This window comes from Tinamus guttatus, unplaced genomic scaffold (assembly GCF_059628265.1).
Source record: "Tinamus guttatus ecotype Peru unplaced genomic scaffold, ASM5962826v1 Tinamus_guttatus_pri_ptg000155l, whole genome shotgun sequence".
Classification (NCBI taxonomy): Eukaryota; Metazoa; Chordata; class Aves; order Tinamiformes; family Tinamidae; genus Tinamus; species Tinamus guttatus.
The window spans coordinates 7,807,877-8,052,312 of record NW_028288689.1 but is presented as its reverse complement, the minus strand read 5'-3'; the positions used below and the strand labels follow the sequence as shown (position 1 = coordinate 8,052,312).

Below are 244,436 nucleotides of genomic sequence, written 5' to 3'. Positions count from 1 at the left end.
AAAACAAATTAGACCTTTTATATATGAAACTCCTTCTTTCTGTAAACTGAACAGCATGGTGGTCTCTCTCCCTTTAATTCAGCATGCAGCCTGCTCAGTCTTCTGGGTAAAAAGTGTGCTTTCCTTTTATTAAAAAAATCTACAAACAAGAAAGTTCTGAACATTTTTTTAAGATGCCATAGACAAATCAGAAGATTGGAAAGATCTTCACTTTGATTTATGCAAATTGAAAGAAGGCTCCCCTCCGCCCTTGTCATGTCTAATCCCAGTGGATAAATTAACCTATTAACCTAACAGCAAGAACTAATCTTCCTGTCTAAAGTTTGCTCATGCACCTGTATTTACATTTTTGGAAAAGGGTGTTTTTTTTTTTTTTTCATGCCCATGTAGTGTGCAGATTTTTTTTTTTCTGTTCCACTGCCCTCCTTTACCTGCTCTCCAGGTTTTCCTGTGTGTAAAACAAAGATGTGCTGGTAAAGCAGGTAAGGCAGGTCTACAGAATAGAGCTTAGAAGAAAGGTCAGAGATAACATCCAAGGTATATGTCTTTTGCTAAGCAAGAGACTAAGGGAAGAAATGAGAAGACCAAAGAGCAGTATTTCATAGTTTTTACAGAAACATAAGTGAACAAGGTGCCCAGTGGATAAGTAATCATGAGATATTAAACCTAAAAACTCTCCTGCATTACCGACCTGTTAAAAGCAATCCAAAAAGTTCCGACTTAAAGAGCTGTGTCTGAGCATTTTTTTCTTTTTTTCCTAAGGATTTTGTTTCCTGGCAGCTTCTTTACATCTCAGTACTTTGCTGTGAAAAATCATCCAGAAATTTCCTACATTAGTCTGTCATTATAGTGAGAAACAATGGAGGTGAGAACAAAATATCAGGACAAGTGATAGCGGATGATTACTGGGACTGGAGATTTATTGGTGAGGAAAACTGTCATTCCTCAGAACTGAAAAAAAGAACTAAAAAAGAGCCATTCTGATGGCTCACAGTGAATGTCAGGATTGTTTGTGGCTTTGTAGAGGAAGCCTCCAAGAAACATAGGGGCTGTTTGGAATTGGTAATCAGGTGAGTCAGCAGATGAGCAGCAGAGCAGAAAACATCCCCAGGCAAGTCATCTCTAACATGGCTCTGCTCACCCTTGCTGGAGCACATAGCACACATTGACTGCAAGGAATGCCCTAAAGCTAAGTGGGGAAGGGGCAAGGTTATGTGAGGAGGCTTGGCATTTGAGCACGTCTTCCATCTCTACCTACCAAAAAAAGCATACTGGGTATTGAGTTGGTAAGAGAAGAAGAGGCAGACCCAGGAATCGAACAGGGCCCTATTTCAAACATCTCCTGTCATTACAGGCAGATACTCTTACTGCATGCTCATTTAAGCCAATGCAAATTGCATTTGTATATGTGCTTCTTCAAAATCCGTGGCAAGTTCTTTCCACAGAGGATTTCTCCGTACCGATTCTTAATTTTATCATATCAGGACTGTAGCACTGTTGTAAGAATCCAGTCATTGGTCACCCTCAAACCAAGAAAGCAGATAGGTATCATCAAGAACACAAGCTTTCACTGTTTCAGCTGAAAGGAAATAACTTGGCTAAACTGAATGAATTAATTTATGCTCTATAAAAAAGATACCCAAAGGGCAGTTACAAATATGATGGAACTAAAACCTTTACAGAGACAAATACTAGAGAAGGAACAGCAAAAAATATTGTACCTTGGTAACTAAGGCCAACATTTAGCCATACATGTGTGTTTCAATTCACTACTCTATTGGCATGTCTGAGACAAAAGAGATTGAGCAGGCTGCAGTCTACAGCTTTCAGAGCAGAAAAAAAAAATATCAAAACAAAATATGGCTAGGGGATCAGGAGAATGTTGACTTTTCAGAAAATAATTGGAATTGAAAAGCGATGTTTCCAAAACAGCAAAAGGCAGGAAAAAATCCTACTAATGTTTATGTAAGCAGTCCCTGTGGGACAACACAGAAGCTTTCCCAAAGGTGACACTGTCATTTGAAAGAATTCTGTGGGAGATGGAGTCACAGAAAGCAACATCTGAGGTTCACATATGTCTCACGCAGAAGGAGAGAAAGGTCTAAAGCATGATCCTTGTTTTCTCTTTGTCATTTCGTTTTTTTTTTTTTTTTGCAAAACTTTTTAGCACCATTTAACTCTATTTAATAGTTAAACTCTATTTAACTAATAAATTAATGGTGCAAAGGAGAAGAGAAATATTTCGTTCCATAGTTATGAAGGTAATTTCAGGGGATTTGAATGTTAATTAAAAAAATAAAAAGATAATTTTCAAAGCTAATAGCTACTTGAGATTTGGGAAGCAAATGTGGGGAGGTCAAATACTGAAAACATTATATATATATATGGAAGGAAGTTAGATACAAATGGATAATTCTCACAGGTGCATGAGGAATTTTGTGACCATCTAATCTGCTCAGTGCATGACATACGTCACATTTTTATCCACTGATGGCTGCAGCAAGACCACTTGCACTTATGCTTAAAAAGACCTTCTCTATTGACTTGAAAATATTAAATAAGAGTAAATACAACATGTCTTGTCCATGTCCTCTTGCTACTATAAATAGTGCCATATTTCCTAATTTCCTTAAACTGCCAGATGTTAACAAGAACATGTTGGAAGTGCTTGCTAGGTTAAATAGCCCCTCTGATGGATATCTCTTCATTAGAGTCTGATGAAGTCCTTTCCCTTTGATAAACTGGAGAATGGAGATTTTTCATGCTGTATCCTGTTCTCTACACCAATTCTCATTCTCACTGTTCCTATCTGAACTATTAACATTTCTGAATTGGAGGTAGTGTTTCAATAGCTTATATCTAGGAGAAGTTATATTTCTACTAAATATTCTTCTGTAATAATCCATGCATCAGATTAACCTTCATAGTGATGTTCAAAAAACTGCCTAGAGAGATTTTCTATCTTTTGAGAGCCAATGCTTTATGGAATAGTCTCCTGTTTCTTCATATGATTTTTTGATCCTGCAGGCATGATGTTGTGTTTTATTGTATTAAAAAGTCATTTTTTGGTTTGGTGTCTGTCATGTTGAGAAATCCACAAATCTGTGAATTGATCACTGGATCTCTTTCTTGTTTATCACCATCCTAATATTTATAATATCTAAACAATAAACAAATATATGTTTACACTGTCATTATATCCTTATAACATTAAAAAAAAACTTTGTAGCCCAGTACAGCCTCCTGACGTGCTTTTTTATACCTGTTTCCCTTTACTTGTCACAGTGCAATTATTCAACACAAGATACTAATTGCAGCGAGACTGGCAGACAGATTTAGTTTGATTCCATATATGCCATACTGATTTTCCATGTTGCTGTTTTTTCGTCTTTTTTTTTTTTTTTTCCTGTCTGGATGTTGGCAGCATGAAGTGTTACAAAAGTCTGATTACAAAAGTCTGATTATATTATATCAACAATACAGAGTCTGTTATCATTCCTATTTGTATTCTTGTCAGAGGATAATATCAAATCTCTTTGACATAACCTATTTTCCATCAAGCTGTGCTTTCCTCGTTAGTCATGTGATGAGATTCCAAGTTGTTACCAGCCACACAGTTTCTAAAAGAAAAGAATAAGAAATTACACTGCAAAAGGTTTTTTTTCTTTCTTTCTTTTTTGTTCGTATGTGCCTTCTAGCTCCAGCTGAATGACAACCTTTACTTTTACTTGCTCATGACCTTTGTTTTGCTACATTTTTCCTATGCTGTCCTGGCCCGTTAATCACAGTTTAGACACAACCTGTCAGACTCCATTTCCTGCTAATCTGTAGCCAGTGTTGTATGTAGCAGTAATTGACATATCTACAAATTACTAGAACACGACACCAGACCTGTGCAAGGCCAATGTCCTGAAATAAATGAACAAGGCTAGACGTCTTAATCATATGTACATATATACACTATAAATATATACTATTAAGGCATGTGTCATATGGCGTCTTGTATAGCACTAGGCAACTCTATTTATGTACCTGAATATCGCTCAGGGTGCTCTGTTCTGTAAATGGGGCTTCATTAGTACCTTCAAGATCCAGACCACTGTCTTGGGGTGCCAAAGATGGCGTGTTGGAGGTGCCATTTCAAAGGTGACTGCATCTCACAGATTCCACCAGAATTTCCTCTTCCGCCTTTTCAATGGTCTGTGCCTGGCAGCACCACCTGGAATGACAATTGGAATGGGACCCTCTATCAGGGTGACAAAAGCCAGCCCGACTCAGCCTTCTGACACGTTTTATATACAGAAATCCCTTCTAAAAATCTAAATCTGATGCTGCAATCAGGTGATACTTGCAATGGTGGACCTCCTCGCACTGGGAGATGGCCAGGAGCATAGCAATGGTAAATTTGTCCCAGGATCTCTGAGTTGTGACTATGGGTGATCCATGACAGAATAGCTAGAAAATCTCCAACATACTTACAGGACAACAGGAGTAGAGGCAAGGCTAGGAAGGTCATCAGCACTGATACAACCAGCAAATAAATATTAAAAAAGAAATAGATGTATATATTTCATGTAGCAACAAGTCAAGGAACTACAAGATGGGTTCTTTTGCTGGGGAGCCTATGACTTTTGCTGATATGGCTATATTATCACTTTCATACACAGCTCTCCAAAGAATGATAATCATTTTTAGAGAAACCACTGAAATATCAAAATAAACTGCCATACATTTCTATAACAGTTTTGGAAATGATGGATCAGGCAGCTACATTTATTGAATGTCTGCAAAATTTCCCCAGAATAGTGTCTTCAGTAAGGTTCAGCTAATTGATTAGAAGGTTAGGGGTCAAGCTGTAGTCTATCATGTAATTTAGTTAAATGTTTTGTTCAAAGTTTTTGCTTTCAACAAGTAGTGCAAATATTATGGAGGAGCAGAATCACATTGGAATCATGTATCCTTGTATAGTAATACTTTGAGAGGGTTTGTTCATGACAGCACTCAAAAAAAAAGTGTTTTTTTTTTTTCCCTGGGAAAGGGATAGCTACATAAAAGGCCATGGAAATGCTTGGAAATGCAAAATAGTTTCCCTTAAAGTTTCCCTTAATTTTCTTTCTAAGGTTTCTCTGTCTTCTGTCCTAACTTCTTCTGCATTTATTCAGACAACAAAAGAACTAAGAAACAAAAAGAGACAAAACAAGTCCTAAGAAGCTAAAAAGACAAAGAATTAAGGATATTACTACCTCATAAAAATATCATTTTCAGTTTTCCTGTAAAAGTGCATTTAAAAAGAACTTCTGAATGGGTAAGTTTGCAATGTTTATTGATTCAGAAAGTTTCAAACTTGTCTTTGGCTTTTGTTTTCATGGGCTAGGAAATGAGTATCTGTGGAACTCTGAAATGTCCTCAGAGTCTTGCACTATTTTATTATCTGACAGAAGAACGATTTTCCATGATTTATCTTATTCTTCACTGTGTATAGTCTCACACATTTTTATTGCAAAGACAAGTGCAAATGTCTCTCCAGCAGGAAGGAGTTTCTTATTTTTTGCAATTTGATGTGAAACTACAAAAGATGCATGAAGAGCTTTCATCAGAGCAGTACTTTGGCTTTTTTTTTTTTTTTTTAGGATATTCATTTGACTTTTCATTTTAAGTCATTTTATTCTAAGTATTCTAGTGACTTCATAGTTATACCAGCTTGTTTCATTTTATTTTGTTTTAATGTGATGAAGGTTTTCTGGTTTCACCTTTTACTGTCAGCTCACAGCAGTTGATTCCTAGAAGATGTTTTAGGTTTTTGGTTGATTCATCTAAGATGGCATGGCACTAACAATATCTTTTGTATTTATCATTTATTATTTCTCTTGAAGACACTCTGCTGGCTGTTTGTCTGGCATTTGTAGCTGTATTTTCTTTGCTGGACAACATTCCATTTACTTCTTAATCCACTTCTAAATACAAAGCAAAGTTCTTTTTTAAAAGATTTAGTAAATTCAGAAGTTAGACCAGAAGAAATAAAATACATGGACAGAAGACATATATATATATATATATCTTCTAGGCAATGTCTAGAAAGCATTTTAAAAAGGATACATTACATGATGGATCTTTCATTTAGGGATTCTCCGAAGACCTTACTTATGACTTCTGTGATGGTGGTCATGTATGAACTTCTAGAGGTAAGAAAGAGGGTGGATGAATTAAAACTCTCAGATTCTCAAAGACACACTGTAGGCAAACCTGGATGCTATGTAAATTAAATTGCCATTGCATAGTTGCTTGTTTGTTAGCTTTGTTATTCAACTTTAGGCAATTAGCATTAGTGTGCTAATTAGCATTAGTATGCATTACGCATTTAGCATTAGTAAAAGTAATGCATATTCCATCTACTGAGAATTGGTGCAATAAAGATATATCTGTCCCTGCCATGGTATCTGAAGCTCCAGTTTTACCCTTAGAATGGCAGATGACTGTGAACAGGGCAAAGAGCTGTTTTTGTTTGTTTGTTTGTTTGTTTTTTGTTTTGGTTTTTTGTTAGGTTTAATTTTTTGTGTGTGTGTTTGATTTTTTATATATATATATATTTGAGTATACGGATTTAGACTTGGGTTTGGGACTAAAAATGTTAAGTAATGGGACATATTTCTTATTCATTCAGATGGCCTATATTGATTCTTAAGCCTCTCCCAGTGCCATCCATGGCTGTTGCACTGGTATTTTTAGACAAATTCTTTCCTTGTCTGCCTAGATGAATGCATCAAACAATCAAACAAGACAGATGAAAGTTATCAAATGAGGAAGTAATGATTTATTTGTGACTGCCATGTGCTAAGGAATATAACATCTGCTTTCACAGCAAGGTTAAGAATCCTCCAGCCTCATACTAGAGTTCCTGTGACCTGGCAGACATTCAAGGAATGACTTTGAACACTGTTAGGCATCTTAAAAACAGGAAGGTGTAAGTGAATCATGCAATATTAGCTTATTTGGGGACTTTTAAAATAAATCAGTGCACTTTACACAGTAGCACTGCTTTTTGCACAGATTCTGCATAACATCTGCCCTTTAAATGCTAAGGGATCCAAGCACCTTTGGGAGATAAGCATAGAGCCACACACTTCTGTATCCTTATTGAGCAAATGAAGGAAGAAGCAGGTTGCTTGTTATTTCCAGGACACATTGTGGGGGCAGAATTTTGTGGGATCACAATACTCCAAATTTAAAACACTAGAGTTTTTCATCAGTGTAAGTATCTCTCAGTTCAGCATCAGGAGATGCTGAGAGAGAGAGAGAAGAAAAAAATAAAATAAAGATTGTTTTTTATATGCCTTAGCATATAAATGAGATATATTCAGTGATGCAAGACATGCTTATTTCTTAAAAACAGTGTAGCTCACTGTTCTTTGGCTGAAACCTCTTGCTATGGAATCCCTTCACGTCACTAATCTCATTTTTAAAACTTCTCTTTAGCTTGTTAAATATATTTACTTTACAATGGATAAATCAGCCATTCAATCTGTAAATTTCATTTTAAAATGAAGTGTGTGTTTAGGAAAACATATATATTCTCAGTTGAGAAATATTTCACTTAAACATGTGTCTGTATCCTTTTTCTATGATTTCTGTAAAGACAAGCTACTTTTGACACATTTAAAATGATAGAAATATTCCTGCATCAGGCACCCTGTCTTAATGGGAAGGAAGCAAGAGATTATTCAGCTCTGATCTGTCCTATAGCAAACTCTGATTCCCAGAGTTTAATCTGACTGCTGGGAGGGAGATCGCGTCCCCAGGTGCCCTGCAGATCCGGTCCTGGGGGAGCCAGCACACTGCTCGATATCACATTAGGGTTTTTGATTGTTTGTTTGTTTTTTGTTGCTGTTTTTGTTTTTGTTTTGTTGTATGTCATTTGTCGCCGGGGCTCAAAGCCAGCAGTAGGGCTTCCATGGAATTAAATGAATCCCATGACCCACATCGCTTCCCCAGTGCAGCTCAGCCCAGAGTGCTGGATCCCCCCCTCAAAGTCTCAGTGCATCACTAGTGACCTTTTAATTTCCGATTCTCTCCAGCCTCCTGCTCTGACCCTAAAACTCTCTCGATCTGAGTGCGCTCTCGTTTTTCCCCAGGCACTGCGCTTTTATAATGGGAGCCAGTTCCTGTGGATAAGGATATCACTAGCAAGCCCTGGCTCAGCGGGAGAAGGACGAGCGGTCTCTTACCTGGCAGATGAAAAAAAACAATAAATAAAGGGACCTGCCTCCCCTCGGGATCTCTGCCTTCCTCCCTGGTCGAATCCATGATGCTGGGAGAACCCGGTTGTCTGCAAGCCGTTTTCTGCCTCTCCTTTCCGTGACTTGCAATTTCGCAGCTAGTTTTCTTATTTTCCCGGGTGACGGCCGCCCTCCACTGTCGAGAAGCGACACTTGCAGCGAGAGACACTTGCACCCCTTGCCAACCGAGCCAGGCCAGGGACGGGGCATGCAAATCCACCCCCCCGCCCCTCTACCCCTGGTCCTCTCCTTTCTGGGCTGAGCCGCGCTGCCCTAGCCCATCCAGGGCAGGGTGGGGATCCTGCTTGCTGGTGGACCCTAAAATTCATTTCATTGAGAAGTAGAGTTAGCTGTGCCCAGGTCTCATCACCTTTTTAACTGCTCTTCATCAGATATAATTTTTAAATGAGAGAGTGGTCATGGACTCCTGACTGCTTGCCATTTGTGAATCTTCCGCACCGTTGCTGTGGTCCAGTATTTTTAATCCAAAAAGAGAAAATGATCAGATGGAAGAATCTTAACATAAGAGGAACACTACACTTATCCACATGTCAGAGTTTCATAATGTGATTTAGCTGTGAGGTACTTTTACCAGCACCCGTCAAATAAATTGCTTTCATAGCTCTTTGCTTTATGATTTTTCACTAATAACTGTGTGCATGCATAGATAATTAATTTGATGTTCAGTGTTTTGTTGCAATTGTTTGTCCACTTCATGAGCAGATGTGATATTAGAGTGATTATGTGTTTATTTACTAAAAGTTGAATAAACATTCCTGGATTTCTCCTTATAAGACATAAGTTTCCCCTCCTGGAAGGCTTGTTTCCTGCACTGAATATCCATATGTACTATTGGTCAGCAATGCAGAGCATGTTAAAACATCCATCAAAATAAAAATGGCTTTGCAAAGATACAACAGGTATTAAAGAAGATGGTGAAGATACCAGGATTTCTCAGGATAATCCAAGTGTAAACCTCACTACTTTGAGTCAAATATGTGACTGATCATCCTGCTTTTCTGGACCCTAGTTGTGTCTAAGATACAAGCGCTATCCTGTGATGCAGAAGATCTGCAGTTGCTGCTGAAACTGTAACATGAGTCTTTTCCTTCTGTATTTCAGATGCTGGAAATAGTGGATTTAAAGGCGTCTTGTGTATATAAGAGATTTTTCAAAAAGCGATGCTGGAGGAAACACTAAGGACACTCTGGAAGTGAACATTGATGTTTACTTATGGAAGAACATTTATGTTCTTGCTTTCAAGGTGAGAGAAGAAAACCACACAAATGCATCTTCTAAATGTGTCTGTAAAGTGAAAGTTCCTGTTCAGAAGACATGTACTGCACTTGTCCTTTACAGTCAGATTTGGGAGCAAGAGGTGGGCAGGGGCAAGAATGTTGGAGTGGGGAAATAAATCAGGATTCTTCCTGTGTCTTCTTCTGAGATCAGTTTGGGAAGCTATCAAAAAGATACCACAACCTCCAACAGAGGGAAAAGAAGCAGAAGAAAAGGTAAACAGCAAAATCTTGCCAACATGGGAACTCTCTGCTACTTTAGTAAACCATGGGTCAGATTTCACTTGTTTTGAGGTCAGACTTACCATTTAGTTGCAACAGTGCCACTTGTTTGTGAACTGCTGGCTTAGCCACTGTATCTTCAGAGGAACTAGATAAAGAGAAGTGGGAATAATCTCTTAAAATTGACCCATCTCCATGTTCACATGTGACATAAATAAGTGCGACATCTCCTGGAACCCTTGATCTCTCTCTTGCTAGAGAATCTCAGTTCAGAAACTCTGTTTTCCTCATGAGCAGTGATCAAGGTGTCCTTGAGGTTGTGGTTGAATCACATCTCCATTGAACTCCCATTGAGGTTGCATTGGACCAAGTGTTTCCAACTTATCAGTGTTTTCATGCTTACTGAGAATTAAATCTAAGGATTACATGTTCTGGATAACTTGTAGATGCTTGAAGATAGGCCTAGCCTGGCATCAAGAGACTGAAAAGGTAGAAAGCAACTGTCTGCCTTTTTTCCAGGCACTTCATCTTGTCAGCCTGACAGAGATTCCCTTGATTTGCTGTTACATTTTCTAATTTTCCTGCTCCCCAAAAGGGGAGAGAGATTCTGAGGGAGAAAGATGGAAAAGAAGGAATTCTAGGCCCTAAATTCTAGATCCTGAGAAAGGGGGACACAAAACAGAAGGACATATCTTTCTCTTCCTTCCTTCTCTACCTAGTTGTTTTATTTCTTTCTTCTTTCTATGCACTTTGGCTCCTTTTTGACTTATTCCTATGTTTTCACTTAAAACAGCATTCAAACCTCTTTCAGAAAAGTCTCTTCTGGGGGCTTTTCTCTATAAGTCCCCATATTGCTTTTACTCTAGTTTGTTGGACCTCATTTTTTCTTTAGTGATGTCCATTGTGATTCTTTACTTACAGACTGTATGCTGACAGATTCCTCACAGGTTGCTTTCAAAATGGATCCTAGATGAATTCTTCTGTCTTCATCCTCCTTGATAAGCCCTGCCAAACCAGTAGGACTGTCTTTTCTTGGCCTCTCTTGAATAGGATCTTTGTGTCCTCTAAACACTGCTATTCCTCCTGCTCTCCCCTTTCCTCTTTCATTTGTAAATCTACTTCTCAGTCCATGCCTCATTTCTATCTTCACTCAGAACTTCAAATTTAGCCTTTTGCAAGCCAGCCTCTTCCCAAAATTGGCAAATCCTTGTTTACTTACTTTAGCCATAAAAAGTCTTGTTTCAATGCACAGACCATCTTAAGGTCTGTCTTTCTCTCTTTTCCTTATGATATTACTTGACTGTTTTCCTTTCATGACTCTAACTCTCTTCAGATAGCAAATTGAAGAAATATTTGCCAAAAGCTGGGAATGTCTTGCCCTTGTTCCAGTGATGTCTGTACTCTGTTTTTGTCCCTTAATTCTCTTTTTCAAACCTCTTCTTATTTTCCTATGCTGCTGCTTCATGAAAAGCATGTGGAAAGCCAAGACTGTTGATACTGTGGGCTTGACTATTGTCTGAGAGTGCACAAAAACTTTTGTGCTGCTGTAGGTTCTTCATGTGACTTTGATATGTATTGCCTCTTATTAAGCTGGAACAATCAGTGCAAGAAACTGAAAAGGGAGTTATAAAGCTCAATAGACTACATTTTCCCTACAAAATATGTTGCCAGAGAATAAGAGACTAAAATACTAACTACAGGCCATTTGAAACATCAGGGTATGAGACACTCCTATGAATTTCTGAGGAAAGCTCCCTGTAACATGTCTGAAATGGAAATGAGCTTGCAGATGCTAAAATGGGATCCCACTGAGCACAATGCTTGGTAAGGTAAGAACAGTTACTCAGTTTATAAGTATGAATACCTTTTGGAGTTAAGTGTTGAAGGTGACAAGTATTTTTTTTCCAGAAGGGGAATACTAATATTGTCATTTCTAAAGGGAAGAAAGCTCTTGTTTCTTTCCTCCAAAAGATGTAGGAAGGAAAAGGTCTGTTTAGATGTCTGCCATATGTCTTTTGGCCAGTGTAACTCCAGTGTAACTGGAGATAGCACCTACCAGAATGTCACTGCAAAGGTGTATAACCTTTGATCATGTAAATTATAATTTCGTTTTATTTTCCAAAGCTGTAAGGCATGCAGGGGAGATTTTAGAGCCTGAAACCTGCTATAGGGGTGCTATAGGAATGTGCTAATGTTAATACTTAACTGATTCTTGAACTCAGGTCACTTTAGGAGAGAACATACAAGAGTTAGAGTTCTCATTATTAAAAAAGTAAATCCAAAACTCTGGGCCTGGCAATAAATTTGTGCTTTATAATGTCTAGCATATCTCTCATTTCTGTAAAGTGTTCTGCACAATGTGAATATATTTGCCAAGGTCTTCATTATGCATAATTAACAGATGATTTACGTAGGACGACTTCTTAGCCTGTATTGTTAATGCCAGATCGAATGTCAAGACAATGTGTCGACTTGCTAAATACTTCTGGTGGGAAGGATCTTTCATAATTCTCTCTGGAATTAGCCAAAACTTGGCGGAAGAAATCGACATTGGAAGACCTACGTGTAGACGCGCTTTTGTAATTCCTGTTCTGGACGCTCAGTGCCGCTGTTGACCAATGCTGTGCGTTTAATGCTGCTGCTGGGCAGGGAATCCACAAGCAGGAAGAGACCAGTGAGAACCAGTCAGATGTTTTATTAGCTGAGAGCCCAGCTGAAACAACCGAGTTGGACTGGAATACGCCCTAATTCAAAGCGATATGCTGGGAATAACCTTCTCGAGAACCGCCTGGAAATGCAAGAACAAAATGCACAACTGGTGGGTGGAACAGGGGGCATCTTGTCCAGGCTCTGTCCCCAGCCCGTATATGCGACTGTCTGCTCCTGGGGAATTTGTGAGGATTTCGCCGAAGCTTTGGGTGGCTCGGGCAGAGCCGTTGGTTGGTAAGCACCGAGTTAATACCGCGAGAAACAAATATTTACATTTAACAGAGTGATGTGGATTCGCTGGACCGGATGGGTTGAGTTGGGGGATGGGAGATAGGATGGCTGGAGGATGGGGGAGGGAAACCGGTTTGTGTCTCCAGAACTGGATCACAAATGGGACACGTACCAGCTACATTTGCGGTGGAAATTGAGACCCAGAATATGGAGAAGAATTCTGCCAGCTTTCTTCATGTCTGCATCCAGCTGAGTGCTCAAGGCAACAATTCCAGAATTCAAGCGTTGTAGAGGAGATAGAAGAAATCCGCACTGGGAAGTGACTGAAATCAAGGAGCAGAAATATTGTTCTTCTTTTCTTCTTGGGCGTGGAAATCCACGATGACGTGGGAAAGCATCTGTGCTTTTGCCATGAAGGCAGTTGAACTAAGTCAAGCTGTCTGCAGTGAATGGCCGAAGAGGATGATCAAAAGCGGCGTTTTAAGAACAATTGGGCTGATCGCTCCAGGGATGAGAAGGAGTCTTTATCTTCGGTGGGGGCGGTCTTAGAAAAGAGCAGGGACGGTGCCGGCTGAGATTTCACTCAAAGGATTAGAATTCCCAAGCAGAAGAGCAAGAAGAGGATTTCGGAAACTGGAATTTCTCAGGCTGCAGAGAGGGGAGCAGAAGGTCTTGCACACATGCTGTTTTGTTTTGTTTTTTAAGGCTCTTCGTGTTCAGAAACACGAAGGCATAGCAGAAACTGAGAAGAATACATCAGAATATGTTGCTGGAGTTCTTTTTTATTTTATTTATTTATTTTACAGGATCAACATGTAAGTCTCTGGGTAAGGAGGAGAAGGAGTCTTCAGTCATTAAAGACTTCTTTCTTAGGTTAAATAAGTCATAACTCAATCAAAAAAATCGAGGAAATATGAAATATTTATATGTGTTGAGGAAGGTAAATGATTTTTTTCGGCGACATTAAAACGGATTACCTATCATAGTTAGTCTGTAGTTCTCAGGTTATGTCAAAAAAACAGTGTGCCTTGGCCTGTCATTATAACTACTTCTTGTTTTTGCTCTAGGACATGTCGATTTTATTTTTGCAACCCAGTGAAAAAAAATCAGCATTAGCTATCCAATGATGTGCAGAAAAATGAGAAACAATATGAGCTTCCTTCCAAAAAGCAGCACCTTTTAACGTGCCAAGTTTTTGTTATTGCTAAGAGCGTTGTTGTTAGGGTCCCTCCTACACCCTTCTACACTGAGCCGGCTGAAGGACAACATCCCCCCGTGTTGGCAAGATGAGGGTCCCCAAACTGGTGTCAAGAGACGGAGATACAGTCAAGCAAGGGCACCTTCCTCTCTCTAAGAGGCCAAAAAGAAGAGCAGAAACACTGGTGAGCATGCAAAACGAATGGATTTGGGATGTTAGTCATTTTTTGCAGTACATGGATGAGGAGAGGAGCTGCATTCTCGCACAGCTACTGATGTGCTAGGTTTGGGATCATGTCTGTCATATTGCTGTTGATGATAGAAGCTTGAGAGTCAAACACTTCTCTACTTGGATACCTTTAGACAGAAAGGAGACGGAAGAAAAGAAGAACCGACATGGAGTTTGGTGTAATTTAGTCCTCAGAGTCATCGGAATTAGCCTGGTCCTCGGGACTGGCAATCAAACCCTCGGTTTTCATCCAGGTCCGACCCAGATCTTGGGTCAAGTGTATCAAGACCCTTTTGCCCTCCTCCCGATATTTTCCCGTTTGTTCCTCGCCCACATCTGTTCCCTATTGTAATCCGCGCTCTCATCATCCCATAATTAACTTTGCAAATTAACCCAGTCACTCCTCAAATATCCCATAATCAGTTCATTCTTCCTTATTAGACTCGTCCTGGTAGTCCTCGAAAAAAACTTTTCTTTCCTTCCTTCCTTCCTTCCTTCCTTCCTTCCTTCCTTCCTTCCTTCCTTCCTTCCTTCCTTCCTTCCTTCCTTCCTTCCTTCCTTCCTTCCTTCCTTCCTTCCTTCCTTCCTTCCTTCCTTCCTTCCTTCCTTCCTTCCTTCCTTCCTTCCTTCCTTCCTTCCTTCCTTCCTTCCTTCCTTCCTTCCTTCCTTCCTTCCTTCCTTCCTTCCTTCCTTCCTTCCTTCCTTCCTCTCGCTCTTTCGCTTTCTCTCTCTTTCTTTTACTTTCTCTCTTTCACTCTTTCTCTCTTTCACTCTCCCTTTCTCTCTTTCTTCTCTCTCCTTCCTTCTCTCTCTCCCCCAACCTCCCCCACCCGGCATCATCTACAAGGTTTCCAAATGAATCTCTTTGAGGTGACACCTCAGTGGTTCTTTTAATGGCCCATCGATCAGTATCTTAAGAGCTCTGGTCCTTGCCATTATCTCCGTTAGCGCCTTCTTTTTAGGGTTTGTGTATTTGAGTGTTGTAACTTGCAGCCTCTCTTGTTTACTGCCTTGTTAAAGGTCTGTTGTATCCTTACACAGACTTTAAGTATCCTTACAGAGAAATCTGAGTGCAGGATTACCTCTGACTACATAGTCCTGTAAACTGTTTCTAAGCCCATGTCGTGAATATCAGAGTAGAAAGGACTACGTTTCTCCAAATTATGAAGGTAGGTTGCAATATTTCGATTTTTGACTAGGAGTGGGGACATTTTCCACGAATATAAGAGCGCTGTGTCGTATAATAACTCATCTCAGAATGGGTGGAAAAAACAGACAGATCAGCGTGTAGCAGGAGAGAGGAAGAGAAAGATGTTCTATGTTTTTGTTTGGTTTTTTGTTTGATTGTTTTGTTTTGTCAGCTCACAGAGCTATTTACTCTGGTCTTAATGATTGGGGGACATTGAACAGAAAAGTGTAAGAGTCGAACATGCTTTGAGGGAGGTGTGATATACAAAATGTGGAAGATTGCATAAGAATTATGTGTTTTGGATCAGTATTACGAATGTAGTGTGATGATGAGCTCCTGTCATAAGGTCCTCACTTTCCAGGAATTTTTCCTGTAAATTTCCTGTCACCAGCTCTTCTATTAAAAAACAGAGCTCCTCTGACCTGCCCCACTTGCTAACTGGTCAATGGCAATTCACTAGAGGAGCAGAAAGGTAAAATACAGTAATATGGACTGTGGAAGTGATAGAACTTGCAAATACTACACAACACAAAGGAAAAACAAAAACTATTTATGAAGAGATAGGAAGTGATATCCAGAGCAAATGCAAGGCGTATGCAAGGAGTAATCCTGCCTCCAAACAAATACGAGAAATTACATTGCACTGATTCTATTCGGCACGAAGAGTGCAGATTTAATCAGCAAACTCAAAATACCGGCTTCCCCTCTCCCGAATGCGAAAGAAAGAGGAAATATTCCTCCTTGCAACGCTGGGTGGGGATGTTGGCCACGGACAAGGAGGTTTCTCTGCCCACACACCATTTTTTTTCAGGCAGCTGCAAGCAGACACAGGGAGACAAAAGAAAAAAAAAAAAAAAAACGCCGATTGAGCTGCTGGGAAGGGCTGAGAGGAGCAGAGTGAGGGAAGCTCCGGGGGCTTTTGGAATTCTCGCCCCTGGATTCCCGAAAACGTTCCTCTGCCTTGGACGCTACGTTAAAATGCCGGGAACCAGGGAGGATACACACAAAGGATGTTTTTCCTGGAAACTGATGGCGAGCAGAGGCATGAAAAGGCAAGTGAGTTTGTTTATTCTCTGTGTATGCGTGTGTCAGACCGGCTCTGAAACCCTCCGCTATTCCCTAGCAGAGGAAATGGAGAGGGACTCCTTTGTTGCCAATGTCGCAAAGGACCTGGGGGTTTCTCTTAGCCAGCTCGCTGCTCGCAAGGCCCGCGTGGTGTCCGAGGGGAATGAACAGTATTTCCGTCTGAATCAAAACACGGGAGACCTGACAGTAAAGGAAACGCTAGACAGAGAGAAGATCTGTCCGCAAAGCGATGTATGCACACTCTTCTTTAAGATATTCTTTGAAAATCCATTGCAGCTGATCCGAGGGGAGGTGGAGGTTCTTGATGTGAACGACAACTCCCCCGTATTCGCAGAGAAGGAAATTGTTTTAGAGATTCGGGAAACAGCATCCCCTGGGTCCCGTTTCCCTCTGGAAAGTGCCCGGGACAAGGACGTGGGAAGTAATGGCCTGCAGAATTACAGCCTCGAGACCAATTCGCATTTCTCCCTGGATCTCGGGAATGGGAAGGATGGGGGGAAATACGCAGAGCTCGTACTACAGCAGCAGCTGGACCGCGAAGATCAGCAGGAGGTAAATTTGCTCCTCACCGCCACCGACGGGGGCTCGCCGCCCAGGACAGGCACAGTTCAGGTCCGGATCGCGGTGCTGGATGCCAATGACAACAGCCCCGTCTTCACTCGGGAGGTCTACGAGGTACGCCTGGCCGAGAACAGCCCGCTGGAGCAGCTGGTGGCCAGAGTCGCGGCCGAGGATCCCGATGAAGGGGCATATGGCAAAGTGCGGTATGCTTTCACCCAGACTTCGGAGCGATCCCGTCACCTCTTTCAGATGAACGCTGACACCGGCGAAATATGGATATCAGGCAATCTGGACTTCGAGGAAGCAAAAAGCCACGAGATGCTGGTGAGAGGGACCGACGGCGGAGGACTGTCTGCGCATTGCAAAGTGCACGTGGAGGTCCTGGACGTGAACGACAACGTCCCGGAGATAGCGCTCACCTCCGTCTCCGCATCCATTCCCGAGGATGCCCCGCCCCGGACCGTGGTGGCTCTATTTAGAGTGCGGGACCTAGACTCCGGGGACAACGGGAGGACGGAATGTGCGATCGACGGGGGGCTGCCCTTCAGTCTCACACCCACTTTCGATAATTACTATGAGCTGCGAACAGAAGCGGCGTTGGACAGGGAGAGGACGCCAGAGTACAACATCACCATCACAGCAGTTGACTGGGGCACGCCGCGGCTGAGCTCTCAGGAAAGCATCTCCGTGCAGATATCCGATGTGAACGACAACCCCCCAGAGTTCACGAAGGCCGTTTACACGATGTCAGTGAAGGAGAACAACAGCCACATGCTCCGCATTGGCAGCGTGAACGCGACGGACGCCGACGCGGGGAAAAACGCCCGCGTGACCTACGCGCTGGTGCCGGAGCAGGGGAAGGAGAAGCCCAACGTGTCGGTCAACTCCGAGAACGGCGAAATTTATATCCTCCGCCCCCTGGACTACGAGAATGTGCGCGCCTTCCAAGTGGCCGTGCGCGCCACCGACGGCGGATCCCCGCCGCTCAGCGCCCAGGCCGTGGTGCGCGTGGAGGTGCGCGACGAGAACGACAACGCGCCCGTGGTGCTTCACCCGCTGCCCAACAGCAGCGAGACCGCGGGCGAGCTGGTGCCGCGACGTGCGCCAGCCGGTTACCTGGTGGCCAAGGTGGTGGCGGTGGACGCGGACTCGGGGCAGAACGCGTGGCTGTCCTACGAGCTGGCCAAGGCGACGGAACCGGGGCTGTTCCGCGTGGGGCTGCACAGCGGCGAGGTGCGCACGGCGCGGGCCGTGTCGGAGCGGGATGCGGCGAGGCAGAGACTCGTGGTGCTTGTGCGGGATAGCGGGCAGCCGTCTCGCTCCTCCAGCGTCACTCTCAGCCTCGCTCTGGTGGAAGGCTTTTCCGAAGCCCACCTGCGGGTCAGCGAGGAGGCGCCCGCTGCCGATGTCGAGACGCCGCTGACGCTCTATCTCATCATCTGCTTGTCCTCCGTGTCGGCACTGTTCCTGGTCACCGTGATAGTCATCGTGGTTCTGAAGGTGCGGCGGGCCAGGGGGAGGGAGGCAGAGGCCGGACCGTCTTTCCCGAAGATTGCTGGGGAAAGCATCTCCGGCTCCCTGCCCCGCAGCTATGTGTACGATGTCTGCTTTGCTGCCGGGACTGTCAACAGCGAGTTCCGCTTCCTCAGACCTCTCTTTCCCTGTTTTCCCGCTGGGCTGCCCCCTGGCCCGGGAGACCAGCGGAGCTCGGTGTGTTCGCAAGACGTGGCCAACCCTGGGGAAGAAGGCGACTGGGCAGCACAGGTGAGGGACATGCGCTGGCCGGAGTGGACAGGAAGGAGGGAGGATGGAGCAACGTGAAGGAGGGGTGGGGGAAGAGAGGAGGGAGGGTCACCCTTTGGAGCAGATGAGGGACAGAGGGAACTAGCGATCTGGCGGAGGTGATGCTGCTGCAACCACTGGAGAGGGAGGACCAGCTAGAGATGCTCTCACAGGCACTGATGGGGACTTCCTGTGGGGATCTAGCACTGCCCAGCTGCACTCCAAGGGCTGGCTAACTGCAATTTTCTGCATCCTCTCAATTGGAGTGTAAAGCAGGATGTAAATGGAAAACATCTTCCTCAAGACCTTTGCCCTCAGGACCTGAAGTAGAAACAAGTGACTCGGCTCACGATGCCACTGCAGGTGCCTAGTAGATCCTCTGATTAGGCATAGTCTCAAGTGTCATCCAAAGGGGGACAGGTGAGAAGGTAGAGAAAACAAAAACCCTCAGGATGTCTATGTGAGACACAGGCGGATGAAGCAGGAGATGGAGGGGAGGCGGGGAGGATGTGTCCATGCTCTGTGAAAAGCCCGTAGTGATCGAGGGCAGAAATGACACTACCTCAAAGAGGACGGGGCAGTGTTCAGAGTGAATAAGCAGCACTCCAGGTACTATGATACGATGGGCTGGAGAGATGTTGAGAGAAGTCAAGGAATAACACAGCCTAGGTCAGCCTTCTGTGGCATCTGCTGTGAATATGAGAGCCGAGATGAGTGAGATTCCAGTGTTGTGGAGAGGAGTTTTAAAAGATTAAAAGAAATGGTAATGTCCCTCTGCAGGGACCCCAAACATTTTAAAGTGAAGAACTCGTGTTTTTTATTATTATTTTTTTTAATCACCAAAACATTCTGCAACCTGTGAGGTCAAGAAAGCAGCCTAAAAATATCCAATACCTGAAAGGAAAGGTCAGATCCTACAGCTGATATCAGAGTCTTTAAGAAAAAAAAATCATTTTAATTCTAGCATCTACTTTAAAAAATCTAATTGTGGGATTTCTTGATGGTTCATTGAATTGTAGGTTTGCATTTTGGAAGTACATTTAAACCATTTAAGACAGCATTTTCCTTATGCTGCCATCAAGTGTTTATATGTAGAGTAAGTACTGAATAAAGTAAATAACAGTGGTCATTAAATTCCGTTGTAAAAAAAAAAAGAAAATAGAGAGAGAAAGAAAAGGAAAAGAAAAGGAAAAGACAAAGGAAGTTAAGAAAAAGAAAGGGAAATTGAAAAAGGAAAAAGAAAAGGAAAGGAAAAGGAAAAAAAATGAGTTTTGCTTTGCTCTAGGAAGCAGATTATTAATAGGGAAAATTAATTTCCTTGGGCCAATGTATCTCATTTTGCTTTCCTATCTGTAGGACAGTGTGTCCTTCACAAGAAAGTACCCCACATCCAACTTGATGGATGGCCCTTGCATAGCCAATATTGACCAGCCAACAGTTGCTGTGGGCCTAAGATATAGCTGCTTCAAGGGAACAAAGAGTTTTGGAATGGCACAGAGGAAACTAGCAGATGTCAGATGAGATCTCTCTCTCTTGCAACATTCCTCCTCCCTCTGGGCTCCATAGCTCAGTATTTGTGGCATTTACACAGTTGGCAGTCTTCTCTCATGGTCAGCTCACAGCATATCCTGTTTAATAACCACTGAGGCAGGGAAATCTTCCACATACATCACTGCATATTCTCATAACTGTAGTTACAATGGGCTCAGAGGAAAAGGATGACTCACCCCAACAGGTCAACATTAAAATACATTTTCTTTGTGTATCAAAATGATTTTATTTTCGGATTTTCCCATTATATTGTTTCTCCCCCACTCATTGTTTTACATTGTGCTCTTGGAGTGTCCATAACGGGAAGGATGTACTCAGGCTTTGCTCTGCTAGGATCAAAGAGACTCTGCTGCTCACCTTCCCCTCTGTCTCTGTGTAGGGAAGAGTACCAGGGCTATAAGGTATGTCTGGAAAACAGTGCACTTCTCGCTGACATCTGCTTACTCTCAGCTTTCAAATGACAGCCCTCCATTCTGTTCTTTGCAGGGCAGAGCTTCCCTCTCTGAAGACATGGGTCCCAGGTCTGTGGAAGCGAGTTGTGCTGATAACAAGGTGATAAGGGCGAATGACATTCCAGATCAAAACCCTTGGCTTGTCCACCAGTAGATGAGGACAAGGACAAGCCTGTCTGTCCTCACCTGTTAATGTCCTCACAGAGAAATGAGAATGGAGAGATAAATAAATAAATAAAAAGGCACAGGTATGCTCTGTGAGAGAGCAAGGACACTTTTCTTTTATGTAATGGTTGTTCACGTAAGTGTTTTGCAACCATGATGTGAATGAAAGTGGACTGTGGGATCGTATTGCATGTTGATTACACCGAATCTCGATGCATAATGTTGAGAGTGCTGCTGCTTCTGAATATTAAAGGAAATACGAAGAGCAGAAGCAGATCTTCAAGAGTAATTTTCCCTTCATCCTATTTTATGTGTTTTTATTTCCTTTTGGAGATGGTCTGTAATAATATTTTAACTTTCGACAGTCTGCTCAATGTCGTACCGAATACTTATTAAAAACATGAGGTGGGCAGAGAAGCCATTTAATAACAAAGAGAAGTTGGTTACAATATAGATGGGTGACTGTAACATACTTTGCTTATTAGATCAAAAGTTTACAGATTCTCTGTCCTATTAAAAGTGACTGTTGACGATTTTTTTCCACAATATAAAATTGAGCTCTTACGGGGTAATTCTGGATAGCTGAGTATGAAGTAGTAGCAGAGAAATAAAGTAGTAGTGGTGATTTTGCAGTAAAATAGGTTAAGACTTTTATAATAAAGACAAGGCACTCTGCCATCCAGTGAATCCAAAAACTTTTGTCTTCTTTTGCTTTCATTACTCGACACTGAAATATGAAGTCCTGTGAAATTTCCCGTTGCTCCCACGTTTTTAAGAGTCAAATGACTAACGAAAACAAGCAAACAATAATACCTACTTGCTGGAACTCCCCCGGGCCAGTGTTCTGTTTGAGTCCGTGTTTGCTGCTGGTCGCTGCAGCCAAGTTTCCAGCCCACCAGCGCAATGTCAAAGCAGCGAAGTCTAAGGGCTCGTTCTCAGCCCAGCAGCAGGGCGCTCCGTGGCTATCACATACGGGGACTGTGTTACGAGTCAAGGGGCTCTAACGAGCTCCCTTAGAGTGCCACAAAAGTCACCTGTCATAGCCATTGCCGAGAAAGCAGCCACCCGAAAAGCAGTATTGTATGAATAAATCATAACATTTGGGAGTGGATTTTATCCAGGGGAAATCGGGACACCCTGAAGAAAGTTTTGCTCAAGAGCTACAGCAGGAAACAGGGCAGTTGTTTGAGCCATGAAGGCTCAGAGACCAGGAGGCAAAAGATGCTCCCCTGAATCCCCTTTTCATGAGGGCTGTGGGCTCCAGGGGGTCGTAAATCCGTCCATTTCGAAAATTCTCGCAAGAATTACTACCAGGAACTACACAGGCATTATTGCTATGGTTCATGGACCACCTCGCTTTGGATGATGGGCAGCTATAAGAATGCGGCTTTTTTTTTTTTTTTAAGTAAACAGCAAACAGCCTTCAGGGATGTGCTGTCTAGGTCCAGTACAGTTGCCCATTCCCTCCTTTTCCAAAAAATAAAATAAAATAAAATAAAATAAAATAAAATAAAATAAAATAAAATAAAATAAAGTGCAGGGGGTTCCGGAGATTTTTTTTTTTTTTTTTGGTGGGGAAGAAGTTTGGGCGGGAGTCCATTTCATATCACTGAAATTAATTGAGTAAGGGAGACTCTTGTAGTTATGAAGTTTAATACTCATCAGTTGATGTCCAAACTTTTAATGGGTGTGTAAACAGTTGAATCTATGCTCTCTGAACTTGGAATGGAGGAAGCGGTCTGTTTCTCAGCTTTGCACTCAGAAAATATCCACGTCCTTCGGCACGTCAGCCGCCGGGTGCCGCTGCTGACCGCGGAGGCGTCGCGCAGATCCCGGTCGCCGCCGCCTCCGCGCAGCTCGGCCGGATAAGGCGGTTCGCGGGGTTGCTCCCTCCACGACTGCTCTGCTCGGGGTGGAGGAGTCACGCTGAGCTCTCTGCCTTGCCGGATCGCCGGAGAAGCATCGATAGCTCCTGCCCAGCTCGCAGAGGGAGGAGAGCGCTTTGGAAAGGAAAAAAAAAATGGAGCTGAGAAAGAGCGAGGAACCACTCTCTAGGCAAATGGTGCCTCTGATCCTGCAACTCTGTGTGTCCATCGGGGTGAGCACAGAAACCGTCCGGTACTCTGTGCCTGAAGAGGCGGAGAGAGGCTTCTTTGTGGCGAATATGCTGACGGATTTGGGACTCACGGGTGAGGAATTATCGGCTCGGCAGGCTCGGCTCGTACCTGAAGGAGATGAGCGATATTTACAGCTGAACCAGCACACTGGGGATTTGTTGGTGCAGGAAAAGATCGATCGAGAGACGCTGTGCGGGCAGTGTGAGCCTTGCTTGGTGCGATTCGAGGTGCTGCTAGAGAGCCCACTGCAGTCCTTCCGAGCCGAGGTAAGCGTCACCGATATAAACGATCATGCTCCTGTGTTCTTAAATAAGGAAATGATTTTAAAGATCCCGGAAACTGCGATGCCGGGAGCTCGTTTTTTGCTGGAAAGTGCTCAGGATCTAGATGTGAGCAACAACAGTCTCCAGCATTACAACATCAGCCCGAACGACTATTTCCATATCTCCACACGGAGGCGGAGTGATGGCAGGCGCTATGCCGAGCTGGTACTGGACCAAGCCCTGGACAGGGAGGAGCGGGCAGAAGTAATTTTCAGCATCACGGCTGTGGACGGTGGGTCTCCGCCGCGTTCTGGTACCGCCTTGATTCGCGTGCAAGTTCTGGATGTAAACGACAACATCCCGGTGTTCACCAGGAGTCTGTATAAAGTTCGCATGCCTGAAAATAGCGCTGAGGAGACGTTAGTGATGGCGGTGTCTGCTAGCGATTTAGACACAGGAATGAATGGGGAAATAGAGTATTCCATTGTTCAAAATTCGGAGGAGAATCATCAGACTTTCAAAATAAACCCCAAAACAGGGGAGATTCGACTCAAAAAGACAGTAGATTATGAAGAAACAAAGGCTTATGAGATAGACGTCCAGGCCACGGATGGAGGGGGGCTGTCTGCACACTGCAAGGTTCTGGTGGAGGTCCTCGACGTGAACGACAACGCCCCCGAGGTGGTGCTCACCTCCCTCTCCAGCCCCCTCTCGGAATCAGCGCCACCGCAGACGGTGGTCGCCCTGTTCAGTGTGCGGGACCGGGACTCGGGGGAAAACGGCAGGACGAGCTGCGAGTTGCTGGGCGAACAACCTTTCAGCATCGCGGCGCTTGGAGTAGACTCGTACGCGCTAGTGACGGCAGATGCGCTGGACCGGGAGCGGGAGGCTGAGTACAACGTTACCGTGCGCGCCCGCGACGCTGGGATTCCAGCGCTCTCCGCGGAGCAACCGCTACTTGTGCGTCTCTCGGACGTGAATGACAATGCGCCCGCCTTCACCCAGGCCTCCTACACCCTGGTGCTGCGAGAAAACGAGCCCGCGGGGACCAGCCTAGGCCGAGTGAGCGCCACGGACGCCGACGAAGGGAAAAACGCCCACGTGACCTACGCGCTGGTGCCGCCCGCGCCCGGGGCGCCCTCCTTCGTGTCGGTGGACACGGAGAGCGGGACCATTCGGATGCTGCGCCCACTGGACTACGAGGAGGTGCGCACCTTCCAGGTGGCCGTTCGCGCCACCGATGGCGGGTCCCCACCGCTCAGCGCCCAGGCCGTGGTGCGCGTGGAGGTGCGCGACGAGAACGACAACGCGCCCGTGGTGCTTCACCCGCTGCCCAACAGCAGCGCGACGGTGGGCGAGCTGGTGCTGCGACGTGCGCCAGCCGGCTACCTGGTGGCCAAGGTGGTGGCGGTGGACGCGGACTCGGGGCAGAACGCGTGGCTGTCCTACGAGCTGGCCAAGGCGACAGAGCCGGGGCTGTTCCGCGTGGGGCTGCACAGCGGCGAAGTGCGCACGGTGCGGGCCGTATCGGAGCGGGATGCGGCGAGGCAGAGACTCGTGGTGCTTGTGCGGGACAGTGGGCAGCCGTCGCGCTCCTCCAGCGTCACCCTCAGCCTTGCTCTGGTGGAAGGCTTTTCCGAAGCCCACCTGCAGCTTTCCCACGCTTCTGCGGGCAAACCAGAGGTGGAAGAGGAGGAGAATGTACTAACCACCTACCTCATCGCTTCCTTGTGCTCTGTGTCCTCTCTCTTCCTCTTATCCATCTTCGCCTTTTGGGGTACAAAGCTCTGCAAGGATCGACTATGGGGAGGGAATTCATCTCCCTCTGCCCCTTCTTTCACTGATGGCGATTTCTCCGGTAGTTTTTTGGACGTGGCCGGCATGGGGACTCTGTCGCGGGCTTACCGCTATGAAGTGTGCTTGACCACTGGCTCGGGGAACAGCGCATTCAAGTTCCTGAGACCCGTCCTCCCCAGCCCTCCTCCTCCACAAAGCTGCGCTGAGGCTGAAGCAGGCAAGGACGAGGAATTTTTGCCCCACTCGCAACCGACTTCTGAAAGGGAAGTTAATCAGGTGAGAAGAGCATCTCCGTATGTTTAGTTCCCCTTTCCGGCATTCGTACTGGAAGGCCTTAACGACTGCGTGTAGGGCTTCCTGGAAGGGTCCTGGGTTTCTTATCATCACTGTAAGATTAGCGACTATATTTCTTTCCAATGCTGTATTTTGCCTGCTGGGCATGAACTCTGTGCAGTTTCTTTACCTGCTTCGTATATATGACAAATTCCTGTAACATTGCAGCAGAAGTTTCCAACATTGACCCTCACCCTAAGGCTTTCGGTGATGGAGCTGCAGTATCTATTTCATGGAAACTGTGGTTGGGGAAAGGACTGTAGGCACTACAACTCCGTGAGATCATCGCGAAAGTCTGAGAGCTGTAAACTCCCCCCTTCTTAATGAAGATGAAAAGTCTGATTAGTCCCAGCACAGGAAGGCCCCTTGCTAGGGGTTCGGGTGGAAATGAAAGAGTGGAAACTGACTTTGCCAGTCAGGTTTTCACAGCTTCAGCGATGACTTTCCTTTTTTTTTTTTTTTTCCCCTAAGTCACTGTCTTGGTTACTCAGTGTACAAATGAGTACATTCAGAGTTATCTCTGCAGCCCAGGGCAGTAAAATATGTAGTAGAGATAGCAGAAGCTGTCGAGCTACTTGGTATAAACAGCTAATTTATGAGTGATCTCTGTGCGCTTTGCCTACAGTCCCAGGAAGAGGATTGTAAAACTCCCTGGTGCAATCGTTCTCTCGAACAGACTGAAAGGGCAGCGTAGTTCCCGTGCTCCGCCGCGCTCCAGTGGGAGCAGTTCCCGGCGCGGGCCGCAGGGTGGTGCTGTCGGCCAAGGCGGCGCTCAGCGGCGCTGCGGCTCTCGCGGGGAGGCGGCGGCGATCGGGAAGGCGAGCGGAGCGGCGAGCGCTCGCTCCTCCGCGCCAGCCGCTGCCGGACACCTCGGCCGTCCCTCAGCGCAGCGCCCTGGGCGAGCAGGAGCGCCCGTATGGCGGCCGCCTTCGCGTGCGGCCCCGCAGCTCCCCGCACTCTGCACCGGCGATCGCCAAGACGCAGCGAGCCCGCCGCGCCCGGCATGGCGCCTGCAAGGCAAGTGCTTTGTCTCTGTGTCTTTCTCTCCGTGCCGCTTGCTCGCTCGCAGCCCATCCGCTACTCCGTGGCCGAGGAGAGCGAGAGCGGCTCCCTGGTGGCTCATGTCGCGCAGGACGTGGGGCTGGAGCTGGCGCAGCTCGGGGCTCGCGAGGCCAGGCTGGTGTCGGAGGACGGCCAGCAGCACTTTCACTTAGAGCGCAGCACCGGCCGCCTCGCAGTTAGGGACAGGATCGACCGGGAGGAGCTCTGCGGCCAGGCCCTCACCTGCACGGTCTCCTTTGAGCTACTGCTCGCCAACCCGCTGCAGTTCTTCCGCATCGAAGTGGCCATAGAGGATATCAATGACCACTCGCCAGTTTTCCCAGAGGAACAAGTGACCTTTGGGATTGTGGAAATGAGCGAACCAGGGTCCCGTTTCTCTCTGGAGGGAGCTCGGGATCTGGACGTTGGCAGCAACAGTCTGCAGGCTTACAGCATTGCTCCCGAGAACGAGTATTTCAGCGTCTCTTTCCGGCATCAGAGCAGGGGAGGCCAATCCGTCGAATTGGTGTTGGAAAAGCCGCTAGACAGAGAGGAGCTACCGGAGGTTGGTTTCAGTCTGATTGCGACTGACGGGGGCTCTCCACCCCGCAGCGGGACAACTCAGATCCGCATTGTTGTCCTGGATGTAAATGACAACGCTCCTGTCTTCACGCAGGAGCTATACGAAGGGCAGGTTTTGGAAAACGCCCCGAAGGGCTCGTTGGTTCTCCGCGTGGTCGCAACGGATGCAGATGTGGGAGCTAATAGCGAGATATCCTACTCGTTCAGTCAAGCGGTGGATCAGAGTCACTCGGCGTTCGAGATCGATGCCCGGAGTGGTGAAATTCGTGTCACGCAGCCTCTGGATTTCGAGGCGGCGCAGAAGCACGAGCTCAGCGTGCGCGCCACAGACGGCGGGGGTCTATCGTCCCTCTGCAAGGTGCTGGTGGAGGTGGTGGATGTGAACGACAACGCGCCGGAGCTGGTGGTGAGCTCCTTCGTGAGCCCCGTGGCCGAGAGCGCATTGCCCGGCACGGTGGTCGGCCTGTTTGTGGTGAAGGACCGCGATGCCGGCGCCAACGGGAAGGTGTCTTGTTGGCTCGAGGAGCAGCCCTCTTTCTCCCTGAGGGCTGCGTATAAGAACTACTACGAGCTGGTGACGGCGAGCGCCCTGGACCGCGAGGAGACGGCGCGGTACGTGCTGGCCGTGACGGCGGCCGACGCGGGCTCCCCGCCTCTCAGCACCACGCGCACCTTCACGGTGGACATCTCGGACGTCAACGACAACGCGCCCATCTTCAACCAGACGTCGTACATCATGTACGTGCGTGAGAACAACGAGGCAGCGACTCTTGTGGGCGCCGTCCACGCAGCCGATGTGGACGAGGGTCCCAACTCGAGGGTGACCTATTCCCTGGCGGCGGGCGGTTCCGCGGAGCGCGCCCCGCGCTCCTACGTCTCCGTGAACTCCGAGAACGGGAAGGTGTTTGTGCTGCGGCCCCTGGACTATGAGCAGGTGAGGCAGCTGGAGGTGGTGGTGAGCGCGTCCGACTCGGGCTCGCCGCCACGCAGCGCCAACGTCACGGTCCGCATCGTCGTGCTGGACGAGAACGACAACGCGCCCGTGGTGCTGCACCCCGCGCAGGACAGCTCGCCGCCGTCCAGCGAGCTGGTGCCCACGTGGGCCGAGGCGGGCTACCTCGTCACCAAAGTGGTGGCGGTCGACGCCGACTCGGGTCAGAATTCCTGGCTTTCCTACCAACTGCTCAAGGCAACGGAGCCCGGGCTCTTCGCCCTGGGCAGCCAAAGCGGGGAGGTGCGGCTCAAGAGGCCGCTGAGCGACAGGGACGCCGTGAAGCAGAAGCTGGTGGTCCTGGTGCGCGACAACGGGCGGCCGCCGCTGTCCGCCACGGCGGTGCTGGGCGCGCTGCTGCTCGACGGCTTCTCGGACGCGCACATGCCGCGCAGCGGCCTGGCCGCGGATAATGACGACGGCGGCTCCCTCACGCTTTATCTAATCGTCTCCCTGGCCCTCGTCTCGCTGCTCTTCCTGGTGTCCGCCGCCGCCTTCGTGGCGTGCAAGGTGTGCAAGAGGAAGGCGCTCAAGGAGGGCACCGTGCTCTACGGCCCCGGAGACTTGCAGAGCAGCCTGGCCGACGCGGTCGCCGCGGGGACTCTGCCCCGCGCCTACTGCTACGAGGTGAGCCTCACCACGGGCTCGGGCAGCAGCGAGTTCAAGTTCCTGAAGCCGCTCCTCGCCAGCCTGCCACCGCAGCACTGCGGCACAGGCGGCGGCGTTGCCGGTGACGAGGATTTCCCCGGCGGCCTCACCCCCGCGGAGGAACCGCGACCGCGGAGTCCCGGCACGCTGCCCGCCGCGGCGTTCGGCAGGCTGGCCTTAGACTAGCGCTCCGCGAGCATCAGCCACGGCTCAAGGCTTCCCTCTGAAACCTGCGGGGAAGATCCTCGCTTGGGTGAGCGAGGGCGGGAGGGTGATGGACAGGAAACTTCCCTCCTCTCACAACACGGTGCAACAGCTTGTTGCCTCCCCACCATTTCCCGCGCACCCACCATCCTCGCCCGCCACCACCCGAAGAATAAAGGAAAAAATAATGTATAATCGCCCTCGACTTTATCTATTAGCTGTTAATTCCTTAATGTTCGTCCTTTCCTCAGTAGCCTTTTCTGAAGCGTTTGAGTAGCAGAATTAGAGCCGTAGCGTCCCATTAAACCAATTTCCTTGCTTGTAGTGAAATAAAACGGCGGTTCTCGGCTGATATTCTGTGCTGTTTCACCCTCCTCCCGTCCACGAGAGAGACTGAAACTCTGCGTACTTTGTGGAGTCTTTTGCAAGATCTACTCTCTTCCTTCCCTGAGCCCAGGATCTCCCTTCAAGGGAGTATTACCGTAGTGTGCTTGGTCTTCAAAACATTTTATTTGAAGTTGCATAGCGGTACTTGGATCTGTTTATTTTTCTTTTTTCCTTATGTGTTTATATCCATATCCCTGCCTTTCTCGTCTCTTCTTTCTCCACAGCGTTCATTTTTACATGCGTAGAGTCTCTTAACAATGTTTTCCTCATGCTTTGAGTTGTCACTACCCATTTAGGAAGGCACTGTCTGATCGAAGGCTGTCAACCACTACATATTTCGAAAGCCTTGCATTGTATGGAATTTTAATTATAATGTGGAATATATTAAGTCATCTTTGTTAAAATAAACACAAAAATAATAAGAGTAGGCCAATTAAAAAAATACAATAAAATACGTTGGTCGCGGAGGCAGCTATGGACACGTATTTCTCTCCGCCTACCTAGTGTAAGGGGCTCAAAGACATTCGGAATTGTCAGGGTCTCTTTGGGGACGGTGTAAAATAAGAGTGCTCGGCATTTTTCTTTGCACCTGGGCAATGTGGCTGAGAAACGCTCGAGCACCGACGAAGCACCGTCGTGGACCCATTGCAGAGAGTGGCCTTATGCTTTCGAAAGCCAGTTGCGTCTCGATAAAAAATGTTGGGCATATTGTAAGCCGCCGGTGCGCCTGTGCGGCTGAGAAAGAGCGGAAACGGGAGGGGGGGTAGCGTTGCCGGCGCTGGAGCGCTGCAGTGCTTCTTTGCGGCTGCAAGTGTCGCTGTTGGCTCACGATGGGGCCGATCGTCAGGCAAAGAGCGCGAGACGAGAAGCCAGCCCGAGAGAAAGGAGCCGCCACCGCCGGAGTGACGGTAAGGAGAGCGCAGGAAGGAGCAGGGCGCGGGACGAGCCTGGTTGTGCTGCTGTGAGGGAAAGCGGAGCGAACAGGAGGAGGGCGAAAGCGGTGTCTCGACTGGAAATGTGGTCGCGGGAGAAGCGCGTCACCCGGCGAGATCGGGCGCTGCTGTGGTGCGTCTTGGTGGCGGCGTGGGAGCTGTCGTGGGGGCAGCTGCGCTACTCGGTGCCCGAGGAGATGCAGAAGGGCTCCTTCGTGGGCGACGTGGCCAAGGATCTGGGACTGGAGCTCTCGGCGCTCCAAGACCGCGGCGTCCGCATCACACACAGAGGTAGGAAGCAGTATTTTTCCCTGCATGAGAAGACTGGCCATTTAGTGACCGCGGAACGCATAGACAGGGAACAGCTCTGCGAATTCGCGGATGAGTGTGTGCTGCGCTGTGAGATGATAGTGGAGGGCGAAATGAAGGTTTATGCAATCGAAGTGGAAATCAGAGACATTAACGACAACTCGCCCAGCTTCCAAGGGGAAGAAATGCAAGTGAAAGTGAGCGAGACAACAGTCCCGGGGTGGCGATATCCGCTAGCTCAGGCTCAGGACCCAGATATCGGGGACAATTCCCTGCAGCGCTACGAGCTCATCGCTGACGAACACTTCACTCTGGATGTGCAGACTGGGACGGACGGTGGGAAACGTCCCGAGCTGGTGCTGGAGAAATCACTGGACCGCGAGGAAGACGCGTTTCACGACCTGGTCCTGACAGCCGCGGATGGCGGGGATCCAGCGAGGACGGGCACGGCGCGAATCCACGTGGTCGTGCTGGACGCGAACGACAACGCGCCAGTGTTCAGCCAGGCGGAGTACACGGTGCGCGTGCGGGAGGACGTCTCCGTGGGCTCCACCCTGCTCACTGTAAGTGCCACCGATGCCGACGACGAAATAAACGGAGAGGTGACATTTTTATTTCAAAAGATTTCACTGAAAGCGTCGAGAATATTCCATCTGGACACGGAGACAGGAGTGATCACCCTAGCAAGGAGCCTGGACTTCGAGGAAGGTGATTCGTACGAAATGGAGGTTCAGGCAAAAGACGGCGGGGACCTTTTCGACACGGCGAAAGTCTCGATCGAGGTGATTGATGTGAATGACAACGCGCCCGAATTGACAGTCACATCTTCGCTGAGCGCCGTGCCGGAAGACTCTCCGTCGGGGACGGTGGTGGCTCTGCTCCACGTGCAGGACCGCGACTCGGGGGCGAACGGGGAGGTGAGGTGCTCACTGGACGCGGGGCTGCCGTTCCGCCTGCGCAGCTCGCTGGGCAACTACTACAGCGTGGAGACGTCGAGGGAGCTGGACCGCGAGGCGGTGGCGGAGTACAACGTGACGGTGCGCGCGACGGACGGCGGGTCGCCCGCGCTGTGGAGCAGCGCGGTGCTGCCGCTGCGCGTGCTGGACGTGAACGACAACGCGCCGGTGTTCGCGGAGGCGCGCTACAGCGCGTGGCTGCCCGAGAACAACGCCAAGGGCGCGCTGGTGCTGACGGTGCGCGCGTGGGACGCGGACTGGGGCGAGAACGCGCGCGTGCGGTACCGGCTGTGGGAGGGGCAGGTGCGCGGCGCGCCGCTCTCGTCGTACGTGTCGGTGCACGCGGAGACGGGCGCGCTGTACGCGCTGCGCTCGTTCGACTACGAGGAGGTGCGCGAGGTGGAGCTGTGGGTGCGCGCGGAGGACGGCGGCGCGCCGGCGCTGAGCAGCAACGTGTCGGTGCGGCTCTTGATCGTGGACGAGAACGACAACGCGCCGCAGGTGCTGTACCCGCCGGCGGCGTCGCCGGGCGCGGGCTGGACGGGCGTGGAGCTGGCGCCGCGCTCGGCGGAGCCCGGGGCGCTGGTGGCCAAGGTGGTGGCGGTGGACGCGGACTCGGGGCAGAACGCGTGGCTGTCGTACGAGCTGGCCAAGGCGACGGAGCCGGGGCTGTTCCGCGTGGGGCTGCACAGCGGCGAGGTGCGCACGGCGCGCTTCCCGCTGGCGCGCGACGCGCTGCGCCACAGCCTCGTGGTGCTGGTGAAGGACCACGGGCAGCCGGCGCTGTCGGCCACGGCCACGCTGACGCTGGTGCTGGCCGAGAGCGTGGCCGAGCTGCTGTGGGAGGCGGGCGGCGCGGCGCCGCCGGACGACGACGACGAGGGCGAGGCGGGCGGCAGCGTGACACGCTGGCTCGTGGTGGCCGTGGCGGTCGTGGGCTGCCTCTTGGTGGCCTTCCTGCTGGCGCTGCTGGCGCTGCGCCTACGCCAGTGGCGCCGCTCCCGCCTGCTGGCCGCGGGCAGCGGGGCCTTGCGCGCCGTGCCGGCCTCGCACTTCGTGGGCATCGACGGCGTGCGCGCCTTCCTGCACTCCTACGCGCACGACGTCTCGCTCACCGCCGACTCGCGCAAGAGCCAGCTCGGCTGTCCGGGCGGCAGCTGCTGCAACACCCTCCCGGCCGCGCCGCCGCCCGACAAAGGCGCGCCGCTGCTGCTGCCCGAAGAGCCCTCGAGCGCCCGCGGCGACGGCGACAGCGGAGACGCCCTCCTGGTGAGTCCTGCCGTCTGCTCTCTTATGCTCTCTTCACTCTTCGCTGCCTTGCTGCTCTAGGCTTCCGCAGCACTGGGCTTTCCTATCACCATCTGGGTTTCTTTACAAGTGAAGGTAGAGTCTCTTTTTTTGGCAAAGCATATCCTCTTCGGTTGCTGGTTTGTCTTTTAGTTTCTTTTGGAGTGTTGAATTTGTTGGGGAATGATGGAGATGGGAGTGTGCTGCGTGAATCAGCAATATTTTTGATGGGGGAATTGCTCTCAGCAATTGCTATGTTAGCTGAAGAGTTGCATGTTTTGAAAATAGTATGTGTCCCTCCTATAGGAGATTGTTAAAGAGTGTCTCGAAACAGGCAATCTGGTGATCCTGTCTGTGTTATAAGGCTTCATGTCTGTCATGGCTTCTGCCTGTCATGGCTTATATGTTTTAGAACATGCATGTTTATGTTTGGAATGTATGTCTAGTACATTTGGTACATGCCATTACAGTGTGCTGAACATACAGATGTGTTCTACTTGTGTGTAGGTGTTCATCCTGGTGCATCAGGAAGAGAAATGGTGTGTGCTGAGGGTATTTGATTTCTATAAACTTGATATTTGTGAGGGTCACAGATAACCTTACAAGTTATAAATATTTTGTTGCAGGTGTTGGGGGAGCTCTGTCTCAGGGACTGCTGAAGGGCACATTGTCCCTTCTGTTTTACTTGTTACAACAAGCTAACAGATGTGATAAAATGCATTCTCAACCCCTTCTGCATAATGGGCTTCCATCTATACTGAGAGTTCTGGCCTCCAGTTCGCTTGTTATCAACCAGATACCTTCAATTCTACCTGCTCCGAGTGCTGCCAATCAGTTATTATAATGTGATTCCTCCATTTCTGAATATTTCAAATGCTAGCCGTGTCTCTTATCATGACCTAAAGCCAAGCCTCAGTGTTCCTTAGAATGAGTTAGAAATGCATGACAGGAGGAGAAGCTTTCATCCCTCTGGCTAATGTTCAAAACTGTGAAAGCTTCTTTGCTCAATATGTCTCTGCACTACATACTCTATCTTGTGGCATAGATAGGGACAAAAGTCACAAAGATAGGAGGCAAAGAAAGTGAGTGCAGGCAGTGCAAGGATGCTGAGAGGCTGGGTGAGGAAGAGGAAGGAAAGTGGGGCAGGTAGGATTCATGCCTGGGAATACTTTGATTAAACCTGTTGAACCATGACCTGCACCAGCTGTGCCAAAGCCTCTTGCTATTGTGTCTTCAAACAGTAATTTTGTATCTATACGAGGACAGCTTGCCTAAAATGACTAACAAAACCCATAGTAAGTATGTTTCTTTTGACCTGCATGGCCTGGTAAAGCCGCAATGGAGAGTTTCATCCTTACCAGTTGTATTTAGGTGTATGATGTCTTGAGTTGTCTTCCATCACTCTTTGCTGGAGGTCTTCCCTATGGAGTGGACTTTTGCTTTGCAACCAGAGGAGAGAAGCTAAACCAGAATCTCCCAGTATCTCTCATAACACTTATACTTTCACATGCATAGGAGATGAGCAAGCATCTTAGTACAAGAGCAGTGAGAGTTTCTGAAAGTGGGAACTCATGAAAGTGTCTGAAAATGAGGAAAAGGCCTCTTGCCTTCCATATAGGCCCAAGCAAGGAATTTGGGCTTAGTTTGCAACTGGAGGCCTCACAGACTTCCAGGAAGTCTGGTGGTGGATCTTCAAGGCAGACTTGTGGCAAAACAGCTGTGAATCTCAGTAAGGAAGCACTTCTCTCCCTGTCGTCATACAGAGGCCATGGAGGTGTATATAGATAACCAATAGCGACTGAGAAATCTAAGCTCCTGCTTTGTGAGAAGGAGCTCAGGGAGAACTTCTGCATACACCCTCACCCATGCTTACTCTTAATGGTCAGCAGGAAGTAAGAAAGCGTTATTGCATATCCCCTGGCACCTCTGATACCTGCCTTAGCAGAGAGCCACACACCAGCATGGTGTGGCCTGGAGGAGAATGTTTCTGGCAAAGCAGCACACAGCTTGTGTCTTCATATGCCATGCTATATCACCCAGGGCCAGAGCCAGACCTTCCTAAATGGCATAAGGAAGGCCACAGTTGCAAGCAGGAGTACTTTCACCTCACAGGCAGCGTGTTCAAACTGAACAATGTGAGATTGTTGCTGCCGTGGGCCTCGAGCTACAAAGATTGCAGACGTGCCTACCCCAGTGGCTTTATGGATGGTTGTTTTCAGGTGGAGCTCAGAGCAAAGATCTTACCTTATTCTGTACTTCCCTTTTCTCTGTCAACAAGCTACACATACTAAAAAAAAAAAAAAAAAAAAAGCATGTTTAATAAGAAATTCAGTTCTACTGGTATGTCACCCACAGTTTTCTCAATCAACATTATTTGTAGTTTTAGCTGTAGAAGGGACTCATGAAGGTACACGACACACAAATAAAATGTGTGCACATTCAGTTGTTCCTGCTAGCTAATCCCTGAATTGTTTTAGTAGTGGCATGGAGTGGCTGTCTTTTTTCTATTTTTGCACTAACTTTCACTTGAGCTAGGCCATCAAAGAACGTGGCAGGCTGTAATTTACTTTATTGACTTTTGTTTAGAATTGAACTCTCCCTGTGAATGGAGAAAAGATGTGGAGAAAAGATGTAAACTTCAGTTAGTCTCAGATCATGCACCTTCTTAAGGAGATGTTCTTTAGACAGATGAGATTGTCTTAAAGTAGACCCTTTGACAATCTATTTTTTTTCCCATCAGTGCACATGGTCTACAAACTTTAGACCCTTTACATTTCCTCCTAATAACAAATTGGGCAGATGAATGTCTCCAGAAGTTCAAAGTTGTGGACCTGATGCATGTCATGAAGAAATGGCTAGTCCAGATGGTCATTTCCTGATATACATAATACACAAAATATGAGGATCAAAGACAACCCTGCATGTTGTGGAAGGCTGAAGCTGAGACTGAGGTGGATTGTGTGTATTGGGGAACATATGAGGTGTATTTCCTTGATTCTGAGCATTTTAATGCTTTCTTATTAGAAGTGGAAATGGATGTCTGCCTGTGGGTTTTTTGGTTACTTTAGGTAGGAATTGGGTAGTACATCTCTTAGCTCTTACTCTATAGATCATGCTAAGGATGTAGGGCCTAGTGTGCAACTTGAGGCCTTGCTGACTTCCAGATGCCTGTGGAGTTATATCTTGTGACAGAGTTGCAGCCAAGTAACTGCAGATGATCTCCCTGGGAACACCTGCAATTCCACTGACACCTCTGATCTTGGTTTTCCAGCTGGCAATGTGTGGACATGATCCCATGTGGTGCAGAGTGCTTCTAGCAAATACCAGATTCTTCTGGTCTGTCCTTATTGCTTAGAGGACTTATAGACACACAGCCAGCCTTTCAGTGTTCCGTTCTGCAGTGTGGCTCAGGGTAGGGCTCAGGCCTTCCCACATGTCAGCAGGAAGGCTACAGTTGCAGGCAGGAGTACTTCTAGCTGAACATCCTCTCCAAAAATGGCTTTTTTACTGAGAAGTTTCCAAAGCACACAGGCAGTGTGCTAAAATGAACAAGGTGTGATTGCTTTTATGAGACACCTCAAACAACAGAGATCTCAGCATGAGTACCGCAACAGTTTTATGGACGCAATAGGACTCAGTGTCTGGCTGTGCTCAAGGAAAAGCAACTGCTTTGTTTTCTACTACCTTTGACTGCAATTGATGGGACAATAGGTGAAACAAAAAAGAACTGAAAATACCGGGCAAGGTCCAATATTGCTTTGAAAAGACTTAAGCTATGAAATCATTATATTAACAACTGGACCACTGGTTTGAATATGTTTGAATGACATTGAATTGCAGAGTGTACTGGTCCTAATATGAATGGCCAACTATTTTAAAGAATGCTTCATCATTTTACAGTACGAGTCACCACAATCTGTTCATTTTGTCTCTGCTTTTGGAGTGTGGGGAACAACAGGTAATCATATATCTTATCCTTTGCTTTCCGTAGGTGTCGTAATATTTTTAAACACTCAATATGCCAGTCGGTGCCACTAGAAGATACACCCTCAACACAGGCTGTCCTCAAAAAAAAAAAAAAAAAAAAAACCCACAACCCACAACACCCCACCAAATCTCTTTATATCCCCTCTTCCTGATGTTTTGACACTTTATTGAGGCCAGGGATGGTCTTTTGATCGATACGTATTCTCTGTGCTACTGTATATTCTGGAGCTCAGCTATCAATTGGATTTGTTTATTTTCATGTTCCCTGTGTAAAGGAGCTGTGGCAATATAGCCGTCCCTCAGATCCTTCCTTCTTCAACAGAAAGAGATGTATGCAAGAGTCACTGCCCGCAACGTTTTCCAGGAATGTTTCTTAGAATGTGGTTTGTGCTGCAGTAAGGTCTGACAAAGTCAGGAGATGACAAGTAATTTATCAAAGAGACACAGATCAAAAACAAGTTCCTATGTCATGTTGCATGACACGGATAGAGTGGTGCTGAGTTGTGAGGTGAGAAATGACAGATGAAATGGGATTTGATCTCCTGTGACTTTTGTGCATTTCTCAGGCACTGAGATTTCCAGCCTACTCGAGCAGCAGTGACCACTGAGTTTATTTGCAACTGGTGAAGAAATCTGGTCGCCTGCTAGCTAGAAGTTTCCCCTGCACTGAAACACTAATCACTTCCCATTCCATCTGCTGTCCTAGACCCTAGTACCAGAATTGTCACTTCTAATGGTTTTTGGCAGTTCAGATTGAACTGTTCATTACTTTTTTTTCCTTTTCCCTTAGCAAGTTCTTGTTTTATTAGATCCTCCAGCAAGAGAATTTGTGATGCCCAAGATATGTATTGAGTGGTAATTTATTGAATTGTAGTTTTGATGTCACAAAGCCTTTGTTATGTTGTTCTTCATATTTATTTTTCTTTCTTTCTTTTTTCTTCTTTTGAAGTTAGAGGTATTCTTTCACAGTTAGCATTCACTAACAAACCTTTGAACAAACCTTTGTATTTCCTGGAAATATCTTGAAATGTCCCTTTATGTATTCTATATGGACAGGCAGGAAAACAGATTTAATCGATCACTTTTTTTTTTTTTTTTTTGACGTCCACTTGCTTTATGGAAGTGTTTGTCATATGAAACGAAACTAGTTATCTTTTAGTGGTATACTGAGTGAAATAGGACGCGCCTGTGAAGGAGACATTGTTTGATGGTCACTTCCAGAGGTGGTTAGAGCAGTTAGCATGGATACATTTTCAAGAGCAATCTTTGGGTTCTTCTTTCATAAAAAAAAAAAAAAAAAAAAAAAAAAAAAAAAAAAAAAGACGGCTGCGTGTTTCCCTTCGGGTGTAACTATCATCTTCTCGTTAGCAAGTGTGAATGTTTCTTCTCATAGTATACCATGAGGTCTGCTGGTGCTGCACTTGGGGACTGGCAAAGTGAGATGGACATTTTGTGCTAAAGGGTTTTTTTGAATGATTTCTCTTCTACTTTTCCCCCTCCCTCCCCCCTAAAAAAAGTACCTTCACGTGATTCATTATGTTGAGCGGGAAGCATTTGTTTTACGTGTTTTTTTTTTTTTCTTTTCCGTAATGTAGTTCCAAATTAATTGTGAGTGCGTGTCCGTGAATGAGGAACCAAAGCTGTGTCTCTGGTCATGAGGAGGGTCTCACTTCCCTGTAAATAAACAAATCGATGTCGTTGTCTACCGCAGCAGTTTTGATGCGGAAAGAGTCGAAATAGTGAAGATGGAGAAAACCTTATTTCTCTACGGTCGTGGATTTTCTGCATTCTTCGGTTGTTTCTTATAGCTTTTGCCATCCGTGGTGGTAGTGCAGGGCGTCACTGTGTCTTTTAATATCGAGCCTAAGGTAAAGAGGGAGCTTGATGGAAAAACCCAGCGTGATGGTACTAGTTCTCCTATGAGCTCTAACGTCTTAGTCGCCCTCAACTTTTCGTAATATTTCGAGACTACTCAGAATAATTTCCATTTCATTTCGCAAATTTCTTAAGCGATGAGTTAGAAGGTTAACTTTTGTAGAGACACTATATGACATTTAAATTGTGTTACCGGAAAGGGAGGAATAGCCTCCACTGATGGGGCCACTTCTTTCGTGTTTATCTTTCCATTCAGCTTAATACCTTTGCTTCAATCCGATTTTTATTTGTCTCAGAATTGGTATTGCCTGCCGGTCTTCCCGCCCAACCCCCTTACCATCATGCCCAGTTAGAGATGCGATTAGTATCTCTAATTTAATGGCCTTTCCTAGCTTCTAATTGTGCCTTCCGGAAAACCATTTCTCACTGTCTTGTGATTAGTTACGTTAGCAGTACACATTCTTAAGCACATCTTAGGAAGCACAGAGGCTTCCTTCTGTCAGCGTATTCAATTTATTTTGTTATTTCTTCTAAACAACCCTCTAGTCATTCATTTACTGCTTGAGATATCGTTTTTACCGCTTGAGATAATGTTTACAATCGAAGGGGTATCAGTCCACACCTGTCCCTTTTCTGTCCTGTCTGGATGGATTTGTCTGTACTCTACGGGATCAACGAGCTCTTGTTTACGACTGTTAGTGGATTAAAACTATAAGGTCAGATACTAAGCAAATGTAAAGTTACAAAATTATCGGTGGAGAGGGGAGAAACAAAGTAGAATTGGCATCAGGCTCTGATGTGGGGGTGGAAACCAAAATGAAAAGTAGGTTTGGGAGGTAAGAAAGACTACTAATGAAAGCAATTAACAAATACAAAGGCTAAGGCAATGAACAACAAAAGGATCGAGTAGATGGACGTGTCGTCTGAAGGAGCCATCGGAACAATTCAGGTCTCTATGCCTGCGTATTCCTCCAAGTCCGGCTGCACCACCTTTTACATTTTTTTATTTCTTTGTTTTAGAAATGTCTATTTTAACTGAATGAACGCAACAACATTCTGTTTCCGGTAGGTTAGAAGCTGTAAATACTTTGAAAGAACCTTTGCTTTAGTTTCCAATAATGCGATTATAGCTGAATGCATCAGAGTAGACTGCTGAGTTGATCAGAAAAGATGGAAATTTGTAATACACATATTACTTTCTATATCGATAGACAAGGATTCTGAGGCATCCAACTATGGCGATTCATGCAATACCGAGTAATCCATTTATTGCATGCTACTTTCCTTCCACTGATTTAGGGAGGATCTTCATAGCTGGCATTTACCATGAGTACGGATTGGTTTTGACCTGGGGGAAGGTATCGATACTTATCAGAGCACCTGATGGCACTGCTTGCTTCTTGCTGTACTCTCTGAGATGGCAAAAACGGAGAGTTAGCGTGCTCTGCTGCAGGACCATTTCCTTTTCCTATTTCCTTTTCCATCATTCTTTCTGTCTTCCAATATCCACTTTCCTTTTCCCTTTTTTTTTGTTTTCCTTCTCCCTTCCCCTATTTCTTTTCAATCTCCTTTTTTTTCCAGTTCCGTTTTGCCATTCCATTTGTCTTTTTCTGTCGTCTTTGAAGCCTTGCACACAAGGACGCCCTCACCGTGTAACGGGATCTGTAAAGGCCGCCGTCCGGAGGAGCAGTTCCCGGCGCGGGCCGCAGGGTGGTGCTGTCGGCCAAGGCGGCGCTCAGCGGCGCTGCGGCTCTCGCGGGGAGGCGGCGGCGATCGGGAAGGCGAGCGGAGCGGCGAGCGCTCGCTCCTCCGCGCCAGCCGCTGCCGGACACCTCGGCCGTCCCTCAGCGCAGCGCCCTGGGCGAGCAGGAGCGCCCGTATGGCGACCGCCTTCGCGTGCGGCCCCGCAGCTCCCCGCACTCTGCACCGGCGACCGGCGAGACGCAGCGAGCCCGCCGCGCCCGGCATGGCGCCTGCAAGGCAAGTGCTTTGTCTCTGTGTCTTTCTCTCCGTGCCGCTTGCTCGCTCGCAGCCCATCCGCTACTCCGTGGCCGAGGAGAGCGAGAGCGGCTCCCTGGTGGCTCATGTCGCGCAGGACGTGGGGCTGGAGCTGGCGCAGCTCGGGGCTCGCGAGGCCCGGCTGGTGTCGGAGGACGGCCGCCAGCACTTTCACTTAGAGCGCAGCACCGGCCGCCTCGCAGTTAGGGACAGGATCGACCGGGAGGAGCTCTGCGCCCAGGCCCTCACCTGCACGGTCTCCTTTGAGTTACTCCTCGCCAAGCCGCTGCAGTTCTTCCGCATCGAAGTGGCCATAGAGGATATCAATGACCACTCGCCAGTTTTCCCGGAGGAACAAGTGATTTTCAAGATCCCAGAAACGAGCGATCTGGGGTCCCGTTTCCCGCTGGAGGGAGCTCAGGACCTCGATGTTGGCAGCAACAGTCTGCAGGGTTACAGCATTGCTCCCGAGAACGAGTATTTCAGCGTATCCTTCCGGCGTCAGAGCAGGGCAGGCCAATCCGTCGAATTGGTGTTGGAAAAGGCGCTGGACAGAGAGGAACTACCGGAGGTGGCTTTCAGTCTGATTGCGGCGGACGGAGGCTCTCCGCCTCGCAGCGGCACGGCTCAAATCCGCATCGTTGTCCTGGACGCAAATGACAACGCTCCTGTCTTCACGCAGGAGCTATACGATGGACAGGTTTTGGAAAATGCCCCGAAGGGCTCGCTGGTTCTCCGCGTGGTCGCAACTGATGCGGATGTGGGAGCTAACAGAGAGATCTCCTACTCGTTCATTCAAGCGGTGGATCAGAGTCACTCGGCGTTCGAGATCGACGCCCGGAGTGGTGAAATTCGTGTCACGCAGCCTCTGGATTTCGAGACGGCGCCGAAGCACGAGTTCAGCGTGCGCGCCACAGACGGCGGGGGTCTATCGTCGCTCTGTAAAGTGCTAGTGGAGGTGGTGGATGTGAACGACAACGCGCCGGAGCTGGTGGTGAGCTCCTTCGTGAGCCCCGTGGCCGAGAGCGCCTTGCCCGGCACGGTGGTTGGCCTCTTTGTGGTGAAGGACCGCGATGCCGGCGCCAACGGGAAGGTGTCCTGTTGGCTCGAGGAGCAGCCCTCTTTCTCCCTGAGGGCTGCGTATAAGAACTACTACGAGCTGGTGACGGCGAGCGCCCTGGACCGCGAGGAGACGGCACGGTACGTGCTGGCCGTGACGGCGGCCGACGCGGGCTCCCCGCCTCTCAGCACCACGCGCACCTTCACGGTGGACATCTCGGACGTCAACGACAACGCGCCCGTCTTCAACCAGACGTCGTACACCATGTACGTGCGTGAGAACAACGAGGCAGCGACGCTCGTGGGCGCCGTCCGCGCGGCCGACGAGGACGAGGGTCCCAACTCGAGGGTGACCTATTCCCTGGCGGTGAGCGGCTCCGTGGAGCGCGCCCCGCGCTCCTACGTCTCCGTGAACTCCGAGAACGGGAAGGTGTTTGTGCTGCGTCCCCTGGACTACGAGCAGGTGAGGCAGCTGGAGGTGGTGGTGAGCGCGTCCGACTCGGGCTCGCCGCCACGCAGCGCCAACGTCACGGTCCGCATCGTCGTGCTGGACGAGAACGACAACGCGCCCGTGGTGCTGCACCCCGCGCAGGACAGCTCGCCGCCGTCCAGCGAGTTGGTGCCCACGTGGGCCGAGGCGGGCTACCTCGTCACCAAAGTGGTGGCGGTCGACGCCGACTCGGGGCAGAATTCCTGGCTTTCCTACCAACTGCTCAAGGCAACGGAGCCCGGGCTCTTCGCCGTGGGCAGCCAAAGCGGGGAGGTGCGGCTCAAGAGGCCGCTGAGCGACAGGGACGCCGTGAAGCAGAAGCTGGTGGTCCTAGTGCGCGACAACGGGCGGCCGCCGCTGTCCGCCACGGCGGTGCTGGGCGCGCTGCTGCTCGACGGCTTCTCGGACGCGCACATGCCGCGCAGCGGCCTGGCCGCGGATAATGACGACGGCGGCTCCCTCACGCTTTATCTAATCGTCTCCCTGGCCCTCGTCTCGCTGCTCTTCCTCGCGTCCGCCGCCGCCTTCGTCGCGTGCAAGGTGTGCAAGAGGAAGGCGCTCAAGGAGGGCACCGTGCTCTACGGTCCCGGAGACTTGCAGAGCAGCCTGGCCGACGCGGTCGCCGCGGGGACTCTGCCCCGCGCCTACTGCTACGAGGTGAGCCTCACCACGGGCTCGGGCAGCAGCGAGTTCAAGTTCCTGAAGCCGCTCCTCGCCAGCCTGCCACCGCAGCACTGCGGCACAGGCGGCGGCGTTGCCGGTGACGAGGATTTCCCCGGCGGCCTCACCCCCGCGGAGGAACCGCGACCGCAGAGTCCCGGCACGATGCCCACCGCGGCGTTCGGCAGGCTGGCCTTAGACTAGCGCTCCGAGAGTATCAGCCACAGCTGGACCCTTCCCTCCGAAATCGTCAGGAAGAGCTTCACCGGCTGACTCAGGGAGGGAGGGAGAGGGGGTAAGAGACCCATTTCCCTGTGGAAAGGGAAAGGAAATTCCCTCCTGTCGCAAGGCAGTGCAATGCCTTGCTACCACCACCGCTATTGCCCTCACTCTCACCCTAAGAATAAGAGAAAAAAAAAATAAAAGAACGCCCTCGGCTAAAACTATTAGCCGGCGATTCCTTAATATTCGTCCTTTCTTCAGTAGCCTTTTCTGAGTTGCTTGAGTAGCATTAGCTCGAGAACGATCAGTTAATCACCCTTCCCCGTCTTCTAAGGAAATAAAGCCGCGGTTCTCTCTGATGTTCTGTGCTGTTTAACCCCCGTCCTGCCCACGAGAGAGTCTTAAACTCTGCGTACTCTAGTGGAGACCTTTGTAAGATCTACCCTCTTATTTCCCTGGGCCCTCGATCTTCTTTCAGGGGCGTTGTGTGCTTGTTTTTCTGAAGATTTTATTTGAATGTATATAGCCGTACTTTGATAGTTGTTTCTTTTGTGTATTTGTGTGCCTCTCCGTATCCTTTCCTTTCTCGTCCCTTCTTTCTCCACGGTTTTCCTTCTTGTATGATTAGTGTTTCTTAAATAGTGTTTTTTCCCATGCTTTGAGTTGTCACTCTCCGTGTAGGAAGGCACTGTTTGACCATAGGCTGTCGACGACTACATATTCTGAAACCCTATCCCCAAGGAATTCTAATTATAATGTGAAAAAAGTTTAAGTCGTCTTTAATGAAACCAAACAATACAAATAATAAAAGCACGCGAATAAAAAATAATTCAATAAAGCACTATGGCTGCGGAGGCAGCTGTGGACACGTATTTGCCTCCTTCCGCCTAAGGTAAGAGGCTCTAATATTTTAGAAGTGTCAAAGTCTATTTGTAGGCGGGGTAAAAGAAGAGGCAACGCTCGGCATTTTTCATGGGACCTGGGGAATGTGGCTGAGAAACGCTCGAGCACTGATGAAGCACCGTCGTGGACCCATTCCAGGGAGTGGCCCTGGACTTTCGAAAGCCTATTGTATCTCGATAAAAATTATTGGGCATATTGTAAGCCGCCGGTGCGCGTGTGCGGCTGAGAAAGTGTGGAAACGGGAGGAGGGGTAGTTTTGCCGGCGCTGGAGCGCTGCAGTGCTTCTTTGCGGCTGCAAGTGTCGCTGTTGGCTCACGATGGGGCCGATCGCCAGGCAGAGAGCGCGAGACGAGAAGTGAGCCCGAGAGAAAGGAGCCGCCACCGCCGGAGTGACGGTAAGGAGAGCGCAGGAAGGAGCGCGGAGCGAGACGAGCCTGGTTGTGCTGTGAGGGGAAGCGGAGCGAACAGGAGGAGGGCGAAAGCGGTGTCTCGACTGGAAATGTGGTCGCGGGAGAAGCGCGTCACCCGGCGAGATCGGGCGCTGCTGTGGTACGTCCTGGTGGCAGCGTGGGAGGTGTCGTGCGGTCAGCTGCGCTACTCGGTGCCCGAGGAGATGCAGAAGGGCTCCTTCGTGGGCGACGTGGCCAAGGACCTGGGGCTGGAACTCTCGGCGCTCCAAGACCGTGGCGCCCGCATCGTAGATAAAGGTAGGAAGAACTATTTTTCTCTGCATGAGAGAACCGGCCATTTAGTGACGGCGGAACGCATAGATCGGGAGCAGCTCTGCGGACGGTTGCAGACGTGCCTGATAAATCTAGAAATCTTAGTCGAAATCTCCATAAGACTTTTCAAAGTGGAGATAGAAATCACCGATCTAAATGACAATGCTCCCAAGTTCCAGGAAGATAAGCTGCAGTTACGAGTGAGTGAAACTGCAGCTGTGGGAACGCGGTTCCCACTGGAAGAAGCACAAGACGCGGACGTGGGGCTGAATGCGCTGCAGCGCTACGAGCTGAGCGGGGACGAGCACTTCTCTCTGGCCGTTCAGAAGGCACCCGAAGGGGAGAAACGTCCCGCGCTGGTGCTGGCGAAGGCACTGGACCGCGAGGAAGCTGCCTTTCACGAGCTTGTGCTTTCGGCGGTGGACGGCGGGGATCCAGCGAGGACTAGCACGGCGCGGATCCGTGTGGTCGTGCTGGACGCAAACGACAACGCGCCGGTGTTCAGCCAGGCGGTGTACACGGTGCGTGTAAGGGAAGACGTGCCGGTTGGCTTCGTCCTGCTCGCCGTGAACGCCACGGATGCGGACGAGGGCACCAATGCAGAACTCAGCTACTCTTTACTAAAGACGTCCGGCGGAGCATCGCGACTTTTTCAGGTACACTTCCGCACCGGGGACCTCACGACGACGGGGAGCCTGGACTACGAGGAAGCGCCTTTCTATGAGCTGGAGGTACAGGCGAAGGATGGTGGGGACCTTTCAGAAACGACAAAAGTCCTGGTGAACCTGATCGACGTCAATGACAACGCACCTGTAATCACCGTGACATCTGTCCTGAGCTCTGTTTCGGAGGACAGCCCCCCGGGGACTGTAATCGCTTTGCTAAATGTGAAAGATGAAGATTCAGGGGTGAGTGGGGAGGTCAGACTGTCCCTCGCCGACACGCTCCCCTTCCGCCTGGAGAAGTCCTTTGAGGACTACTACAGCGTGGTGACATCGAGGGAGCTGGACCGCGAGGAGATGGCGGAGTACAACGTGACGGTGCGCGCGACGGACGGCGGGTCGCCCGCGCTGTGGAGCAGCGCGGTGCTGCCGCTGCGCGTGCTGGACGTGAACGACAACGCGCCGGTGTTCGCGGAGGCGCGCTACAGCGCGTGGCTGCCCGAGAACAACGCCAAGGGCGCGCTGGTGCTGACGGTGCGCGCGTGGGACGCGGACTGGGGCGAGAACGCGCGCGTGCGGTACCGGCTGTGGGAGGGGCAGGTGCGCGGCGCGCCGCTCTCGTCGTACGTGTCGGTGCACGCGGAGACGGGCGCGCTGTACGCGCTGCGCTCGTTCGACTACGAGGAGGTGCGCGAGGTGGAACTGTGGGTGCGCGCGGAGGACGGCGGCGCCCCGGCGCTGAGCAGCAACGTGTCGGTGCGGCTCTTGATCGTGGACGAGAACGACAACGCGCCGCAGGTGCTGTACCCGCCGGCGGCGTCGCCGGGCGCGGGCTGGACGGGCGTGGAGCTGGCGCCGCGCTCGGCGGAGCCCGGGGCGCTGGTGGCCAAGGTGGTGGCGGTGGACGCGGACTCGGGGCAGAACGCGTGGCTGTCGTACGAGCTGGCCAAGGCGACGGAGCCGGGGCTGTTCCGCGTGGGGCTGCACAGCGGCGAGGTGCGCACGGCGCGCTTCCCGCTGGCGCGCGACGCGCTGCGCCACAGCCTCGTGGTGGTGGTGAAGGACCACGGGCAGCCGGCGCTGTCGACCACGGCCACGCTGACGCTGGTGCTGGCCGAGAGCGTGGCCGAGCTGCTGTGGGAGGCGGGCGGCGCGGCTGCGCCGGGCGACGACGGCGACGAGGCGGGCGGCAGCGTGACACGCTGGCTCGTGGTGGCCGTGGCGGCCGTGGGCTGCCTCTTGGTGGCCTTCCTGCTGGCGCTGCTGGCGCTGCGCCTACGCCAGTGGCGCCGCTCCCGCCTGCTGGCCGCGGGCAGCGGGGCCTTGCGCGCCGTGCCGACCTCGCACTTCGTGGGCATCGACGGCGTGCGCGCCTTCCTGCACTCCTACGCGCACGACGTCTCGCTCACCGCCGACTCGCGCAAGAGCCAGCTCGGCTGTCCGGGCGGCAGCTGCTGCAACACCCTCCCGGCCGCGCCGCCGCCCGACAAAGGCGCGCCGCTGCTGCTGCCCGAAGAGCCCTCGAGCGCCCGCGGCGACGGCGACAGCGGAGACGCCCTCCTGGTGAGTCCTGCCGTCTGCTCTCTTATGCTCTCTTCACTCTTCGCTGCCTTGCTGCTCTAGGCTTCCGCAGCACTGGGCTTTCCTATCACCATCTGGGTTTCTTTACAAGTGAAGGTAGAGTCTCTTTTTTTGGCAAAGCATATCCTCTTCGGTTGCTGGTTTGTCTTTTAGTTTCTTTTGGAGTGTTGAATTTGTTGGGGAATGATGGAGATGGGAGTGTGCTGCGTGAATCAGCAATATTTTTGATGGGGGAATTGCTCTCAGCAATTGCTATGTTAGCTGAAGAGTTGCATGTTTTGAAAATAGTGTGTGTCCCTCCTATAGGAGGTTGTTAAAGAGTGTCTCGAAGCAGGCAATCTGGTGACCCTGTCTGTGTTATAAGGCTTCATGTCCTTACTTCTGCCTGTCATGGCTTATATGTTTTAGAACATGCATGTTTATGTTTAGAATGTATGTCTAGTACATTTGGTACATGCCATTACAGTGTGCTGGACATACAGATGTGTTCTACTTGTGTGTAGGTGTTCATCCTGGTGCATCAGGAAGAGAAATGGTGTGTGCTGAGGGTATTTGATTTCTAGAAACTTGATATTTGTGAGGGTCACAGATAACCTTACAAGTTATAAATATTTTGTTGCAGGTGTTGGGGGAGCTCTGTCTCAGGGACTGCTGAAGGGCACATTGTCCCTTCTGTTTTACTTGTTACAACAAGCTAACAGATGTGATAAAATGCATTCTCAACCCCTTCTGCATAATGGGCTTCCATCTATACTGAGAGTTCTGGGTAGGCCTCCAGTTCGCTTGTTATCAACCAGATACCTTCAATTCTACCTGCTCCGAGTGCTGCCAATCAGTTATTATAATGTGATTCCTCCATTTCTGAATATTTCAAATGCTAGCCGTGTCTCTTATCATGACCTAAAGCCAGGCCTCAGTGTTCCTTAGAATGAGTTAGAAATGCATGACAGGAGGAGAAGCTTTCATCCCTCTGGCTAATGGTCAAAACTGTGAAAGCTTCTTTGCTCAATATGTCTCTGCACTACATACTCTATCTTGTGGCATAGATAGGGACAAAAGTGACATAGATAGGAGGCAAAGAAAGTGAGTGCAGGCAGTGCAAGGATGCTGAGAGGCTGGGTGAGGAAGAGGAAGGAAAGTGGGGCAGGTAAGATTCATGCCTGGGAATACTTTGATTAAACCTGTTGAATCATGACCTGCACCAGCTGTGCCAAAGCCTCTTGCTATTGTGTCTTCAAACAGTAATTTTGTATCTATACGAGGACAGCTTGCCTAAAATGACTAACAAAACCCATAGTAAGTATGTTTCTTTTGACCTGCATGGCCTGGTAAAGCCACAATGGAGAGTTTCATCCTTACCAGTTGTATTTAGGTGTATTATGTCTTGAGTTGTCTTCCATCACTCTTTGCTGGAGGTCTTCCCTATGGAGTGGACTTTTGCTTTGCAACCAGAGGAGAGAAGCTAAACCAGAATCTCCCAGTATCTCTCATAACACTTAAACTTTCACATGCATAGGAGATGAGCAAGCATCTTAGTACAAGAGCGGTGAGAGTTTCTGAAAGTGGGAACTCATGAAAGTGTCTGAAAATGAGGAAAAGGCCTCTTGCCTTCCATATAGGCCCAAGCAAGGAATTCGGGCTTAGTTTGCAACTGGAGGCCTCACAGACTTCCAGGAAGTCTGGTGGTGGATCTTCAAGGCAGACTTGTGGCAAAACAGCTGTGAATCTTAGTAAGGAAGCACTTCTCTCCCTGTCGTCATACAGAGGCCATGGAGGTGTATATAGATAACCAATAGCGACTGAGAAATCTAAGCTCCTGATTTGTGAGAAGGAGCTCAGGGAGAACTTCTGCATACACCCTCACCCATGCTTACTCTTAATGGTCAGCAGGAAGTAAGAAAGTGTTATTGCATATCCCCTGGCACCTCTGATACCTGCCTTAGCAGAGAGCCACACACCAGCATGGTGTGGCCTGGAGGAGAATGTTTCTGGCAAAGCAGCACACAGCTTGTGTCTTCATATGCCATGCTATATCACCCAGGGCCAGAGCCAGACCTTCCTAAATGGCATAAGGAAGGCCACAGTTGCAAGCAGGAGTACTTTCACCTCACAGGCAGCGTGTTCAAACTGAACAATGTGAGATTGTTGCTGCCGTGGGCCTCGAGCCACAAAGATTGCAGACGTGCCTACCCCAGTGGCTTTCTGGATGGTTGTTTTCAGGTGGAGCTCAGAGCAAAGATCTTACCTTATTCTGTACTTCCCTTTTCTCTGTCAACAAGCTACACATACTAAAAAAAAAAAAAAAAAAAAAAAAAGCATGTTTAATAAGAAATTCAGTTCTACTGGTATGTCACCCACAGTTTTCTCAATCAGCATTATTTGTAGTTTTAGCTGTAGAAGGGACTCATGAAGGTACATGACACACAAATAAAATGTGTGCACATTCAGTTGTTCCTGCTAGCTAATCCCTGAATTGTTTTAGTAGTGGCATGGAGTGGCTGTCTTTTTTCTATTTTTGCACTAACTTTCACTTGAGCTAGGCCATCGAAGAACGTGGCAGGCTGTAATTTACTTTATTGACTTTTGTTTAGAATTGAACTCTCCCTGTGAATGGAGAAAAGATGTGGAGAAAAGATGTAAACTTCAGTTAGTCGCAGATCATGCACCTTCTTAAGGAGATGTTCTTTAGACAGATGAGATTGTCTTAAAGTAGACCCTTTGACAATCTATTTTTTTTTCCCATCAGTGCACATGGTCTACAAACTTTAGACCCTTTACATTTCCTCCTAATAACAAATTGGGCAGATGAATGTCTCCAGAAGTTCAAAGTTGTGGACCTGATGCATGTCATGAAGAAATGGCTAGTCCAGATGGTCATTTCCTGATATATATAATACACAAAATATGAGGATCAAAGACAACCCTGCATGTTGTGGAAGGCTGAAGCTGAGACTGAGGTGGATTGTGTGTATTGGGGAACATATGAGGTGTATTTCCTTGATTCTGAGCATTTTAATGCTTTCTTATTAGAAGTGGAAATGGATGTCTGCCTGTGGGTTTTTTGGTTACTTTAGGTAGGAATTGGGTAGTACATCTCTTAGCTCTTACTCTATAGATCATGCTAAGGATGTAGGGCCTAGTGTGCAACTTGAGGACTTGCTGACTTCCAGATGCCTGTGGAGTTATATCTCGTGACAGAGTTGCAGCCAAGTAACTGCAGATGATCTCCCTGGGAACACCTGCAATTCCACTGACACCTCTGATCTTGGTTTCCCAGCTGGCAATGTGTGGACATGATCCCATGTGGTGCAGAGTGCTTCTAGCAAATACCAGATTCTTCTGGTCTGTCCTTATTGCTTAGAGGACTTATAGACACACAGCCAGCCTTTCAGTGTTCCATTCTGCATCGTGGCTCAGGGTAGGGCTCAGGCCTTCCCACATGTCAGAAGAAAGGCTACAGTTGCAGGCAGGAGTACTTCCAGCTGAACATCGTCTCCAAAAATGGCTTTTTTACTGAGAAGTTTCCAAAGCACACAGGCAGTGTGCTAAAATGAACAAGGTGTGATTGCTTTTATGAGACACCTCAAACAACAGAGATCTCAGCATGCCTACCGCAACAGTTTTATGGACGCAATAGGACTCAGTGTCTGGCTGTGCTCAAGGAAAAGCAACTGCTTTGTTTTCTACTACCTTTGACTGCAATTGATGGGACAATAGGTGAAACAAAAAAGAACTGAAAATACCGGGCAAAGTCTAATATTGCTTTGAAAAGACTTAAGCTATGAAATCATTATATTAACAACTGGACCACTGGTTTGAATATGTTTGAATGACATTGAATTGCAGAGTGTACTGGTCCTAATATGAATGGCCAACTATTTTAAAGAATGCTTCATCATTTTACAGTACGAGTCACCACAATCTGTTCATTTTGTCTCTGCTTTTGGAGTGTGGGGAACAACAGATAATCATATATCTTATCCTTTGCTTTCCGTAGGTGTCGTAATATTTTTAAACACTCAATATGCCAGTCGGTGCCACTAGAAGATACACCCTCAACACAGGCTGTCCTCAAAAAAAAAAAAAAAACCCACAACCCACAACACCCCACCAAATCTCTTTATATCCCCTCTTCCTGATGTTTTGACACTTTATTGAGGCCAGGGATGGTCTTTTGATCGATATGTATTCTCTGTGCTACTGTATATTCTGGAGCTCAGCTATCAATTGGATTTGTTTATTTTCATGTTCCCTGTGTAAAGGAGCTGTGGCAATATAGCCGTCCCTCAGATCCTTCCTTCTTCAACAGGAAGAGATGCATGCAAGAGTCACTGCCCGCAACGTTTTCCAGGAAAGTTTCTTAGAATGTGGTTTGTGCTGCAGTAAGGTCTGACAAAGTCAGGAGATGACAAGTAATTTATCAAAGAGACACAGATCAAAAACAAGTTCCTATGTCATGTTGTATGACACAGATAGAGTGATGCTGGGTTGTGAGGTGAGAAATGACAGATGAAATGGGATTTGATCTCCTGTGACTTCTGTGCATTTCTCAGGCACTGAGATTTCCAGCCTACTCGAGCAGCAGTGACCACTGAGTTTATTTGCAACTGGTGAAGAAATCTGGTCGCCTGCTAGCTAGAAGTTTCCCCTGCACTGAAACACTAATCACTTCCCATTCCATCTGCTGTCCTAGACCCTAGTACCAGAATTGTCACTTCTAATGGTTCTTGGCAGTTCAGATTGAACTGTTCATTACTTTTTTTTCCTTTTCCCTTAGCAAGTTCTTGTTTTATTAGATCCTCCAGCAAGAGAATTTGTGATGCCCAAGATATGTATTGAGTGGTAATTTATTGAATTGTAGTTTTGATGTCACAAAGCCTTTGTTATGTTGTTCTTCATATTTATTTTTCTTTCTTTCTTTTTTCTTCTTTTGAAGTTAGAGGTATTCTTTCACAGTTAGCATTCACTAACAAACCTTTGAACAAACCTTTGTATTTCCTGGAAATATCTTGAAATGTCCCTTTATGTATTCTATATGGACAGGCAGGAAAACAGATTTAATCGATCACTTTTTTTTTTTTTTTTTTTTGACGTCCACTTGATTTATGGAAGTGTTTGTCATACGAAACGAAACTAGTTATCTTTTAGTGGTATACTGAGTGAAATAGGACGCGCCTGTGAAGGAGACAAAAGCAATCTTTGGGTTCTTCTTTCATTAAAAAAAAAAAAAAAAAAAAAAAAGACGGCTGCGTGTTTCCCTTCGGGTGTAACTATCATCTTCTCGTTAGCAAGTGTGAATGTTTCTTCTCATAGCATACCATGAGGTCTGCTGGTGCTGCACTTGGGGACTGGCAAAGTGAGATGGACATTTTGTGCTAAAGGGTTTTTTTTTTTGAATGATTTCTCTTCTACTTTTCCCCCTCCATCCCCCCTAAAAAAAGTACCTTCACGTGATTCATTATGTTGAGCGGGAAGCATTTGTTTTACGTGTTTTTTTTTTTCTTTTCCGTAATGTAGTTCCAAATTAATTGTGAGTGCGTGTCCGTGAATGAGGAAACAAAGCTGTGTCTCTGGTCATGAGGAGGGTCTCACTTCCCTGTAAATAAACAAATCGATGTCGTTGTCTACCGCAGCAGTTTTGATGCGGAAAGAGTCGAAATAGTGAAGATGGAGAAAACCTTATTTCTCTACGGTCGTGGATTTTCTGCATTCTTCGGTTGTTTCTTATCGCTTTTGCCATCCGTGGTGGTAGTGCAGGGCGTCACTGTGTCTTTTAATATCGAGCCTAAGGTAAAGAGGGAGCTTGATGGAAAAACCCAGCGTGATGGTACTAGTTCTCCTATGATCTCTAACGTCTTAGTCGCCCTCAACTTTTCGTAATATTTCGAGACTACTCAGAATAATTTCCATTTCATTTCGCAAATTTCTTAAGCGATGAGTTAGAAGGTTAACTTTTGTAGAGACACTATATGACATTTAAATTGTGTTACCGGAAAGGGAGGAATAGCCTCCACTGATGGGGCCACTTCTTTCGTGTTTATCTTTCCATTCAGCTTAATACCTTTGCTTCAATCCGATTTTTATTTGTCTCAGAATTGGTATTGCCTGCCGGTCTTCCCGCCCAACCCCCTTACCATCATGCCCAGTTAGAGATGCGATTAGTATCTCTAATTTAATGGCCTTTCCTAGCTTCTAATTGTGCCTTCCGGAAGACCATTTCTCACTGTCTTGTGATTAGTTACGTTAGCAGTACACATTCTTTAGCACATCTTAGGAAGCACAGAGGCTTCCTTCTGTCAGCGTATTCAATTTATTTTGTTATTTCTTCTAAACAACCCTCTAGTCATTCATTTACTGCTTGAGATATCGTTTTTACCGCTTGAGATAATGTTTACAATCGAAGGGGTATCAGTCCACACCTGTCCCTTTTCTGTCCTGTCTGGATGGATTTGCCTGTACTCTACGGGATCAACGAGCTCTTGTTTACGACTGTTAGTGGATTAAAACTATAAGGTCAGATACTAAGCAAATGTAAAGTTACAAAATTATCGGTGGAGAGGGGAGAAACAAAGTAGAATTGGCATCAGGCTCTGATGTGGGGGTGGAAACCAAAATGAAAAGTAGGTTTGGGAGGTAAGAAAGACTGCTAATGAAAGCAATTAACAAATACAAAGGCTAAGGCAATGAACAACAAAAGGATCGAGTAGATGGATATGTCGTCTGAAGGAGCCATCGGAACAATTCAGGTCTCTATGCCTGCGTATTCCTCTAAGTCCGGCTGCACCACCTTTTACATTTTTTTATTTCTTTGTTTTAGAAATGTCTATTTTAACTGAATGAACGCAACAACATTCTGTTTCCGGTAGGTTAGAAGCTATAAATACTTTGAAAGAACCTTTGCTTTAGTTTCCAATAATGCGATTATAGCTGAATGCATCAGAGTAGACTGCTGAGTTGATCAGAAAAGATGGAAATTTGTAATACACATATTACTTTCTATATCGATGGACAAGGATTCTGAGGCATCCAACTATGACGATTCTTGCAATATCGAGTAATCCATTTATTGCATGCTACTTTCCTTCCACTGATTTAGGGAGGATCTTCATAGTTGGCATTTACCATGAGTAGGGATTGGTTTTGACCTGGGGGAAGGTATCGATCCTTATCAGAGCACCTCATGGCACTGCTTGCTTCTTGCTGTACTCTCTGAGATGGCAAAAACGGAGAGTTAGCGTGCTCTGCTGCAGGACCATTTCCTTTTCCTATTTCCTTTTCCATCATTCTTTCTGTGTTCCAATATACACTTTCCTTTTCCTTTTTTTTTTTTGTTTTCCTTCTACCTTCCTCTAATTCTTTTCAATCTCCTTCTCTTTTTCCAGTTCCGTTTTGCCATTCCATTTGTCTTTTTCTGTCGTCTTTGAAGCCTTGCACACAAGGACGCCCTCACCGTGTAATCTGTAAACCGATCTGTAAAGGCCGCCGTCCGGAGGAGCAGTTCCCGGCGCGGGCCGCAGGGTGGTGCTGTCGGCCAAGGCGGCGCTCAGCGGCGCTGCGGCTCTCGCGGGGAGGCGGCGGCGATCGGGAAGGCGAGCGGAGCGGCGAGCGCTCGCTCCTCCGCGCCAGCCGCTGCCGGACACCTCGGCCGTCCCTCAGCGCAGCGCCCTGGGCGAGCAGGAGCGCCCGTATGGCGGCCGTCTTCGCGTGCGGCCCCGCAGCTCCCCGCACTCTGCACCGGCGACCGGCGAGACGCAGCGAGCCCGCCGCGCCCGGCATGGCGCCTGCAAGGCAAGTGCTTTGTCTCTGTGTCTTTCTCTCCGTGCCGCTTGCTCGCTCGCAGCCCATCCGCTACTCCGTGGCCGAGGAGAGCGAGAGCGGCTCCCTGGTGGCTCATGTCGCGCAGGACGTGGCGCTGGAGCTGGCGCAGCTCGGGGCTCGCGAGGCCCGGCTGGTGTCGGAGGACGGCCGCCAGCACTTTCACTTAGAGCGCAGCACCGGCCGCCTCGCAGTTAGGGACAGGATCGACCGGGAGGAGCTCTGCGGCCAGGCCCTCACCTGCACGGTCTCCTTTGAGTTACTGCTCGCCAATCCGCTGCAGTTCTTCCGCATCGAAGTGGCCATAGAGGATATCAATGACCACTCACCAGTTTTCCCCGAGGAACAAGTGACTTTCAAGATCCCCGAAACGAGCGATCCGGGGTCCCGTTTCCCGCTGGAGGGAGCTCAGGACCTCGATGTTGGCAGCAACAGTCTGCAGGCTTATAGCATCGCTCCCGATAACGAGTATTTCAGCGTCTCTTTTGGTAAACCGGGTGAAGGCGATAGTTCTATTGAATTAGTGTTGGAAAAGATGCTGGACAGAGAGAAACAACCAGAGGATACTTTTAGTCTGATTGCGACGGACGGGGGCTCTCCACCCCGCAGCGGGACGACTCAGATCCGCATCGTTGTCCTGGATGTAAATGACAACGCACCTGTCTTCTCCCAGAAACTCTACAGAAGTCAGGTTTTGGAAAACGCCCCGGAGGGCTCGCTGGTTCTCCGCGTGCTGGCAACTGACGCGGATGTGGGACCTAACGGCGAGATCTCGTATTCGTTCAGTCAAGCGGTGGATCACAGTCACTCGGCGTTCGAGATCGACGCCCGGAGTGGTGAAATTCGTGTCACGCAGCCTCTGGATTTCGAGGCGGCGCAGAAGCACGAGCTCAGCGTGCGCGCCACAGACGGCGGGGGTCTATCGTCGCTCTGCAAGGTGCTGGTGGAGGTGGTGGATGTGAACGACAACGCGCCGGAGCTGGTGGTGAGCTCCTTCGTGAGCCCCGTGGCCGAGAGCGCTTTGCCCGGCACGGTGGTTGGCCTCTTTGTGGTGAAGGACCGCGATGCCGGCGCCAACGGGAAGGTGTCCTGTTGGCTCGAGGAGCAGCCCTCTTTCTCCCTGAGGGCTGCGTATAAGAACTACTACGAGCTGGTGACGGCGAGCGCCCTGGACCGCGAGGAGACGGCGCGGTACGTGCTGGCCGTGACGGCGGCCGACGCGGGCTCCCCGCCTCTCAGCACCACGCGCACCTTCACGGTGGACATCTCGGACGTCAACGACAACGCGCCCATCTTCAACCAGACGTCGTACTCCATGTACGTGCGTGAGAACAACGAGGCAGCGACTCTTGTGGGCGCCGTCCGCGCGGCCGATGTGGACGAGGGTCCCAACTCGAGGGTGACCTATTCCCTGGCGGCGGACGGCTCCGCGGAGCGCGCCCCGCGCTCCTACGTCTCCGTGAACTCCGAGAACGGGAAGGTGTTTGTGCTGCGGCCCCTGGACTACGAGCAGGTGAGGCAGCTGGAGGTGGTGGTGAGCGCGTCCGACTCGGGCTCGCCGCCACGCAGCGCCAACGTCACGGTCCGCATCGTCGTGCTGGACGAGAACGACAACGCGCCCGTGGTGCTGCACCCCGCGCAGGACAGCTCGCCGCCGTCCAGCGAGCTGGTGCCCACGTGGGCCGAGGCGGGCTACCTCGTCACCAAAGTGGTGGCGGTCGACGCCGACTCAGGGCAGAATTCCTGGCTTTCCTACCAACTGCTCAAGGCAACGGAGCCCGGGCTCTTCGCCGTGGGCAGCCAAAGCGGGGAGGTGCGGCTCAAGAGGCCGCTGAGCGACAGGGACGCCGTGAAGCAGAAGCTGGTGGTCCTGGTGCGCGACAACGGGCGGCCGCCGCTGTCCGCCACGGCGGTGCTGGGCGCGCTGCTGCTCGACGGCTTCTCGGACGCGCACATGCCGCGCAGCGGCCTGGCCGCGGATAATGACGACGGCGGCTCCCTCACGCTTTATCTGATTGTCTCCCTGGTCCTCGTGTCGCTGCTCTTCCTCGCGTCCGCCGCCGCCTTCGTCGCGTGCAAGGTGTGCAAGAGGAAGGCGCTCAAGGAGGGCACCGTGCTCTACGGCCCCGGAGACTTGCAGAGCACCCTGGCCGACGCGGTCGCCGCGGGGACTCTGCCCCACGCCTACTGCTACGAGGTGAGCCTCACCACGGGCTCGGGCAGCAGCGAGTTCAAGTTCCTGAAGCCGCTCCTCGCCAGCCTGCCACCGCAGCACTGTGGCACAGGCGGCGGCGTTGCCGGTGACGAGGATTTCCCCGGCGGCCTCACCCCCGCGGAGGAACCGCGACCGCAGAGTCCCGGCACGCTGCCCGCCGCGGCGTTCGGCAGGCTGGCCTTAGACTAGCGCTCCGCGAGCATCAGCCACGGCTCGACCCTTCCCTCCGAAACCTGCGGGGAAGATCCTCGCTTAGGTGAGCCAGGGCGGGAGGGTGATGGACAGGAAACTTCTCTCCTCTCACAACACGGTGCAACAGCTTGTTGCCTCCCCACCATTTCCCGCGCACCCACCATCCTCGCCCGCCTCCACCCGAAGAATAAAGGAAAAAATAATGTATAATCGCCCTCGACTTTATCTATTAGCTGTTAATTCCTTAATGTTCGTCCTTTCCTCAGTAGCCTTTTCTGAAGCGTTTGAGTAGCAGAATTAGAGCCGTAGCGTCCCATTAAACCAATTTCCTTGCTTGTAGTGAAATAAAACCGCGGTTCTCGGCTGATATTCTGTGCTGTTTCACCCTCCTCCCGTCCACGAGAGAGACTGAAACTCTGCGTACTTTTTGGAGTCTTTTGCAAGATCTACTCTCTTCCTTCCCTGAGCCCAGGATCTCCCTTCAAGGGAGTATTACCGTAGTGTGCTTGGTCTTCAAAACATTTTATTTGAAGTTGCATAGCGGTACTTGGATCTGTTTATTTTTCTTTTTTCCTTATGTGTTTATATCCATATCCCTGCCTTTCTCGTCTCTTCTTTCTCTACAGTGTTCATTTTTACATGCGTAGAGTCTCTTAACAATGTTTTCCTCATGCTTTGAGTTGTCACTACCCATTTAGGAAGGCACTGTCTGATCGAAGGCTGTCAACCACTACATATTTCGAAAGCCTTGCATTGTATGGAATTTTAATTATAATGTGGAATATATTAAGTCATCTTTGTTCAAAATAAACACAAAAATAATAAGAGTAGGCCAATTTAAAAAAAAATACAATAAAATACGTTGGTTACGGAGGCAGCTATGGACACGTATTTCTCTCCGCCTACCTAATGTAAGGGGCTCAAAGACATTCAGAATTGTCAAGGTCTCTTTGGGGACGGTGTAAAATAAGAGTGCTCGGCATTTTTCTTTGCACCTGGGGAATGTGGCTGAGAAACGCTCGAGCACCGACGAAGCACCGTCGTGGACCCATTGCAGAGAGTGGCCTTGGGCTTTCGAAAGCCAGTTGCGTCTCGATAAAAAATGTTGGGCATATTGTAAGCCGCGGGTGCGCCTGTGCGGCTGAGAGAGAGTGGAAACGGGAGGAGGGGTAGCGTTGCCGGCGCTGGAGCGCTGCAGTGCTTCTTTGCGGCTGCAAGTGTCGCTGTTGGCTCACGATGAGGCCGATCGTCAGGCAGAGAGCGCGAGACGAGAAGCCAGCCCGGGAGAAAGGAGCCGCCACCGCCGGAGTGACGGTAAGGAGAGCGCAGGAAGGAGCAGGGCGCGGGACGAGCCTGGTTGTGCTGCTGTGAGGGAAAGCGGAGCGAACAGGAGGAGGGCGAAAGCGGTGTCTCGACTGGAAATGTGGTCGTGGGAGAAGCGCGTCACCCGGCGAGATCGGGCGCTGCTGTGGTGCGTCTTGGTGGCAGCGTGGGAGGTGTCGTGGGGGCAGCTGCGCTACTCAGTGCCCGAGGAGATGCAGAAGGGCTCCTTCGTGGGCGACGTGGCCAAGGATCTGGGGCTGGAGCTCTCGGCGCTCCGCGACCGCGGCGTCCGCATCACACACAGAGGTAGGAAGCAGTATTTCTCCCTGCATGAGAAGACTGGCCATTTAGTGACCGCGGAACGCATAGACAGGGAACAGCTCTGCGAATTCGCGGATGAGTGTGTGCTGCGCTGTGAGATGATAGTGGAGGGCGAAATGAAAGTTTACGCAATCGAAGTGGAAATCAGAGACATTAACGACAACTCGCCCAGCTTCCAAGGGGAAGAAATGCAAGTGAAAGTGAGCGAGACAACAGTCCCGGGGTGGCGATATCCGCTGGCTGAGGCTCAGGACCCGGACAACGAGGACAATTCCCTGCAGCGCTACGAGCTGAGTGGCGACGAACACTTCACTCTGGATGTGCAGACGGGACCGGACGGTGGGAAAAGTCCCGTGCTGGTCCTGGCGAAGGCACTGGATCGGGAGCAAGTCTTGATTCACGACCTGGTGCTGACGGCGATGGACGGCGGGGATCCAGCGAGGACGGGCACGGCGCGGATCCGTGTGGTCGTGCTGGACGCGAACGACAACGCGCCGGTGTTCAGCCAGGCGGTGTACACGGTGCGTGTGCGGGAGGACGTGCCCGTTGGCTCCACCCTGCTCACTGTAAGTGCCACCGATGCCGACGACGGAATGAACGGAGAGGTGACATTTTTATTTCAAAAGATTTCGGTAAAGGCGTCGGAAATATTCCTTCTGGACGCGGAGACAGGAGTTATCACCCTGGCCAGGAGCTTGGACTTCGAGGAAGGTGATTCGTACGAATTAAGCGTGCAAGCGAAGGACGTTGGAGAACTCTTCGACATGGCGAAAGTCTCGGTCTTGGTGACTGACGTAAATGACAACGCCCCCGAATTGACAGTCACGTCGTCACTGAACGCGGTGCCGGAGGACTCTCCATCGGGAACGGTGGTGGCCCTGCTCCACGTGCAGGACCGCGACTCGGGGGCGAACGGGAAGGTGAGGTGCTCGCTGGACGCGGGGCTGCCGTTCCGCCTGCGCAGCTCGCTGGGCAACTACTACAGCGTGGAGACATCGAGGGAGCTGGACCGCGAGGCGGTGGCGGAGTACAACGTGACGGTGCGCGCGACGGACGGCGGGTCGCCCGCGCTGTGGAGCAGCGCGGTGCTGCCACTGCGCGTGCTGGACGTGAACGACAACGCGCCGGTGTTCGCGGAGGCGCGCTACAGCGCGTGGCTGCCCGAGAACAACGCCAAGGGCGCGCTGGTGCTGACGGTGCGCGCGTGGGACGCGGACTGGGGCGAGAACGCGCGCGTGCGGTACCGGCTGTGGGAGGGGCAGGTGCGCGGCGCGCCGCTCTCGTCCTACGTGTCGGTGCACGCGGAGACGGGCGCGCTGTACGCGCTGCGCTCGTTCGACTACGAGGAGGTGCGCGAGGTGGAGCTGTGGGTGCGCGCGGAGGACGGCGGCGCGCCGGCGCTGAGCAGCAACGTGTCGGTGCGGCTCTTGATCGTGGACGAGAACGACAACGCGCCGCAGGTGCTGTACCCGCCGGCGGCGTCGCCGGGCGCGGGCTGGACGGGCGTGGAGCTGGCGCCGCGCTCGGCGGAGCCCGGGGCGCTGGTGGCCAAGGTGGTGGCGGTGGACGCGGACTCGGGGCAGAACGCGTGGCTGTCGTACGAGCTGGCCAAGGCGACGGAGCCGGGGCTGTTCCGCGTGGGGCTGCACAGCGGCGAGGTGCGCACGGCGCGCTTCCCGCTGGCGCGCGACGCGCTGCGCCACAGCCTCGTGGTGCTGGTGAAGGACCACGGGCAGCCGGCGCTGTCGGCCACGGCCACGCTGACGCTGGTGCTGGCCGAGAGCGTGGCCGAGCTGCTGTGGGAGGCGGGCGGCGCGGCGGCGCCGGGTGACGACGACTACGAGGGCGAGGCGGGCGGCAGCGTGACGCGCTGGCTCGTGGTGGCCGTGGCGGCCGTGGGCTGCCTCTTGGTGGCCTTCCTGCTGGCGCTGCTGGCGCTGCGCCTACGCCAGTGGCGCCGCTCCCGCCTGCTGGCCGCGGGCAGCGGGGCCTTGCGCGCCGTGCCGGCCTCGCACTTCGTGGGCATCGACGGCGTGCGCGCCTTCCTGCACTCCTACGCGCACGACGTCTCGCTCACCGCCGACTCGCGCAAGAGCCAGCTCGGCTGTCCGGGCGGCAGCTGCTGCAACACCCTCCCGGCCGCGCCGCCGCCCGACAAAGGCGCGCCGCTGCTGCTGCCCGAAGAGCCCTCGAGCGCCCGCGGCGACAGCGGAGACGCCCTCCTGGTGAGTCCTGACAGAGAGACTTTCCAACTCCCGCTCCCCTTTGTCTTTCTTTCATGATTTCTGCTTCCTCTGCTTTTCTCCACCTCGTCTCCTCTGTCGCCTTGCGGGGCACTAACAAGTGAAGACAAAGCTCTCTCCGAGGGTATGGCCGCGATTGTTTCTAAGGTCTCTCTTGCCCATCAAATTTCCCTTCGAAGATGATGCGGTACTCTCAGAAATGTAAAGGTGCTTTTAAATGTCTTTGTGAGTGGCTCATTAAATGTATTGCCTGTTAAAGAGCGTCAATCGCTCACTGATGTTATCACCCTCTTCTTGGAGCACGCCCTTTTGTTTGGATACCAACTGTTTAAAAGGCATGCAATCAGTCCTGGGCTGCACGCATTTAGGCAGCGTGTGGAGATGTGCTGGCTATGGGCAGATGACTCTCTTGTGTGTCGTGATCCTCCTGAGGTAGAGTGTGAGCATTTGTTGGTGACGTAGACCTTTGTGACTAAAATGATAATGCTCTAAAAATATAACCAAGTTCTATTGTGAATGCAAGATTTATGTTCCTGTTTTATGCAAGATTTATGTTCCTGTAGGTTTTGTTAGCACTGGTCTCCACCTGTGTTTCTTTGCAATTATAGGCATAGTTTCTTACTCAGGTGAAGCACATCCTTTTCCATTCTTTGTCTCTCGTTTTTTTTTTTTTTTTTTTTTTTTTTTTTTTTGAGTGTTGCAGTTGTTGTAGAATATAAGAAATGAGAGTGCAGTTTGGGTTTAAGATTTCTTTTTCTGCTGGAATTGCTCTCAACAATTGCTATGTTAGGAGAAGGATTATATATTTTTCTGGAAATATCACATCTCTATCGTTAAGCAGGATCTTAAAGAGTGTCCTTAAGCAGGTATTCTGCTGACCCTTTCTCTAGTGTATGTGTTCGGCCTTACATCACTCATATGTTTTAGATGTGTGTGACTTCTTATAGCGGTGTGGGAAGCATGAAAATGAACCTCACTTGTGTGTACGTGTGCATGCTAGTCTATCATGGAGGGAAATGTTTCGTGCTGCAGCTGTTTTAATGCTACTTAGTTGGCATTTACGAAGATTATGAGGGTCACATGTGCATAGTTTTGCCTGCTTCTTGAGTCGTATCTTCCAGGCCAATTGCTCCCATGGTCCCTATTTCTCAAATAATTGGTTTCTGAAGTGCTACTGATGCTGTGGTACTCTCAAAAGTGCAAATGCTTTCTTTTTAAAATGAATTTTCCTCATGTTTTTATGACCTGTTCCTTGGGCTGTGTCTTTGAAGACTCTGTGCCACGTTATTACTCCGGTTACCACCCTTTGTGTGTAGTTCAACTGTTCATCTGAATGCTAGATACTGGGTAACTTTACCATGGTGGTCGAAAAACAGATGTTACACCTTCTTCAGGGCATTTGTTTAAATGGATGGACTGTCTGTAAACAGAGACGTGGACAAAGCAGCATTTTGTCTTAGTCACACACACACAGTCCTTTCCCTTTAAAAGTAGCTCTTTTTTTCATGACGTCTTCCTGCTACAGAAAGGGAGGATTTTTAAAGCTATAAATAACATGACTTTGTTATACGTATGCTTGCAAGGAGCCTAATGTCAGAGTGTTACAGGGCAGTGCAAGTACGTGCAGGTAGTGCAAGGAGAGGCTGGATAAGGAATTAGAAGGTGAGTGGGTCAGCTTTTGACTGAAAAACACTTTGTGTTCTTTCTGTCAAGGTTGTGCCTGGAATAACAAGATTCCCTTACTCATGTCCTGAATGGTGGTGACAGGCCTCTGAGGCTTCTGTCTTGCAATATCTGTAAATTTTTTTTTAAAAAACACCAGTAGAAATGCCACATTCCTAGAATGGCTGACAATGCTTCTGTACAAAGTTCTCTTAGTTTTGGCATAGGTAAGGTCCAATGTCAGACTACTATGTGGCAATGAAAGCATTTGTAGGCAGTGAAAGAAGAGGCTGGAAAAGGAATTGGAAGAAGGTAGGTGGGTCAGCTGTTGACTGAACAACACTTTATTTTCATTTATTCTGCCAAGGCTGTGCACCAGAAATAACAATATCCTCTTATTCACATCCTTAAGGCTGGTGAGAGGCCTCAGAGGCCTGGGTCTTTATTCAATAACTGTGTAATGTTTCATAACCACCTTTAGATATACTAAATGCCTAGAATGCCTCTGAATGGAACTCTCTTACTTTTGGCATAGGTAAGTCTGATCTCTACGTGGCAATGAAAGCATTTGTAGGCAGTACAAGGAGGGTAACAGGCTGCATAAGGAATTGGAAGAAGAATGTAGATGGATCAGTTGTTGTCATCTGAGGTGGGTGTCTTCGAGCAATAACTATGTAACATTATATAACTGTCTATGCAAGTGCTACATGCCTGGAATACCTAGAAACTCCTGTGGGATACCTCACTTTAACACCTGGGTGGCCTAGTAACACTGCAATGGAGAGTTTCACCGTGGTTGTACTTCTGGGTTCCTGATCTTGAGCTATCTTCAAGCTTGAAATCTTGCAAGAAGTCTTCTTAGTTGATGTTTATGGAAGCGGGCTTTTGCTCTGACGGTCTCAGGGTTGTGTTGCAGTATCTCTCACAATATCTCTACGAAATGTTAAGACTCTAGGACTTATGTTAGAGGCTGAGGTTCAGTGAATAAGATTTATTCCCTTTTTAACCTACATAACAAACTGCTCTCTTTTCCTGTGTTTTTCTTCTTCTTTCGGTACTCTCTTTGTTAAGGTGACCTGTATGTATAACTGCATTAAGAGGTCACTGGGGGTCGGTCCTTATGTTACCCTACTGTGTCTACATTATTTATTTATTTATTTATTTCTGCCTGCAGCATTGTAGACAAAAGTGAAAGAAGAGCTCTACATGTATTTTGTCATAAGAACATATTTATTTCACTTCTATGTCAAGTACTCTTGCTTATAGTGCAGTTTCTTCTTTTAATATAGACTAGATAACATCTAGGTCATTAGAGTATTAGGAATACAGCATCACATATTCCCAGCAATGGTGGAAGAAGGTGTAAGAAGGGCTGTGTCTTTGTGATGAGTTGCTTCTGTTTAACTTCTCAATAACCACAGAAAGCCACTTGCACAATGGTGTGGTGGCCTGTTCCTTGAGTCAGGTCTTTAGAGCCTTGTTATTATTTGTTATTACTTGGTTTACCATTTTTTGCTTGTAATTCACCTATTCCTGTGAATGTTAGGTATTGGAAGTGGATGTGCAAAAGTGGAACCTTTGCTCCCAGAGAGTAGGCAAGTTTGCTTGCTGACACAGACACATGCTACCCAAGTGGTGCACCCCAGGAAACACGTGTCCATATTGTAGCCCATTCTGATCTTGGCCTAGCAGATATATAAATTCAAAAAGAGCCACTATGGGGTCTTATTGCTGGTTCATCACTTGCCACCTTTTCGGGCAACATTTTAGGCAGGTGGAAGAATTCTGTGCATGTAGACAGAGGTTAGGTGGAAGAGATGCCTGAAATGTAGTTTTGAGTGGGTGAGTGTAAAATTTGGTCTTATTCATATTCTCCCCACAGGTGCGGTTTCATCCATTCCTATTTTTTGTTATATCTGGCTGAGGAAATGTGGCAGTGTTCCATGCAGGGTGCATTGTGAGGAGATGTTACTAGATGTCTGTATAATACACTTCCTACTACTGAAATAAAGTGAAATGACTCCTTCAAGAGTTTGCTTTACAGAGTAGGCTTTTCCCTTTGAACCTACCAATGCTGGCTTGCAGCAAAAGCTTAATTCCAAGCAAGACAAGTGCACATCCACATGAAGACTAAATTATTGCGTGTGAGGAAGATGAAGCAGAGAATGTCTCATATAGTCTGTTCTACCTTGCATGAGATTGTAGGCCTCTGCCTGAAGCACAATAAAACATTCACACTTTTGGCTTCAGGATGGGAACAGATCACAGGGTACAAAAACCCATAAACACTGACAAAAATGTGTGTAAACAGCCTCTTATCTATAAACCTCGAAGGGAGAATTTAGGGCACAGTTTGCCCCTTGAGCACTCACTGACCTGCCAGATGCTCTGCAGGTACATTTCAGGCAGAGTTGTAGCAAAATAGTTGTAAAATTACAACTGCCTCAAAGGTGTCAGATGGAGGTTTTGATATCATCAATAATCCAAAAATGGCAGAGGGAACAGGGCTGCTGCTTTTTGATGCTGCTACTCTACTGTTCTCTTAAAGGCCAGCAGATGGATGACCTGCCTCTTGATGGTCATCCTTACCCAGCACAGAAAACAGGCCTTCCCAAATGGCAGAAGGAAGGTCACAACAGCACACACAAATAACTTCAGCTGGATATGATACCTGCAGGCTGGATGAGGCTGGGTAACTTTTGCCTAGAAGATCCCCAAGACATTCTGTTCTTAAGTATAACAGTGTGAAATGATGTTTAGAGCAGACCTCGAACTTTAGAGTTTCAACCAAGTCGACCTGAGCTTTTTGTGGGCAGAATAGGAATCAATGTCAGGACAGCTCAGGGCTAACAGTCTACATAGTTTTGTACTTTTCCTGGCAAAGCTGGTACTGCTGCAGAAAAGGAGTGAATTTATCAGTCCTTTGAGTTATGTTACTATGGTATCATTAGCAGTACCTCTAGGTTCCTTCTTTCACAATCAATATTATTCTTTTTGTGTGTGTGTGTGTGTGTCTAGAAAAGCATGGCACAGAACAAACTTCAGTATGCAGTGGTATGCATAGCATGGCATGTACTTATAAAAAGGAAGGGGAATATGAGGCTTCTTATTGGTTAAAATCTGTGTGTTTTGCCACCTGATACACAGAACAGCTTTGTGGATGTCTCTGAGGCTGCAAAGCCTGAATTTTAATATTTCCTTGAGGAACAGTCAAGATTGGGATCTCTGGAAGTTTAGATCACCAGTGTCCTTGTTTGCTAGGTCCACATGCTCATGACCACAGTAATGCAGTGAAGGGGTGGCCAACAGGTACAAGGACAGTGCGGCCTGGCCTGAAACTCAATGGCTGCAAAGCTGTGTGATAAATGCCATTTGGGAGATGGTTGTGTTGAGGAGAACAAAGATTTTGAGGTGTGTAAGAGTTGAAAATAGTCATGTGTGCCAATGGCTGTGCTGTGAGGGCCACCTGTGAGTCCTTAGGACTGAATGATGTGCATAAGACATGTGTCTCAGTGAGGAGTGACAGAGGAGTGAATTGTGTGCATCAGAAAGCAGTGTTTGTTTCCAAAATTGGTAGTATGACTTGTTGAAACCAGAGATCTTTCCAAGGCATTCTTCAGATAATATGTTGGCTGTTTGTTAGAATCCCCTTGGTAATGAGATAAGTAAGTTCAGGTTGTGCATGGAATAAGAACACTTTCTCAGATGTCATATCTTCCAATTCTTAGGTTATTTTCAACTTTATTTCCAACTTAGGTTATTTCCAACTGGTGAAGAAACCTTGCACTTACCTTCCCCTCCCTTGAAACTCCTTCTCCTTCCTTCCTCTTTTCCTTCCTCCCTCCCTCCCTTCCCGTCTTTGTTTTCTTTTCCCATGACAGTGAAGATAGTTAAACTGCAGCGCCCTGTCCCTAGAGATCTCTGAGGTTTACATGCATAGAGAGAGCAGGGATTCTCTTTTCCTAAGACCAGCGAGAGAAAGAGGATTGATTCTACAAGGTGGAGGAAGTCAGAGGTAGCTTTATCTAAATGCAGACTTCCACAAACACAGCCTTTCTCTTTTACACTACTAAGATATCCGTATTACACAATGTAGTTTGGAGCGTTGGTTTTTTATTTTTATGTAAGGAATTAATTAACTGGAGCTTCGAGCTATTTACCTCGGAAGCTGCGATTCTCAGACACGGTCTCAGGGTGTCACTGTTGGCCAACGTGGAGGAGCAGTTTTCGATACCGGCACCTCCCCCCGTGCTGGGTGTCTCCGCAGTGCCGCTTCGGAACTGGGCGCAGAGAGAAAGGCACGTCCTGCTGCAACGCATCCACTGCCCGGTAACTAGCATTAATTGTATTTATTTGAATCACGGGTTGTTTCAGCTGATCGGGGAGACTAATTTCATACCGTTTGCAGAATACCGCTCAGCAAAGCAAAGAATGGAGATCATACTGCCAGCGCAGCGCCGGTCAGCAGCCAGGCATGTCGCAATGCTGGCCATATTGCTGCCGCTGTGCTGCCGGGCGGCGCCGGAGCGGCTGCGCTATGCGATTCCCGAGGAAACGGGCAGCGGCTCCGTGGTGGGGCCCCTGGCGCGGGACCTGGGGCTGAACCCGGCAGACCTGCCCGCAAGGAAGCTCCGCACTGTTTCGGGTGACGAAAAGCGATATTTCGCTCTCAGGGAAGATAATGGAAGCCTGCGTGTAAACGAGAGGATAGACCGAGAGGAGATTTGCGGGAACGTGTCGCCTTGTGTCCTCAGTTTGGAGGTGGTCGCGGAAAATCCATTCAGTATATTTCATGTGAGCGTTACCATTGAGGATATCAATGATAACGCGCCACACTTCAGCAGGGAAATTGTGGACCTAGAAATAATGGAATCCACGCCTCCAGGAACGAGGTTCCCGCTGGCGAGTGGCAGAGACCCCGACGTTGGTACTAACTCGTTGCAAAACTATCACCTCACCCCCAATCCACTCTTTTCCTTAGTAGTGAAGGAGAGTCCCGACGGCAAGAAACAGGCAGAACTGCTCCTGGAGAAACAGCTAGATCGAGAAAACCAAAAGAATCACCATTTGATACTGACGGCGGTAGATGGTGGGGATCCAGTCAGATCTGGGACAGCACAGATAAGGATTAATGTCACTGATGCCAACGACAATTCCCCGCTATTCACCAAAGAGATGTACAAAGTCCGACTGGAGGAAAACTTGACTGAGGGCTCCTTAGCTTTTCGGGTGGAAGCTACTGACAGTGACGAAGGTACGAATGCAGAAATTATCTACTCTTTCAGTGATATCGGAGACAGAGCTCGCCAGCTTCTTAGTCTGGACCCTAGAACAGGTGACGTCAAGATTACCGGCCCATTAGATTTTGAAGAGGCGAAATATTATGAGGTGACTGTTGAAGCCAAAGACGGAGGTGGGCTAAGTAGCCACGCCAAAGTCCACATAGACATTCTAGACGTGAACGACAACCCCCCAACGCTTTCCTTCCTGCCCATCATGAATCCGATCCCCGAAGATTCGGCTCCAGGAACAGTTGTAGCAGTGGTCAATGTTCGCGACAGGGACTCCGCAGACAATGGAGAAGTGAGCTGTTACATCGACAGCGACCTGCCTTTCCGGCTAGTATCAGCTTCCAAAAATTCCTACAAATTAGTAACACAAAATAACTTGGACAGAGAAAAAGATTCTCATTACAATATCACAATCACTGCCAGTGACAGGGGCACTCCGTCACTGTCGAGCCGCACGACGCTGTCGCTGTCCGTGTCGGACGTGAACGACAACGCGCCGGTGTTCGAGGAAGCCGCCTACAGCGCCTACGTGTCGGAGAACAACTTGGCGGGCGCGGCGGTGCTGCGCGTGCGGGCGCGCGACGCGGACGCGGGCGCCAACGGACGCGTGAGCTACTGGCTGGTGGGCGGCAGCGCGGGCGAGGCGGCGGCAGCGGCGGCGCCCTACGTGTCGGTGGAGGCGCGGAGCGGCGCGCTGTACGCGCAGCGCCCCTTCGACTACGAGCAGTGCCGCGAGTTCGCCGTGGAGGTGCGTGCGCAGGACGGCGGCTCGCCGGCGCGGAGCTCCACGGCGACCGTGCGCGTCTTCGTGCTGGACCTCAACGACAACGCGCCCCAGGTGCTGTGGCCGGCGGCAGCCGGCCCGGGCTCGTCGAACGGCGTGGCGGGCCCTTTCGAGGTGGTGCCGCGCTCGGCCGAGGCCGGCTACCTGGTGTCCAAGGTGGTGGCGGTGGACGCGGACTCGGGGCGCAACGCGTGGCTGTCGTACGAGCTGGTGCAGGCGACGGAGCCGGCGCTGTTCCGCGTGGGGCTGCACAGCGGCGAGGTGCGCACGGCGCGGGCCGTGTCGGAGCGGGACGCGGCGAGGCAGCGCCTCGTGGTGGCGGTGAAGGACCACGGGCAGCCGGCGCTGTCGGCCACGGCCACGCTGCACGTGGTGCTGGCCGAGAGCTTGCAGGAGGCGCTGCCGGCGCTGAGCGAGCGGGCGGCGGGCGCCGAGTCGCCGTCGGACTTGCAGTTCTACCTGGTGCTGGCGCTCGCGCTGCTCTGCGCCTTGTTCGTGCTGAGCGTGGCGCTGGCCGTGGCGGCGCGGGTGCGCCGCGCCGGGCCGCCCGCCGTGCTGCGCTGCCTGCGCGCCGAGCGCTTCTCCGTGGCCGGCCCCGCCTTCCCGGCCGACTTCTGCGAGGGCACCTTGCCCTACTCCTACAACCTGTGCGTGGCGCCGGCACGCGCCGTGGCCGAGTGCGCGTTGCTGCCGGCGCCGCTGCCCAGCCGCGCCGTCGACGATCTTCTCGGCGGGGACCCGCCCGCGATGCTCACGGCCAGCAGCATCCGCACCCCGGCAGATCTGCCCTCGGACCCCGACGTCCTGCAGGTCGGTAAGATGACATCATCCCTCGCTCCTTTCCTTATCCTCTTCTGATCCTTGTTCTTTCATTTATAATTGTAATGATCTTCAGCAGCAATTGTTCTTTAGGACGACACTATCTTTTTCTGGTTCCCTTCCTTATCTTCAAAACATATACATTTGTTCGTATATATGCCCATTTTCTTCTTTCCGGGGCACTGCGTGGCCACGGCATCCTCTTTCGTTTGCACTTGCCTGCTGCAACGGGAAGGGTTGGTCGTTTTTTTTGTGACTCTCTTCAGGAAGTGAATGACTGCGCCTCCCGGGTCATCAGGAAACGCGGGATTCGGCTCCTTGGGAGGCTCTGTGTTTAGGAGTAGCGCTGCTTGAAGTGGAGAACGTCAAGAAAGGCGAAGGTGGATCCTCATTGTTTGCGAGTTCTTCTGAGGTCTTCCCTTTGTGAGTGGGATTTCAAGGTGAGGCGGTTTTTTTTTTTTTTTTTTTTTTTTTTGGTGTTCTCAGTGTGTTGAGTGCACCGAAGCCGTGTGTGGTCGTGCCGCTGAGCACATAGGGTCTGGAGAAACGGGAAGGGCAGGAGTGGCGGTGCGTGTGTGCCTTGGGCAGCCGTGTGACGCGTGATGTGCAAGTAGGTACTTGCCCTGCCTGGTTTTGGAGGAAGGCTGCTCCAGAAGTGAAAGCCCTCGTGAGTCTCGGCATTTTGGGCCTGAATTCCCTTTCATGTGCCCCTCTGAACTGGAACACAGGGTCCTTTTGAGCCTTTTATTTCCTGAAAGTATCTTCGAATGTTACTTTATATCCTCTATGATTGCTATAAAAACGGCAGGAAAACATCTTTCTTCTCCGGCCATCTGGTCGATCATTCAGCTGATGATCTCTGCTTGAGATAACATTTTCAATCGAATTGTTTTCATTCTGCACCTGTCCCTTTTCTGTCGTATCTGGATGCATCTGCCTACACCCTGCAGAATTCATTGGCTTTAATTTACGGCACTTAATGAATTAAACATATATTATCGCATTGTATACCCCTACACTAGCGTTGTGTTATAAAAATATCGAGGAGAAAGAGAAATAAAATATAGTTGGCGTCGGTGTCTGATATGTGGGTGGAAATAAAAATGACAGGCAATGTAAGGAACACTGCAGATGAAAAGTATCAATTACAAAGTCTAAGGCAAGGAACAGCAAAACAATCGAGTAGCTGGACTAACTGACTTTGTTAGTACTATATACATTTTATTTTATTTTCCGTTTTGTTTGTACATTTGTTGTAGGAATTTTCTTTTAACTGAATGAAAACAGTAAAATTCTATTTATTGTATGCTAAGAGCTGTAATTTTTTTGAGAAATTCCTCTCTTTGGTTTCTATTTATGACTTCATAGTTCAAGCGATGTGTGTAGAGAATTGATAAGAAACAACTTTCCTTCCTCCGTTTTAAGGAAGGTCTTCATCGTTGCGCTTCCTTGTGAGTCGGGTTTCCGGAGGCTACTGCGATTGGTTGCATTCCAGTGTCAGGCAGTCCTCACCTGCGGGAAGGTATTTAGCTGTATCAGAGCAGATCGTTGGCACGAATTGATGCTTGCTGAACGGTCCGAAGGGTGAAATACCGCGAGTTAGCGTACTCTGCTTCAGAGACATTGCCTTCTAATATTTCCTATTTCATCTTCCATCTTCCTTCCTGTGTTCCTGTTTACCCCCTTTCACTTTCCCTTTTCACCTTCCTTCTCTATATTCCCTGATTTACTTTTCCGTTTCCCTTTCGCGGATCCACTTTTCCACTTTTCTGTCGGCGTTGGAGGCTGGCATGCGGGGACGCCCTCATCGTGCAACGGGTACCGTGCACTCCCTGTGTGTGTACGTGGCCCTTTGGTGCCGGTCGGGCCGCCGCGCCCGGGTCGCTGCGGCGACACAGGGAAGACGAGCGCTCCGCCGCGCTCCAGTGGGAGCAGTTCCCGGCGCGGGCCGCAGGGTGGTGCTGTCGGCCAAGGCGGCGCTCAGCGGCGCTGCGGCTCTCGCGGGGAGGCGGCGGCGATCGGGAAGGCGAGCGGAGCGGCGAGCGCTCGCTCCTCCGCGCCAGCCGCTGCCGGACACCTCGGCCGGCCCTCAGCGCAGCGCCCTGGGCGAGCAGGAGCGCCCGTATGGCGGCCGCCTTCGCGTGCGGCCCCGCAGCTCCCCGCACTCTGCACCGGCGATCGGCAAGACGCAGCGACCCCGCCGCGCCCGGCATGGCGCCTGCAAGGCAAGTGCTTTGTCTCTGTGTCTTTCTCTCCGTGCCACTTGCTCGCTCGCAGCCCATCCGCTACTCCGTGGCCGAGGAGAGCGAGAGCGGCTCCCTGGTGGCTCATGTCGCGCAGGACGTGGGGCTAGAGCTGGCGCAGCTCGGGGCTCGCGAGGCCCGGCTTGTGTCGGAGGACGGCCGCCAGCACTTTCACTTAGAGCGCAGCACCGGCCGCCTCGCAGTTAGGGACAGGATCGACCGGGAGGAGCTCTGCGGCCAGGCCCTCACCTGCACGGTCTCCTTTGAGCTACTGCTCGCCAACCCGCTGCAGTTCTTCCGCATCGAAGTGGCCATAGAGGATATCAATGACCACTCACCAGTTTTCCCCGAGGACCAAGTGACTTTCAAGATCCCCGAAACGAGCGATCCGGGGTCCCGTTTCCCGCTGCAGGGAGCTCGGGACCTCGATATTGGCAGCAACAGTCTGCAGGGTTACAGCATTGCTCCCGAGAACGAGTATTTCAGCGTATCTTTCCGGCGTCAGAGCAGGGGAAGCCAATCCCTTGAATTGGTGTTGGAAAAGGCACTAGACAGAGAGGAGCTACCGGAGGTTGGTTTCAGTCTGATTGCGACTGACGGGGGCTCTCCACCCCGCAGCGGGACAACTCAGATCCGCATCATTGTCCTGGACGCAAACGACAACGCTCCTGTCTTCACGCAGGAGCTATACGATGGACAGGTTTTGGAAAATGCCCCGGAGGGCTCCCTGATTCTCCGCGTGGTCGCAACTGACGCGGATGTGGGAGCTAACGGCGAGATATCCTTCTCGTTCCTTCAAACTATGGATCAGAGCAACTCGGCGTTCGAGATCGACGCCCGGAGTGGTGAAATTCGTGTCACGCAGCCTCTGGATTTCGAGGCGGCGCAGAAGCACGAGCTCAGCGTGAGCGCCACAGACGGCGGGGGACTGTCGGCTCTCTGCAAGGTGCTGGTGGAGGTGGTGGATGTGAACGACAACGCGCCGGAGCTGGTGGTGAGCTCCTTCGTGAGCCCCGTGGCCGAGAGCGCATTGCCCGGCACGGTGGTCGGCCTGTTTGTGGTGAAGGACCGCGATGCCGGCGCCAACGGGAAGGTGTCCTGTTGGCTCGAGGAGCAGCCCTCTTTTTCCCTGAGGGCTGCGTATAAGAACTACTACGAGCTGGTGACGGCGAGCGCCCTGGACCGCGAGGAGACGGCGCGGTACGTGCTGGCCGTGACGGCGGCCGACGCGGGCTCCCCGCCTCTCAGCACCACGCGCACCTTCACGGTGGATATCTCGGACGTCAACGACAACGCGCCCGTCTTCAACCAGACGTCGTACACCATGTACGTGCGTGAGAACAACGAGGCAGCGACACTCGTGGGCGCCGTCCGCGCGGCCGATGAGGACGAGGGTCCCAACTCGAGGGTGACCTATTCCCTGGCGGTGGGCGGCTCCGCGCAGCGCGCCCCGCACGTCTCCGTGAACTCCGAGAACGGGAAGGTGTTTGTGCTGCGTCCCCTGGACTACGAGCAGGTGAGGCAGCTGGAGGTGGTGGTGAGCGCGTCCGACTCGGGCTCGCCACCACGCAGCGCCAACGTCACGGTCCGCATCGTCGTGCTGGACGAGAACGACAACGCGCCCGTGGTGCTGCACCCCGCGCAGGACAGCTCGCCGCCGTCCAGCGAGCTGGTGCCCACGTGGGCCGAGGCGGGCTACCTCGTCACCAAAGTGGTGGCGGTCGACGCCGACTCAGGGCAGAATTCCTGGCTTTCCTACCAACTGCTCAAGGCAACGGAGCCCGGGCTCTTCGCCGTGGGCAGCCAAAGCGGGGAGGTGCGGCTCAAGAGGCCGCTGAGCGACAGGGACGCCGTGAAGCAGAAGCTGGTGGTCCTGGTGCGCGACAACGGGCGGCCGCCGCTGTCCGCCACGGCGGTGCTGGGCGCGCTGCTGCTCGACGGCTTCTCGGACGCGCACATGCCGCGCAGCGGCCTGGCCGCGGATAATGACGACGGCGGCTCCCTCACGCTTTATCTAATCGTTTCCCTGGCCCTCGTGTCGCTGCTCTTCCTCGCGTCCGCCGCCGCCTTCGTGGCGTGCAAGGTGTGCAAGAGGAAGGCGCTCAAGGAGGGCACCGTGCTCTACGGCCCCGGAGACTTGCAGAGCAGCCTGGCCGACGCGGTCGCCGCGGGGACTCTGCCCCGCGCCTACTGCTACGAGGTGAGCCTCACCACGGGCTCGGGCAGCAGCGAGTTCAAGTTCCTGAAGCCGCTCCTCGCCAGCCTGCCACCGCAGCACTGCGGCACAGTTGGCGGCGTTGCCAGGGACGAGGATTTCCCCGGCGGCCTCACCCCCGCGGAGGAACCGCGACCGCAGAGTCCCGACACGCTGCCCGCCGCGGCGTTCGGCAGGCTGGCTTTAGACTAGCGCTCCGCGAGCATCAGCCACGGCTCAAGGCTTCCCTCCGAAACCTGCGGGGAAGATCCTCGCTTGGGTGAGTCAGGGCGGGAGGGTGATGGACAGGAAACTTCCCTCCTCTCACAACACGGTGCAACAGCTTGTTGCCTCCCCACCATTCCTCGCGCACCCACCATCCTCGCCCGCCTCCACCCGAAGAATAAAGGAAAAAATAATGTATAATCGCCCTCGACTTTATCTATTAGCTGTTAATTCCTTAATGTTCGTCCTTTCCTCAGTAGCCTTTTCTGAAGCGCTTGAGTAGCAGAATTAGAGCCGTAGCGTCCCATTAAACCAATTTCCTTGCTTGTAGTGAAATAAAATCGCGGTTCTCGGCTGATATTCTGTGCTGTTTCACCCTCCTCCCGTCCACGAGAGAGACTGAAACTCTGCGTACTTTTGCAAGATCTACTCTCTTCCCTCCCTGAGTCCAGGATCTCCCTTCAAGGGAGTATTACCGTAGTGTGCTTGGTCTTCAAAATATTTTATTTGAAGTTGCATAGCGGTACTTGGATCTGTTTATTTTTCTTTTTTTCCTTATGTGTTTATATCCATATCCCTGCCTTTCTCGTCTCTTCTTTCTCTACAGTGTTCATTTTTACATGCGTAGAGTCTCTTAACAATGTTTTCCTCATGCTTTGAGTTGTCCCTACCCATTTAGGAAGGCACTGTCTGATCGAAGGCTGTCAACCACTACATATTTCGAAAGCCTTGCATTGTATGGAATTTTAATTATAATGTGGAATATATTAAGTCATCTTTGTTAAAAATAAACACAAAAAGAATAAGAGTAGGCCAATTAAAAAAAATACAATAAAATACGTTGGTTACGGAGGCAGCTATGGACACGTATTTCTCTCCGCCTACCTAATGTAAGGGGCTCAAAGACATTCGGAATTGTCAGGGTCTCTTTGGGGACGGTGTAAAATAAGAGTGCTCGGCATTTTTCTTTGCACCTGGGGAATGTGGCTGAGAAACGCTCGAGCACCGACGAAGCACCGTCGTGGACCCATTGCAGAGAGTGGCCTTGGGCTTTCGAAAGCCAGTTGCGTCTCGATAAAAAATGTTGGGCATATTGTAAGCCGTCGGTGCGTCTGTGCGGCTGAGAAAGTGTGGAAACGGGAGGGGGGGTAGCGTTGCCGGCGCTGGAGCGCTGCAGTGCTTCTTTGCGGCTGCAAGTGTCGCTGTTGGCTCACGATGGGGCCGATCGCCAGGCAAAGAGCGCGAGACGAGAAGCCAGCCCGAGAGAAAGGAGCCGCCACCGCCGGAGTGACGGTAAGGAGAGCGCAGGAAGGAGCAGGGCGCGGGACGAGCCTGGTTGTGCTGCTGTGAGGGAAAGCGGAGCGAACAGGAGGAGGGCGAAAGCGGTGTCTCGACTGGAAATGTGGTCGCGGGAGAAGCGCGTCACCCGGCGAGATCGGGCGCTGCTGTGGTGCGTCTTGGTGGCAGCGTGGGAGGTGTCGTGGGGGCAGCTGCGCTACTCAGTGCCCGAGGAGATGCAGAAGGGCTCCTTCGTGGGCGACGTGGCCAAGGATCTGGGACTGGAGCTCTCGGCGCTCCGCGACCGCGGCGTCCGCATCACACACAGAGGTAGGAAGCAGTATTTTTCCCTGCATGAGAAGACTGGCCATTTAGTGACCGCGGAACGCATAGACAGGGAACAGCTCTGCGAATTCGCGGATGAGTGTGTGCTGCGCTGTGAGATGATAGTGGAGGGCGAAATGAAGGTTTATGCAATCGAAGTGGAAATCAGAGACATTAACGACAACTCGCCCAGCTTCCAAGGGGAAGAAATGCAAGTGAAAGTGAGCGAGACAGCAGTCCCGGGGTGGCGATATCCGCTAGCTCAGGCTCAGGACCCAGATATCGGGGACAATTCCCTGCAGCGCTACGAGCTCATCGCTGACGAACACTTCACTCTGGATGTGCAGACTGGGACGGACGGTGGGAAACGTCCCGAGCTGGTGCTGGAGAAATCACTGGACCGCGAGGAAGACGCGTTTCACGACCTGGTCCTGACAGCGGCGGACGGCGGGGATCCAGCGAGGACGGGCACGGCGCGAATCCACGTGGTCGTGCTGGACGCGAACGACAACGCGCCAGTGTTCAGCCAGGCAGTGTACACGGTGCGCGTGCGGGAGGACGTCCCCGTGGGCTCCACTCTTCTCACGATCAGTGCCGCCGATGCCGACGACGAAATAAACGGAGAGGTGACATTTTTATTTCAAAAGATTTCACTGAAAGCGTCGAGAATATTCCATCTGGACACGGAGACAGGAGTGATCACCCTAGCAAGGAGCCTGGACTTCGAGGAAGGTGATTCGTACGAAATGGAGGTTCAGGCAAAAGACGGCGGGGACCTTTTCGACACGGCGAAAGTCTCGATCGAGGTGATTGATGTGAATGACAACGCGCCCGAATTGACAGTCACATCTTCGCTGAGCGCCGTGCCGGAAGACTCTCCGTCGGGGACGGTGGTGGCCCTGCTCCACGTGCAGGACCGCGACTCGGGGGCGAACGGGGAGGTGAGGTGCTCGCTGGACGCGGGGCTGCCGTTCCGCCTGCGCAGCTCGCTGGGCAACTACTACAGCGTGGAGACGTCGAGGGAGCTGGACCGCGAGGCGGTGGCGGAGTACAACGTGACGGTGCGCGCGACGGACGGCGGGTCGCCCGCGCTGTGGAGCAGCGCGGTGCTGCCGCTGCGCGTGCTGGACGTGAACGACAACGCGCCGGTGTTCGCGGAGGCGCGCTACAGCGCGTGGCTGCCCGAGAACAACGCCAAGGGCGCGCTGGTGCTGACGGTGCGCGCGTGGGACGCGGACTGGGGCGAGAACGCGCGCGTGCGGTACCGGCTGTGGGAGGGGCAGGTGCGCGGGGCGCCGCTCTCGTCGTACGTGTCAGTGCACGCGGAGACGGGCGCGCTGTACGCGCTGCGCTCGTTCGACTACGAGGAGGTGCGCGAGGTGGGGCTGTGGGTGCGCGCGGAGGACGGCGGCGCGCCGGCGCTGAGCAGCAACGTGTCGGTGCGGCTCTTGATCGTGGACGAGAACGACAACGCGCCGCAGGTGCTGTACCCGCCGGCGGCGTCGCCGGGCGCGGGCTGGACGGGCGTGGAGCTGGCGCCGCGCTCGGCGGAGCCCGGGGCGCTGGTAGCCAAGGTGGTGGCGGTGGACGCGGACTCGGGGCAGAACGCGTGGCTGTCGTACGAGCTGGCCAAGGCGACGGAGCCGGGGCTGTTCCGCGTGGGGCTGCACAGCGGCGAGGTGCGCACGGCGCGCTTCCCGCTGGCGCGAGACGCGCTGCGCCACAGCCTCGTGGTGCTGGTGAAGGACCACGGGCAGCCGGCGCTGTCGGCCACGGCCACGCTGACGCTGGTGCTGGCCGAGAGCGTGGCCGAGCTGTTGTGGGAGGCGGGCGGCGCGGCGGCGCCGGACGACGACAACGAGGGCGAGGCGGGCGGCAGCGTGACGCGCTGGCTCGTGGTGGCCGTGGCGGCCGTGGGCTGCCTCTTGGTGGCCTTCCTGCTGGCGCTGCTGGCGCTGCGCCTACGCCAGTGGCGCCGCTCCCGCCTGCTGGCCGCGGGCAGCGGGGCCTTTCGCGTCGTGCCGGCCTCGCACTTCGTGGGCATCGACGGCGTGCGCGCCTTCCTGCACTCCTACGCGCACGACGTCTCGCTCACCGCCGACTCGCGCAAGAGCCAGCTCGGCTGTCCGGGCGGCAGCTGCTGCAACACCCTCCCGGCCGCGCCGCCGCCCGACAAAGGCGCGCCGCTGCTGCTGCCCGAAGAGCCCTCGAGAGCCCGCGGCGACAGCGGAGACGCCCTCCTGGTGAGTCCCTGCAGAGAAACTTTCCCATTCTTCCTTTGCTCCGCCGCCCCCCATTGCTTAAGTCCTTCTTGAGGGTTTCTGCTTCCTCTGATTTTCTCCTCCTCGCTTTCTCTGCCGCGTTCCCGCGCAGTAACAAGCGGAGCTAGAGCTGTGGCCGAAGATATGGCCGCGATTGCTTCCAAGGTCTCTTTTGCCCATCAAATTTCCCTTCGAAGATGTTGCGGCATCCTCAGAAATGTAAATGTGCTTTTAGCGGTGTTTTCTCTGTGAGCGGCTCATTAGACGTATTTCCTGTTAAAGAGTGTCAATCGCTCACTGATGTTATCACCCTCCACTTAGAGCACGCCCTTTTGTTTGGATACCAACTCTTTAAAAGGGATGTAATCAGCACTGAGATAGTGCGGCTGTAGGCATTTAGGCAGCGTGTGAAGATATGATTCCTATGGTCAGATGACTCTCCTGCGTGAGTGTGAGCATTTGTTGGTGAGGAAGATCTTTGTGAGAGAAATGACAGTGCTCTAAAAATATAACGGAGCCCTCTTGTGAATGCAAGACACGTGTTCCGGTTTTCCTCTCTGGTAGCTCTTTTAGGGCTGGTCTCAAAGCGGGTAGCGGGTTACCGCGCAGTAACAAAAGGAGGTAGACCTGTGTCCGAGAGTATGGCCGCGATTGCTTCCAAGGTCTCTCTTGCCCATCAAATTTCCCTTCGAAGACGGTACGGCACTCTCACAAATATAAATGTGCTTTTAGCGGTGTTTTCTCTGCGGGCGGCTCATTAGACGTATTACCTGTTAAAGAGTATTAATGGCTCACTGATTAGAGCGCTCTTCTTAGAACACGCCCTTTTGTTTCGATACCAGCTGTTTAAAAGGGATGTAATCAGCACTGGAGTAGTGCGGTTGCCGACTCTGTGTCTTGATCCGCCTGAAGTAGAGTGTGAGCATTTGTTGGTGAGGAAGATCTTTGTGAGAGAAATGACAATGCTCTAAAAATATAACCAAATCCTCTTGTGAATGCAAGATACATGTTCCTGTCTTTTATCTTGTAGTTTTTTTTAGGGCAGGTATCAAATGGGGGCTGATGCCCTCCTGGTGAGTCCTGGAGCCCACACTATAATGCTCCTTTCACTCTTCTCTTCCTTGCTGTGGTAGGTTTTGTTGACACTGGGCTTTCCTGTCTCCATCTGTGTTTCTTTGCAATTATAGGCATAGTCTCTTACTCAGGTGAAGCAGATTCTTTTCAATTCTTTGTCACTCAGTTTCCTTTGTTTTGAGTGTTGTAGTTGTTGTAGAATGTAGGAAATTGGAGTGTAGTTTGAGTTTTAGATCTGTGTTAGGAGAAGGGTTATATATTTTTCTGGAAATATCATATCTCTCTCGTTAAGCAGGAACTTAAAGAGTGTCTTTAAGTAGGTATTCTGGTGACCCTTTCTTTAGTCAACATTGCATGTGTTCGGCCTTACAACACTCATATGTTTTAAATGTGTATGACTTGTCATAACGGTGTAGGGAGCATGAAAATGAACCTCACTTGTGTGTATGTGTGCATGCTAGTGTATCAGAGAGGGAAATGTTGTGTGCTGCAGCTGTTTTAATGCTATTTAGTTGACATTTACGAAGATTATGAGGGTCATGTGTGCAAAGTTTTGCATTACCTACTCCTCGAGTTGCTGCTTCCAGGCCAATTGCTCCCACGGTCCTTATTTCTCAGGAAAAAAAAGAAAAAGTGCTTTCGGCGCTACAGATGCTGTGGTACTCTCAAAAGTGCAAATGCTTTCTTTTAAAAAATGAATTTTCTTCATGTTTTCAATGGCCTGTTCCTTCGGCTGTGTCTTTGAAGACTCTGTGCCACATTGTTATTCTGGACAAAGCCGTGGACAAAGCAGCATTTTGTCTTAGTCTCACATAATTCGTATAGGTCTTTCTCCCCATTATCCTTTCTCACTAAAAGGAGCTCTTTTTACATGGCATTTTCCTTCCATGGTAGACTTTTCTTCTCCTTCACTCTGTCGAGACATCTTGTAGATATGGTTCTGTTAAGTAGTAGAGTGTCACTGAGGATTGGTCCTTATGAACCTACTGCATGGTAGGTTTATCATTATTTATATTAGTAGTAGTAGTAAGAATTTCTGCCTGATATGATTCTTTCATTTTGGATGTTTCTAACATTAGTCACATTTGTTGCCATGACTGATATTTAGGCCTCATGTGTCAGATAATGTTTTTTCCCTTAGAAAGGCATGCCAGGATGAGCTATTTTCATACTTAACTTTAATGTTTAAAGCTATAAATGACATGTCTTTGTTAAACATATGTTTGCAAAACATGCTTCTGAATTAAATGCTCTTGCTTGTGGTATAAGAAAGTGTCGAAACTCAGACTGTTACATGGCATGTGCAGGCCGTGGAAGGAGAGACTGGATAAGGACTTGGCAGAAGGTAAGTGGGTCGGCGGTTGACTGAACAACACTTTTTTTCATTCTTTCTGCCAAGGCTCAGTCAGGAATAACAAGATCCTCTTATTCACCTCCTTAAGGGAGGTGACAGGCCTGAGTCCTGGGTCTTTATTCAATAACTGTATAATATTTTATAACCATTTGTAGAAAGGCTACATGCCTAGGATTCTTCTGAATGAAACTCTCTTAGTTTTGGCATAGGTAAGGCCAAAGGTCACATCACTATGTGGCAATGAAAGCATTTGCAGGCAGTGCAAGGAAGTTAAGAGGCTGCATAAGGAATTGGGAGAAGAATGTAGATGGGTCAGCTGTTGTCATCTGAGGTGGATGTCTTCAAGCAATAACTGTGTAACTTGATATAATTATCTATGCAAGTGCTACATGACTCCAATGCCAAGCAACTTCTGTGAGAAATCTTGTTTTCCCACCTGAGTGGCCTAGTAACACTGCAATGGAGAGTTTCACCGTGGTTGTATTTCTGGGTTCCTGAACTTGAGCTGTCTTCAAGCTTGATATCTTGCAGGAAGTCTTCGTAGTTGATGTTTATGGAAGTGGGCTTTTGCTCTCAAACTGTTAGGGTTGTGTTGCAATATCTCTCACAATGCCTCTAAGTAATGTGAAGACTCTAGGACTTCCATATAAGGCCAGGGTTCAGTGAATTTATTCCTTTTTTCCCTACGTAACAAGCTGCTCTTTTTTCCTGTGTTTTTTCTTTTGTGATACTCTATTCATTAGTTGTCCTGTACATACAGCTGCATTAAGAGGTCATTGAGGGTTATCCTACACTGCTCTGCAGTACCCTATTTTTTTTAGGAATAAGGCACCACATATTCCCAGCAAGGGTGGAAGCAGATGTAAGAAAGACTGCATTCTTGTGATGAGTTTCTTCTGAATAACTACTCAATAATGACAGAAACCTGCCTGAACAACATCGTGGCCTGTTCCTTGAGTCTGGTCTTCAGAGCCTATGCCATGTTATTATTTGGTTCACCATCTTTCATTTTTTATTCAGCTATTCCTTTGAATGTTAGGTATTGGAAGTGGATATGCACTCTGCCTTGGGTGTGAATCTTTGCTCCCAGAGAGTAGGAAGGTTTTCTTTCTGATGCAGACACATGCTTCCAATGTGGTGCACGCCAGGGAACGTGTCCATATTGTAGCCCATTCTGGTTTTGGCCTAGGAGATGCATAAGTTCAAAATCAGCCACTATGGGGTCTTATTGCTGGTTCATCACTTGCCACCTCTTTTGGCAGCATTTCTAGGCAGGTTGGAGAATTTCGTCCATGTAGACATAGGTTAGATGGAAGAAATGCCTGAACTATAGTTTTGAGTGGGGTGGGTGAGTGTCAAATTCAGTCTTGGTACCGTCTCCGTACAGCTGTGGTTTCATCCAGTCCTATATTTTATTATATCTGACTGAGGAAATGTGGAAATGTTCCATGCTGGGTGTGGATGTGAGGAGATGTTACTTACTAGATGTCTTTATAATACATCCCCTGGGAGTGAATAAACTGAGAGATCATGCTATGATTCCTTCAAGAGTTTGCTTTACAAAGTAGACTTTTCCCTTTGAACCTATCAGTATTGGTTTGCAGCAAATGCTTAATTCCAAGCAAGGCAAGTGCACATCCACCTGAACATCCAATTCTTGCATGTGAGGAAGATGAAGCAGAGAATGTCTCATAGAGACTGTTTTACCCTGCATGAGATCATGCTTCGGGCAGAGGCCTACAATAAAACATTCACACTTCTGGCTTCAGGAGTTTTCATTCTTTCTGCTGAGATTTTGCCAGGAATAACAGGATTTTCTTATTCATTAAGGTGGTGACAGGTCTCTGAGGCCTGAGTCTTCAAGCTCTTCAAGCAATAGCTCTTCAAGCAATAACTTTTTGATGTTTTATAACCATCTATACAAAAGCTACATGCCTAGAATTCCTAGCAGTTCCTGGAGGATGTCTCACTTTTCCACCTGTGTGGCCTGAGGTGGAGAGTTTCACCACAGTTGTATTTTGGGGTTCGTGACCTTGAGCCATCTTCCAGCTTGAAGTCTTACTCAGAGACTTCCCAGGTGGCCTTTATGGACTGTCCTTTTGGTCTGAAGCTCTCAGGATAGTGTTGCAATTAATGCTTTAATTTTTCCAGACAAGCTCACAGTCACCCGAGGACAGAGTTTTATGGCAGAGGAAACTGAAGCAGAGGAGCTAAACTGACATCTCTCACAATATCACTAAGTGAATAAAAGGTGGACGTAAATGTATAGCTGCAGCTTCATCTGGTCTTATTTTTTGTTATATCTGGGTGAGGAAATGTGGCAATGTTCCATGCTGGGTGCATTGTGAGGAGAAGTTACTTACTGGATGTCTTTATAATGCACCTCCTACCAGGGAAATAAACTGCTGTGATTTCTTCATTTCAGTATCCTTCAAATTTTAGTGTTGTTGTCATGATCTAAAGCATCTCAAAGTATCTGACACTGGTTTAAAATCAACAGTTGCTGTACATGTATGATAGGAGAAACCATTCCGTAGATTCCTGTAAGCATTTCAGCCAAGAACAATAAGGCTCTGATGAACACATATTTGCTCAGTATTTCTTTGAAGACAATGCTCTCAACTGAGGCCTAAGTGTGAATTCAATTCACACATTTCCCTGTTGCAAGAAAAGGGTTGTCAGGCAATGCATTGAGGGTGAGAGACTGGGTAAAAAAGTACAGCATAGGTTGCTCAGTTTGCATTTGGCTAGGCAATATTTTGATAACATGCCTTCTGCCCTTGTCGAGGGCACTTAAGCTAAGACTCTGTTCTCACAATCCTTAAAGGGGGTGACAATCCTCTGATGAATCCTCACTAAATACAGGTGCTGATTGACTAGTATGTCTCAATTCCTCCATGAACTCATTTTCTTTTTTTCTCTCTCTTTTTTTTTTTTCTTTTGTCACTTGCTTGGCCTTTTTACACCATGATGGAGAGTACCATCAGATCTGCATGTAGGTTTCCTAGGCCTGAGCCACCTTCATGCTTAGTTTGCTAGATGTCTTCCTAGGTTACATGTACAGAGTGGGCTTTTGCTTTTGAGTCCGCTAGCTTTTTTTGTTGTTTATTTTGTTTGTTTTCAACAAAATGCATAATTCCAAGCAAGACAATCTTTTATCCACCCGAAGAATGACAGAGGCCTACACTGAGACATTCGCACTTCTGGCTTCAGTAGGTGAGCGGACCACAGGAGTCCAAAATCCATGAACACAAGTGAATGATTTGAAAACAGACTCCTGTCTATAGAGCCAAAAGAAAGAATTTAGGTCCTAGCCTGTAATTTGAGGATTCACTGACCTTCCTTATCCTCTGCAGGTGTATTCTAAGCAGAGTTGTAGCAGAACAGCTGTCAAATACATCCACTGAATGATTGCCTTGAAGGTGTCAGTTAGAGGTTCTGCTATGGTCAATCATCCAGAAAGGCAGAGAGAAGTAGGCTCTTGCTTTTACATATGATAGAGATTTCTCTTTACTCTCACATGCAAGTCACCTCTCATGCACCTCTCTCAAGACGGCCACACACTAACCTGGCATGGTCTGGTCCAGAATGTTTCTGCCAAACACCAGCTCCTTCTGGGCTGTTCTAATCTCTTAAAGGCCTCAAACACATGTTCTGCCTCCTGGTGTGCCAGCTTGTGTTGCCCAGGAGTATTAATTAAGCCAGCCAGAGCTTTTTGTGGACAGAATAGGAATGAGTTTCACGATGGAGATTTTCTACTTTTTTCCATCTAGCTGGCACTGATGCTCCAAAAGAGAAAGTTTAACAGGGAGGTGAGTTATCTTAGTATCATCAGGACCTCCAGGTTCCATTTTTCTTAATCAATGTGTTTTTTTTTTAACCTAGAAAGACACAGAACAGGGCAAACTTCATTATGCAGTGGTATGCAGAGTATGGTGTGTACTGAAAAAAGAAGGTGACACAGGGATTGCAGGGAATATGAGGCTGCTTGATGGGTAAAAAATATGTGGTTTGCCACCTGGTACACAGAACAGAGGTGACCACTGTCGTTGAATATTAGGCTCACTTGCTCATGGCCACAATAATGTAGTGATGGGGTGGTCAACAGCCACAAGTACGGTGGGGCCAGGTGCTTAAACTCAATATTTGCAAAGCAGGATGAAAAATGCCATTTGGGGGTCACTGAACTGAGGAGAGAGGGAGAGAGGGCTGCCTCTGAGTCCTCGATTATGACTGAGTGAACCTAAACCTGAGTTGAACCTAAAGGCCTTTCCTTGGCCTTCTTGAGAGATTCTATCTGCTTGATAGAATGGAAGTGATCAGGGATAAGAATTCACAAGCCGGATGGAACCCAGGGATTGTCTCTTCCATCAATAAGATGGAGATTTATCCTGCTTTGTCAAATGTGAGGAATCATCCTTCTGTGCATACAGAATATTTAGGGGTCATCCCTGAGCTCCTACCTACTATTTTTGCTGTCTTTCAAATGGAGATACAGCATCATTTGCTTATAGCTTACAGCCTAATTGAGTTACCTTACATAGAACATAGTACAAGTTCTACATCCAAACAGAATGCTCTTAGGCCAAGGTGCAAAAGCAGCACCTGTCTATGCCCTGAATTAAATATTGGTGTCTGAAACACAGCATCGTGGCCTGTTTCTTGAGTCAGGTTTTCAGAGCCTGTGGCATGATGTTATTTGATATTATTTGGTTTACCATCATTTGCTTGTAATTCAGCTATTCCTGTGAATGTTAGGTATTTGGAAGTGGATATGCATTTTGCGTCGGGAGTGAACCTTTGCTCCCAGAGAGTAGGAAGATTTGCTTTCTGTTGCAGACACATGCTTCCAATGTGGTGCATGCCAGGGAACATGTGTCCATATTGCAGCCCATTTTGGTCTTGATCTAGGAGATACATAAGTTCAAAAAGAGCCACTATTGGGTTTTATTGCTGGTTCATCTCTTGCCACCTCTTTTGGCAGCATTTCTAGGCAGGTTGCAGAATTCTGTCCATGTAGACATAGGTTAGGTGGAAGAGATGCCTGAAATATAGTTTTGGGCCGGTGAGTGTAAAATTTGGTCTTGGTCATATTCTATGTACAGCTGTGGTTTCATCCAGTCCTATTTTTTGTTATATCTGACTGAGGAAATGTGGAAATGTTCCATGCTGTGTGTGTTGTGAGGCAATGTTACTTACTAGATGTCTTTATAATACATCCCCTGGGAGTGAATAAACTGAAAGATCATGCTATGACTCCTCCAAGAGTTTGTTTTACAGAGTGGGCTTTTCCCTTTGAATCTACCAGTGTGGGCTTGGAGCAAATGCTTAATTCCAAGCAAGGCAAGTGCACATCCACCTGAAGATCGAATTCTTGCATGTGAGGAAGATGAAGCAGAGAATGTCACATATAGGCTGTCCTACCCTGCCTGAGAAATGGTGTGTGGCAGAAGCCTACAATAAAACATTCAGATTTCTGGCTTCAGGAGGAGAGTAGGCCACAGGGTACAAAAATCCATAATTGCTGACAAAAATATGTGAAAACCACCTCTTGTATACAAAGCTCAAAGGGAGACTTTAGGGCAAAGTTTGCACCTTGAGCTCTCACTAACCTGCCCGATGCTCTGCAGGTGCATTTTGGGCACAGATGTGGCAAAATAGCTGTAAAATACAGCCATGGAATAACTGCCTCAAAGGTGTCAGCTGGAGGTTTTTGTATCATCAATGACCCAAAAATGATAGAAAGAAAAGGGCTACTGCTTTTTGATACTGCTGCTCTGCTGTTCTGGTCACTTATAGGCGTGCAGACAGGTGGCCTGCTTCTTCATAGTCCAGCTTGCACAGGACAGAAAATATTCCTTCTCAAATGGCAGAAGGAAGGTCACAACAGCACACACAAATAACTTCAGCTGGATATGATACCTGCAGGCTGGATAAGGCTGGGTAACTTTTGCCTAGAAGATCCCAAGACATTCTGTTCTTAAGCATAACAGTGTGAAATGATGTTTAGAGCAGACCTCGAGCTTCAGAGTTTCAACAAAATCAGTCTGAGCTTTTTGTGGACAGAATAGGAATCAGTGTCAGGATGGCTCAGGGCAAACAGTTTTCATAGTTTTGTACTTTTCCTGGCAAAGCTGGTATTTGAGTTATATTAGCATGGTATCATGAGCAGTACCTCTAGGTTCCTTCTTTCACAATCAATATGATTTACTCTCTCTTTTTTGCCTAGAAAAGCATGGCACAGAACAAACTTCAGTATGCAGTGGTATGCATAGTATGGCATGTACTTACAAAAAGGAAGGGGAATATGAGGCTTCTTAGTGGGTAAAGGCTGTGGGTTTTTTTGCCATCTGACACACAGAACAGCTTTTGTGGATGTCTCAGAGGCTGCAAAGACTGAGTCTTAATATTTCCTTGGGGAACAGTCAAGACTGGTATCACTGGAAGTTTAGATCACCAGTGTTCTTCTTTGCTAGGTCCATGCGTGCATGACCACAGTAATGCAGTGAAGGGGTTGCTGACAGGCACAAGAACAGTGGGGCCTCTGCCAAAACTCAGTGGCTGCAAAGCATTCTGAGAAATGCCATTTGGAAATTGTTGCACTGAGGAGAGCAAACAGTTTGAGGTGTGTAAGAGATGAAAATGGAGTTGTGTGTGCCTATGGCTGTGCTGTGAGGGCCACCTGTGAGTCCTTAGGACTGAATGCTGTGCATAAAGCGTGTTTCTCAGTGAGGAGGAACAGAATAGTGAATTCTGTGCATCAGAAAGCAGTGTTTGTTTCCAAAATTGGTAGTACGACTTGTTGAAACCAGAGATCTTTTGAGACATTTTTCAGATAAGATGTTGACTGTTTGTTAGAATCCCCTTAGTATTGGGACAAGTGAGTTCAGGTTGTGCATGAAATAAGAACTCTTTCTCAGGGCCAGTGTCTTCCAACTCTTAGGGAAATCTCTGTGGCAAGCCAACATCTCTTTAACAGGTATTGGAAATCACTCTCATGATCGTACAAAATATGTTCTGCTGTCTCTTGGAATGAGATACACTATACTTTATTTAAATAGATTGCAGCTCTCTTTGTAGATCACAAGTATAGTTGAAGAGCTAGATACCTTGCTGGAGCATTGCAGGTTAGAGAACCATTGTCAGAATCATGCTGGGACATCTACTAGGGAAGATGAATGCTTTGATAGTGAATCCTTTCAGATCTCGTATTACTCCCTGAAGGCTGACAGAGTATTAGAATAGGGCTCGACCTTGAAAGTGAGTTAACTTACAGAGCAGATATATTCCAAAGCTACATCACTTTCTAAACATGAAACTCCAAAGGTCAAGATATGAAAGCTGCACCTGCCTATGTCGTGGATCAAAGACAAATGTCTGAATGTTGGAAATGTCAATGCCACCAAGAACGGGCACTGTACATGGTTGTGTGATACATATGGTTCTGGAAAAAAAAATAAGGCAAAAGTAGATTACCTCAGCTCTGCCTCACATAAGCACCTTCTCTGGCACACGCAAAGCAAATGTATTTACTGCATGTGTTTAGTATGATACTTCCTTCGCTGCCGACAACGCAAAACTTGGCCCTGATTTGCCGCAGTAGCTCCCGTGCAGGACGACTGATTCCTTCCCCGAGGCGATTTCTGTGACAGCACGGGATGCCACACGCGGGTGGCTTTTCGCGTGACCCTATGATCCTGCCGGCGGGCTGCAGTGGCGGCGCGAGGACTCTGGGTGCCGCTGTTGTCCAAGGCGAACGACCGCCAGAACCACTGCCGGAGCCGCGCAGCTTCCAGCGTCGCAGCCGGAAGAGCGGAGTACAGGAGAAGGAGGAGCAGATCGGAGCAGAGCAGAAGAAAGAGCAGAGCGGATCCGCAGAGCAAAAGAGAACGGCGTTGGGCTATTTCTTGCCGCGCCGGTTGTTTTGCGAGCCAGCTGCGGCTGATCTGCAGAGCAGAGAAGTACCGGAGGACGGGCAGCGAGGCGCATCGGAGGCGAGGAGCGGCGGTGATGGGAGCGGGGCAGGCGCCGCCACGCCGGGCAGCAGCCGGGCACGTCGCGTTCCTGGCCGTGCTGCTGCCGCTGTGCTGCCGGGCGGCGCCGGAGCGGCTGCGCTATGCGATTCCCGAGGAAACGGGCAGCGGCTCCGTGGTGGGACCGCTGGCGCGGGACCTGGGACTGAGCCCGGCAGACCTGCCCGCACGGCAGCTGCAGCTGATCTCGGCGTCTAGAAGGCAGCAGAAATATTTCTCAGTGAGCGCAGACACCGGGCACCTGTACGTAAGCGATCGTCTGGACCGGGAAGAGATGTGCGGCGACTCGGTGTCCTGCTCGGTCAGTCTGGAGGCAGTGGTGCAGAATCCGCTCAACGTTTTCCAAGTCGATGTGGACATCCAGGACATCAATGACAACTCCCCGGTCTTCAGCGAGGCTTCCCTCGATCTGGAGATCGGGGAATGGATCCTTCCTGGTGCGCGATTTCCACTGGAGATGGCGCAAGATCCGGACGTGGGAAGCAACTCGCGACTCAGCTACCAGCTCACCGAAAACCCGTCCTTCAGGCTGGAAGTGAAGGACACGTCAAGTGGCAAGAAGCAGCCTGAATTGGTGTTAGAAGCAGCTTTGGATCGCGAGAAGCAGAGCTCGTTTCAGATGGTGTTGACGGCGGTGGACGGCGGGTCTCCAGCGAGGTCGGGCACTGTCCAGATTCGCATCAACGTGACAGACACCAACGACAACGCGCCCGTGTTCAGCAAAAGCGCTTACGAGGCGCGAGTGCGGGAGAATGTGCCGACGGGCTCGCTGGTGCTGCAGGTGCGAGCCACGGACGCGGATGCAGGCTCCAACGGGCGAGTGTCGTACTCCTTCAGCAACGTTCCCGACGCTGTCCGCGCTGTCTTCAGCATAGACAGCGACAGCGGCGACATCCGCAATGTGGGCATTCTGGATTTCGAGTCGAGGAATAAATATACATTCGCTGTGGAAGCGAGGGACGGAGGGGGGCTGAGCAGTCACTGCCAGGTGCACATAGAGATCACGGACGAAAACGACAATGCGCCCGAGATAAGGACGTTGTTGGTAGCGGGCACGGTCCCCGAGGACTCCCCGCCCGGCACCGTGGTTGCCCTCGTGAAAGTGCACGACGCGGACTCTGGCGACAACGGGAAGGTGTGGTGCGAGCTGGAGGGCGAGTCGCCGCTGTCGATCGTGGCGTCGTCGGGCAGCTCGTACAAGGTGGTGACGGCGAGCGCGCTGGACAGGGAGCGCGCATCCGAGCACAACGTGACGGTGGTGGCCAGCGACCGGGGCAGCCCGCCGCTGTCGAGCCGCACGGCGCTGTCGCTGTCCGTGTCGGACGTGAACGACAACGCGCCGGTGTTCGAGGAAGCCGCCTACAGCGCCTACGTGTCGGAGAACAACCTGGCGGGCGCGGCGGTGCTGCGCGTGCGGGCGCGCGACGCGGACGCGGGCGCCAACGGGCGCGTGAGCTACTGGCTGGTGGGCGGCAGCGCGGGCGAGGCGGCGGCAGCGGCGGCGCCCTACGTGTCGGTGGAGGCGCGGAGCGGCGCGCTGTACGCGCAGCGCTCCTTCGACTACGAGCAGTGCCGCGAGTTCGCCGTGGAGGTGCGTGCGCAGGACGGCGGCTCGCCGGCGCGGAGCTCCACGGCGACCGTGCGCGTCTTCGTGCTGGACCTCAACGACAACGCGCCCCAGGTGCTGTGGCCGGCGTCGGCCGCGCCGGGCTCGTCGAGCGGCGTGGCGGGCCCTTTCGAGGTGGTGCCGCGCTCGGCCGAGGCCGGCTACCTGGTGTCCAAGGTGGTGGCGGTGGACGCGGACTCGGGGCGCAACGCGTGGCTGTCGTACGAGCTGGTGCAGGCGACGGAGCCGGCGCTGTTCCGCGTGGGGCTGCACAGCGGCGAGGTGCGCACGGCGCGGGCCGTGTCGGAGCGGGACGCGGCGAGGCAGCGCCTCGTGGTGGCGGTGAAGGACCACGGGCAGCCGGCGCTGTCGGCCACGGCCACGCTGCACGTGGTGCTGGCCGAGAGCTTGCAGGAGGCGCTGCCGGCGCTGAGCGAGCGGGCGGCGGGCGCCGAGTCGCCGTCGGACTTGCAGTTCTACCTGGTGCTGGCGCTCGCGCTGCTCTGCGCCTTGTTCGTGCTGAGCGTGGCGCTGGCCGTGGCGGCGCGGGTGCGCCGCGCCGGGCCGCCCGCCGTGCTGCGCTGCCTGCGCGCCGAGCGCTTCTCCGTGGCCGGCCCCGCCTTCCCGGCCGACTTCTGCGAGGGCACCTTGCCCTACTCCTACAACCTGTGCGTGGCGCCGGCACGCGCCGTGGCCGAGTGCGCGTTGCTGCCGGCGCCGCTGCCCAGCCGCGCCGTCGACGATCTTCTCGGCGGGGACCCGCCCGCGATGCTCACGGCCAGCAGCAGCCGCGCCCCGGCAGAGCCGCCCTCGGACCCCGACGCCCTGCAGGTCGGTAAGACGACACAATCCCTCGCTCCCTTCCTTATCCTCTTACGGTCCTTATTTTTTCATGTGTGCCTTTGAACTGGGATGTAGGGTCGTTTTGAACCTTTTATTTCCTGAAAGTATCTTCGAATGTCCCTTTATATCCTCTGAGATTGCTATAAAAATGACAGGAAAACAGTTTTACTCGATCGCTTACTTCTTTTTTCTTTTTCCGTCTTTAAGCTAGGTGTTTACGTTGAAAATAACCGCCAATGCATTGTCTGAAATTTCACTTCCTTTGTGGAACGGTTTGCCGTATGAAAATAGTCTATTATCCTTTAGTGATATATTGAGTGAGATAGGATGCACCAGTGAACGAGGCATTGTTCTGTCACTTGCAGAGGTGGTTAGAGCAATTAGCATGGATGAATTTTCAGGAGGGTTCTGTGGTCTTTGGGTTCTTCTTTCTAAAACAAACAAACAACAACAACAACAAACCCTACTCCCCCCACATCCCCCCCACAAAAGTAGCTGCACGTCATTGATAATATTGAACAGGAAACATTTGCCTTTTCCCCCCTTTTTATCGTAATGTATTTCCAAATTATATGTGAGTGCGAGCCCGAGAATGAGGTGACGAGCTGTGTCCGTGGCCATGACGAGGGACTGACTTCCCTGTAAATAAATAAATCGGTGTCGCCGTCTACCCCAGCAGTTTTGATGCGGAAAGAGTCGAAATAGTGGGGGTGGAGAAAACCTTATTTCTCTACGGTCGTGGATTTCCTGCTTTCTTCGGCTATTATAGCTTTCCCCGTCTGTGATCACAGTACACGGCGTCACTGTGTCTCTTATGTCGATCTTAAGGTAAAGGGAGAGCTTGATGGAATAACCCAGTGTGATGGTACTAGTTCCCTTATGGTCTCTAACCTCTTAGTAATTAGTGTAATTGTTAGGGATAGTGTGGCCCTATGGCGAATGTAAAGCTACCTTGGCTGTGTGTCAATCCTTCTAGTTTGCTAGAATGGAAGGTGTGGTTTCACTGAATATGTTTACCTCCCAGTAGTGATTAGTGGAGAAGAAAATATGTTCTTCTAAGATGACAGACTTTTATTGTTGTAGCGTTTCAGAAAAGCAGAACATGAGAGTATTATTTACAACGAATCAATCATTGACTAATCTGATGTTGAAATAGTATTATTTGTTATAGATTAAGAATGTTTTCTTAATATCTTTGACAAAGGAGCCATTTCGTTTTTTTCTGAATGATTTTTTTTTTCAACAAATGAGACACACATTCCTTTTCCCATCTTTACCAAGAGAAGCAGTCTTATTAAGAGTCATGTGTTTGCTGATAGAGACATTCTCGGACTGGATCACTGTCCGGCATTCTCAAAATTCTCAAATATGGAAATTTGTTAGTAGCCAAGAGGATGTATCTTCTCCTTCTTCTACAAGTACATCTTTTTTAATACACTTACTTGTAACCATATATATATATATATATATATATATATATATATATATATATATATATATATATATATATATATATAAAACGATCGATTAGACTTCCTACGAGGAAGAGGATGCTTTTAGGTCTGTATATCCTTAAGTATTTTTCTTCTTTATTTTTAGTTAAAGACGTTAGCAGATTATTAAGGTAACGAGTTACAAGGTGAACATTTGGAGAGACAGAAGACATTTAAATTTGGTTACTGGAACGGGAGGCATTCCCTCCAATATTGGCGCCACTTCTTTCGTGTTTACAATTCCATTCAGCTTACTCAGGACAGATTTTTATTTGCCTCATAACGTAACGATTTTTATTTGCCTCATAATTTCTCCTGCCTTTCTTGTTAACATCATGTACAATTAGAGATGCTGTTAGAGTAGCAGTAGACATTATTAGGTACATATTAGGAAACGCAGAAGCTTCTCTTCTATACAAGGCTCTGGTCGATCTTTCAGTTGGTGATCTCTGCTTGAGATAACATTTTTCAACTGAATCGCTTTCATTCTGCACCTGTCCCTTTTCTGTCCTATCTGGATGCATCTGCCTGCACTCTGCAGAATCCATGGGCTGTAATTGACGGCACTTAATGAATTAAAAATATATTATCGTATAGTACACTAGCGTTGTGTTATAAAAATATCAGAAAGAAAGAGGGGAGAAATAAAATATAATTGATGTGTGAGTGGAAACAAAAATGACAGGCAATATAAGGAACACTGCAGATGAAAAGTATCAGTTACAAAGTCTAAGGCAAGGAACAGCAAAACAATCGAGTAGCTGGACTAACTGACTTTGTTAGTACTATATACATTTTATTTTATTTTCTGTTTTGTTTGTACATTTGTTGTAGGAATTTTCTTTTAACTGAATGAAAACAGTAAAATTCTATTTATTGTATGCTAAGAGCTATAAATGTTTTGAGAAGTTCCTCGCTTTGGTTTCTATTTAGGACTTCATATTTCAAGCGATGTGTGTAGAGAATTGATAAGAAACAACTTTCCTTCCTCCGTTTTAGGGAAGATCTTTATCGTTGCGCTTTCTTATGAATCGGGATTTCGGAGGCTACTGCGATTGGTTGCATTCCAGTGTCAGGCAGTCCTCACCTGCGGGAAGGTTTTTAGCTGTATCAGAGCAGATCGTTGGCGCGAATTGATACTTGCTGTACAGTCCGAATGGTGAAATACCGCGAGTTAGCGTACTCTGCCTCAGAGACATTGCCTTCTAATATTTCCTGCTTCATTTTCCATCTTCCTTCCTGTGTTCCTATTTTCTCCCCTTCACTTTTCACTTTCCTTCTCTATATTCCCTGTTTTACTTTTCCGTTTCCCTTTTGAGAATGTATTTGTCTCTCGCTTTTCTGTTCGTCTTGGAGCCGTGCGTGCGAGGAGGCCCTCACCGTGTAACGGTTTCCGCTGACTCCCTGGCCCTTTGGTCCCCTTCGGCGACACAGGGAAGACGAGCGCTCCGCCGCGCTCCAGTGGGAGCAGTTCCCGCCGCGGGCCGCAGGGTGGTGCTGTCGGCCAAGGCGGCGCTCAGCGGCGCTGCGGCTCTCGCGGGGAGGCGGCGGCGATCGGGAAGGCGAGCGGAGCGGCGAGCGCTCGCTCCTCCGCGCCAGCCGCTGCCGGACACCTCGGCCGTCCCTCAGCGCAGCGCCCTGGGCGAGCAGGAGCGCCCGTATGGCGGCCGCCTTCGCGTGCGGCCCCGCAGCTCCCCGCACTCTGCACCGGCGATCGGCGAGACGCAGCGAGCCCGCCGCGCCCGGCATGGCGCCCGCAAGGCAAGTGCTTTGTCTCTGTGTCTTTCTCTCCGTGCCGCTTGCTCGCTCGCAGCCCATCCGCTACTCCGTGGCCGAGGAGAGCGAGAGCGGCTCCCTGGTGGCTCATGTCGCACAGGACGTGGGGCTGGAGCTGGCGCAGCTCGGGGCTCGCGAGGCCAGGCTGGTGTCGGAGGACGGCCGCCAGCACTTTCACTTAGAGCGCAGCACCGGCCGCCTCGCAGTTAGGGACAGGATCGACCGGGAGGAGCTCTGCGGCCAGGCCCTCACCTGCACGGTCTCCTTTGAGTTACTGCTCGCCAATCCGCTGCAGTTCTTCCGCATCGAAGTGGCCATAGAGGATATCAACGACCACTCGCCAGTTTTCCCCGAGGAAGAAGTGACCTTTAGGATTGTGGAAATGAGCGAACCAGGGTCCCGTTTCTCGCTGGAGGGAGCTCAGGACCTAGATATTGGCAGCAACAGTCTGCAGGGTTACAGCATCGCTCCGGAGAATGAGTATTTCAGCGTCTCTTTCCGGAGTCGAAGGGAAGGCGGCAAATCCGTCGAATTAGTGTTGGAAAAGGCGCTGGACAGAGAGGAGCTACCGGAGGTTGCTTTCTATCTGATTGCGACGGACGGGGGCTCTCCACCCCGTAGCGGGACGACTCAAATCCGCATCATTGTCCTGGACATAAACGACAACGCTCCGGTGTTCTCACAGGAACTTTACAGAGGACAGATTTTGGAAAAAGCCCCGAAGGGCTCGCTGGTTCTCCGCGTGGTCGCAACTGATGCGGATGTGGGACCTAACGGCGAGATATCCTATTCGTTCGGTCAAGCTGTAGATCAGAGTCACTCGGCGTTCGAGATCGACGCCCGGAGTGGTGAAATTCGTGTCACGCAGCCTCTGGATTTCGAGGCGGCGCAGAAGCACGAGCTCAGCGTGCGCGCCACAGACGGCGGGGGTCTATCGTCGCTCTGTAAAGTGCTAGTGGAGGTGGTGGATGTGAACGACAACGCGCCGGAGCTGGTGGTGAGCTCCTTCGTGAGCCCCGTGGCCGAGAGCGCATTGCCCGGCACGGTGGTCGGCCTCTTTGTGGTGAAGGACCGCGACACCGGCGCCAACGGGAAGGTGTCTTGTTGGCTCGAGGAGCAGCCCTATTTCTCCCTGAGGGCTGCGTATAAGAACTACTACGAGCTGGTGACGGCGAGCGCCCTGGACCGCGAGGAGACGGCGCGGTGCGTGCTGGCCGTGACGGCGGCCGATGCGGGCTCCCCGCCTCTCAGCACCACGCGCACCTTCACGGTGGACATCTCGGACGTCAACGACAACGCGCCCGTCTTCAACCAGACGTCGTACACCATGTACGTGCGTGAGAACAACGAGGCAGCGACGCTCGTGGGCGCCGTCCGCGCGGCCGATGTGGACGAGGGTCCCAACTCGAGGGTGACCTATTCCCTGGCGGTGAGCGGCTCCGCGGAGCGCGCCCCGCGCTCCTACGTCTCCGTGAACTCCGAGAACGGGAAGGTGTTTGTGCTGCGGCCCCTGGACTACGAGCAGGTGAGGCAGCTGGAGGTGGTGGTGAGCGCGTCCGACTCGGGCTCGCCACCACGCAGCGCCAGCGTCACGGTCCGCATCGTCGTGCTGGACGAGAACGACAACGCGCCCGTGGTGCTGCACCCCGCGCAGGACAGCTCGCCGCCGTCCAGCGAGCTGGTGCCCACGTGGGCCGAGGCGGGCTACCTCGTCACCAAAGTGGTGGCGGTCGACGCCGACTCGGGGCAGAATTCCTGGCTTTCCTACCAACTGCTCAAGGCAACTGAGCCCGGACTCTTCGCCGTGGGCAGCCAAAGCGGGGAGGTGCGGCTCAAGAGGCCGCTGAGCGACAGGGACGCCGTGAAGCAGAAGCTGGTGGTCCTGGTGCGCGACAACGGGCGGCCGCCGCTGTCCGCCACGGCGGTGCTGGGCGCGCTGCTGCTCGACGGCTTCTCGGACGCGCACATGCCGCGCAGCGGCCTGGCCGCGGATAATGACGACGGCGGCTCCCTCACGCTTTATCTAATCGTCTCCCTGGCCCTCGTGTCGCTGCTCTTCCTGGTGTCCGCCGCCGCCTTCGTGGCGTGCAAGGTGTGCAAGAGGAAGGCGCTCAAGGAGGGCACCGTGCTCTACGGCCCCGGAGACTTGCAGAGCAGCCTGGCCGACGCGGTCGCCGCGGGGACTCTGCCCCGCGCCTACTGCTACGAGGTGAGCCTCACCACGGGCTCAGGCAGCAGCGAGTTCAAGTTCCTGAAGCCGCTCCTCGCCAGCCTGCCACCGCAGCACTGCGGCACAGGCGGCGGCGTTGCCGGTGACGAGGATTTCCCCGGCGGCCTCACCCCCGCGGAGGAACCGCGACCGCAGAGTCCCGGCACGCTGCCCGCCGCGGCGTTCGGCAGGCTGGCCTTAGACTAGCGCTCCGCGAGCATCAGCCACGGCTCGACCCTTCCCTCCGAAATCGCCAGGAAGAGCTTCGCTGGCTGACCCAGGGAGAGGGAGGTGTGAGAGACGCGATTTCCCTCCTACTCGAAGACTGTACAACGACTTGATGTCCACCACCACTCCCTGCAGACCCAGCACCCTCCATCCCCCTCCAAAAAAAAAAAAAGGAATATGGAAAATAAAATAACGCCCTAGTCTTAGAATAAAATAACGCCCTAGTCTTAAAAAATTGCCTAATAATTCCCTAATTCAGTCCTTTCTTCAGTAGTCGTTTCTTGCGTTGAAGAGTTGGTACTGGAGCGTACCGTTAATCCCCCTTTTTCCTCCTTGTAAGGAAATAAGGCTACGGTTTTCCCGGAAATTCTGTGCTGTTCGTCCCCTGTCCCATCCATGAGAGAGAGTATCTCTGGCCACCTCGATGTACTGTTTTTCAAGCTCCTTCCTGTTCCTTTCCCGGGCCTGGATCTCCTTCCTGGAGAATGTCACTGCTGTTTGTCTGGACTTCCAAACATTTGGCTTGATGGTGCATATTCGTAATTTGATATATGTTTCTTTCTTGGCGTATATCCATAACCCCGTTTTTGTTAGTTTTTATTTCTCCATATGCTAGGTGTAACTTAACATGCTTGGAGCCAAGAGCTGTCCCTCCCGAGGTACGAACGCATTTTTTTTAGGAAAGGTGACAACAGGTAAATATTCTGAAACCCTCACATTATACGGAATGGCACTTCAAAAGTGGAATATATTAAGTCGTGTTTCGTGGAAAACAAAAACATAATAAATAAAAGTAATAAAAGTGTTCAGCTAAAATGATTAAAATACACCTGGGTTGCAGAGGCAGCTGTGGAGGCGTTTTTCCTTCCTTCTACCCAAAATAAGGACCCAAAAGTTCTCACAAAGGTTAAGGGTGGGGGGCCGGGGAAAAGGACGTGGTAACAATCATTATTTCTATTTACACCTGAAGAAAGTGGCTGGAAAATGCCGGAGCTGAAACACTTTCCTGGTCACCTATACCGGGGGAGTGGTCCTAGGCTTGCGTTCAATATTTTTTTTTTGGCATATTGTATGCCAGGGCTTTCACCTGTGAGTCTGAGAAAGAGGGAAGCGGGGTAGCTCTGCCGGTGCTGGAGCGCTGCAGTGCTTCTTTGGGGCTGCAAGTGTCGCTGTTGGCTCACGATGGCCGATCGCCAGGCAGAAAGCGCGAGACGAGAAGCCAGCCCGGGAGAAAGGAGCCGCCGGAGTGACGGTAAGGAGAGCGCAGGAAGGAGCGCGGAGCGAGACGAGCCTGGTTGTGCTGCTGTGAGGGGAAGCAGAGCGAACAGGAGGAGGGCGAAAGCGGTGTCCCGACTGGAAATGTGGCGAGAGAGGCGCGTCACCCGGCGAGATCGGGCGCTGCTGTGGTGCGTCTTGGTGGCGGCGTGGGAGGTGTCGTGGGGACAGCTGCGCTACTCGGTGCCCGAGGAGATGCAGAAGGGCTCCTTCGTGGGCGACGTGGCCAAGGACCTTGGGCTGGAACTGTCGGCGCTCCACGACCGTAGTGCCCGCATCCTAGCTAAAGGTAGGAAGCAGTATTTTTCTCTGAATGAAAAGACTGGCCATTTAGTGACGGCGGAACGCATAGACAGGGAGCAACTGTGCGGGCCGATACAGGCGTGCCTAATAAATATAGAAATCTTTGTAGAATTCTCCGTGAGGGTTTTCAAAGTGGAGGTAGAAATCACTGACCTGAATGACAATGCTCCCAAGTTCCAGCAAGATAAGCTGCAGTTTCGTATCCTTGAAACGGCAGCTGTGGGAACGCGGTTCTCGCTGGAAGAAGCACAAGACGCGGACGTGGGGCTGAATGCGCTCCAGCGCTACGAGTTGAGCGGCGACGAGCACTTCTCTCTGGATATGCAGACGGGCCCGGAAAACTCGAAGTACGCGGAGTTAGTGCTGGCGAAGGCCCTGGATCGGGAAGCAGCTGCATTTCACGAGCTGGTGTTGACGGCGCTGGACGGCGGGGATCCAGCGCGGACGGGCACGGCGCGGATCCGTGTGGTCGTGTTAGACGTGAACGACAACCCGCCAGTGTTCAGCCAGGCGGTGTACACGGTGCGGGTGAGGGAAGACGTGCCGGTTGGCTCCGTCCTGCTCGCCGTGAACGCCACGGATGCGGACGAGGGCACCAACGCGAACGTGACTTATTCCCTGCGCAGGACGCCTGGAAGAGCATCGCGCCTCTTCCAGGTGGACCCCCGAAGCGGGAACGTCGCGACGACGGGAAGCCTGGATTACGAGGAAGCGCCTCTCTATGAGCTGGAGGTGCAGGCGAAGGACGGTGGGGACTTTTCGGACAGAGCGAAAGTCCTCGTGAACCTGATCGATGTGAATGACAACGCACCTGTAATCACCGTTACGTCTGTTGTGAGCTCTGTTTCGGAGGACAGCCCCCCGGGAACTGTTATCGCTTTGCTAAATGTAAAAGATGAAGATTCAGGAGCGAGTGGGGAGGTGAGACTGTCCCTCGCCGACACGTTCCCCTTCCGCCTGGAGAAGTCCTTTGAGGACTATTACAGCGTGGTGACATCGAGGGAGCTGGACCGCGAGGCGGTGGCGGAGTACAACGTGACGGTGCGCGCGACGGACGGCGGGTCGCCCGCGCTGTGGAGCAGCGCGGTGCTGCCACTGCGCGTGCTGGACGTGAACGACAACGCGCCGGTGTTCGCGGAGGCGCGCTACAGCGCGTGGCTGCCCGAGAACAACGCCAAGGGCGCGCTGGTGCTGACGGTGCGCGCGTGGGACGCGGACTGGGGCGAGAACGCGCGCGTGCGGTACCGGCTGTGGGAGGGGCAGGTGCGCGGGGCGCCGCTCTCGTCGTACGTGTCGGTGCACGCGGAGACGGGCGCGCTGTACGCGCTGCGCTCGTTCGACTACGAGGAGGTGCGCGAGGTGGGGCTGTGGGTGCGCGCGGAGGACGGCGGCGCGCCGGCGCTGAGCAGCAACGTGTCGGTGCGGCTCTTGATCGTGGACGAGAACGACAACGCGCCGCAGGTGCTGTACCCGCCGGCGGCGTCGCCGGGCGCGGGCTGGACGGGCGTGGAGCTGGCGCCGCGCTCGGCGGAGCCCGGGGCGCTGGTGGCCAAGGTGGTGGCGGTGGACGCGGACTCGGGGCAGAACGCGTGGCTGTCGTACGAGCTGGCCAAGGCGACGGAGCCGGGGCTGTTCCGCGTGGGGTTGCACAGCGGCGAGGTGCGCACGGCGCGCTTCCCGCTGGCGCGCGACGCGCTGCGCCACAGCCTCGTGGTGGTGGTGAAGGACCACGGGCAGCCGGCGCTGTCGGCCACGGCCACGCTGACCCTGGTGCTGGCCGAGAGCGTGGCCGAGCTGCTGTGGGAGGCGGGCGGCGCGGCGGCGCCGGGCGACGACGACGACGCGGGCGAGGCGGGCGGCAGCGTGACGCGCTGGCTCGTGGTGGCCGTGGCGGCCGTGGGCTGCCTCTTGGTGGCCTTCCTGCTGGCGCTGCTGGCGCTGCGCCTACGCCAGTGGCGCCGCTCCCGCCTGCTGGCCGCGGGCAGCAGGGCCTTGCGCGCCGTGCCGGCCTCGCACTTCGTGGGCATCGACGGCGTGCGCGCCTTCCTGCACTCCTACGCGCACGACGTCTCGCTCACCGCCGACTCGCGCAAGAGCCAGCTCGGCTGTCCGGGCGGCAGCTGCTGCAACACCCTCCCGGCCGCGCCGCCGCCCGACAAAGGCGCGCCGCTGCTGCTGCCCGAAGAGCCCTCGAGCGCCCGCGGCGACGGCGACAGCGGAGACGCCCTCCTGGTGAGTCCCGGCAGAGAGACTTTCCCATTCCTCCTTTGCTCCGCCGCCCCCCGTACCTTAAGTCCTTCTTGAGGGTTTCTGCTTCTTCTGATTTCCTCCTTCTCGCTTTCTCTGCGGCGTTACCGCGCAGTAACAAGCGGAGGTAGAGATATGGCCGCGACTGCTTCCAAGGTCTCTCTTGCCCATCAAATTTCCCTTCGAAGACGGTGCGGCACTCTCAGAAATGTAAATGTGCTTTTAGCGGTGTTTTCTCTGCGAGCGGCTCATTAGACGTATTGCCTGTTAAAGAGTGTCAATCGCTCACTGATGTTATCACCCTGCACTTAGAGCACGCCTTTTTGTTTGGATACCAACTGTTTAAAAGGGATGTAGTCAGTACTGGGGGTAGTGCGGCTGCAGGCATTTAGGCAGCCTGTGAATCTGTGTGAGGATGTGCTCCCTATGGGCACACCCACCTGAGATAGAGTGTGAGCGTTTGTTGGTGAGGAAAATCTTTGTAAGAGATATTACGCTCGTTTAAAAATATAACCAAGCCCTGTTGTGAATGCAAGATGTATTATAGATAAGATATATATATAAAAGATATATATTCCTGTTTTTCCTAAATTAGAGCTTTTTTAGGGCAGGTCTCAAATGGGCCTGACGCCCTCCTGGTGAGTCCTGTCGTCCACACTATGACGCTTCTTTCACCCTTCGCGGCAGGACTCTTAAAAGTGCAAATGCTTCCTTTTTATAATGAATTTTCCTCATGTTTTCAATGGCCTGTTCCTTGGGCTGTGTCTTTGAAGACTCTTTGCCATATTATCACTCTAGTTACCACCCTTTGCCTGTGATTCAGCTATTCATCTGAATGCTACATATTGGGTAACATTACCATACTAGTCGAAAAACAGATGATCCGCCTTCTTCTGGACATATGTTACAAAGCATGGACAGTCTTTAAACAGAGGCGTGAACAAAGCAACATTTTGTCCTAGTCGCACACAATTTGTATAGATTTCCCGTCCCCGCCCCGGGCCGTTTTCCTTTCCCATTGAAAGGAGCTCTCTTTTTTCATGGCGTTTTCCTTCCATGGTGGACTTTTCTTCCTCACTCTTTGTCGAGGCATCTTGTAGCTATGGCTCTATTAAGTAGTAGAGTGTCGCGGAGGATTGGTCCTTGTGTCCCTACTGCATGGTAGGTTTATCATTATCAATAGCAGCAGCAGCAGTACTAACAATTTCTGCCTGGTATGATTCTCTCACTTCTGGATGTTTCTAACATTAGTCACATTTGTTGTCATGACTGCTATTTAGGCCTCATGTGTCAGATAATGGCTTTTCCCTTAGAAAGGCAGGCTAGAGAAGCAGTTTTCATACCTACCTTTAATTTTAAAAGCATTGTATGACTATGTATGTTGTAAAACATGCTTCTGAATGAAATGCTCTTGCTTGCCGTATAAGGGGGGGCCAAAAGTCAGGCTGTTACATAGCTGTGAAAGCATGTGCAGGCAGTGCAAGGAGAGGCTGGATAAGGACTTGGAAGAAGGTAGGTGGGTCAGCTGTTGACTGAACAACACTGTTTTCATTCTTTCTGCCAAGGCTGTGTGCCAGAAATAACAATATCCTCTTATTCATATCCTTAAGGGTGGTGAAAGGCCTTTGAGGCCTGGGTCTTTAATCAATAGCTGTGTAACATTTCATAATCACATGTAGAAATGCTACATGCCTAGAACACCTCTAAACGGAACTCTCTTACTTTTGGCATAGGTAAGGCCAAAAGTCACATAACTACGTGGCAATGAAAGCATTTGTAGGCAGTACAAAGAGGATAAGAGATTGCATAAGGAATTGGAAGAAGAATGTAGGTGGGTCAGTTGTTGTCTTCTGAGGTGGGTGTCTTCGAGCAATAACTGTGTAACTTGATATAATTGTCTGTGCAAGTGGTACATGCCTAAAGTGCCTAGCAACTTCTGTGGGAAATCTCACTTCTTTCTCACTATCTTCAAGCTTGAAATCTTGCAAGAAGTCTTCTTAGTTGATGTTTATGGAAGCGGGCTTTTGCTCTGAAGCTGCAAAGGTTGTGTTGCAATATCTCTCACAATATCTCCAAGTAATATTAAGACTCTAGGACTTATGTATAAGACTGTGGTTCAGTCAATAAGATTTATTCCTTTTTTTTTTCTACACAACAAGCTGTGCTTTTTTCCTATGTTTTTTCTTCTTGTGGTACTCTTTTCATTAAGGTGTCCTGTACATACAGCTGCACTAAGAGGTCACTGAGGATTGGCCCTTATCTTACCCTACTGTGCCTATAGTGTTTTTTTTTTTTTCTGCCTGCAGCATTGCAGACAAAATAGAACAACAAGAACTTCATAGATATTTTATCATGAGGACATATTTATTTCACTTTTCCTGTAAAGAGTGATATCTGCTGCCTTCTTTTAGTTGCTCTTGCATATAGTGCAGTTTCTTCTTTTAATATTAGACTACATAACATCTAGGTCAGCAGTGCCCTTTCATTTTAGGATTAAGGCACCGTGTATTCCCAGCAAGAGTGAAAGAAGATGTAAGAAAGGCTTCATTTCTGTGATGAGGTGCTTCTGTATAACTTCTCAATAACCACAGAAACTCACTTGCATGACAGCATCATGGCCTGTTGCTTGAGCCAGTCCTTCAGAGCCTATGCCATGTTCTTATTTGGTTTACCATCTTTTGGTTGTAATTCAGCTATTCTTGTGAATGTTAGGTATTGGAAGTGGATGTGCACTTTGCCTTGGGAGTGAACCTTTGCTCCCAGAGAGAAGGCAGGTTTTCTTTCTGATGCAGACACATGCTTCCAATGTGGTGCACACCAGAGAACATGTGTTTATATTGCAGCCCATTCTGGTCTTGGCCTAGGATATATATATGTTGAAAAAGAGCTGATACTGGACATATTGCTGCACCTTTGTGGCAGCATTTGTAGGCAAGTTGAAGAATTCTGTCCATGTAGACATAGGTTAGGTGGAAGAGTTGCCCAAAATATAATTTTGAGTGAATAGAAGGTGGGCACAAATTTGGGCCTTATGAAACTTAATCACTTATAGCTGCAGCTTCATCTGGTCTTATTTTCTGTTATATCAGGCCAAGGAAATGTGGCAATGTTCCATGCTGGGTGCATTTTAGGAGATATTCCTTACTATATGTCTTTATAATGTACCTCCTACCAGGGAAATAAACTGCTGTGATTTCTTCATTTCCATATCCTTCAAATTTTAGCGTTCTTTTCGTCATCATCTAAAGCATTTCAAAGTGTCTAACATTGGTTTAAAATCAATAGTTTCTGTACATGTATAGGTGCAGGAGCATTTCCATAGATTTCTTTGCTCCCAGAGAGTAGGCAGCTTTTCTTTCTGATGCAGATACATGCTTCCAATGTGGTGCACACCGGAGAACATGTGCCCATATTGCGGCCCATTCAGGTCTTGGCCTAGGAGGTCCGTTGGTTCAAAACCAGGCACTATGGGGTCTTATTGCTGGTTCATCACTTGACAACTTTTTTGGCAGTGTTTGTAGGCAGGTTGGAGAATTCTGTCCATGTAGACATAGGTTAGGTGGAAAAGATGCCTGAAATATAGTTTTGAGTGGGTGGGTGAGTGTAAAATTTGGTTTTAGTCATATTCTACATACGGCTGTCGTTTCACCCAGTACTTTTTTTTCTTTGTTTGTTTATTCATTTGTTTTTTTGTTACATCTGGCCGAGGAAATGTGACAATGTTCCATGCTGGGTGTGGATGTGTGGAGATGTTACTAGATGTCTTTATAATATACCTTCTAGTAGTGAAATAAACTGAAAGATCAGGCTATGACTCCTTCAAGAGTTTGTTTTTCAGAGTTTTCCTTTGAACCTGTCAAAGCTGGCTTGCAGCAAATGCTTAATTCCAAGAAAGACAAGTGCACATCCACATGAAGACTGTATTCTTGCTTGTGAGGAAGATGAAGCAGAGAATGTCTCATATAGGCTGTTCTACTCTGAATGAGACTTTGCTTCAGGCAGAGGCCTACAATAAAAAATTCCCACTTCTGGCTTCAGGAGGGGAATAGGCCACAGGGTACAAAAATCCATAAACACTGACAAAAATATGTGAAAACAGCCTCTTATCTATAAAGCTTGAAGGGAAAATTTAGGGCATAGTTTGAGCATCTGACCTGCCAGACAAAACAGCTGTAAAATATATCCATGGAATTACTACCTCAGAGGTGTCCAGTGAAGGTTTTGACATCATCAATAATCCAAAAATGACTGAGAGAACAGGGCTACTACTTTGTTATACTGCTACTCTGCTGTTGTGATCTCTTGGAGGCCTGCAGACAGATGACCTGCCCCTTGATGGTCCACCTTGCCCCATACAGAAAACAGGCCTTCCTAAACGGCAGAAGGAAGGTCAAAACTGCACGCACAAATAACTTCAGCCAGATATGATACTCTCCGGCTGCATAAGGCTGCGTAACTTTTGCCTAGAAGATTCCCAAGGCATTCTGCTCTCAAGTATAACAGTGTGAAATGATGTTTACAGTAGACATTGAATTAGAGTTTCAACAAAAGCAGCCTGAGCTTTTTATGGACAGAATCGGTGTCAGTGTCAGGACTGCTCAGGGCAAACAGTCTACATAATTTTGTACTTTTCTTGGCAAAGCTGGTACTGATACAAAAAAGAAGTGAATTTAACCGGCATTTGAGTTATGTTAGTATTGTATCATGAATAGTACCTCTAGGTTCCTTCTTTTGCAATCAACATGATTTGCCTTTTTTTTTTTTTGTCTACAAAAGCATGGCACAGAACAAACTTCACTATGCAGTGGTATGCATAGTATGGCAGGCAGTGATAAAAAGGAAGGTGAGAGGGGGATTGCATGGAATATGAGGCTTCTTAATGGGTAAAAGCTGTGTGTTTTGCCATCTGATACACAGAACAGCGTTTGTGTAGGTCTCTGAGACTGCAAAGACTGAGTCTTAATACATCCTTGGGGAATAGTTAAGATTGGGATCACTGGAAGTTTAGGTCACCAGTGTCCTTGTTTGCTAGGTCCACATGCTCATGACCACAGTAATGCAGTGAAGGGGTGGCCTACAGGTACAAGGACAGTGCGGCCTTGGCCTGAAACTCAATGGCTGCAAAGCTGTGTGATAAATGATTTTTGGGGAGATTGTTGCTTTGAGGAGAACAAAGATTTTGAGGTGTGAGAGATGAAAATGGAGTCATGCGTGCCTATGGCTGTGCAGTGAGAGCCACCTGTGAGTCCTTAGGACTGAATGGTGCGCGTAAGATGTGTTTCTCAGTGAGGAGGAACAGAAGAGTGAATCCTGTGCATCAGAAAGCAGTGTTTGTTTCCAAAATTGGTAGTATGACTTGTTGAAACCAGAGGTCTTTCTCGGGCATTCTTCAGATAAGATGTCAGCTTTTTGCTGGAATCCCCTTCGTATTGGGACAAGTGAGTTCAGGTTGTGCTTGAAATAGGAACTCTTTCTCAGGGTTCGTGTTTTCCAACTCCTAGGGAAATCTCTGTGGCAAGCCAATATCTCTTTAATAGATGTTGGAAATCAACCTGGCGATCATACAAAATATGTTCTGCTGTCTCTTGAAATGAGATGCAGTATCTTTATTTTTTATACATAGATTGCAACCTTTTCATATGCCGCACAAGTTTTTATACCTACATTTAATGATAAAAGCTATAAATAGTACAACATTGTTATACATATATTAAACAAATATTTTGTAAAACATTCCCCTGACTGAAATGCTCTTGCTTGTGGTATTAGCAGGAACCAAAAGTCACACTACTACATTGCAATGAAAGCATGTGCAGGCAGTGCAAGGAGAGGCTGGATAAGGACTTGGCAGAAGGTAGGTGGGTCAGCTGTTGACTGAACAACACTTTGTTTTCATTCTTCCTGTGAAGGCTGTGCCAGGAATAACAAGATCCTCTTATTCACATCCTTAAGTGTGGTGACAGGCCTCTGAGGCGCTTGTCTTCATGCAATAACTGTGTAATGTTTTATAACAACCTATACAAGTGCTACATGCCTAGAATTCCTAGCAGTTCCTCCAGGATGTCTCACTTTTCCACTTGTGTGGCCTTGTAACAATGCAATGGAGAGTTTCACCATGCATTTTGGGGTTCCTGACCTTGAGCCATCTTCCAGCTCTAAGTCTTCCTAGGTGACATTTATGGACTAGGCTTTTTTTTCTGAAGCTCTCAGGGTAGTGTTGCAATTAACACTTTAATTTTCCAGACAAGCTCACAACCACCTGAAGATAGGGTTTTATGGCAGAGGAAAATGAAACAGAGCAGCTAAACTGACATCTCTCACAATACCTCAAAGCAATGTGAGGACAACAGGACTTATGAATAAAATTGAGATTCAGCCAGTAAGATTTAGGCTTTTTTTTCCCTTTCCCCTACATAACAAATAGCCTTTTTTATTTTCTTTCTCTGTGTTTTTGCTTCTGTCACGATACTTTCTCTCTCTCTCTCTCTTTTTTTTTTTTTACGATGTCTGCTTGCAGCGTTAGAGGTGTTAAGGAATGATGAGAACTCTACGAGTACTTTATCATGGGGGTCATTTATTTCACTTCTATGCTGAGTGACATCTAGTGCCTTCCTTTAGTTGCTCTTGCATATAGTGCAGTTTCTTCTTTTAATATAGACTACATAACATCCATGTCAACAGTGTATTAGGAACAGGGCATCACATATTCCCAGCACCAGTGGAAGAAGGTCTAAGAAAGGCTGCATTTTTGTGATGAGTTTCTTCTCAATAACCACAGAAACCTGCTTGTACAACAGCATCATGGCCTGTTGCTTGAGTCAGATCTTCAGAGGATATATCATGTATTCTTTGGTTTACCATCTTTTGCTTGTAATTCAGCTATTCCTGTGAATGTTAGGTATTGGAAGTAGATGTGCACTTTGCCTTGGGAGTGAACCTTTGCTCCCAGAGAGAAGGCAGGTTTTCTTTCTGATGCAGACACATGCTTCCAATGTGGTGCACACCAGGCAACATGTGTCCATATTGCAGCCCATTCTGGTTTTGACCTAGGAGATATATATGTTGAAAAAGAGCTGATACTGGACATATTGCTGCACCTTTGTGGCAGCATTTGTAGGCAGGTTGAAGAATTCTGTCCGCTTAGACATAGGTTAGGTGGAAGAGTTGCCCAAAATATACCTTTGAGTGAATAGAAGGTGGACATAAATGTTGGTCTTAGGAAAACAAATCACTTATAGCTGCAGCTTCATCTGGTCTCTTTTTTTTTTTTTTTTTTTTTTGGTATGTCTGGCTGAGGAAATGTGGCAATGTTCCATGCTGGGTACATTGTGAGGAGATGTTCCTTACTAGATGTCTTTATAATGCACCTCCTACCAGGGAAATAAGCTGCTGTGATTTCTTCATTTCAGTATGCTTCAAATTTTAGTGTTGTTTGTTGTCATGATCTAAAGCATCTCGAAGTGTCCGACATTGGTTTAAAATCAATAGTTCCTGTACATGTATGAGTGCAGGAGCAGTTCCGTAGATTCCTGTAAGCATTTCAGCCAAGAACAATAAGGCTCTGATGAACACATATTTGCTTAGTATTTCTTTGAAGACAATGCTCTCAACTGAGGCCTAATTGTGACTTAAATTCATACATTTCCCTGTTGCAAGGAAAGGGTTGTCAGGCAGTGCATTGAGGGTGAGAGACTGGGTAAAAAAGTACAGGATAGGTTGCTCAGTTTGCATTTGGCTAGGCAATGTTTTGATAACATGCCTTCTGCCCTTGTGGAGGGCACTTACGCTAAAACTCTGTTATCACAGTCCTTAAAGGAGGTGACAATCCTCTGATGAATCCTCAGTAAATACAGGTGCTGATTGACTAGTATGTCTTATAATACCTCCACAAACTCATTCTCTTTTTTCTCATTTTTTGCCACCTGCTTGGCCTTTTTACACCATGATGGAGTTTGCCATCAGAACTGCATGCAGGTTTCCTAGGCCTGAGCCACCTTCATACTTAGTTTGCTAGATGACTTCCTAGGTCACATGTATAGAGTAGGCTTTTGCTTTTGAGTCAATCAGTGTTTTTTTTTCCAACAAAATGCTTAATTCCAAGCAAGACAAGCTTGTATCCACCTAAAGAATGACAGGGGCCTACACTGAGACATTCGCACTTCTGGCTTCAGGAGGCGAGCGGACCATGGGATTCAAAATCCATGAACACAAGTGAAAGATTTGAAAACAGACTCCTGTCTATAGAGCCAAAGATAAGAATTTAGGGCCTAGCTTGTAACTTGAGGACTCACTGACCTTCCTGATCCTCTGCAGGTGCTTTCTAGGCAGAGCTGTGGCATGGTCTTGTATGGTCTTGTCCAGAATGTTTCTGCCAAACATCAGCTCCTTCTGGGCTGTTCTAATCTCTTAAAGGCCTCAAACGCATGTTCTGCCTCCTGGTGTACCAATTTGTGTTGCCCAGGAGTATTAATTAAGCCAGCCAGAGCTTTTCATGGACAGAATAGGAGTCAGGAGATTGTTTTGTACTAGCTGGTAGTGATACACAAAAAGAGCAGGTTTAACAGGGAGGTGAGTTATGTTAGTATCATCAGTGCCTCCGGGTTCCATATTTCTCAATCTTTTTTTTTTTTTTTTTTTTTTTTTGATCTGGAAAAATATAGAACAGGGCAAACTTAATTATGCAGTGGTATGCATAGTATGTTGTGTACTAAAAAAAGGAGGTGACACAGGGATTGCAGGGAATATGAGGTTACTTGATGGGTAAAATGGTGTGATTTTCCACCTGGTACACAGAACAGTGATGTCCACTGTCCTTGATTATTAGGACCCCGTCCTTGTGGCTACAATAATGTAGTGATGGGTTGGTCAAAAGGTACAAGTATGGTGGGGCCAGGTGCTTAAACTCAATGTTTGCAAAGCAGGATGAAAAATGCCATTTGGAGGTCACTGAACTGAGGAGAGAGGGAGAGAGGGCTGCCTCTGAGTCCTCACTTATGACTAAGTGCTGTGCAAAAGGCATTCCCAAGCCAGCAGTGACAGAAGAGTGAATTTTGTGCATCAAAAACCACTATGTGTCTATGAAATTGATAGTATGACATGTTGAACCTAAAGGCCTTTCCTAGGGCTTCTTGAGAAATATTGTGTGCTTGATAGAATGTCAGTGATCAGGGAAAAGAATTCACAAGCTGGATGGAACCCAAGGATTGTCCTTTTGTCAAATGTGGGGAATCATCCTTCTGTGCATACAGAATGTTTAGGCGTCACCCCTGAGCTCATATTTAGTATTTTTTCTGTCTTTCAAATGAAGATGCAGTACCATTTGCTTATAGCTTACAGCCTAACGGAGTCACCTTACATAGGACATAGTTCAAGTTTTACATCACTTTCCAGACAGCAAGGTCTTAAGCCAAGGTTCAAAAGCAGCACCTGTCTATGCTCTGAATGAAATAGAGGCATCTGAACCTTACCAGACATGCTAATCCCAGCAACATGAGGCAGTGTACATGTTGGTGTGATGCACATTGTGCTGGAAGAATAATGCTGAAGGAGATAGCGTCCTCATCGCATATACAGCTTTTCTCGTCCCCAGCAAAGCAAATAGAACTACTGTATATCTTTATCAGGATGATAACTCAGAGCCAAAGTTAAGTCTCATTTCCAGTTCACCGAAGCTGATCCTGGAAAAAAAGATTTATTGCATCCCCGAGATGACCTTCTGTGACAGTACGGGGTGCCACATGGTGACGCCTCCAGGCTTCTAGGGATCGACTCTGGAATAGTGAGCACCCATGGGCCGAGTGCATGTCGCAGCTTGTCGCTTTCCGCGGAGCCCAGGGCGTTGCGGACTGGCTGCGGTGGCGGCGAGCGGACTCTGGGTGCCGCTGTTGTCCGATGAGAGGCGACGCCGCAGCGGAGCGGGAGCTGCCGGAGCCTCCTGCGACGAAGCCGGAAGAGAAGAGCGGAGCAGAAGAAAGAGCACAGCAGATCAGAGTAGAAGAAAGAGCGGAGGGGAGCAGAACAGAACGGAAGGAGCAGAGCTGAGGCGGGTTATATCTCCCTGCGCCAGCTCATTTGCGAGCCTGCTGATCAGCAGAGAAGGTGAGCGCCGGAGGAAGGGAGGTGAGGAGCGGCAGAGATGAGAGCGGGGCAGGCAGGGCAGAGCCGGGCAGCAGCCGGACACGTCGCGTTCCTGGCCGTGCTGCTGCCGCTGTGCTGCCGGGCGGCGCCGGAGCGGCTGCGCTATGCGATTCCCGAGGAAACGGGCAGCGGCTCCGTGGTGGGACCGCTGGCGCGGGACCTGGGACTCAGCCCGGCCGATCTGCCCGCACGGCAGCTGCAACTTGTCTCGGCGTCTAGAAGGCATCTGAAATATTTCTCGGTGAGCGCGGACACCGGGCACCTGTACGTGAACGAGCGTCTGGACCGGGAGGAGATGTGCGGCAACTCGGCATCTTGCTCGGTCCGTTTCGAAGCAGTGGTGCAGAACCCGCTCAACGTTTTCCAAGTCGATGTGGACATCCAGGACATCAACGACAACTCCCCGGCCTTCAGCGAGTCTATTCTAGATTTGGAGATCGGTGAATTAATCCTTCCTGGTGCGCGATTTCCATTGGAGATGGCGCAAGATCCGGATGTGGGAAGCAACTCGCTACTCAGCTACCAGCTCACTGAAAACCCGTCCTTCAGGCTGGAAGCGAAGGAAACGCCAAGTGGGAAGAAGCAACCTGAATTGGTATTAGAAAGAGCTTTGGATCGCGAGAAGCAGAGCTCGTTTCAGATGGTGCTGATGGCGGTGGACGGCGGGTCGCCAGCGAGGTCAGGAACTGTCCAGATTCGCATCAACGTGACAGACGCCAACGACAACGCGCCCGTGTTCAGCAAAAGCGTCTACGAAGCGCGAGTGCGGGAGAATGCGCCGACGGGCTCGCTGGTGCTGCAGGTGCGAGCCACGGACGCGGATGCGGGCTCCAACGGACGAGTGTCCTACTCCTTCAGCAACGTTCCCGACGCTGTCCGCGCTATCTTCAGCATAGACAGCGACAGCGGCGACATCCGCAATGTGGGCATTCTGGATTTCGAGGAGCGGAAGGAATACACCTTCGGAGTAGCGGCGAGGGACGGGGGCGGCCTCACAGGTCACAGCCAGGTGCACATAGAGATCACGGACGAGAACGACAACGCGCCCGAGATAAGGACGTTGTTGGTAGCGGGCACGGTCCCCGAGGACTCCCCACCGGGCACCGTGGTTGCCCTCGTGAACGTGCACGACGCGGACTCTGGCGACAACGGGAAGGTGTGGTGCGAGCTGGAGAGCGAGTCGCCGCTGTCGATCGTGGCGTCGTCGGGCAGCTCGTACAAGGTGGTGACGACGAGCGCGCTGGACAGGGAGCGCGCGTCCGAGCACAACGTGACGGTGGTGGCCAGCGACCGGGGCAGCCCGCCGCTGTCGAGCCGCACGGCGCTGTCGCTGTCCGTGTCGGACGTGAACGACAACGCGCCGGTGTTCGAGGAAGCCGCCTACAGCGCCTACGTGTCGGAGAACAACTTGGCGGGCGCGGCGGTGCTGCGCGTGCGGGCGCGCGACGCGGACGCGGGCGCCAACGGGCGCGTGAGCTACTGGCTGGTGGGCGGCAGCGCGGGCGAGGCGGCGGCAGCGGCGGCGCCCTACGTGTCGGTGGAGGCGCGGAGCGGCGCGCTGTACGCGCAGCGCTCCTTCGACTACGAGCAGTGCCGCGAGTTCGCCGTGGAGGTGCGTGCGCAGGACGGCGGCTCGCCGGCGCGGAGCTCCACGGCGACCGTGCGCGTCTTCGTGCTGGACCTCAACGACAACGCGCCCCAGGTGCTGTGGCCGGCGTCGGCTGCGCCGGGCTCGTCGAGTGGCGTGGCGGGCCCTTTCGAGGTGGTGCCGCGCTCGGCCGAGGCCGGCTACCTGGTGTCCAAGGTGGTGGCGGTGGACGCGGACTCGGGGCGCAACGCGTGGCTGTCGTACGAGCTGGTGCAGGCGACGGAGCCGGCGCTGTTCCGCGTGGGGCTGCACAGCGGCGAGGTGCGCACGGCGCGGGCCGTGTCGGAGCGGGACGCGGCGAGGCAGCGCCTCGTGGTGGCGGTGAAGGACCACGGGCAGCCGGCGCTGTCGGCCACGGCCACGCTGCACGTGGTGCTGGCCGAGAGCTTGCAGGAGGCGCTGCCGGCGCTGAGCGAGCGGGCGGCGGGCGCCGAGTCGCCGTCGGACTTGCAGTTCTACCTGGTGCTGGCGCTCGCGCTGCTCTGCGCCTTGTTCGTGCTGAGCGTGGCGCTGGCCGTGGCGGCGCGGGTGCGCCGCGCCGGGCCGCCCGCCGTGCTGCGCTGCCTGCGCGCCGAGCGCTTCTCCGTGGCCGGCCCCGCCTTCCCGGCCGACTTCTGCGAGGGCACCTTGCCCTACTCCTACAACCTGTGCGTGGCGCCGGCACGCGCCGTGGCCGAGTGCGCGTTGCTGCCGGCGCCGCTGCCCAGCCGCGCCGTCGACGATCTTCTCGGCGGGGACCCGCCCGCGATGCTCACGGCCAGCAGCAGCCGCTCCCCGGCAGAGCCGCCCTCGGACCCCGACGCCCTGCAGGTCGGTAGGACGACACTATCCTCTTCTCGCTGCTTTCGTTACCCTGTTATGACCCTTGTTCTTTTATTTATATATTTATTAAACTTTGGCAACTTTTGATGCTTTCCTATGATTATATGTGAATATTAAATACGGAAGAAGGGTTCCCTTTGAAGTGAATGCATCAAGGAAAGAATATTATATCGACACTCTGTTTTTAAGAGCAACAGGTGGTTTTTTAAGGTCGTTTTGATAATTTTTTGAATATGCCGAGGAGAATGCAGCAGGAAGTTGATCTTATTAGCTGTCACCGAAGTTAGTAACATTAATGTCTGTTGCCACAGTGAATGACCGGAGTATTTTCATACTTAATTATGGCAGCCTTATAGCCATGAGATAGCATTTAAATTCTGCTTTACTCATTATGCTTTGGTAAAATATCTGCAATTAAAAAGCAAGAACGTGCCCGTGAATAGGACGACAATGCTGTGTCTCTAGTTTTGACGAGTGTTTTACTTCCCTGTAAAGAAATAAGTTGGTGTCGTCTTCCCCAGAAGTTCTGGTGAAGAAAGGATCGAATCCTTCTGGTTGGAAGAAAGGTTATTTCTGTATGGTCATCAATTTTCTATGTTCTTTGTTCAGCTATTTCTTATGGTTTTTTTTTTTCATCCATGGTGGTTGTGCTTGTTTCCGCTTTGTCTTTTATGTCCGAGATGGATTAGCCCAGAGTATAGCTACTATTTCACTTGTAGTTTCTAACATCTTAGTGATTAACAGTACTTGTTCACCGTCGTGTGCTACTGTTGCAAGTGTAAATCTACTTTTGCTCTATATGAATCCTTCTAATGTGCCAAAACGGAACGTGGTTTCATTGAATACCTTTACCTCCCAATAATAAGGCCGAGGGTATGGCCGCGACTGCTTCCAAGGTCTCTCTTGCCCATCAAATTTCCCTTCGAAGATGCTGCGGCACTCTCACAAATGTAAACGTGCTTTTAGCGGTGTTTTCTCTGTGAGCGGCTCATTAGACGTATTTCCTGTTAAAGAGCGTCAATCGCTCACTGATGTTATCACCCTCCACTTAGGGCACGCCCTTTTGTTTGGATGCCAACTGTTTAAAAGGGACTGGGGTAGTGAGGCTGCAGGCATTTAGGCAGCATGTGAAGATATGATTCCTATGGTCAGATGACTCTCTTGCACGGCTTGATCCGCCTGAAGTAGAGTGTGAGCATTTGTTGGTGAGGAAGATCTTTGTGAGAGAAATGACAATGCTCTAAAAATATAGCCAAGCCCCCTTGTGAATGCAAGATAATTGTTCTTGTTTTTACTATTTTAGAGCTTTTTTTAGGGCAGGTCTCAAAGCGGGGTGACGCCCTCCTGGTGCGTCCTGCTGTCCACACTATAATGCTCCTTTCACCCTTCGCTGTCTTCATGCTGTAGCTTTTGTTAGCACTGGGCTTTCCTATTTCCACCTGTGTTTCTTTTCATTTATAGGCATAGTCTCTTACTCAGGTGAATCCTTTTCAATTCTTTGTCTCTCAGTTTCTTTTGTTTTGAGTGCTGCAGGTGCTGTAGATTGCAGGAAATGAGAGTGTATTTTGGGTTTTATTTTATTTTATTTTATTTTATTTTATTTTATTTTATGTTTTTCTGATGGAACTGCTGTCAGCAATCCCTGTATTAGGAGAAGCGTTGTGGATTTTTCTGGAAGTGTCACATATATCTTGTTAATCAGGATCTTAAAGAGTGTCTTTAAACAGGTAGTTTGGTGACCATTTCTCTACTGCAGTACTGCAAGTGATCGGCCTTACATCACTCATGTTTTAGATGTGTATGACGTGTCATAACGGTGTGGGGAGCATGAAAATCAACTCTGTTGTGTGTATGTGTGCACGCTAGTGTATCTCGGAGGGAAATGTTGTATGCTGCAGCTGTTCTTATTTATTTGACATTTACAAAGATTATAAGGGTCATGTGTGCCTCATTTTGCAAAGTAGGTTTTACATAACCTCCTCCTCGAGTTGCACCTTCCAGGTCAATTGCTCCTGGAGTCCCTCTTTCTCATATTATTTGTGTCTGAAGTGCTACCGATGGTGTTGGTCTGTCTGAAGTGTAAATGCTTTCTTTTAAAAAAATGAATTTTCCTCCCTTTTTAATGGTCTGTTCCTTGGGCTATGTCTTTGAAGACTTTGTGCCACATTATTACTCCGTTTACCATCCTTAGTATGTGATTCAACTATTCGTCTGTATCCTAGATACTGGGTGACTTTACCATAGTAGTCGTAAAACAGATGTTCCACCTTCCTCAGGACATTTTTTAAATAGAGACGTGGACAAAGCAGCATTTTGTCTTAGTCACACATAATTTGTATAGACTATTCCTCTGTTTTCCTTTCCCATTAAAAGGAGCTCTTTTTTTCATGGCGTTTTCCTTCCATGGTGGACTTTTCTTCCTCACTCTTTGTTGAGACATCTTGTAGATATGGTTCTGTTAAGTAGTAGAGTGTCACTGAGGATTGGTCCTTGTGTTCCTACTGCATGGTAGGTTTATCATTATCAATAGCAGCAGCAGCAGTACTAACAATTTCTGCCTGGTATGATTCTTTCACTTCTGGATGTTTCTAACATTAATCACATTTGTTGTCATGACTGCTATTTAGGCCTCATGTGTCAGATAATGGCTTTTCCCTTAGAAAGCCATGGCAGGAGGAGCTATTTTCATACCTACCTTTTAATGTTTAAAGCTATAAATGGAATGGCTTTATTATACCTACATTTGCAAAACATGCTTCTGAATGAAATGTTTTTGCTTGAGGTATAAGCAAGTGCCAAAAGTCAGATTGCTACATGGCTATGAAAGCATGTGCAGGCAGTGCAAGCAAAGGCTGGATAAGGACTTGGAAGAAGGTAGGTGGGTCAGCTTTGGACTGAGCAACACTTTGTTTTCATTCCTTCTGTGAAGGCTGTGCCAGGAATAACAAGATCCTCTTATTCATGTCCCTAAGGGTGGTTACAGGCCTCTAAGGCTGTGTCTTCAAGCAATAAATGTGTAATTTTTTATAAACATCTGTAGAAAGGCTACATGCCTAGAATGCCTCTGAATGAAACTCTCTTTTAGCATAGGTAAGGCCAAAAGTCACACCACTACATGGCAATGAAAGTATTTGTAGACAGTGCAAGGAGGGTAAGAGGTTGCATAAGGAATTGGAAGAAGAATGTAGACGGGTCAGTTGTTGTCTTCTGAGGTGGGTGTCTTCAAGCAATAACTGTGTAACTTGATATAAACGTCTGTGCAAGTGCTACAGGCCTACAGTGCCTAGCAGCTCCTGTGGGAAATCTCACTTTCCCACCTGGGTGACCTAGTAACACTGCAATGGAGAGTTTCACTGTGGTTGTATTTCTGGGTTCCTGAACTTGAGCTATCTGCAAGCTTGAAAACTTGCAAGAATTTTTCTTAGTTGATGTTTATGGAAGTGGGCTTTTGCTCTGAAGCTGCAAAGGTTGTGTTGCAATATCTCTCACAATGTCTCTAAGTAATGTTAAGACTCTAGGACTTCTGTATAAGACTGAGGTTCGGTGAATAAGATTTATTCCCTTTTTTTCCTACATAACAAGCTGTTCTTTTTTCCTGTGTTTGTGGTTCTTGTGGTACTCTCTTTATTAAGGTGTCCTGTACATACAACTGCATTAAGAGGTCACTGAGTGTTGGTCCTTATCTTACCCTACTGTGCCTATAGCGTTTGTTTTTCAAAACAATTTCTGTCTGCAGCATTGCAGAAAAAAAATGGAATAACAATAAGAATTCTACAGATATTTTATCATGAGGACATATTTATTTGACTTCTTCTATGCAGAGTGATATAGACTTTGTTTTCATTCCTACTGCCAAGGTTGTGCCAGAAATAACAACGACCTCATATTCATGCCTGTAAGCGTGGTGATAGTCCTCTGAGGCATCTGTCTTCATGCAGATCCTCTAGGATTTCTCACTTTTCCACCTGTGTAGCCTTGTAACACTGCAATGGAGAGTTTCACCATGGTTGTATTTTGGGGTTCGTGACCTTGAGCCATCTTCCAGCTCGAAGTCTTACTCAAAGTCTTCCTAGGCGACCTTTAGGGACCGCTTTTTTTTTTTTCTTCTGAAGCTCTCAGGGTAGTGTTGCAATTAACACTTTAATTTTCCAGACAAGCTCACAATCACCTGAAGATAGGGTTTTATGGCAGAGGAAATTGAAGCAGAGGAGCTAAACTGGCATTGCTCACAATATTTCTAGCTAATATGAAGACTCTAGAACTTGTATATAAGGCTGAGATTCAGCCACTAAGAATTATCCTTTTTTCTTCATTTCCCCACTAACAAGTAGGTTTTTCCCCTTTTTTACCTCTATGTTTTAACTTCCGTTGCAGTACTTCCTCTCTTCTCTCTTTCTTCTTTTTTTTTTTTCGTTTTTTTTTTTAAATATTTTTGCTTGCAGTTTTAGAGGTGTTAAGGAATGATGAAAATTCTACAAGTATTTTACCATGTGGGTCATTTATTTCACTTCTATGCCGAGTGACATCTAATGCCTTCTTTTAATTGCTCTTGTGTATGGTGCAGTATCTTTTAATATAGACTACATAATATCTAGGTCAGCAGTATATTAGGAAAATGACATCACATATTCCTGGCAATGGTGGAAGAAGGTATAAGAAAGTCTGCATTTTTGTGATGAGTTGCTTCTGTATAACTTCTCAATAACCACAGACACCTGCTTGCACAACAGCATCATGGCCTGTTCCTTGAGTCAGCTCTTCAGAGCCTATGCCATGTTATTATTTGGTTTACCATCTTTTGTAATTCAGCTATTCCTGTGAATGTTAGGTATTGGAAGTGGATGTGCACTTTGCCTTGAGAGTGAACCTTTGCTCCCAGAGAGTAGGCAGATTTGCTTTCTGATGCAGACACATGCTTCCGATGTGGTGCACAGCAAGGAACGTGTCCATATTGCAGCCCATTCTGGTTTTGGCCTAGGAGATATATATGTTGAAAAAGAGCTGATACTGGACATATTGCTGCACCTTTGTGGCAGCATTTGTAGGCAGGTTGAAGAATTCTGTCCACGTAGACATATGTTAGGTGGAAGAGTTGCCCAGCAACTCTTCAGTTGCAGCTCTGCAGAGAAAGTCCTGAGTGTCATGGTGGACAACAAGTTGACCATGAGGCAGCAGTGTGCTCTTGTGGCCAAGAAGGCCAATGGGATACTGGGGTGCATTAAGAAGAGCATCTCCAGCAGGTTGAGGGAGGTGATCCTGCCCCTCTACTCAGCCCTGGTGAGGCCGCATCTGGAGTATTGTGTCCAGTTCTGGGTCCCACAGTACAAGAGGGATGTGGAGCTGCTGGAGAGAGTCCAGTGCAGGGCCACAAGGATGATCAGGGGCCTGGAACATCTGTCCTATGAGGAGAGGCTGAGGGAGCTGGGCCTGTTCAGCCTGGAGAAGAGAAGGCTGAGAGGGGATCTGAGCAGCGTATACCTCAAGGGAGGGAGTGAGGAGGATGGTGCTGGCCTCTTTTCAGTGGTGGCCACCGATGGAACTAGAGGTAATGTTCACAAACAGAAGCATCAGAAGTTACACATGAACTTAAGGAAAAATTTCTTAACAGTGAGGGTGCCAGAGCACTGAAACAGGCTGCCCAGAGAGGTTGCGGAGTCTCCTTCTCCGGAGATCTTCCAAACCCGCTTGGATGCAGTCCTCTGCCACGTATTCTAGGTGACCCTGCGTGTGCAGGGTGGTTGGACTAGATGACCTCTCGAGGTCCCTTCCAAACTTAAGCATTCTAAGATTCTATGAAAATATAGTTTTGAGTGAATAGAAGGTGGGCATAAATGTTGGTCTTAAAAAACTTAATCACTTATAGCTGCAGTTTCATCTGCTCTTATTTTCTGTTATATCTGGCTAAGGAAATGTGGCAATGTTCCATGCTGGGTGCATTTTAGGAGATGATCCTTACTAGATTTCTTTATAATGTACCTCCTACCAGGGAAATAAACTGCTGTGATTTCTTCATTTCAGTATGCTTCAAATTTTAGCGTTGTTTTTTGTCACGATCTAAAGCAATCTCAAAGTGTCTCACATTGGTTTAAAATCATTAGTTTCTGTACATGTATGAGTGCAGGAGCAGTTCCATAGATCCCTGTAAGCATTTCAGCCAAGAACAATAAGGCTCTGATGAACACGTATTTGCTTAGTATTTCTTTGAAGACAATGCTCTCAACTGAGGCCTAAGTGTGACTTAAATTCATACATTTCCCTGTTGCAAGGAAAGGGTTGTCAGGCAGTGCATTGAGGGTGAGAGACTGGGTAAAAAAGTGCAGGATAGGTTGCTCAGTTTGCATTTGTCCAGGCAATGTTTTCATAACATGCCTTCTGCCCTTGCCTAGGGCATTTATGCTAAGACTCTCTTATGAGGGTGACAATCCTCTGATGAATGTGTCTCCAGGCAATAACTCAGTAAATACAGGTGCTGATTGAGTAGTATGCCTCCATAATTCCTCCAGGAACTCATTTTCTTTTTTTCTCATTTTTTTAGCCACTTGCTTGGCCTTTTTATACCATGACGGACAGTATTCTGAGCTGCATGTAGGTTTCCTAGGCCTGAGCTGCTTTCATGCTTAGCTTGCTAGATGTCTTCCTAGGCCACATTTACAGAGTGGGATATTATTTTCGAGCCTGACAGTGTTGGTTCATCAGTTGCCACCTTTTTTTTGGTAGCATTTGTAGGCAGATTGGAGAATTCGGTCCATGTAGACATAGGTTAGGCGGAAGAGAATTTCTGCATGAAATATAGTTGTGGGTGGGTGAGTGTAAAATTTTGTCTTGGTCATATTCTATGTACAGCTGCAGTTTCATCCAGTCCTTTGTTTTGTTATGTCCGGCTGAGAAAATGTGGCAAAGTTCCATGCTGGGTGGGTTGTGAGGAGATGTTACTTTCTAGATGTCTTTATATCTTCTAGTAGAGATTAAACTGAAAGATCATACTATGATTCCTTCAAGACTTTGCTTTACAGAGTGGGCTTTTCCCTTTGAACCTACCAGTGTTGGCTTGCAGCAAATGCTTAGTTCCAAGCAAGACAAAAGTGCACATCTACCTGAAGACTGAATTCTTGCATGTGAGGAAGATGAAGCAGAGAAGGTCTCATAGAGACTGTTCTACCCTGCATGAGATTTTGATTCAGGCAGAGGCCTACAATAAAACATTCACACTTCTGTCTTCAGGAGGGGAATAGGCCCTCTTAGGCCCCCACTGTACAGGGTACAAAAATCCATAAATGCTGACAAAAATGTATGAAAACAGCCTCTTGTCTATAAAGCTCAAAGGGAGAATTTAGGGCACAGTTTACCCCTCGAGCACTCACTGCCCTGCCAGGTGCTCCAGGTACATTTTAGGCAGAGTTGTGGCAAAATAGCTGTAAAATACATCCATGGAATAATTGCCTCAAAAGTGTCAGTTAGAGCTTTTGGCATCATCAGTAATTCAAAAATGACAGAGAACAGGGCTACTACTTTGTTATACTGCTACTCTGCTGTTGTGATCTCTTAGAGGCCTGCAGACAGATGACCTGCCTCTTGATGGTCCACCTTGCCCAGCACGGAAAACAGGCCTTCCCAAATGGCAGAAGGAAGATCACAACTGCACACACAAATAATTTCAGCTGGATATGATACCCTCAGGCTGCATAGGGCTGAGTGACTTTTACCTAGAAGATCTCCAAGGCATTCTGCTCTCAAGTATAACAGTGCAAAATGATGTTTACAGTAGACATCAAACTTCAGAGTTTCAACCAAGCCAGCCTGAGCTTTTTGTGGGCAGAATAGGAGTCAGTGTCAGGACCAGCTCAGGGCTAACAGTCTGCATAGTTTTGTACATTTCTTGGCAAAGCTGGTACTCGTATTGAAAAGGAGTATGGTAAGAGCAATACCTCTGGGTTCCTTATTTCACAATCAGTATGATTTGCCCTCTTTTTTTGTTTGTTTGTTTGTCTACAAAAGCATGGCACAGAACAAACTTCAGTATGCAGTTATGTGCATAATATGGCAGGCAGTGATAAAAAGAAAGGTGAGAGAGGGATTGCAGGGAATATGAGGGCTCCTTAATGGGTAAAAGCTGTGTGTTTTGCCTTTATGGAGGTCTCTGAGGCTGCAAAGACTGAGTCTTAATACTTCCTTGAGGAACAGCCAAGGCTGGGATGACCAATTTAGTTCACCAGTGTCCTTGTTTGCTAAATCCACGTGTGCATGATCACAGTAATGCAGTGATGGGGTGACCAACAGGCACAAGAACGGGGAGGCCTGGGCTGAGACTCAATGGTTACAAAGCATTCTGAGAAATGGCGTCAGGTGTGACAATGGCTGTGCTGTGTGGGCCACCTTTGAGTCCTTAGGACTGAATGGTCACAATAAGACATGTTTCGCAGTGAGGAGTGTTGGAAGAAGGAATTTGGTGCATCAGAAAGCACAGTTTGTCTCCAAAATTGGTACTATGACTTGTTGAAACCAGAGTCTTTTTGAGGCATTCTTCAGATAATATGTTGACTACAATCCCCTTAGTATTGGGCTAAGTGAATTCAGGTTGTGCATGAAATAAGAACTCTTTCTTAGGAGCCATATATTCCAACTCTTAGGGAAATCTCTGTGGCAAGCCACTATCTCTTTAACAAGTATTGTAAATCATTCTTGTGATCATGCAAAATATGTTCTGCTGTCTCTTGAAATGAGATGCAGTATCTTTATTTTTTTGTATATAGATTGCAGCCCTCTTCACAGATCACAAGTATAGTTGAAGAGCTAGAAACCTGGCTGGAGTATGGCAAGGGAGAGAACCATTGTCAGAATCGTGCTGGGACATCTACTAGGGAAGAAAAATGTTTCGATGTTGAATGCCTTCTGAGCTCCTATTACTCCTTGAAGGCTGACAGAGCATTAGAATAGGGCTCGTCCTTGAAAGTGAGTTAACTTACAGAGGAGAGGTGTATTCCGGGGTTATATCACTTTCCAAACATGAAACCTCTGAAGGCGAAGATATGAAATCTGCACCTGCCTATGCGCTGGATCAAAGACCAGTGTCTGAATGTTAATGGAAATGCCAATGCGACCAAGGATGCGCACTGTACATGGTTGTGGATAAGTAGGGTGCTGGAAAAAACAAGGTGAAAAGAGATTAGCTCGGCTTCTCTGGCACATGCAAAGCAAATATATCTACTGCATATGTATAGCATGATACTTCCTTCGCTGCCGACAAGTGAAAGCTTCGCCTTGACTTACCGCAGCTGATTCCGTGCAGGACGATTAATTCCTTCCCCGAGACGACTTTCTGTGACAGCACGGAGTGCCACACGGAGGGGACTTTCCGCGGGGCCCTGTGGCGGTGCGGGCGGGCTGCAGTGGCGGCGCGGGGACTCTGGGTGCCGCTGTTGTCCAATGTGAAGGACCGCCGGAGCGGCTGCAGCCTCCCGGGTCGCAGCCGGAAGAGCGGAGCACAGGAGAAAGAGCAGACCGGAGCAGAGCAGAAGAGAGCTGAGACGGGTTATTTCTTGCCGCGTCGGTTGATTTGCGAGCCAGCTGTGGCTGATCTGCAGAGCAGAGAAGTACCGGAGGACGGGCAGCGAGGCGCATCGGAGGCGAGGAGCGGCGGGGATGGGAGAGGGGCAGGCGCCGCCACGCCGGGCAGCAGCCGGGCACGTCGCGTTCCTGGCCGTGCTGCTGCCGCTGTGCTGCCGGGCGGTACCGGAGCGGCTGCGCTATGCGATTCCCGAGGAAACGGGCAGCGGCTCCGTGGTGGGGCCGCTGGCGCGGGACCTGGGACTGAGTCCGGCAGACCTGCCCGCACGGCAGCTGCGGCTGGTCTCGGCATCCGGAAGGCAGCAGAAATATTTCTCGGTGAGCGCGGACACCGGGCACCTGTACGTGAACGAGCGTCTGGACCGGGAGGAGATGTGCGGCGACTCGGCGTCCTGCTCGATCAGTCTGGAGGCGGTGGTGCAGAATCCGTTCAACGTTTTCCAAGTCGATGTGGACATCCAGGACATCAATGACAACTCCCCGGTCTTCAGCAAAGCTGCCCTCGATCTGGAGATCGGAGAATGGACTGTTCCTGGTGCGCGATTTCCGCTGCAGATGGCGCAAGATCCGGATGTGGGAAGCAACTCTCTACTCAGCTACCAGCTCACCGAAAACCCGTCGTTCAGGCTGGAAGTGAAGGAGATCCCGGACGGAAGCAGGCAGCCCGAACTGGTGTTAGAAGGAGCTTTGGATCGCGAGAAGCAGAGCTCGTTTCAGATGGTGCTGACGGCGGTGGACGGCGGGTCTCCAGCGAGGTCGGGCACTGTCCAGATTCGCATTAACGTGACAGACGCCAACGACAACGCGCCCGCGTTCAGCAAAAGCGTCTACGAGGCGCGAGTGCGGGAGAATGTGCCCACTGGCTCGCTGGTGCTGCAGGTGCGAGCCACGGACGCGGATGCCGGCTCCAACGGGCGAGTCTCGTACTCCTTCAGCAACGTTCCCGACGCTGTCCTCGCTCTCTTCACAATAGACAGCGACAGCGGCGAGATCCACAATGTGGGGATTCTGGATTTCGAGTCGAGGAATAAATACACCTTCGCTGTGGAAGCGAGGGACGGAGGCGGGCTGAGCAGTCACTGCAATGTGCACGTACAGATAACGGACGAGAATGACAACGCGCCCGAGATAACGACGTTGTTGGTAGCGGGCACGGTCCCCGAGGACTCCCCGCCGGGCACCGTAGTTGCCCTCGTGAAAGTGCACGACGCGGACTCTGGCGACAACGGGAAGGTGTGGTGCGAGCTGGAGGGCGAGTCGCCGCTGACGATCGTGGCGTCGTCGGGCAGCTCGTACAAGGTGGTGACGACGAGCGCGCTGGACAGGGAGCGCGCATCCGAGCACAACGTGACGGTGGTGGCCAGCGACCGGGGCAGCCCGCCGCTGTCGAGCCGCACGGCGCTGTCGCTGTCCGTGTCGGACGTGAACGACAACGCGCCGGTGTTCGAGGAAGCCGCCTACAGCGCCTACGTGTCGGAGAACAACTTGGCGGGCGCGGCGGTGCTGCGCGTGCGGGCGCGCGACGCGGACGCGGGCGCCAACGGGCGCGTGAGCTACTGGCTGGTGGGCGGCAGCGCGGGCGAGGCGGCGGCAGCGGCGGCGCCCTACGTGTCGGTGGAGGCGCGGAGCGGCGCGCTGTACGCGCAGCGCTCCTTCGACTACGAGCAGTGCCGCGAGTTCGCCGTGGAGGTGCGTGCGCAGGACGGCGGCTCGCCGGCGCGGAGCTCCACGGCGACCGTGCGCGTCTTCGTGCTGGACCTCAACGACAACGCGCCCCAGGTGCTGTGGCCGGCGTCGGCTGCGCCGGGCTCGTCGAGCGGCGTGGCGGGCCCTTTCGAGGTGGTGCCGCGCTCGGCCGAGGCCGGCTACCTGGTGTCCAAGGTGGTGGCGGTGGACGCGGACTCGGGGCGCAACGCGTGGCTGTCGTACGAGCTGGTGCAGGCGACGGAGCCGGCGCTGTTCCGCGTGGGGCTGCACAGCGGCGAGGTGCGCACGGCGCGGGCCGTGTCGGAGCGGGACGCGGCGAGGCAGCGCCTCGTGGTGGCGGTGAAGGACCACGGGCAGCCGGCGCTGTCGGCCACGGCCACGCTGCACGTGGTGCTGGCCGAGAGCTTGCAGGAGGCGCTGCCGGCGCTGAGCGAGCGGGCGGCGGGCGCCGAGTCGCCGTCGGACTTGCAGTTCTACCTGGTGCTGGCGCTCGCGCTGCTCTGCGCCTTGTTCGTGCTGAGCGTGGCGCTGGCCGTGGCGGCGCGGGTGCGCCGCGCCGGGCCGCCCGCCGTGCTGCGCTGCCTGCGCGCCGAGCGCTTCTCCGTGGCCGGCCCCGCCTTCCCGGCCGACTTCTGCGAGGGCACCTTGCCCTACTCCTACAACCTGTGCGTGGCGCCGGCACGCGCCGTGGCCGAGTGCGCGTTGCTGCCGGCGCCGCTGCCCAGCCGCGCCGTCGACGATCTTCTCGGCGGGGACCCGCCCGCGATGCTCACGGCCAGCAGCAGCCGCTCCCCGGCAGAGCCGCCCTCGGACCCCGACGCCCTGCAGGTCGGTAGGACGACACTATCCTCTTCTCGCTGCTTTCGTTACCCTGTTATGACCCTTGTTCTTTTATTTATATATTTATTAAACTTTGGCAACTTTTGATGCTTTCCTATGATTATATGTGAATATTAAATACGGAAGAAGGGTTCCCTTTGAAGTGAATGCATCAAGGAAAGAATATTATATCGACACTCTGTTTTTAAGAGCAACAGGTGGTTTTTTAAGGTCGTTTTGATAATTTTTTGAATATGCCGAGGAGAATGCAGCAGGAAGTTGATCTTATTAGCTGTCACCGAAGTTAGTAACATTAATGTCTGTTGCCACAGTGAATGACCGGAGTATTTTCATACTTAATTATGGCAGCCTTATAGCCATGAGATAGCATTTAAATTCTGCTTTACTCATTATGCTTTGGTAAAATATCTGCAATTAAAAAGCAAGAACGTGCCCGTGAATAGGACGACAATGCTGTGTCTCTAGTTTTGACGAGTGTTTTACTTCCCTGTAAAGAAATAAGTTGGTGTCGTCTTCCCCAGAAGTTCTGGTGAAGAAAGGATCGAATCCTTCTGGTTGGAAGAAAGGTTATTTCTGTATGGTCATCATTTTTCTATGTTCTTTGTTCAGCTATTTCTTATGGTTTTTTTTTCATCCATGGTGGTTGTGCTTGTTTCCGCTTTGTCTTTTATGTCCGAGATGGATTAGCCCAGAGTATAGCTACTATTTCACTTGTAGTTTCTAACAGCTTAGTGATTAACAGTACTTGTTCACTGTCGTGTGCTACTGTTGCAAGTGTAAATCTACTTTTGCTCTATATGAATCCTTCTAATGTGCCAAAACGGAACGTGGTTTCATTGAATACCTTTACCTCCCAATAATAAGGCCGAGGGTATGGCCGCGACTGCTTCCAAGGTCTCTCTTGCCCATCAAATTTCCCTTCGAAGATGCTGCGGCACTCTCACAAATGTAAACGTGCTTTTAGCGGTGTTTTCTCTGTGAGCGGCTCATTAGACGTATTTCCTGTTAAAGAGCGTCAATCGCTCACTGATGTTATCACCCTCCACTTAGGGCACGCCCTTTTGTTTGGGTGCCAACTGTTTAAAAGGGACTGGGGTAGTGAGGCTGCAGGCATTTAGGCAGCATGTGAAGATATGATTCCTAAGGGAGATGACTCTCTTGCACGGCTTGATCCGCCTGAAGTAGAGTGTGAGCATTTGTTGGTGAGGAAGATCTTTGTGAGAGAAATGACAATGCTCTAAAAATATAGCCAAGCCCCCTTGTGAATGCAAGATAATTGTTCTTGTTTTTACTATTTTAGAGCTTTTTTTAGGGCAGGTCTCAAAGCGGGGTGACGCCCTCCTGGTGCGTCCTGCCGTCCACACTATAATGCTCCTTTCACCCTTCGCTTTCTTCATGCTGTAGCTTTTGTTAGCACTGGGCTTTCCTATTTCCACCTGTGTTTCTTTTCATTTATATGCATAGTCTCTTACTCAGGTGAATCCTTTTCAATTCTTTGTCTCTCAGTTTCTTTTGAGTGCTGCAGTTGCTGTAGATTGCAGGAAATGAGAGTGTATTTTGGGTTTTATTTTATTTTATTTTATTTTATTTTATTTTATTTTATTTTATTTTATTTTATTTTATTTTATTTTATTTTATTTTATTATGTTTTTTCTGATGGAATTGCTGTCAGCAATCCCTGTATTAGGAGAAGCGCTGTGGATTTTTCTGGAAGTTTCACATATATCTTGTTAATCAGGATCTTAAAGAGTGTCTTTAAACAGGTAGTTTGGTGACCATTTCTCTACTGCAATACTGCAAGTGATCGGCCTTACATCACTCATGTTTTAGATGTGTATGACGTGTCATAACGGTGTGGGGAGCATGAAAATGAACTCTGTTGTGTGTATGTGTGCACGCTAGTGTATCTCGGAGGGAAATGTTGTGCGCTGCAGCTGTTCTTATGTTATTTATTTGACATTTACAAGGATTATAAGGGTCATGTGTGCCTCATTTTGCACGGTAGGTTTTACATAACCTCCTCCTCGAGTTGCACCTTCCAGGTCAATTGCTCCTGGAGTCCCTCTTTCTCATATTATTTGTGTCTGAAGTGCTACCGATGGTGTTGGTCTGTCTGAAGTATAAATGCATTCTTTTTTAAAAATGAATTTTCCTCCTCTTTTTTAATGGTCTGTTCCTTGGGCTGTGTCTTTGAAGACTTTGTGCCACATTATTACTCCGTTTGCCATCCTTAGTATGTGATTCAAGTATTCGTCTGTATCCTAGATACTGGGTGACTTTACCATAGTAGTCGAAAAACAGATGTTCCATCTTCCTCAGGACATTTTTTAAACAGAGACGTGGACAAAGTAGCATTTTGCCTTAGTCGCACATAATTTGTATAGACTATTCCTCTGTTTTCCTTTCCCATTAAAAGGAGCTCTTTTTTTCATGGTGTTTTCCTTCCATGGTGGACTTTTCTTCCTCACTCTTTGTCGAGACATCTTGTAGATATGGTTCTGTTAAGTAGTAGAGTGTCACTGAGGATTGGTCCTTGTGTTCCTACTGCATGGTAGGTTTATCATTATCAATAGCAGCAGCAGCAGTACTAACAATTTCTGCCTGGTATGATTCTTTCACTTCTGGATGTTTCTAACATTAGTCACATTTGTTGTCATGACTGCTATTTAGGCCTCATGTGTCAGATAATGGCTTTTCCCTTAGAAAGCCATGGCAGGAGGAGCTATTTTCATACCTACCTTTTAATGTTTAAAGCTATAAATGGAATGGCTTTATTATACCTACATTTGCAAAACATGCTTCTGAATGAAATGTTTTTGCTTGAGGTATAAGCAAGTGCCAAAAGTCAGATTGCTACATGGCTATGAAAGCATGTGCAGGCAGTGCAAGCAGAGGCTGGGTAAGGACTTGGAAGAAGGTAGGTGGGTCAGCTTTGGAATGAGCAACACTTTGTTTTCATTCCTTCTGTGAAGGCTGTGCCAGGAATAACAAGATCCTCTTATTCATGTCCCTAAGGGTGGTTACAGGCCTCTAAGGCTGTGTCTTCAAGCAATAAATGTGTAATTTTTTATAAACATCTGTAGAAAGGCTACATGCCTAGAATGCCTCTGAATGAAACTCTCTTTTGGCATAGGTAAGGCCAAAAGTCACACCACTACATGGCAATGAAAGTATTTGTAGACAGTGCAAGGAGGGTAAGAGGTTGCATAAGGAATTGGAAGAAGAATGTAGACGGGTCAGTTGTTGTCTTCTGAGGTGGGTGTCTTCAAGCAATAACTGTGTAACTTGATATAAACGTCTGTGCAAGTGCTACAGGCCTACAGTGCCTAGCAGCTCCTGTGGGAAATCTCACTTTCCCACCTGGGTGACCTAGTAACACTGCAATGGAGAGTTTCACTGTGGTTGTATTTCTGGGTTCCTGAACTTGAGCTATCTGCAAGCTTGAAAACTTGCAAGAATTTTTCTTAGTTGATGTTTATGGAAGTGGGCTTTTGCTCTGAAGCTGCAAAGGTTGTGTTGCAATATCTCTCACAATGTCTCTAAGTAATGTTAAGACTCTAGGACTTCTGTATAAGACTGAGGTTCGGTGAATAAGATTTATTCCCTTTTTTTCCTACATAACAAGCTGTTCTTTTTTCCTGTGTTTGTGGTTCTTGTGGTACTCTCTTTATTAAGGTGTCCTGTACATACACCTGCATTAAGAGGTCACTGAGTGTTGGTCCTTATCTTACCCTACTGTGCCTATAGCGTTTGTTTTTCAAAACAATTTCTGTCTGCAGCATTGCAGAAAAAAAATGGAATAACAATAAGAATTCTACAGATATTTTATCATGAGGACATATTTATTTGACTTCTTCTATGCAGAGTGATATAGACTTTGTTTTCATTCCTACTGCCAAGGTTGTGCCAGAAATAACAACGACCTCATATTCATGTCTGTAAGCGTGGTGATAGTCCTCTGAGGCATCTGTCTTCATGCAGATCCTCTAGGATTTCTCACTTTTCCACCTGTGTAGCCTTGTAACACTGCAATGGAGAGTTTCACCATGGTTGTATTTTGGGGTTCGTGACCTTGAGCCATCTTCCAGCTCGAAGTCTTACTCAAAGTCTTCCTAGGCGACCTTTAGGGACTGCTTTTTTTTTTTTTTCTTCTGAAGCTCTCAGGGTAGTGTTGCAATTAACACTTTCATTTTCCAGACAAGCTCACAATCACCTGAAGATAGCGTTTTATGGCAGAGGAAATTGAAGCAGAGGAGCTAAACTGGCATTGCTCACAATATTTCTAGCTAATGTGAAGACTTGTATATAAGGCTGAGATTCAGCCACTAAGAATTATCCTTTTTTCTTCATTTCCCCACTAACAAGTAGGTTTTTCCCCTTTTTTTACCTCTATGTTTTAACTTCCGTTGCAGTACTTCCTCTCTTCTCTCTTTCTTCTTTTTTTTTCGTTTTTTTTTTTAATATTTTTGCTTGCAGTTTTAGAGGTGTTAAGGAATGATGAAAATTCTACAAGTATTTTACCATGCGGGTCATTTATTTCACTTCTATGCTGAGTGACATCTAATGCCTTCTTTTAATTGCTCTTGCGTATGGTGCAGTCTCTTTTAATATAGACTACATAATATCTAGGTCAGCAGTGTATTAGGAAAATGACATCACATATTCCCGGCAATGGTGGAAGAAGGTATAAGAAAGTCTGCATTTTTGTGATGAGTTGCTTCTGTATAACTTCTCAATAACCACAGACACCTGCTTGCACAACAGCATCATGGGCTGTTCCTTGAGTCAGGTCTTCAGAGCCTATGCCATGTTATTATTTGGTTTACCATCTTTTTCTTGTTATTCAGCTATTCCTGTGAATGTTAGGTATTGGAAGTGAATGTGCACTTTGCCTTGGGAGTGAACCTTTGCTCCCAGAGAGTAGGCAGGTTTTCTTTCTGATGCAGACACATGCTTCCAATGTGGTGCACACCAAGGAACATGTGTCCATATTGCAGCCCATTCTGGTTTTGGCCTAGGAGATATATATGTTGAAAAAGAGCTGATACTGGACATATTGCTGCACCTTTGTGGCAGCATTTGTAGGCAAGTTGAAGAATTCTGTCCACATAGACATAGGTTAGGTGGAAGAGTTGCCCAGCAACTCGTCAGTTGCCTCTCTGCAGAGAAAGTCCTGAGTGTCATGGTGGACAACAAGTTGACCATGAGGCAGCAGTGTGCTCTTGTGGCCAAGAAGGCCAATGGGATAGTGGGGTGCATTAAGAAGAGCATCTCCAGCAGGTTGAGGGAGGTGATCCTGCCCCTCTGCTCAACCCTGGTGAGGCCGCATCTGGAGTATTGTGTCCAGTTCTGAGCTCCACAGTACAAGAGGGATGTGGAGCTGCTGGAGAGAGTCCAGCACAGGGCCACAAGGATGATCAGGGGCCTGGAACATCTGCCCTATGAGGAGAGGCTGAGGGAGCTGGGCCTGTTCAGCCTGGAGAAGAGAAGGCTGAGAGGGGATCTGATCAGCGTATACCTCAAGGGAGGGAGTGAGGAGGATGGTGCTGGCCTCTTTTCAGTGGTGGCCACCGATGGAACTAGAGGTAATGTCCACAAACAGAAGCACCAGAAGTTACACATGAACTTAAGGAAAAATTTCTTAACAGTGAGGGTCCCAGAGCACTGAAACAGGCTGCCTAGAGAGGCTGCGGAGTCTCCTTCTCCGGAGATCTTCCAAACCCGCTTGGATGCAGTCCTCTGCCACGTACTCTAGGTGACCCTGCGTGTGCAGGGTGGTTGGACTAGATGACCTCTAGAGGTCCCTTCCAAACTTAAGCATTCTAAGATTCTATGAAAATATAGTTTTGAGTGAATAGAAGGTGGGCATAAATGTTGATCTTAAAAAACTTAATCACTTATAGCTGCAGTTTCATCTGCTCTTATTTTCTGTTATATCTGGCTAAGGAAATGTGGCAATGTTCCATGCTGGGTGCATTTTAGGAGATGATCCTTACTAGATTTCTTTATAATGTACCTCCTACCAGGGAAATAAACTGCTGTGATTTCTTCATTTCAGTATGCTTCAAATTTTAGTGTTGTTTTTTGTCACGATCTAAAGCATCTCAAAGTGTCTCACATTGGTTTAAAATCAATAGTTCCTGTACATGTATGAGTGCAGGAGCAGTTCCATAGATCCCTGTAAGCATTTCAGCCAAGAACAATAAGGTTCTGATGAGCACGTATTTGCTTAGTATTTCTTTGAAGACAATGCTCTCAACTGAGGCCTAAGTGTGACTTAAATTCATACATTTCCCTGTTGCAAAGAAAGGGTTGTCAGGCAGTGCATTGAGGGTGAGAGACTGGGTAAAAAAGTGCAGGATAGGTTGCTCAGTTTGCATTTGGCTAGGCAATGTTCTGATAACATGCCTTCTGCCCTTGTGGAGGGCATTTATGCTAAGACTCTCTTATGAGGGTGACAATCCTCTGATGAATGTGTCTCCAGGCAATAACTCAGTAAATACAGGTGCTGATTGAGTAGTATGCCTCCATAATTCCTCCAGGAACTCATTTTCTTTTTTTTCTCATTTTTTTAGCCACTTGCTTGGCCTTTTTATACCATGACGGACAGTATTCTGAGCTGCATGTAGGTTTCCTAGGCCTGAGCTGCTTTCATGCTTAGCTTGCTAGATGTCTTCCTAGGCCACATTTACAGAGTGGGATATTATTTTCGAGCCTGACAGTGTTGGTTCATCACTTGCCACCTTTTTTTGGTAGCGTTTGTAGGCAGATTGGAGAATTCGGTCCATGTAGACATAGGTTAGGCGGAAGAGAATTTCTGCATGAAATATAGTTGTGGGTGGGTGAGTGTAAAATTTTGTCTTGGTCATATTCTACGTACAGCTGCGGTTTCATCCAGTCCTTTGTTTTGTTATGTCCGGCTGAGAAAATGTGGCAAAGTTCCATGCTGGGTGGGTTGTGAGGAGATGTTACTTTCTAGATGTCTTTATATCTTCTAGTAGAGATTAAACTGAAAGATCATGCTATGACTCCTTCAAGACTTTGCTTTAGAGAGTGGGCTTTTCCCTTTGAACCTACCAGTGTTGGCTTGCAGCAAATGCTTAGTTCCAAGCAAGACAAAAGTGCACATCTACCTGAAGACTGAATTCTTGCATGTGAGGAAGATGAAGCAGAGAAGGTCTCATAGAGACTGTTCTACCCTGCATGAGATTTTGATTCAGGCAGAGGCCTACAATAAAACATTCACACTTCTGTCTTCAGGAGGGGAATAGGCCCTCTTAGGCCCCCACTGTACAGGGTACAAAAATCCATAAATGCTGACAAAAAATGTATGAAAACAGCCTCTTGTCTATAAAGCTCAAAGGGAGAATTTAGGGCACAGTTTACCCCTTGAGCACTCACTGACCTGCCAGGTGCTCCAGGTACATTTTAGGCAGAGTTGTGGCAAAATAGCTGTAAAATACATCCATGGAATAATTGCCTCAAAAGTGTCAGTTAGAGCTTTTGGCATCATCAGTAATTCAAAAATGACAGAGAACAGGGCTACTACTTTGTTATACTGCTACTCTGCTGTTGTGATCTCTTAGAGGCCTGCAGACAGATGACCTGCCTCTTGATGGTCCACCTTGCCCAGCACGGAAAACAGGCCTTCCCAAATGGCAGAAGGAAGGTCACAACTGCACACACAAATAATTTCAGCTGGATATGATACCCTCAGGCTGCATAGGGCTGAGTGACTTTTACCTAGAAGATCTCCAAGGCATTCTGCTCTCAAGTATAACAGTGCAAAATGATGTTTACAGTAGACATCAAACTTCAGAGTTTCAACCAAGCCAGCCTGAGCTTTTTGTGGGCAGAATAGGAGTCAGTGTCAGGACCAGCTCAGGGCTAACAGTCTGCATAGTTTTGTACATATCTTGGCAAAGCTGGTACTCGTATTGAAAAGGAGTATGGTAAGAGCAATACCTCTGGGTTCCTTATTTCACAATCAGTATGATTTGCCCTCTTTTTTTGTTTGTTTGTTTGTCTACAAAAGCATGGCACAGAACAAACTTCAGTATGCAGTTTTGTGCGTAGTATGGCAGGCAGTGATAAAAAGAAAGGTGAGAGAGGGATTGCAGGGAATATGAGGGCTCCTTAATGGGTAAAAGCTGTGTGTTTTGCTTTTATGGAGGTCTCTGAGGCGGCAAGGACTGAGTCTTAATACTTCCTTGAGGAACAGCCAAGGCTGGGATGACCAATTTAGTTCACCAGTGTCCTTGTTTGCTAAATCCACGTGTGCATGATCACAGTAATGCAGTGATGGGGTGACCAACAGGCACAAGAACGGGGAGGCCTGGGCTGAGACTCAATGGCTACAAAGCATTCTGAGAAATGGCGTCAGGTGTGACAATGGCTGTGCTGTGTGGGCCACCTTTGAGTCCTTAGGACTGAATGGTCACAATAAGACATGTTTCGCAGTGAGGAGTGATGGAAGAAGGAATTTGGTGCATCAGAAAGCACAGTTTGTCTCCAAAATTGGTACTATGACTTGTTGAAACCAGAGTCTTTTTGAGGCATTCTTCAGATAATATGTTGACTGGAATCCCCTTAGTATTGGGCTAAGTGAATTCAGGTTGTGCATGAAATAAGAACTCTTTCTTAGGAGCCATATATTCCAACTCTTAGGGAAATCTCTGTGGCAAGCCACTATCTCTTTAACAAGTATTGTAAATCATTCTTGTGATCATGCAAAATATGTTCTGCTGTCTCTTGAAATGAGATGCAGTATCTTTATTTTTTGTATATAGATTGCAGCCCTCTTCACAGATCACAAGTATAGTTGAAGAGCTAGAAACCTGGCTGGAGTATGGCAAGGGAGAGAACCATTGTCAGAATCGTGTTGGGACATCTACTAGGGAAGAAAAATGTTTCGATGTTGAATGCCTTCTGAGCTCCTATTACTCCTTGAAGGCTGACAGAGCATTAGAATAGGGCTCGTCCTTGAAAGTGAGTTAACTTACAGAGGAGAGGTGTATTCCGGGGTTATATCACTTTCCAAACATGAAACCTCTGAAGGCGAAGATATGAAATCTGCACCTGCCTATGCGCTGGATCAAAGACCAGTGTCTGAATGTTAATGGAAATGCCAATGCGACCAAGGATGCGCACTGTACATGGTTGTGGATAAGTAGGGTGCTGGAAAAAACAAGGTGAAAAGAGATTAGCTCGGCTTCTCTGGCACATGCAAAGCAAATATATCTACTGCATATGTATAGCATGATACTTCCTTCGCTGCCGACAAGTGAAAGCTTCGCCTTGACTTACCGCAGCTGATTCCGTGCAGGACGATTAATTCCTTCCCCGAGACGACTTTCTGTGACAGCACGGAGTGCCACACGGAGGGGACTTTCCGCGGGGCCCTGTGGCGGTGCGGGCGGGCTGCAGTGGCGGCGCGGGGACTCTGGGTGCCGCTGTTGTCCAATGTGAAGGACCGCCGGAGCGGCTGCAGCCTCCCGGGTCGGAGCTGGAAGAGCGGAGCACAGGAGAAAGAGCAGACCGGAGCAGAGCAGAAGAGAGCTGAGACGGGTTATTTCTTGCCGCGTCGGTTGATTTGCGAGCCAGCTGCGGCTGATCTGCAGAGCAGAGAAGTACGGGAGGACGGGCAGCGAGGCGCATCGGAGGCGAGGAGCGGCGGGGATGGGAGCGGGGCAGGCGCCGCCACGCCGGGCAGCAGCCGGGCACGTCGCGTTCCTGGCCGTGCTGCTGCCGCTGTGCTGCCGGGCGGCGCCGGAGCGGCTGCGCTATGCGATTCCCGAGGAAACGGGCAGCGGCTCCGTGGTGGGGCCGCTGGCGCGGGACCTGGGACTGAGCCCGGCAGACCTGCCCGCACGGCAGCTGCAGCTGGTCTCGGCATCCGGAAGGCAGCAGAAATATTTTTCAGTGAGCGCCGACACCGGGCACCTGTACGTGAACGAGCGTCTGGACCGGGAGGAGATGTGCGGTGACTCGGCGTCCTGCTCGATCAGTCTAGAGGCGGTGGTGCAGAACCCACTCAACGTTTTCCAAGTCGATGTGGACATCCAGGACATCAATGACAACTCTCCAGTCTTCAGCAAAGCTGCTCTCGATCTGGAGGTCGGTGAATTAATCCTTCCTGGTGCGCGATTTCCGCTGCAGATGGCGCAAGATCCGGATGTGGGAAGCAACTCGCTGCTCAGCTACCAGCTCACTGAAAACCCGTCGTTCAGGCTGGAAGTGAAGGAGATCCCGGACGGAAGCAGGCAGCCCGAACTGGTGTTAGAAGCAGCTCTGGATCGCGAGAAGCAGAGCTCGTTTCAGATGGTGCTGACGGCGGTGGACGGCGGGTCTCCAGCGAGGTCAGGCACTGTCCAGATTCGCATTAACGTGACAGACGCCAACGACAACGCGCCCGTGTTCAGCAAAAGCGTCTACGAGGCGCGAGTGCGGGAGAATGTGCCGACGGGCTCGCTGGTGCTACAGGTGCGAGCCACGGACGCGGATGCGGGCTCCAACGGGCGAGTGTCGTACTCCCTCAGCAACGTTCCCGACGCTGTCCTCGCTCTCTTCACAATAGACAGCGACAGCGGCGAGATCCACAATGTGGGGATTCTGGATTTCGAGTCGAGGAATAAATACACCTTCGCTGTGGAAGCGAGGGACGGAGGCGGGCTGAGCAGTCACTGCAAGGTGCACGTACAGATAACGGACGAGAATGACAACGCGCCCGAGATAACGACGTTGTTGGTAGCGGGCACGGTCCCCGAGGACTCTCCGCCCGGCACCGTGGTTGCCCTCGTGAAAGTGCACGATGCGGACTCTGGCGACAACGGGAAGGTGTGGTGCGAGCTGGAGGGCGAGTCGCCGCTGACGATCGTGGCGTCGTCGGGCAGCTCGTACAAGGTGGTGACGGCGAGCGCGCTGGACAGGGAACGCGCGTCCGAGCACAACGTGACGGTGGTGGCCAGCGACCGGGGCAGCCCGCCGCTGTCGAGCCGCACGGCGCTGTCGCTGTCCGTGTCGGACGTGAACGACAACGCGCCGGTGTTCGAGGAAGCCGCCTACAGCGCCTACGTGTCGGAGAACAACTTGGCGGGCGCGGCGGTGCTGCGCGTGCGGGCGCGCGACGCGGACGCGGGCGCCAACGGGCGCGTGAGCTACTGGCTGGTGGGCGGCAGCGCGGGCGAGGCGGCGGCAGCGGCGGCGCCCTACGTGTCGGTGGAGGCGCGGAGCGGCGCGCTGTACGCGCAGCGCTCCTTCGACTACGAGCAGTGCCGCGAGTTCGCCGTGGAGGTGCGTGCGCAGGACGGCGGCTCGCCGGCGCGGAGCTCCACGGCCACCGTGCGCGTCTTCGTGCTGGACCTCAACGACAACGCGCCCCAGGTGCTGTGGCCGGCGTCGGCCGCGCCGGGCTCGTCGAGCGGCGTGGCGGGCCCTTTCGAGGTGGTGCCGCGCTCGGCCGAGGCCGGCTACCTGGTGTCCAAGGTGGTGGCGGTGGACGCGGACTCGGGGCGCAACGCGTGGCTGTCGTACGAGCTGGCCAAGGCGACGGAGCCGGGGCTGTTCCGCGTGGGGCTGCACAGCGGCGAGGTGCGCACGGCGCGGGCCGTGTCGGAGCGGGACGCGGCGAGGCAGCGCCTCGTGGTGGCGGTGAAGGACCACGGGCAGCCGGCGCTGTCGGCCACGGCCACGCTGCACGTGGTGCTGGCCGAGAGCTTGCAGGAGGCGCTGCCGGCGCTGAGCGAGCGGGCGGCGGGCGCCGAGTCGCCGTCGGACTTGCAGTTCTACCTGGTGCTGGCGCTCGCGCTGCTCTGCGCCTTGTTCGTGCTGAGCGTGGCGCTGGCCGTGGCGGCGCGGGTGCGCCGCGCCGGGCCGCCCGCCGTGCTGCGCTGCCTGCGCGCCGAGCGCTTCTCCGTGGCCGGCCCCGCCTTCCCGGCCGACTTCTGCGAGGGCACCTTGCCCTACTCCTACAACCTGTGCGTGGCGCCGGCACGCGCCGTGGCCGAGTGCGCGTTGCTGCCGGCGCCGCTGCCCAGCCGCGCCGTCGACGATCTTCTCGGCGGGGACCCGCCCGCGATGCCCACGGCCAGCAGCAGCCGCACCCCGGCAGAGCCGCCCTCGGACCCCGACGTCCTGCAGGTCGGTAGGACGAAACTATCCTCTTCTCGCTGCTTTCGGTATCCTGTTATGACCCTTGTTCGTTTATTTATATATTTCTTAAACTTTGGCAACTTTTGATGCTTCCGCATGATTATATGTGAATATTAAATACCGAGGAGAATACAGCAGGTAGTTGATATAATTAGCTGTCACCGAAGTTAGTAACATTAATGTCTGTTGCCACAGTGAACGACCGGAGTATTTTCATACTTAATTATGGCAGCCTTATAGCCATGAGATAGCGCTTAAATCCTTCTTTACTCATTATGCTTTGATAAAGTATCTGCAACTAAAAAGCAAGAACGTTCCCGTGAATAGGACGACAAAGCTGTGTCTCTACTCTTGACGAGTGTCTTACTTCCCCGTAAAGAAATAAGTTGGTGTCGTCATCTTCCCGAGCAGTTCTGATAAAGAAAGGGTCGAATCGTTGTGGTTGGAAGAAAGGTTATTTCTGTATGGTCATCAATTTTCTGTGTTCCTTGTTCAGCTTTTTTTTTTTTTCCCATCCATGGTGGTTGTGCTTGTTTCCACTTTGTCTTTTATGTACGGGATGGATTAGTCCAGAGAACAGCTACTATTTCACTTGTGGTTTCTAACATCTTAGTGATTAACAGTACTCGTTCACCGTCGTGTGCAGCTGTGGCAAATATAAATCTACTTTTGCTGTATACAAATCCTTCTAGCCCAAGCCGAACGTGGTTTCATTGAATACTTTTACCTCCCAATAAAAATTAGAATATCGCAGAGTGCTCTTCTAATGTTATAGACTTTCCGTAGTAGTAGAAGTAGTTGTGGTGGTGGTGGTGGTGGTGGTAGTAGTAGTGCAGAAAAGCAGAAAACGAAAGTATTGTTGAAGACGAATGCCAACATCGATAGAACTGATGCTGCATCAGTAGCATTTTTTATGGATTTGGATTGCTTTAGAAAAATCCTACTTTAATGTCTTTGTATAATAAGTTATGTCGGCTTCTTCTGAACGATTAGAAAAAAAAATACTCACAAAACCCCTTCCCATTTTTACCAAGAGAAGCAGTTTTGGTCAGGATTGCGAGTTTGGAAATGGAGACATAATTTGACTGGAGCTATTGGTTTCTGTCCTGTGTCTTCATATATATATATATATATATATATATATATATATATATATATATATATATATATATATGTCTTTTTTAGCAAAGTGCGTGTAGCTTTTTGTTTTCCTGCAGGCAGATATGGTAAAAACGCAATGGATTATAGGAAAATCAAAATTCAGCAACATGCAATTATTGATGCGGGTGCAATGCGTTACTTCTGCTCTAGCAAACTGGAAACGATAAACCACTTATTCTATCATTAAGAAATGATGAGGAGTAGTTATCTTTTTATAAACTATCACTGAAATTAGTGCTATAAATGTCTATTGCCAAGATGAATGACCTAGATATATCAAAACCCCGCTATGTCAGCTTTGTAGCCCATGAGATATCGCGTAACTCACACTTCACACACTTGTGCTTCTCCCTCCCCAAGTTCTAATGCGTTATTAATGCAAGACCTGCGGTAGACCCACGTCGGACTCTGGTGCACTGTAGGTCTGTAAGCATCTCGGACCTCTCAGTCTTTGTGTAAAGTCACAGAATTTCTTCTTTGGTTTGCGTTTGTCTGTTGTGTTGGGAGCGTACAGCGCCTTTGCCACGATAGGAAGAGATAATATTTTCCCTGTTTTTCTAAAAGTTAAAAGTGAATGAAGGTATCTTTCGCATCATCAGAAATGACACGTCTAGGCCCAGCTGAAAGGTTGTGGCCTTGGTACCCCCTCGTGGCAACAGCTTCGCGCTTCGTGGTGATTAGTTTCTGCTGGCAATCACGGTTCTCACGGGTGCTTTGGTTACTTAATTCTCGGAACTCCTCCCTTTAGTTGTTTGTCCGTGTAGGAAAAAAACTTGTAGGGGATAAACATGGAATTTCGTGTTTCTTGTGCTCCTATTTTTTTTCCGCCTGCATTTGTCCGTGTTTTCTGTTGTCTGTTAACGGATTTGCGCCTATCCTACAGCTTTAATGGGTTCCGATTCGGATAAGTGATCGCCGGAGGCGGCGATTTCGTGCATTCCTGCTGTTCAGGGTACCTAGGCTCCGTTCCACTTTCTGTACTGATGAGGGGATGGGCTGAATGCAGGCGGTTTTCACGCATGCATTTGCATATCACCGTTAGATGCCTAACAAATTTTTAGATGCATTTCCTTGCATATTTATCCATTTGTTTTCCATGCGGTAAAAAAGATGTATAGAACACATCTAAACCATGCATTGACTCGTTAATTTTGTGATCACGTTGAGGAAAGGAAAGCTTCTAGCATTTTCCAATGGGCTATACTACAGATGCAGAAAGTATGTTCCCTTTGGAAACATTAAGTTTCGAAGCCTGACTTTTTATCCGCCCTTGTCGTGCTGGCTATGGGCGCAAATCGCAGCGTCCGGGCGGCTGTGGAGAAAACGCTGCCTGCAGTTCCACACGGAGGCTGCGGGCGCCGCTGCTCACCAAGGAGGAGAGCAGGGAGCGGAGCGCTGCAGCAGCCCCGCCCGCCGCGGCCCGTGTCGCTCGGGCGCCGCAGCCCCGGGCTCGCTCGCTGGCTGGGCGGCTGGTCGGGCTCGGAGCGGCCGGGCGGTGCGGAGCCGTGTTACGGGGGGACGTCGGGAGCGGCGGAGCGAGAGCGGCGCGCGGAGGCCCGCGGATTGCGGCAGCGGCGGAGCCGTGGTGGAGATGCGAGCGGACATAGTGAGTAGCTGGGGCCACTCCTGGCGAGGCAGAATTGGCGAGCGAACGCTGCTGTGTTGCGTCTTGGTGGCAGCGTGGGAGGTGTCGTGGGGACAGCTGCGCTACTCGGTGCCCGAAGAGATGCAGAAGGGCTCCTTCGTGGGCGACGTGGCCAAGGACCTGGGGCTGGAGCTCTCGGCTCTCCGCGACAGCGGCGCCCGCGTCGTTTCCGAAGGTAGGAGGCAATACTTTTCTCTGCATGAGAGGACCGGCCATTTAGTGACGACAGAACGCATAGACAGGGAGCAGCAGTGTGGGCGACTGGTGGAGAAATGCCTGCTGCGCTGTGAGATGATAGTGGAGGGCGAAATGAAGGTTTATGCAATCGAAGTGGAAATCAGAGACATTAACGACAACGCCCCGAGCTTCCGAGAGGCAGAAATGGAACTGAAAGTGAGCGAGACAACAGCCCCGGGGCTGCGTTTGCCGTTAAGCATCGCTCGTGATCCGGACGTTGGGAGCAATTCCCTGCAGCGCTACGAGTTGAGCGGCGACGAACACTTCTCCCTGGCCGTCCAGACAGCCCCCTACGGGGAGATACGCCCCGAGCTGGTGCTGGCGAAGCCCCTGGACCGCGAGGCAGCCGCGTTTCACGAACTGGTGCTGACAGCGGTGGACGGCGGGGATCCAGCGAGGACAGGCACTGCGCGCATCCGTGTGGTCGTGCTAGACGCGAACGACAACGCGCCGGTGTTCAGTCAGGCGGTGTACACGGTGCGCGTGCGGGAGGACGTGCCGGTTGGCTCCGTCCTGCTCACCGTCAGTGCCACGGATGCGGACGATGGGATGAATGGAGAGGTGAAGTATGTATTTCAGATAATTTCCGAGACGGCATCCAGTACGTTCCAGCTAAACACGGAGACGGGCGAAATATTACTCAAGGACGAACTGGACTTCGAAGAATATTCCTCATATGAACTGGAGGTGCAAACAAGGGATGGTGGGGGCCTTTTCGACACGGCGAAAGTCTCGATCACGGTGACAGACGTGAACGACAACGTGCCCGAGATCTCGGTGCGGTCGCTGCTGAGCGCGGTGCCGGAGGACTCTCCATCGGGGACGGTGGTGGCCCTGCTCCACGTGCAGGACCGCGACTCGGGGGCGAACGGGGAGGTGAGGTGCTCGCTGGACGCGGGGCTGCCGTTCCGCCTGCGCAGCTCGCTGGGCAGCTACTACAGCGTGGAGACGTCGAGGAAGCTGGACCGCGAGGCGGTGGCGGAGTACAACGTGACGGTGCGCGCGACGGACGGCGGGTCGCCCGCGCTGTGGAGCAGCGCGGTGCTGCCGCTGCGCGTGCTGGACGTGAACGACAACGCGCCGGTGTTCGCGGAGGCGCGCTACAGCGCGTGGCTGCCCGAGAACAACGCCAAGGGCGCGCTGGTGCTGACGGTGCGCGCGTGGGACGCGGACTGGGGCGAGAACGCGCGCGTGCGGTACCGGCTGTGGGAGGGGCAGGTGCGCGGCGCGCCGCTCTCGTCCTACGTGTCGGTGCACGCGGAGACGGGCGCGCTGTACGCGCTGCGCTCGTTCGACTACGAGGAGGTGCGCGAGGTGGAGCTGTGGGTGCGCGCGGAGGACGGCGGCGCCCCGGCGCTGAGCAGCAACGTGTCGGTGCGGCTCTTGATCGTGGACGTGAACGACAACGCGCCGCAGGTGCTGTACCCGCCGGCGGCGTCGCCGGGCGCGGGCTGGACGGGCGTGGAGCTGGCGCCGCGCTCGGCGGAGCCCGGGGCGCTGGTGGCCAAGGTGGTGGCGGTGGACGCGGACTCGGGGCAGAACGCGTGGCTGTCGTACGAGCTGGTCAAGGCGACGGAGCCGGGGCTGTTCCGCGTGGGGCTGCACAGCGGCGAGGTGCGCACGGCGCGCTTTCCGCTGGCGCGCGACGCGCTGCGCCACAGCCTCGTGGTGGTGGTGAAGGACCACGGGCAGCCGGCGCTGTCGGCCACGGCCACGCTGACGCTGGTGCTGGCCGAGAGCGTGGCCGAGCTGCTGTGGGAGGCGGGCGACGCGGCGGGGCCGGGTGACGACGACTACGAGGGCGAGGCGGGCGGCAGCGTGACGCGCTGGCTCGTGGTGGCCGTGGCGGCCGTGGGCTGCCTCTTGGTGGCCTTCCTGCTGGCGCTGCTGGCGCTGCGCCTACGCCAGTGGCGCCGCTCCCGCCTGCTGGCCGCGGGCAGCGGGGCCTTGCGCGCCGTGCCGGCCTCGCACTTCGTGGGCATCGACGGCGTGCGCGCCTTCCTGCACTCCTACGCGCACGACGTCTCGCTCACCGCCGACTCGCGCAAGAGCCAGCTCGGCTGTCCGGGCGGCAGCTGCTGCAACACCCTCCCGGCCGCGCCGCCGCCCGACAAAGGCGCGCCGCTGCTGCTGCCCGAAGAGCCCTCGAGCGCCCGCGGCGACAGCGACAGCGGAGACGCCCTCCTGGTGAGTCCCTGCGGAGAAACTTTCCCATTCCTCCTTTGCTCCGCCGCCCCCCATTGCTTAAGTCCTTCTTGAGGGTTTCTGCTTCCTCTGATTTTCTCCTTCTCGTTTTCTCTGCCGCGTTCCCGCGCAGTAACAAGCGGAGATAGAGCTGTGTCCGAGAGTATGGCCGCGATTGCTTCCAAGGTCTCTCTTGCCCATCAAATTTCCCTTCGAAGATGCTGCGGCATCCTCAGAAATGTAAATGTGCTTTTAGCGGTATTTTCTCTGTGAGCGGCTCATTAGACGTATTGCCTGTTAAAGAGTGTCAATCGCTCACTGATGTTATCACCCTGCACTTAGAGCACGCCCTTTTGTTTGGATACCAACTGTTTAAAAGGGATGTAATCAGCACTGCGATAGTGCGGCTGTAGGCATTTAGGCAGCGTGTGAAGATATGATTCCTATGGTCAGATGACTCTCCTGCGTGCGTGTGAGCATTTGTTGGTGAGGAAGATCTTTGTGAGAGAAATGACAGTGCTCTAAAAATATAACGGACACGTGTTCCGGTTTTCCTCTCTGGTAGCTCTTTTAGGGCTGGTCTCAAAGCGGGGGTTACCCCCTCCTGATGAGTTCTGCCACCCACGCTATGATGCTCCTTTCACCGTTCTCTTTCTTGCTGCTCTAGTGGGCTTTCCTGTCTGCACCTGTGCTTCTTTACAATTATAGGCATAGTCTCTTACTCAGATGAATCCTTTTCATTTCTTTAGCTCTCACTTTGTTTTGCAGTTGTTGTAGATTGCAGGAAATGAAAGTGCAGTTTGGGTTCAATATTTTTTTTTTTCTGGTGGAATTACTCTCAGAAACCTCTTTATTAGGGGAAAGGGTTTTTCTTTTTGTTGTTGTTTTGTTGTTGTTGTTGTTTTTCCTGGAAATATCACATATCTCTCGTTAAGCAGGATCTTAAAGAGTGTCTTTAAGGAGGTGGTCTGGTGACCCTTTCTCTACTGCAAGATTGCAAGTGTTCGGCCTTACATGACTCATGTTTTAGATGTGTATGACTTGTCATAACGGTGTGTGGGGAGCATGAAAATGAACTTCTGTTGTGTGTATGTGTGCATGCTGGTGTATCTTGGAGGGAAATGTTTCGTGCTGCAGCTGTTTTAATACTTTTTACTTGACATTTACGATGATCATGAGGGTCACGTGTGCGAAGTTTTGCATTACCTACTCCTTGAGTTGCTCCTTCCAGGCCAATTGATTCTATGGTCCCTCTTTCTCCAAAAAATATTCTTTAGGCTCTACCGATGCTGTGGGATTCTCAAAAGTGCAAATGCTTTCTTTTTCAGAATGAATTTTCCTCATGTTTTTAATGGCGTGTTCCTTGGGCTGTGTCTTTGAAGACTCTGTGCCACATTATTACTCTGGTTACCATCCTTTGTGGGTGATTCAACTATTCATCTGAATGCTAGATACTGGGTAACTTTACCATGCTAGTCAAAAAACAGATGTTCCAGGACGTTTCTTTAAATGGGTGGACTGTCTGTAAACAGAGTCACGGACAAAGCAGCGTTTTGTCTTAATCACACATAATTTGTTTAGATTTTTCTCCCCATATTCCTTTCTCATTAAAATGAGTTATTTTTTCATTTCATTTTCCTTCCATGGTGGACTTTTCTTCCTCCCTCTTCTGTTAAGTAGTAGAGCGTCACTGGCGATTGGTCCTTATGAACCTACTGCATGGTAGGTTTAACATTATTAATATTAGTGATAGTAATACTAAGAATTTCTGCCTGGTATGATTCTTTCACTTCTGGATGTTTCTAAAAGTAGTCACATTTGTCATGACTGGTATTCAGGCCCCATGTGCCAGATAATGTCTTTCCCCTGAGGCATGCCAGGAGGAGCTATTTTCATACATACCTTTAATGTTTAAAGCTGTAAATGGAATGGCTTTATTATATGTATGTTTGCAAAACATGCTTCTGAATGAAATGCTCTTGCTTGTGGTATAAGCAAGGGCAAAAACTCAGACGGTTACATGGCATGTGCAGGCAGTGCAAGGAGAGGCTACATAAGGACTTGGAAGAAGGTAGGTGGGTCAGCTGTTGACTAAACAACATTTTTTTCATTCTTTCTGCCAAGGCTCAGTCAGGAATAACAAGATCCTCTTATTCACCTCCTTAAGGGAGGTGACAGGCCTGAGTCCTGGGTCTTTATTCAATAACTGTGTAATATTTTATAACCATTTGTAGAAATGCTACATGCCTAGGATGCTTCTGAATGAAACTCTCTTAGTTTTGGCATAGGTAAGGCCAAAGGTCACATCACTATGTGGCCATGAAAGCATGTCCAGGCAGTTCAAGGAGGTTAGGAGGTTGCATAAGGAATTGGAAGAAGAATGTAGACAGGTCAGCTGTTGTCATATGAGGTGGGTGTCTTCAAGCAATAACTGTGTAACTTGATATAATTGTCTATGCAAGTGCTACAGGCCTACAATGCCTAGCAACTTCTGTGGGAAATCTCACTGTCCTGCCTGGGTGGCCTAGTAACACTGCAATGGAGAGTTTCACTGTGGTTGTATTTCTGGGTTTCTGAACTTGAGCTATCTGCAAGCTTGGAATCTAGATAGAAGTCTTCATAGTTGATGTTTATGGAAGTGGGCTTTTGCTCTGAAGCTGCAAAGGTTGTGTTGCAATATCTCTCACAATATCTCCAAGCAACGTGAAGACTCTAGGACTTCTGTATAAGGCTGAGATTCAGTGAATAAGATTTATTCCTCTTTTTCCCTACATAACAAAACACTCTTTTTTGCTGTGCTTTTTCTTCTTGTGGTACTCTCTTTGTTAAGGTGTCATCTACATACAGCTGCATTAAGAGGTCACTGAGTGTTATCCTACCCTACTGTGCCTATAGTGTTTTGTGCAGTTTCTTCTTTTAACATTGACTACATAACATCTAGTTTAGCAGTGCCCTATTATGTTAGGAATAAGGCACCATGTTTTCCCAGCAAGAGTGGAAGAAGATGTAAGAAAGACTGCATTTTGTGATGAGTTACTTCTGAATAGCTTCTCAATAACCACAGAAGCCTGCTTGAACAACATCGTGGCCTGTTCCTTGAGTCAGATCTTCAGAGCCTATGCTATATTATTATCTGGTTTACCATCTTTTGCTTGTAATTGAGGTATTCCTGTGAATGTTAGGTATTGGAAGTGGATGTGCACTTTACGCCATGATGGAGAGTACCATCAGATCTGCATGTAGGTTTTCTAGGCCTGAGCCACCTTCATACTTAGTTTGCTAGATGTCTTCCTAGGTTACATGTACAGAGTAGGCTTTTGCTTTTGAGCCCACTAGTTTTTTTGGGGGGGATTTTGTTTTTTTTTGTTTTTTTGTTTTTTCAACCAAATGCATAATTACAAGCAAGACAAGCTTGTATCCACCCAAAGAATGACAGAGGCCTACACTGAGACATTCACACTTCCGGCTTCAGGGGGCGAGTAGACCATAGGATTCTAAAATCCATGAACACAAGTGAAAGATTTGAAAACAAACTCCTGTCTACAGTGACAAAAATAAGAATTTACGGCCTAGCTTGTAACTTGAGGACTCACTGACCTTCCTTATCCTTTGCAGGTACATTCTAGGCAGAGCTGTGGCAGAACAGCTGTCAAATACATCCACTGAATGATTGCCTTGAAGGTGTCAGTTAGAGGTTCTGCTATGGTCGATCATCCAGAAAGGCAGAGCGAACTGGGCTCCTGCTTTTTAGATATGATAGGGATTTTGTTTTGCTTTCACATGCAAGTCACCTCTCATGCACCTCTCTCAAGATGGCCACACACTAACCTGGTATGGTCTGGTCCAGAATGTTTCTGCCAAACACCAGCTCCTTCTGGGCTGTTCTAATCTCTTAAAGGCCTCAAACACATGTTCTGCCTCCTGGTGTGCCAACTTGTGTTGCCCAGGAGTATTAATTAAGCCAACAGAATAGGAATGAGTTTCACGATGGAGATTTTCTCCTTTTCTCAGCATAGCTAGTACTGATACACCAAAAGAGAAAGATTAACAGGGAAGTGAGTTATGTTAGTACCTCTGCTAGTACCTCTAGTTTCCATATTTCTCAATCAATATGATTTTTTTTTAATCAAGAAATACACAGGAGAGGGCAACCTTAATTATGCAGTGGTATGCAGAGTATGGTGTGTACTAAAGAAAGGAGGTGACACAGGGATTGCAGGGAATATGAGGCTACTTAATGGGTAAAAAACATGTGGTTTGCCACCTGGTACACAGAACAGAGGTGTCCACTGTCCTTGAATACTAGGCTCACTTGCTCATGGCCCCTATAATGTAGTGATAGGGTGGTTAACAAGTACAGTGGGACCATGTGCTTAAACTCAATATTTGCAAAGCAATGTGAAAAATGCCATTTGGGGGTCACTGAACTGAGGAGAGAGGGAGAGAGGGCTGCCTCTGAGCCCTCACTTATGACCGAGTGCTGTGCAAAAGGCGTTCATGAGCCAGCAGTGGCAGAAGAGTGAATTTTGTGCATCAAAAAACACAGTGTGTCTATGAAATCAGTAGTTTGACATGTTGAACCTAAAGGCCTTTCCTAAGGCTTCTTGAGAGATACTGTCTGCTTGATAGAATGCCAGTGATCAGGGATAAGAATTCACAAGCTGGATGGAACCCAGGGATTGTTTCTTCCATCAATAAGATGGGGCTCTATCCCACTTTGTCAAATGTGGGGAATCATCCTTCTGTGCATACATAGTATTTAGGGGTCATCCCTGAGCTCATACCTAGAATTTTTTCTGTCTTTCAAATGAAGATGCAGTACCATTTACTTACAGCTTCCAGCCTAATCGAGTCACCTTGCATAGTTCAAGTTTTACATCACTTTCCAAACAGAATGCTCTTAGGCCAAGGTGCAAAAGCAACACCTAGCTGTGCCCTAAATGAAATAGAAGTGTCTGAACCACATCATGGCCTTCAGTCAGGTCTTCAGAGCCTATACCGTGTTGTTGTTTGTTATTACTTGGCTTACCTTTTTTTGTTTGTAATTCAGCTATTCCTATGAATGTTAGGTATTGGAAGTGGATGTGCACTTTGCCTTGGGAGTGAACCTTTGCTCCCAGAGAGTAGGCAAGGCTTCCTTTCTGATGCAGACACATGCTTCCAATGTGGTGCACACCGGAGAACACGTGTCCATATTGTAGCCCATTCTGGTTTTGGTATAGGTGATATATAAGTTCAAAATCAGCCACTATGGGCTCTTATTGCTGGTTCATCACTTGCCACCTCTTTTGGCAGCATTTGTAGGCAAGTTGCAGAATTCTGTCCTTGTAGACATAGGTTAGGTGGAAGAGATGCCTGAAATATAGTTTTGGGTGGGTGAGTGCAAAATTTAGTCTTTGCCATATTCTACATACGGCTGTGGTTTCATCAAGTACTATTTTTTGTTACATCTAGCTGCCACATTTCCTCAGTGTTCCCTGCTGGGTGTGGGTGTGAGGAGATGCTGCTTACTAGATGTCTTTATAATACATCTCCTAGTAGTGAATAAACTGAAAGATCATGCTATGACTCCTTCAAGACTTTGCTTTATAGAGTGGACTTTCCTCTTTGAACCTACCTGTGCTGTCTTGCAGCAAATGCTTAATTCCAAGCAAGACAAGTGCAAATCCACCTGAAGACTGAATTCTTGCACGTAAGGAAAATGAAGCAGAGTATCTCATCTATGCTGTTCTGCCCTGCATGAGATGTGGCTTCAAGCAGAGGCCTACAAGAAATGATTCACTCTTCTGGCTTCAGGAGGGGAGTAGGGTCCCCTAGATTCCCCCTGTACACTGACAAACACTGACAAAAAATGTGTGAAAACAGTCTCTTGTCTATAAAGCTCAAAGGGAGAATTTAGGATATAGTTTGCACCTTGAGCACTCACTGACCTGCCAGATGCTCTACAGATGCATTTTAGGCATTTAGAGTTGTAGCAAAATAGCTGTAAAATACGTCCATGGAATAACTGCTTCAAAGGGGTCCAATGGAGGTTTTGGCATCATCAGTAATCCAAAACTGACAGAGAGAACAGAGCTACTACTTTTTTATACTGCTGCTCTGCTGCTCTGATCTTTCAGAGGCCCGCAGACAGATGACCTGCCTCTTGATGGTCCACCTTGCCCAACACAGAAAACAGGCCTTCCTAAATGGCAGAAGGAAGGTCACAACAATGGAAGTCTCTGAGGCTGCAAAGACTGAGTCTTAATACATCCTTGGGGAAGAGTCAAGGCTGGAGTCACTGGAAGTTTAGATCACCAGTGTCCTTATTTGCTAGGTCCACATGCTCATGACCACAGTAATACAGTGGTGGGGTGGCCGATAGGTACAAGGACAGTGGGACCTGGGCTGAAACTCAATGGCTGCAAGGCTGTGTGATAAATGCCATTTGGGAGATGACTGTATTGAGGAGAACAAAGATTTTGAGGTGTGTAAGAGATGAAAATGGAGTCATGCGTGCCTATGGGTGTGCTGTGAGGGCCACCTTTGAGTCCTTAGGACTAAAATGTCTGCATAAGACATGCTTCTCAGTGAGGAAGAGAAGTGAGAATTCTGCGCTCCCAACAGCAGTGTTTGTTTACAAAATTGGTAGTATGACTTGTTGAAAGCAGAGGCCTTTCCAAGGAATTCTTCAGATAAGATATTGGCTTTTTGCTGCAATCCCCTTGGCATAGGGACAAGTGAGTTCAGGTTGTGCATGAATTAGGAACTCTTTCTCAGGGCTCATATGGTCCAGCTCTTAGGTAAATGTCTGTGGCAAGCCAAATCTCTGTGGCAAGTATGGGAATCACCCTCATGATCATACAAAATATGTTTTGCTGTCTCTTAAAAGGAGATGCTGTATCTCTATTTTTTTATATAGAGATGGCAGCCTCTCTGTGTCCACACAAGCATAATTGAAGAGCTAGAAACCTTGCTGGAGCATGGGAGGTTAGAGAACCATTGTCAGAATCATGCTGGGACACCTACTAGGGGAGATAAATGCTTTGACAGGGAATGCCTTCTGAGCTTTTATTACTCCCTGAAGGCTGACAGACTATTAGAATAGGGCTCGACCTTGAAAGTGAGTTAAGTTACAGAGGAAATCCAGGGTTCCACGGTTACATCACTTTCCAAACAAGAAAATCTGAAGGCCAAGACATGAAAGCTGCACCTGCCTAAGCCCTGCATCAAATACCAGTGTCTGAACACTGCAAATGCCACCTAGAACGGTCACTGTTCATGGTTGTGTGATACATATGGTGCTGGAAAAAATAACACAAAAGGAGATTACTTTGCCTATGTCTCATATAGGCAGCTTCTCTGGCCCAAGCAAAGCAAATAGATCTACTGCATATGATTAGGGCAACACTTCCTTCACTGCCGACAAATGAAAAGTTGGCCCTGACTTACCGCAGCTGATCCCGTGCAGGACGACTGATTCCTTCCCCGAGACGACTTTGTGTGACAGCAACGGGTGCCACACGCAGGGGACTTTCCGCGGGGCCCTGTGGTGGTGCGGGCGGGCTGCAGTGGCGTCGCGGGGACTCTGGGTGCCGCTGTTGTCTGATGTGAAGGACCGCCGGAGCCGCCGCAGCCTCCCGGGTCGGAGCCGGAAGAGCGGAGCGCAGGAGAAGAAAGAGCAGAAGAGAAAGCAGAGCAGATTGACGGAGAAGAAAGAGCAGAGCGCATCCGCGGTGCAGAAGAGAGTGGAGGCGGGTTATTTCTTGCCGCGAACGTAGATCTGCGAGCCAGCTGCGGCTGATCTGCAGAGAAGGGGAGCGCCGGAGGACGGGAGGCGAGGCGAAGGCGAGGAGCGGCGGGGATGGGAGCGGGGCAGGCGGCGCCGCGCCGGGCAGCAGCCGGGCACGTCGCGTTCCTGGCCGTGCTGCTGCCGCTGTGCTGCCGGGCGGCACCGGAGCGGCTGCGCTATGCGATTCCCGAGGAAACGGGCAGCGGCTCCGTGGTGGGACCGCTGGCGCGGGACCTGGGACTGAGCCCGGCAGACCTGCCCGCACGGCAGCTGCAGCTGGTCTCGGCATCTAGAAGGCAGCAGAAATACTTCTCGGTGAGCGCCGACACCGGGCACCTGTACGTGAACGAGCGTCTGGACCGGGAGGAGATGTGCGGCGACTCGGCATCTTGCTCAGTCACCTTCAAGGCGGTAGTGCAGAACCCACTCAACGTTTTCCAAGTCGATGTGGACATCCAGGACATCAATGACAACTCCCCGGTCTTCAGCAAAGCTGCTCTCGATCTGGAGGTCGGTGAATTAATCCTTCCTGGTGCGCGATTTCCGCTGCAGATGGCGCAAGATCCGGATGTGGGAAGCAACTCGCTGCTCAGCTACCAGCTCACCGAAAACCCGTCCTTCACGCTGGAAGTGAAGGAGTTGCGGGACGGAAGCAGGCAGCCCGAACTGGTGTTAGAAGCAGCTTTGGATCGCGAGAAGCAGAGCTCGTTTCAGATGGTGCTGACGGCGGTGGACGGCGGGTCTCCAGCGAGGTCGGGCACTGTCCAGATTCGCATTAACGTGACGGACGCCAACGACAACGCGCCCGCGTTCAGCAAAAGCGCCTACGAGGCTCGAGTGCGGGAGAATGTGCCGACGGGCTCGCTGCTGCTGCAGGTGCGAGCCACGGACGCAGATGCGGGCTCCAACGGGCGAGTCTCCTACTCCTTCAGCAACGTTCCCGACGCTGTCCGCGCTGTCTTCAGCATAGACAGCGACAGCGGCGACATCCGCAATGTGGGGATTCTGGATTTCGAGTCGAAGAATAAATACACCTTCGCTGTGGAAGCGGGGGACGGAGGCGGGCTGAGCAGTCACTGTCAGGTGCACATAGAGATCACAGACGAGAACGACAACGCGCCCGAGATAACGACGTTGTTGGTAGCGGGCACGGTCCCAGAGGACTCTCCGCCCGGCACCGTGGTTGCCCTCGTGAACGTGCACGATGCCGACTCTGGCGACAACGGGAAGGTGTGGTGCGAGCTGGAGGGCGAGTCGCCGCTGTCGATCGTGGCGTCGTCGGGCAGCTCGTACAAGGTGGTGACGGCGAGCGCGCTGGACAGGGAGCGCGCGTCCGAGCACAACGTGACGGTGGTGGCCAGCGACCGGGGCAGCCCGCCGCTGTCGAGCCGCACGACGCTGTCGCTGTCCGTGTCGGACGTGAACGACAACGCGCCGGTGTTCGAGGAAGCCGCCTACAGCGCCTACGTGTCGGAGAACAGCTTGGCGGGCGCGGCGGTGCTGCGCGTGCGGGCGCGCGACGCGGACGCGGGCGCCAACGGGCGCGTGAGCTACTGGCTGGTGGGCGGCAGCGCGGGCGAGGCGGCGGCAGCGGCGGCGCCCTACGTGTCGGTGGAGGCGCGGAGCGGCGCGCTGTACGCGCAGCGCTCCTTCGACTACGAGCAGTGCCGCGAGTTCGCCGTGGAGGTGCGTGCGCAGGACGGCGGCTCGCCGGCGCGGAGCTCCACGGCGACCGTGCGCGTCTTCGTGCTGGACCTCAACGACAACGCGCCCCAGGTGCTGTGGCCGGCGTCGGCCGCGCCGGGCTCGTCGAGCGGCGTGGCGGGCCCTTTCGAGGTGGTGCCGCGCTCGGCCGAGGCCGGCTACCTGGTGTCCAAGGTGGTGGCGGTGGACGCGGACTCGGGGCGCAACGCGTGGCTGTCGTACGAGCTGGTGCAGGCGACGGAGCCGGCGCTGTTCCGCGTGGGGCTGCACAGCGGCGAGGTGCGCACGGCGCGGGCCGTGTCGGAGCGGGACGCGGCGAGGCAGCGCCTCGTGGTGGCGGTGAAGGACCACGGGCAGCCGGCGCTGTCGGCCACGGCCACGCTGCACGTGGTGCTGGCCGAGAGCTTGCAGGAGGCGCTGCCGGCGCTGAGCGAGCGGGCGGCGGGCGCCGAGTCGCCGTCGGACTTGCAGTTCTACCTGGTGCTGGCGCTCGCGCTGCTCTGCGCCTTGTTCGTGCTGAGCGTGGCGCTGGCCGTGGCGGCGCGGGTGCGCCGCGCCGGGCCGCCCGCCGTGCTGCGCTGCCTGCGCGCCGAGCGCTTCTCCGTGGCCGGCCCCGCCTTCCCGGCCGACTTCTGCGAGGGCACCTTGCCCTACTCCTACAACCTGTGCGTGGCGCCGGCACGCGCCGTGGCCGAGTGCGCGTTGCTGCCGGCGCCGCTGCCCAGCCGCGCCGTCGACGATCTTCTCGGCGGGGACCCGCCCGCGATGCTCACGGCCAGCAGCAGCCGCGCCCCGGCAGAGCCGCCCTCGGACCCCGACGCCCTGCAGGTCTGTAAAACGAAACTCTCCTCTTCTCTTCCCCTTCCTTATCTTCACACCAAATATGCCTTTTTGTCCTTGTTTTATCGGGGCAGCGCGATTCCACGGCAGTTTTTTCTGTTAGCATTTGCCTGCTGCAATGGAAAGTGCTGGTCGCTTTTCTCGTGCCTCGCTGCAGGAAATGAAAGACGGTGAGTCTGAGGTCGTCAGGAAAGGCACGAGACGGCTTCCTTGGGAGGCCCTGAGTTTAGGATTAACTCTGCGTGAAGCAGTGAGCGTTCGGAAGGGTGAAGGTGTGGGTCGTCCCTGAGGTCTTCTTTTTATGCGGGTGGGGAGTGGTGAAATGTGAGTTTTCTGGGTGAGGCGGGTGCTGTTGTTTCTAGATTTCACTCGTGTGTTGAGTGCACCGAGGCCGGGTGTGCTCGTGCCGCTGTTTGCGTGGTATCTGGGAAACGGCAGGGGCGGTAGGGGCCATGTGTGCGTGTGTCAGGTGCGGCTCTGTGGCGCTTGATGCTCAAGTCGATGTCGGTGCTGCCCAGCTCCGGGGAAGGCTGCTCCTTGAGAAGAAGTTCTTTTCAAGATATTTATTGATTCGCAATTTATCAACTGTATTTTTAATATCACCATGCATCTCCTATGTTGTGTACTTTATATTTTGTTTTGTATTGTGTAGAATTGAGAAGTATTCTTTCATGGTCAACATTTGTTAACAAACTTTTAATCGAGCGTTTAATCGAGCGTTTTAATGCCCGTTTTCATCCTCCGAAGTTGCTTAAATAATGGGTGAAAATGGCTTTAATCCATCACTTATTGTGGTGTCCTTAGTCTTTTTTTTTTTTTTCTTTTTCGGGGTAGTGTGAGTGCATTGTCTCAACTTTCACTTGATTAATGGAAGCGTGCAGCATGAAGTGTGACAACTTATCTTTCTGTCTCATATGGAATGAGGTATGATACACTCGTGAAGCAGATATGAGATTGTTTCGAACATCTTTTTTTATTACTTCCAGAGGTGGATATTGAATATGTAGCACATTTGAATTTGTGTTTTCATAGCGTTTCTTCACTAAAACATAACTTACGTTTCTGTAAGGCTGTCGATGAAGACATCAAAGCTTAGATACCTATCCATATGTACAATGTAAGAGAAACAAAAACGAAATAAATTCAGCTACTCGGTAATATATTCTTAAAAATACTTGTTTTTTAACAGTGGAATGAGGAGAAACAGGAACTTAGTGAAATCAGTTACATAGGAATTTATGCTCGTGAAATTAGTCAGACGCGGATAATACACAATACACAATACTCCTACACAATAATAATATGTTGAAAACCATGGCTCTAATAGTCTAAATGAATAATAACAATTAAGTATTGCTCCTTATGGATTCCTTTATTGATGAGTAAACAGAAGGTCATTAAAATGCTTTCCTGTGAAGAACTGTCTCACTAATCCGGCTATGTTGCTCGACATGGACAGGCAAAAATAGTAAAACGATGGAGACGTTTTTTTTAGCTTTGATAGTGAAACGAAATCCAGAGAAAGCTTCACAGAGCATCTTTCCTAGAAGCTGCAGTTCCAGGCAGAGGCTGCGGGCGCCGCTGCTCACCAAGGAGGAGAGCAGGGAGCGGAGCGCTGCAGCAGCCCCGCCCGCCGCGGCCCGTGTCGCTCAGGCGCCGCGGCCGCGGGCTCGCGCGCTGGCTGGGCGGCTGGTCGGGCTCGGAGCGTTGCAACCAGGCGGCGGGAGCGGCGGAGCGAGAACGGCGGAGGAGTCAGCGGGACTGCGGCAGCGGCGGAGCCGTGACGGAGATGCGAGCAGACACAGCGAGGCGCTGGGGCCACCCCTGGCGAGGCCGAATCGGCGGGCGAGCGCTGCTGTGGTGCGCGTTGGTGGCTGCGTGGGAGCTGTCGTGGGGGCAACTGCGCTACTCGGTGCCCGAGGAGATGCAGAAGGGCTCCTTCGTGGGCGACGTGGCCAAGGACCTGGGGCTGGAGCTCTCGGTGCTCCGCGACCACGGCGCCCGCATCATAGACAAAGGTAGGAAGCAGTATTTTTCTCTGAATGAGAGGACCGGCCAATTAGTGACAGCGGAACGGATAGACAGAGAGCAGGTGTGCCGGCTGATGGAGAAATGCGTACTGCGCTGTGAGGTGATAATGGAAAGCGAAATGAAGGTTTATGCAATCGAAGTAGAAATCAAAGACGTAAACGACAATGCACCGGCTTTCAAAGAAGTTCAGTTGGAGGAAAGAATGAGCGAGACAACGGCCGTGGGGTCGCGTTTTCCCCTCACTGAGGCTCATGATCCGGACATTGGGAGCAATTCCCTGCAGCGCTATCAGCTGAGTGTTGATGAGCACTTCGTTTTGGATATGCAGCCGGGACCAGGTGGCTCGAAGAACGCGGAGTTAGTGCTGGCGAAGGCACTGGACCGCGAGAAAAACGCGTTTCACGACCTGGTGCTGACGGCGGTGGATGGTGGGGATCCAGCGCAGACGGGCACGGCCCGGATCCACGTGATCGTTCTGGATGCGAATGACAACGCGCCGGTGTTCAGCCAGACGGTGTACACGGTGCGCGTGCCGGAGGACATTCCCGTGGGCTCCGTTCTGCTCACCGTCAGTGCCACGGATGCCGATGACGGGATAAACGGAATGGTGCAGTACACACTGAAGAAAATCACTGACATTATATCGGAAATATTCCAGCTGAACCGGGAGACGGGAGTCATAACTCTAGTGGGTAGCCTGGACTTCGAAGAAAGCGACATATACGAACTGGTGGTGCAAGTGAAAGACGGTGGGGGGCTTTCGGACACAGCGAAAGTCTCGATCGCGGTGAGCGACGTGAACGACAACGCGCCCGAATTGACAGTCACGTCGTCACTAAGCGCGGTACCAGAGAACTCTCCGTCGGGGACGGTGGTGGCCCTGTTGCACGTGCAGGACCGCGACTCGGGGGCGAACGGGGAGGTGAGGTGCTCGCTGGACGCGGGGCTGCCGTTCCGCCTGCGCAGCTCGCTGGGCAACTACTACAGCGTGGAGACGTCGAGGGAGCTGGACCGCGAGGCGGTGGCGGAGTACAACGTGACGGTGCACGCGACGGACGGCGGGTCGCCCGCGCTGTGGAGCAGCGCGGTGCTGCCACTGCGCGTGCTGGACGTGTACGACAACGCGCCGGTGTTCGCGGAGGCGCGCTACAGCGCGTGGCTGCCCGAGAACAACGCCAAGGGCGCGCTGGTGCTGACGGTGCGCGCGTGGGACGCGGACTGGGGCGAGAACGCGCGCGTGCGGTACCGGCTGTGGGAGGGGCAGGTGCGCGGCGCGCCGCTCTCGTCCTACGTGTCGGTGCACGCGGAGACGGGCGCGCTGTACGCGCTGCGCTCGTTCGACTACGAGGAGGTGCGCGAGGTGGAGCTGTGGGTGCGCGCGGAGGACGGCGGCGCGCCGGCGCTGAGCAGCAACGTGTCGGTGCGGCTCTTGATCGTGGACGAGAACGACAACGCGCCGCAGGTGCTGTACCCGCCGGCGGCATCGCCGGGCGCGGGCTGGACGGGCGTGGAGCTGGCGCCGCGCTCGGCGGAGCCCGGGGCGCTGGTGGCCAAGGTGGTGGCGGTGGACGCGGACTCGGGGCAGAACGCGTGGCTGTCGTACGAGCTGGCCAAGGCGACGGAGCCGGGGCTGTTCCGCGTGGGGCTGCACAGCGGCGAGGTGCGCACGGCGCGCTTCCCGCTGGCGCGCGACGCGCTGCGCCACAGCCTCGTGGTGGTGGTGAAGGACCACGGGCAGCCGGCGCTGTCGGCCACGGCCACGCTGACGCTGGTGCTGGCCGAGAGCGTGGCCGAGCTGCTGTGGGAGGCGGGCGGCGCGGCGGCGCCGGGCGACGACGGCGACGAGGCGGGCGGCAGCGTGACGCGCTGGCTCGTGGTGGCCGTGGCGGCCGTGGGCTGCCTCTTGGTGGCCTTCCTGCTGGCGCTGCTGGCCCTGCGCCTACGCCAGTGGCGCCGCTCCCGCCTGCTGACCGCGGGCAGCGGGACCTTGCGCGCCGTGCCGGCCTCGCACTTCGTGGGCATCGACGGCGTGCGCGCCTTCCTGCACTCCTACGCGCACGACGTCTCGCTCACCGCCGACTCGCGCAAGAGCCAGCTCGGCTGTCCGGGCGGCAGCTGCTGCAACACCCTCCCGGCCGCGCCGCCGCCCGACAAAGGCGCGCCGCTGCTGCTGCCCGAAGAGCCCTCGAGCGCCCGCGGCGACGGCGACAGCGGAGACGCCCTCCTGGTGAGTCCCTGCAGAGAAACTTTCCCATTCCTCCTTTGCTCCGCCGCCCCCCGTTCCTTAAGTCCTTCTTGAGGGTTTCTGCTTCCTCTGATTTCCTCCTCCTCCTCGCTTTCTCTGCCGCGTTACCGTGCAGTAACAAGCGGAGGTAGAGCTGTGGCCGAGGGTATGGCCGCGATTGCTTCCAAGGTCTCTCTTGCCCATCAAATTTCTCTTCGAAGACGGTGCGGCACTCTCAGAAATGTAAATGTGCTTTTAGCGGTGTTTTCCCTATGAGCGGCTCATTAAGTGTATTGCCTGTTAAAGACTGTCAATCGCTCACTGATGTTATCACCCTCCACTTAGAGCGCGCCCTTTTGTTTGGACTCTAACCGTTTAAAAGGGATGTAGTCAGTACGGGGGTTAGTGCGGCTGCAGGCATTTAGATATCACTCCTGTGGGCATATGATTCTCTTGCGTGGCTTGATCCGCCTGAAGTAGAGTGTGAGCATTTGTTGGTGAGGAAGATCTTTACGAGATAAATGACGCTGTTCTAAAAATATGTTATCTTATGAATGCAAGATATGTGTTCCTGTTTTTCTTATTTTGTAGCTTTTTTAGGGCAGGTCTCAAATGTGGCTGATGCCCTGCTGGTGAGTCCTGCCGCCCGCGCTATTGCTCTCCTTTGCTGCCTTGCTGCCTTTGTTAGCACGGGGCTTTCCTATCTGCGCCTGTGTTTCTTGGCAAGCATAGACATAGTCTCTTACTCAGGTGCAGCAGATCCTCTTCGGTTCCTGGTTTGTCTTTCCGTTTGTTTTGAGTGTTGGTGACGCCGTGGAATGCAGGAGATGGGAGTGTATCTTCAGTTTAATAATATTTTTATTGTCATAATTGCTCTGAGCAATTGCTGTGTTCAGGGAAGTTGCGTGGTTTTTTTTTTTTAAATATCACCTGTTATTCCTTAAGCAGTATCTTAAAGATTGTCTTTAAGCAGGTAGTTTGGCGACCCAAGACTGCATATACTCAGGCTTGCGTCATTTCTATGCTTTAGATGTGTATGACTCGTCATAACGGTGTGTGGAGGATAAAAATGTACCTCTTTTGTGTGTAAGTGTTCATGCTAGTGTATCATGGAGAGGAATGTTACATGCTGCGGCTGTTTGGATACTATTTACCTGGCCTTTTTGAGGATCATAGACAATTTTGTACATTATAAACGTTTTGATGTGGGTTTTTTTGTAGGGTTGGCATGGTGCATGGGTCGCATGTGTTAGTTTTCCATAGTCTGCTCCTCGTGTCGCCTCTTCCAGGCTGATTTCTCCCATGTTTCCTACTGATGAAATAATTTATGTTTGAAACACTGCCGATGGTGTGGAACTCTGAAATGTAAATGCTTTTTTTCTTGAAATGAATCTTCCTCATGTTTTTAATGGCGTTTTCCTTGAGCTGTTTCATTGAGGAACCTGTGCCACATTATTACTTTGGTAACCATCTTTTGTATGTGATTCAACTCTTCATCTGAATGCTGGGTACTGAGGATAGACATAACTTTACCTTTGTATTGGAAAGATCAGTGTTCCACCTCTTTCAGGACATGTGTTTAGATGGATGAGACTGTCTCTAAATAGATCTGGACAAAGCAAGTTTTGCCTTAGTTGCACATAATTGGAACATTTTTTTTTTCCCCTGTTTCCCGTTCCCATTAAAAGTAGCCCTATTTTTCATGGTGTTTTCCTTCCGTGATGGATGACTTCTTCACTCTTCGTCGAGACTTCCTGTAGATATGGCTCTATTAAGGAGTAGAGAGTCACCAAGGATTGATCCTCATGTCCTTACCATACGGTAGGTTCGTTGTTATTATTACTATGAATCATTTCTGCCTGGTATGTTTTCTACAGCTCTGGATGTTTCTGACATTAGCCAACATTTTTTTTTTTTTTGGCGTGGCTGGTATTTAGGCCCTCCTTGTGCTGGATAATGGCTTTTCTGTTACAAAGACATGCCAGCAGAAGCAGTTTTCATACCTGCCTTCAATGTCTAATAGTACGACTTTACTGTACATATGTTTTCAAAACATGCCTCTGAATGAAATGCTATTGCTAGTGGTATAAGTGGGGCCAAAAGTCAGACTGTTACATGGCAATGAAAGCATGTGTAGGCAGTGCAAGAAGAGACTGCATAAAGAATCAGGAAGGAGGTAGGTGGGTCACCTGAAGACTGAATGTTTTCATTACTTCTGCCAAGGCTGCATGCCAGGCATAAGAATATTCTCTTATTCACATACTTAAGGGTGGTGACAGGCCTCTGAGGCCTGTGTCTTGAAGTAATAACTGTGTAATGTTTTATAACCATCTGTAGAAATGCACATGCCTAGAATGGCTAACAATGTCTCTGAATGAAACTCTCTCACTTTTGGCATAGGTAAGGCCAAAAGTCAGATCACTACATGGCAATGAAAGCACTTGCAGTTAGTGTGAGGAGGGTAAGAGGCTGCATAAGGAAGTGGAAGAAAACGAATGTAGGTGAGTCAGCAGTTGTCATAGGAAATGGATATTTTCAAGCAATAACTGTGTAATGTTATATAACTTTCCATGCAACTTTTCTTTTCTTTTCTTTCTATGATTTCTTCTTGCAGCATTAGAGGTGATAAGGAACAAGAAATCTACAAGTATTTTATCATGAGGGATCATTTATTTCATTTCTTCCGCAGAGTGACATCTAGTGCCTTCTTTTACTTGCTCTTGCTTATGGTTAAGCATTGGATAGGAAGAAGAGTTGCTTGTTTTCCACTTGCACGGCCCTTTAACACAACAATGGAGAATACCATTCAAACCTGCACGTAGATTTCCCTGGCCTGAGCCACTTTCCTGCTTAGTTTGCTAGATGTCTTCCTAGGTCGCATTAACAGAGCGGGCTTTTGAGCCCGTTAGTGTTTTTTTTTTTTGCAGCAAAATGTTTCATTCCTAGCAAGACAAGCTCACTTCCACCTAAAGAATTGAAATCTTGCATGTAAGGAAGATGAAACACAAGGCAGAATCTTGTTTTAATCTAAGTTTCAATCCCCATGAAACTTAGCTTCAGGTAAAGGTGTACAATAAGACATTCGTATTTCTGGATTCAGGAGGGCAGCAGACCACAGGATTCCAAAATGCATGCAAAGCAGTTGTAAAATATATCAATTGAATGGTTGCCTTAAAGATGTCAGTTGGTTTTGGTAAGATCAAGCATCTAGAATGACCAAGAGAACTGGATTCCTGCTTTTTAGATGATATCTTATGAAAGAAATCTCTCATTACAGAATATGTACTTCACCTCTTATGTCCCTCTTTTGAGCTGACCACACAGCATGTAATATGGTATGGTGCACAGTGCTTCTGGCAATTACCAGCTCTTTTCTGGAGTGTTCTGATCTCTTTGAGGCCTTAGAGGGTTGCCGATGTCTGTCCTGCCTCTTGATGTATCACTTTGTATTGACCAGGTCTTGAACCAGGCCTTCTCACATGGCAGAAGGAAGGTCACAGTTGCAGGCTGATATAAGTTCAGCTCGACATACCGTCTTCAGATTGGGTAATGCTGGGTAACAGGACTTTGGCTGTTAAGTCCCCCAAGATAACAGGCTCTCAAGCATTAAGAGTGTGAAATCAGTTTTACTGCAGAGCTTCAACTAAGCCAGCCTGAGCTTTTTATGGACAAAATGGGAGTCAGTGTAAAGATGGACAGTGTTTTGTATTCTTTTCAGCCAAGCTGATTCTGATACAGAAAAGGGGAAAGTTGAGTTATGTTAGTGACTGGTGAGTTATGTTGAGTTATGTTAGTATGGTATCATGAGCAGTACCTCTAGGTTTCTTTTGTAATCAAATATGATTATATGATTGCAATATAATTTTTTTTTCCCTTCTTCTTCTTCTAGAAAGACAGGACACAGGACATACTTCAGTATGCAGTGGTATGCATGAGGCTTCTTGATGGGTAAAAACTGTATGACTTGCCACCTGGTGCACAGAACAGTACTTTCTGGGGCTTTGGAGTACTTAGAAACAGCCAGGGCTGGTGTCACCAGCAACTGAGATGACCAGTGTCCTTTACAGCTAGATCCGTGTACTCATGGCCATAATAATGTAGCGACGGGATGGTCAGCAGCCACAAGCACAGTGTGGCCTGTGCCTAAACTCAGTGGCTGCAAAGCAAAGAGAAATGCCATTTGGGGTCATGGCACTGAGGAGACAGGGAGAGGGGGCTGCCTCTGAGTCCTCACATATGACTGAGTGCTATGTATAAGGCATGTACCTCAGCCAGGAGTGACAGAAGAGTGAATTTTGTGCATCAGAAAACACTGTGTGTCTATGAAATCAGTAGTTTGACATGCTAAGCCTAAAGGCCTTTCCTAGGGCTTCTTGAGAGAGATTGTCTGCTTGATAGAATACCAGTGATCAGGGATTTCACAGGCTGGATGGAACCCACCTGCATGGCCTTGTAACACTGCACTGGAGAATTTCACCAAGATTGTATTTCTGGGTTCCTGACATTGAGCCGTCTTCAAGCTTGAAGTCTTGCTAGAAGTCTTCTTCATTGATGTCTATGGAGTAGGCTTTTGTTCTGAAGATTTCAGGATTGTGTTGCAAATAACACTTTGATTTCACTTCCTTTTTAATTTTTAAAGCAGCTCTTTTTCCTGTGGTTTTGCTTGTTGTGGTATTTTCTTGGTTGAGCTGTCCTGTGCATACAGCTGCATTAGGAGGTCACTGAGGTTTGGCCCTTAGACCCTACCATGTCTATAATGTTTTTTCTTCTATTTATGATTTCTGTTTGCAGCATTACAGAAAAAAATGGAACAATATGAACTCTACAGATATGCTATCGTGAGGAGATATTTATTTCACTTCTATACAGAGTGATATCTAGTACCTTCTTTTACTTGCAGTTGCTGATAGTCTATATTAAGAGAAACTGCACTACTTAACAACTGGGTCAGCAATGCCCTATTTTATTAGGAATAGGGCATCCTGCATTCCCAGCAACAGTGGAATAATTTCTCAACTACCACAGAAGCCTCCTTGCACAACAATGCTGTGGCCTATTCCTTGAATCAGATCTTCGGAGCCTCTGCCACTTTATTACTTGGGTTAACACTTTGGCTTCTAAATCAGCTATTCCTGTGAATGTTAGGTATTGGAAGTGGCACCTTCCTTGGGAATGAACCTTTTTTCTCAGAGAATAGGAAATTTCTTTTCTGATGCAGATGCATGCTTTCAACATGCCTCACACCAGGGAACATGTGTCCATATTGTAGCCCATTCTGGTCTTGGCCTAGGAGATACATAAGTTCAAAAAGAACCAGACTGAAAGATCCCACTATGACCCCTTCAATAGTCTGCTTATTTTACTAGATGTATTCTTCGGTCACATTTACAGAGTGGGCTTTGCCCTTTGAACCTACCAATGCTGGCTTGCAGCAAATGCTTAATTCCAAGCAAGACAAGTGCACATCCACCTGAAGACTGAATTCTTGCATGTAAGGAAAATGAAGCAGAGAGTGTCTCATCTATGCTGTTCTGCCCTGCATGAGACATAGCTTCAGACAGAGGGCTACAATAAATGATTCTCACTTCTGGCTTCAGGAGAAGAGTAGGTCACAGGATACAAAAATCCATAAACACTGACAAAAATGTGTGAAAACAGTATCTTGTCTATAAAGCTCAAAGGGGGAATTTAGGGCATAGTTTGCACCTTGATCACTCACTGACCTGCCAGATGCTCTGCAGGTGCATTTTAGGCAGAGTTGTAGCAAAATAGCTGTAAAATACATCCATGGAATAACTGCCTCAAAAGTGTGCAGTGGAGGTTTTGGCATCATCAGTAATCCAAAATAGACAGAGACAACAGGGCTACTACTTTGTTATACTGCTGCTCTGCTGTTCTGATCTCTTAGAGGCCTGCAGAGAGATGACCTGTCTCCTGATTATCCACCTTGCCCAGGAGAGAAAAAAGGCCTTGCAAATGGCAGAAGGAAGGTCACAGCTGCAGACACAAATAACTTTAGCTAGATGTGATACCCTCAGGGTGGAGAAGGTTGGGTAACTTTTGCCTAGAATCATATAATCATAGAATCCTTAAGGTTGGAAGAAACCTTTAGAGATCAACTAGTCCAAACCCCCTGCACACGTATGGTCAGCTAGAGCATGTGGCACAGGATTGCATCCTTGGGGAACAATCAGGGCTGGGTTCACCAGAAGTTTAGATCATCAGGGTCCTTGATTGCTAGGTCCATGTACTCATGACAACAGTAATGCAGTGATGGAGTGGCCAACAGGTATAAGGACAGTGGGGCCTCTGCCAAAACTCAATGGCTGCAAAGCACTGTGAGAAATGCTACTTCATGGATTGCTGCATTGAGGGAAAAAAAGAGTTTGAGGTGTGTAAGAGATGAAAAAGGAGTCATGTGTGTCTACGGCTATGCTGTGAGAGCCACCTTTCAGTCCTTAGGACTGAATGGTGTGCATATGTCTCTCAGTGAGGAGGAACAGTAGAGTGAATTCTGTGCATCAGAAGGCAGTGTTTATTTCCAAAATTGGTAGTATGACTTGTTGAAACCAGAGATCTTTTGAGACATTTTTCAGATACCATGTTGGCTGTTTGTTAGAATCCCCTTAGTATTGGGACAAGTGAATTCAGGTTGCACAGGGAATAAAAAGTCTCTCAGAGGTCATGTGCTCCACCCTTAGGTAAATCTCTGTGGCAAACCAACATTTCTAAGTATGGGAATTGCCCTGGTAATCGTATAAAATATGCAGTATATTTATTTTGTATATATAGATTGCAGCCTCTTCATAGGCCACACAAGTGTAGAAACCTTGCTAGAGCATTGTCATTCTGGGACATCTACTAGGGGAGATAAATGCTTTGATGGGGAATGCCTTCTGAGCTTTTATTTCTCCCTGAAGGCTGACAGACTCTTAGAATAGGGCTCAACCTTGAAAGTGAGTTAACCCACAGAGGAGGTGTATTCCAGGGTTACATCACTTTCCAAACAAGAAACTCTGAATGCCAATATATGAAAGCTGCACCTACCTAAGCCTTGCATCAAAGACCAGTGTCTGAACACTGCACATGCCACCAAGAACGGTCACTGTTCATGGTTGTGTGATACATACGGTGCTGGGGAAAAAAAAAAAAGAAAGAAAAGAAAAAAAAAAAGAAAGAGCAAAATGAGATTACCTTGGCTATGCCTCACCTAGGTAGCTTTTCTGGCCCAAGCAAAGCAAATCTATCTACTGCATATGTCTGCATATGTTAGCATGATATTTGCTTCGCTGTCGACAACGGAAATATTGCCCCTGACTTACAATAGCTGATTCTGTCCAGGATGATTGATTTCTTCCCCGAGACGACTTGTGTGACAGCATCGGGTGCAACACGCAGGGAACTTTCCGCGGGGCCCTGTGGCGGTGCGGGCGGGCTGCAGTGGCGGCGCGCGGACTCTGGGTGCCGCTGTTGTCTGATGTGAAGGACCGCCGGAGCCGGAGCCGCCGCAGCCTCCTGGATCGGAGCCGGAAGAGAAGAAAGGAGGAGAAGAAAGAACACAGCAGAGCAGAGGAACCAGCAGAGAGGAGCAGAGCAGAACAGAGCGGAGGCAGGCGGCTTCTCGCCACGCCATTTCATCTGCAAGCCAGCTGTGGCTGATCTGCAGAAAAGGGAAGCGCAGGAGGACGTGAGACGACGCATCGGAGGCGAGGAGCGGCGGGGATGGGAGCGGGGCAGGCGGCACAGTGCCGGGCAGCAGCCGGGCACGTCGCGTTCCTGGCCCTGCTGCTGCCGCTGTGTTGCCGGGCGGCGCCGGAGCGGCTGCGCTATGCGATTCCCGAAGAAACGGGCAGCGGCTCCGTGGTGGGACCGCTGGCGCGGGACCTGGGACTGAGCCCGGCAGACCTGCCCGCACGGCAGCTGCGGCTGGTCTCGGCGTCTAGAAGGCAGCTGAAATACTTCTCGGTGAGCGCGGACACCGGGCACCTGTACGTGAACGAGCGTCTGGACCGGGAGGAGATGTGCGGCGACTCGGCATCTTGCTCGGTCAGTCTGGAGGCGATGGTGCAGAACCCACTCAACGTTTTCCAAGTCGATGTGGACATCCAGGACATCAATGACAACTCCCCGGTCTTCAGCAAAGCCGCTCTCGAACTGGAGATCGGAGAATTAATCCTTCCTGGTGCGCGATTTCCGCTGGAGATGGCGCAAGATCCGGATGTGGGAAGCAATTCACTGCTCAGCTACAAGCTCGCCGAAAATCCGTCCTTCAGCTTAGCGGTGAAGGAAAGCCCGGATGGAAGCAGGCAACCCGAATTAGTGTTAGAAAGAGCTTTAGATCGCGAGAAGCAGAGCTCGTTTCAGATGGTGCTGACGGCGGTGGACGGCGGGTCTCCAGCGAGGTCGGGCACTGTCCAGATTCTCATCAACGTGACAGACGCCAACGACAACGCGCCCGTGTTCAGCAAAAGCGCCTACGAGGCGCGAGTGCGGGAGAATGTGCCGACGGGCTCGCTGGTGCTGCAGGTGCGAGCCACGGACGCGGATGCGGGCTCCAACGGGCGAATCTCGTACTCCCTCAGCAACGTTCCGGACGCTGTCCGCGCTGTCTTCAGCATAGACAGCGACAGCGGCGACATCCGCAATGTGGGGATTCTGGATTTCGAGACGAGGAATAAATACACCTTCGGAGTGGAAGCGAAGGACGGAGGGGGTCTGAGCAGTCACTGTCAGGTGCACATAGAGATCACAGACGAGAACGACAACGCGCCTGAGATAACGACGTTGTTGTTGGCGGGCACGATCCCCGAGGACTCCCCGCCGGGTACCGTGGTGGCCCTCGTGAACGTGCAAGATGCGGACTCTGGCGACAACGGGAAGGTTTGGTGCGAGCTGGAGGGCGAGTCGCCGCTGTCGATCGTGGCGTCGTCGGGCAGCTCGTACAAGGTGGTGACGACGAGCGCGCTGGACAGGGAGCGCGCGTCCGAGCACAACGTGACGGTGGTGGCCAGCGACCGGGGCAGCCCGCCGCTGTCGAGCCGCGCGGCGCTGTCGCTGTCCGTGTCGGACGTGAACGACAACGCGCCGGTGTTCGAGGAAGCCGCCTACAGCGCCTACGTGTCGGAGAACAACTTGGCGGGCGCGGCGGTGCTGCGCGTGCGGGCGCGCGACGCGGACGCGGGCGCCAACGGGCGCGTGAGCTACTGGCTGGTGGGCGGCAGCGCGGGCGAGGCGGCGGCAGCGGCGGCGCCCTACGTGTCGGTGGAGGCGCGGAGCGGCGCGCTGTACGCGCAGCGCTCCTTCGACTACGAGCAGTGCCGCGAGTTCGCCGTGGAGGTGCGTGCGCAGGACGGCGGCTCGCCGGCGCGGAGCTCCACGGCCACCGTGCGCGTCTTCGTGCTGGACCTCAACGACAACGCGCCCCAGGTGCTGTGGCCGGCGTCGGCCGCGCCGGGCTCGTCGAGCGGCGTGGCGGGCCCTTTCGAGGTGGTGCCGCGCTCGGCCGAGGCCGGCTACCTGGTGTCCAAGGTGGTGGCGGTGGACGCGGACTCGGGGCGCAACGCGTGGCTGTCGTACGAGCTGGTGCAGGCGACGGAGCCGGCGCTGTTCCGCGTGGGGCTGCACAGCGGCGAGGTGCGCACGGCGCGGGCCGTGTCGGAGCGGGACGCGGCGAGGCAGCGCCTCGTGGTGGCGGTGAAGGACCACGGGCAGCCGGCGCTGTCGGCCACGGCCACGCTGCACGTGGTGCTGGCCGAGAGCTTGCAGGAGGCGCTGCCGGCGCTGAGCGAGCGGGCGGCGGGCGCCGAGTCGCCGTCGGACTTGCAGTTCTACCTGGTGCTGGCGCTCGCGCTGCTCTGCGCCTTGTTCGTGCTGAGCGTGGCGCTGGCCGTGGCGGCGCGGGTGCGCCGCGCCGGGCCGCCCGCCGTGCTGCGCTGCCTGCGCGCCGAGCGCTTCTCCGTGGCCGGCCCCGCCTTCCCGGCCGACTTCTGCGAGGGCACCTTGCCCTACTCCTACAACCTGTGCGTGGCGCCGGCACGCGCCGTGGCCGAGTGCGCGTTGCTGCCGGCGCCGCTGCCCAGCCGCGCCGTCGACGATCTTCTCGGCGGGGACCCGCCCGCGATGCTCACGGCCAGCAGCAGCCGCGCCCCGGCAGATCTGCCCTCGGACCCCGACGCCCTGCAGGTCGGTAGGACGACCGCGATCTTTTTCTTGCTCCCTTCGATATCCTGTCGTGAACCTTATTCTCTCATTTATAATTTTGTTAAAGTTTAGCAGCAGTTGATACTTTTTCCGTGTTATGTGTGAATATTGAATATGGATGAGGGCTTCCCTTTGACGTGAATGCATGATGGAAAGAATATCCTATCGACGCTGTATATTTAAGTGCAACAAGTCTTTTTTAAGGTCCTTTTGAGAACTTTTTTAGGATATGCCGAGGAGAATACACCAGGGAGTTGATGGAGTGCAGTAATCATTTTATAAGCTATCATCAGAATTAGTCACATTAATGTCTGTTTCCACATGAATGCCCTGGGTATTTTGATACTGAGTTATGGTAGCCTTACAGATCATGAGACATCGCATAACTCGTGCTTCAGGCAATACGCTTTGATTATGTAACTCCAAATAAAAAGCGAGTGTTCGTTAATGGGACAATAGAGCTGTGTCTCCAGTCGGGATGAGTGTCTACCTTTAAAGAAAGAAGTCATTGTCCCTATCTTCCCCAGCAGTGTTGGTACAGGAAGGTTCAAATTGTTGTGGGTAGGAAAAAGTTTTCGGGTGGAATATGGGTGGAATATGGTGGAATGAGTTACTTCTGCTCTAGCAACCCGACGCCCTGCAGGTCTGTAAGACGAAACTATCCTCTTCTCTTCCCCTTCCTTATCTTCACACCAAATATGCCTTTTTGTCCTTGTTTTATCGGGGCATAGCGATTCCACGACAGTATTTTCTGTTAGCATTTGCCTGCTGCAATGAAAAGTGCTGGTCGCTTTTTTCGCACCTCGCTGCAGGAAATGAAAGATGGTGAGTCTGAGGTCGTCAGGAAAGGCACGAGTCGGCTTCCTTGGGAGGCCCTGAGTTTAGGATTAACTCTGCGTGAAGCAGTGAGCGTTCGGAAGGGTGAAGGTGTGGGTCGTCCCTGAGGTCTTCTTTTTATGCGGGTGGGGAGTGGTGAAATGTGAGTTTTCTGGGTGAGGCGGGTGCTCTTGTTTCTAGATTTCACTCGTGTGTTGAGTGCACCGAGGCCGGGTGTGCTCGTCCCGCTGAGTGCGAGGGATCTGGGAAACGGGGAGGGTGGTAGGGGCCATGTGTGCGTGTGTCAGGTGCGGCTCTGTGGCGCTTGATGCTCAAGTCGATGTCGGTGCTGCCCAGCTCCGGGGAAGGCTGCTCCTTGAGAAGAAGTTCTTCTCAAGATATTTATTGATTCGCAATTTATCAACTGTAGTTTTAATATCACCATGCATCTCCTATGTTGTGTACTTTATATTTTGTTTTGTATTGTGTAGAATTGAGAAGTATTCTTTCATGGTCAACATTTGTTAACAAACTTTTAATCGAGCGTTTAATCGAGCGTTTTAATGCCCGTTTTCATCCTCCGAAGTTGCTTAAATAATGGGTGAAAATGGCTTTAATCCATCACTTATTGTGGTGTCCTTAGTCTTTTTTTTTTTTCTTTTTCGGGGTAGTGTGAGTGCATTGTCTCAACTTTCACTTGATTAATCGAAGCGTGCAGCATGAAGTGTGACAACTTATCTTTCTGTCTCATATGGAATGAGGTATGATACACTCGTGAAGGAGATATGAGATTGTTTCGAACATCTTTTTTTATTACTTCCAGAGGTGGATATTGAATATGTAGCACATTTGAATTTGTGTTTTCATAGCGTTTCTTCACTAAAACGTAACGACGCGCGGCTACGTTTCTGTAAGGCTGTCGATGAAGACATCAAAGCTTAGATACCTATCCATATGTACAATGTAAGAGAAACAAAAACGAAATAAATTCAGCTACTCGGTAATATATTCTTAAAAATACTTGTTTTTTAACAGTGGAATGAGGAGAAACAGGAACTTAGTGAAATCAGTTACATAGGAATTTATGCTCGTGAAATTAGTCAGACGCGGATAACTCCTACACAATAATAATATGTTGAAAACCATGGCTCTAATAGTCTAAATGAATAATAACAATTAAGTATTGCTCCTTATGGATTCCTTTATTCATGAGTAAACAGAAGGTTATTAAAATGCTTTCCTGTGAAGAACTGTCTCACTAATCCGGCCATGTTGCTCGACATGGACAGGCAAAAATAGTAAAACGATGGAGACGTTTTTTTAGCTTTGATAGTGAAACGAAATCCAGAGAAAGCTTCACAGAGCATCTTTCCTAGAAGCTGCAGTTCCACACGGAGGCTGCGGGCGCCGCTGCTCACCAAGGAGGAGAGCAGGGAGCGGAGCGCTGCAGCAGCCCCGCCCGCCGCGGCCCGTGTCGCTCGGGCGCCGCAGCCCCGGGCTCGCTCGCTGGCTGGGCGGCTGGTCGGGCTCGGAGCGGCCGGGCGGTGCGGAGCCGTTTTGTGGCGAGACGGCGGGAGCGGCGGAGCGAGAACGGCGGAAGAGTCAGCGGGACTGCGGCAGCGGCGAAGCCGTGACGGAGATGCGAGCGGACACAGCGAGGCGCTGGGGCCACCCCTGGCGAGGCCGAATCGGCGGGCGAGCGCTGCTGTGGTGCGCGTTGGTGGCTGCGTGGGAGCTGTCATGGGGGCAACTGCGCTACTCGGTGCCCGAGGAGATGCAGAAGGGCTCCTTCGTGGGCGACGTGGCCAAGGACCTGGGGCTGGAGCTCTCGGTGCTCCGCGACCACGGCGCCCGCATCATAGACAAAGGTAGGAAGCAGTATTTTTCTCTGAATGAGAGGACCGGCCAATTAGTGACAGCGGAACGCATAGACAGAGAGCAGGTGTGCCGGCTGATGGAGAAATGCGTACTGCGCTGTGAGGTGATAATGGAAAGCGAAATGAAGGTTTATGCAATCGAAGTAGAAATCAAAGACGTAAACGACAATGCACCGGCTTTCAAAGAAGTTCAGTTGGAGGAAAGAATGAGCGAGACAACGGCCGTGGGGTCGCGTTTTCCCCTCACTGAGGCTCATGATCCGGACATTGGGAGCAATTCCCTGCAGCGCTATGAGCTGAGTGTTGATGAGCACTTCGTTCTGGATATGCAGCCGGGACCAGGTGGCTCGAAGAACGCGGAGTTAGTGCTGGCGAAGGCACTGGACCGCGAGAAAAACGCGTTTCACGACCTGGTGCTGACGGCGGTGGATGGTGGGGATCCAGCGCAGACGGGCACGGCCCGGATCCACGTGGTCGTTCTGGATGCGAATGACAACGCGCCGGTGTTCAGCCAAACGGTGTACACGGTGCGCGTGCCGGAGGACATTCCCGTGGGCTCCGTTCTGCTCAGCGTCAGCGCAACGGATGCCGATGACGGGATAAACGGAATGGTGCAGTACACACTGAAGAAAATCACTGACATTATATCGGAAATATTCCAGCTGAACCGGGAGACGGGAGTCATAACTCTAGTGGGTAGCCTGGACTTCGAAGAAAGCGACATATACGAACTGGTGGTGCAAGTGAAAGACGGTGGGGGGCTTTCGGACACAGCGAAAGTCTCGATCGCGGTGAGCGACGTGAACGACAACGCGCCCGAATTGACAGTCACGTCGTCACTAAGCGCGGTACCAGAGGACTCTCCGTCGGGGACGGTGGTGGCCCTGTTGCACGTGCAGGACCGCGACGGTGTGGAGCAGCGCGGTGCTGCCGCTGCGCGTGCTGGACGTGAACGACAACGCGCCGGTGTTCGCGGAGGCGCGCTACAGCGCGTGGCTGCCCGAGAACAACGCCAAGGGCGCGCTGGTGCTGACGGTGCGCGCGTGGGACGCGGACTGGGGCGAGAACGCGCGCGTGCGGTACCGGCTGTGGGAGGGGCAGGTGCGCGGCGCGCCGCTCTCGTCGTACGTGGCGGTGCACGCGGAGACGGGCGCGCTGTACGCGCTGCGCTCGTTCGACTACGAGGAGGTGCGCGAGGTGGAGCTGTGGGTGCGCGCGGAGGACGGCGGCGCGCCGGCGCTGAGCAGCAACGTGTCGGTGCGGCTCTTGATCGTGGACGAGAACGACAACGCACCGCAGGTGCTGTACCCGCCGGCGGCGTCGCCGGGCGCGGGCTGGACGGGCGTGGAGCTGGCGCCGCGCTCGGCGGAGCCCGGGGCGCTGGTGGCCAAGGTGGTGGCGGTGGACGCGGACTCGGGGCAGAACGCGTGGCTGTCGTACGAGCTGGCCAAGGCGACGGAGCCGGGGCTGTTCCGCGTGGGGCTGCACAGCGGCGAGGTGCGCACGGCGCGCTTCCCGCTGGCGCGCGACGCGCTGCGCCACAGCCTCGTGGTGGTGGTGAAGGACCACGGGCAGCCGGCGCTGTCGGCCACGGCCACGCTGACGCTGGTGCTGGCCGAGAGCGTGGCCGAGCTGCTGCGGGAGGCGGGCGGCGCAGCGGCGCCGAGCGGCGACGACGACGAGGCGGGCGGCAGCGTGACGCACTGGCTCGTGGTGGCCGTGGCGGCCGTGGGCTGCCTCTTGGTGGCCTTCCTGCTGGCGCTGCTGACGCTGCGCCTACGCCAGTGGCGCCGCTCCCGCCTGCTGGCCGCGGGCAGCGGGGCCTTGCGCGCCGTGCCGGCCTCGCACTTCGTGGGCATCGACGGCGTGCGCGCCTTCCTGCACTCCTACGCGCACGACGTCTCGCTCACCGCCGACTCGCGCAAGAGCCAGCTCGGCTGTCCGGGCGGCAGCTGCTGCAACACCCTCCCGGCCGCGCCGCCGCCCGACAAAGGCGCGCCGCTGCTGCTGCCCGAAGAGCCCTCGAGCGCCCGCGGCGACGGCGACAGCGGAGACGCCCTCCTGGTGAGTCCCGGCAGAGAGACTTTCCCATTCTTCCTTTGCTCCGTCGCTCCCCATTCCTTAAGTCCTTCTTGAGGGTTTCTGCTTCCTCTGATTTCCTCCTCCTCCTCGCTTTCTCTGCCGAGTTACCGTGCAGTAACAAGCGGAGGTAGAGCTGTGGTCGAGGGTATGGCCGCGATTGCTTCCAAGGTCTCTCTTGCACATCAAATTTCCCTTCGAAGACGGTGCGGCACTTTCAGAAATGTAAATGTGCTTTTAGCGGTGTTTTCTCTGTGAGCGGCTCATTAAATGTATTGCCTGTTAAAGAGTGTCAATCGCTCACTGATGTTATCACCCTCCACTTAGAGCGCGCCCTTTTGTTTGGACTCTAACCGTTTAAAAGGGATGTAGTCAGTACGGGGGGTAGTGCGGCTGCAGGCATTTAGGTAGCGTGTTAAGATATCATTCCCGTGGGCAGATGATTCTCTTGCGTGTCTTGATCCGCCTGAAGTAGAGTGTGAGCATTTGTTGGTGAGGAAGATCTTTATGAGATAATTGACGCTGCTCTAAAAATATGTTATCTTATGAATGCAAGATATGTGTTCCTGTTTTTCTTATTTTGTAGCTTTTTTAGGGCAGGTCTCAAATGTGGCTGATGCCCTGCTGGTGAGTCCTGCCGCCCGCGCTATTGCGCTCCTTTCACCCTTTGCTGCCTTGCTGCCTTTGTTAGCACGGGGCTTTCCTATCTGCGCCTGTGTTTCTTGGCAAGCATAGACATAGTCTCTTACTCAGGTGCAGCAGATCCTCTTCGGTTCTTGGTTGGTCTTTCCGTTTGTTTTGAGTGTTGGTGTCGCCGTGGAATGCAGGAGATGGGAGTGTATCTTCAGTTTAATAATATTTTTATTGTCATAATTGCTCTGAGCAATTGCTGTGTTCAGGGAAGATGCGTGGTTTTTTTTTTTTTTTTTTTTTTTTTTTTTTGTAAATATCACCTGATATTCCTTAAGCGGTATCTTAAAGATTGTCTTTAAGCAGGTAGTTTGGCGACCCAAGACTGCATATACTCAGGCTTGCATCATTCATATGCTTTAGATGTGTATGACTCGTCATAACGGTGTGTGGAGGATAAAAATGTACCTCTTTTGTGTGTAAGTGTTCATGCTAGTGTATCATGGAGAGGAATGTTACATGCTGTGGCTGTTTGGATACTATTTACCTGACCTTTTTGAGGATCATAGACAATTTTGTACATTATAAATGTTTTGATGTGGGTTTTTTTGTAGGGTTGGCATGGTGCGTGGGTCGCGTGTGTTAGTTTTCCATAGTCTGCTCCTTGTGTCGCCTCTTCCAGGCTGATTTCTCCCATGTTTCCTACTGATGAAATAATTTATGTTTGAAACACTGCCGATGGTGTGGAACTCTGAAATGTAAATGCTTTTTTTCTTGAAATGAATCTTCCTCATGTTTTTAATGGCGTTTTCCTTGAGCTGTTTCTTTGAGGAACCTGTGCCACATTATTACTTTGGTAACCATCTTTTGTATGTGATTCAACTCTTCATCTGAATGCTGGGTACTGAGGATAGACATAACTTTACCTTTGTATTGGAAAGATCAGTGTTCCACCTCTTTCAGGACATGTGTTTAGATGGATGAGACTGTCTCTAAATAGATCTGGACAAAGCAAGTTTTGCCTTAGTTGCACATAATTGGAACATTTTTTTTTTCCCCGTTTCCCGTTCCCATTAAAAGTAGCCCTATTTTTCATGGTGTTTTCCTTCCATGATGGATGACTTCTTCACTCTTCGTCGAGACTTCCTGTAGATATGGCTCTATTAAGGAGTAGAGAGTCACCAAGGATTGATCCTCATGTCCTTACTATACGGTAGGTTCGTTGTTATTATTACTATGAATCATTTCTGCCTGGTATTTTTTCTACAGCTCTGGATGTTTCTGACATTAGCCAACTTTTTTTTTTTTTGTCGTGGCTGGTATTTAGGCCCTCCTTGTGCTGGATAATGGCTTTTCTGTTACAAAGACATGCCAGCAGAAGCAGTTTTCATACCTGCCTTCAATGTCTAATAGTACGACTTTACTGTACATATGTTTTCAAAACATGCCTCTGAATGAAATGCTATTGCTAGTGGTATAAGTGGGGCCAAAAGTCAGACTGTTACATGGCAATGAAAGCATGTGTAGGCAGTGCAAGAAGAGACTGCATAAAGAATCAGGAAGGAGGTAGGTGGGTCACCTGAAGACTGAATGTTTTCATTACTTCTGCCAAGGCTGCATGCCAGGCATAAGAATATTCTCTTATTCACATACTTAAGGGTGGTGACAGGCCTCTGAGGCCTGTGTCTTGAAGTAATAACTGTGTAATGTTTTATAACCATCTGTAGAAATGTACATGCCTAGAATGGCTAACAATGTCTCTGAATGAAACTCTCTCACTTTTGGCATAGGTAAGGCCAAAAGTCAGATCACTACATGGCAATGAAAGCACTTGCAGTTAGTGTGAGGAGGGTAAGAAGCTGCATAAGGAAGTGGAAGAAAACGAATGTAGGTGAGTCAGCTGTTGTCATAGGAAATGGATATTTTCAAGCAATAACTGTGTAATGTTATATAACTTTCCATGCAACTTTTCTTTTCTTTTCTTTCTATGATTTCTTCTTGCAGCATTAGAGGTGATAAGGAACAAGAAATCTACAAGTATTTTATCATGAGGGATCATTTATTTCATTTCTTCCGCAGAGTGACATCTAGTGCCTTCTTTTACTTGCTCTTGCTTATGGTTAAGCATTGGATAGGAAGAAGAGTTGCTTGTTTTCCACTTGCACGGCCCTTTAACACAACAATGGAGAACACCATTCAAAGCTGCATGTAGATTTCCCTGGCCTGAGCCACTTTCCTGCTTAGTTTGCTAGATGTCTTCCTAGGTCGCATTAACAGAGTGGGCTTTTGAGCCTGTTAGTGGTTTTTTTTTGCAGCAAAATGTTTCATTCCTAGCAAGACAAGCTCACTTCCACCTAAAGAATTGAAATCTTGCATGTAAGGAAGATGAAACACAAGGCAGAATCTTGTTTTAATCTAAGTTTCAATCCCCATGAAACTTAGCTTCAGGTAAAGGTGTACAATAAGACATTCGTATTTCTGGATTCAGGAGGGCAGCAGACCACAGGATTCCAAAATGCATGCAAAGCAGTTGTAAAATATATCAATGGAATGGTTGCCTCAAACGTGTCAGTTGGTTTTGGTAAGATCAAGCATCTAGAATGACCAAGAGAACTGGATTCCTGCTTTTTAGATGATATCTTATGAAAGAAATCTCTCATTACAGAATATGTACTTCACCTTTTATGTCCCTCTTTTGAGCTGACCACACAGCATGTAATATGGTATGGTGCACAGTGCTTCTGGCAATTACCAGCTCTTTTCTGGAGTGTTCTGATCTCTTTGAGGCCTTAGAGGGTTGCCGACGTCTGTCCTGCCTCTTGATGTGTCACTTTGTATTGCCCAGGTCTTGAACCAGGCCTTCTCACATGGCAGAAGGAAGGTCACAGTTGCAGGCTGATATAAGTTCAGCTCGACATACCGTCTTCAGATAGGGTAATGCTGGGTAACAGGACTTTGGCTGTTAAGTCCCCCAAGATAACAGGCTCTCAAGCATTAAGAGTGTGAAATCAGTTTTACTGCAGAGCTTCAACTAAGCCAGCCTGAGCTTTTATGGACAAAATGGGAGTCAGTGTAAAGATGGACAGTGTTTTGTATTCTTTTCAGCCAAGCTGATTCTGATACAGAAAAGGGGAAAGTTGAGTTATGTTAGTGACTGGTGAGTTATGTTGAGTTATGTTAGTATGGTATCATGAGCAGTACCTCTAGGTTTCTTTTGTAATCAAATATGATTATATGATTGCAATATAATTTTTTTTCCCTTCTTCTTCTTCTAGAAAGACAGGACACAGGACATACTTCAGTATGCAGTGGTATGCATGAGGCTTCTTGATGGGTAAAAACTGTATGACTTGCCACCTGGTGCACAGAACAGTACTTTCTGGGGCTTTGGAGTACTTAGAAACAGCCAGGGCTGGTGTCACCAGCAACTGAGATGACCAGTGTCCTTTACAGCTAGATCCGTGTACTCATGGCCATAATAATGTAGCAACGGGATGGTCAGCAGCCACAAGCACAGTGTGGCCTGTGCCTAAACTCAGTGGCTGCAAAGCAAAGAGAAATGCCATTTGGGGTCATGGCACTGAGGAGACAGGGAGAGGAGGCTGCCTCTGAGTCCTCACATATGACTGAGTGCTATGTATAAGGCATGTACCTCAGCCAGGAGTGACAGAAGAGTGAATTTTGTGCATCAGAAAACACTGTGTGTCTATGAAATCAGTAGTTTGACATGCTAAACCTAAAGGCCTTTCCTAGGGCTTCTTGAGAGAGATTGTCTGCTTGATAGAATACCAGTGATCAGGGATAAGAATTCACAGGCTGGATGGAACCCACCTGCATGGCCTTGTAACACTGCACTGGAGAATTTCACCAAGGTTGTATTTCTGGGTTCCTGACATTGAGCCATCTTCAAGCTTGAAGTCTTGCTAGAAGTCTTCTTCATTGATGTCTATGGAGTAGGCTTTTGTTCTGAAGATTTCAGGATTGTGTTGCAAATAACACTTTGATTTCACTTCCTTTTTAATTTTTAAAGCAGCTCTTTTTCCTGTGGTTTTGCTTGTTGTGGTATTTTCTTGGTTGAGCTGTCCTGTGCATACAGCTGCATTAGGAGGTCACTGAGGTGTGACCCTTAGACCCTACCATGTCTATAATGTTTTTTCTTCTATTTATGATTTCTGCTTGCAGCATTACAGAAAAAATGGAACAATATGAACTCTACAGATATGCTATCGTGAGGAGATATTTATTTCACTTCTATACAGAGTGATATCTAGTACCTTCTTTTACTTGCAGTTGCTGATAGTCTATATTAAGAGAAACTGCACTACTTAACAACTGGGTCAGCAGTGCCCTATCTTATTAGGAATAGGGCATCCTGCATTCCCAGCAACAGTGGAATAATTTCTCAACTACCACAGAAGCCTCATTGCACAACAATGCTGTGGCCTATTCCTTGAATCAGATCTTCAGAGCCTCTGCCACTTTATTACTTGGGTTAACACTTTGGCTTCTAAATCAGCTATTCCTGTGAATGTTAGGTATTGGAAGTGGCTGTGCACCTTCCTTGGGAATGAACCTTTTTTTCTCAGAGAATAGGAAATTTCTTTTCTGATGCAGATGCATGCTTTCAACATGCCTCACACCAGGGAACATGTGTCCATATTGTAGCCCATTCTGGTCTTGGCCTAGGAGATACATAAGTTCAAAAAGAACCAGACTGAAAGATCCCACTATGACCCCTTCAATAGTCTGCTTATTTTACTAGATGTATTCTTCGGTCACATTTACAGAGTGGGCTTTGCCCTTTGAACCTACCAATGCTGGCTTGCAGCAAATGCTTAATTCCAAGCAAGACAAGTGCACATCCACCTGAAGACTGAATTCTTGCATGTAAGGAAAATGAAGCAGAGAGTGTCTCATCTATGCTGTTCTGCCCTGCATGAGACATAGCTTCAGACAGAGGACTACAATAAATGATTCTCACTTCTGGCTTCAGGAGAAGAGTAGGTCACAGGATACAAAAATCCATAAACACTGACAAAAATGTGTGAAAACAGTCTCTTGTCTATAAAGCTCAAAGTGAGAATTTAGGGCATAGTTTGCACCTTGATCACTCACTGACCTGCCAGATGCTCTGCAGGTGCATTTTAGGCAGAGTTGTAGCAAAATAGCTGTAAAATACATCCATGGAATAACTGCCTCAAAAGTGTGCAGTGGAGGTTTTGGCATCATCAGTAATCCAAAATAGACAGAGACAACAGGGCTACTACTTTGTTATACTGCTGCTGTGATCCTGTCTCTTCGGGCCATGTGAGAGATGCCTGTTTCTGTGCTGGATGGTCTGCCTTGCCCAGCACAGAAAACAGGCCTTCTCAAATGGCAGAAGGAAGGTCACAGCTGCAGACACAAATAACTTTAGCTAGATGTGATACCCTCAGGGTGGAGAAGGTTGGGTAACTTTTGCCTAGAATCATATAATCATAGAATCCTTAAGGTTGGAAGAAACCTTTAGAGATCAACTAGTCCAAACCCCCTGCACACGTATGGTCAGCTAGAGCATGTGGCACAGGATTGCATCCTTGGGGAACAATCAGGGCTGGGTTCACCAGAAGCTTAGATGATCAGGGTCCTTGATTGCTAGGTCCATGTACTCATGACAACAGTAATGCAGTGATGGAGTGGCCAACAGGTACAAGGACAGTGGGGCCTCTGCCAAAACTCAATGGCTGCAAAGCATTCTGAGAAATGCTACTTCATGGATTGCTGCATTGAGGGAAAAAAAGAGTTTGAGGTGTGTAAGAGATGAAAAAGGAGTCATGTGTGTCTATGGCTATGCTGTGAGGACCACCTTTCAGTTCTTAGGACTGAATGGTGTGCATAAGACACGTCTCTCAGTGAGGAGGAACAGAAGAGAATACAGTGCATCAGCCAGCAGTGTTTGTTTCCAAAATTGGTAGTATGACTTGTTGAAACTGGATATATTTCCGAGACATTCTTCAGATAATATGCTGGCTGTTTTCTGGAATCCCCTTAGTGTTGGGCCAAGTGAGTTCAGGTTGCGCAAGGAATAAAAACTCTCTCAGAGGTCATGTGTTCCAACCCTTAAGTAAATCGCTGTGGCAAACCAACATTTCTAAGTATGGGAATCACCCTGGTAATCGTATAAAATATGCAGTATATTTATTTTATATATATAGATTGCAGCCTCTTCATAGGCCACACAAGTGTAGAAATGTTGTTAGAGCATGGCAAGTTAGAGAACCATTGTCAAAATCATGCTGGAACATCTACAAGGGAAGATAAATGCTTTGATGGGGAATCCCTTCTGAGCTCCTAGTACTCTTTGAAGGCTGCCAAACTCTTAGAATAGGGCTCAACTTTGAAAGTGAGTTAACCCACAGAGGAGGTGTATTCCACGGTTACATCTCTTTCCAAGCATGAAACTCTGAATGCCAATATATGAAAGCTGCACCTGCCTAAGCCCTGCATCAAAGATCAGTGTCTGAACACAGCACGTGCCACCAAGAACGGTCACAGTACATGGTTGTGTGATACATATGGCACTGGGGAAAAAAAAAAAAAAAAGGCGAAAGGAGATTACCTTGCCTATGCCTCACCTAGATAGCTTTTCTGGCCGAAGCAAAGCAAATATATCTACTGAATATGTCTGCATATGTTAGCATGATATTTGCTTCGCTGTCGGCGACGGATACATTGACCCTGACTTACCGCAGCTGATCCCGTGCAGGACGATTGATTCCTTCCCCGAGATGACTTTCTGTGACAGCACGGAGTGCCACACGCAGGGGACTTTCCGCGGGGCCCTGAGGCGGTGCGGGCGGGATGCAGTGGCGGCGCGGGGACTCTGGGTGCCGCTGTTGCCCGATGCGAAGCGGCGGCCGGCTAGAGCTGGAGCCGCCGCAGCCTCCCGGATCGGAGCCGGAAGAGGAGAAAGGAGCACAGAGGAGCGGAGGAGGCAGAAGAGAGAAGCGGAGCAGAACAGAGAGGAGGCAGGCTGCTTCTCGCCACGTTCTTTCATCTGCAAGCCGTCTGTGGCTGATCTGCAGAGAAGGGAAGCGCTGAAGGACGTGAGATAAGAGGCATCGGAGGCGAGGAGCGGCGGGGATGGGAGCGGGGCAGGCGCCGCCACGCCGGGCAGCACCCGGACACGTCGCGTTCCTGGCCGTGCTGCTGCCGCTGTGCTGCCGGGCGGTACCGGAGCGGCTGCGCTATGCGATTCCCGAGGAAACGGGCAGCGGCGCCGTGGTGGGACCGCTGGCGCGGGACCTGGGACTGAGCCCGGCAGACCTGCCCACACGGCAGCTGCAGCTGATCTCGGCGGCTAGAAGGCAGCAGAAATATTTCTCAGTGAGCGCGGACACCGGGCACCTGTACGTGAACGAGCGTCTGGACCGGGAGGAGATGTGCGGCGACTCGGCATCTTGCTCGGTCAGTCTAGAGGCGATGGTGCAGAATCCGCTGAACGTTTTCCACGTTGATGTGGACATCCAGGACATCAACGACAACTCCCCGGTCTTCAGCGAGGCTACTCTCGATCTGGAAATCGGTGAATTAATCCTTCCTGGTGCGCGATTTCCGCTGGAGATGGCGCAAGATCCGGATGTGGGAAGCAACTCGCTGCTCAGCTACCAGCTCACCGAAAACCCGTCCTTCGGGCTGGAAGTGAAGGAGATCCCGGATGGAAGCAGGCAGCCCGAACTGGTGTTAAAAGCAGCTTTAGATCGCGAAAAGCAGAGCTCGTTTCATATGGTGCTGATGGCGGTGGACGGCGGGTCTCCAGCTAGGTCGGGCACTGTCCAGATTCGCATCAACGTGACCGACGCCAACGACAACGCGCCCGTGTTCAGCAAAAGCGTCTACGAGGCGCGAGTGCGGGAGAATGTGCCGACGGGCTCGCTGCTGCTGCAGGTGCGAGCCACGGACGCGGATGCGGGCTCCAACGGGCGCGTCTCCTACTCCTTCAGCAACGTTCCCGACGCTGTCCGCGCTATCTTCAGCATAGACAGCGACAGCGGCGACATCCGCAATGTGGGCATTCTGGATTTCGAGGAGCGGAAGGAATACACCTTCGGAGTAGTGGCGCGGGACGGAGGTGGGCTGAGCAGTCACTGCAAGGTGCACGTACAGATAACGGACGAGAACGACAATGCACCCGAGATAACGACGTTGTCTGTGTCCAGCTCGATCCCCGAGGACTCCCCGCCGGGCACAGTGGTTGCCCTGGTGAACGTCCACGACGCGGACTCTGGAGACAACGGGAAGGTGTGGTGCGAGCTGGAGGGCGAGTCGCCGCTGTCGATCGTGGCGTCGTCGGGCAGCTCGTACAAGGTGGTGACGACGAGCGCGCTGGACAGGGAGCGCGCGTCCGAGCACAACGTGACGGTGGTGGCCAGCGACCGGGGCAGCCCTTCGCTGTCGAGCCGCACGGCGCTGTCGCTGTCCGTGTCGGACGTGAACGACAACGCGCCGGTGTTCGAGGAAGCCGCCTACAGCGCCTACGTGTCGGAGAACAACTTGGCGGGCGCGGCGGTGCTGCGCGTGCGGGCGCGCGACGCGGACGCGGGCGCCAACGGGCGCGTGAGCTACTGGCTGGTGGGCGGCAGCGCGGGCGAGGCGGCGGCAGCGGCGGCGCCCTACGTGTCGGTGGAGGCGCGGAGCGGCGCGCTGTACGCGCAGCGCTCCTTCGACTACGAGCAGTGCCGCGAGTTCGCCGTGGAGGTGCGTGCGCAGGACGGCGGCTCGCCGGCGCGGAGCTCCACGGCGACCGTGCGCGTCTTCGTGCTGGACCTCAACGACAACGCGCCCCAGGTGCTGTGGCCGGCGGCAGCCGGCACGGGCTCGTCGAGCGGCGTGGCGGGCCCTTTCGAGGTGGTGCCGCGCTCGGCCGAGGCCGGCTACCTGGTGTCCAAGGTGGTGGCGGTGGACGCGGACTCGGGGCGCAACGCGTGGCTGTCGTACGAGCTGGTGCAGGCGACGGAGCCGGCGCTGTTCCGCGTGGGGCTGCACAGCGGCGAGGTGCGCACGGCGCGGGCCGTGTCGGAGCGGGACGCGGCGAGGCAGCGCCTCGTGGTGGCGGTGAAGGACCACGGGCAGCCGGCGCTGTCGGCCACGGCCACGCTGCACGTGGTGCTGGCCGAGAGCTTGCAGGAGGCGCTGCCGGCGCTGAGCGAGCGGGCGGCGGGCGCCGAGTCGCCGTCGGACTTGCAGTTCTACCTGGTGCTGGCGCTCGCGCTGCTCTGCGCCTTGTTCGTGCTGAGCGTGGCGCTGGCCGTGGCGGCGCGGGTGCGCCGCGCCGGGCCGCCCGCCGTGCTGCGCTGCCTGCGCGCCGAGCGCTTCTCCGTGGCCGGCCCCGCCTTCCCGGCCGACTTCTGCGAGGGCACCTTGCCCTACTCCTACAACCTGTGCGTGGCGCCGGCACGCGCCGTGGCCGAGTGCGCGTTGCTGCCGGCGCCGCTGCCCAGCCGCGCCGTCGACGATCTTCTCGGCGGGGACCCGCCCGCGATGCTCACGGCCAGCAGCAGCCGCGCCCCGGCAGAGCCGCCCTCGGACCCCGACGCCCTGCAGGTCTGTAAGACGAAACTATCCTCTTCTCTTCCCCTTCCTTATCTTCACACCAAATATGCCTTTTTGTCCTTGTTTTATCGGGGCAGCGCGATTCCACGGCAGTTTTTTCTGTTAGCATTTGCCTGCTGCAATGGAAAGTGCTGGTCGCTTTTCTCGTGCCTCGCTGCAGGAAATGAAAGACGGTGAGTCTCAGGTCGTCAGGAAAGGCACGAGTCGGCTTCCTTGGGAGGCCCTGAGCTTAGGATTAACTCTGCGTGAAGCAGTGAGCGTTCGGAAGGGTGAAGGTGTGGATCGTCCCTGAGGTCTTCTTTTTATGCGGGTGGGGAGTGGTGAAATGTGAGTTTTCAGGGTGAGGCGGGTGCTGTTGTTTCTAGATTTCACTCGTGTGTTGAGTGCACCGAGGCCGGGTGTGCTCGTCCCGCTGAGTGCGAGGGATCTGGGAAACGGGGAGGGTGGTAGGGGCCATGTGTGCGTGTGTCAGGTGCGGCTCTGTGGCGCTTGATGCTCAAGTCGATGTCGGTGATGCCCAGCTCCGGGGAAGGCTGCTCCTTGAGAAGTTGTTCTTGTCAAGATATTTATTGATTCGCAATTTATCAACTGTAATTTTAATATCGCCATGCATCTCCTATGTTGTGTACTTTATATCTTGTTTTGTATTGTGTAGAATTGAGAAGTATTCTTTCATGGTCAACATTTGTTAACAAACTTTTAATCGGGCGTTTAATCGAGCGTTTTAATGCCCGTTTTCATCCTCCGAAGTTGCTTAAATAATGGTGAAAATGGCTTTAATCCATCACTTATTGTGGTTTCCTTAGTCTTTTTTTTTTCTTTTTCGGGGTAGTGTGAGTGCATTGTCTCAACTTTCACTTGATTAATGGAAGCGTGCAGCATGAAGTGTGACAACTTATCTTTCTGTCTCATATGGAATGAGGTATGATACACTCGTGAAGGAGATATGAGGGATTGTTTCGAACTTTTTTTTATTACTTCCAGAGGTGGATATTGAATATGTAGCACATTTGAATTTGTGTTTTCATAGCGTTTCTTCACTAAAACATAACTTACGTTTCTGTAAGGCTGTCGATGAAGACATCAAAGGCTTAGATACCTATCCATATCTACAATGTAAGAGAAACAAAAACGAATTAAATTCAGCTACTTGATAATATATTCTTTAAAATACTTCTTTTTTAACAATGGAATGAGGAGAAACAGGAACTTAGTTAAATCTGTTACCTAGGAATTTATGCTCGTGAAATTAGTCAGACGCGGATAACTCTTACACAATAATAATATGTTCAAACCCATGGCTCTAATAGTCTAAATAAATAACAACAATTAAGTATTGCTCCTTATGGATTCCTTTATTCATGAGTAAAGAGAAAATTATTAAAATGCTTTCTTGTGACGAACTGTCTCACCAATGCGGCTACGTTGCTCGACATGGACAGGCAAAAATAGTAAAACGATGGAGGCGTTTTTTTAGCTTTGATAGTGAAACGAAGTATCCAGAGAAATCTTCACAGAGCATCTTTCCTGGAAGCTGCAGTTCCAGGCAGAGGCTGCGGGCGCCGCTGCTCACCAAGGAGGAGAGCAGGGAGCGGAGCGCTGCAGCAGCCCCGCCCGCCGCGGCCCGTGTCGCTCGGGCGCCGCAGCCCCGGGCTCGCTGCGGGCTGGGCGGCTGGTCGGGCTCGGAGCGGCAGGACTCTGCGGAGCCGTTTTGTGGCGAGGCGGCAGGAGCGGAGGATCGCGAGCGGCGTGGAGGAGCCCGCGGGATTGCGACAGCGGCGGAGCCGTGGTGGAGATGAGAGTGGACACAGCGAGGCGCTGGGGCCACCCCTGGCGAGGCCGAATCGGCGGGCGAGCGCTGCTGTGGTGCGTCTTGGTGGCGGCGTGGGAGGTGTCGTGGGGACAGCTGCGCTACTCGGTGCCCGAGGAGATGCAGAAGGGCTCCTTCGTGGGCGACGTGGCCAAGGACCTGAGGCTGGAACTATCGGGGCTCCACGACCGCGGCGCCCGCATCGTAGACAAAGGTAGGAAGCAATATTTTTCTCTGCATGAGAAGACCGGCCATTTAGTGACTGCGGAACGCATAGACAGGGAGCAGGTGTGCCGGCTGACGGACATATGTGTGCTGCGATGTGAAGTTATAGTGGAGGGCGAAATGAAGGTTTATGCAATCGAAGTGGAAATCAGAGACATCAATGACAACCCGCCCAGCTTCCGAGAGGCAGAAACGCAAGTGAAAGTAAGCGAGACAGCAGCCGTGAGGTCCCATTTTCCTGTGGCAGAGGCTAACGACCCGGACATCGGGAGCAATTCCCTGCAGCGCTATCAGCTGAGCGGCGACGAACACTTTACCTTGGCTGTCCAGACGACACCCGACGGTGAGAGACGTCCCGAGTTAGTGCTGGCGAAGTCGCTGGACCGGGAGGAGGCCGCGTTTCATGAGCTGGTGCTGACGGCGGTGGACGGCGGGGATCCAGCGCGGACGGGCACGGCGCGGATCCACGTGATCGTGCTGGACGTCAACGACAACGCGCCAGTGTTCAGCCAGGCGGTGTACACGGTGCGCGTGCGGGAGGACGTGCCGGTTGGCTCCGTCCTGCTCACCGTCAGTGCCACCGATGCCGACGATGGAATGAATGGAGACGTGAAATATATGTTCCAGAAAATTTCCGAAATTGAATCCGAAATTTTCCAACTGGATTTCACGACAGGACAGATATCTCTACTTCATGATTTGGACTTCGAAGTAATTTCCTCATATGAGCTGGAGGTGCAAGCACAGGATGGTGGGGGCCTTTTCGACAATGCTAAAATCGAAATCGAACTGACTGACATGAACGACAACGCGCCCGAATTGACAGTCACGTCGTCACTGAGCGCGGTGCCGGAAGATTCTCCATCGGGGACGGTGGTGGCCCTGCTGCACGTGCAGGACCGCGACTCGGGGGCGAACGGGGAGGTGAGGTGCTCGCTGGACGCGGGGCTGCCGTTCCGCCTGCGCAGCTCGCTGGGCAGCTACTACAGCGTGGAGACGTCGAGGGAGCTGGACCGCGAGGCGGTGGCGGAGTACAACGTGACGGTGCGCGCGACGGACGGCGGGTCGCCCGCGCTGTGGAGCAGCGCGGTGCTGCCGCTGCGCGTGCTGGACGTGAACGACAACGCGCCGGTGTTCGCGGAGGCGCGCTACAGCGCGTGGCTGCCCGAGAACAACGCCAAGGGCGCGCTGGTGCTGACGGTGCGCGCGTGGGACGCGGACTGGGGCCAGAACGCGCGCGTGCGGTACCGGCTGTGGGAGGGGCAGGTGCGCGGCGCGCCGCTCTCGTCGTACGTGTCGGTGCACGCGGAGACGGGCGCGCTGTACGCGCTGCGCTCGTTCGACTACGAGGAGGTGCGCGAGGTGGAGCTGTGGGTGCGCGCGGAGGACGGCGGCGCGCCGGCGCTGAGCAGCAACGTGTCGGTGCGGCTCTTGATCGTGGACGAGAACGACAACGCGCCGCAGGTGCTGTACCCGCCGGCGGCATCGCCGGGCGCGGGCTGGACGGGCGTGGAGCTGGCGCCGCGCTCGGCGGAGCCCGGGGCGCTGGTGGCCAAGGTGGTGGCGGTGGACGCGGACTCGGGGCAGAACGCGTGGCTGTCGTACGAGCTGGCCAAGGCGACGGAGCCGGGGCTGTTCCGCGTGGGGCTGCACAGCGGCGAGGTGCGCACGGCGCGCTTCCCGCTGGCGCGCGACGCGCTGCGCCACAGCCTCGTGGTGGTGGTGAAGGACCACGGGCAGCCGGCGCTGTCGGCCACGGCCACGCTGACGCTGGTGCTGGCCGAGAGCGTGGCCGAGCTGCTGTGGGAGGCGGGCGGCGCGGCGGGGCCGGGCGGCGACGACGCGGGCGAGGCGGGCGGCAGCGTGACGCGCTGGCTCGTGGTGGCCGTGGCGGCCGTGGGCTGCCTCTTGGTGGCCTTCCTGCTGGCGCTGCTGGCGCTGCGCCTACGCCAGTGGCGCCGCTCCCGCCTGCTGGCCGCGGGCAGCGGGGCCTTGCGCGCCGTGCCGGCCTCGCACTTCGTGGGCATCGACGGCGTGCGCGCCTTCCTGCACTCCTACGCGCACGACGTCTCGCTCACCGCCGACTCGCGCAAGAGCCAGCTCGGCTGTCCGGGCGGCAGCTGCTGCAACACCCTCCCGGCCGCGCCGCCGCCCGACAAAGGCGCGCCGCTGCTGCTGCCCGAAGAGCCCTCGAGCGCCCGCGGCGACGGCGACAGCGGAGACGCCCTCCTGGTGAGTCCCGCCCGAGAGACTTTCCCATTCCTCCTTTGCTTCGCCGCTCCCCATTCCTTAAGTCCTTTTTGAGGGTTTCTGCTTCCTCTGATTTCCTCCTCCTCGCTTTCTCTGCCGCGTTACCGTGCAGTAACAAGCGGAGCTAGAGCTGTGGCCGAGGGTATGGCCGCGTTTGCTTCCAAGGTCTCTCTTGCCCATCAAATTTCCCTTCGAAGACGGTGCGTCACTCTCAGAAATGTAAATGTGCTTTTAGCGGTGTTTTCCCTATGAGCGGCTCATTAAGTGTGTTGCCTGTTAAAGACTGTCAATCGCTCACTGATGTTATCACCCTCCACTTAGAGCACGCCCTTTTGTTTGGACTCTAACCGTTTAAAAGGGATGTAGTCAGTACGGGGGGTAGTGCGGCTGCAGGCATTTAGGTAGCGTGTTAAGATATCATTCCTGTGGGCAGATGATTCTCTTGCGTGTCTTGATCCTCCTGAAGTACAGTGTGAGCATTTGTTGGTGAGGAAGATCTTTATGAGATAATTTACGCTGCTCTAAAAATATGTTATCTTATGAATGCAAGATATATGTTCCTGTTTTTCTTATTTTGTGAGAGAAATGATGTTGGTCTAAAAATATCACCAAGCCCTCTTATGAATGTAATATATGTGTTCCGATTTCCTACCTTGTAGCTTTTTTAGGGCAGGTCTCAAATGTGGCTGATGCCCTGCTGGTGAGTCCTGCTCCCGCGCTATTGCGCTCCTTTCACCCTTTGCTGCCTTGCTGCCTTTGTTAGCACGGGGCTTTCCTATCTGCGCCAGTGTTTCTTGGCAAGCATAGACATAGTCTCTTACTCAGGTGCAGCAGATCCTCTTCGGTTCTTGGTTTGTCTTTCCGTTTGTTTTGAGTGTTGGTGTCGCCGTGGAATGCAGGAGATGGGAGTGTATTTTCAGTTTAATAATATTTTTATTGTCATAATTGCTCTGAGCAATTGCTGTGTTCAGGGAAGTTGCGTGGGTTTTTTTTTTTTTTGTATATATCACCTGTTATTCCTTAAGCAGTATCTTAAAAATTGTCTTTAAGCAGGTAGTTTGGCGACCCAAGACTGCATATACTCAGGCTTGCATCATTCCTATGCTTTAGATGTGTATGACTCGTCATAACGGTGTGTGGAGGATAAAAATGTACCTCTTTTGTGTGTAAGTGTTCATGCTAGTGTATCATGGAGAGGAATGTTACATGCTGCGGCTGTTTGGATACTTTTTACCTGACCTTTTTGAGGATCATAGACAATTTTGTACATTATAAATGTTTTGATGTGGGTTTTTTTGTAGGGTTGGCATGGTGCGTGGGTCGCGTGTGTTATTTTTCCATAGTCGGCTCCTTGTGTCGCCTCTTCCAGGCTGATTTCTCCCATGTTTCCTACTGATGAAATAATTTATGTTTGAAACACTGCCGATGGTGTGGAACTCTGAAATGTAAATGCTTTTATTCTTGAAATGAATCTTCCTCATGTTTTTAATGGCGTTTTCCTTGAGCTGTTTCTTTGAGGAACCTGTGCCACATTATTACTTTGGTAACCATCTTTTGTATGTGATTCAACTCTTCATCTGAATGCTGGGTACTGAGGATAGACATAACTTTACCTTTGTATTGGAAAGATCAGTGTTCCGCCTCTTTCAGGACATGTGTTTAGATGGATGAGACTGTCTCTAAATAGATCTGGACAAAGCAAGTTTTGCCTTAGTTGCACATAATTGGAACATTTTTTTTTCCCCGTTTCCCATTCCCATTAAAAGTAGCCCTATTTTTCATGGTGTTTTCCTTCCATGATGGATGACTTCTTCACTCTTCGTCGAGACTTCCTGTAGATATGGCTCTATTAAGGAGTAGAGAGTCACCAAGGATTGATCCTCATGTCCTTACTATACGGTAGGTTCGTTGTTATTATTACTATGAATCATTTCTGCCTGGTATGTTTTCTACAGCTCTGGATGTTTCTGACATTAGCCAACTTTTTTTTTGTCGTGGCTGGTATTTAGGCCCTCCTTGTGCTGGATAATGGCTTTTCTGTTACAAAGACATGCCAGCAGAAGCAGTTTTCATACCTGCCTTCAATGTCTAATAGTACGACTTTACTGTACATATGTTTTCAAAACATGCCTCTGAATGAAATGCTATTGCTAGTGGTATAAGTGGGGCCAAAAGTCAGACTGTTACATGGCAATGAAAGCATGTGTAGGCAGTGCAAGAAGAGACTGCATAAAGAATCAGGAAGGAGGTAGGTGGGTCACCTGAAGACTGAATGTTTTCATTACTTCTGCCAAGGCTGCATGCCAGGCATAAGAATATTCTCTTATTCACATACTTAAGGGTGGTGACAGGCCTCTGAGGCCTGTGTCTTGAAGTAATAACTGTGTAATGTTTTATAACCATCTGTAGAAATGTACATGCCTAGAATGGCTAACAATGTCTAAGAATGAAACTCTCTCACTTTTGGCATAGGTAAGGCCAAAAGTCAGATCACTACATGGCAATGAAAGCACTTGCAGTTAGTGTGAGGAGGGTAAGAGGCTGCATAAGGAAGTGGAAGAAAACGAATGTAGGTGAGTCAGCTGTTGTCATAGGAAATGGATATTTTCAAGCAATAACTGTGTAATGTTATATAACTTTCCATGCAACTTTTCTTTTCTTTCTATGATTTCTTCTTGCAGCATTAGAGGTGATAAGGAACAAGAAATCTACAAGTATTTTATCATGAGGGATCATTTATTTCATTTCTTCCGCAGAGTGACATCTAGTGACTTCTTTTACTTGCTCTTGCTTATGGTGTAAGCATTGGATAGGAAGAAGAGTTGCTTGTTTTCCACTTGCACGGCCCTTTAACACAACAATGGAGAACACCATTCAAAGCTGCATGTAGATTTCCCTGGCCTGAGCCACTTTCCTGCTTAGTTTGCTAGATGTCTTCCTAGGTCGCATTAACAGAGTGGGCTTTTGAGCCTGTTAGTGGTTTTTTTTGCAGCAAAATGTTTCATTCCTAGCAAGACAAGCTCACTTCCACCTAAAGAATTGAAATCTTGCATGTAAGGAAGATGAAACACAAGGCAGAATCTTGTTTTAATCTAAGTTTCAATCCCCATGAAACTTAGCTTCAGGTAAAGGTGTACAATAAGACATTTCTGGATTCAGGAGGGCAGCAGACCACAGGATTCCAAAATGCATGCAAAACAGTTGTAAAATATATCAATGGAATGGTTGCCTCAAAGGTGTCAGTTGGTTTTGGTAAGATCAAGCATCTAGAATGACCAAGAGAACTGGATTCCTGCTTTTTAGATGATATCTTATGAAAGAAATCTCTCATTACAGAATATGTACTTCACCTCTTATGTCCCTCTTTTGAGCTGACCACACAGCATGTAATATGGTATGGTGCACAGCGCTTCTGGCAATTACCAGCTCTTTTCTGGAGTGTTCTGATCTCTTTGAGGCCTTAGAGGGTTGCCGATGTCTGTCCTGCCTCTTGATGTATCACTTTGTATTGCCCAGGTCTTGAACCAGGCCTTCTCACATGGCAGAAGGAAGGTCACAGTTGCAGGCTGATATAAGTTCAGCTCGACATACCGTCTTCAGATTGGGTAATGCTGGGTAACAGGACTTTGGCTGTTAAGTTCCCCAAGATAAAAGACTCTCAAACATTAAGACCGTGAAATAACTTTTACTGCGGAGCTTCAACTAAGCCAGCCTGAGCTTTTTGTGCATAAAACAGGAGTCAGTGTCAGGATGGACAGTGTTTTGTACTCTTTTCAGCCAAGCTGATTCTGATACAGAAAAGGGGAAAGTTGAGTTATGTTAGTGACTGGTGAGTTATGTTGAGTTATGTTAGTATGGTATCATGAGCAGTACCTCTAGGTTTCTTTTGTAATCAAATATGATTATATGATTGCAATATAATTTTTTTTCCCTTCTTCTTCTTCTAGAAAGACAGGACACAGGACATACTTCAGTATGCAGTGGTATGCATGAGGCTTCTTGATGGGTAAAAACTGTATGACTTGCCACCTGGTGCACAGAACAGTACTTTCTGGGGCTTTGGAGTACTTAGAAACAGCCAGGGCTGGTGTCACCAGCAACTGAGATGACCAGTGTCCTTTACAGCTAGATCCGTGTACTCATGGCCATAATAATGTAGTGACGGGATGGTCAGCAGCCACAAGCACAGTGTGGCCTGTGCCTAAATTCAGTGGCTGCAAAGCAAAGAGAAATGCCATTTGGGGTCATGGCACTGAGGAGACAGGGAGAGGGGGCTGCCTCTGAGTCCTCACATATGACTGAGTGCTATGTATAAGGCATGTACCTCAGCCAGGAGTGACAGAAGAGTGAATTTTGTGCATCAGAAAACACTGTGTGTCTATGAAATCAGTAGTTTGACATGCTAAGCCTAAAGGCCTTTCCTAGGGCTTCTTGAGAGAGATTGTCTGCTTGATAGAATACCAGTGATCAGGGGTAAGAATTCACAGGCTGGGTGGAACCCACCTGCATGGCCTTGTAACACTGCACTGGAGAATTTCACCAAGGTTGTATTTCTGGGTTCCTGACATTGAGCCATCTTCAAGCTTGAAGTCTTGCTAGAAGTCTTCTTCATTGATGTCTATGGAGTAGGCTTTTGTTCTGAAGATTTCAGGATTGTGTTGCAAATAACACTTTGATTTCACTTCCTTTTTAATTTTTAAAGCAGCTCTTTTTCCTGTGGTTTTGCTTGTTGTGGTATTTTCTTGGTTGAGGTGTCCTGTGCATACAGCTGCATTAGGAGGTCACTGAGGTTTGGCCCTTAGACCCTACCATGTCTATAATGTTTTTTCTTCTATTTATGATTTCTGCTTGCAGCATTACAGAAAAAATGGAACAATATGAACTCTACAGATATGCTATCGTGAGGAGATATTTATTTCACTTCTATACAGAGTGATATCTAGTACCTTCTTTTACTTGCAGTTGCTGATAGTCTATATTAAGAGAAACTGCACTACTTACAACTGGGTCAGCAGTGCCCTATTTTATTAGGAATAGGGCATCCTGCATTCCCAGCAACAGTGGAATAATTTCTCAACTACCACAGAAGCCTCATTGCACAACAATGCTGTGGCCTATTCCTTGAATCAGATCTTCAGAGCCTCTGCCACTTTATTACTTGGGTTAACACTTTGGCTTCTAGATCAGCTATTCCTGTGAATGTTAGGTATTGGAAGTGGCACCTTCCTTGGGAATGAACCTTTTTTCTCAGAGAATAGGAAATTTCTTTTCTGATGCAGATGCATGCTTTCAACATGCCTCACACCAGGGAACATGTGTCCATATTGTAGCCCATTCTGGTCTTGGCCTAGGAGATACATAAGTTCAAAAAGAACCAGACTGAAAGATCCCACTATGACCCCTTCAATAGTCTGCTTATTTTACTAGATGTATTCTTCGGTCACATTTACAGAGTGGGCTTTGCCCTTTGAACCTACCAATGCTGGCTTGCAGCAAATGCTTAATTCCAAGCAAGACAAGTGCACATCCACCTGAAGACTGAATTCTTGCATGTAAGGAAAATGAAGCAGAGAGTGTCTCATCTATGCTGTTCTGCCCTGCATGAGACATAGCTTCAGACAGAGGGCTACAATAAATGATTCTCACTTCTGGCTTCAGGAGAAGAGTAGGTCACAGGATACAAAAATCCATAAACACTGACAAAAATGTGTGAAAACAGTCTCTTGTCTATAAAGCTCAAAGTGAGAATTTAGGGCATAGTTTGCACCTTGATCACTCACTGACCTGCCAGATGCTCTGCTGGTGCATTTTAGGCAGAGTTGTAGCAAAATAGCTGTAAAATACATCCATGGAATAACTGCCTCAAAAGTGTGCAGTGGAGGTTTTGGCATCATCAGTAATCCAAAATAGACAGAGACAACAGGGCTACTACTTCGTTATACTGCTGCTCTGCTGTTGTGATCTCTTAGAGGCCTGCAGACAGATGACCTGTCTCCTGATGGTCTGCCTTGCCCAGCACAGAAAACAGGCCTTCTCAAATGGCAGGAGGAAGGTCACAGCTGCAGACACAAATAACTTTAGCTAGATGTGATACCTTCAGGGTGGAGAAGGTTGGGTAACTTTTACCTAGAATCATATAATCATAGAATCCTTAAGGTTGGAAGAAACCTTTAGAGATCAACTAGTCCAAACCCCCTGCACACGTATGGTCAGCTAGAGCATGTGGCACAGGATTGCATCCTTGGGGAACAATCAGGGCTGGGTTCACCAGAAGTTTAGATCATCAGGGTCCTTGATTGCTAGGTCCATGTACTCATGACAACAGTAATGCAGTGATGGAGTGGCCAACAGGTATAAGGACAGTGGGGCCTCTGCCAAAACTCAATGGCTGCAAAGCACTGTGAGAAATGCTACTTCATGGATTGCTGCATTGAGGGAAAAAAAGAGTTTGAGGTGTGTAAGAGATGAAAATTGAGTCATGTGTGTCTATGGCTATGCTGTGAGGACCACCTTTCAGTTCTTAGGACTGAATGGTGTGCATAAGACACGTCTCTCAGTGAGGAGGAACAGAAGAGAATACAGTGCATCAGCCAGCAGTGTTTGTTTCCAAAATTGGTAGTATGACTTGTTGAAACCGGATATATTTCCGAGACATTCTTCAGATAATATGCTGGCTGTTTTCTGGAATCCCCTTAGTGTTGGGCCAAGTGAGTTCAGGTTGCGCAGGGAATAAAAACTCTCTCAGACGTCATGTGTTCCAACCCTTAAGCAAATCGCTGTGGCAAACCAACATTTCTAAGTATGGGAATCACCCTGGTAATCGTATAAAATATGCAGTATATTTATTTTATATATATAGATTGCAGCCTCTTCATAGGCCACACAAGTGTAGAAACGTTGTTAGAGCATGGCAAGTTAGAGAACCATTGTCAAAATCATGCTGGAACATCTACAAGGGAAGATAAATGCTTTGATGGGGAATCCCTTCTGAGCTCCTATTACTCTTTGAAGGCTGCCAAACTCTGAGAATAGGGCTCAACTTTGAAAGTGAGTTAACCCACAGAGGAGGTGTATTCCACGGTTACATCTCGTTCCAAGCATGAAAATCTGAATGCCAATATATGAAAGCTGCACCTGCCTAAGCCCTGCATCAAAGATCAGTGTCTGAACACAGCACGTGCCACCAAGAACGGTCACAGTACATGGTTGTGTGATACATATGGCACTGGGAAAAACAAAAAAAAAAAAAAAAAAAAAAAAAAAGGCGAAAGGAGATTACCTTGCCTATGCCTCACCTAGATAGCTTTTCTGGCTGAAGCAAAGCAAATATATCTACTGAATATGTCTGCATATGTTAGCATGATATTTGCTTCGCTGTCGGCGACGGATACATTGACCCTGACTTACCGCAGCTGATCCCGTGCAGGACGATTGATTCCTTCCCCGAGATGACTTTCTGTGACAGCACGGAGTGCCACACGCAGGGGACTTTCCGCGGGGCCCTGAGGCGGTGCGGGCGGGCTGCAGTGGCGGCGCGGGGACTCTGGGTGCCGCTGTTGCCCGATGCGAAGCGGCGGCCGGCTAGAGCTGGAGCCGCCGCAGCCTCCCGGATCAGAGCCGGAAGAGGAGAAAGGAGCACAGAGGAGCGGAGGAGGCAGAAGAGAGAAGCGGAGCAGAACAGAGAGGAGGCAGGCTGCTTCTCGCCACGCTCTTTGATCTGCAAGCCGTCTGTGGCTGATCTGCAGAGAAGGGAAGCGCTGAAGGACGTGAGATAAGAGGCATCGGAGGCGAGGAGCGGCGGGGATGGGAGCGGGGCAGGCAGGGCAGCGCCGGGCAGCAGCCGGGCACGTCGCGTTCTTGGCCCTGCTGTTGCCGCTGTGCTGCCGGGCGGCGCCGGAGCGGCTGCGCTATGCGATTCCCGAAGAAACGGGCAGCGGCTCCGTAGTGGGACCGCTGGCGCGGGACCTGGGACTGAGCGCGGCAGACCTGCCCGCACGGCAGCTGCGGCTGGTGTCAGCGTCTAGAAGGCAGCAGAAATACTTCTCGGTGAGCGCGGACACCGGGCACCTGTACGTGAACGAGCGTCTGGACCGGGAGGAGATGTGCGGTGACTCGGCATCTTGCTCAGTCAGTCTAGAGGCGATGGTGCAGAACCCGCTCAACGTTTTCCACGTTGACGTGGACATCCAGGACATCAATGACAACTCCCCGGTCTTCAGCGAGGCTGCTCTCGATGTGGATATCGGAGAATGGACTGTTCCTGGTGCGCGATTTCCGCTGGAGATGGCGCAAGATCCGGATGTGGGAAGCAACTCGCTGCTCAGCTACCAGCTCACCGAAAACCCGTCCTTCGGGCTGGAAGTGAAGGAGATCCCGGATGGAAGCAGGCAACCCGAACTAGTGTTAAAAGCAGCTTTGGATCGCGAGAAGCAGAGCTCGTTTCATATGGTGCTGACGGCGGTGGACAGCGGGTCTCCAGCGAGGTCAGGCACTGTCCAGATTCGCATCAACGTGACAGACACCAACGACAACGCGCCCGTGTTCAGCAAAAGCGTCTACGAGGCGCGAGTGCGGGAGAATGTGCCGACGGGCTCGCTGGTGCTGCAGGTGCGAGCCACGGACGCGGATGCGGGCTCCAACGGGCGAGTCTCGTACTCCTTCAGCAACGTCCCAGACGCTGTCCGCGCTGTCTTTAGCATAGACAGCGACAGCGGCGACATCCGCAATGTGGGGATTCTGGATTTCGAGGAGCGGAAGGAATACACCTTCGGAGTAGCGGCGCGGGACGGAGGCGGGCTGAGTAGTCACTGCAAGGTGCACGTACAGATAACGGACGAGAACGACAATGCACCCGAGATAACGACGTTGTCTGTGTCCAGCTCGATCCCCGAGGACTCCCCGCCGGGCACCGTGGTGGCCCTCGTGAACGTGCACGACGCGGACTCTGGCGACAACGGGAAGGTTTGGTGCGAGCTGGAGGGCGAGTCGCCGCTGTCGATCGTGGCGTCGTCGGGCAGCTCGTACAAGGTGGTGACGGCGAGCGCGCTGGACAGGGAACGCGCATCCGAGCACAACGTGACGGTGGTGGCCAGCGACCGGGGCAGCCCGCCGCTGTCGAGCCGCACGGCGCTGTCGCTGTCCGTGTCGGACGTGAACGACAACGCGCCGGTGTTCGAGGAAGCCGCCTACAGCGCCTACGTGTCGGAGAACAACTTGGCGGGCGCGGCGGTGCTGCGCGTGCGGGCGCGCGACGCGGACGCGGGCGCCAACGGGCGCGTGAGCTACTGGCTGGTGGGCGGCAGCGCGGGCGAGGCGGCGGCAGCGGCGGCGCCCTACGTGTCGGTGGAGGCGCGGAGCGGCGCGCTGTACGCGCAGCGCTCCTTCGACTACGAGCAGTGCCGCGAGTTCGCCGTGGAGGTGCGTGCGCAGGACGGCGGCTCGCCGGCGCGGAGCTCCACGGCGACCGTGCGCGTCTTCGTGCTGGACCTCAACGACAACGCGCCCCAGGTGCTGTGGCCGGCGTCGGCCGGCCCGGGCTCGTCGAGCGGCGTGGCGGGCCCTTTCGAGGTGGTGCCGCGCTCGGCCGAGGCCGGCTACCTGGTGTCCAAGGTGGTGGCGGTGGACGCGGACTCGGGGCGCAACGCGTGGCTGTCGTACGAGCTGGTGCAGGCGACGGAGCCGGCGCTGTTCCGCGTGGGGCTGCACAGCGGCGAGGTGCGCACGGCGCGGGCCGTGTCGGAGCGGGACGCGGCGAGGCAGCGCCTCGTGGTGGCGGTGAAGGACCACGGGCAGCCGGCGCTGTCGGCCACGGCCACGCTGCACGTGGTGCTGGCCGAGAGCTTGCAGGAGGCGCTGCCGGCGCTGAGCGAGCGGGCGGCGGGCGCCGAGTCGCCGTCGGACTTGCAGTTCTACCTGGTGCTGGCGCTCGCGCTGCTCTGCGCCTTGTTCGTGCTGAGCGTGGCGCTGGCCGTGGCGGCGCGGGTGCGCCGCGCCGGGCCGCCCGCCGTGCTGCGCTGCCTGCGCGCCGAGCGCTTCTCCGTGGCCGGCCCCGCCTTCCCGGCCGACTTCTGCGAGGGCACCTTGCCCTACTCCTACAACCTGTGCGTGGCGCCGGCACGCGCCGTGGCCGAGTGCGCGTTGCTGCCGGCGCCGCTGCCCAGCCGCGCCGTCGACGATCTTCTCGGCGGGGACCCGCCAGCGATGCTCACGGCCAGCAGCAGCCACACCCCGGCAGAGCCACCCTCGGACCCCGACGCCCTGCAGGTCTGTAAGACGAAACTATCCTCTTCTCTTCCCCTTCCTTATCTTCACACCAAATATGCCTTTTTGTCCTTGTTTTATCGGGGCAGCGCGATTCCACGGCAGTTTTTTCTGTTAGCATTTGTCTGCTGCAATGGAAAGTGCTGGTCGCTTTTCTCGTGCCTCGCTGCAGGAAATGAAAGACGGTGAGTCTCAGGTCGTCAGGAAAGGCACGAGTCGGCTTCCTTGGGAGGCCCTGAGCTTAGGATTAACTCTGCGTGAAGCAGTGAGCGTTCGGAAGGGTGAAGGTGTGGATCGTCCCTGAGGTCTTCTTTTTATGCGGGTGGGGAGTGGTGAAATGTGAGTTTTCTGGGTGAGGCGGGTGCTGTTGTTTCTAGATTTCACTCGTGTGTTGAGTGCACCGAGGCCGGGTGTGCTCGTCCCGCTGAGTGCGAGGGATCTGGGAAACGGGGAGGGCGGTAGGGGCCATGTGTGCGTGTGTCAGGTGCGGCTCTGTGGCGCTTGATGCTCAAGTCGATGTCGGTGATGCCCAGCTCCGGGGAAGGCTGCTCCTTGAGAAGTTGTTCTTGTCAAGATATTTATTGATTCGCAATTTATCAACTGTAGTTTTAATATCGCCATGCATCTCCTATGTTGTGTACTTTATATCTTGTTTTGTATTGTGTAGAATTGAGAAGTATTCTTTCATGGTCAACATTTGTTAACAAACTTTTAATCGGGCGTTTAATCGAGCGTTTTAATGCCCGTTTTCATCCTCCGAAGTTGCTTAAATAATGGTGAAAATGGCTTTAATCCATCACTTATTGTGGTTTCCTTAGTCTTTTTTTTTCTTTTTCGGGGTAGTGTGAGTGCATTGTCTCAACTTTCACTTGATTAATGGAAGCGTGCAGCATGAAGTGTGACAACTTATCTTTCTGTCTCATATGGAATGAGGTATGATACACTCGTGAAGGAGATATGAGGGATTGTTTCGAACTTTTTTTTATTACTTCCAGAGGTGGATATTGAATATGTAGCACATTTGAATTTGTGTTTTCATAGCGTTTCTTCACTAAAACATAACTTACGTTTCTGTAAGGCTGTCGATGAAGACATCAAAGGCTTAGATACCTATCCATATCTACAATGTAAGAGAAACAAAAACGAATTAAATTCAGCTACTTGGTAATATATTCTTTAAAATACTTCTTTTTTAACAATGGAATGAGGAGAAACAGGAACTTAGTTAAATCTGTTACCTAGGAATTTATGCTCGTGAAATTAGTCAGACGCGGATAACTCTTACACAATAATAATATGTTCAAACCCATGGCTCTAATAGTCTAAATAAATAACAACAATTAAGTATTGCTCCTTATGGATTCCTTTATTCATGAGTAAAGAGAAAATTATTAAAATGCTTTCTTGTGACGAACTGTCTCGCCAATGCGGCTACGTTGCTCGACATGGACAGGCAAAAATAGTAAAACGATGGAGGCGTTTTTTTAGCTTTGATAGTGAAACGAAATCCAGAGAAAGCTTCACAGAGCGTCTTTCCTGGAAGCTGCAGTTCCACACGGAGGCTGCGGGCGCCGCTGCTCACCAAGGAGGAGAGCAGGGAGCGGAGCGCTGCAGCAGCCCCGCCCGCCGCGGCCCGTGTCGCTCGGGCGCCGCAGCCCCGGGCTCGCTACGGGCTGGGCGGCTGGTCGGGCTCGGAGCGCCCGGGCGGTGCGGAGCCGCGTTGCAGCGAGGCGGCGAGAGCGGCGGAGCGAGAGCGGCAGAGGAGTCCGCGGGATTGCTGCAGCGGCGGAGCCGTGACGGACATGCGAGCGGACACAGCGAGGCGCTGGGGCCACCCCTTGCGAGGCCGAATCGGCGGGCGAGCGCTGCTGTGGTGCGTCTTGGTGGCAGCGTGGGAGGTGTCGTGGGGACAGCTGCGCTACTCGGTGCCCGAAGAGATGCAGAAGGGCTCCTTCGTGGGCGACGTGGCCAAGGACCTGGGGCTGGAGCTCTCGGCTCTCCGCGACAGCGGCGCCCGCGTCGTTTCCGAAGGTAGGAGGCAATACTTTTCTCTGCATGACAGGACCGGCCATTTAGTGACGACAGAACGCATAGACAGGGAACAAGTCTGCGGGCGGCTGCAGACATGCCTGATAAACCTAGAAATTTTGGTAGAATTCTCTATGAAGGTTTTCAAAGTGGATGTAGAAATCACCGACCTGAATGACAACGCTCCCAAGTTCCAACAAGATAAACTGCAGTTTCGAATCAGTGAAACAGCAGCTGTGGGAACGCGGTATTTGCTGGAAGAAGCACAAGACGCGGACGTGGGATCGAATACACTGCAGCGCTATGAGCTGAGCGGAGATGAACACTTCGCTCTAGATGTGCAAACGCGACCAGATGGATCGAAATACGCAGAACTGTTGCTGGCAAAAGCCTTGGACCGTGAGGAAGTCGCCTTTCACGATCTCGTGCTGACCGCGGTGGACGGCGGGGATCCAGCGCGGACGGGCACGGCGCGGATCCACGTGGTCGTCCTGGACGCCAACGACAACGCGCCGGTGTTCAGCCAGGCGGTGTACACGGTGCGTGTGCGGGAAGACGTGCCCGAGGGATCGCGGCTGCTCACCGTGAACGCCACCGATGCGGACGAGGGCACCAACGCAGAGCTGACTTACTCCTTGCTCATGACGCCTGGTGGAGTGTCGAACCTCTTTCAGGTCAACGCCTTCAACGGAGACGTCACGACGGCGGGTAGACTGGACTACGAAGAATCGCCTCTGTATGAGCTGGAGGTCCAGGCGAAGGACGGTGGGGACCTTTCGGCCAGGTCGAAAATCCTTTTGAGCTTGATTGACGTGAATGACAATGCGCCTCTAATCACCGTGACGTCTGTCGTGAATTCTATTTCCGAGGACAGCCCCCCGGGGACTGTTATCGCTTTATTAAAAGTTAAAGACGAAGATTCAGGAGCGAGTGGGCAGGTGAGACTGTCCCTTGCCGACACGCTCCCCTTCCGCCTGGAGAAGTCTTTTGAGGACTACTACAGCGTGGTGACATCGAGGGAGCTGGACCGCGAGGCGGTGGCGGAGTACAACGTGACGGTGCGCGCGACGGACGGCGGGTCGCCCGCGCTGTGGAGCAGCGCGGTGCTGCCGCTGCGCGTGCTGGACGTGAACGACAACGCGCCGGTGTTCGCGGAGGCGCGCTACAGCGCGTGGCTGCCCGAGAACAACGCCAAGGGCGCGCTGGTGCTGACGGTGCGCGCGTGGGACGCGGACTGGGGCGAGAACGCGCGCGTGCGGTACCGGCTGTGGGAGGGGCAGGTGCGCGGGGCGCCGCTCTCGTCGTACGTGTCGGTGCACGCGGAGACGGGCGCGCTGTACGCGCTGCGTTCGTTCGACTACGAGGAGGTGCGCGAGGTGGAGCTGTGGGTGCGCGCGGAGGACGGCGGCGCGCCGGCGCTGAGCAGCAACGTGTCGGTGCGGCTCTTGATCGTGGACGAGAACGACAACGCGCCGCAGGTGCTGTACCCGCCGGCGGCGTCGCCGGGCGCGGGCTGGACGGGCGTGGAGCTGGCGCCGCGCTCGGCGGAGCCCGGGGCGCTGGTGGCCAAGGTGGTGGCGGTGGACGCGGACTCGGGGCAGAACGCGTGGCTGTCGTACGAGCTGGCCAAGGCGACGGAGCCGGGGCTGTTCCGCGTGGGGCTGCACAGCGGCGAGGTGCGCACGGCGCGCTTCCCGCTGGCGCGCGACGCGCTGCGCCACAGCCTCGTGGTGCTGGTGAAGGACCACGGGCAGCCGGCGCTGTCGGCCACGGCCACGCTGACGCTGGTGCTGGCCGAGAGCGTGGCCGAGCTGTTGTGGGAGGCGGGCGGCGCGGCGGGGCCGGGCGACGACGACGACGACGACGAGGCGGGCGGCAGCGTGACGCGCTGGCTCGTGGTGGCCGTGGCGGCCGTGGGCTGCCTCTTGGTGGCCTTCCTGCTGGCGCTGCTGGCGCTGCGCCTACGCCAGTGGCGCCGCTCCCGCCTGCTGACCGCGGGCAGCGGGACCTTGCGCGCCGTGCCGGCCTCGCACTTCGTGGGCATCGACGGCGTGCGCGCCTTCCTGCACTCCTACGCGCACGACGTCTCGCTCACCGCCGACTCGCGCAAGAGCCAGCTCGGCTGTCCGGGCGGCAGCTGCTGCAACACCCTCCCGGCCGCGCCGCCGCCCGACAAAGGCGCGCCGCTGCTGCTGCCCGAAGAGCCCTCGAGCGCCCGCGGCGACGGCGACAGCGGAGACGCCCTCCTGGTGAGTCCCGCCCGAGAGACTTTCCCATTCCTCCTTTGCTCCGCCTCCCCCCATTCCTTAAGTCCTTCTTGAGGGTTTCTGCTTCCTCTGATTTTCTCCTTCTCGCTTTCTCTGCCGCGTTGCCGCGCAGTAACAAGCGGAGCTAGAGCTGTGGCCGAGGGTATGGCCGCGATTGCTTCCAAGGTCTCTCTTGCCCATCAAATTTCCCTTCGAAGACCGTGCGGCAGTCTCACAAATGTAAATGTGCTTTTAGCGGTGTTTTCTCTGTGAGCGGCTCGTTAAATGTATTGCCTGTTAAAGAGTGTCAATCGCTCACTGATGTTATCACCCTGCACTTAAAGCACGCTCTTTTGTTTGGACTCTAACTGTTTAAAACGGATGTAATCAGCACTGAGATAGTGCAGCTGCAGGCATTTAGGCAGCCTGTGAGGATATAATTCCTGTGGGCAGATGATTCTCTTGCGTGTCTTGATCCGCCTGAAGTGGAGTGTGAGCATTTATTGGTGAGGAAGACCTTTGTGAGAGAAATGATGTTGGTCTAAAAATATCACCAAGCCCTCTTATGAATGTAATATATGTGTTCCGATTTCCTATCTTGTAGCTTTTTTAGGGCAGGTCTCAAATGTGGCTGATGCCCTCCTGGTGAGTCCTGCCGTCCACACTATTACGCTCCTTTCACCCTTCTGTTTCTTGATGTTGTCGTGGGCTTTCCTATCTTTACCTATGTTTCTTGCCAATTATAGGCACAGTTTCTTACTCAGGTGCAGCAGATTTTTTACAATTCTTTTTTTCTCACTTTCATTTGGTTTGAGTGTTGCGGTTCTTGTAGAATGCAGGAAATGAGAGTGTAGTTCGAGTTTACGGTTTTTTTTTTCTATTGGAATTGCTCTCAACAATTACTATGTTAGGGGAAGCGTTGTATATTTGGTATATCACATATCTCTCGTCAAGCAGGATCTTAAAGAGTGTCTGGGTTCAATATGTTTTTTTTCTGGTGGAATTACTCTCAGCAAACCCTTTATTAGGGGAAAGTTTTTTTGTTTGTTTGTTTGTTTTTTTCTGGAAATATCACATATCTCTCGTTAAGCAGGATCTTAAAGAGTGTCTTTAAGCAGGTGGTCTGGTGACCCTTTCTCTACTGCAATGTTGCAAGTGTTCAGCCTTACTTCACACACATGTTTTAGATGTGTATGGCCTGTCATAGCGGTATGGTGGGCATGACAATGAACCTCACTCGTGTGTACGTGTGCATGCTAGTGTATGATGGAGGGAAATGTTGTGTGTTGCAGCTGTTTTAATGCTTTTTACTTGACATTTACGAGGGTCGTGAGGTTCACGTGTGCATAGTTTTGTGTTGCCTACTCCTTCAGTTGCACCTTTCAGACCAATTACTCCCATGGTCCCTATTTCTCAAAAAAAAAAAAAAAAAAAAAAAAAAGTGCTTTAGGTGCTACCGATGCTGTGGGACTCTGAAAAGTGTACATGCTTTCTTTTTTAGAATGAATTTTCTTCATATTTTTAGTGGCCTATTCCTTGGGCTGTGTCTCTGAAGATTCTGTGTCACATTATTACTCCGGTTACCACCCTTTGTGGGTGATTCAACTATTCAGCTGAATGCTAGATACTCGGTACATTTACAATGCTGTTCGAAAAACAAATGTTCCAGGACATTTGTTTAAATGGATGGACTGTCTGTAAAAAGAGCCATGGACAAAGCAGCATCTTGTTTTAGTCGTATATAATTTGTATAGATTTTTCTCTCCATTTTCTTTTCTCATTGAAAGGAGTTCTTTTTTCATGGCATTTTCCTTCCATGATGGACTTTTCTTCTTCACTCTTTGTGGGGACATCTTGTAAATATGGTTCTGTTAAGTAGTAGAGTGTCACAGAGGATTGGTCCTTATGAACCTACTGCATGGTAGGTTTAACATTATTAATATTAGTAGTAGTAGTAGTACTAACTATTTCTGCCTGTTATGATTCTTTAACTTTTGGATATTTCTAAAATTAGTCACATTTGTCATGACTGGTATTTAGGCCCCATGTGCCAGACCGTAGCTTTTCCCTTAAAAAGGTATGCCAGGAGGAGCTATTTTCATACATACTTTTTAATGTTTAAAGCTATAAATGGAATGACTTTATTATATGTATGTTTGCAAAACACGCTTCTGAATTAAATGCTCTTGCTTGTGATATAAGCAAGGGCAAAAACTCAGACTGTTATATGGCATGTGCAGGCAGTGCAAGGAGAGGCTACATAAGGACTTGAAAGAAGGTAGGTGGGTCAGCTGTTGACTAAACAACACTTCATTCTTTCTGACAAGGCTCTGTCAGGAATAACAAGATCCTCTTATTCACTTCCTTAAGGGCAGTGACAGGCCTGAGTCCTCGGTCTTTATTCAATAATTGTATAATATTTTATAACCATTTGTAGAGATGCTACATGCCTAGGATGCTTCTGAATGAAACTCTCTTAGTTTTGGCATAGGTAAGGCCAAAAGTCACATCACTATGTGGCCATGAATGCATGTCCAGACAGTTCAAGGAGGTTAAGAGGCTGCATAAGGAATTGGAAGAAGAATGTAGACGGGTCAGCCGTTGTCATCTGAGGTGGGTGTCTTCAAGCAATAACTGTGTAACTTGATATAATTGTCTGTGCAAGTGCTACATGCCTCCAATGCCTAGCAACTTCTGTGGGAAATCTCAGTTTCCCACCTGGGTGGCCTAGTAACACTGCAATGGAGAGTTTCACTGTGGTTGTATTTCTGGGTTCCTGAACTTGAGCTATCTTCAAGCTTGAAATCTTGCAGGAAGTCTTCTTAGTAGATGTTTATGCAGTGGTCTTTTGCTGTCAAACTGTCAGAGTTGTGTTGCAATATCTCTCACAACACCTCTAAGTAATGTGAAGACTCTAGGACTTCCATATAAGGCCGGGGTTCAGTGAATAAGATTTATTCCTTTTTTTCCCTACATAACAACCTCCTCTTTTTTTCCTGTGTTTTTTTCTTCCTGTGGTGCTCTCTTCATTAAGGTGTCCTGTACATACAGATGCATTAAGAGGTCACAGGGATTATCCTACTCTACTGTAGGTCAGCAGTGCCCTATTATTTTAGGAATAAGGCACCACGTATTCCCAGCAAGAGTGGAAAAAGATGTAAGAAAGGCTGCCTTTTTGTGATGAGTTACTTCTGAATAACCTCTCAATAACCACAGAAGCCTGCTTGAACAACATTGTGGCCTATTCCTCGAGTCAGGTCTTCAGAGCCTATGCCAAGTTATTATTTGATTTACCATCTTTTGCTTGTAATTCAGCTATTCCTGTGAATGTTAGGTACTGAAAGTGGATGTGCACTTTGCCTTGGGAGTGAATATGTGTCCATATTGTAGCCCATTCTGGTCTTGGCCTAGGAGATATATAAGTTCAAAACCAGCCATTATTGGGTCTTATTGCTGGTTCATCAATTGACACTGCTTGTGGCAGCATTTGTAGGCAGGTTGAAGAATTCTGTCCATGTAGACATAGGTTAGGTAGAAAAGATGCCTGAAATACAGTTTTGAGTGGGTGGGTGAGTGTAAAATTTGGTCTTGGTCATATGATGTCATATGATATCTTAGATGTCTTTATAATACATCCCCTGGGAGTGAATAAAATGAAAGATCATGCTATGACTCCTTCAAGACTTTGCTTTACAGAGTGGGCTTTTCTCTTTGAACCTACCTGTGGTGTCTTGCAGCAAATGCTTAATTCCAAGCAAGACAAGTGCACATCCACCCGAAGACTGAATTCTTGCATGTGAGGAAGAGAATGTCACATATAGGCTGTTCTACCCTGAATGAGATTGTTGCTTCAGGCAGAGGCCTACAATAAAACATTCACACTTCTGGCTTCAGGAGTTTTCCTTCCTTCTGCTGAGATTGTGCCAGGAATAACAAGATTCTCCTTTCATGTTCTTGAGGATGGTGACAGGCCTCTGAGGCCTGGGTTTTCAAACAATAACTGTGCAATGTTTTATAACCCTCTATACAAAAGCTACAGGCCTAGAATTCCTAGCAGTTCCTCTAGGATGTCTCACTTTTCCACCTGTGTGGCCTGCGATGGAGAGTTTCACCATAGTTGTATTTTGGGGTTCCTGACCTTGAGCCATCTTCCAGCTTGAAGTCTTACTCAAAGATTTCCCAGTTGATCTTTATGGACTGTCCTTTTGCTCTGAAGTTCTCAGGGCAGTGTTGCAATTAACACTTTAATTTTCCAGACAAGCTCACAACCACCTGAAGTCAGAGTTTTATGATAAAGGAAACTGAAGCCGAGGAGCTAAACTGATATCTCTCACAATATCTCTAAGTGAATAGAAGGTGGGCATAAATGTTGGTCTTAGGAAACTAAAACACTTATAGCTGCAGCTTCATTTCATCTTATTTTTTGTTATATCTGGCTGGGGAAATGTCGCAATGTTCTATGCTGGCTGTGGGTGTGAGGAGATGTTACTTACTAAATGTCTTTATAATGCACCTCCTACTAGGGAAATAAACTGCGGTTATTTCTTCATTTCAGTATCCTTCAAATTTTAGTGTTGTTGTCATGATCTAAAGCATCTCAAAGTATCTGACATTGCTTTAAAATCAATATGTCCTGTACATATATGAGTGGAGGAACAGTTCGATAGATCCCTGTGTTTCAGCCAAGAACCATAAGACACATATTTGCTTAATATTTTTTGAAGACAACTCTTCTCAACTCAACTGAGGCCTAAGTGTGACCTAAATGCATACATTTCCCAGTTGCAAGGAAAGGGTTGTCAGGCAATGCATTGAGGGTGAGAGAGTGGGTAAAAGAGTGCAGGATAGGTTGCTCAGTTTGCATTTGGCTAGGCAATATTTTGATAACATGCCTTCTGCCCTTGTCCAGGGCATTTATGCTAAGACTCTGTTATCGCAATCCTTAAAGGGGTGACAATCCTCTGATGAATCCTCGGTAAATATAGGTGCTGATTTACTAGTATGTCTCATAATTCCTCCATTAGCTCTTTTTTTTTTTTTTTTTTTTTTGGTCACTTGCTTGGCCTTTTTACACCATGATGGAGAGTACCATCAGAGCTGCATGTGGGTTTCCTAGGCCTGAGCCACCTTCATGCTTAGTTTGCTAGATGTCTTCCCAGGTCACATGTACAGAGTGGGCTTTTGATCCCCCTGGGGGTTTTGGGGGGTTTTTCGTTTGTTTGTTTGTTTTTCGACAAAATGCATAATTACAAGCATGACAAGCTTGTATCCACCCAAAGAATGACAGAGGCCTACACTGAGACATTCACACTTCTGGCTTTAGGAGGCGAGCAGACAACAGGATTCCGAAATCCATGAACACAAGTGAAAGATTTGAAAACAAACTCCTGTCTATAGAGACAAAAGAAAGAATTTAGGGCCTAGCTTGTAACTTGAGGGATCACTGCCCTTCCTGATCCTCTGCAGGTACATTCTAGGCAGAGCTGTGGCAGAACAGCTGTCAAATACATCCACTGAATGATTGCCTTGAAGGTGTCAGTTAGAGGTTCTGCCATGGTCAATCATCCAGAAAGGCAGAGCGAACCGGGCTCCTGCTTTTTAGATATGGTAGAGATTTCTCTTTACTCTCACATGCAAGTCACCTCTCATGCACCTCTCTCAAGATGGCCACACACTAACCCGGTATGGTCTGGTCCAGAATGTTTCTGCCAAACACCAGCTCCTTCTGGGCTGTTCTAATCTCTTAAAGGCCTCAAACACATGTTCTGCCTCCTGGTGTGCCAGCTTGTGTTGCCCAGGAGTATTAATTAAGCCAGCCAGAGCTTTTCATGGACAGAATAGGAGTGAGTTTCAGGATGGAGATTGTTTTCTCCTTTTCTCAATCTAGCTGGCACTGATACACCAAAAGAGAAAGTTTAACAGGGAGGTGAGTTCCCTTAGTATCATCAGTACCTCTGGGTTCCATATTTCTCAATTAATATGATATTTTAAAAAATCTAGAAAAACACAGAACAGGGCAAACTTCATTATGCACTGGTATGCAGAGCATGGTGTGTACTTAAAAAAAAAAAAAAAAAAAAAAGAGGTGACACAGGGATTGCAGGGAATATGAGGCTACTTGATGGGTAAAAAACATGTGGTTTGCCACCTGGTAAACAGAACAGAGGTGTCCACTGTCCTTGAGTACTAGGCTCACTTGCTCATGGCCTCAATAATGTAGTGATGGGGTGATTAACAAGTACAGTGGGACCGTGTACTTAAACTCAATGTTTGCAAAGCAGGGTGAAAATGCCATTTGGGGGTCACTGAACTGAGAAGAGAGGGAGAGAGGGCTGCCTCTGAGCCCTCACTTATGACTGAGTGCTGTGCAAAAGGCATTCCCAAGCCAGGAGTAACAGAAGAGTGAATTTTGTGCATCCTTTTGTGCATGTATGTCTATGAAATTGATAGTATGAGATGTTGAACCTAAAGGCCTTTCCTAGGGCTTATTGAGAGATACTGTCTGCTTGATAGAATGACAGTGATGAGGGATAAGAATTCGCAGGCTGGATGGAACCCAGGGATTGTCTCTTCCATCAATAAGATGGGGCTCTATCCTGCTTTGTCAAATGTGAGGAATCATCCTTCTGTGCCTACATAATATTTAGGGGTCATCCCTGTGCTCGTGTCTAGAAATCTTTCTGTCTTTCAAATGGAGATGCAGTACCATTTGCTTATAGCTTACAGCCTAATCGAGTCAAATTGCATAGGACATAGTTGAAGTTTTACATCACTTTCCAAACAGAATGCTCTTAGGCCAAGGTGCAAAAGCAGCACCTGTCTATGCCCTGAATGAAATAGAAGTGTCTGAACCACAATATCGTGGCCTTTTCCTTGAGTCAGGTCTTCAGAGTCTATGCCATGTTGGTATTTGGTTTAGCATCCTTTGCTTGTAATTCAGCTATTCCTGTGAATGTTAGGTATTGGAAGTGGATGTGCACTTTGCCTTGGGAGTGAACCTTTGCTCCCAGAGAGTAGGCAGATTTGCTTTCTGTTGCAGACACATGCTTCCAATGTGGCGCACCCCAGGAAACACGTGTCCATATTGCAGCCCATTCTGGTCTTGGCATAGGAGATACCTAAGTTCAAAATCAGCCACTATGGGGTCTTATTGCTGGTTCATCAATTGACACAGCTTTTGGCAGCATTTCTAGGCAGGTTGCAGAATTCTGTCCATGTAGACATAGGTTAGGTGGAAGGGATGCCTGAAATATTGTTTTGAGTGGGTGGGTGAGTGTAAAATTTGGTCTTGGTCATATTCTATGTACAGCTGTGATTTCATCCAGCCCTATTTTTTGTTATATATGGCTGAGAAAATGTGGAAATGTTCTATGCTGGGTGTGTTGTGAGGAGATGTTGCTTACTAGATGTCTTTATAATACATCCCCTGGGAGTGAATAAACTGAAAGATCATGCTATGACTCCTTCAAGACTTTGCTTTACAGTGTGGCTTTTCTCTTTGAACCTACCTGTGCTGTCTTGCAGCAAATGCTTGATTCCAAGCAAGACAAGTGCACATCCACCTGAAGATTGAATTCTTGCATGTGAAGAAGACGAAGCAGAGAATGTCACATATAGGCTGTTCTACCCTGAATGAGATTGTTGCTTCAGCCAGAGGCCTACAATAAAACATTCACACTTCTGGCTTCAGGAGAGGAATAGACCCCCCCAGATACTCCCTGTACAGGGTACAAAATTCCATAAACATTGACAAAATGTGTGAAAACAGCCTCTTGTCTATAAAGCTAGGGGAGAATTTAGGGGACAGTTCGCACCTTGAACACTCGCTGACCTGCCAGATGCTCTGCAGGTACATTTTTGCGGAGTTGTAGCAAAATAGCTGTAAAATACATCCATGGAATAACTGCCTCAAAGGTGTCCAGTGGAGGTTTTGGCATCATCAGTAATCCAAAATTCACAGAGAGAACAGGGCTACTACTTTGTTATACTGCTGCTCTGCTGTTGTGATCTCTTAGAGGCCTGCAGACAGATGGCCTGCCTCTTGATGGTCCACCTTGCCCAGCACAGAAAACAGGCCTTCCCAAATGGCAGATGGAAGGTCACAACTGCATGCACAAATAATTTCAGCTGGATATGATACCCTCAGGCTGCATAAGGCTGAGTAATTTTCGCTTGGAAGATCCCCAAGGCATTCTGCTCTCAAGTTGTTTACAGTAGACCTCAGACTTCAGAGTTTCAACCAAGTCAACCTGATGTTTTATGGACCGAATTCATGCCAGTGTCAGGACTGCCCAGGGCTAACAGTCTACATAGTTTTGTACTTTTTTCTGACAAAGCTGGTACTGATACAGAAAAGGAGTGAATTTAACAGTCCTTTGGGTTATGTTAGTATGGTATCATGAGCAGTACCTCTAGGTTCCTTCTTTCACAATCAATATGATTTCCTCCCTCTTTTTTGTCTAGAAAAGCACGTCACAGAACAAAATTCACTATGCAGTCTATCGGGTGTACTAAATTCACTATGTATAATATGGGGTGTACTAATAAAAAGGAAGGTGATAGAGGGATTGAAGGGAATATGAGGGTTCTTAATGGATAAAAGCTGTGTGTTTTGCCCCCTGACACACAGAACAGCTTTTGTGGAGGTCTCTGAGGATACAAAGAATGAGTCTTAATACATCCTTGGGAAAACAGTCAGGGCTGGGATCACCAGAAATTTATATGGGGTGTACTAATAAAAAGGAAGGTGATAGAGGGATTGAAGGGAATATGAGGGTTCTTAATGGATAAAAGCTGTGTGTTTTGCCCCCTGACACACAGAACAGCTTTTGTGGAGGTCTCTGAGGATACAAAGAATGAGTCTTAATACATCCTTGGGAAAACAGTCAGGGCTGGGATCACCAGAAATTTAGACCACCAGTGTCCTTGATTGCTAGGTCCATGTGCGCATGACAACAGTAATGGGGTGGCCAACGGGTACAAGAACAGTGCGGCCTTCACCCGAAACTCAATGGCTGCAAAGCTTTGTGAGAAATTCCATTTGGGAGATTGGTTCATTGAGGAGAACAAAGAGTTTGAGGTGTGTAAGGGATGAAAATTGAGTCATGTGTGTCTATGACTATGCTGTGCAGGCAACCTTTGAATCCTTAGGATGAATGGTCATGTTTCTCAGTGAGGAGGAACAGAAGAGTGAATTGTGTGCATCAGAAAGCAGTATTTGTTTACAAAATTGGTAGTATGACTTGTTGAAACCAGGCTTTCTGAGGCATTCTTCAGATAAGATGTTGGCTGTCTGTTAGAATCCCCTCAGTATTGGGACAAGTGAGTTCAGGTTGTGCATGAAGTAGGAACTCTTTCTCAGGGCTCATGTGTTCCAGCTCTTAGGTAAATGTCTGTGGCAAGCCAAATCTCTGTGGCAAGTATGGGAATCACCCTCATGATCATACAAAATGTGTTTTGCTATCTCTTAAAAGGAGATGCTGTATCTCTGTTTTTTTATATAGAGATTGCAGCCTCTTCATGGCCCCCCAAGTATAATTGAAGAGCTAGAAACCTTGGTAGAGCATGGGAGGTAGAGAATCATGCTGGGACATCTACTAGGGAAGATAAATGCTTTGATGGGGAATTTTGTGCTTTTATCACTCCCTGAAAGCTGACAGACTATTAGAATAGGGCTCGACCTTGAAAGTGAGTTAAATTACAGAGGAAATCCAGGGTTCCAGGGTTACATCACTTTCCAAACAAGAAAATCTGAAGGCCAAGACATGAAAGCTGCACCTGCCTAAGCCCTGCATCAAATACCAGTGTCTGAACACTGCAAATGCCACCTAGAACGGTCACTGTTCATGGTTGTGTGATACATATGGTGCTGGAAAAAATAACACAAAAGGAGATTACTTTGCCTATGCCTCATATAGGCAGCTTCTCTGGCACAAGCAAAGCAAATAGATCTACTGCATATGATTAGTGCAACACTTCCTTCACTGCCGACAAATGAAAAGTTGGCCCTGACTTACCGCAGCTGATCCCGTGCAGGACGACTGATTCCTTCCCCGAGACGACTTTGTGTGACAGCATCGGGTGCCACACGCTGGGGACTTTCCGCGGGGCCCTGTGGCGGGGCGGGCGGGCTGCAGTGGCGTCGCGGGGACTCTGGGTGCCGCTGTTGTCTAATGTGAAGGACCGCCGGAGCCGGAGCCGCCGCAGCCTCCCGGGTCGGAGCCGGAAGAGCGGAGCGCAGGAGAAGAAAAAGCAGAAGAGACAGCAGAGCAGATTGAAGGAGAAGAAAGAGCAGAGCGGATCCGCGGAGCAGAAAAGAGCGGATGCGGGATATTTCTTGCCGCGCCCGTTGATCTGCGAGCCAGCTGTGGCTGATCTGCAGAGCACGGGAGCGCCGGACGACAGGAGGCGAGGCGGAGGCGAGGCGAAGGCGAGGAGCGGCGGGGATGTTAGCGGGGCAGGCGGCGCCGCGCCGGACAGCAGCCGGGCACGTCGCGTTCCTGGCCGTGCTGCTGCCGCTGTGCTGCCGGGCGGCGCCGGAGCGGCTGCGCTATGCGATTCCCGAGGAAACGGGCAGCGGCTCCGTGGTGGGACCGCTGGCGCGGGACCTGGGACTGAGCCCGGCAGACCTGCCCGCACGGCAGCTGCAGCTGGTGTCAGCGTCTAGAAGGCAGCTGAAATACTTCTCGGTGAGCGAAGACACCGGGCACCTGTACGTGAACGAGCGTCTGGACCGGGAGGAGATGTGCGGCGACTCGGCATCTTGCTCAGTCACTTTCAAGGCGGTGGTGCAGAATCCACTCAACGTTTTCCAAGTCGATGTGGACATCCAGGACATCAATGACAACTCCCCTGCCTTCAGCAAAGCTGCTCTCGATCTGGAAATCGCTGAATGGATCCTTCCTGGTGCGCGATTTCCGCTGCAGATGGCGCAAGATCCGGATGTGGGAAGCAACTCGCTACTCAGCTACCAGCTCACCGAAAACCCGTCCTTCAGCTTGGCGGTGAAGGAGACGCCAAGTGGCAAGAAGCAGCCCGAACTGGTGTTAGAAGCAGCTTTGGATCGCGAGAAGCAGAGCTCGTTTCAGATGGTGCTGACGGCGGTGGACGGCGGGTCGCCAGCGAGGTCGGGAACTGTCCAGATTCGCATCAATGTGACAGACGCCAACGACAACGCGCCCGTGTTCAGCAAAAGCGTCTACGAGGCGCGAGTGCGGGAGAATGTGCCGACGGGCTCGCTGGTGCTGCAGGTGCGAGCCACGGACGCGGATGCGGGCTCCAACGGGCGAGTGTCGTACTCCTTCAGCAACGTTCCCGACGCTGTCCGCGCTATCTTCAGCATAGACAGCGACAGCGGTGACATCCGCAATGTGGAGATTCTGGATTTCGAGGAGCGGAAGGAATACACCTTTGAAGTGGAAGCAACGGACGGAGGTGGGCTTAGTGGTCACAGCCAGGTGCACGTACAGATCGCGGACGAGAACGACAACGCGCCCGAGATAACGACGTTGTCTGTGTCGAGCTCGGTCCCAGAGGACTGCCCGCCGGGCACCGTGGTTGCCCTCCTGAACATCCACGACGCGGACTCTGGCGACAACGGGAAGGTGTGGTGCGAGCTAGAGGGCGAGTCGCCGCTGTCGATCGTGGCGTCGTCGGGCAGCTCGTACAAGGTGGTGACGGCGAGCGCGCTGGACAGGGAACGCGCGTCCGAGCACAATGTGACGGTGGTGGCCAGCGACCGGGGCAGCCCGTCGCTGTCGAGCCGCACGGCGCTGTCGCTGTCCGTATCGGACGTGAACGACAACGCGCCGGTGTTCGAGGAAGCCGCCTACAGCGCCTACGTGTCGGAGAACAACTTGGCGGGCGCGGCGGTGCTGCGCGTGCGGGCGCGCGACGCGGACGCGGGCGCCAACGGGCGCGTGAGCTACTGGCTGGTGGGCGGCAGCGCGGGCGAGGCGGCGGCAGCGGCGGCGCCCTACGTGTCGGTGGAGGCGCGGAGCGGCGCGCTGTACGCGCAGCGCTCCTTCGACTACGAGCAGTGCCGCGAGTTCGCCGTGGAGGTGCGTGCGCAGGACGGCGGCTCGCCGGCGCGGAGCTCCACGGCGACCGTGCGCGTCTTCGTGCTGGACCTCAACGACAACGCGCCCCAGGTGCTGTGGCCGGCGTCGGCCGGCCCGGGCTCGTCGAGCGGCGTGGCGGGCCCTTTCGAGGTGGTGCCGCGCTCGGCCGAGGCCGGCTACCTGGTGTCCAAGGTGGTGGCGGTGGACGCGGACTCGGGGCGCAACGCGTGGCTGTCGTACGAGCTGGTGCAGGCGACGGAGCCGGCGCTGTTCCGCGTGGGGCTGCACAGCGGCGAGGTGCGCACGGCGCGGGCCGTGTCGGAGCGGGACGCGGCGAGGCAGCGCCTCGTGGTGGCGGTGAAGGACCACGGGCAGCCGGCGCTGTCGGCCACGGCCACGCTGCACGTGGTGCTGGCCGAGAGCTTGCAGGAGGCGCTGCCGGCGCTGAGCGAGCGGGCGGCGGGCGCCGAGTCGCCGTCGGACTTGCAGTTCTACCTGGTGCTGGCGCTCGCGCTGCTCTGCGCCTTGTTCGTGCTGAGCGTGGCGCTGGCCGTGGCGGCGCGGGTGCGCCGCGCCGGGCCGCCCGCCGTGCTGCGCTGCCTGCGCGCCGAGCGCTTCTCCGTGGCCGGCCCCGCCTTCCCGGCCGACTTCTGCGAGGGCACCTTGCCCTACTCCTACAACCTGTGCGTGGCGCCGGCACGCGCCGTGGCCGAGTGCGCGTTGCTGCCGGCGCCGCTGCCCAGCCGCGCCGTCGACGATCTTCTCGGCGGGGACCCGCCCGCGATGCTCACGGCCAGCAGCAGCCGCGCCCCGGCAGAGCCGCCCTCGGACCCCGACGCCCTGCAGGTCGGTAAGACGACCGCGATCTGTTTCTTGCTTTCTTCCGTATCCTGTCATTACCCTTGTTCTCTCATTTATATTTTTGTTAACCTTTGCAGCAGTTGATACTTTTTCCGTATTATGTGTGAATATTAAATATGGGTCAGGGGTTCCCTTTGACGTGAATACATGATGGAAAGGATATCTGATCGGTGCTGTATATTGAAGAGCAACATATATTTTGTGTTGTTTTGGAATTCTATCTCCAAATGAAATGTGAGTGTGTGTCCATGAATGGTCATCAAGGTAGTTTTTATGGTCTTGATGGGTGACTAACTTTCTTGCCAAGAAAGAAATATGTGTCATCTACTCTTGGACATGTTTTTTCTGCCCTCTTTGTTCAGCTATTTTTTTAGGTTTTTCCTATAGCGTTTGTTTTTTCCTTCTTCCGTTGCATTACTCGCACTGTACACTGCTAGATCTCTTCTCCGTCAGCGGTCTTCAGTAAAGGCGTTGTTGGTGCCCCTGAACGAAGGGAACTTCGAACTTTTTGCTTGCTAGCTGTTTCCTCGTGGCAAACGCTTCTCCAGCTTCTCATTTTGTGTTGGTTGGTGTCTGCTGGTGAGAACCGTATCTCTCCTTTTGTTGTTTGTCCTTGTAGGGAACTCCTTAGCAGGGAATTCTAATCATGTGCTCGTGACGTTTTCCGCCTGCATTTGTCTGCTTTTTTTCTGTTGTCTATTAACGGATTCGCGCCTATCGTACATGTTTAATGGGCTCCGATTCGCATCGGCGAAAAACAGATCATCCGGAGGCGGCGATTTCGCGCGTTCCTGCCGTTCAGGGGGCAGGTGCTCCGTTCTACTTTCTGAGTACTGTTGAGGGGATGGGCTGAATGCACGCGATTTTCACACATTCATTTGCATATCATCATAAGATACTTAAGAAATTTTCCTAAGCATTTAGTTGTATATATATTCCTTTATTTTCCCTGCTGTAGAGAGGATGTATAGAACGCCTCCAAAAATGTATTGCATCCTTTCTTTTAAGACCACGTTCAGGAAAGGAATCTTCTAGCATTTTCTAATGAAAGAAACTACAGATGCAGAAAGTATATTCCTTCTTGACACATTAAGTTCTCAAGCCTGAATTTTTATATGCCTGTATTGTACGGGCTAGGCGTGGAAATCGTAGCATTCGGGCGGAGAAAACGCTGCCTGCAGTTCCACACGAAGGCTGCGGGCGCCGCTGCTCACCAAGGAGGAGAGCAGGGAGCGGAGCGCTGCAGCAGCCCCGCCCGCCGCGGCCCGTGTCGCTCGGGCGCCGCAGCCCCGGGCTCGCTCGTTGGCTGGGCGGCTGGTCGGGCTCGGAGCGGCCGGGCGGTGCGGAGCTGCGTTGCAGCGAGGCCGCGGGAATAGCGGAGTGAAAGCGGGGGGAAGAAACCCGCGGGATTGCTGCAGCGGCGGAGCCGTGACGGACATGCGAGCGGACACAGCGAGGCGCTGGGGCCACCCCTGGCGAGGCGGAATCGGCGGGCGAGCGCTGCTGTGGTGCGTCTTGGTGGCTGCGTGGGAACTGTCGTGGGGACAGCTGCGCTACTCGGTGCCTGAGGAGATGCCGAAGGGCTCCTTCGTGGGCAACGTGGCCAAGGACCTGGGACTGGAGCTCTCGGCGCTCCGTGACGGCAGCGCCCGCGTCGTTTCCGAAGGTAGGAAGCAGTACTTTTCTCTGCATGAGAAGACTGGCCATTTAGTGACGGCGGAACGCATAGACAGGGAGCAACTCTGCGGGCAGGTGCAGATGTGCCTGATAAAGCTAGAAATCTTGGTAGAATTCTCTATGAAGATTTTCAAAGTGGATGTAGAAATCACCGACCTGAATGACAATGCTCCCAAGTTCCAGCAAGATAAACTGCAGTTTCGAATCAGTGAAACAGCAGTGGTGGGAACGCGGTTCCCGCTGGAAGAGGCACAAGACGCGGACGTGGGGCTGAATGCGCTGCAGCGCTACGAGCTGAGCGGCGACGAGTACTTCGCTCTGGATGCACAAACGGGAGCAGATGGCTCGAAATATGCGGAGTTAGTGTTGTCGAAGGCCCTCGATCGGGAAGAAGTCGCCTTTCACGATCTCGTGCTGACGGCAGTGGACGGTGGGGATCCATCGCGGACGGGCACGGCGCGGATCCACGTGGTCGTGCTAGACGCCAACGACAACCCGCCGGTGTTCAGCCAGGCGGTGTACACAGTGCGGGTGAGGGAGGACGTGCCTGTTGGCTCTGTCCTGCTCGCCGTGAACGCCACGGATACGGACGAGGGCACCAATGCGGACGTAGCTTATTCCTTGCGCAGGGCGCCCGGCGGAGCATCGCGCCTCTTCCAGGTGGACCCCCGAAGTGGAGACGTCACGACGGTGGGCACACTGGACTACGAAGAATCGCCTCTATATGAGCTGGAGGTCCAGGCGAAGGACGGAGGGGACCTCTTGGCTAGGGCAAAAGTCCTGGTGAACCTGATCGACGTGAATGACAACGCGCCTCTTATCACCGTGACGTCTGTCGTGAGCTCTGTTTCCGAGAACAGCCCCCGGGGGACTGTTATCGCTTTATTAAAAGTTAAAGACGAAGATTCAGGAGCGAGTGGGCAGGTGAGATTATCCCTCGCCGACACGCTCCCCTTCCGCCTGGAGAAGTCTTTTGAGGACTACTACAGCGTGGTGACGTCGAGGGAGCTGGACCGCGAGGCGGTGGCGGAGTACAACGTGACGGTGCGCGCGACGGACGGCGGGTCGCCCGCGCTGTGGAGCAGCGCGGTGCTGCCGCTGCGCGTGCTGGACGTGAACGACAACGCGCCGGTGTTCGCGGAGGCGCGCTACAGCGCGTGGCTGCCCGAGAACAACGCCAAGGGCGCGCTGGTGCTGACGGTGCGCGCGTGGGACGCGGACTGGGGCGAGAACGCGCGCGTGCGGTACCGGCTGTGGGAGGGGCAGGTGCGCGGCGCGCCGCTCTCGTCGTACGTGTCGGTGCACGCGGAGACGGGCGCGCTGTACGCGCTGCGCTCGTTCGACTACGAGGAGGTGCGCGAGGTGGAGCTGTGGGTGCGCGCGGAGGACGGCGGCGCGCCGGCGCTGAGCAGCAACGTGTCGGTGCGGCTCTTGATCGTGGACGAGAACGACAACGCGCCGCAGGTGCTGTACCCGCCGGCGGCGTCGCCGGGCGCGGGCTGGACGGGCGTGGAGCTGGCGCCGCGCTCGGCGGAGCCCGGGGCGCTGGTGGCCAAGGTGGTGGCGGTGGACGCGGACTCGGGGCAGAACGCGTGGCTGTCGTACGAGCTGGCCAAGGCGACGGAGCCGGGGCTGTTCCGCGTGGGGCTGCACAGCGGCGAGGTGCGCACGGCGCGCTTCCCGCTGGCGCGCGACGCGCTGCGCCACAGCCTCGTGGTGCTGGTGAAGGACCACGGGCAGCCGGCGCTGTCGGCCACGGCCACGCTGACGCTGGTGCTGGCCGAGAGCGTGGCCGAGCTGCTGTGGGAGGCGGGCGGCGCGGCTGCGCCGGGTGACGACGAGGGCGAGGCGGGCGGCAGCGTGACGCGCTGGCTCGTGGTGGCCGTGGCGGCCGTGGGCTGCCTCTTGGTGGCCTTCCTGCTGGCGCTGCTGGCGCTGCGCCTACGCCAGTGGCGCCGCTCCCGCCTGCTGGCCGCGGGCAGCGGGGCCTTGCGCGCCGTGCCGGCCTCGCACTTCGTGGGCATCGACGGCGTGCGCGCCTTCCTGCACTCCTACGCGCACGACGTCTCGCTCACCGCCGACTCGCGCAAGAGCCAGCTCGGCTGTCCGGGCGGCAGCTGCTGCAACACCCTCCCGGCCGCGCCGCCGCCCGACAAAGGCGCGCCGCTGCTGCTGCCCGAAGAGCCCTCGAGCGCCCGCGGCGACGGCGACAGCGGAGACGCCCTCCTGGTGAGTCCCACCCGAGAGACTTTCCCACTCCTCCTTTGTGCCGCCGCTCCCTTTGTCCTTCTTCAGGAGTTCTGGTCCTTCTCTTTTCCTTCTCCCCGTCGCCTCTTTCGCGTTGCCGGCCAGTAACAAGTAGAGGTAGAGCTTTACATGGGTGTATGGCTGCGAATGCCTCCAAGGTCTCTCTTGCCGATAAAACTTCTCTTCGAAAACGGTGCGGCACTCTCAGAAATGTAAATGTGCTTTTAGCGGTGTTTTCTTTGTGAGCGGCTCATTATATGTATTCCCCGTTAATGGGTGTCAATCACTCACTGATGTTATCACTCTCCTCTTGGAGCACGCCCTTTTGTTTGTACGCTACCTGTTTAAATCTGTTGTAATCAATGTGAGAGAAATAGGACTGCAGGCCTTTAGGCAGAGAAGGAGCCTCTGTGAGGACTTTGCAAGGGAAGGCGACCCTCTTGTGTATCTTGATCCGGCTGAGGTAGAATATGAACATTTGTTGTTGAGGAAGATCTTAATGATAAGCAAGTGCATGTGCACAGTGTTTTTTTCTGTATTTTCATGAGAGAACGATGTGAAGCCCACAAATTGCCTCGAAGGTCTCTCTTGCCCATCAAATTTCCCTTCTAAGACGGTGCGGCACTCTCAGAAATGTAAATGTGTTTTTAGCGATGTTTTCTTTGTGAGCGGCTCATTATATATATTGCCCGTTAATGAGTGTCAGTCGCTCACTGATGTTATCCCTCTCCTCTTGGAGCACGCCCTTTTGTTTGGGCGCTGTTTAAAACTGTTGTAATCAGTGTGAGGGAAATAGGACTGCAGGTATTTAGGCAGAGTAGGAGTCTAAGTGAGGACTTTGCAAGGGCAGGCGACCCTCTTGTGTGTCTTGATACGCCTGAGGTAGAATATGAATATTTGTTGTTGAGGAAGATCTTAATAATGAGCAAGTGCATGTGCACAGTGTTTCTTTCTGTACTTTCACGACAGAACAGTGTGAAACTTGCCTCCCAGAGAGGTTTCTTAGAGGTTTCTCTCACGATGTAGACGCAGTTTTCTCATGTTGTACATCCATGGCACAGGTGTCCATGCTGCCCCCCCATGTCATTTGCACTAAGGAGGCCTAGAAGGGAGTGGTTTGATTTGATTTTGTTTGTGGTGAGGATCACTGTCCTTCAGTGCTGCTGCTAAGAAATGGAGTAACAGCTGTAGTGTGTTCTGAGCCTGAGCATGGTAACTTGCTGTGGTGGTGGGAAAATGTGAGAGGAGGATCCTCTGTGGGACAAATGAATTTTCAGTCAGTGCCTAGGATCCACAGGGGGAGCATGAGCTGGACGAAGGAGGTATTGACCATGGATATAGCAAACATTTTCGTTTTTCTTTTCTTGTTGCTTTTTTTAGGGAAGGACACAAATGATGGCTGATGTCCTCTGGGGAGCCCTCCTGCCCACGGTATTACACTCGTTTCACCTGCTGCCTTGCTGTTGTAGATTTCACCAGCACTGGGCTTTCCTATCTCCACCTGGGTTTCTTTGCAATTGTAGGCATAATTTCTTACTCAGGTGAAGTAGATCCTCTTCGGTTCTTGTTTGTCTTTCAGTTTCTTTTGGAGTGTTGGAGTTGCGGTGGAATGCAGGAGAGGGGACTGTAGTTTGGCGTTAATAATATTTTTACTATTGGAATTGCTCTGCATAATTGCTATGTTCGGAGAAGCCTGGTGTATTTTGGACATATCGTGTGACCCTCCCTAAAAGAGTGTCTCTAAGCAGGTAATCTGGCGACCCATTCTCTGGTGTAAGACTGCCTGTCTGCAGCCTTATATCATTTGTATGCTTTATATGTGTATGACTTGCCATAACGGTGTGCGGAGCATAAATATCTACCTCACTTGTATGTATATGTGTACGCTTGTGTATCATTGAATGAAATGGTGTGTGCTGTGGCTGTTTGGATGCTATTTCCTTGACATTTATGAGGACCATAGATAAGTTATAAATGTTTTGATGCACACTTTTTATAGGGTTGGCATGGTGTATAGTTCATGTCTGCATAATTTTGTTTTGAACAGCGTGCTGGTCTGATTTTCTCAGGCCAATTGCTCCCATAGTCCCTACTGCCGACTTATTTTGCTTATGTATCACTACTGATGATGTGGGACACTCTGAAATGTAAATGCTTTTTTTTTCTTAAATGTATTTTGCGTCGTGGCTTTAATGGCCTGTTCCTTCAGCTGAGCTTTTGAAGACTCTGTGTCACAGTATTATCCCAGCAACCACCCTCTTCTCTGTAATTCAACTATTCATTTGAATTCTAGGTGTTGGGGATAGACAAACTTTACCTTGGTAGTCAACTAACAGATGTGCTACCTTCTCCTTGCTACCTTATGGATAGATGCTTCCCTGGTAGAATACCCTGCATCAAAAATAGTGTTGGTCCTGATAAGTGAACAGTATGGGTGAGGTGTGAGAAAACAAGCTGGAGCATGGTTCCAGATGATGCATGGAGCCCTAGATGTCATTGTGCCATATCTCCCTTGGCCTGAGTAGTCAGACTGCAGGGAACTGCAGTGAGTACTCTTCATACATCCTTGAAGAAACCTCATGGCGGGCATGCTAGAAACTGAGATCTCCATTGTCCTGGATTGCCAGGTCCTGCATTGTCCGAGATTGTCATGACCATAATAATGTAGTGAGATGCTGGTCAACATAAACAAGTACAGCAAGGCTTGTACTCAGTGGCTGCAAACCATAGCGAAAAAGGCCACTTGGGGTCTGTGTTCTGAGGAGAACAGAGAGGATGAGGTGTGGAAGAGATGAAAGTGGAATCATATGTGTCCGTGGCTGTACTGAGAGTACTTATGACTGAATGGTTATAATGGTCTGAGACAAGTGAGTACATGTTGCAGACAGAAGAAGTTTTTAGCTCTCATTTTGTGTTAGCTCTATATCACTGTCTCAGTGGACCTGTGAAATTGGAAGCAGTGCAGTTTAGTGAATGCTGCCCATGGCTGCAATTGTACTCCAAGAATATATTGCTCTTTTTTATGCAAGATGTCTGTTTTAGTTTTGCATCTTTTCAAGTCACTTAGAAGGAACAGGACAATTGCAGTGAGTCTTTCTCAGTTTCCAAAGGCCTCTATCAGATATCCTTCTGGGTCTTTCTGGGTATGTGTGTTTGGTGGTTTGTAATTGATAGTCCAAAGTCACCTGCATCTCTGCAGGAATGCCATCATGCTGTCACCCTCTGTATGCATCCAGCTTTACAGTGTTGATGTGACCAGTAATGTTTCAACACCAAGGTAGTCGGATACCTGACAATACTGATAGCATCTTTCTTTGGCATGACATTAGCAGCAAAAGTGGAAGCTGTGAGAACTCAATGACTGACCTAGTCATCTTGGCAAGAAGGCAATTACTTTCTCTCTCCTGCTCAATACTGAGATCAGGAGCCCTTAGGCCCTGTGTGCAGTGTGAGAAATCTTGTTATTCCTCTCATGACTTTTACTTTACAGGATTTCTTGTAATTTGTCTCACGATCTTTGGCTTATAGTACAGGATTTCCTGGGATTGATAATAATTTACTGGATTTTTTTTGTGTCTGCTGAACCCACAGATCTTTCCTACACCTTCCAAAGAAATGCTCACTCTTTGATAGAACATCCTCCATTTTGGACAAGTGATTTCCAGGTAGTACATGGAATAAGATCTATTTAAGAGGTGCTGTATCCTTCAGCTCTAGAATACATTTACTTTCTAAACAGACACCTTTTTGTGAAGCAAGTGAAATCCCACCATATTCTTGTAAATATACGAAATTTATTCTACTGGCTTCTAACTGCAGCCTATTCTTGGACCAAAAGGATCGATGAAGCACTAGAAAAATTGCCAGAGCATGGCAGATCACAGAACATTATGAGAGGATGTATTCTCCTGAGTGTTGCTTCTCATTAATTAGGGGAAGTTAAAATTTTGGGGAGTAAAGGTACTGAAATAATGAAGATATTCCTGGAGAAGAAGATAGATGCCCGGAGCTGACTTTCTGTGACAGCACGGGGTGTCACACGGCAACGCTCTCAGGCTAGTGGGAGGCTGCTCTTTGATGATGAACTCCCATGGGCAGAGCTTGTCGTTTTCCGTGGAGTTCTGGGCTGCACTTCCAGCGCGGGGCCTCCGGGTGCCGCTGCTGCCCGATGTGAAGCGGCGCCGCAGACAGAGCCAGACCTGGAGCCGGAGCAGGCGCAGCCTCCTGCGGGGCGGCTTCTCTCTCGTAAAGCACCGGGCGGACAGCGCCGACAGGGACCGAAAAAGCAGCTGAGACGGCAAGAAGAAGCGGCGATAGAGGCGGTAAGAGAACACCATCTTTCTTTCCCCCGAAATACTTACACTGCTAGAGGATATTATGCACGCGCTAGGGTCTCACGAGCGCCGCACAGAAAGGGACTGAAACACAGAAGCGGGAGGACGGAGCGCAGCGCGGACTGCTGAAAATGGAGAGGCGGCACGGGCAGAGACACTCGATGGGAGCCGGGGAAGTGCTGCTGTGCGCTTGGCTGCTCTCCTGGGGCTGCCGGGCGGCGCCGGAGCGGCTGCGCTATGCGATTCCCGAGGAAACGGGCAGCGGCTCCGTGGTGGGGCCGCTGGCGCGGGACCTGGGACTGAGCCCGGCAGACCTGCCCGCACGGCAGCTGCGGATCAGCTCGGAGAAGCACTACTTCGCGGTGAGCGCGGACACCGGGCACCTGTACGTGAACGAGCGTCTGGACCGGGAGGAGATGTGCGGCGACTCGGCGTCCTGCTCGATCAGTCTGGAGGCGGTGGTGCAGAACCCGCTTAACGTTTTCCACGTCGATGTGGACATCCAGGACATCAATGACAACGCTCCGGTGTTTAGCGAGGCTGCTCTCGATGTAGAGATCGGAGAATGGATCCTTCCTGGTGCGCGATTTCCGTTGGAGATGGCGCAAGATCCGGATGTGGGAAGCAACGCACTGCTCAGCTACCAGCTCACCGAAAACCCGTCTTTCAGGCTGGAGGTAAAGGAGACTTCAAGTGGCAAGAAGCAGCCCGAATTGGTGTTAGAAAGAGCTTTGGATCGCGAGAAGCAGAGCTCGTTTCAGATGGTGCTGACGGCGGTGGACGGCGGGTCTCCAGCGAGGTCAGGCACTGTCCAGATTCGCATCAACGTGACAGACGCCAACGACAACGCGCCCGTGTTCAGCAAAAGCGCCTACGAGGCGCGAGTGCGGGAGAATGCGCCGACGGGCTCGCTGGTGCTGCAGGTGCGAGCCACGGACGCGGATGCGGGCTCCAACGGACGAGTGTCCTACTCCTTCAGCAACGTTCCCGACGCTGTCCGCGCTGTCTTCAGCATAGACAGCGACAGCGGCGACATCCGCAATGTGGGCATTCTGGATTTCGAGGAGCGCAAGGAATATACCTTCGGAGTAGCCGCGAGGGATGGGGGCGGTCTAAGTGGTCACAGCCAGGTGCACATAAAGATCATGGACGAGAACGACAACGCGCCCGAGATAACGACGTTGTCTGTGTCGAGCTCGGTGCCCGAGGACTCCCCGCCCGGCACCGTGGTGGCCCTCATCAAGGTGCGAGACCGAGACTCAGACGACAACGGGAAGGTGTGGTGCGAGCTGGAGGGCGAGTCGCCGCTGTCGATCGTGGCGTCGTCGGGCAGCTCGTACAAGGTGGTGACGGCGAGCGCGCTGGACAGGGAGCGCGCGTCCGAGCACAACGTGACGGTGGTGGCCAGCGACCGGGGCAGCCCGCCGCTGTCGAGCCGCACGGCGCTGTCGCTGTCCGTGTCGGACGTGAACGACAACGCGCCGGTGTTCGAGGAAGCCGCCTACAGCGCCTACGTGTCGGAGAACAACTTGGCGGGCGCGGCGGTGCTGCGCGTGCGGGCGCGCGACGCGGACGCGGGCGCCAACGGGCGCGTGAGCTACTGGCTGGTGGGCGGCAGCGCGGGCGAGGCGGCGGCAGCGGCGGCGCCCTACGTGTCGGTGGAGGCGCGGAGCGGCGCGCTGTACGCGCAGCGCTCCTTCGACTACGAGCAGTGCCGCGAGTTCGCCGTGGAGGTGCGTGCGCAGGACGGCGGCTCGCCGGCGCGGAGCTCCACGGCGACCGTGCGCGTCTTCGTGCTGGACCTCAACGACAACGCGCCCCAGGTGCTGTGGCCGGCGTCGGCCGGCCCGGGCTCGTCGAGCGGCGCGGCGGGCCCTTTCGAGGTGGTGCCGCGCTCGGCCGAGGCCGGCTACCTGGTGTCCAAGGTGGTGGCGGTGGACGCGGACTCGGGGCGCAACGCGTGGCTGTCGTACGAGCTGGTGCAGGCGACGGAGCCGGCGCTATTCCGCGTGGGGCTGCACAGCGGCGAGGTGCGCACGGCGCGGGCCGTGTCGGAGCGGGACGCGGCGAGGCAGCGCCTCGTGGTGGCGGTGAAGGACCACGGGCAGCCGGCGCTGTCGGCCACGGCCACGCTGCACGTGGTGCTGGCCGAGAGCTTGCAGGAGGCGCTGCCGGCGCTGAGCGAGCGGGCGGCGGGCGCCGAGTCGCCGTCGGACTTGCAGTTCTACCTGGTGCTGGCGCTCGCGCTGCTCTGCGCCTTGTTCGTGCTGAGCGTGGCGCTGGCCGTGGCGGCGCGGGTGCGCCGCGCCGGGCCGCCCGCCGTGCTGCGCTGCCTGCGCGCCGAGCGCTTCTCCGTGGCCGGCCCCGCCTTCCCGGCCGACTTCTGCGAGGGCACCTTGCCCTACTCCTACAACCTGTGCGTGGCGCCGGCACGCGCCGTGGCCGAGTGCGCGTTGCTGCCGGCGCCGCTGCCCAGCCGCGCCGTCGACGATCTTCTCGGCGGGGACCCGCCCGCGATGCTCACGGCCAGCAGCAGCCGCACCGCGGCAGAGCCGCCCTCGGACCCCGACGCCCTGCAGGTCGGTAGGACGACACTATCCTCTTCTCGCTGCTTTTCGTATCCTGTTATGACCGTTGCTCTCTCATTTATAACTTTGACAGTCTTTTACAATTTATGTTTCTTCACGATTATATGGGAATATAAGTAACTGAAGAGGGGTGCCCGTTTAAATGTTTTTAATCAAAGAAACAATACTATATTACCTGCTATGTAGAATATCAAGTGCTTTTGTAAGGCTCTTTTGAGATATTTTTCAGAAATGTCTGTCATGTGGATGGGTTGTAGGTAGAGTCTCCTGGGTCTTTACCTATGCTGGGTGCATCTTCCACTTGTTCATCTATTAGGACTTGTTTTTTACATTAAGTTCTAATCAGTGGCTAATGACAGAAGGGTGGTATGGCAGAATGCATTTTCCAAACTGAAGGTACTGCTGCCTCTTTTGTGAGGCTATTTCTAGATGTTCTTGTATATTTTTGGTTGCCTGTTTTTATCCTCTGCTTTGGGAGAAAAGTGAGCTCTAACCTGCAAACTGAGTGCTTTCTACATTTCAAGTTGTAAAATGTACATGTATATTGCACAGGTACGACTTTACCTAAGGAGCGAATCATTGTGGTACTCTCCGCATGGTGCTCCAATGTCTTTTGAGTGGAGAGTAATTATGACATATTTATAGATGGTAGCCTATTCTTAGGTCTTGAGAATGCAAGCTGAAGTATCGTTCCCAATGACTTATGGAGGTCTTGATGTCGCTGTGTAGAATCTCGCTGGATTTGTGAGGTCAGAAACCAGGAGTGCAGTGAGTGATATCTCCGCATTTGAGAGTGCTCTAAAAACATAACAAAGCCCTCTTGTGTATGGAAAATATGTGTTCCATTTTTTTTTTTCGTCTTTTTTAGCTTTTCTAGGGTAGGACTCAAACGATGGCTGACTCCATTCCCATAGGAGGCCAGCATTGAAAAAGCTCTGGGATCTGCTGTTTATATCTCCCCTTTTTTTCCTCAGAACTCCAACAAATGTGCCTTTTACAGCTTTTGATGTTGTGGTTGTTATTTTTGAATGTTTTGAGTCATTGAAGTCTGCTGCATCCTTTTCCTACCTCCATCTTTGTAGTGTTGATATAACAACAACAACAAAAAATTGTCCCTCATAGCTTTTTTGGAGTAGGTTTCAGATGATGGCTGATTCCCTTCCTATAGGAGGCCAAAACTGAAAAAGTCTGGGGAACTGTCATTCATGTCCCCCTCTTTGTTTCAGAATGTCAACAGGTGTGGTTTATGCTGCTTTTTTTGTTGTGGTCATTGTTTTTGAAAGTTCTGTGCCATTGAAGGCTGCTGCATCCTCTGCATGCCTCCATCTTTAAAAAGGATATGAATGATAAAGGCAATTACTCACACTGCCATGTTTAATTCCAGTATTGGACCAGAAGCACATAGGCCATGTTAGCAGTGTGTAACATTGTGTTATACTTCATGTGATCTCTAGCTTGCCATATAGCTATTCATGTAACTTATAACTATTAAGAAGAGTTAATTCCCTAATAGAATAGCCTGTGACTCCACTACTATGGATGTTAGAAATCCCTAGAGGAGTGCTAATCTCTTCAGATACTTGCTCACTTCAACAAGTAATCCTAACAAATACCAGGAAAGTGTTATGCATGTTACGGTGTGTTCTAAAAAAATAATAAAAAAGACAGATATGCCAAGGAATATGAAATTTCTTGGTGAGTACATATGGCAGAAGGCAGAATTACAGTTTCTCATCTCACATATCTCTGCATTCCAGACAGGTAATGCCCTGTGGCTTGACAAGTGGTACACAGGACTGCATTTGTGGAGGGCTCTGAGGCTACAATTTCTTCACATGTCCTTGGGGAAGAGTCAGGCTTACATTGGCAGAAGTGGAAAGCACCAGTGTCCTTGATTGTTCTTGTCCATGTGATGTCCACATGCTCATGGCCACAGTAATATAGTGATGGGGTGGTCAAGAGGAACAAGTATGACAGGGCATAAACACCATGACTGCATAGCATAGTGAAAAAATGCCATTTGAGGTCAGTACTCTGAGGAGAACAGAGAGGATGAAGCGTGGAAGAGATGAAAACGCAGTCATCATATGTGTCTGTGGTTGTACCGAGAGGGCTGCCATTAAATCCTTATGAATGAATGTCCTGTATAAGATATGTTCCTCGGCCAGGAGTGATAGAAGAGTACATTCTGTACATCAGAAAGCAGTATGTGTTTACAAAATTGGAAGTATGACTTGTTGAACCCAGAGGCCTTTTCTAGTCCTTCTTGAGAGATGTCAATTGCTTACTAGACTACCATTGGTCTGGGACAAGTGAGTTCATGTTCTGCATGGAATAAGTCTTCAGTTCTTATTTTGTGTTGGCTCTGTATCACTGTTTCAGTGGACCCTTGAAGTTGGGAGCAGTGTAGCTCAGTGAACATTGTCCATGGCTAGAAATGTACTCCAAAAATATATTAATATATAATTCCTACTGTTGCAAGATATCTCTTCTAGCATTGCACCTCCGCAAGGCCTTGTAGGATGTGAATCAATTGATGTCTGTGTCTGTTTCTGGACGTGGCCAATGCTGAGCAGGTCAAGGAGGATTACCATATTTCTCTCATTTTTCAATGGTCTCCAAGAGATACCCTTTCTGGTGCCTTCTTATGTGCTGGTTTGTAATGGATGGTACAAAGTCACAGAGGCCTTCTGAACAATTGCCTGTTCATGGGAATGCTGTCATGCTGTCACTCCCTGCATGTAGCCAGCTTTACAGTGTTGATGTGGCCAATAATATTTGAATGCTATGTGTACTGGGATACCTGATAGTACTGATAGCCTCTTTCTTTGGAATGATATGAGGGACAAATGAGGATGGAGTGAGAATGCAATGAATGCCCTAGCAATCTTGCCAAGAAGGCTATTACTTTATCCCTCATGTGCAATACTAGAATCAGGAGCTTTACGCCCTGTCTGCAGAATGAGGCATCTTGTTATTACTCTCATGACTTACTTTACAACACATCTTGTACTTTGTCCCATGTTCTTTGGCTTATGGAATAGATTTTCCTTGGAATGGTAATAATTTAGTGGATGTCTTTGTGTCTGTTGAATCCAGAGGCCTTTCCTACATCTTCCAGAGAAATGTTTGCTGCTTGCTGGAATCTTAACCCCCCACCTGGGGTTATGTTCCAAGTGGGGGTTAGAGTAAGATCACATTCAGATGTGTTGTATCCTTCAGCTCTAAAATACATTTTTTTTTAATTGGAAAAAGACACCTTTTGCTCAAAGGAGAGGAATTGCCGTTGAGCACATATAATTTTTTTTCTGATGTCTGCTGATTGGAGTCTATTGCTGGGCCACAAAGTATGGATGAAGCACTAGAAATCTCCCAGAGCACAGCAGATGACAGAACCATTGTCATTATTATGAGAGAACATATTCTCCCAAGAGCTTCTTCTCATTGCCTAGCGAAAGATAAATACTTTGGCAGAGAATCCCTTCAAGGGAATCTACTATTTCCTGAAGTCTGAGAGACTGCAATTTAGGTCTGGGCCTTCAAAGCAAGTCACGTTTCAGAGGAGATGTGTTCCAATGAGGCACGAATTCTAGTCTGTGCCAAGATGGGAGTGAAGTGCCAGTCCTACCCCTTTAGGAACATTGAAACTTGGTGAAATTCCTTGCGCATTCTTGTGTTCATATTCTTCAGGTACTATCCTTGGAAGCAAAAAAAAAATGAGCTAATGAGAGTTTAGAGAAAGTTGCAGTGCTCCTGTCAAATATGTATATATATTCTAGTCTTGGCATCTACATGTGGATATGAGGACTGAGAGCACTGAACTCTCTTTGTTTCTGAATAACTTTAAACCACAAAGCAGAAAAAGCTGTAGTGAGAAACTGGGCCCTGACTTGAAAATGATTTATTTGTTTACCATAATATTTACCAGAAGATATGACAGAAATTAGGAATCAAGATATGTTTTGGAGAATACATGTGTCTGTGGGAGACGCACATGCCGGAAAAAAATACATAATTCTTGCATCACCTTCTCACAATACCATCACGAGTGCAAACAAGAGAAAATTGAACCTGACTTGCCGAAGCTGATTGCAGCAAAAACGATTGATTGCTTCCCCGAGGTGAGGTTTTATGAGAGCACGGAGTGGCATATGATAATGCCCTAAAGATTCTAGGAATCGGATCTTGAACGATGAGCTCCTGTGGGCAGAGCGCGACCCCAACGTGTCCCTTTACGGGTGGGCTGCAGTGTCGGCGCGGAGCCTCCGGGTGCCGCTGTTGCCCGATGCAAAGCGGCGCCGCAGCCCGAGCCACAACCAGAGCCACAACCAGAGCCGCTGTAGCCTCCGGCGGGGCGGCCGCTCGCTCACACAGCGCCGGGCGGGCGGTACCGGCACGGACAGAAAAACCGCTGATCGAGCGGGAAGAAGAGAACGGCCGGCAGCGGAGGCGGTGAGAGGTCGACAAGACCATCCTTCTTTTCCCCGAAATTCTTTGCCTGCTAGAGGATATTTTGAGATTGGGGTCGCCGGCCTGCGCTCGGGTGTCACGAGTGCCACACGGATAGGGACAGAACGGAAGACGGGAGGACGGAGCGTACCGCGGATTGCTGAAAAAGGAGAGGCGGCACGGGCAGAGACACCCAATGCGAGCCGGGGAAGTGCTGCTGTGCGCTTGGCTGCTCTCCTGGGGCTGCCGGGCGGCGCCGGAGCGGCTGCGCTATGCGATTCCCGAGGAAACGGGCAGCGGCTCCGTGGTGGGGCCGCTGGCGCGGGACCTGGGACTGAGCCCGGCAGACCTGCCCGCACGGCAGCTGCGGATCAGCTCGGAGAAGCACTACTTCGCGGTGAGCGCGGACACGGGTCACCTGTACGTGAGCGAGCGTCTGGACCGGGAGGAGATGTGCGGCGACTCGGCGTCATGCTCGGTAAGTCTGGAGGCGGTGGTGCAGAACCCGCTCAACGTTTTCCAAGTCGATGTGGACATCCAGGATATCAATGACAACTCCCCGGCCTTCAAAAAAGCTGCTCTCGATCTGGAGATCGGAGAATGGATCCTTTCTGGTGCGCGATTTCCGCTGCAGATGGCGCAAGACCCGGATGTGGGAAGCAATTCACGGCTCAGCTACCAGCTCACCGAAAACCCGTCCTTCAGCTTGGCAATGAAGGAGAGCCCGGATGGAAGCAGGCAGCCCGAACTGGTGTTAGAAGGAGCTTTGGATCGCGAGAAGCAGAGCTCGTTTCAGATGGTGCTGATGGCGGTGGACGGCGGGTCTCCAGCGAGGTCGGGCACTGTCCAGATTCGCATCAACGTGACAGACGCCAACGACAACGCGCCCGTGTTCAGCAAAAGCGTCTACGAGGCGCGAGTGCGGGAGAATGTGCCGACGGGCTCGCTGGTGCTGCAGGTGCGAGCCACGGACGCGGATGCGGGCTCCAACGGGCGAGTGTCGTACTCCTTCAGCGACGTGCCTGACGCTGTCCTCGCTGTCTTCAGCATAGACAGCGACAGCGGCAACATCCGCAATGTGGGGATTCTGGATTTCGAGTTGAGGAATAAATACAATTTCGGAGTGGAAGCGACAGACGGGGGGGGGCTGAGCAATCACTGCCAGGTGCACGTAGAGATCATGGACGAAAACGACAACGCGCCCGAGATAACGACGCTGTCTGTGTCGAGCTCGGTCCCCGAGGACTCCCCGCCGGGCACAGTAGTGGCCCTCATCAAGGTTCGAGACCGAGACTCTGGCGACAACGGGAAGGTGTGGTGCGAGCTGGAGGGCGAGTCGCCGCTGTCGATCGTGGCGTCGTCGGGCAGCTCGTACAAGGTGGTGACGGCGAGCGCGCTGGACAGGGAGCGCGCATCCGAACACAACGTGACGGTGGTGGCCAGCGACCGGGGCAGCCCGCCGCTGTCGAGCCGCACGGCGCTGTCGCTGTCCGTGTCGGACGTGAACGACAACGCGCCGGTGTTCGAGGAAGCCGCCTACAGCGCCTACGTGTCGGAGAACAACTTGGCGGGCGCGGCGGTGCTGCGCGTGCGGGCGCGCGACGCGGACGCGGGCGCCAACGGGCGCGTGAGCTACTGGCTGGTGGGCGGCAGCGCGGGCGAGGCGGCGGCAGCGGCGGCGCCCTACGTGTCGGTGGAGGCGCGGAGCGGCGCGCTGTACGCGCAGCGCTCCTTCGACTACGAGCAGTGCCGCGAGTTCGCCGTGGAGGTGCGTGCGCAGGACGGCGGCTCGCCGGCGCGGAGCTCCACGGCCACCGTGCGCGTCTTCGTGCTGGACCTCAACGACAACGCGCCCCAGGTGCTGTGGCCGGCGGCAACCGGCCCGGGCTCGTCGAGCGGCGTGGCGGGCCCTTTCGAGGTGGTGCCGCGCTCGGCCGAGGCCGGCTACCTGGTGTCCAAGGTGGTGGCGGTGGACGCGGACTCGGGGCGCAACGCGTGGCTGTCGTACGAGCTGGTGCAGGCGACGGAGCCGGCGCTGTTCCGCGTGGGGCTGCACAGCGGCGAGGTGCGCACGGCGCGGGCCGTGTCGGAGCGGGACGCGGCGAGGCAGCGCCTCGTGGTGGCGGTGAAGGACCACGGGCAGCCGGCGCTGTCGGCCACGGCCACGCTGCACGTGGTGCTGGCCGAGAGCTTGCAGGAGGCGCTGCCGGCGCTGAGCGAGCGGGCGGCGGGCGCCGAGTCGCCGTCGGACTTGCAGTTCTACCTGGTGCTGGCGCTCGCGCTGCTCTGCGCCTTGTTCGTGCTGAGCGTGGCGCTGGCCGTGGCGGCGCGGGTGCGCCGCGCCGGGCCGCCCGCCGTGCTGCGCTGCCTGCGCGCCGAGCGCTTCTCCGTGGCCGGCCCCGCCTTCCCGGCCGACTTCTGCGAGGGCACCTTGCCCTACTCCTACAACCTGTGCGTGGCGCCGGCACGCGCCGTGGCCGAGTGCGCGTTGCTGCCGGCGCCGCTGCCCAGCCGCGCCGTCGACGATCTTCTCGGCGGGGACCCGCCCGCGATGCTCACGGCCAGCAGCAGCCGCGACCCGGCAGATCCGCCCTCGGACCCCGACGCCCTGCAGGTCTGTATTGCTGCCATCCTCTTTTTTGTTCTAACCGTTGTTCGTTCATTTATATTTTTACCAAACATTAGCATTGATTGATTTTTCTTTACGATTATATGTGAATATTAAACACAGAGGAGAGGTATCCATTGAAACGAATGCATGCATGAATGACTGAAACAATTCTATACAGGTGCTATATATTTAAGAGCCACAAGTGCTTTCGAGAGGTCCTTTTGAGAACTGTTTCGGGAAATATGCCGCGGAGAATACACCAAGGGAATGATCGGGGATACTTGTCTTTTTGAAAGCTGTCCTTGAAATTAGTAGCTTAAACGTCTGTTGCCAAAAGGAATGGCCTGGATTTTTGAACACCCAGCCATGATAGCTTTACAGCCCGTGAGATATCGCGAACCTTGCCCTCCTCTCGGCTGCAGTGCACTGTAGGTCTCTTTACTTGCTATGAGGGGAAGAGGTAATATTTTTCTGTATTTGTCTAAAAGCGGGAATCGAACGGGGATGCCTTTCCCGTCATCAGAAATGATAGGTCTGTGTTAGCAATTGCAAATGGTAGGAACTGCAAATGTATTTCCTCATTGTATATAATGGTACCTACTCATTCTGCATTTGGGCACTGCGAAACTGTAATGGACTTTCTGTGCTGATGATCTCCTTCCTTCTCCCCAAAGCAGAAGTACCGGCACGTGATTGATAGAGTTGAATGTGAAATATGTGTTTTATGTTGTTTCAGTAATGCTTTTCCAAAAGAAAGCTGAGTGCATGTCGGTGACTGAGTCGACAAAGCTGTGTCTGTGATCGTGATCAATGTCCTTATAACGAAACAAATGGCTGTCGCCGTTTACTTTTGCATTTTTGGTGCGGAGGGGCTCGAATTGGAGTGGGTGGGGCGATGTTTTTTCTATGCGGATATGTTTGCGTTCTTGCTCTGCTATATTGCTGTTCGTCGTTTGTTCTTACGCTAAGGGAATGTAAAGGGAGACGTTGATGGATAAGAGATTGTAATTTCACTATTTATTCCATGGCCTTCCCATCCTCATATTCCTCTTCACCAATATGTTCGTTCCTGTGCCTGTGTTTTCGCGGCACCGCGTGGCTGCTGCCATTTGCATCTGACAGTGGCGATGGGAAGGGCTCGTGATTCTCTGCAGGAAGTGCAAGACGGCGGTCCCCGGGTCATTAGGAAACGCGCGAGTCTGCCTCCTTTGCGGGGGTCTGGCCTGGAGAGTAGCGCTGCTTGAGGAGGTGAGCGTCAGGATGGGCGAATGTGAATCCTCACTGTGTCTGGGGTCGTCTGCTTCTAGGTATTGGGAGTGGGCTATTTGCGAGCGAAGTTGCAGGATTACAGCATCAATTTTTTATTTCCTGTTTCTTTTTCCTCGAAGAGATATCTTTGACTTGATTATAGTATTGCTGTCGGCACACTGATTGCTGTTCTTTTAGCAATGTATTCGCCACTGGAGCTGTGAATGTCCTTGTGGATGGGGCGACGAGTGCTTAGCTAACCCCGTCCTTATCTCATCCTGTCTGTAGTGGCCCAGCAGGATGAACTCATGTTGCTGCTTTTATTGTTTGTTTGTTTGTTTGTTTGTTTGTTTGTTTGTTTGTTTGTTTGTTTGTTGCGGGAAAAGGGATCGGGAAGCTTTGTTGCCAACCGTCCAACCATCACTTTATTGCGTGCGAGGCAGAATTGTGTTCCAGGGACTGAAGTAAGTTTGTCTTTCCATTTCCTTCTCGGCCTTGTAAGACCAAACGGGAGGTGGGATAAGAATGAGTACCTCCTCCTGTGGAAATGACTTTTGTATGGGACAAGGCATTCCCTTCTCCCCCTCCGCCGCCTTTTTTTTTTTTTTTTTCCTATACTGAATTACACTTTGTGCCGCGTATTCCTTTGCAACTACCTGAAGGAGCTGGAAATCTGTATCTGGGTGAAGATGCCAGTGTGATAGGAATATAATTGCGGAAAGGAAAAATGCGGAAGTGGGGGATTTGTGCTTGATGCGAAAACCGAAGTTCTGGCAGGAATCGGGAAAAAAATATAATGTGATGTTTGAAAATATCCCCCAAAATACTCGCGTATTTCATTCTACTGTTCAGCTGGAGCCGTTATTTGCTTTCTTTCTCTCTCACTGAGGCATTTGTTGATTCTGTGCCTAGTCGGCGACAATGCGTTCAACTGTCCTCTTTGGTGGCCTTACCAGGGAGGCTAACACATTCCCCTTCTCAAGGGGGAGAGTCAGAGTCTCTGTGTAGCAAACGTGCGGCTTGCAGTGGAATTCAAGCAGGCTCTATCTTTCCGAACAGCTCTCATTCCGCGTCAAAGAATACTGGATTGTATGAGGCAAAGGAAGAAGACTGCTTCCTGCCCCATGTTCCCTGATATTGGAGATAAAATGTGTGTCTTGATACAAGCTCTCCGCGTAGCTCTAATTCTCTCGACGCTAGGGATGACAAATGCTATTACAAACTAGGTGAACAATGGGAATACATGAAATCTCAGTGACAGCAACATTCTGAAACTTCTCACAAAAAAAAAAAAAAAAGCATGTCTGGACGATCAGATGCTACTGAAGGACAGACTAACGGTCAGCTGTAGAGAGAGACGAACAGAGTCAGGGAAACCCCAGGCTTGGGTTTTATACTGTGAACTTACGCAGCTGACGTGATGGAAATTTAAAAAATACGTTTCTTCTTGGACGTGACGTACAACGAGAAGAGCATAGCTATGAAAAGACAAGAAAAATAAAATAAAACAGATAAAAACGGAAGGATTAAAAAAATCCGTAGTCTTTGTCTTTCTAAGGTCAGTGTGACAAACGAGTGCAAAATCTCTCCTGCAGTGCTGCAATTGTCGGGCGAGACTGCGGGCGCCGCTGTTCACCAGACAGAAAAGGAGCACGGCAGATGCAGCCGCCCCGCCCGCCGTGTCACGGCTCGCGGAGAGATCCGTCCTGAGACCAAGGCGGCAGACAGCAGCCTCCCGGCAGGAGTCCGCCACACAGGGGTCTCGGCCGGGTGCGAGCCGTGCGGGACCCGCGCTGCGCGGTGCAGGCGGAGGAGCGGAGCGGCGGCGGCGGCGCGTCCTGCTCGTCTGGGCAATGAGCGGGGCGCCAGGGCGAGCGCTGCTGTGGTGCGCCTTGGTGGCGGCGTGGGAGCTGTCGTGGGGCCAGCTGCGCTACTCGGTGCCCGAGGAGATGCAGAAGGGCTCCTTTGTGGGCGACGTTGCCAAGGACCTGGGACTGGAACTGTCGGCGCTCCGCGACCGCGGCGCCCGCGTCGTTTCCGAAGGTAGGAGACAGTACTTTTCTCTGCATGAGAAGACCGGCCATTTAGTGACGGCAGAACGCATAGACAGAGAGCAAGTCTGCCGTTTGATGGAGAAATGCATGCTGCGTTGTGAAGTGATTGTTGAGGGCGAAATGAAGGTCTATGCAATCGAAGTGGAAGTTATGGACATTAACGACAACGCGCCCTCTTTCAAGGAAATTCAGTTGGAGGAAATAATGAGCGAGACAACAACCATCGGGTCACGTTTTCCCCTGGCTGAGGCTCATGATCCGGATAGCGGGAGCAATTCCCTGCAGCGCTACGAGCTGAGCGGTGACGAACACTTCTCCCTGGCCTTCCAGACGGCACCCGACGGGGAGAAACATCCCGAGCTGGTGCTTGCGAAGGCCCTGGACCGCGAGGAAGCCGCGTTTCACGACCTAGTGCTGACGGCGGTGGACGGCGGGGATCCATCGAGGACGGGCACAGCGCGGATCCACGTGGTCGTGCTGGACGCGAATGACAACGCGCCGGTGTTCAGCCAGGCGGTGTACACGGTGCGCGTGCGGGAGGACGTGCCGGTTGGCTCCGTCCTGCTCACCGTCAGTGCCAGCGATGCCGACGACGGAGTGAACGGAGAGGTGAAGTACTCACTGAAGAAAAGCACGGACCTTACCTCTGAAATATTCCATCTGGACACGAAAACGGGAGCGATCACATTAGTGAAAAACTTGGACTACGAGGAAGGCGATTCGTACGAATTGCAGGTGCAGGCGAAGGACGGTGGGGGACTTTTCGACAATACAAAAGTCTCGATCACGGTGACTGACGTGAACGACAACGCGCCCGAGATCTCGGTGCGGTCGCTGCTGAGCGCGGTGCCGGAAGATTCTCCATCGGGGACGGTGGTGGCCCTGCTGCACGTGCAGGACCGCGACTCGGGGGCGAACGGGGAGGTGAGGTGCTCGCTGGACGCGGGGCTGCCGTTCCGCCTGCGCAGCTCGCTGGGCAGCTACTACAGCGTGGAGACGTCGAGGGAGCTGGACCGCGAGGCGGTGGCGGAGTACAACGTGACGGTGCGCGCGACGGACGGCGGGTCGCCCGCGCTGTGGAGCAGCGCGGTGCTGCCGCTGCGCGTGCTGGACGTGAACGACAACGCGCCGGTGTTCGCGGAGGCGCGCTACAGCGCGTGGCTGCCCGAGAACAACGCCAAGGGCGCGCTGGTGCTGACGGTGCGCGCGTGGGACGCGGACTGGGGCGAGAACGCACGCGTGCGGTACCGGCTGTGGGAGGGGCAGGTGCGCGGCGCGCCGCTCTCGTCCTACGTGTCGGTGCACGCGGAGACGGGCGCGCTGTACGCGCTGCGCTCGTTCGACTACGAGGAGGTGCGCGAGGTGGAGCTGTGGGTGCGCGCGGAGGACGGCGGCGCGCCGGCGCTGAGCAGCAACGTGTCGGTGCGGCTCTTGATCGTGGACGAGAACGACAACGCGCCGCAGGTGCTGTACCCGCCGGCGGCGTCGCCGGGCGCGGGCTGGACGGGCGTGGAGCTGGCGCCGCGCTCGGCGGAGCCCGGGGCGCTGGTGGCCAAGGTGGTGGCGGTGGACGCGGACTCGGGGCAGAACGCGTGGCTGTCGTACGAGCTGGCCAAGGCGACGGAGCCGGGGCTGTTCCGCGTGGGGCTGCACAGCGGCGAGGTGCGCACGGCGCGCTTCCCGCTGGCGCGCGACGCGCTGCGCCACAGCCTCGTGGTGGTGGTGAAGGACCACGGGCAGCCGGCGCTGTCGGCCACGGCCACGCTGACGCTGGTGCTGGCCGAGAGCGTGGCCGAGCTGCTGCGGGAGGCGGGCGGCGCGGCGACACCGGGCGACGACGACGAGGGCGAGGCGGGCGGCAGCGTGACGCGCTGGCTCGTGGTGGCCGTGGCGGCCGTGGGCTGCCTCTTGGTGGCCTTCCTGCTGGCGCTGCTGGCGCTGCGCCTACGCCAGTGGCGCCGCTCCCGCCTGCTGGCCGCGGGCAGCGGGGCCTTTCGCGCCGTGCCGGCCTCGCACTTCGTGGGCATCGACGGCGTGCGCGCCTTCCTGCACTCCTACGCGCACGACGTCTCGCTCACCGCCGACTCGCGCAAGAGCCAGCTCGGCTGTCCGGGCGGCAGCTGCTGCAACACCCTCCCGGCCGCGCCGCCGCCCGACAAAGGCGCGCCGCTGCTGCTGCCCGAAGAGCCCTCGAGCGCCCGCGGCGACGGCGACAGCGGAGACGCCCTCCTGGTGAGTCCTGACAGAGAGACTTTCCCATTCCTGCTTTGCACCGCCGCTCCCTTTCTCCTTCTTTAGGGGTACTGGTTCTTCCCTTTTCCTTCTCCCCGTCGCCTCTTTCGCGTTGCCGGCCAGTAACAAGCAGAGGTAGAACTGTACATGAGTGTATGGCTGCGAATGCCTCCAAGGTCTCTCTTGCTGATAAAACTTCTCTTCGCAGATGGTGCGTCACTCTCAGAACTGTAAATGTGCTTTTGGCAGTGTTTTCTCTGTGAGCGGCTCATTAAATGCATTGCCCGTTAATGAGTGTCAATCGTTCACTGATGTTATCACTCTCCTGTTAGAGCACGCCCTTTTGTTTGTACGCTACCTGTTTAAAACGGTTGTAATCAGTGTGAGGGAAATAGGACTGCAGGCATTTAGGCAGAGTGGGAGCTCTGTGAGGACTTTGCAAGGGAAGGCGACCCTCTTGATCCGCCTGAAGTAAAATATGAACATTTGTTGTTGAGGAAGATCTTAAAGATGAGCAAGTGCATGTGCACAGTGTTTCTTTCTGTACTTTCATGAGAGAACAATGTGAAGCTTGGCTCCCAGAGAGTAGAGGTTTGTTTCCCGATGTAGACGCAGGTTACTCATGTTGTACATTCAGAGCACAAGAGTCCATGCTGCCGCCACATGTCGTTTTCACCAAGGAGGTCTAGAAGGCAGTGGTTTGATTTGATTTTGTTTGTGGTGAGGATCATTGTCCTTCAGTGCTAGTGCTAAGAAATGGAGTGACAGCTGTGATGTGTTCTAAGCCTGAGCATGGTGACTTGCTGTGGTGGTGGGAAAACGAGGGAGGAGGATCCTTTGTGGGACATATTAATTTCCGGTCAGTGTCTAGGATCCACAGGGGGAGCATGAGCCGGAGGAAGGAGATATTGACCATGGATATAGCATACATTTTCGTTTTTCTTTTCTTGTCGATTTTTTAGGGAAGGACACAAATGATGGCTGATGCCCTCTGGGGAGTCTGCCTGACCGCGTTATTACAATCGTTTCACCTGCCGCCTCCCTGTTGTAGATTTCACTAGCACTGGCCTTTCCTGTCTCCACCTGGGTTTCTTTGCAATTGAGGGCATAATCTCTTACTCATATGAAGCAGATCCTCTTTGGTTCTTGTTTGTCTTTCAGTCTGTTTTGGAGTGTCGGAGTTGCTGTGGAATGCAGGAGGTGGGAGTGTAGTTTGGCGTTAATAATATTTTTGCTATTGGAATTATTCTTCACGATTGCTATGTTAGGAGAATCCTGGTGTATTTTGGACATATCATGTGACCCTCCCTAAAAGAGTGTCTCTAAGCAGGTGACCTGGCGACCGAATCCCTGTACAAGACTGCCTGTCTGCAGCCTTACATCACTCATATGTTTTAGATGTGTATGACTTGTCATAACGCTGCACAGAGCATAAACATGTACCTCACTTGTGTGTGTGTGTGCATACTAGTGTATCATTGAGTGAAATGGTCTGTGCTGTGGCTGTCTAGATGCTATGTAGTTGACATTTATGAGGATCATAGGCAATCTTATAAGTTTAGCAGTGCACTTTTTGTAGGGCTGACAGGATGCATAGGTCAAGTGTGCATAATTTTATTTGGAGTAGCCTGATCCTGGGGTGCTTTTGGCATGCTAATCGCTCCTATGGTCCTTGTCGCTGATGTAATTTGCTTATGCAGCATTACTGATTATATCGGACTCTCTCAAATGTAAATGCTTTCTTTTCTTTTACGAATTTCCCTTCCTTTTCCTTCCTGTTCCTTCTGTTCCTTGGGCTGTGTCTTTGAAGACCCTGTGCCACAGTATTACTCCGTTTACAACCTTTTGTTTGTAATTTAGCTGTTCATCTAAATGCTAGGTATTGGATATAGACATAATTTTGCTTTGTTAGTCGAGTAGCAGATGTTCCTCGTTCTTCAGGGCATTTGTTTAGATGGATGAGACCATCTTTAAATAGAGATGTAGACAAAGCAGTGTTTTGCAAAGTAGCACCTCAATTGTATACTTTCCCCGCCATTTTCCTTTCCCATTAAAAGTAGCTCTGTGTTTTTCCATGACACTTTTCCTCTGTAGTGGACTTTTCTTCTTCATTCTTCATCGAGACATCCTGTAGGCAAGGATGTATTAATTAGTAGAAGGTCACCAAGGATTGGTCTTCATGTTGCTACAGTGTGGTAGTTTTATTATTATTATTACTACTGACAATTTCTGCCTGGTATGATTTCTTCATTTCTGGATGTTCTGGATGTTATCATGACCAGCATATAGGCACCCATATGCCTGATGCCTCCCACGTGCTTTTCCATTAGAAATGCATGCCAGAAGGAACATTTTTTATAGCTAGCTTAGTGTCTCAAGCTATAAAGAACATGACTTTATTGTATGTAGGTTTGCTAGACATGCCTCTGAATGAAAAGCTTATTCTTGTGGCATATGTTTATATGCACATGGCCGTGCAGTGACTGATATCTCCACATTTGACAGTGCCCTAAAAACATAACAAATCCCTCCTGTGTAGGGAGAATAGGTGTTCCATTTTTTCGTCCCTCATATTTTGCTTAGGCTAGGATTCAAATGATGGCTGATCCCTTTCCCAGAGGAAGGTAAAACTGGAAAAGTTCTGAGAACGGGCATTCATGTCCCCCACTTTGTCTCAGACCTCCAACTGGCCTGTCTTGTGCTGTTTTTGTTGTTGTGGTCATTGTCTTTGAAAATCCTGTGTCACTGATATCCACTGCACAGATTTTTATAGTGTTTATGTGACAAAAAAGAAAAAAAAAAGAAAAAAAAAAAAGCATGAATGATTAAGGCAATTACTTACACTGCCTTGTTTAATTCAAGTATTGGACCAGGAACACATAGGCCATGTTAGCAGTGTGTGATATCTTCTTATCCTTCACATAATCTTTAGTTTGCCATATAACTTTTTCCCACCTCTGGTAACTATTAAGAAGAGGTACTTCCCTAAAAGTAGCTCTATATCCCTGCCTATATCCATAATACTAGAGATCCTTAGAGGAGGGTATCTCTTTAGATACTTGCCCACTTCAAGAGGTGATCCTAAGACGTGACTGAGTTGTATACATGGTATGGTACGTCCTGCAAAAAGGAAGGTTACACAATGATTCCAAAGAATAGTTAGAATATGAAGGTAGGTAAATATGGTAGAAGGTAGAGTTATGATTTCTCAGTGTGATATATCTCTGCATTACAGGCAAACAAGGCCAAGTGGCTTGCCAACTAGTACATGGGACTCTATTTGCGGAGGGTTCTGAGGCTGCAGATTCTTGGGGAAGAAGCAGAGCTTGCATTGTCAGAAACAGAAATCACCAGTGTCCTGGATTGCTAGTTCCATGTGCTCATGGCCACAATAATGTAGTGATGGGATGGTCAAGAGGAACAAGTACAACAGGGCGTTCACTATATCGCAAATCATAGTGAACAGTATCATTTGAGGTCAGTGCTCTGTGGAGAACAGTGAGGATGACGTGTGAAACAAATGAAAATGTAGACCTGTGTGTCTATGGCTGTGCTGAGCGGGCTGCCTTTGAGACCTTTTGACTGAATGGTCTGTACAAGATGTGTTCCTCAGCCAGGAGTGTCAGAAAAGTGCGTTCTGTGTGTTCACAAGATTTGCAGTATGACTTGTTGAACCCACAGGCCTTTCCTATTGCTTCTTGAGAGTTGTTGCCTGCCTGCTGGAATACCATTGGTCTGGGACAAGTGAGTTCACATTGTGGATGAAATAAGTCTTTAGTTCTTACATTGTGTTAGGTCTATATCACTGTCTCCATGGACTAGTGAATTTGGGAGCAGTGCAGTTCAGTGAATGTTGCCCGTGACTACAACTGTACTCCAAAAATATGTTAGCATATAATTCCTGCTGTTGGAATATGTTTGTTCCAGTTTTGCACCTTTTCAGTGTGTTGTAGCATGTGAATCAACTGGTGTCTGTGTCTTTCTGGAGATGGCCAAAACTGAGAAGGTGGTTTGGGTGGTTTTTCTGGTGGTTTGTAATTGTTGATTCAAAGTCACTGAGGCCTTCTAGAAGTTGCCTCTCAGTGGGAATGCTGTCATACTGATACTCTCTGCATGCATCCAGCTTATTCAAACAATAATGTTTGAATGTGTCCTTGGATGCCTGCTAGTACTTGTAGCATCTTTCTTTGGGATGACATCAGGGTTAAAAGAGGAAGGAGTAAGAACTTAATGAATACCCTAGCAATCTTGGCAAGGAGACGATTACTTTCTCTCATATGTTCCATTCAGATACTTGGATGTGGAACCATTAGGCCCCGTGTGCAGCGTGAGACATCTTGTTCTTCCTCTCATAACTTTAACCTTACAGCGCAACCTGTAATTTGTCTCATGTTCTTTGGTTTAATGTACAGCTTTTCCTGGGATATATTCCTGTCCTTGAGGCATCTTCAAGCCTGAAATCTAATTTGAACTCTTCCTTGTTGATCCTTATGGAGTGAGCTTCCGTGTTGAAGCTGTCAGGCCTGTTTTGCAGTGAACATTTTAATTCCCAATACAAGCTTACAAGCACCTAAAGACAGATATTTATGGCAGAGGAAAATGAAGTGGAGGACCTAAATCAGAATCTCTCACAGCGTGTCAAAGGAAGGTGAAGAATGTAAGACTTACCATAACACTGAGTTTCAATTAATAAGTCTTATGCTTTCCTCTCCACCCTCTACATAAAAAGTAGCTCTTTTTCCTATGGTTCTGCTTCAGTGGTGATACTTTCTCTCTTTGTTGAGGCATCCTGTATATACATTTGCATTAAGAAGTCACGGAGGGCTGGTCCGTATGTGACCTACTCTATGTGTGGAGTGATTTTATGCTTTCTGCTTGCAGTGTTATGGGTGATATAGCACAATGAAAACGCTACAGATATTTTGTCATGAGGGCTCGTTTAGTTCTCTAGTTCTGTAGAGGGTGACATCTAGTACTTTCTTTTCTTTTTACACTGCTTAAAATCTAGGAGTGCATTAGGCATTGTATTCCTAGCAATGGTGGAAAAATGGGTAAGAAAGGCTGCATTTCTTGTCAGGGACTGCTTCTGAGAGATTTCTCCATGACCACAGAAGCCTCCTTAAGCAGCATCGTGGCCTATTCTTTGGGTCTGGTCTTCAAAACTTGTGCCATGTTATTACTTGGGTTACCACCTTTTGTGCCTTATTCAGATATTCCTGTGAATGATCGATATTGGAACCAGATGTGCACTTTGCTTTGGGAGTGAATCTTTTCTTCCAGAGAGTAGTTCTTTTATTTTTATTTTATTTTTTGGGGTGGAGACACATGCTTCCAATGTGGTGCATGCCAAGAGATGTGTGTCCATGTTTCAGCCCATTCTGATTTTGGCCTAGGAGATATATACATTCAGAAAGAGCCTATATTGGGTTCTGTTGCTGTTTCGACACTGATAAGGAGCAGGAGAATTTCTATGTATCTCTCCCATTTTCCAAAGGCCTCTAAGAGATGCTGTTTTGAGAACTTTTTTTTTTGTGGTGATTTATGTGGTGATTTGTAATTGATGGTCCGAAGTCACGTAGGTCTTCTGAACAGTTGTCTGTCCATGGGAATGCTGTCATGCTGGTACACTCTGCCTGCATCCAGGTTTACAATGTTGGTGTGAACAATAATTTTCTAATGCCACGTGTATTGGAATACCTGTTAGTGACAGCATGATGACTATTCCTTTCCCCTTACATTCAGTACAGATACTTGGATCCATTCGGAACAGATACTTGAATCAGGAGCCCTTAGGCCCTGCGTGCAGTGTGAGACATCCTGTTACTCCTTTCATGACTTTAACCTTATAGTACATCTTGTAATTCAGCTCATGTTCTTTGACCTATAATACAGCTTTTCCTGTTGTTCATTGTTTAGTGGATTTTTTTGTATATGTTAAAGAGAATTGTTTGCTGTTTCATGGACAAGTAATTTCCAGGTGTTGGTTATTTATACCTTATATCTTTATATCTTATTTCAGTTAGAATAAGATCTCTTTCAGAGGTTGTACTCTCACTCTAAAATACATCTCTATTCTAAGGGGACACTTTTCTTTCCAATGTGAGGAATTTTCCAATGTGTGGACTTGTACTCATACAAAGTATGTTCTGCTGCCTGCTGCCTATTCTTGGGCCACAAAATGTGGAAGAAGCACTAGAAATTTCAGCAGAGCATGGCAGATTACAGAGCTATGCTCATTCTTATGAGAGGACATATTGTCCTGAGTGCTCCTCATTAACTAGGGAAATTAAAATACTTTTACAGAGAACCCCTTCAAGGGATTTGTGAAGTCTGAGAAAAATGTAGTTTATGTCTGGGCCTGGAAAGCAAGTTACATTTCAGAGCAGATGTGTCCTAATTTGGCATCACATCCAGCCTGTTCCAGTCGTGGGAGTGCAGTGCCTGACCTCCTCCTTCAGGAACACTCTAAACATGTCAAAATCCCTTGAGCATTCCCATGTCCATATTATTCTGGTGCTATCCTTGGAAGTCAAAAACTGAGCTAATGAGAGCTTAGGGAATGTTGCAGTGGTCATGTCAAAAAGGATATTCTAGTCTTAGCATTTACATGTGGATATTAAGAGCAAGAGTTCTGAGGCCTCTTGAAACTAGAAAATTATTTCTGCATTTACTGTGACATATATGGGAACAATTACTGGAATTAAGGAATCCGGATGTACTTTGGAGAGTACATTTGCATATGGGAGATGCACACGGCTGAAGAAAATATATAATTCTTGCATCACCTTCTCACAATGCCATCATCAGTGCAAAACAAAGA

At 50.7% G+C, this 244,436-nt stretch overlaps 10 protein-coding genes and 21 pseudogenes across 10 annotated transcripts; all 31 read left to right on the top strand.

Annotated features, from left to right (window-relative positions):
• Positions 1–16,344: 16,344 nt before the first annotated feature.
• Positions 16,345–21,094, top strand: LOC148595080 (protocadherin beta-16-like). Its single transcript, XM_088522520.1, has 2 exons — positions 16,345–18,756; positions 20,812–21,094. The coding sequence occupies exons 1-2, from the start codon at positions 16,375–16,377 to the stop codon at positions 20,929–20,931; spliced, it is 2,502 nt and encodes an 833-aa protein (XP_088378646.1). The 5' UTR covers positions 16,345–16,374; the 3' UTR covers positions 20,932–21,094.
• Positions 21,095–22,962: 1,868 nt separating this feature from the next.
• LOC104568901 (uncharacterized) lies at positions 22,963–28,900 on the top strand. Its single transcript, XM_088522728.1, has 2 exons — positions 22,963–25,395; positions 26,171–28,900. The coding sequence occupies exons 1-2, from the start codon at positions 22,963–22,965 to the stop codon at positions 28,898–28,900; spliced, it is 5,163 nt and encodes a 1,720-aa protein (XP_088378854.1).
• A 1,420-nt stretch (positions 28,901–30,320) lies between these two features.
• On the top strand, positions 30,321–40,307 carry LOC148595079 (protocadherin gamma-A12 pseudogene; annotated as a pseudogene).
• Positions 40,308–40,610: 303 nt separating this feature from the next.
• Positions 40,611–43,062, top strand: LOC148595078 (protocadherin beta-15-like). The gene has a single exon (XM_088522726.1). The coding sequence runs from the start codon at positions 40,618–40,620 to the stop codon at positions 43,060–43,062; it is 2,445 nt and encodes an 814-aa protein (XP_088378852.1). The 5' UTR covers positions 40,611–40,617.
• A 1,420-nt stretch (positions 43,063–44,482) lies between these two features.
• LOC104579988 (protocadherin gamma-A3) lies at positions 44,483–46,990 on the top strand. The gene has a single exon (XM_010227441.2). It carries the CDS (start codon positions 44,483–44,485, stop codon positions 46,988–46,990), a length of 2,508 nt encoding a protein of 835 aa, XP_010225743.2.
• Positions 46,991–54,722: 7,732 nt separating this feature from the next.
• LOC148595077 (protocadherin beta-15-like) lies at positions 54,723–57,167 on the top strand. Its single transcript, XM_088522725.1, has one exon. It carries the CDS (start codon positions 54,723–54,725, stop codon positions 57,165–57,167), a length of 2,445 nt encoding a protein of 814 aa, XP_088378851.1.
• Positions 57,168–58,591: 1,424 nt separating this feature from the next.
• Positions 58,592–67,052, top strand: LOC148595076 (protocadherin gamma-A6 pseudogene; annotated as a pseudogene).
• A 149-nt stretch (positions 67,053–67,201) lies between these two features.
• Positions 67,202–70,040, top strand: LOC104574113 (protocadherin gamma-B1 pseudogene; annotated as a pseudogene).
• Positions 70,041–71,737: 1,697 nt separating this feature from the next.
• LOC148595075 (protocadherin beta-15-like) lies at positions 71,738–74,263 on the top strand. The gene has a single exon (XM_088522724.1). The coding sequence runs from the start codon at positions 71,738–71,740 to the stop codon at positions 74,261–74,263; it is 2,526 nt and encodes an 841-aa protein (XP_088378850.1).
• A 1,412-nt stretch (positions 74,264–75,675) lies between these two features.
• On the top strand, positions 75,676–78,711 carry LOC148595074 (protocadherin gamma-A12 pseudogene; annotated as a pseudogene).
• Positions 78,712–88,576: 9,865 nt separating this feature from the next.
• On the top strand, positions 88,577–91,297 carry LOC148595073 (protocadherin gamma-B5 pseudogene; annotated as a pseudogene).
• A 2,991-nt stretch (positions 91,298–94,288) lies between these two features.
• On the top strand, positions 94,289–96,733 carry LOC148595072 (protocadherin beta-15-like). The gene has a single exon (XM_088522722.1). The coding sequence runs from the start codon at positions 94,289–94,291 to the stop codon at positions 96,731–96,733; it is 2,445 nt and encodes an 814-aa protein (XP_088378848.1).
• A 1,203-nt stretch (positions 96,734–97,936) lies between these two features.
• On the top strand, positions 97,937–101,275 carry LOC148595071 (protocadherin gamma-A3 pseudogene; annotated as a pseudogene).
• A 9,439-nt stretch (positions 101,276–110,714) lies between these two features.
• Positions 110,715–114,238, top strand: LOC148595070 (protocadherin gamma-B5 pseudogene; annotated as a pseudogene).
• A 5,507-nt stretch (positions 114,239–119,745) lies between these two features.
• LOC148595069 (protocadherin gamma-B5-like) lies at positions 119,746–126,347 on the top strand. Its single transcript, XM_088522721.1, has 4 exons — positions 119,746–119,771; positions 122,473–122,556; positions 122,768–125,285; positions 126,309–126,347. Exons 1-4 carry the CDS (start codon positions 119,746–119,748, stop codon positions 126,345–126,347), a joined length of 2,667 nt encoding a protein of 888 aa, XP_088378847.1.
• A 5,549-nt stretch (positions 126,348–131,896) lies between these two features.
• On the top strand, positions 131,897–139,520 carry LOC148595068 (protocadherin gamma-B5-like). The gene is made up of 4 exons (XM_088522719.1): positions 131,897–131,922; positions 134,623–134,706; positions 134,918–137,439; positions 139,492–139,520. The coding sequence occupies exons 1-4, from the start codon at positions 131,897–131,899 to the stop codon at positions 139,518–139,520; spliced, it is 2,661 nt and encodes an 886-aa protein (XP_088378845.1).
• A 679-nt stretch (positions 139,521–140,199) lies between these two features.
• Positions 140,200–154,085, top strand: LOC148595066 (protocadherin gamma-A10 pseudogene; annotated as a pseudogene).
• Positions 142,279–143,248, top strand: LOC104572394 (protocadherin gamma-A3 pseudogene; annotated as a pseudogene).
• On the top strand, positions 150,518–151,994 carry LOC148595067 (protocadherin gamma-B5 pseudogene; annotated as a pseudogene).
• A 343-nt stretch (positions 154,086–154,428) lies between the features above and the next one.
• LOC148595065 (protocadherin gamma-A12 pseudogene) lies at positions 154,429–157,844 on the top strand (annotated as a pseudogene).
• A 7,118-nt stretch (positions 157,845–164,962) lies between these two features.
• On the top strand, positions 164,963–167,702 carry LOC148595064 (protocadherin gamma-B5 pseudogene; annotated as a pseudogene).
• A 1,827-nt stretch (positions 167,703–169,529) lies between these two features.
• Positions 169,530–173,555, top strand: LOC148595063 (protocadherin gamma-A12 pseudogene; annotated as a pseudogene).
• A 6,413-nt stretch (positions 173,556–179,968) lies between these two features.
• Positions 179,969–182,729, top strand: LOC148595062 (protocadherin gamma-B5 pseudogene; annotated as a pseudogene).
• A 1,497-nt stretch (positions 182,730–184,226) lies between these two features.
• LOC148595061 (protocadherin gamma-A12 pseudogene) lies at positions 184,227–188,118 on the top strand (annotated as a pseudogene).
• A 6,407-nt stretch (positions 188,119–194,525) lies between these two features.
• Positions 194,526–197,286, top strand: LOC148595060 (protocadherin gamma-B5 pseudogene; annotated as a pseudogene).
• Positions 197,287–198,784: 1,498 nt separating this feature from the next.
• On the top strand, positions 198,785–208,822 carry LOC104576148 (protocadherin gamma-A3 pseudogene; annotated as a pseudogene).
• Positions 208,823–211,701: 2,879 nt separating this feature from the next.
• On the top strand, positions 211,702–214,807 carry LOC148595059 (protocadherin gamma-B5 pseudogene; annotated as a pseudogene).
• An 806-nt stretch (positions 214,808–215,613) lies between these two features.
• On the top strand, positions 215,614–222,393 carry LOC104566268 (protocadherin gamma-A3 pseudogene; annotated as a pseudogene).
• Positions 222,394–222,526: 133 nt separating this feature from the next.
• On the top strand, positions 222,527–225,904 carry LOC104575979 (protocadherin gamma-B5). The gene is made up of 2 exons (XM_010223330.2): positions 222,527–225,017; positions 225,891–225,904. Exons 1-2 carry the CDS (start codon positions 222,566–222,568, stop codon positions 225,902–225,904), a joined length of 2,466 nt encoding a protein of 821 aa, XP_010221632.2. The 5' UTR covers positions 222,527–222,565.
• Positions 225,905–229,667: 3,763 nt separating this feature from the next.
• LOC148595058 (protocadherin gamma-B5 pseudogene) lies at positions 229,668–232,166 on the top strand (annotated as a pseudogene).
• Positions 232,167–235,128: 2,962 nt separating this feature from the next.
• On the top strand, positions 235,129–240,881 carry LOC148595057 (protocadherin gamma-A12 pseudogene; annotated as a pseudogene).
• The last annotated feature ends 3,555 nt before the right edge of the window (positions 240,882–244,436 follow it).

Bases quoted from the DNA above. Each gene is read 5' to 3' on its own strand.
- LOC104568901 (XM_088522728.1), top strand. From the start codon at position 22,963: ATGGAGCTGAGAAAGAGCGAGGAACCACTCTCTAGGCAAATGGTGCCT. The intron at 25,396-26,170 runs GTGAGAAGAGCA...GCCGCGCTCCAG, and splicing joins CTGAAAGGGAAGTTAATCAG to TGGGAGCAGTTCCCGGCGCG.
- LOC148595075 (XM_088522724.1), top strand. From the start codon at position 71,738: ATGGCGGCCGCCTTCGCGTGCGGCCCCGCAGCTCCCCGCACTCTGCAC.
- LOC148595069 (XM_088522721.1), top strand. From the start codon at position 119,746: ATGACGGACAGTATTCTGAGCTGCAT. The intron at 122,557-122,767 runs GTGCGGGCGGGC...GCTGATCTGCAG, and splicing joins TTCCGCGGGGCCCTGTGGCG to AGCAGAGAAGTACCGGAGGA. The intron at 125,286-126,308 runs GTCGGTAGGACG...TTCCTGTTAAAG, and splicing joins CGGACCCCGACGCCCTGCAG to AGCGTCAATCGCTCACTGAT.
- LOC104575979 (XM_010223330.2), top strand. From the start codon at position 222,566: ATGGAGAGGCGGCACGGGCAGAGACACTCGATGGGAGCCGGGGAAGTG.
- LOC104579988 (XM_010227441.2), top strand. From the start codon at position 44,483: ATGTGGTCGCGGGAGAAGCGCGTCACCCGGCGAGATCGGGCGCTGCTG.
- LOC148595072 (XM_088522722.1), top strand. From the start codon at position 94,289: ATGGCGCCCGCAAGGCAAGTGCTTTGTCTCTGTGTCTTTCTCTCCGTG.
- LOC148595080 (XM_088522520.1), top strand. From the start codon at position 16,375: ATGGCGAGCAGAGGCATGAAAAGGCAAGTGAGTTTGTTTATTCTCTGT. The intron at 18,757-20,811 runs GTGAGGGACATG...TGTTCTTTGCAG, and splicing joins AAGGCGACTGGGCAGCACAG to GGCAGAGCTTCCCTCTCTGA.
- LOC148595077 (XM_088522725.1), top strand. From the start codon at position 54,723: ATGGCGCCTGCAAGGCAAGTGCTTTGTCTCTGTGTCTTTCTCTCCGTG.
- LOC148595078 (XM_088522726.1), top strand. From the start codon at position 40,618: ATGGCGCCTGCAAGGCAAGTGCTTTGTCTCTGTGTCTTTCTCTCCGTG.
- LOC148595068 (XM_088522719.1), top strand. From the start codon at position 131,897: ATGACGGACAGTATTCTGAGCTGCAT. The intron at 131,923-134,622 runs GTAGGTTTCCTA...GATTCCGTGCAG, and splicing joins GACAGTATTCTGAGCTGCAT to GACGATTAATTCCTTCCCCG. The intron at 137,440-139,491 runs GTAGGACGAAAC...CCTATCCTACAG, and splicing joins CCCCGACGTCCTGCAGGTCG to CTTTAATGGGTTCCGATTCG.